The sequence below is a fragment of the Coloeus monedula genome, assembly GCF_965178545.1.
Source record: "Coloeus monedula genome assembly, chromosome: 21".
NCBI classification, from domain to species: Eukaryota; Metazoa; Chordata; class Aves; order Passeriformes; family Corvidae; genus Coloeus; species Coloeus monedula.
The window spans coordinates 3,511,552-3,782,325 of record NC_138801.1 but is presented as its reverse complement, the minus strand read 5'-3'; the positions used below and the strand labels follow the sequence as shown (position 1 = coordinate 3,782,325).

Sequence of the window (270,774 nt, the reverse complement as noted above, 5' to 3'; positions counted from 1 at the left end):
TAGCATCCCCCAAACTGCTGTGCACACCCCAAGTGCTGCTGCATCACTCCCTCAGCAGCAGGGAGCTCCTGAGAGCTTTGCAAACACCACCCCAAGTTTGCAGATGCAGGGACAAAAAAAACCCCAAAACCTCAAAACCCATGTCAAAGTAGTTTATTTCTTTTTTTCTTTCTTTTTTTTTTTTTTTTTGACTTTTCCCTCCCCCATCTGAGATTCCCAAAGTCCTGTACAACAGATCACCAGGTGAGGGTTAGTGAAAGCTGAGTTTCCAAGCAACAAGGGAAAGAAACAAGGGAAAAACGGAGGAAGGGAAGGCTGGTGGGAAAAATCACGAAAAACGGGGAGAGAAGGGCTCAAGGCATGGGAACAAACCCCAGTGAGGACTGTACATGGGAGCATGGTCTGCGTGGCTGCACCCCTCTGGAGCAGAGGGACTGTGCTCCCGGGGTGCAGCATCACAGGGACCGAGCCCGGAATATTAAACACGTAAGAAACCAACCCCAGCCCTCCCCACCCCAAAGAGAACCCCCCCAGAAAGCCGAAGATACTCATTTGCAAAGACTGATTTGTACTTCAAAAGGTTTCCTGTGGAATTAAAAGCCCTCGTGGTTCGAAGTAAAATACCCAGCCGGGCTGCAAACACTGTCCAAACAGCCCCGGGGGCTGGAGCCACGGCTGCTTCTTCCCAGAACATCTTTAAAAAGGAAAATCGCCCTGGAGCACAGCGCTGAGGGCAGCAGAGTCTCTGTGCAGCCAGTCCATCCTCACCAGCCATCCCCAGGTGATGATTTAACCTGAATAATGCCCAATCCAGGAGAAACAGGGTGTTCTGTCACTTGGAGAGTGGTGAGGTCGGAGGGGAGGAATGGAGACAGCCAGGAGAAACCCGAGCAGGAGTTCCCTCATGGCTGAAATTGCTCTCCTAAACCTCTGAGTTCCCCCAAGGGCTCCTTTGCAGCACGTCTGGTGCAGAGGGACACGCTCAGGGACCAGCTCTGTCCCTGCTGCTCTGCCAGGGCTGTCCCTGCAGAATCCAGCGTGGGACAGAGCCGGTGCCACAGCCAGGCTGCCCGGCCATGGGAAATGGCTCAGTGGAAAATGCAAATCGGAGGTTTTGCCTAAATTTAGAAGTGTTTTGACACTTTCCTGGATGGGAAAAAAGTGTCTTTTAACTTTTATTTTCCTTAAAAAACCCCTCTCAAACAAATAAATGCGTGTAAGAATGTGCATGCAAAGGGTGGGCACACACACGGTGACCCCTGTGCCACGGAGCCCTCAGTCAGACGTTGTGTATGGCATTACTTGGAGCAGGGATGCTGATTATCCCGAGGGATATTCCTCCATCCCAAAGTGTGCTGTGTGTCATTTCCATAGCTGGGTAATGCAGGGGTTTTGCACCCCCAGCCCAGCTCCTTCCGAGGGCTCACGAGGCCACTCCGGGGGCTCCAGGGACAGGCCGTGTGCCCAGCCACCATCCTAACCCTGAGGGGATTGTGCCTGGCACCCGGGAATTAACGCCTGCCTTGAGGAGTGCCATGGGCTGGGAATAGTGCAGGGCTGTGCTCACGCACACCCACACCCACAGACACCCCCACGGCTGCAGCAGGGAGCAGCGAAGGACAGGGTGGCAGAAAGGTGGGCAGTGACAGCCCTGCTTTTCTAGAGGACATTTGGGGTCTGTCTGTGCACCTGAGTGCATCCTAGGCCCCCCAGGTCATGCCTGACCTGCGGCATGAGCCATTTCCAGCCACCCACGAGCCCCATCGTTCACTCATCATCCCCGGGCCAAATGGTGAGGAGGGGCAACTCCTCCGTACAAAAGGATGCTCACTATCAAAATCCTCTTTATAAAAGAAAAGAGCAAACAGCGCAGCGCTGGAAAACCTCCCGTTCCAGCTGCACCCCCGCTCTCCCCACCTGGGCTTGCTCTGCTCCCCCTTTACATCACCAGCCCGCAGAAATACATTCACTTCATTTTTCCCCTCCCCCCACTTTTCAAAACTCCTCCAGGAATTCCAACCAGCTCTTCCCGCTGTCCAAAGCCCCGCAGAGATGCGAGGGGACGCTCGGGGCCGGGCGGGCAGGCGGCACCTCACACATCGGTGCTGATGCTGCGGCTGCGGGAGAACGCTTCCCGCATGGCCGAGAGCCGGTTGGGATTGAGCGCCTGCAGGTTGGACACGGGCAGAGCCAGATCCTCCTGGCTCACCGTCTTGTAGCTCACCCTGTCGCCTCCGTTGTGCAGCTCCTCGGGAGGCTCCTGCAGGAAGAAGGTGGGGGGCTCCTGCAGGAAGGAGGTGGGGGGCTCCTGGAGGAAGGAGGTGGGAGGCTCCTGGAGGAAGGAGGTGGGGGTCTCCTGGAGGAAGGAGGTGGGGGTCTCCTGGAGGAAGGAGGTGGGGGGCTCGTAGGGAGCGCAGCTGGGGCAGCTGGGCCGGCTCTGGGCTGGTTTCTTGGCGAAGGGGGATGAGGAATAGAGGGAGGGCCCGTTGGTCAGCACTACGTTGCGGTTGCAGTGGAGCGGAGGGATGTGGGAGTGCACGGCGAAGTCGGGCTCCTCCTCGTCCTCCTCGGATTCATCCTTCTTGCAGCAGTAGTACTGAAACGGGAGGGGCTCAGCTGGCACCCCAAAGCTCCCACCCCATCAGCCCTCCCCACTGCAGCATCCCCTGGCCTTACCTGGAGCCTACAGTAGCAGAGGACGGCGATGATACAAAGTAAAATGACAGTCGCTAATATTCCACCTGTGATGACCACGGTCCCGGCTGTCATCCGCCCTCTTCTCCATTAACAGCCTGCAAAGTTGAGTGCAGCGGGTGAGGGGGTGCAGTGAGGGGCTGGGCTGCAGAGCCCCAAACCCTCTGCTCACCCCCCTTTGAAGCGGGCTAGAAACCAGGAGGGCTCTGTAGGGCAGAATCAGGCCAGATTCCTGCACTGGACACATGTGGAAAGTCATCAGGGAGTCCCTCTTTCCCCTTAAATCTCACCTTGCAGCTGCAAGGGTTAAAAAAACTTCAGGCAGTGGGTGAGAGATTGAGTGAGAAGCAGCTCTGGGGTCACATCTGGCTGGTTTGCCCTCAGGAGAGGGAGCCAAGGGAAATAAAACCAGGCACCAAGGGCACCCTCCTGGCTCCTGCCAGGTGGCAGAGAGCTTCAGGGATGGGAGAAGGAGCCTTGAAATACGGATTTCTGAGCTGTGCTCATTTTTCTCTGAGCCTATAATCCATTTTCCCCAGGAAAACAACGTGGTTTTTTAATTTGGAATAACCGGAGCTGCTAAGTGAGCCTTTAACAACTGCAGGGAGCGGGGTGCTGCCCTCCCTGAGAGCGGGATGTATCCGAGGCACCAGGATCCTGCACATCACCACGGCCAAGCCACAGCGCTGGGGGGCTGTGGGGGCACCCCAGGATGATGCTTGACAGTCCCAGGTGAGCTGTGGCTGGCACAGAGGGCACTGGACATCACAGAGATGCTGTGGCTCAGCTTGGCCGCTGTGCTCACATTTTGGGGTACCACCAGCACCCTTCTCCTCCTGGAGTGCCCCTTGGGAGCTGCCACAGCACTGGGAGCAGCGGAAGGTCCCTCTCCCTGTCCCTGCTGGGCTCACTCAGAGGGCAGATGTTGTGTATCACGCACAGCACACGAGCCCTACAACACCACCACGGGTCTTGCTCTCAGCATCCCTCCCTTGAACGCTCACGGGAGGCCTGGAATTCCTCTCCATGCCGGGATGAGGCACAGCATTTTGCCACAGGAAGGATGCTGGGGGGAAAAGATGTGCGCTGCCTGCTCACACCCGCCAGCAGCTACGAGACAGGCGCACTAAAACTGGCACAAATAAAGCTCCAGCAACCTTTTAGTTCGGGCTGGGAACAGGAGAAGCGACATAAATTAAGAGAGAAATCGTACCCTGACCACCTACTCCACAAGTGCTTTAACAAAGCTGGCTCCCAGCTCGTGCTATCAGGTTAAACCAAAACCCAGCCACCCCAGCCCCAAATTACTTCAGCACCCGAGGAAAGGCAACTGTATCTGTCAGGGATTTAACCGGCTCCCAAAGAAAACAAACCCGTGCCATATTTTCAGGCACTTAATGTCCTGCTAAAGTTGGGTGAGTGCTGAATGGATAAAGCAGCGTCACGTTTTGTGTTGCTGCTGAGCAGCTCGGGAGGAGGGAAGGGAATTTATCCCGGCGGCTCCACGGCTTCTCCCACCGCGCGGCCACGGGGCAAGAGCTGGGCCAAATCCTGCCCTCGTTCCTCGGGGAAAACGCTCTGAGGAAGCTCAGGGGGAGCAACACAACCATAGGAAAGGTTTGCCAACGATGCATTAGTGATTTAGAAACTCTGGCTGCTGTTTAAAGAGGGATGGAGGTGCCTGGCTGGACCAGGTGCCAGCTGGAAATGCCCATCCCTGGCTCCTTTGCTGCTCCCCTTTGCGATCCCCACGCTGTCCCGGAGCCAAGGGTGCAGGGCTGGGGCAGGAGCCTGGCTCTGGGGTGGCCACACTCAGCCCTGCAGGCTCTCGGCGATGGGCACTGCACCTCTGTGATCCCACAGGGATCAGCATCTCCCTGCCGCCCCAAGGTGGGAGATGGCAGGCAGAGCTCTGCCAAGGAGGGCTCTCCGGCTTTTCCACCCATTAATTAAGCCCCGGGGCACCAGCCAGGGTTGCACTGAGCCAATTTCCACGGCTCCTGTCCAGCCGCGCCCAGCCAGACGTGGCATCGTAGCCACTGCTCCCTCCTGAGCGGGACCATTTGCATTTCTCCCTTTTCCCCTCCCCAAACATGCTTCTCTGATTAAAGCCGCATACCTGGAAGCACTAAACCCTCCAGCGTGCACAGGGGAAGGAGAGCAGAGCATGTGGAGGCCCATAAGCCGAACAATTCCTGTCTAGACCTCCTTTTTTACATTTGTTCCTAATTTCACGCTCCACAGGCTCCCAGATTCATATATTTAGCAATAAATATCCTGCTAAAAGGAAGTGCTTTGCAGCTCCGCTGTGGTCTTGGAGAAGGTATGCGGGAGGGAGCCCCGGTCTGAGGAACGCAGGCACGGGAGACTCAGTCCTGGGATACCTCAGCTCCTTCCTCCAATGTTAGGAGCCCTCCAGCTACTAAGGATGGCTGAACCCATCCAAATCCAGCCCCCAGCACATCCTCTGTCCCTGCCAGCCAGCAGCAAGGGGCTGCAGGGAGCTGTAACCCCACACAGGCTCTTTGCCCCCAGCCCAGCAGCCCTTTGCTGTAGGAATGTGGTCCCCAGTGCCACGGGGTGACAGGGGATGGTGGCCCTGGGGTTACTGGGAGCACGCAGGGATCGATGCAAGATTTCTCCTTTCTCAGAGTGCAAAGGACGGGTTGTGCTGCCACAAACCAAAACCACTTCACAATTCCCACATGCCGCTCCTGCAGGAGCTGCTTGGTTTAAACACAACCCTGTGTTGCCTGCCTGCTTCTGCCTGTCCCTGCCATGGCTGAGGATGTGGATTTGGAGGCTGGATTGTTCTCTAAGGGCCGGCTCTGCCTCAGCCTCTGCTCCTGCCTTCCCTTGGGCACTGCCACGAGGAGCTGACCGACCTTCCCAGCCCAACCCAGGCGTTGGGGGAAGCTTCTCATGAGCAACGGAGAAGGGGTGGGATGAGAAATCATCCTATTTCACCCCCCCCCCCCCCAGCACCTTGAACACGGCCCCTGGACCACCGCGGGTGCCCAGTGTGGGGAGAGGCTGCTCACAGCTGCCCTGGCTCCTGCACAGGGCTCCTGCAGCCGCTGCCTCTCGGGAGAGCTGCGTGGGAGGAAGGTTCCGAGCAGCTGGGGGGGCTGAGCTCAGCCCAGCCCAAGGCTCCAGCGAATACCCGGCTCTGAAAGGCTGAGCTCCAGGTCCAGGGGCTGGAGGGCTTTTGTGGACTGGCCTAACCCTGCCTGCTGGAGCTGGGGGAGACCTAGGGATGGAAAAGGAGACGGCTCTAAGGTTTCTCTTAGCAGCCAGTTAAGGCAGCTTTCAGGACTCAGAGGTATGAAGAATAATCTTGAGGACAGTTAAATAAATGCAGCTTTCAGCTATCCCATCCCACCCCAGCTCCCATCTGCAGGGCAGCAAAGTCACTCCGAAGAGTTTTTGCACCAGCTGGAAGTGCTGCCGTGGCAAGTGGTTAAAAACCAGGGAATGCTGGTCCCGCTGAGGCTGTGCCTGCACAAGGAGATCGTGTCTCACATGCAAAGAGCTGTATCTCACACTTGTCCCACTGCACTGCTCCTGCATCCCCCAGCAGCCCTGGGACCTGCTTCCTCTGCAGCCAGAGGCAGCCCAGCCCTCTGTTCAACATGGAATGTGGGAATTGCCCTTATCCACCTGTCTCCAGGAGCTGGAGACTCAAACAAAACAGCCAGGCTGGGTACAAAGTGACAGCTGGCAGCACAGACAGCAGTGCTGGCAGGATTGATCCCGCCCGGTGCCCAGCACTGGAGCAGGCAGGAGCTGAGACCGCACCCTAATGAGCACCCAGGGATAAACACAGGCAGGAACAGCCCCTGCTCGAGGGGCACAGCTCAAGCCTCAGCATGAGACCCTGCCCCTCGTCCTCACCGCTCAGTTTGTGCAGGGGAGACGGGGCTCAGCTCTGCCCTGCGCTTCCAAACAGCCGCGATGGAGAAAGGAAAGGAGAAAAAAAGCAGAAACACCCATCCCACCCTTCGCAGGGAGCAGGGGAGGCCAGCGCCGTGTCCTGAAGTAACACCACCCTGCCTGACTTGGCTCTGCTCCGCACCAGCACATCCCTGCCTCCGCTCTGTGCTTGGACAAGTTGTTTCTGCACCGAGTGCTGCCGTGCGTGGGTGTCCTCTGGCACCCGGGAAGGGCCTCTGAGGGGGGACTGACCCTGGCACAGCCCCCAGGCTGACCCTCATCCGGGCTGCTGGGGGGGGGACCAGCTCGTTGGGTCACTCCGGGGCAAAGACCCAAGGGAGAGACCTCAATGAGGTTGGGAAGATTTAAGTTCTGTGTGGAAAGTGGGAGCTGAGCAGGGGCAGGACGAGTCTGAGCCTCTGTGGTGGGGGGAGAGGAGCCCTGCAGGTCTTGCCCTGGGTGGGCAGTGCAGCCACTCCCCAGCTCACCCATGTGCCTTGAACCCTGATGCTGACACTGCTGGTCAGGCCCTGCCTCAGAAGGAAGAAAAAGATCTCAGCACGATGCCAGGGAAACAGGAGAGCACATGAGTGATGCTGGCTGGCCAAGATGCCACTACCCCGAGCCACTGGGTCTTGCTGCAGGCAGCATTCAGGACCTTAAATCAGAATAACAAGAAATCCCTCTGTAATTGACTGTCCAGGGCAGAGCAGACTGGATCCAAGCCCTTGATGCTGTAAAGTTCAGGATAAGCCTGACTTACACTCCTCTGATGCCACACTGGACCCCTATAAGTGCCACAGCTCTGCCCAGAGGTAAACACCAGAGAGCATCGGTGTGACAGAAAGCCACTACCACCAGCCTGGGAAGTGGGAAAGCAGCAAATAAACCAGAAGCCAACACCAGTTTGGTGGCAAATCCAGCCTTCCTGGTGCATTTCCCCCAGTTCCTGTAATCCTACCCAGTCAATGAATAAGAGCCAGGCTCTGGGAATGGCCGGGCAAGGTGCCAGCAGAAGACTGCACGGCTGGAGCCAGTGGGCAGGGCAGCTGCCAGAAACACAGGCAGGAACGGGGCTTTCCAGATGAAAAACTCTTCAAGCAGAGGGCCTGCATCACTCCCGTGTGCTCCCTGTCCCCTCCTGAGGGCAGCATTCCTGGCCGGGGGACAGCATTCCTGGCCAGGGGACATCCAGGCTGGGCTGCGGGTGGGCTGGGGCTGGGTCACTGCAGACCCCTGGCTTTGACAAGACCACCTGGGTGCTCCTCAGCACAAGGGGACACATCTCATCATCCCGTGCTTCCCATCCCAGCACCAGTGCTGGCCCCATGGGAGCCCCCATCTCCAGGCACTCGGTGCTCCAAGGGTTTTTGAATGTTTTATGAGCAGAGGGCACTTGGCTCTCTGCTGTGCCCTGCTGGGAGAGAGCTACTCACAAATTGCCAGGCTCATCCCCAGCAGATGGGTCCTCCTGGGTGCTGGAGATGGCTCAGAGATCCCAGCAGCCCCATATTCCCCCCCTGCACCCTCCAGCACCGTGCTCATCCCATCTCTGCTCAGACACCGCCTTTGGCAGAGCAGCTCCTTGCACTCAGGAGGGGCTTCCCCTACCCTGAAAGGTGCCACTACTGATAATCCCTGGACTAAAAAGGAGTTTTGTGAGCCTGTGGCACCTCAGAGAGGGCTCCACCAGCTGGGAGATGCCTGTAACACTGGCATGGGCAAACACAACAGAGAACAAAAACATTCCACATCCACCTGACCCCTTCTGGTGGCCTTAGAGCCCTTACCTGGCTTAAAGCCAGCTACAGAGGTCACTGGCACTGGTACAGGGATAACCCACAGCTCAGACTCCTGTGACTGTCCCCCACCAACACCCCCAGCCCTCCTGTAGCTGGGAGAGCCCTCGATGCTTCAGCTCCCACTGATGTCCAGAGCAGAAACCACACATTGCGAAGGCAACTTACACCCAGAGCCTGATCAATGATTTATCAGCCAGGACCTTGCTGGAATAGTGCTCAGCTCTGCAGAACAGGATCCCAGCCACCCCCAGCCCTGGGCAGGGCTCAGGGGACACCCGGGAATGGCTGAGGGCAGGACAACACCATGGTCAGGAGGGGTTTTAGTGCCCTGGCAGTGAGAGCCAAGGCTGGAGGTACAGGTGAGCACTGGGCTGATTTAGGGATGTATCCCCCATGTCTGCATCAATCATAACCCGCAATAAACTCCTCCAGAGGGCTGGAGGGACCAGGGACTGCTCCTCTCCTTTCTGCCCATTCTCAGCTCAGCCCTTTGCAGCCAGAAAAGCTCCCCCAGTGCTGCCAGAGCAGTGCTGAGATGGGAAATGGGTCACAGTGAGCTGCTCCTTCTGTCTGCTGCTGTTATAATTCAATATAACCACACATTACAATGGTATTACAGATAATTAACCCCCGAATTTTACAATGAAAAGCATTCTGCTAAATCTCACGTGTCAGTCCAACAACTCCTTGTTGTATAAGCTTTTTCCAAGTACCAAGGACACGCTGTATACTCATCCCTTCAGGTGTTCCTGTCACAGAACCATATTTTGGGTCAAAAGGACCTTTAAAGGTCATCAGGTGTGACCCCCCTCAGCCTGCCAGAGCAGCCAGGCTGGATTCCTGTGTGACAGCAGCTCATTGACAGCAAAACCCAGCAGAGGAGGCTCAGCCTGTGTTGGAGATCCATCCTACAGCAACAGCCACTTCGAATCGTGGGGCTTCCTGGAGCTTAAAAAAGCAGAAGTTCATGGGAGAATCAGGGCATCCTCTCCCAGCAGTTTTTAAAGCAGAGATTAGCTCTCAGTCTGACTTTCCAGCGCATTTAAGCAGGTTTCCTCAGGTCCAGGGGGTGCCCGTCCCGGCAGCGTCCCGGCGGTGAGGGAATGCGTGCTCTGCAGTAATGAGGCGCTGATGGCATTTAGCACAACCAGATCACGCCTCACAGAAATAAATATTTGCACAGCTCATCACGGCGGCGTGAAGGCTTGCTCAGCACAGCGCCCGGCAGGAATTTCAGTGGCTGCAGATGCTCCGTGGAGAGAGGCCGTGCTGCTGGGGAGGGATGGGGGGAACCGCTGAATCACCTGGATGCTGCCCTTGGGAATGTCCCCTTCAGGGGCCATCCTGAAGGTGCTGCTGTCCTCATCCCAGAGTGACGGGGGAAGGTGGCTGGGGACACTTCAGCACAGATGAAGTGCTCACCCTGCTCTGTGGAAATGAACGGCCACATCCTGAAAGCATCCGCAGGGACGTTGGTGACAATGAGAGGAATGTTGGTGACATTGAGAGGAATGTTGGTGACATTGAGAGAGATGCTGGTGATGATGACAGGGATGCTGGAGACATCGACAGAGAGTTGTCCATCGCTGCACACCAACCCTACACTGACATCAGTCCAGGACAGGTAAATCCCAATAGCCAGGCCCAAGGAACTGGTGCAGAAGTGATGGACTCGCCCCCAGGTCTGCCCCTGCCCTGAGCTGCCACAGCCAGGCTCTGTCATGATTTCAGAACTGCTGTCAAACCACTCCAGAGGGCTTTACCCTCCCCAGTCCCACCTTTCACTGCCCAAACAGTCTGCTTAAGCACCAGGAATTATTCCCATCCATCAGCTGGGAAGCAGGCCATAATCCCAAACACTCATAAGCAGTCTAAACTCCATCCAAATAAAAAAAAAAAGAAAAAAGATAAAAGAAAGATGTGCTGTCTTTCCACCCTGATCATTTAATCACCTCTTGAGTTATGGCTTAGGCAGCTAGAGATATTAAACATTAGAGAGAGCAGGTTTGGGAATTAGCAGCTTGAGATAAGCTGCTGCAATCACTCTGAGTGGGGAAAAGGTCAGGGAGTGGGGAGCACCCACTGCCCAGCCCAGGACTGGAAACGTTCCTTGGCCAACCTGAAAAGCTTGGATTAGCTTGTTGAGAGCCAACTATAAACCTTACTCCTGATTAGGACTTTTTCCTGCAGCATTCACCGAGCAGGCAGTGCTCGTTCCACATCTCACATCAGCAGAGCTCGCTGCAGTCCCCCAGAAAGGCACAGCCACAGAGATCAAAACCCTTAATTGTCAGAAAACGCTGCTGAACCAATGCACTGAAGGTGGGAAAAAAAGGGATTTGTTCTTCTGAAAGAGCGAATCTTCCCAGAATTCACATGGATTTTGAAAGCTCCTCACGCCGAACACCAGAAGCTGCTGCTCCAAGAGCTCTGGGAGAGCTGGTGCCTGACACCAATAGCTCACACCAACATTCCCACTGTCCCATCTCCCAGGAAATGCCTGGAGAATGGGGTTTTGTGGCTCAGATGTGACTGCTGGGGCATAAGGATGGGAAAACACTCACACAGAGTCACCGGGGGAGCTCTCAGCTGACGACAGCCCTGGCTGGGAGCTGGAGCTGCCTCCTGCTCCCAGGGGCATTCAGCACCCCCTGGGAATGAGGATTTACAGGCCAGGGACCCTGCACAGAGGGACAGCAAGGCTCTGGTACCCTCTGATGGCCACGCAAAGGCAGCAGAAGTAGCAACTCTCCCTGTGACTCCTGCCGGTGGCTGCTTCAGCTCCCGGGATTTGCGGCTCTGGAGAATCACTGGAGAATCATCCTGATGGGAGGACATGGACTGAGTCACCTCTGCTGCCACCCAGCCCTGGGCTAACAGAAGCCCTGCATGCTCCAAAGCTTCTGTTTGCACCTTTTGGCTTCTGCTTCAGGCAGGCCCAAAGCCACACAGAGCCCTGCTGAGACACACTGAGCCACCAGCCTGCCCCAGCTGCGCCTTCAGCTGCCCTGCACAGCTGGGATACGTTCCTGGCTCATCCCAGGACCTCTGGCTCATCCCACTCTCTCATCCTGGCAGGAGAGTGCCCGAGAGGGAAAGTGTTGCTGTACCAGTACCCCTTCTTCACACAGGGAAGTTGGTCACGGCTCTGTTTTGAAGCCAGGTTGCCTGGAATCCATCAAATTCCAGCCCATTTCCAGACTAGGTGGCTTCCACTGGGTGAGCAGCGAGCTGGGAGCAGCTCCATGCTCCCACCACCCCCTACACCGGTGTTTGGGAAGGATGAGCCCCACGGCTGGCCCGGTGATCCCGCAGATGTCCCAGGAGGTGGAGGAGCCATCGATCAGGGCGGGAGGAAGGGCACGCTCGGTGCACATTGCTGGTAAGCAGTGAATCCAACAGCTCTGCATCTCCAAGGGCTGTGAACACGGCTCCGTGGGATGGGCAGATCCTCGGCAGATCAAAGCCTTTGCGAGCTGCACACCCTGCTTTGCTTTGCTTTGCTTTGCTTTGCTCAGGAGTCACAGATCCGGGCTGGGATCCAGGGAGCTCCTTTAAAATTGAATGCAGCCACCTGAGAGCTCCAGGGACACCCTCCACCCGGCCACCAATACATGGACCAGCGCCCCTCTGTCCCTGCCCACCCCTCCCAGCTGTGGGTGGGTGTCTGGCAATTGGTGACACTTCCAGCAGCATCACACTGTCCCCACCAGCGTCCCTGAGCTGTCCTGGCCTCTGGCTTTCCATGCAACCCGCTTATTCCTCCTCAGTCCCCCTCCTGTGCCCTGGGGACACAGACCTGGGTCTGTGCTTGCAGCTCCTGCTGCTGCTGTGGGACACCAGGGGACTCCCTGGGTGCTGCAGGCAGCCCTGTCTGGGATCTCCAAAGAGATATACGTTGCTGTTCTCAAAAAAAAAAAAAAAAAAATTTCAGGAAAAAGGGTTGGGAGTTTCCATAGCTACAGCTTTACATTGCTCTGGCGAAGGCTCCGGCTCAGGCCGTGCAGTGAGGCACAAGCAGAGTGTTTTTTCCCACTCCAGCCCTGCAAGGCAGCGTGGCGCATGAATAAAGAAGAGGAGAAGAGAGAGGGAGCTGGGGATTTTGGAAATAACGCATAAATGTTGAGGACTGGCTCAGGAGGTGGCCTCTGGCACAAGATGCCTGCCCTGCTGCTGGGGCAGGGTGTGAGCTGCCCTTGGGGTGCGAGGGAAGGAGCCCCTCATCACTCGGGGCGGGAGATGAACCTTCACGCTGCCTGACGTGGGCAGAAGCCAAAACCTGCTGCTTTTCAGTTCCTGCCTGCCTGGTGCTCGCAGGGCTGGACCTCAGGGACTCGGGGAGCTGCTGCAAGCAGGGAACGGGCAGAGGTTTGGGGCTCCGGGACAGGGGACTTGTCTGGCCGCCCATCCATGTCCTTTGTTCAGTGTAATGTCACCCCCTGAGGGCTGGTGTCAGCACTGTCACACGTGCATTTGCCAACTGATCACAGAATCACAGAATTCCAGACTGGTTCGGGTTGGAGGGACCTTAAAGTTCACCTCATTCCACCCCCTCCCCTGGGGGGAACACCTTTTTCTAGCCCAGGTTGCTCCAAGCCCCGTACAGCCTCACCTTGGACACTTCCAGGGATCATGAACAAGAGGCAGATGGGCTTCCTCATTGTTTGCACCCTGGAGTTTTTCTCCAGGCAGTAAAATCTCCTTATGTTATCCCCTTCAATAAGGATTTATCATTGCTGCATCAGGGAATTAATACTGACCGTCTGAGAGGGTAATTTTCAGATTCTCAGCAACTCACCATGAAGCAGTTCCAGTAAATTTTGCCTTTTTTTCCTCACCTTAATATTGTTACAGCTTTTCCTGGGAGATGAGAGAGGGAAAGATTCAACTCAGAGAAAAAAAAAAAAAACCAAAACAAAACAACAACCCCACAACAACCAAATCGTAAGAGAAAGAGCAGAAAAGATAAAGGAACTCACACAGCTCAGCTGAAAACCCTCATTAGGAGAATAAAGAACCAGAGAAAAACCTTCACACAAATTGCTCAGCTCAAGCCCACGTGGGGTGGGAACTGCTGGGATCAAATGTTTGAGGTATCGACCGTTCCCAGGGACAGCATCTTCCAAAAGCAGAACACGTGTGAGGGATCTTCTTGCTTCTCGTCAGCACCAGGACGACACCAGCCCTGCCTTTCAAATGACTCCTTGGTGCTGGGGAGGCCCGAGAGAGAGAGGCAGTGGCTCACGAGCCTCATCTGCCACCTCCTTGCTGTGCCCAGCAGCCAGAGAAACGCTGCCACAGGCACCAAAATGTGGGAAACTGAGGCAGGCGAGGTGAGAAGGGTGGATGTGATCAGAAGCTTCTGCTCAGTGCTGGCGCTTCCTGGGCAGGCTGCAGCTCCTCCCTTCCTTCCTTACACTGGCAGCACCTCAAAGCACCAGAAAATGCCAAGTGCCTTCTCTTGGAAAGCCAAGCCTCAGACCAGTGCTCTGAACCACCCCTGAGCTTTTCTGAGCTGCCCTGGGAGGGGTCAGGGCCCTGAACACCCAGGGATGATCCCACAGCAATGCCTCCATCCATCCTGGGAAGCAGGAGGAGGCTCACACAGCACCTCCCAATCCCAAGTGGATTTCAGCTTTGTTCCCTTGCACAGCAAGTTCACTTCACCTGAACACAGCTGCTGGAACTCCTTAGGAAGCAGGAATGTTCTGCTGGTAAATAACAGAGTTAATGTGCTGGACTGGGAGCCCAGAACCGAATTAGCAAAACTTTGCTGATTTTCTGGGCTGAACTGGGATGAACTGGGAGCCCAGAACCGAATTAGCAAAACCTTTACTGAACTGACGCTGATTTTCTGAGCTCTCCAGGCACCACTCCCTCCATGGAGGATTCATTGCCATCCTGCCTCAATGTAAACCGTACACAGAGCTGAAGTTTGAGTCTTACAAAACCCAGACCTGTAAAAATGTGAGCATCTTCCCTGCCCAGTGCCTGGGAGCATCCCTGGGCACAGAAGAGCCCCTCAAAATGTGCAATGGAGCTGTTCCCGCAGGAGATGCCCCTTCAGAATGTTCAACAGACCAGAAATCTCCTCTGGGAATCAGGAATACATTCACAGGTCTGGTTAAAAAACACCCTTCAACCTGGCTGCTACTGCTCTTGGGCTTGACATGGCAGAGAATGGAGCGTGTGGGAGCCCAGGAATTTCTGCTGGGAGCCCAGGATGCTTCAGTGCTGCTTCTGGCTGGTTTAGTTGGGATTACCATGGAATTGCTCAAGCCTGTGATATTCGAGGTGATGTTAACAGCCCAATCAAACAAAGCCCTTTTCATTTCAGGTCCTGGCAAACCTGTCTTAATATTTGGGAATCTTCTCTTTTCAAGCGAAACTCCAGCAGCAGAATGTGCCAGAGTTCGGCATCCCTGGAGCTGAGCAACTCTAATCCTCTGCAGGCAACAGTTCTGCCACAGCCCAGCAATCTTCACACTTTATATTTACTACCAATCAAGTCAGACAGTGTTTTAAAGACCAACCCTTTGCCTGCCAATTGGAACATTCAACAATATAGAGAATATTTATAAAGGTATCCAGAAAACAGGTTAAGATCAGTGTTGTTTTCTCAGAAACCGGTATCACTGTTCTGTGTTTTCTGTAACCTGTGTTGTTTTCTTTGAAAGTACAACATAAACAAAGATGTGATGCCAGAAACACAAGGGAAAAGAGGTGCAACTAAGAAAACTCCATTTTCTGTGGGCTGAATCTGCTCCCACGAGCTTCTGTGAGAATCAGGAATAACTCTTGAGAAAACAGCAAAGCTGAAGCGTTGCAAATCAGAAAAAAATCATCTGGAGCTGTCTAAGATTCATTGTGCTTGTCTTTATCTCAGGGGGCTGGGATGTCACATCCAGTGCTGGCCACAGGGGATCACAGAATCCCAGAATCCCAGACTGGTTTGAGTTGGAAAGGACCTTAAAGCCCATCTCAGTCCCACCCCCTGCTCTGAGCAGGGACACCTTCCACTATCCCAGGTTGCTCCAAGCCCTGTCCAACCTGGCCTTGGACACTGCCAGGGTTGGGGCAGCCACAGCTTCTCTGAGCAGCCTGGAGCCCACCAGGTCTCCCCTGCAAAGAGGAGACTCCTGAGAGCTCCTGCCCGAGCCCAGTGAGCTCAGTGATGCCAATGCTGCAGACCTGAGCTGCCCTTGGAATCACAGAAGGGTTTGGTGGGAAGGAACCTTTAAAGGTCACCAAGTCCAACGCCCCTCGAGGAGCACATTCCCTCCTCTGTGTGCACCTTAACTCTGTCACAGTCACTCAGAAAATGGCTTTGGTGACAGCTGGATGGGAGACATCACCTGGAGGGCTTTGAGAAACACCCTTCAAGCACTTCAATGCATTTGGATGTGGAAGGGGGCCTGGCTCTGCTCTCCTGGCAGTGGCAGCCACAGCTTCGTGCCCGTCACTGTTTGCACAAGGAAGAAGTCACACAGGAAGCCCAGGGGACAGCCTGAGTTCGAATTATTACCCCGGTTGCTCCTTTGTGTAACATAACAATAAACCCACTAATTTTTCCTAACAACAAACGCAAATCAGCGCTCGTTATCCGTCCCCTCCCAACTCCACTCCCACTCCCTCAGCAGAGCTATTTTTCCCCAGATCCCACTGCTAATCTTTCCAGAGCTTAGCTTCCCAGCAGGCAACACCAATCATACCGAGACACCTCCTTTCCCTTCCACAGGAGAGCCTGCATCCCTGCAAATCCCTGCTTGCACTTGCGGAGAAGATGGGGAGAGATCCCCAACAGCGAGGCCGTGCATCTCCTCAGCCACCCTCCTGCAGCTGGGACACCTCCACGCTGAGCCTCCTGGCTGTATTTCCTCCCCAGGAAACAGCTTGGATTGCCACAAAATGCCTCCTGTTTCCCCCTGTAACTCCGTTTTCCTCTCCTGTAACCCCTGTACGTTGTGTTAAGTAAAGAGTGGCATCGTGCACGCCGCTGTTCTGTGGATGCCAGGGTGGGAAAGCGGGAGGCAGGAGGAGCATCGCTGCCTGCAGGGATGATGCAGGAACTCAGAGAGCCTCCCTGCACACGCTGTCGCCTCGCTGAGAAGGCGGGCAGCAGGTAAAGGAGAGAGTTAATGGCTTGTCAAAGCTCAGGCAGGAAGATCCATGATGGATCTAAACCCAAATCCACACTGAGGGCGCAGGGAATGCAGATGCAAATGGCATGGCAAAGCCCGAGCAACACCCTCTGCCTAAATCGGGAAGCAGACGCGGGTTTCCAAAGAGGAGCTCTGTGTCGGGATTGCACTGTCCCTGCCGGGCAGCTCGGAAAATACCACAGCATTCCCAGGGAGAAAAACCCAAACACCCCAGAGGAGCGAAGGTGGAATATTTGGAAGAGAAATGAGCAAAGCTATCTCTAGGTAAGTTGTTTTTCTCGCAGGAAGCCGAGCCTGTGAGTGATGCTTTAGCAGAGCTGTGATTTTTGCAGCCGCTCCGGGGACTCGTCTGGCGCTTCCCTGTGAAATCCCCCTCGCTCCCGGCACGCTCCCGCAGCACCACAGCGAATTCCAGCCTCAATGGAGCCTCTGTATCATCTTTTACAACAAAGTCCGCGTCATCTCCCTGCTCTGATCGGTGACAGTCCGTGAATCTTTGAACCTCAAGGCATTTTGATCCCGTTCAGCTGAAGCGACCCGAGCCGGGGAGAGGCTGGGGAGACGAGGAATCCATCACAAGGCTGAGGTGATCCCCAGAAGGTTTCAAAGCAGCCACATCACCCAGCAATCTGGGGATTTCTCTCCCCCCGGCAGCCACTTTTCTGGCATTTATACTGAGGTATTTCCCCCTTTAATCCTAAACACTCCGTGAGCAAATAGAGGAGCTGGCTTTGCCTGGTGCCAGCTCTGTGGGGACAAGGCAGAGCTGCAAGAGGCCACTCGTGCCCATAGTGGTCCAGCCCTTTCTGGCAGCCCAGGAACAGGGGACAGCTCTGCACGTGAAAAAAATGAAACCACACAGAACTTTTCCTCCTGGTTTGCTAAGAGTCCCCTCCAGCAGAAGGGAAGGAAATCCCAGCTCTGTGGCCTCCTCACCACTCGCAACTCCCCCAGCGTAATGAGCTTATGAGCTTCTGCGGCTCAGAGCCTGTGATGAACTCGTACCTAGAGCAAAGCCACAGCTCAAAGCCAGACCTAAAGCTGGTGGGGCACAGGGCTCCATCCCCTGCTGAGCAAGATCATCTCCTTTATCCCCTCCCCAGGAGAGGCCAACCAGCTCAGCCTTGGAAGGACCTAAGCTGGACTTCAGTAGCAATTCAAAGGGAAAAGACGCTTTCTCACCAAAGCCTGTTTTTCAGGCAGTTTCCGATGGTTATCTCACCACCTGAGGATTTTGTGATTGAAGAGGACGGGGCTGTGGAGCAGGAGGGCAGGGCTGGAGCAGCAGTGGGTGAACAGAAGGGAAAAGGCAGGGATGGGCAGCAGGCTGGGTGTGTGGGGTCTGAGCAGCTCCAAAGGGCTCCCACCAGCTGTCCCCCAGCACTGAGGCCCTGCAGCACTGACACAGCCTCACAGCAGCACCTGATGGGCCAGAGGAGAGCTGGAGCCAGCGGGACAGGATGGTCCTGCTGCAGGCAGAGCCCTCTGGTTGACTCCAGGGTTCCACGGGCACCCCTGGAACTCACCCCCACTGCCCCTAGGAGCAAAACACTGGCGAAACAGGACGATGTGTGAACCCACGACATGACTTCCTCTCTGAGGGGCTGGAAATTATCAGTGAGCATTAATTCTGCCTGCCCTGGGGCCGAGGAGAGCAGCCAGCAGCGGCTCCTGCCAGGTGCAGATGTGTGAGCGACAGCAGAGCTGCAGCTCGCCCCTTCCTCCACATGAGCAGCATCCCTGGCACCGGGGCGAGGGCAGGGGAGGACGGCTGGCACTTGGCTCCTGCCAGGAATTCACCTGCCCTCCTTTTCCTTTTTTTTCTTAATAGAGGGGTTATTCACTGCTCTGGGACGTGCTGAATAGAGGCGTGGGCGCCGAGTGGCTCCTGCTGTGGCCTCGCTGAGCCCCGGAGCGTGGCAGCCCCCGCCAGCCCCCTCTCCCTGCAGAGCCGCCCACCCTCGGCTCAGGTGCTCAGAGGCGGCTGCTTTATCCATGCCTAATGACATTTCTTTTCCCCTCAGTGCCTCGGGGAGGGCTCTTTCTCTCGCCCTCCCTGCTGATGTGAATCCTGCTGCCCTATTATGCTGATCTGAGACCTTTCTTTCTTGTTGAACTGCTGGTGAGCTCCCCTGCATGCCCTGCCTGTGCCCCCCAGCCTGCTCTTCCTTCAGCCATTTCCCAGGTTTGATCCCACCGGCACTGAAGCAAAGAGCAAGCCCCTCATATTCTCAGGTTGGATCAGGTCCCTCACCTGGCTAGGACGGGCTGAGACTTGGTTTTTTGGTAACTTCCCTCTGAGACGTCCTTCAGAAAAGGTAATTACCAGAGAGCCATTAAAGCTTTCACCATCACACGGCCAGATAAGTCGCTGGGAGCCTTTTGAAATAACCTTTAAACAATAGATCCTGTCTTGTTTACTGAATGTTTCTGAACTCAACAATAATGCATCCAGATGTCACCCCTGCCTACCGTAGGCCTAACTATTTCTGGAAACACACCAAAGGCAAATTGCTTGGATAGTGTCAGATATTGTTGCAAAAAGAATATGACAAGTTTCCATCTCCTTGATAAAAGCTGTGGAGCACAGAGTTATTTCCCAGGGCAGCAGAGCTGCGTGTACCTTCGACTCAGCCCCGTGTAGGAGCTACACCCCTCCTTCCTTGTGGACAATGGCACGTGTTTTCCAGTTTCCAGCTCAGGAAAACATCAGTGTTGCTGTCCAGAGAAGCTCAGCACACTCCCTGCATCCACGCTGGGGGGGTCTGTGGCTGCAGGTGGCTTTTGTCCTGCAGAAGGGAGATGGCAGAGAAGCACTGGAGGTGGTGAGCAGGGGCTGAGCTGCCCTGGTGATGCCTCAGCTCGTCTTGTGGGAGTGGAGTGGAGTTGGGAGCAGAGTCAAACGTCAGCTCTGAGCCATCACAAGTGATTGTCCAACGAGCAGGAGAAAGCTCTGTCTGAGGTGGGAGGGTAACAACTCGCCAGCCCCTGGCTCATGTCCTGTCTCCACTGCTTGTCCTGCCAAGGGGAGCTCAAGCTGAGGGAGGTGCTGGACCCAACACTGTCCCTGCTGACCCTCAGCTCCAGAGAGAAATCTGTACTCTTGGACATGTAGGATGGGGTAAAATCATCATTGTTGTGATTCTGGCCTAAATCAAGTCCTGTCCTCCCTCAGTGCTGCCTCTGACCCCTCGAGAACCACATCTCCATGGAGCCTGGTCCTCCTGCTGCTGCCCTGAACTGCTGTTATGGGTCCCAGCTGTTATTAACCTTTCCAGGGACAAAGAGGTCCAGGGATATTTCAAAATGTTATTCTGACCTTTAATTTTGTTCCCCAACCTTTCCAGCTGCCCTCTGCCCAGGGCTGCTCTCGCAGGTTCCTGAGGTCCCAGTCCTGCCTGGGTTGGTCCTGGCTGTGAGCTGAATGTGGCTGAAAGGTCTGCAGAAGGTCAGAGTCCATCACCCAACCTGTCATCCCTCTGCCCATGTGCACTGCTGGGATAAAGGCTGTTTGCTCAGGCAAAGGGGGAACCGATCCCTCCATAAGAGATCACGAGGAGAAAAGGAGATAACGCACGATGACCTGGGAGAAAACGCAGATTAGACCGGGAATGAGCTGTAAGTTCAGCCCCACATCTCCAGCTCTGCTCCATCCCTTCCCTGCATCTCTTCAATGTCACAAGTTGCATCACCAGCCGTGCCTGCGGGAGCCCTGCCAGCATGCAGCACCTCTTCCCTGGCCATGTCCTTATCCATATCCATGACAACACGGCAGACAGGTACCAGAACAGGCCGAGTGAGAAGGGACCCAGCCATCCCTGTCTCTTACACCAGCACTGCGCAGCCCGAGGGAAAGAGCTGAGTCAGGCAAATCCCTTGGAGCTTGGCCAGCTGCAGAAGCCCTCCTTGCCCCACATGCTGGGCACTGAGAACACATCCTGACATCCCAAAGGTCAGTGCCATGGAGCCTTCAAGGCTGCGAGGATGCACGAAGCTCCCTGGGCTGCACATGAATGCCTGAGGGAATTGAGCACCTTTATCTCTTTGAATCTGGCACCCAGTAAAACTTCTAAAGATCCTAAAGGGGTGCTCAGAAATGGCTGGAGGGTCAGGGGTGTTCTTCAGCTTCTAGAAAGGTTTGGGTCAATAAACCACGGGCAGTGACTCTGTCCCTTACCCACTGCTGAACAGGTTTTCCTCAGAGAGCAAAGCCCCTGAGACCAAACCTTCAGGCCTGACTCTCATGTCACCTCCACGAGGGTTTAGGGACTGCCACAGATTCCATGGAGAAGGATCAGGAGATGTGACAGCCAGACCCACCCACCAGGCTCTGCTGGAAAACAGCGATGGCCACAGCCAGGACACAGCCAGGACACAGCCAGGTACCCCAGCACTGGTGATGTTCTGCCACTCGTGCCCAGGTAGGCACAGGTATTTCAGAGCTGCCTGTGTTTGTAATCTGTGCCCGCTGGCAACAAACCAGAGAGGAACAAATGCTCTTTCCTTCCTTCCTTCCCCTCAAATCCCCACATCCTTTCTGAACGAGAACCAATGTAGTGCAGTGATAAATCAACATCCGTGGCTTTGCAGGGGATTTTGTTGAAGTTCTTTATCTCTCCTGAGCACCAGCACCATTCCTTAAGAGGTCCTGTCATCGTTCTGCACAGAAATCCTGACACGCAGAGGAAGGAGGTTACACTTCTAATTACAGCTGCACAGTCTTTAAGGTGTTTAAAAATCTCTTTTCACCAACTGACAGCCCCTAATGCACCTTTCTGCTCGTTTCAGGCAAGAAGAAAATCAACCACAGAGACTGCAAACAACCTCCAGTTATTCACAAGCCATTGGCACGGGGCAGGAGCCTCGTTGAGTCTGCACGGGTGTGGGATAGTTCAGGCGCTCACTTCATGCACAATTCATGTCAACTACTTTCCCTCACAGCGCTATAATTTAGATGCTTCCTCAGCGAAGAGAAGATGTGATGACTAAAAAACCCATCCTACTGGGTACTTTTGCTCAAATGAAGTCACCCAGGAGCACCATCTGCACTCTGAAAATCGGGATACCCCGCCAGGTTCCCTAAAATGACAGCCATACATCATGACAGACCGAAGTGCAGAGTTTTCCCATCTAGGTTTTATGCTGATTTCGCTGCTCCTTTCAGGCTGGAAGACAATCTGTTGTACCTCAAAGTGCCGTCTTCTCTTACCTTTAATTTATTCTGCCAGAAAACTGTCTACCTTAATGAGTGTGAGCACACCCCCACTACCTCCCAAGTTTGGTGATGTGTTATGTCAAATATAAATAATCCTGTCTGAAAGCGGTCGATATGGGGAAATGAAAAGCCATCTTCCCTTGGGGGATTTCTCTCTTCCTCCCACAGCCGCCCCCCCCTCAAGCCCTCAGGCTACCTTTAATGTGCTGAACAACATCCGTGTGGCTCTGAGAGCACAGACCTTGATGGCTGCTGGATTCAGAGTGACAAAAACAACCCACAGGTGACTGTGCCATCACCTTCCTCGCGTTCCGCTCTGGATCCCTCTCCATCACCACTGCTTTGCTGAGCGTGAGCTAACGGGATGATGGTTTGCAGCCTAACCCAGCACTGGGGTGGCCCTACAAACTCACTGGGATGGAGAAGGGGATTCTGATGTCCTTTGGGGCCAGCACATGAGGTGGGAACAAACCCAGACACATGGCTCCAGGTGAGGTGTCCAGACAGTGAAGAGAGGCCAGTTCCAGTCCCACACTGAGTGTGCAGAGGTGTCCCTGGGGCAGAGAAGGACACGACCTGCACACCCAGGAAAGGCATGGGATGGGGGCAGCTTTCCCACTGCAACCCTGAGAGGTGCTTTCATGACATCCCTCATAGGCTTTGGAGCTGAAGGTGCTGTAGGATGAGGGAAAACCAAGCCCGGAGTACCCCAGTATTTCCCCTGCAGGTCTGAGGTGGCGGGACTTGCCCGGTCCCTCTGGGCAGGCTACGGGGGGAGCGGATGCCGTGCAGTTCTCCATGTCCCTATTCACGCTGTCTCCCCCTCCAAATCCCATCCCAGCCCCACTCCCGGCAGCCGGGGCTATCCTCTGCCTGCTGCCCTCCTTGCAGGCATCCCCCGGGGTGCGGGATTCGCTGCCGGTTCCCCCGGAGCAGCGATCCCAGGCAGTTTCGGATGCACCGGGAAGCGGGCGGCGGGGGCGGGAGCGAAGCAAACAGGGAAAAAACACCGCGAGAGACCCCAGCGCTGGGAAAGACGGGGAGAAGGGGCCCGGCAGAGCCGGGGGGGGGGGGGGGTCCCGCAGAGCCCCCCCGAGCCGGTGCCTCCTCCCGCTCCGCTTACCTTCAAACGGGGGAATGGGGCCGGCTCGCTCAGGTGAGGACCGCGTCTTCCGAAGTCTCCCGCTCGGAGAGCATCAATACCAAAATAAACGTGGTGGGTTTTTTTTGGTTTTTTTTTTTTTTTTAAAGAGAATTATTAAAAATAAAATAACGATCAAAAAATTAAAAATAAGCGGCAGGAACGAGGCTGAAGAGGCGGGCGGCAGCGGCGGGCGCGGAGCAGGCAGCCGGCAGCAGCCACCCCTGTCGGCACATGGCCGGGCCGGCGGCTCTGCGGGGGCCGCTCCCGCCTCCCCGCCCCGCTCCCAGCGCCGCCGGGGCCGCCAATGACGGGCCGGGAGCGGGGCCGAACCGAGCGGCGCCCCCCGGGCCCCGCACCGGCCCCGCACGGGCAGCGCCGCGCCCGCCGCCCCCCGCCCCGCACCCCGGGATGCGGCGCCACGGGAGGGATGCGGGTCTGGGCCCCCCCCTCCCGGCTCGGGATGCGGCCGCAGGGTCCCCGCCCCGGGATGCGGAGCTGCTCTGGGTATCCAGGAGGGGGAGAGCGGCGCTGGGAGATGGGTGACTCCGCACAGAGCTGGGTTATCCCCAAAGAGAGAGGGGTCATCCCGCTACGGAGCCGGATCACCGCCCTACAGAGCCGGGTCATCCCCTCTGTAGCACAACCATCTCCCTACAGAGCCGGGTCACCCCTTCTATAGCCCAACCATCTCCCTACAGAGCCGGGTCACCCCTTCTATAGCCCAACCATCTCCCTACAGAGCCGGGTCACCCCTTCTATAGCCCAACCACCGCCCTACAGAGCCAGGTCACCGCCTCTATACCCAGATCACCCCCCAACAGAGTAGGGTCACCTCTTCTATTGCCACATCACCCCCTTACAGAGCCGGGTCACCCACCACGGAGCCAGGGAATGCTGGTTTGGACAAGAGAGCTTCACCCCCAGTGCTGGTGCAGGAAGAGAACCCCCACCCCCAGTGCAGGGAGAAAGTCGAGGCAAACCCCACAGCACCCCCTGTTTGATCCCACACGGCCCCCAGGGCATTTTGCAGGTGCCATGAGTTTGTTCCCTGCTCTGTTTTTCAGGAGCTGTGCTGGGGCTTCAGCTGGCTGCGGTTTTACTAACAGAAGAGGGAATGCCTCTCCTCTTCCCAAATCCATTCCCGTTCCAGCACAACCTCAGCTCAGAGCCCTCGTGCACAGCTTTTCCCAGGTGGTGATTTTCACCTGCGCTGATTTACAAGATTTCCTTAAAGGTGGGGTAGTGGTGACCCCTCAGAGATGGAAAAAGCAAACTTTGGGACAAACCCTGAATCCTGGAGGAGCATTACCCCTCTGGCAGGTGGGCTACCTGCAGAAGCTCCACCACAGGACACGTGGAGGTTGTCCCCCAGCCCCAAACTGCTGTGACAGGGGAGCCCAGACTGCCCCAGCTCTCCCTGAGCTCTGCAGTCCCCGGGCTCCCTGCAGAGTTCCCCTGGGCACAGAGGATGCTCAGTGTGCCTCAGGAGGCTCTGCCAGCTCTGCCTCATCCCCTGCCACCATCCTTGGCTCTTGTCACCCAAGCTGTCAGACTCCTCGGGCAGCAGGGACTCTTCTGCAGGCCCCTGTCCATCTGGAAGTGTAACTTTGGTCCTGCAGCGTTCATTTCCCTGGCAGTGAAACTCATTCCCAAGAACTAACTTAATTTTTCTCATCAGCAGTTCCAGCCTACCGATACTTTCCTGTCCCTCTCAACTGATGAGAATAATCAGTGTTTTTATAGCACATCTGCTCTTTTTAAGATGGTATCGCTCGTAGCACTCCTTTAATCTATACAGAGGGAAACAGTTGCATTTAATTAATTGCTCCCCAAATAAACTGATCACCGCCAGCAATTCCAGCACACTTCACACGCAGTTCAAAAGCCTGTGCAGAGATCTGAAGGGAAAAGCACTCACTGTGATGACAAGAAATGAAGGTGAGAGGGAAAAACCATAGTTTATCTTTAGAGAGTCTACTTAAGACTATTATTATTTAATTATTATATCAAATGACTTAATAGGGAGCTGTCTGTGTTGTGGTTGCTGTTGAGTTTTTCTTCAAGGTTGCCTGAACCATGTGCAGAAGATATTGAAGGGCTTTGCTTTAAAAAATCCCAACCAATTTTAGCTTTTTATTGCTTGTCCAGGTCAAACGTCATCGTCTGGCAATTTGTCACCGTATCCTTGCTCAGAAATATGAACGATGGAGGTTCTCTGCTTGGCCCATTCATTTTGGTTTCAATGCCTGGCCTCTGGTACTGCAACAAACATCCTCCTTGCTGCCCAGGGAGATGTCAAAGCAATTCTCATGGAGCCGAGCCCAGGATAAGATGCAAGGAAAAACAATGTTATAACAAGGACTTAGCAAAGCTTGGGCTGCCTTGTGCGGGTGCAGAGCTTGTTTTTTGGACTTCAACATGAGGTTTGCTTACTCTAAGAGCAATTCTGGGAAGATCAGGATTCTGTGAAGGAGAAAAACGCTTTTATGATGTATTTCTGTATTGCAGTGGTGTGCAAGACCTCTGTGGTGAAAGCGGTCTGGCTGTGCCGGGGGCTGTACCAACACAGATTCCCCAGACTTTGCAACAGCAATTTTTACAGAAGGGAAGTGCTAATTAGCATCCACAGTTTGGGAGCTAGTTGATAGCCTCAAGACCTGGCAGCTGGCCAGCCACAACTTTCATCAACCCCAACATTTGGGAAGTGTCCTGTGCCTGCCAAGTCTGTGGGATAAACAGACCCAGCAGCAGCCAGGAGCCGGATCATCTGTAGGTTTTAAGTGCAGAGCTCAGGTTGTGCTCACCTGCTTCCCTCCTCCACCACCCCTGGGTTATTCCCAGTGTAAACCCTTCGGCGAGTTTGTGCACTCACAGTCTTGCAACCCCAAATTCCTGGTTTCATCCTTTCACTCAGAACTTGGGATCAAACTGCCCAGGAATATTCTATGACATTCCCACCACGCAGCATCCAGGGCCACTCTCTAGCGGGTTTTTTTGCCCCACCTTCAGCTTGTTCCATCCTCAAGGTTTCCCTTTGGTTTTCCTGATCCTGGAGGCGTCTTCCATGTGAGACTGATCCATGAGCACAACCCACAGCCAAACCTGGGCACTGCTGGGAGCAATGGGCTGCTGGAACACTGCCCAGCTCCCTGTGTGCATTCCCAGTGGAATACACTGGCCTGGGGGACACTGGTGATGTTTTCATCCTGAAAACTCCTCTGGCAGCTGCAGTTTGGTGAATGTGACACACAACAAGTGCGTGGCGCCCCCGGGATGCAATAAAATACACACCCACCTGGAATAGGGCAGCAAAAGGGCTCTTCTGTTGCTGAAGGATCCCACTGCAGGGCTTTGCTCCAAGAGGGAAACATGGAGTTAGGGCTCTCTAAACCAACTCCTGCACGTGGCAGACCCTGGGAGTGGGTTCAGTGACAACACAACCTTGGCATCGCCTGCCAAATACCCTCTTTTCCCATTCCTAAGGACAGAGCCTTTTCCTCTGCTTCTCTCTGGCATTTGTTTTTACCCTGAGCTCCCTGGCAGTGACAGGGCCCTGTGTGTGCAGCTTTGCTGGAGGGGGCTGCAGCAGGCTCAGCTCACAGTGCCAGCCACCCTCTGGTCCTGAAGGAAGGACCAGGTGCTTTTCTCTGCCTCTTCCCCATGATTATGGAGGTTCCTTCTCTTAGGTGGTCTCCAAGCTCACCCCAAATATTCTCTGCAGCAACCTGAAAAGTCTCCACTGCCTCGTCCTGTCTCTGCAGCACTTCAGTCACCTTCACTGGATTTAAATGCAGAATTTTATATTGCTGAGAACAGCAGCGATACCCAGACGAGCACAGAGGTTTGTGCTCATCCACAGCTGCCTTTCTCCACCTGCTTCAGCCACCCACGATGGCAGAACCACCTGGCTTTTAACACAGCCCCGACAACTGCCCCAAACTGGGACCCTGCTTGGTGTCCCCCTTGCAGCCACTGCCGTGGCTCTAGGCAGGAGCTGGAGTTGCCCTGGGGACACATCTGCCACTTGTTACTCTGAGAGGTTTCTGCCCTTGAACGTGACAACCTCAGGGTGCCAAAGGATGAGTCTGCTTAAGAGTTAACAAAGAAACAGCAAAGAGGAGCTGCTCCTTAAATCAGTGTTTTTAACCCAAACAGGTGAATTACGCAGTGCCCCACCCTGGCCCTGTTAAACATCCCCAGTCTGTGACCAGCTCCATATGCCAAGGCTCCTGGGGTGACATCAGCCTCAGAGCTGGGTCAGAGGTTTTCTGAGGGAACACATACTCCAGGCTGATCCACGGCAGGCCCTGCCTGGCACATCCCATCACATCTCCCCCATCAGCTCCTGCCTCTGCACTTGGCAGGACACACCAGACGTGCTGGAATGTCACCCTGTGCAGCCACTGCTCATGGAAGGGCTTGGTGAGGTTAAGGGTGCTCACCATGGATTCCCTCACATCCCTTTGAGCAGAGATGTGGATTTCGAGGGGCTGCTGGCACATAGGGGTGCAGGAGGTGCTGGGGGAATGAATAATCCTTCCATGAGTATCTGGGCGAGGTTGGGAAGAGGGCAGAGCCTTTTGTCACAGCCTTGGAAATTGGAAGGTCCCTGGAAACACCTTCCCCTTCAAGCTTCCTGAGCTTGTGAAGAGGTTTGTAGGGCAAACCCTCCCTGTGCAGAGGCCATGCTGAGTTTTCTGAAGGAAATCTCAGTTATCCACAATTTCTACTCTTAATTAGTCCTTCTCCCAAGCTGTCCATCACAAACCTCAAGCGGCAGGGCCTGCAGCCCCTGCCATCCAATGCTCCAGCCCTTTTGCTAAGGTGATGAAGCTGCATCCACAAACTCCTCAGGCTCTCTTGGCCCTGTGTCCTCTCCTGGATCTCCTCTCCACGCTGATCCAGCTTGCTATGGATTCCTCGGGAAGCAGCTCAGTGCCAGCAAGCGAGGGTTAGAGGAAGAGCAAGAAGAAAGGCTGGCACCACAGAACAGAGCCCCACACAGGAGGGCTCACCACCAACCCACCCCCCTGGAAATTCACATGCCAGGCAGCCCTGGAGCGATTCCACAGCAGGTTCCAGCTCTTTTTGCTGTTACTTCCAACCAAAGAATTCTCCCCTGCCATTCCAGAGGTGGGAGAGATTGCTTCAGGAAAATTAAGATGGGTCCTGAGAAATCAGGGATGGCAGGTAATGCAGGAAGGCAGTGCAGGGTGTCTGGTATCTGAAGAGGGAAGAACTGGATTTGGTGTGTTTCTAAGTGATAAAACAGATCTTTCCTTGTGGAATTTGGGATTCTCCATCACATGTCAGGTGATGAAGCATGGAAAGGTTTCAGCTTGGATTCTCAGGGAGATAGAGGGGACAGAAAATAAGTGGAGGGTTGGATGGATGGAGGGACGAAGGGATGGATGGAGGGATGGATGGATGGATGGATGGATGGATGGGTGGATGGATGGATGGATGGGTGGATGGATGGATGGATGGGTGGATGGAGGGATGGATGGATGGATGGATGGATGGATGGATGGATGGATGGATGGATGGGTGGATGGGTGGATGGATGGGTGGATGGATGGATGGATGGATGGGTGGATGGATGGATGGATGGGTGGATGGGTGGATGGATGGATGGATGGATGGATGGATGGATGGATGGATGGATGGATGGGTGGATGGGTGGATGGATGGGTGGGTGGATGGGTGGATGGATGGATGGGTGGATGGATGGATGGATGGATGGGTGGATGGGTGGATGGGTGGATGGGTGGATGGATGGATGGATGGATGGATGGATGGATGGATGGATGGATGGATGCTCATCCCATGGTGGAAGGCATTGGGAAGGCCAGGAGTGAGCTGAAACAGCCATGGGCTTGGAATGTCACCCACAGGCGAGCACGGAGGGTGGGAAAAGGAAGGCGCTGGTGGATACTGGGAGCTTGGGGCTGCACCTGCTGGGCGAAGAGTCATCTTCATGGGAGGACTGGAGCAAGCTCCCCATGCATCTCCTGCAGAGCAAGGCTGGAGCAGAGTTGATCCTGCCTGGAGCATCTTTTGCGGGGACACGTGAATCTGTGTTCCAAAGCGTGGAGATGGTTATTGCAAAGCCACTTTATTTCTGGTGTTGTTATTGGCAGGGGAGTGGGAGTGCAATACAATTTTAGCCACCCTGATGTCTCTGTGTCCCTTACATCCCACCTCCATTCCAGAGCAGCTTTTTCCTCACATTACATGATTCCTCTGACTGTACAAAAGGGACATTTTGCACCTGAAATGGCACAAAATGAGCTGGTCCTGAAGAGCAGGGTCAGGTGTGGGCAGTCCTGGCAGAGCTGATGGCTGTGTGTCCCCACCACCATCACCAGCCCTGGTCCCCACCAGCTGCAGGAAAAAGGATTTCCTTGCATATGGCAGGAGCAGGGGAGGACCAAGCTCTGTGTGAGGCTCAGCCAGGATGAACTTGCACATGGAGAAGGATGCCTGTCACAGCAGGAGCTGCAGGAGCAGGGCAGGAGCTGCCCAGCCAGCAGCACCTTTTTTGTTTAAAAACATTTAAAAACATCCCGCAGAAGATCAGGGCGAATCTCCAGAGCTCCTGAGTCAGAGACCACCCCTCGGATAAACTCTGCTTCCCAAAGCTCACACAAACCTCTCCCACCTCCCACTGGCACCATCCCCTGGATCGCACAACGCTCTATAAACACACCCAGAGAACGCTTTTGTGTCTTCCTGTCCTTTTCAGATATTTTGGGTATTTGTGGCAATCTCTCCTGTTTATATAACAAAGCCACAGCCCAGTGTTTGTGACACCATATCCATGGAAACCCTAATATAGCATGCACAGGCGAGGAGATCTCATTAGGTGGCTCAGCTGCGGCAGCACTGGGGAGGGAATTTCTCTGGGATGCTCTGCTGGGAAGGGGCCTGGCTGCCCACCCAGCCTGGAGCACCTGGCGGGGCAGTGCCACCTCCCAAAGAGCAAACAGTGCTTTCCTTTGGCTAATTTTGGCCTTTCTCCCGCAGTCCCATCACCGTGGCACAGCCCAGCCACCCACCTTTGGCTGTGGAGGAGATCTGGAGGTGCATGGCTGGAGCAGGAGGAGAGGCAGAAGAGCTGGAGCTTCTCAGTCAGGGCAGCCCAGTCCTCACCTTCAGTGCCAGAGCAGGAGCAGTGAGACTGTGCTGTAAAGAGCAGCTCAGGTCCAGTTCTGTCCCAGATTTGGCTCAGTGGGGAGGTCTGACTGCCCAGCTGCGGCTGGTTCCCCTTTGGATGTGATCCTCGTGGGGAATGAGGCAAAAGTTCTCTTCCACGGTGTAAGATAAAGAAAATCTGGTCCTGAGGAAGGGAAAACAGTTTGGGAGAAAGCAAGAAACTGGAACAAGCAGAGACTTGGCTTGGGGGATGTTACAGCATTCGGGCTGTAAGGCACAAACACAGCGCAAGGAGGAAGGAACGGCTCTTCCCACCCACCTCTGCTGGATCACAAGTCACCTCCAAGTGTCCTGTCCTGGCTGGCACGTGGCACATCTGTGAGTTAAAACAGCCCAGGCTGCTGTCACACGAGGAGGTTCCCAGCAAAACCACACAGCTCGCTGCGGCCCAGGGGACACAGGGATGCCAAAGCCACTTTAGAGAGGGCAGACACTCACCTGGGCCTCTGCTGGGCAATTGAAACTCAGCCTGGCAGCCCCAGTGCCCTCCCGGTGCACAGCAGAACCAGCGAGCAGCCTGCAGATCCCTTCTGATCTGTTATGGGGACAGGAGTGGGCAAAGCGATCCTTTGGGAAGGATGATGAACAATCCTTCCCGCCCTGGGGTGCAGCAGAACAGCTCCTGGGGGTCATGGGGCTGCTCCACGGCTCTGATTTGTAGGGTTAGGGGTGGATCTGGCCGGAGAAATCGCACACATTGATCAGGGCAGGGGTCACCCATCCGTGTGCGCGTCCCCCCTGTGTGCCAGCCCCCCTTTCCCCCTTCTCACACCCTGCCGGCTCCAGCCTGAGTCAGCCACTGCCAAACCTCATCAGCACCGAGGCAAATTCGATCCTGGGGCTGGATAGGGCTGTGGATAGCAGAGCCCCCGGGGCATGGAGAGCTGCACCGGCCGCGGCAGCAGACAGAAAGCTTCCCTCCCTTCCCTTCCCTTCCCCTCCCCTCCCCTCGCTGCCCTTGCCCAAATTGAATTTCCATTTCTGTTAGCGAGGCAATGGATTATCGCTCGGAGGGGTGCTGCCTGCTTCAGCCCCTAATTTGGCGCATCAATTGTGTTTAAACTGCTTACCTGTAAGTCAGCTTTTGTTCCAGGCGGGCAGCCCTCGCTCCCGCCGACGGAGGCGGCTGCTCCCCGCTCCCTGCCACCCATGTCAGGCACTGCTGCTGCGGGGGCTCTGGAAGCCACCGCTTATCCCCAGCTTTGCATCCAGGGTCACGAGTGGCAGCGAAAGGGGAGTCGCCGGGAGGGTTTGGATGTGCGGCTCTGCAGAGATGGGGTCAGCAGCACCCGCTGGGGGATGAACGCTGCTGCCGGGGCCCAGCCAGCCCAAGCCAGCCCTGCCCTGGGGCTCACAGCCCGCTCCAGGTATTCCAGGGGCATCTTTTCTGCTGGGGGAGAGGGACATGGGGTGTGCGGGAGCACCCGAGTCCCATCTCCAGCACGGGCTGCTCCGTGTTGGCACCAGCCGGCGTTCCCTTCCCCAGGAGCTCCCACACGGGCACAAAGTGGCTGCTCTGCCTTCGAGGAAAGGGGCAGGACCCACGGCTCCCGCCCCACTGCTGCTACCGAATGGTCCGAGTTTCCGAGTCAGGAAACTCTGGCGTTTCTGCATCTCCTTGAAGTCTTAAAATAAACACCCCGAGCACTGAGTGGAAAGCTGGATCCTCGCTCCTTGCCTGGATTTATGAGCCACGACTCGGGAGAAACTGAAGGGGGGGGGGTGGCGAGAGATGTACATAATTTTTTTCCTCTCTTCAAATAAATTCTCACCGCTTATCTGCAAAGTTCAGCTGTTTTCAAGCTGACCTGCCAGTGTTCTGCTGTTCCACTGCAAATTCCTCCTGTGCAGGAGAGCTCAGGAGCTGCACTTGCACACGCCAGCAACCTGGGGTTTCATCTCTGATAGAGGGAGACAGAACTCGTTAGCTGAGGACCCCCTCCTGCCCCCGGTGAGGATCACTTTGCCTTCCTGCCGTGCTTGGCAGCTCAGCTTCTTCTCTTTACAACGAGGAAACGAAGCCAAGAGAGGAGGACAAGTGGGTGAATCTGCTTGGAGGAGATCAGGGATGGGGAAGGACAAAAATCTGTTCTATGGGGCTTTTGTAAGGCAGCCAGGCTTCTGTAACGCTTGAGCACCAGGGCTGGGGGATGAGGGACATCCATCTGATGCCTTCAGTGCTTCCAGGAACGAGCCCAGGAGCCTCAGGAAAAGGGGAAAATGCTGCATCCTCCTTCAGGAAGGTGAACAGAGGCGTGGATGGGGTGAGGTGCAGGTCCAGCTCCTCGGGCAGAGCCCAGGAACAGCTCCAGTGAACACAACCCCAAAGATGCCATGGTGGCAGCATTCCCAGGCAGCTCCAGTGACCTCCTGCCATCCATCCAGTGCTTTTAAGGCTTTTAAGGCTGACACCAGCAGCAGTGGCAGGGCTGGTGTGGGACCGGGCTGTGCACTGGAGTCACTGGGGGCAGGGATGGGGCTGAGGGATGCTCATCTGGGAGAGCTCAGCTCTCCATCCCTCCCTCTGCCTTGGCCTTTTGTCTGGCGGAGCTGAATGAGAGACCTGCGAGCAGCAGGTCACCCGACAAGGAGAGACGGCCGGGATCAATTGACGCATTCCTGAGTGATGGTTGTGTCTTAGGACAGTAAAACCTCCTCGGGTTTAACGTCGAGATGCACACATTGATGATTCATTAGAACGCCGAGCTGAATCCGTTTCCTCTCATTACACAGGGCTGGGAAAGGCGGATCTGCCCCTGTGACATTGCTGCAAGGACCAGGAGTGAAACCCAAGCCCCGGAGGGGACCGGAGGGGACCCCGCACGGGGAGGGATCCGAGAGCACGGCCCGGCACGTGAGGTGGCATTAATAAAACAACGCCACCGACTCGGAGACCAAAGCCAGGCGGTGTGTGTGTGCATCAAAGAGCCCCAGGCAGTTCGTTGTAATTCCAATTAACGTGGGAGAGTTAATAACCGAAAGAGAATCCATCAGACTTTAAACAAACGGGAAGGGGGAGGGACAGGGACTAAAGGTGTCTTTAAACCGGAGCCAAAGTCTCTGCTGCTACAAGAGCAAAGAAATAACAAATATTGAACACATCCAGAGGTCTGGGCAGGTGGGAGCTTCAGTGGATGTAAAGTGGTGTGGGAGAGGAGCTGGGCTTTGCTGGGTTTGAAAGCACCAGAATTAAATCCCACAAAGGCCAGAAAGGAGAGGAGAGAGGAGAGGAGACATCTCTTCTCTTGCTGTTTGGGGGAAATCAGCATTTCCTCTGGCACTGAGCTTTGCAGGGAAAATATTTCAAACCCCATCAATGTTATTGAATGCCTGGGAGCTCAGACAAGGCTCGGGGTCCTTTGGTCTCGCTGTCTGGCCACCTTTGGGGTGATCCCAGGCTGGGTTATAGGGACAGCCAGGCCAAAGGCACCACGAGCAGAGCATGTCCACGAGGGCTCAGCCAGAGCAGCCTGTGAGCAAACAGCCCTTCCCAGCCACTAAGGAAGATTTAAGAGCGAATCACATCAGCCCAGTCAAATCCAATTGCTATTGATAATGTCCATGTGCAATTAGAGCCAATTAAGGGGAGACAGCAAATGACAAGTGTTTGGCCAGGAGCTGACGGGGGTCAATACACCAGCCCAATTTCCCAACAACTAAATGCAATTAAAGAGTATCACTCACCCGGCTTGCCCAGAAGGGCCAGCACATAAATGGGCACGGCCAGGCGCCGGGTGCTGTCCTGGCAGGATGCAGAGCTCCAGGAGCAAGTCCTGCTCCTGCCCCAGCCTCAAGCTGCGGGAGGTGGCATCCATGTACTTCACCATGGTGGCGGCGTTCCTGGTCATCCTGGTGGTGGCTCTGCAGGGCTCGGCGCCCCGCGAGAGTGATTTCCCCTACAAGGTGCCTCTGGATCCCCAGGGGCTGCTGGAGCTCTCTTGGAATGTCAGCTATCCCGAGCAAGCCGTGCATTTCCAGCTCCTCATCAGGGAGCTGCAGTTCGGGATCCTCTTCGGGATGTCGGACAGGGGCGAGTTTGAGAACGCCGACCTGGCTGTGCTCTGGAGCGATGGGCACAACTCCTACTTTGGGGTGAGTCACTTGTGTGCTTGCATGGAGGCTTTTGGGGTTCCCCCCCTGCGGGTGAACCTGGCTCGTGGTTTGGTAGAGTGGGGTACAGGGCATGGCACACGCTGGACCAGCCCCACTGCTCTGGGTCCAGCAGGTCTTGGGAGTTTCTACCCCAGAGGAACCCACAGATGAGGTGGTTTGACACAGGGATTAACCCAAAAGAGAAAAGAATGAACACAGCAGCACATCAGCAAGGCTGAGGGACCCCAGAGCTGGATGTGTCTGCTGTGTTTAGCTGCAAAGACACACACAGAGGGTGCATCAACACCCTGCTTCACTCAGCCACATTAAAAATTAACCACAGCTCCCATTAATGGCTCCGAGACAGGGCAAAAGTCACCAGGCAGAGAGGCTGCTCCTGCCAGTAGGAAGCACCCGGCTGAGTTGCATCCACAGGGATCAGTGGGATAACAGGGCAGCCTGGGATGCTGTCAGAAAGTAAAGGTGCAAATGTATTTGGGTGAGATGTAAATGGGAGTGGGGGGAAAACTCATTTCCAGTTGTGTTGCTTGCTATTGCTGCTGCTGCAAACTCCATCCTTCCTGCCACTGGCTGGCTGTTGGGTTCCTCTTTGGGTTGTTTTCCCACCCCTGGGCTCTCCAGCCCTATCCCCAGCCCACCACGTTGGCCTGATTGTGCCTGTGCCTGGCTGAAGAAAGCAATTCCCATTTTTCCCCGTGTGAGGCTTTCCAGTAAGTTAAATTTTACCTCTCTGCTTACTTCAAATTAGCCATAAAACACATTCCTTTGCAATCAGCCGCAATGTGATCCGCAGTGTAACGAAAGCATGAAAAGAGGGGTTTATTATCTGCGCTGTTTTCCTGCTAATTACCAGCCTTTCAGGGTCCGTGGTGGCCCGAATACTCCAGGATTTCACAGCACCCTGTTAAGAAAACATAAAGGATCATTTCTAATCTGCCTTCGTGTGCTCGCCCAAAGACAAACAGCCCTGAATGAAACACCCGGCAGCGCTCGGGTTTTCTCTTTCACTGAACAGCATCCTGCAAGGAGATCTCAATAAATCTTTCCAGCCCTGGTTTTCTCCCTCCCAGCAGCTTTTCTTCTGGATAAGCGTGTCAGCTGTTAAAAAGATCCAAATTCGCTCAGCCCCCCCATGTACTACGAGATTAACTTGCGCTCCATATTCCTACGAAAACAAATGTCATGCGAGCTCCACGGAGCTGATTTCCCTCTCCCCCTCTAAGGACAATATGTTCTGGAAATATGACTCTATAGTTCTGGCTGAAATGATGCCAAGTTGCTTTATCCTCTATCTTCTGGCTTTTCCTCTCAAGATAAGAGAACCAGTGCCACTTGTGTACGTACAGCCAGCTACTTCCTGGGTACCTTTTCTGAGTAAACAAGAGAGACCCACAGGAGAAACAAAAGATCAAAGAAACAACCCTGTTCAAATCCAAATTATCACAGGATTTTATGCTCCAAACCTTCAAATCCTGAGGCAGAGGAATAACCTACTGCTTTGCTTCTTGGGGTGGCTTTGTCACCATCCTCTACAATGAGTGGTGCTGGGCTGCCAGAACAATCTGCCCACAAAAAATTAAGGATTTTGCAGAGGGGCTGCAATTTCTAGGGCTGACATTACATCCCAGCAAGGGTCTGATCTTAAATTGTGGGAGGCTGGTTTATGCCAAGGGTTTTGGAGAGCCCATCACCCCCGTCCACAGGGTCCCCCCGAGACAAACACACCCAAAATGCAGCACAGACTGATGCAACACCTTCATGTGTCCTGGGGGGCTTTCCTCCCTCCCTTCCCGACCTTTCCCCCCTCACATCACACCTTGTAAAGGTCTTTCTGCAGACCCTGACTGCTGGGTCAGGTATTTCACAGGTCTGCCTGAGCACCAGGGATCCTGTGGCAGAGGCCATTCCAGCATGGATCTGCCCAGGGAATGCATGGAGCAACCAAAGCACAGGCTTCCTCCAGCTCTGGGATGCTGAGGGTGGACAGGAGGAGAACCTGTGGTACCTCTGGAGGTACCTCCTGGCTGAGCAGGCTGCTCTTTTCTCTCACAGGATGCCTGGAGCGATGCCAAGGGGCAGCTCCACATGGATTCCCAGCAGGACTACCAGCTCCTCGGGGCTCGCAGGGCTCCTGAGGGGCTCTACCTCCTCTTCAGAAGAGCCTTCAGCACCTGTGACCCCAAGGACTACCTGATAGAGGTATGGCATTGCCCTCACCCCGCCATGGCACCTCCCAGCCCCATCCCAGCCCTGGGGCACGGCTCCAAACCCATCCCGCAGGGTTGTGCCTGGCTGTGGGCACAGCATCAGGTGTTGGTGCTGTGTGAGGCAGAGAGGAAGTGAGCTGCAGATGTCAGCCCTGGGCCATGAGTAATGTTTGGCACCATCTATTCACAACCCGTCCGAAAGCTCTCTGAAGTGTAGCTTTTAGCTCGTTTGCATCACTGAACATGCGTTGGGTCTATATAAATCCCTCCTGCATCACTCTGCTCAGCAGTCTGGAGCCAGCTGTTGGGAGTGTTACGAAGAGGGGTTGATGTATCAACAGGAGGCAGAGAGGAGGGTTGTGACAGGAGCTGGGACAAAGGGACAGCAAACAGAGGTGCTGCTCCCTGCTCCTGCGTGGCTCAGTGACATCACCCTGGCTCTGCATCCACCTCTCCCCTGCAAGCTGGGATTTGGGGGAAACTTTCCCAGTGGGGGATGTCAAACAGCTCAGGGTCTCAGCCACAGGCCCTGGCTGCAGGCAGGAATCTGTGCGAGGCTCATCTCACATGAAAGCCTTTGTGGGCAGGATATTTTAGAGCCAATGTGGGCACAGAGTGTCCTCGAGTTTTTGCTGCTGGTGTTCAAAAGCTTGTCTTGTGGTGAGAAGTGTCTGCTGTCTGCCAAAACACTGAGAGCCCTGGAGGGAAAAATCTCTGTGTGCGAACCAGGAAAACACTCGCTGGTCTTTATTCTCTGATCCTTTAGGAAGAGATTATTCTCTTTTTCCTTTCTCTCTTATCTCCTGTCCAGAGCTCTCTGCGTTCTTGTTGGCAGTAGACATTTTCAGCAGAGCTTCTTGTGGAACTTTTCCCCTGAAAAGAACCTGGGAGAAAAGGGAGGATTTTCAGGGAGAAGTTTTGTTTCTGCCGTGGCTCCCCAGGCCATTGCTGGGCTGCAGGGTGGGATGAGCTGATGGGTTTGTCCCAGCCTGGAGCTCCTGAGGGGCTCTGAAGGAGCAGAGAGGATGTGTTACCCTTATGGGATTGATACTACCTGGGGAAAACTTTTCACACTTTCCCACCTGGTAGGGAACCCTCAGTGACCACATCAGCAGGAGAAATACCCTGGAATCCCCAGTTTTCCTGAGACAGCACAGCAAAGTGAGCTTCTGGGGCAGTCAGGGTGGGGACACAACACCCATTTCTGGGTTCATGTCCCCAGTGGTCCATGCAGCTCCTGAAAACCACCTGACATATTCTGCTCTCACTTCAGGATGGCACCGTGCACCTGATCTACGGGATCCTGGAGGAGCCAGTGCACTCCCTGCAAGCCATCAACATCTCTGCCCTCCACGGGGGGCTGCAGAGGGTGCAGCTGCTCAAGCCCAACGTCAGCATCCCTGAGCTGCCCAGCGACATGAAGACCATGGAGATAACGGCCCCAAATGTCGTCATTCCCAGCCAGGAGACGACCTACTGGTGTTACATGGCAGAGCTCCCAGCAGGCTTCCCCAAACACCACATTATCATGGTAAGAGGAGAAGGGGGCAGGGCAGTAATTGTGCTCACATCCTGCAAATGCCATGTCACGGGGAGGCTTTCAGACCCAGACAACTTTCCAAACAACATCTTCCAGGCCCACCCTAGCAGTCAGTAGCATCCTCATGTCTCCCAGAGTGTCTCAGCAGGAGTGGCCAGGAGGTCTCTTCCCAGCTGGCACATCCAGCAGGTTCCAGGGCAGGCTCAGAGCTGACTCCCTGCGGAAGGGACGGACCCACAGCAGGATTTTGGCACACAGAGAGCCATGAGGAGCATACAAACATGTGAAACAAAGGAGCAGGGCTGGTGAGAGCAGGGCAGAGTGAGCCAGGATGGGAACTGGCTCCTAAAAGATGAGGCAATGACTGAAAAAAAGAGAGTTACAGACATAAATGCAACTTGTGGGCATTACCCAGACGTGTTGCTTGGGCCACCTCCTGAAAGCAGAGGCAGAAACCTGCTGGTAACCCCGAGGAAAGGAGGAGCTGCTGGGAGAGCACCCAGCAGGTGTGGGGGTGGCTCAGGAGGTGACCTGGCACATCCAGAGTCAAACCCACGCCGCGGGGAGAAGGAAAACCTCCAGACACTGGAGCTGCAGCGAGCGCTCAGTGGTTTCGAGGGGAGAGACGGCGCTGCAAAGGAAGGCTCAGAAGGAGGATTTTCTCTCTAACAGATGGTGTGAAGTGAATCATCTGTGTGTGAGCACAAAGTGTGTAACTCCTGATACCTTCCTGCTGCTGCAGATCACTTCTACAGCTGGCACTTTTAGCCAGAGCTGTTCCTCAGGCTTGAGTCACTCTCTCTACCCCAAATTCCCCTCCCCGTGCCCCAAGGAGCTGTTGGATAGAAACAAAACCCCAAGAGCTGCAGGCAGAGCTACAACAACAACACTGTCAGGACTCTCTTAGGGAAAAGCAACATCCCCAGGGCCACCTCAGCCCTTCAAAACTGGTAAAGGACTCAATCATCACGAAACAGACCAAGATCTTCTGCTGATCCCCATCTGTTGCTGGGGAAAGGATGAGCTGGTTCTCTGTGGGTTCTGGTGGGCTCTGGGTTGGTCCCTAAGCCAGCCAAGAAACTAAATGTTTCCACAACTGACCTAATGCTCCTTGGGCACTAATAACATGTGGGTTCCCCTTTGGAGCACCCAGATGCCTAACTCTGGCACAACCTCTTCTTGGGAGCCAAAATATGAGCTGAAAGCTCTTGGCCCTTGGTGCCTCACGCCCAGAGCAACCTTCGCTCCCCATCCTGCGGCAGAAGCCGGTGCCAGGTCACAGACATTCCTGCCCTGGCTCTTCGCGGAGCCTGCAGGCCCCAGGGATGGGCTCTCAGAGTGTCCTCTCCTTCTGGGACCTGCTTTGCAGTACGAGCCAGTGGTCACGGCGGGCAACGAGGCTCTTGTCCACCACATGGAGGTTTTCCAGTGTGCGGCCGAGTTCGACAGCTTCCCCCACTACAACGGGCCCTGCGATTCCAAGATGAAGCCAGACCGGCTCAACTACTGCAGGCACGTGCTGGCAGCCTGGGCCATGGGGGCACAGGTGGGTGTGACAAGGGACACGTCCCCCTGGGTAACAACTGCCCTTCCCAATCCCATTGCCCTGCAGGGGCTGCCCTCACCCTGTTCTCTGCTGGGGTTTGGCTTCAGCCCCGTCTGACCTTCCCAGCCCCGTCTGACCTTCCCAGCCCCTCCCAGGTGTCTCTGATTTCCCAGCTCACCCCAGCCCTCCTCCTCATTGGTGCCATAAATCAGTGGGGTGGGACACTGGAACAGCTGCCCAGGGAATGGGCATGGCCCCAAGCCTGAGAGAGCTCAAGGAAGCTTTGGAAAATGCTCTCAGGCACTTGTGGGATTCCTGGGGCTGTCCTGTGCAGCCAGGAGTTGGACTTCAAGGATCCTTGTGGGTCCCTCGTAACTCAGGGTATTCTGTGCTTCTGTGACGGTACTCAGCTGTTGTGCCACTGCCTCTGGAACGAGAGGAGCTTTTGGAAGCAAGAGCAGCTCTCCAAGCACAACCAAGGGCCCAAGTCATGTCCCTCAGCCCATGGTGTGGGGCAGGATTATCCCCACACATTCCCTTGGGCTTTTCGGCCTTGTTCCCAGGAAACCACCCTGCTGCTTCCCTAACACCCTCCCTTCTGCTTCCAGGCTTTCTACTACCCTGAAGAAGCAGGTCTTGCCTTTGGTGGCCCAGGCTCCTCCAGATATTTACGCCTGGAGATCCATTACCACAATCCCCTGGTGTTCAAAGGTGAGGGGCTGGGTGGTGCTGCCCACTGCCTTCCCTGTTAGACCATGGCAGGAGAGCTGGGAGAATTACAGGGAAGGACTGACGCCTTCTGAGGAGCCCTCTGGCCTAAATCGTGGCCCTGTCTTCAACTTTGTGGAGAGCTGACGGTCCAGATCTGTCCCTGCAGGAAGAATACATTGAATTGCCACCTTTTCTGGTCTCAGCAAAGTCATCCTCACTGAAGGCTGACAAGTGCGTGCCCAGAGGTGGGGAAGGATGCTTGGGAAAGGAGCCTGCAGGCAGAAAACTGCCCCTGCAGAGTTCCTGCAGGGATGTGATCCAGGGTAACACCAGCATTGAGCTGGGCTGTCTCAGGGGTCCCCCCAGGTTCCACACAAGGTGGTGGGGCTGGCTCTGAGCTCAGAGCAAGAGTGACAGCGGTGCCAAGGCACCAGAGAGACCAGGCTGGCTGAGGAGGGGGGGATGTGGATGTTGTTTTCCTGTTCTCCCGCTTCGATAACATTGTCAGGAGACACATTGGAAAAAAAAGAAGGATTCCAAACAACCCAGTTTCTTCATTACCATAAAAACAAGCAGCTTCTTGACTACCCAAGTATATTTTTAGGAGGCCAGAGCATATGTACTGTGGATCAGTCATAGCATATTCGGCAACTCGAGAAGAAACACGGCTATAAATACGGAGTTCACGTCTTCCATCATTTAGCTGCTTTTTTCTGTTAACCAATAGTGTCTCCCCCGTTATTCTTATCCCTGGGTGGGCTCCAGCCTGGAGACAGGGAGTCCAGAGCTGGCCTGAACCCCTCCTGATCTACTGACCCTGCTCTTTCCCTTTGCCTGCATGGCCTTTTGGGATTTTGGGATGTGCCTGTTAAAGAAGCTGCAATGAGTCTCATCCCTGAGGGAGTTCTCCAAAGCACCCCATGCTCTGTCCTGCTGCTTTGGCCTCCCCAAAGGCACCCCTTACCTCACTCTCTTGGGACGATTCAGCCTCAGGTCAGTGCCCTCGCCAGGGAACCATCTGGGGCCACTCATGAAGACTCGCACGAAAATCTGTAGGATTTAAAACAATTTCAAGCAGATGAAGGACGCTGTGAGCGAGAGGCTCCCCACAGCAGCACAGCATTGTTTTTCACCTGTCTGTGTTTTTCACCTTTCACCTTGTCCCTGCAGTGACCTGTCCTTGTCCTCTGGTCCCCCAGGTCGCCGTGACTCCTCGGGGATCCGGCTGTACTACACGGCCACCCTGCGTCCCTACGACGCCGGAATCATGGAGCTGGGCTTGGTGTACACGCCAGTGATGGCCATTCCCCCTGGAGAGGATAACTTCATCCTCACAGGGTACTGCACTGATAAATGCACCCAGCTGGTGAGTGCCATCCCCTCCAACCCAGCTGCACCTCAGAGCAGAAAGGTTGCCCATGGTTTTTCCCAAGTCCCAGGCAGCACTAATCTCCGGGCTCCCAATTCCAAGTTTTAAACTCACCGTGAGGTAGTGCTGAAAAGAAAAATCTGCTGTGTACAATAAACACAGAGCAGCTGGTTGGGATGCGCTGAATCCCCCTGGAAGCAGCTCTCCTGGGGAGCCATCTGCTCCAGCTCCCTGGGGTACCATTCCCATAAAACTCACTGCTGAGCTGGCCGTGTCCCAGTGGTGCTTTCCCTCCCAGGGATGGCAAAATTGGCTCCTGCTTCCAGGGAGCTTGCCAAGGACTCTCTTGAAGATGGTTCCAAAGGGCCCACCTTGCTCTCTCAGGGAAGTTTTGGTGTGTGTTTTTGTAGGGCCTACCCACAAGGAATCATTTGTGCCACCACTAACGAGGGCAGGGAAGGAATCAGGATCTGGCTCAGCTGCTCCTGCTGCCCTGGAGCATTGGTTTGGCAGCAATGAGGGTCTGTCCCATGGCAAGGAGCTCACTGAGATGCTTTTCCAGGGGTACAGTGATCCCCTAAACCCCGTGTGAGAGCCAGAACAGGGACAGCGAGTTCCCAGCACACAGCAAGGGGATGTGAGGGAGGGGAGAAGGACAGGGCTGGGCACGGGGGCTTGAGCTGTCCTTCCTTCCCCCAGGCTCTGCCCGCTGCTGGCATCCGCATCTTCGCCTCCCAGCTCCACACGCACCTGGCAGGGAGGAAAGTGGTGACGGTGCTGTCCCGGAACGGGAGGGAGCGGCAGGTTGTGAACGCTGACAGGCACTACAGCCCTCACTTCCAGGTACAGGGGGCTGCAGGGGAACTGGGGGCCTGGCTGGATGCCACAGCATTGCTCTGATGTGTCCCCGTCCCTCCCCTCCCAGGAGATCCGCATGCTGAAGGAGGTGGTCGCAGTTTTCCCGGTGAGTTGCTCCAAAAACCGTTCTCAAACAGCACATCCTGATCCCATGGCCCTGAGTCCCCTGCCTCCTTCCATCACCCTATCCCATCTGGGGACTCCCAGGAGGGCTGCAGGAGTGAGGGTCCCTGGGTCATATCTGCCATCTCCACGCAGATTCTTTGGGGACACCGGGCCCCCTCTCATATGGCACAGAATTGCTGTGTGGGCAGCCAGGACCTAAATTAAGCTCCTAATTCAGCTGGGCTTCGTCTGGCAGAGGGAGGCTCCTCAGGGGGTGAGGCTGAACCATGGTGGTGCCCCTTCTCCTTGCTTGATGGAAGGAGAGGAAGAGATTCAGCATCAGAGTGGGAGTGGGTGGGAAAACAGGGATGGTGCCCCAGGGCTCTTCAGATGGGGAAGGACCTGGCTGCAAAGCTGAAGGCACCTCCTGGAGCTGCCGTGCCCCACGAGGCTGCTCAAAACACTCAGCACCCACTGGAACCATGCCCAGGGCTGTGCCCTGGGGTGTCCCCGTGGTCCCCAGCAGCGACTGTGGCAGGGAGGCTGTTGTGCCATCAAGTCAGCTCCAGATCTGGCACTTCAAACTGTTGCTAAGTGCAATTTTTAAGGTGTTTCCAACCCTGCAGAAATTCTTAAAAAGCGAGGAAAGCAGGAAACACCATCCCTGGGATGCAGCCCTGGGGAATCTCCACACGGGATACAGGTTTACCAAGGGCTCCTGTGGGGCTGCAGGCAGTGCTGGTGGGCAAACAGGCTCCTGATATAGGGAGCAGAGATTTCTATGTGGCACACTCCCCAGTCCCTAAATTTTCCTGTGTTTGAACCCCCCAGGGCGACGAACTCATCACCACGTGCACGTACAACACCGAGGACCGGAGCAGAGCCACCGTGGTGAGTGCAGAGGCAGCTCCCCTGCCTTTGTGGGGCACCCCAGGGTGGGCACCTGCATGAAGCCAGGCTGAAACACAGCCAGAAGCAAAGGGAGGGTGGGAAGAAGGGAACTCACAAGGCTCTGCTGCCTGCAGCGGGGATGTGAAGGTGCTAATTGTGAAGTAGCACGTGTCACTCTAATTCCCATCACAAACTGTTCCACCAGGGATTAATTGTAATTAAAGAGAAGTGGCATTTTTTGACAGTGCATGTTATTTCCTTACATAGGCAGTGAAAAAAAAAAAATAAAAGAGCCTGTCAGAGGTACCATCAACAGGGACAAGGCTAAATATAGCAGAGGGATTATAGGAAATCTGCATTTTAATGTAAACCACACGGTCTAGCCTGGAAGTCTGTCCTTGCACAGAGGGCAGACAAGCAGAGAGCTGCCCGTGCCATGCACCTGAAGGGGTCTCTATCTCTATCATCTCTATCTCTCTAGATATCCAGATACCAAGATATAGATAACAGATAGAGATTGTAGATGTAGATCCGTGTGAGTGTGCACACAGGGGTGTGAGCTCTGTGCCCTGCTGCCCTCCCTGCCCCTGTGCAACCCCAGCCAGAGCCCACTTCCATCACCTTCCTGCCTGTGCCACAGGGAGGGTTTGGCATCCTGGAAGAGATGTGTGTGAACTACGTGCACTACTACCCCCAGACCCAGCTGGAGCTGTGCAAAAGCGCCGTGGATCCGGGCTACCTGCACCGATACTTCAACCTTGTGAACAGGTAAAGAGCCCCTGCAGAGTGGGGCTGGGGGGACAGGGAGCACTGGTAAAAAAGCCAAACCCAGGGTTTTGAGGATGTCTGTGTAGTGAGAGCCACCAGGAAGGGAGAGCAATCCCGGGGAGGGGCTTCTCAGCAAGAGTCAGTGTGTGACCAAGTGCGTAAATGCAAAATATTCCTTATAACCCAAGGCAGACACCAAGGATCCACGCCACAGGAGGAGGCTGCAGCCCATCCACCCATGAGGAGAGGGGAGATGCTGACCTTGCACAGAGTGTCCTACCCATGGGCTGGTCCCAAATCCTGCCCTGCAGGTGCTGGCTGCTCCAGGCTCTCCCTGTGCCCAGCGCCGACCTCAGAGCCATTCCAGGTCACTGCTCAGGCAGGGAGGAATTAGTCACATCCAGCGCTGCAAGGGGACAGCACTGCTGGGTTTCAGCGTGGCCTTTCTCCCGCCCAGGTTTAACGATGAGGAGATCTGCATGTGCCCACAGGTCTCTGTCCCACAGCAGTTTTACTCCATCCCCTGGAACACGTTCAACAGGGATGTGCTGAAATCCCTCTACGGCTTTGCTCCCATCTCCATGCACTGCAACAAATCCTCCGCCGTCCGGTTCCCGGTAGGTACAGCCTGACTCCCAAAGCTTCCCGACAAAATTCCCAGGTGTAGGGTCAGGTCTGCGGTGCTCAGGACACATCCAAAGCCAGCAGGCTCAGGGCAGGGGGCTGGAGCTGCCAGGAAATTGCTGGCATCAGCAGGACACGGAGCCCAGCCCAGCCCTGTGCTCAGACAATATATCTGGAGCCCACCGTGGATGCTTCCAGCCAGATCCAATTAGGAGATGCATTTGCATAAAGTGATTTGGAGGCTGCTTTTGCTGAGTGTTAAAGTAGGGCCAGATCCAAGGAGAAACGTGAGGTGGTTTTTAGGATTTTGGCAAATCACCCCAGGTCCCAGTAGAGCGAGCTCGTTATGCACAGCATCTGTGCGGCCTCTGAACGTGGTGATCCAGCAAAAGGGGAAGGATAAAGGATGGAGAGGTCTTTAAAATAAAACCAGGCCCAGTGACAAGGGCATGATGATGATGGTGAGGAAGATTTAAAACCACTGCTGGCATCAGCTTCCAATGCCATTTATCAGTGTAATAAATTTGGATGATACCTTGTTCCTGGATCCAGTGCTGTCCACTGCAGCACAGGAGGATGCTGAGCTGGATTGAAGGGATGACCATCAGCTTTCTGCCACAGTAAATTCCCTTTAGCAAAGTTTCACTCTGGAGTGGGCAGAAACCTTTCCAGTTTTCTGGAACTGGAGATCTGGCATCTCTCAGCCATGCAGAGCTTTGCTGCAGGGACAGAAGCGGTGCAGAAGTTTTGTGCAGCAGCAGAATTATGAGTCAAACCTCTTAATTTATGACCCAGACAACTCCCTTGATTTTAGAGAGGTCTGGGGAGCTGTCAGGAAGGGACTCGAGCAGAGCAGAGCTGATGCTGGCACAAAGTGGGTCACGAGCATCGCAGCGAGGGTGAAGAAGCCTCCGCTCCGCTGGTGTTTCAGAGCGAGCCCAACTTGGAGACATCTCATTTATTCCATACTGTTTCTGCCAAGAGAAAAGCACCAGCTTCTAATTAAGCTCAGGTTTTTGCAGTTCAGTGATCCCAAATCTGATGATTTCTGGAAGGAACTGAGTGCTGTTAATTATCGAGCCAAATCTCAAGGTAACACTTGTGAGCGGCAGCGGGGACGGTGCCGTCCCCAAGTCCCCAGCAGCCGCAAGGGCTCGCAGTAAACTCTCTCTGTTCAGATTTCCACTCGAAAGCACCGAAAACAACAACTATCAAGACACTCCACATGTCTTTGATCTCTCCAAAAAGCAGGCTCTGGGTTCGGGATGTATCAGCAGGGCAGACGCCGCAGCAGATGGGCTCGGGGCTGGAGCCGAGCCCTGGAGCAGGAGCACCCTAAAGATGCTTAACTGCTCCCCTAAGCCATAAGGGCACAGGAAAGGAGTTGTTTCTCCAGCTGGTGCTCCCCTGCAATGCTGTCCCCTCGCTGGTCACTCCCCATGAGCTTTGGAAAGGTCCCTCCATCCCACTCCATCTTTCCCCAGGGTTTTCCCGCTGCTGGTGCAGGCTCTGGCCCGTTTCGCTTGACATACCAGGAGAAATTTCAGCTGAAAACATAAATTCCACTTTCATCTCGCTGATGACTCACGGCTCTACCTCTCCTCTCCAGACCTCCCTCCTCCTGCTCACGCTGCGCCTCAGCCTCTCGCTGACATTTCCGCATGAACACGCAGCTGGCAGCCGAACCGGAGCATCACCGCCCCGCAGCTGAGCCCCCCGTGCCCTCCCAGCTCCTGCCCACGTCTCCACCGGCCACCAGGCCAGGCCAACATCACATCCGAGTTAGATCCTGCTCAGCAGGCTCAGCCCTGGGCACTGCCTGCACCTGGCAGGTTGCTCTTTGCAGGGAGCATCCCCAAAGACAAGGTGCCTCCACGGATGCACAGAGCTGGGGGGATTTGTCCTGGCTGTGGCCACCACGAGCCCTGATGGCTGTGACAGCCCTTCCCCAGCTCTGCTCCATGGCTCCTCAGCCAGGCTGCTGCATCATTCCTGCTCCACGGGCATATCCATGCTGGAAATTCCAGCCAATATCTGGTAGGAAGCATTTTCCAGAGCATGGTGGGCCTGTGGGACTCCCTGGTTTGAGCTGTCTCCACCTGATTTGGCAGGTAACAATTTTTGGGGTGGAAACACCCCAGCTGGAATGGGTTTGTGGAACGTGGAGCACCTCAGACGTCTGCGCCGCTAAGGGGGTGTGTAGGTGCTTCTGCACTAGGAATAATTAGTGATGCCTCTTGAGAAAACACCCAGATTTGGGCTAAAACCACCTCAAACATTAAAGCTCACGTCATTTCTCCGAGCAGGCAGAAACACCGAGCCTCCAAGCACCTGCAGGCCCGCCGTGGTCTCACAGCGCTGCTCTCTCTTGCAGGGCGAGTGGGAGAAGCAGCCGCTCCCCAGCATCACCGAGCGGCTGCCGGAGCCCGTCCCTCACTGCCCGCCCGCCCCGGGGCCTCAGCCTGCTGCCCCCGTGCCCCTGAAGCTGGGCCAGCTCCGGAGGGTCTGACACAGTGCTGCCAGCAGGACGGGAAGCGCCTCCAGGCAGGAGCATCCATGGGGAACATCCCGTTGAGCTGCCCACGCCGCGATGCCAGCCGGTGTCCTGGCCCTGCCTCCGGAGGGGGCTGGGGCTCATGAGCCGGGGTTCAGAAAGTCCTCCGGGGATGGGGAGAGCTATATTTAGTGCGTTATTAGCAATCCTGGCTCTGAGTAATGCTGCTTCCCACCCCCGGAATAATAACAGCAAGGTTTGCTATTGTGCCGAGCCCGGAGCGGGGGAAAGGAGCTTGTTTTCCCGCAGGGAAACTGAGGCACGGAGCAAAGGAATGCGTGGGAGCAGCATAAAAGCCTTGCCAGTGTCCCACGGTCCCGTCTAGCTCAGGATGGCTCCACAGGTGCTCCCCCACGCTGGCAGCTGTGGCAGGGATGGATGGAGGGATGGATGGAGGGATGGATGGATGGAGGGGTGCCACAACACCCACCCAGCACTCTCCTCCCTCCCACAGGGACTGCAGCTCCCCACCACACTCCCTCCCCCACTCCTCCATGCTCGGGATTATTTTCTTCTGATGCCACCAGATGCCAGTGGCTGGGACCAAACGATGCCTCTAGGATAGGGTTTAGGAAAGGGGAGGGGGGGAGGGGGAATGACAAATCTTTTGTCAGGAAAAATTGCTCCATTAAATAACTAAATGTAAAATAAATTGCTTTTTGCTGTTGAGGTCCAAAGGGAGAACACTCAGGAGGAGCAGAGGAGAGGCTGGAGGTGCTGCAGGAGAGCCCGTGTCCATCCCAGCTTGGTGCCTGTCCTTGCTGCCCTGGGACAGGTGGGATCAAGGCCAGGTGGCCCCCAAAATCGCCTTCCCAGCCACAGGTGTAAGGGAAATCTCAAGTCAGAGCACTGCACATCAGGAAGGATTTTTGAAAGCAAAACTTGATGTTCCAGGCACAGAGTGGATGCCTGGCTTGGCAGGGAGGCAGAATGCTCCTTCCCTCAGAACAGGGCCACAGCCACCCCTCCCCTGCCCTCTGCCTGCCAGAGGGAGGGCAGTCACCTCCTATTCAAGAGAAATTCATCTCAATCTTGTTTTTTAATGTTTTCAGTGAAACCAAAGCATTTCAGAGTTCACGCTCTTGCCCGTGGCACGAGGGTAAGGAATTGAAATCAGCTCTGAAGCGGGTATGACCCAAGCAAACCTAGTCAAGGGAAATAAAGGGAAGAGCAGGGAGTGAGATTATTTCTTCAGGCGGGTGAAAGCTTCGGCAGAGAGCCCAGAGAGGGGACCAGAGCAAGGGATGGTGATGGGCACGGGCTGGGAGTTGCTGATCGTTCCCTTCAGTCCAGGCCGTGTGCATGAGAGGCCAAACCTCCCCTGCTGCCCCCAAGGCTGGCTCTGAGCTGCCAGAGGCTGCAGGGGTTTGAGCTCAGGGCTCAGCCCCTGCCAGCATCCCCCTCTCCGTCAGGAATTAAAGGAGCCACCTCCAAGGTGACCTTCGGGAAGGTGCCATAAGGGACCAGGGAGCTGCCAGTGGATGGGGCCAAGGGCAGCTGTGGGGTCAGTGCCCCCGTTGGCCACCTTACACCATAGCCTGTGCCAGGAGCAGCCCAGAAAAATTGTGGCTGCCCCTGGCAGTATCCAAGGCCAGGTTGGACAGGGCTTGGAGCAACCTGGGATAGCGGAAGGTGTCCCTGCCCGTGGAACCCATGGAATGAGATGAGCTTTAAGGTCCCTTCCAACCCAAACAATTCCATGATTCCATGGTTTTATGACGCACAAACAGCACTGGCAGAGCAGAACCCACATCGTGAGCCTGGACAATGACCCTGTGCTCCTGCCCCTTCCCTCCACGGCCCCCACCCCAGCACGGAGCCCCAGAGCACAGCCAGGATGAGGTGATACCCATGGGAGTGGGGACGGACGCAGCAAGGGAGCAGAGGGACGGCAGGTTTGGAGGCTCCAGCTGTAATAACAGCAGAGTTAGTTTAAAAAAAAATTCATTTCCAGGCAGCCTGAAACTACATTTTGCAGGGGGGGGGGAAAGAGTTTCCAGCAAAGTCAAAAATTGAAACCACTTCATGTGCAGTGAGACCAAACGCTGTTTGCAGGCCAATTAACCCGGGGAAAACAATTATTGCTGCAGTGGCAGCGCTTCGCTTGGAGAACAGAGCATCAGAGCCTTTGGACTTTTTGGAATCTTCCTCCTCTCCCCTCTAACCGGACCCAAATTTACTTGGTGAGTTCCAGGCGGGTGCCCGGCCCTTGCAGCCGACCCCGGAGCCAGCTGGGGCACACGGGGCCGGGAGTTCAGCCGGCAGCTCCTCTTCCCTCTCGGCACCCGCAGCAGCCTCAGTAAAAGCCCTTCACGCGTTTGTTGTCGGGGTCGAACGGGGACTTGGTGTGAGCTTGGGCTGGGAAGGTCACTCCCATCCGCTCCAGCTCGTAGCTGCCACTCTTCACAAAATCCAGGGAAACCTGCGAGGCAGAGCCATGGAAAAACAAACCCCTGTAGGGTGCCAGCATCCCATCTCCATCCCTGGGCAAGCTCCCACCCACCCCACAGATCTGCTCCCTGCACAAAACCCAGCTCTACCATCCCAAGGGGATGTGCAGAAAGGAGGAAAAGAGCTGTTAAAAGCACTCTGTTTTTAAAAAAAACCAAACAGTATTTGAAATTTTTTAGGTTTCTTTTTTTTTCCCCTGTGGAGGTACACGATGGAAAGGAAAAAGGGGAAAGGAAAGGGGAAAAGGGAAAAAGGAGATGAAAAGGGAGAGGGAGAGGAGGAACATTCATCACTGGGAGAAAAGGGGGTTCCCAGGGGCAACCGGCCCACAAACCCACTTGCCTTGGGGCTCTTGCAGGGATGCAGGATGAAAAGTCAAGGCAAGCAGGAGCAGGAATCACAGCACATACACAGCTCTTGGTTGGCACAGAGACAGACCCTGAAGATGCCACCCCGACCTCTGCCCACAGCACACCGCTTAATGAGGGCACCTAACTGATTACCCAGGAGCCTCCCAGGGTTAATTAAGAGCCTGCCCTGCTCCTATTGCCCACTGCTCCCTACAACGTGAGTTAATCCACTACTGCAATTAAATATTCGGTCGCAATTAACACCCGAGGCAGCACTTGAGCCGTGCTGGGACCTCACACAGAGACAGTGGGTGACACCAGCTTTGCCAGCGAGCCGTGACACCCCTCACCCTGCAGCCGGCACGGGGGAAGCAGGAGGGAGCTGCTGGCCCGCATCCCCCCGCAGGTGAGAGCAGCGGGTCCGCGCCGCTGCAGGGAGCGGGGCTCGGCCATCCCGGGGCTCCGCACTCACCGGGCCGCCCGCGGGGTCACGGATGTAGCCGTAGGCGATGGTTTTGTCGATGGCAAATCCAAAATCTGCCCGCCGGATGTGGCCGACCACCTTCCCGTTCCTCCAGACCGCCTCCAGGCCGAACATGGGCACCTTCCTGCAAGGCACGGGCAGAGCTGCCACAGCGCAGCCCCACCACGGGGCGGAGGGGTTTGGGGGGACCCTGGCTCTGCCCCAGGCTAGCCCAAGTGCCAGGGCTCCCGCTGCCCACGGGCTCATTCACCTCTCCCTGCTGAACCCAAAGTCCCTCCAGCCCGATCTGCAAAGCCTCCCGCTGCTCGGGGCGAAACAAGATCAACCCTGTCAGACTGCTCACAGCTCCCATTAAACATCCACCAGGGGATTTGCGGTGGGATTTAAATTAGAGATGGAATTAGAGCACGGAAAACAGCTGAGCTGGCTCGAAGCTGAGCCCCACGTGCGCCCAGGTGTGGCACCTGTGTGTGTGTGTGTGCACACGGGGCTGGGTGGGCTCGGTGCTGCTCCAGGGCTGCTCCTGGGCTGGGAGCAGACCCAGCAGGGTACTCACTCCTCCGTGGTGAAGCAGACGAGGCGGCGGAAGATGCCCTTGGCTTTCTGAGCCTCCACAGCCTCCCGGCCCAGGAAGGGGATGCTGGACTTGAGCTTGCAGGTGAAGGCCAAGCCTGCTTCTAGCGGGGTGTCATCGGGGCGCAGGTCTGCGTGCCAGTGCCTGTACCCTGCAGGGAGCAAGTAGGGTCACCCACTGATCTCTGTCACAGCACCAGGACACCGAGAAATCAGCCCTGCCCCCTGGACACGTGCTGCCCTTCATTCACTTGGCCCTGGATGAAACACCCTCGAGAGGAGCCCACACTGGGCATGTGTCACCGTTCTGAGGCTCTGCCGCACCTCCAGCCACACTGACCCACCCTGAAGCTGGGAAAAGCTCCTTGCCCTGGTTCCCCTGCTGGAGGGAAAGCAGAGAGTGCTGCTGGAAGGAGGAAAGGACCTTTCTCGATGCTGAGGCTGTCGATGGCTCTGTAGCCGGCGTTGGCGATGCCGTGCCGGGCTCCCGCCTCCATCACTGCCCGGTAAACCTTCACACAGTCAGCCCTGGGCACGTGCAGCTCCCAGCCCATCTCGCCCACGAACGACAGCCTCATGGCACGGACCTGCAAAGGCAAGAGGTCAAACATCCCTGCAGTGGAGCTGGGCTGGGCAGGGTGGCAGAGGCCACATGCTCCCATATCAGGGGAAAAGCCAGCTTTGCCTGGGAACCTTGTGGGAACCTTGTGGTGGAAGGCAGCTCTGTGCTCTCCCTCATGCACAAAGTCAGGGTCAGACTGAAGTTCTCATCTCTGCACAACCTATGCCTGGCACCTCAAACCCAGCTCCCGTCAGTGCCAGTGGGCAGAGGTGGCTGCTGGCAGCATCCTCTGGCTATGGAATCCAGGGCTGGGGTTAGATGTGATGCTCCAGCTCCAGCCGGGCTTTTGTCTCCCTCTGCTGATCCATTGAGACAGGGAAGCTGGTCCCCAGCAGGACTGTCCTACTTTTGGGGCACTTCATGACTGCCGTCCCTCCTCCAGGGGTGTTCCCTTCTTGGACAGTGCTCCCACAGCAGAGGCACCCAAAGACTCCTGGGCAGGGGCTGAGCCCAGTGTCCTGACCCACATCCCATTCCCACCAGGAATGCTCAGCTTTCCCCACGGAGGTCGTGTCCCAAAGCTGTGCTGCCAGATTGGCTCCTCACCAAATCCATGAAGCCCCAAGGAGGAATGAGCAGATCGGCACGAGGGACTCAGTGCTTCTCCAGGGAAGCCTCGTTCCCGGGGACGGAGCCTGCCTGCAATCCCAGGGAACAGACCATGCTGGCACTGCAGGCCCGTGTTCCCCCAGCTTCTCACCCAGGCAGCCCTGCCTGCACCCTCCTGCTGTCCCTATGAAACCATCTCCATTCCCAAAGCTTTCCAGGCCAGCTGGGACCACCCCAACGCAGGCACCTTCCCTGGAGACAGCCCCTGAGCCTGAGCTGCCTTTCCCTCTGATTCATCCCATCATATTTCTCCTCTTCCTCCCCCACAAACCCCCTCTGGTTCATCCCTTCAGATACACATCCCCTTCAAAGGCAGAGCTGGCTTTGGGAGAGAGATTAACTCCAGAGTTTTGCTCTGGATTGTGACCTGGCCTTTTAACAAAGCAGTTTTCAGCTCAGAACACACTTCCAGGCTGGTCCTGGTGGCCTTGGGGCTGGCTTGGCCATGGCTGGGGCAGAAGCTGCATTTTGCCATTTGCTGAGCTCTGGTGCCAGCTGTGCTCTGTAATCCCAGGGACAAATGCAAACAGACACCAGCAGCTGCTGCCCAGAGCAGGCAGAAGTGCCCAAGGGCTGCCTGGGTTCTGTGCTGCCAGCATGGCCAGGGGGCACGGCTGGGAACCCAAATCCGTTCCTGCTTCCCCAAGCACAAAAATCAGGTCCTCAAGCAGAATTTAAGGCAGCTTGTAAGAAGCTTTAACCTCTGCAGTAGGAGTGGAGAGGAGGAGGGAACACACAGGATGGGGAATTTATTTTGAGGAGCCATGCCAGGAGCCCCTTCCTGCCCTGGTCCTGGCACAGCCCCACAGCCAGGCACAAAGGCTGGCAATCCCTTCCCCAGGGGCACAGGCACAGGGGGCTCAGAGGAGGCTTTTCCTCTACACAAAGGTGTCATCTAATTAGGGAACAGCCAGGGATGAGGCTGCTGCAAGCCACCTTCTGTCTTCATTGCAGCAGGAGATGCTCCAGGGATTGACAGGCAACTTCCTGGCTCATTAACCCTGTCTGTGACTGCAGCTAAAGTGCTCTTTACAACCAAGAGCAAGTTACTCCTGGGAGAAACTTCCTCTCAAACCACTGCTGCTCGGTAAGGATGAGCATCCCAGCAAGAGCAGTGCCCCACAGAAAAGAGGTATCCTTGGAAAACTGGGGTGCCAGTGATCAGCTCGGCACAGGGAGGGATTGGGGTTGCCCCCTCGTGTGGGTACCCCAGGCAGGATTCACATCCCACCACAGAGGGGAATGCCAAGGGCTGGACTCAGCAGTTCTGCTGGATTCCCATAGGAACAGGTCTTTCAGCTGGAGCTGTGAAATAGAATCAGTTCCTGGGTTTTTGTGCAGCGATTCAAAAGCATTCTAAGTATTGTAGAATAGGAAAACCTGAACTTTCCCCTGTCTCCAGCAGTGAGATTCAAAGGGGGACCTTTCTCTGCTGTTCCATACAATGAGAGACTCTATATATAAACTCACAAACCAATCCATAATTTCCAGAGTCATTAACGCTGCTGGAACTCTCCTTTGACTCCAGCTGATTCTGTTCAACTACGAGTTAATGCAGGGAAATCTCAGTGATAACTTTTTTAAGATGCTGGGTTCAGTTTAATCCCCCTGGAAGGTGATAATATCAGCAAGGGCTTCAGCCTGCTGCCCTGAGAAATCCTCCCACTCTGAATCCAGCGTGGGATGGAGTCCCTGGTGTTCATTGTCCAGTGGGACAAAGGAGACCTCCTGAAGGGTGGCCCTGGCAGCAGGCAGGGAGTCCCCTCCCAGCCCACACCCCTCAGGCAGGAAAGCTTTTCTCTGTCCATCAGGGAGTTTACACTCCAAAGAACCCACAAAACTTCTGCCAGCTCTGTCTCCCTCGAGGGACCAGATTATTTTTTACAAACTTGAGGTGAAATGCAAATAAACTCATCACACCCGTGGAGACTGGAGCATTTCTGCACCTTTCCTGGGGGATAAGCAGATTATTACAAGATGATATCAGCCTGCTACAGGCTGACTAGGGAGGGTGTGGGGAGGATTAATGGAGACTAAAATCCAGCAGTTTGGACAACCTGCACCAGTGGATTGGCTTTGAAGTCCCCCAGGCCATGGTTCCCCTCCAAGGGACCCTGGACTTGCTGTGGGTTGAGCTGTTGGGGACCCAAAGCCCAGGGTGCACTCATGGAGATGGTCTGGAGATTAATCTGACTTGGGCAAAGTCTGTGCCTTAGTTAAACCACCTTAAGGCCTGGCCAGGCTCTTGCTCATAAATCAAGACACCCTAATTTGATTTAGCAGCAATCCCTTCAGCAGGCAGCTGCAGTCGAATTAAAGCCATTTTAATTCTGAATGAAAAGTGGCCGCACGTGGCTTAACCCAATTTCCTTAACATCCAGCCTGCTGCAGCTCCCAGCTCTCCTGCTGCCTTTTATGAGATTTACTGCTTCACCTTCACCGCCTTCATCCCCCACCAGGCACCAGCCCGAGAGCCAGAGCGAGTCCTGGGCACCGTCCCTCCTCCCAGCTGGCTCATCCAGCAGGAGAAGGATGCCCTGGGATCAAGGCCTGCCCAGATTTCCCATGGGAAGGATGGGGAACAAACTCCACCCTCTCTTCCAAAGTGTTTTTGCAGCCATAGGAATATTTCATGTGGGATAAAGGTCACTGAGAAAGCAAGGCAGAGTTTCTGGGGGAAACCTTGCAAAAGCTTTTACCCGATACCCAAACTTGCCAGGTGCACGTTTTCCCAGGACGTTTCTCCTTTGAGAAAATAACACTTCATGGTCACCGACACTTCTATTTAGGGTGTTTCAAGCAGGCTCAATCAGCAGCTTCAGGGCCTATGTGAGCCCTGGAGCCCGAGCAGAAGCAGGATGATCTGTGCCTGTACAGGAAGCTTAGGGCTGTCAGGCTTCTCCTGTGATCAAACACAGCAGCTGCCAGGCTGCCCAGTCCCTACTGCCAGTACCTGACAAGATTTACATTAAGTTGTCCCCATTTTTTTTATGAGGAGCGGGAAATGGAAAGTGTCTGGAGTGTCAGGTAGATCTCATCAGCACTGCTCACCCTAATCCATGGAGATGTTCCTCTGGCATCACTGCAAAGCCATGAGTCAACCCTGTCCCTTCCCCAAGCTCAGCCCAGGCTGTGGCACCACTGGGAGGGCTGGGAGAGTGGGATGGCAGCTGGCAGGCAGTCAGGGAGGGAAACACCCCGTTCCCACTCTGGGTTTTGACCTTTTCCAACAAAAACCACAACAAAACCTCTGCAATAATGAGGGGACACATTCCTAACAGAGGGAGATGGCACAGGGTGCCCAGAGAAGCTGTGGCTGCCCCATCCCTGGCAGTGTCCAAGGCCAGGTTGGATGGGGCTTGGAGCACCCTGGGACAGTGGAAGGTGTCCCTGCCATGGCAGGGGTGGAATGAGATGGGCTTTCAGGTCCCTTCCAACCCAAACCAGTCTGGGATTCTACTCTTGGCTGTGCAGGCTGGTGGGTTCTCAGAGCCCAGAGCTCCTGGAGAGCTCGAGGAATGGCCCCTTCCTACCTCACATCCTGCAGCCGTGGTGATTCTGTGTGTGGAGAAGGGGAAGGCCTCGTTGCTGAGGTCGGTGTCAAGCACTTCTTGGAGGACAACACGGCTGTGGGGAAACAGCAAAGTGGGTGCAGTGAAGGGACTCAGTTCCCAGCCTGCCCTGAGGGTTATCCCTAAAACTTTCTCCCTCATCTTTCTGGCAAGACAGACTTCTCACTCCAAAGAGGAGCTGAGGTAGCTGATGTGCAGTGCTGTGGGAGCCTCAAAAGAAATTTCAGTCCCATGGAAAATGGAGTGTTACCCTAGCTGGATCAGCACTCGTTGTCATGGGGCTCACACCTACCCCTGCCCAACGTGGGGACCTGCACCTGAGGCAAACCCCCCTCCATCCCTGAATCCCTCCCTCCATCCCTCCATCCCTCCCTGTATCCCTGTACCCCTCCCTGCATCCCTCCCTCCACTCCTGCATCCCTCCCTGCATCCCTGGATCCCTCCCTCCACCCCTGCATCCCTCCCTGCATCCCTCCCTCCACCTCCCCACGGTGAGGTTGCAGGGAGGGGGCCACACCGCTCACCTCAGGGGGCCCTGGATGCTCATCATGCCCAGCTCCTCCGAGCAGTCGAGGAGTTTGCACTGGAATTTCATGTCCTGCAACACGGTGGTGATGTGGGACCAGTTGTGCTGGGCCACAGCCCCGCCGATAGCCAGGTAGTAGCCGTCCCCTGGAAAACAGCCCCGGGCAGCCTTTCAGGGCTGAGTGCTGGGCTGGGTGGGTTCTGCTCTGCAGAGCCTGAAGTGCAGCCCTGAGTCTCTCCAGCTTGCACAGCCCCGAGTGGGGACTGCCAAAAAAAGCGGGGGTTAAAGAGTAGTGGGATTAGGGAAGGCTTTGGGGCTCTGCTAACTGCTTTTTGTGGGGCTCAGCACAGTGAAAACCGGTAAAAGTGAGAGTTTGTGTGAGCATCACAGGAAAAAACTGTGAGACCAACAGCACTTTTGTCCCAGTACAGAACAGAGCCTCAAGTGGGGGGGGAGCTGTGAGCTACAGGTGGGAGCAGGGAATGCTGCTGAGGCCTTAAGAGGCCTCCTAGAAACAGAGACAAGACAGGAGTAAGGGAATAAAGGCAGGTATTTATTTGAAAGGCCTTCAAAGGTACCCCTGGGGAGCCTGAGGCTGTTCTCAAAATGGACCCCGAGATGGACGGCAGGGCACGAGTTCTTTACACTTTTATAGGTTTGGTTCATTTGCATAGCAGGGTTCATTCTCCAATTAAAGCTTCAGTTAATGAGGTAATTTTCCCTCCGCTTGCCCTCCCTTTAGAAGCTTTTGGTTTATAGTTTTAGGGCCTAGGACAGTCTGGGTGTCCTTGGAGAGCAGGCCTGGAGAGGCTTTGTTACGTCTGCCTGGGACGAGAGAGCAGAAATGAACAGGCTGCAAGAAACTTCAGAGTTACACATCAGGCAGTGCAGGATTTGAAAAATAGAAGAGTTAAAACCTAAGGCATCACTGCAGTGACCAGCCCATAACCAGTGTGGGGATTGTACTGTACACAAGGAAGAATTTCATCTCCTCGGTAATCCTGGGTGGAAAAATCCCGAGAGATGGTGTTTGAGAGCTGATTAATATGTAATCATTCTTCCCGCTGTCTTTCCTGCCACTATGAAATTGCTCTGTGGTATTCTGTCATAATGGTAATAAGTGCAGCCACCTACTGTAACTGGATAAATAGACTTTGCTGTGATTAAACTCCTCCAGCGCCCGACAGAACCTGCAGCTCCGCCAGCCACTTCCCACCCTGCTTCCTGTGCCAGGGTCCCCAGACAGGGGGGAAGAAGGATTCTCCCACAAGGAACCCCACGCTGCTGGGACAAGCAGGGTGAGATTGCCCCAGAGCACTGAAGGTGACACAGCGTGGGGACAGGACTCTGTGGCACTGGCCACCCAAGTGCACACCCTGTGCTTGGCCACAGGCGAGCTCAGCATCCTCCTCCGCAGCTGCCTAGTGCCATTTCTGCCCCCAGGGCCGCTCTGCTGCCTTTCAATCCCCCTTAATTGCAGCTGATAAGGACTTGGACAGAGGTCAGAGCCGCCAGCCGGGGCTGGACAAACCCAATAACAGCGATGAGCAGTGCAGGGCCCCGGGGACAGGGGCTGTAATCGGGTTACGGGGACCGGAGGATAGAGGTGGAAAAAGCCAGGTGGCTGCCATTAGGAAAATGCAATCACCCCCGTGCCTGCAGCCCCTCCAGCTTGGCAGGGATGGAGGAGGTGCTGGAACGAACCTGCCCCGGACTGGAAAGGGTACGTTGTGACTTGCACAACGTGGCTCCCTCTCAGAGGGAGAAAAACACCAAAATTCCCTTTCCTGAGGCAGCAGAGCTGAGAGGAGGCAGCTGCACACAGCATGAGTTACCTTCACCTGTTAGAAACCCCAACATTTCTATTGTAGCTAAGGAGTTAAACCCAAAATTTGTGTGCATTGACACAGCTGAAAAGGCAGCGGGAAAGGCTGGGAACTGAACGCAGCCAGCGCCCGCAGGAACGCTCCCTCCTGCAGCATCCTCGGGCTCGGGGCTTTTACCTTCAAAAGCTGGGGCCAGGGGGGACCCCGGCGCCCCGGGGCTGATCCTGCTGACGGTCAGGTCGCTCTCCACGCCGCCCTGCCGGTTCAGCATGCAGGTGTACACGGTGGAGCCTGCGGAGGGCACACGGGCACCGCTGCCCATCAGCCAGCCCCGGCACGGAGCCGTGGGGCAGAGGGAGGTGGGCAGCAGCAGCAAGATGCGTCCCCATCGTTAAATGGCTTTGCCCTGACCCACCCTGGGTGTGCCAGCAGCAGGAACGGGAAAGGAACGAGGCTTTTTCCCCCTTCCTGTGTGAGGAGCTGAACTTGCATCCTTGGAAAGGCTGCTTCGGAAAAGGGAACAACGAACCACAGCTGGCGGGGGCTGTGCTCGATTTACTCCAGCACCCATCGCAGCTCCAGATGTGAGCCACAGCTGGAGCCAGAGGGCCAGAACCCCCTCCCTCATCCCCGAGGGAGCATCTCCGAGCACTGAGCCCCTGTACAAACGAGGCAGGACCCAGACTCTGGTGAGAACAGGGAGAGCAGCCTCTCCCACACCCTTCCCATACCCTCTGCAAAGGCAGCATTTACAGGAAAAGCCAGTCTGGGTTCCCCTGGGTTGTTCTGGGGTGTGATTTCCCCAACAAAACGAGGAGCTGAGCCTGTACCTGGAGCTTTGCTCACATCAGCACTGAACAGCCAGTCGGCTGCTTTCATAGCTTCAGGCCCAACCAGGTAGAATTTCCCAAAATAAGACATGTCGAAGAGAGCCAGGGCATTCCTGCACGTTAAACATTCATTCTTGATCTGCAATTAAAGCAAACACGGCGCTGAGGCTGAGCCATGCTCTGAGCCCACAAAGGGAAGCACAAATCAAACCATTTACATAACGGGAAATGATACCAGGACACTCGCCCGGTGCCTTTAAAGGCTGCACAGCTTCAAAACGCTCCTGAAAGAATCAGGTATTCACTGGAGTGAGCCTGACAGGCCATCCTGAGTGCCTGATCCCATTCCTTACCTCACTAACTCAGTGACAGTTATCATTAATAACACCTGAATTTCATCAAATTGAGGTTTTTTTCCCCAAGCTGGTCTCAACACTTTAGGAGAGCAGCAGCATAATTCCCATGGCTTCTCCCCCGAGGTTTCTGAGCACGGGCCACACATTTCATATTTTTGGAACATTTTTCCCAGTTTGGGAGCTTCCCCTCCCTCTGCGCATCACCAAATCCACCCAAAGCAGCCCTGGCAGGGCAGGAGGGGCTGCCAGCCCCACTCACGATGTCGTGGTGAGGGGGGAAGTCGAAGGTGTACTCGTCCCCCAGCAGGCGGTTGTAGGCGTAGTCCCTGTGGCGCTCCCGGCCGTAGGCACCGTAGTAGTCGTAGTCCAGGACCTGGGGGAGCAGTGGGAGCACGGGGATGGGGAGGAAGAGGATGTGAGGCCGAAGCCAAAGGGCTCCGTGCCATATTCACCCCACTCCAGGAGAGCTGGCTGTGGTGGTGGGTCCCCATCCTGGCAGTGATGGGCATCCCTGCCCATGGAGATGGATCCTCACCCCAACATCCCTGCCCTCAGTGGTTGATCCTCACTCCAACATCCCTGCCCATGGAGATGGATCCCCATCCCAACATCCCTGCCCTCAGTGGTTGATCCCCATCCCAACATCCCTGCCCTCAGTGATGGATCCTCACCCCAGCATCCCTGCCCATGGAGATGGATCCCCCTCCCAACATCCCCGCCCTCAGTGATGGATCCTCACCCCAACATCCCCGCCCTCAGAGATGGATCCTCACTCCAACATCCCTGCCCATGGAGATGGATCCTCACTCCAACATCCCTGTCCATGGTCATGAGTCCTACCAGAGCATCCCTGCCCTCAGAGATGGATCCCCACTACAGTTGGTCCCTCCAGGCTGAACACCCCCCCCAGCCTGTGCTGTCCTTACCGGAGCTGCTCCCCCAGGGCTGAACCAGCCGGGTCTCTCCCAGCCGTGCCTCTCCTGGAAAACACAGCCCTGTCGCAGCAGCTCCTACACAAAAAAAAAAAAAAAAAAAACAACCAACAAAAACGGGAGCAAAAAGGTTTTTTAAAAAGCTTTTTCACTGCTTTTTGAGCAGCACCCAGGCTGCCCTCCTTGGGTGCAAATGTGGGCTCAAGACCAGACTTGTGACCCCTTGGCTTTGGCTATCAACAGCCAAAATCAGCCCTGCAGGTTGTCTTTTAGAACAGTGTCAAACCTAAGAATTGCCTGATTTTTGTCCCCCTCAGGAAGGATATTTTCCTCAAGGCTGGTCAAGGGGCAAAGATTCACAGCCCAGCTGTGCACCCCACCAAAACCTGCACTAGGGTGCCCAAATTAGTGACCAGGAGATGCTACATGCAGACAGCAGGATTCCCCACCATGTTTACAGAATAATTATACAACGTCTAATGTTTACGGCAACCTTCTCATTCCTCCTCTGTGCTCTCAGGAAAATCTCCCTGCACGCAATTAATTAGGGATCCATTAAGGCATTTCTGTTTGGAGCCTCAGCTCGGAAAAGAATGGATTTTGTTGAACATCTCAGAAATCATTCAGTGCCTATTTATAAAACACAGCACATGTTCTGGAGCTGCACGGATAAATGCCAGGCTGTCAGTCAAGTGGGCATCGCTTATTAGACGTGCTATTAAAAAACAAATTGCATCCTCAGTGACAGAAAACAACTGAGCTGTCAACCAAACACTGGGGGCTGGAGGGCAGGGGTGTCTGTTTTACTGCTTGAGCCTCTGCCCTCCAGTTGGAAGAGGAACGGTGTGATGGCAAACAGAAGCAGGAATGGGCTTGGGAAAGGTGGCTTTGCCAGGGCTGGGATGAGGCTCTGGAGCTGAGTCACCCTGAGCACCTTGAGGGATTTGGGGGGCTCTGAGCTGCTGGTGCAGCAAAATCCTGGGAATTAGATTTTTCTCTCGCCTGCTGCATCTTGAGAGCGTCCAGCTATGGAGATATGTGTGAGGAAGCAGCTGGGAAAGGCAGGAGAAGGAGGAAGCCCTGGGAGCAAAACCACTCAGGGGGTGCTGGCAAAACCATCTCCAGAGGCACATCCCTCTTCCCACATCCCTCCTTGTGTCCCAGCCTCATCCACACTGAGAGACGCTGTTCTGGGGAGAAGCTGCTGCTGAACCGTGAGCAGGACACGGAGAGCAGGCGCAGGAGATTCCTGTGAGCATTCAGCACCCTCTCAGCTGCCCCTGGCACCCACTCAGCCTCGGAGCCCTCCTCTCCCCTCTTCCCTTGCCTCGATCCATACCTGCTGAGTTCAGTATCATGGGAATGCTCAGCATCTCTACCATTAAACTGCCCATGGCCCCAGAACCTTCACAGTGAGCTTTGGGATCCAGCAGGGATCTCCCCGGGATGGATGGATGGATGGATGGATGGATGGATGGATGGATGGATGGATGGGAGCACAGCAGTTTGGGGGAACGACACAGCTGCAGCCACTCCTTGTGAGCTCCTTTTTGCTGCTGTGAGGGCCAGCCCAGGTCATGCCCTCACCTCGTGCAGGGGGTCCTTCCTCACGTTGCGTCCTGCCAGTGGCTCGTCGTGGGGGAAGACGACGGAATAGTTCTTGGCGTAGGACTCGTGGCTGCGCTCCCGGATCCAGCGGTTGTTGTCGGTCAGGGAGTGGTGAAACCTCCTGGAAGGCGGCAACATCTGGATGAGCCCCCCAGGTCATGGCCCTTTTGACCAGACCCAGATGTGGGTGCAGCTGCTGGTGTAAAATTGCTCTTCCTGCTCCAGTTTCGTGGGGAGAGCAAAAGAGCCAAGCAGGGCTCGGTGCTGGCCGTGCCATGGTGCTGACCATTGGAGCTGCAGCCCCCACCGAGCTCCCAGACCCACCCCAGAGCAACTGCGAGCAGAAGACAGCCCTGCAGAGCAGTGGGAAGAGAAAAAAAATGAGCCTTGAGGCTAATTCTGCCCCACTTCAACATGGGAATGGCCTCAGAGCACACGCCGGCTTTAAACACAGCCCTGATGAGGGAATGAGCCCTGGACATTCCTTACATTTTTCACCCAATTCTCCCCAGGCTGAAATATAAATACACCCCAAATCATTTTCAATTCATCTGATGTATTTTCATCTTTCAAACAGAAAAGCTCCTTGAAGGAATGTGCCAGCTCAGCCCATGGCCAGGTTGTTATTCCCAGAGACCTGTAACTCAGGGAGAGCAGCCCTGGGCACAGGTGGCACCTTTCCCAGGGCTGGAGAAAGGGAGCCAGGCAGGGCTTGAAAGACAAGATGTCATTTCTAGGCACTTCTAAAATGATACTTTCAGCTTCCCTCTTTGCTGCCTGGGTGGAGAAAACAGGCAGGGCAGTGGGGCTGAGCCCTGCAAGGGATACAAGGGATGCTCCCCAAGAGTTTTGAGAGTAGCTGCCTCTTCTGCTGGCAGAAGGTGACACATGGCATGTCACCAGCAACCCCTGGTTGCCCCATCAGCCTCAGCCCCTTCACCAACGAGCTGAATTCTTGACAGCAGCAAGCGGGCAACAGCTGCCAGATGAAATATTTACAAGCAAATGTTCTGAGAGGATAAATATTGAAATGTGAGGAACAGGGAGTTATTTAAAGAGGAGCTTGGTAATTGTCACCAAAAGGAAGGAATGGGACTGACAGCTTGATGACACAGGGGACAGGGGACATGGGAGATGTTTGGGTAATGCAGATGCAAGGGCTGGGAAGCTCCTGGCTGCTCTGAGCAGGGCTGGGGTCCCTCGGTGCAGGTCAGGGGGGCTGTGCTGGTCTGGGATTTCTCGATCTCTCCATCCCCATCCCGAGCCCAGCTGGTGGAAGGGGGCAGCTGGAGGCATCTCCCCCCGATCTCTGCAGGCCCCTCAGTCCCCCAGCCCAAGCCAATGTGGCCTTTCCCAGCTTGGCCACTAAAGCAACGAGAGATTTTCAAAGCTTTGTCCCCAACAAGGTGGCTGCTGTCACTGCAGCCCTGTAAGGAAGCCCAAACCCAATCAAAGGTAATCAAGCAAGCCAAAAGCAATTACTGAGCCAACATCTGCACAGTCACAACCCCCGGCCCGGGTGGTGCTGCAGAGGGGGGGCCAAGCTGATCGTTGTGCTGCTGAAATCATCCCCCCGATTATTAACGTAGAGGATTAGGCACGGCACTAACTGAACAACAAAACCCGAAGGTAATCACCCCGTCCTGCCCCATCAGCGCCATCTCCTCGCGCCTGCTGGAAGTTGTTTGTGTGGGAGCGGAGTGAGGCACACGGGATAAACCCCACGTGGGCACTCGGGACACAGACACTGCCTGGGCACCCATTCCCGATCCAGCATCCAGCCCTGCCTGGAAAGCGTCCCCGAGGAGCACCAGGGATGAGGAGGGAGCTGGGGCAGTGCGGGTGACTTGCCTGATGTCGTAGCCGTACATGTCCTTCTCCGGGCGGCCGTGGATGATCCAGTGAGCCAGTTCCCTGCCGCAGCCGCCTCCCAGCATCATCCCTGGGGGAGAGGGGGGGATGCAGGTGATGCCAGGAGGCCAAGCACGGCTGTGGAATGCCAGGATCCGCCTGGGATTCGATGCCAGCAGGTGGTGATCCCCTCAGGTCTCTCTTACCGGCGCTGTTGAAGCCACAGCCGAGGAAGAACCCTCGGACCTCCGGAGCTTCTCCCATGAGGGGTTTGTGGTCAGCTGTGAACGACTCTGAAAAACAGAGAGGGGCTGTGCCAGCGAGGCCAGGACAGGGGGCATCACACACCTTGGGGATGTGTCACACGCTTTACAAACAGCTTTCCTGCAGCTTCCCGTGCTGACCCCGTCCTGCTCCCAGAGAGGTCAGTGGGGCCAGAACTGGACCAACACTGAGCACTTCCCAGCACAGGTTTTGGGAGTTAGACTGAAAATTCGGGAAGCAAAATGAATTCCCCTGCATGCAGGAGAAGGTGCACGAGGCACTGTGAGGGCTCTTTTTTCCTTCCCAATCCCCCAGTCAAGGGTGCTACACTGATCTGTTTGTTGCTGTTTCAACCTCTGAGCCCTATTTCCTGGTGGTGACTGTATTCCACCTTCATCAGTTCCTGCTGGGAGATTTCACGACTTTGGTTCAGCTGAGGGGCTGCTGGGGATGTCTCTCCTGTGCTCATAATGTCTCCTGCTGCCAGTGCTTTTCCACAGGGCCATCAGCCCTGGAAATCCCTCTGCAAATCCTCAGCAGGGAGGACAGCAAAGCCCCTGACAGAGGTGTGCTATCCTCCTCCCTGTTTGATGATGGTCCATCCATCCATCCATCCATCCATGTGGAAGGAGAGAGGGAAGACTGAGTTCAATGTGGTCTTTCCCCACTCAGCAATGCCCAGTCTGTGTCCCCTGGTCCCACTGCTCCAGAGAAGGCAGGAGCAGAGCCAGAATACTTCCACTGTCACCAGAGCAGCTCCTCACGTGCCAGCACCCCTGCACACACATTCCAGGCTACAAACTCAGGGAGTTAATGGAGCAACAGCCAGAGCACCTCCCCTGCCAGCACGGCTGACTTTGCCCTGGGATGGGTGGTGAGGGCTCCAGGCACCTTGGCACAGTGACCACAGCAGAGGGGACAAAGCCTTGGCCATTTGCTTCAGCCCAGCGTGACTCAGCTGCCACAGGCTGCTGGTTTCAATCAAGAAGGAGAAGAGGAGGAGAGCTGAACCTTGGGAAATGACAATTATGGCACCACAAAGAGGAGACATTCATCTACCAGCAGCCAGTTCTGCTCTGCTCACACCACAGTGTAATCAAACCACTGGACCCAGGGCCAAGGTCTCCACCTTGTACCAGTCATGTTTGATCTGCTGCAGGGCCGGAGATGTGCCACACTTTCCCCTCATACAACCCAAAGAGCTTCCCTTTAAGTGCCTTAGCAAAAAGGGCTTTTATTACAGTTGATTTTTTTTAGTGTACAGTGGATTTTAAGGCTGAACCAAGCGTGCAGGGCTCGGGCTCGATGTCTGGCACTGCAAGGATGGCTTTAACTCCACACCAGACTGCCTGGGATGTAAATCTGGGTAAATCTCATGTCACTGGACCAGGAGCAAGTAGTAAAAATAATTAGAGAAGATAACACTTGGTAAAATAACAGCCACTGCTTAAAAACATCTGCCCCTTAATTTTCCAGTCCAGCAGCCACAACATCAGCTGGAAATCCATTCACTCCCAGACTGGAACAAGGCAATCAGCTCCCCAGGGAAATGGTTTTAAACTGAAAGAGGGTCAGTTGAGATGATAAGAAATCTATAAGGTCATAGGAAATGATAAGATAGAAGTTATTTCCAACAAGGGTGGGGACGCCCTGGCACAGGGTGCCCAGGAAGCTGTGGCTGCCCCTGGATCCCTGAAAGTGTCCAAGGCCAGGTTGGACAGGGCTTGGAGGAGCCTGGGACAGTGGAAGGTGTCCCTGCCCACGGCAGGGGGTTGGAATTCCATAACCTTTGGAGATCCCTTCCAAGCCAAAGCATTCTGTGAGTCTCTGGATGTGTGACTCTATTCCTCCACCCAGGCTGGGCCTGGAATGCCACCCCTTGGAAGATGCCACCATTGCAGCCGGACCAGCAGCACTTCCTCTGTGTTCAGGGAGTTCTTCTTCTCCCCAGGTTATAAAGTTGCCCTTTGCCTCCAGCAAGATCCTTGGAGAAACCCAGCCACCATGGTGTCACCACAGTGCCACCACAGCCACGTTACCTGGCCCACAGACAGTGGATTTAATTCCTGTTTTCTCCAGAACTGGCACTCTGTTGACAGCACCTTCAATGTGTTGCATGAAAACATCCCAATCCAGGTCAAAGAGGCCAAAAGCAAATTTTTCAGATACCTAAAGTTGAGAAACACGAATCAAGACACAGAATAGATGGTGTGAGACCTTCTCATGTCTGGCAGCCTCGGAGAAGATAAGTCGAGGCTGCATTGAATCTCTGCGGTTTTTGGGTTTTCATGAACAATCCAGACAAACCAGAAGTCTGAATTAAGGATAGAGGGATGGGCACAGGGGTTTCTGGCTCTCCTGCACTGCATATCTGTGCCACAGACAGCCCCAAAGGGAAGATGCTCCCCCCCGGTTTCCCCACCAGCCACCGGAGGTTGGTACCCGCAGAATGCGGGGGCTGAGCGCTCACGCCTGCGCCCACTCCTCCGAGGTGGCTTCCCTGGAAACCTGCCTCGTTCCCCCAGAAAACCTCCCGGCTCCACTCACCTCCTCCCAGAAGATGGGGTTTGACTCATATCCACCCACGGAAAGGGCATCGCCTTGGAGACGGAGATAGACCGAGGCGTCGTGATCACGAACGTTTGGCATGTTCTGAAAAATGGGGAAGGGGGAGTGCAGGGGTCAGAGGAGACCAAGAGCTGTGGGGACACCCCTGCAGCACCCAGCGAGGTCCAGGGCACAGGGTGGGCAGCTGCAGCAGTGACCTGCCGAGGATGGCACAAGCAGTGGCTCTGGGTGTTCCCTCAGCACCGAAATTTGGGCACCTGCTTTGCCCCGAGAGGAAAGCACCCAGCTCAGCTCCAGCAAACCTGGCCAAACCATGCGCAGAGCAGCTTCCACAGACACCTGAGCAGCACCCAGGGGTGCCCTGGGGACGGCAAGCAGCCCCTGTGGTTGATCCTAGCTCAGGAATCATCACTCCTCTGCCACCCGCCTCTGCAGGAGGATGCGGCAGCTCCACGCGCAGGCAGCGGTGCACGAAGAATGAGGGATTTGTTCTCGTGAATAATGGATGGGGAAACATTTAGATAACACTGAAGAATCGGTGTAGGGCCTGCTGCAAGCCGTGTTGACAAGTGGAATTAAGTGGATTGAACGGGAGGCACCGAGGTCTGCGAGCTGCAGCCTCTCCTCTGAAGTCTTCCTGGCTGCGTAGGGCACCGTGGAGTTACTGGGACAGAAATGTAACCGTGGACCACGGCATTTTTACAGCGAGGCACCTCGTGCTGAAAGGTCAGACACAGACCGTGTCAGCAGGATGGAAAGCAATTAATGCGTCACCCTCAGAGTGCTGGGGCCTGAGAGAATGAAGCCTCCTTCAACTCCCGAGCAATTCTCCACAGCCAGATGGCAGGAACAGATTAATAGGGATGGTTTAGGAATGCTTGGAGAGCTACACCTCTGCCTGCCGGGCCTGGGGCTTGCTCAGAAAGGGTCTGGGATCTTTATGAGGGCTGTTTTCAGACACCAAACACAGAGATCCTGAGGAAAAAAAAATTATCCTGCCAGTTGTACCCTCGTTAAATATTAAATCTGACTCTGTTCAGGGTGGTCTGCCAGCCCTGCTGAGGGTGTGCACTCTCCCAAGAGCAGAGCCTGGCCTGGCAGGAGGGGGGGGTCCCACAGGTCTGGGGGTTCCTGAAAGGGTCAGGGGTCTTTCTGCCTCTCCAGCCCTGTCCCCCAGGGCAGAGGGGCCGAGCTGCAGCTCGTGCAGGACTGACCTGGATGCCCTCGATGCGCTCGGTCACCACGTAGGCGTGGTGCATCCCCACCAGCGGCACGTGCACGCCCGCCAGCCGGCCCAGGGCCCGTGCCCACACTCCTGGAGAGACAACAACAACCCCGAGCTGAGCCCCTCTCCATCCCCCACACCCCCAGACAGCTGCAGGTGACAGCCACACCGGGGACAAGGACTGGCACAGAGTTTCTGCCTCACGGGAGCAAAGCCACCTGTGAGCTGTGGCCGCTGCCCCTGTCCCACATCTTCCCCCGTGCCCTGCCCCCTGTACCTGCACAGTTCACCACGCAGGGAGTCTGGATGGTCCCGTGGGCTGTCTCCACTGCATGCACCCTCTTCACCCCAAAATCATCAGTTCTCACCTGGATACCCGTGACCGGGCAGTTCTCGATGATCTGGTGGCAGAGGAAAGGTGGAAGAGTCACAGCAGGGTCACAAGGGCGGGGGGACAACCCACCTCACCTGACATGCAGCCCCCAAATCGGGGAAAAGTGAACCTAAGCAGCCTTCTGAGCACCTTGCCTTGCTCCTAAAAGTCTTTTTTCCACCCTCTCTTTCCCCTAGATCTCACGGCTCCTGCCAGCTTCGTCACTGTGACCCAACCAAGAAGGACAACACCCTTCTTGGGGAAGACCCAAATCTGCAGGAGCAGCTCTGCCCCGGTGGGAAAGGACGAGATGGGGAAGGCAGAGGATGAAACCAACGGGCATTAATGAGTAATTACTAATTAAGAGCTACCGTAGCGCCTCTGGCAGTCGCTGCTCTGGCAAGAGTTGAGCAGGTGCCAGCGGGATCCATGGTGCCATCCTTGGGGACGTACAGGGTGCCATACAGGTCATCGATGTTCATCAGAGGGTACAGGTCCTTGGTCTGTGACGGGGTCAGGACGTGGGACTCCACACCATACACCTTCCCCAGCTGCCAAGGGACAGGAAATCCAGGAGCTCAGGTAAGGAACATTTGCTCATCACTTGCTGCTGAAGGAGGAGGAGGAGAATCCCAGGACAGGTTTATCTCCCATGTGAGGCAAACCCTAAATCCAGCATGGGGTGATGCTCAGATTTCAGGGAATATGGCCCCAGATTTGCATTCGAGCTGCCTGTGCAGCTGGAAAAATGATGCTGCACGATGGGGAAAATGATGCTACCATTGTTTGAACTGTCAAAAATCCATGGCTGGATTTAATTTTGCCGACTTTGGAGCAGTTTGACGGATTTTTGCTGCCTTATGAATCAGGAGGCTGCCCTGGAAGGGCCACTTGCTGCTTTTCAGTGGGAAGCCAATGAGGGATGGGACATTCAGAGACCTGGGGGCTCCACAGCCCTGGGATCTCCAGCCCTGCTCCCAAAACCCACCCCCCTCCTGCAGCCCACCCTGCCGGGGACACCCCGGGGCTCCTCCCTACCGACATGAGCCTTTTGTACTCATCCAGGCGCTGCTTGTTGGAGGCGATGAAGAGCCCCCCGTTCTCCACCCAGCCCGTGTGCAGCCCCGTCTCGGCCGGCAGATCCCGGCTGACCACATCCCGCGTGTGCGCCAGCAGCTCCACTTCCACATCGCTGGGACGCAGCTGCCACAGGAGACCTGCGGGGGACACGGCCAGGGTGGCACGGACGCTGTGTCACCTCTCCATCACCCCGAGCGGGGTGCAGAGGGGGTCCCCATGTCCTGCGCGTGTCCTGTGTCACCCTGCGGGGCTCGTGCTCCATCTCGTGGATACGCGGCAAAGCTACAAAGCATCGGTTTCTGTCCTCCTCGGGCGATAAATGAATGGGGGAAAGGGGTTTATGGAGGGGATGGACCCCAAAAGTGACCCCAAGAAAGAGCTTGTATAGCTCTCCCTCTCTGCCAAGGAAAAGTGGCTGAAAGAAGGAGGGGAAAATTGTGGAAATAAAGTGTTTCCTTTTCCTGCAGCCGCTTAAATCCCGGGGGGGAAAAAAAGGAAATTTGGGGGGAGGGAACAAGTTTAAAAAAAGGTTATGGCAGAAAGAAAACCAGAAATTCTCAACACTTAAAGCCCAAACTCTCTAGCCCATCCAGATGCAGCCTGTGCAATGGATCCACCCCAGGGACAGCGGCTCATCCCAAACCCTGAGCATCCCCGTGCGCAGCTCGGGGAGCGCCCGAACCGCGCCCCGCGCCTCACCCGCCGTGTGCCAGGTGGTGCCCGAGGTCAGGCGGTCTCTCTCCAGCAGCACCACGCCGCTGACCCCCATCTTGGCCAGGTGATAGGTGGTCTGGCAGCCCAGGCTGCCCCCGCCGACCACCACCACCTGTGCCGAGGCGGGCGGGGGCCGGCTGGGCTCGCCGCTCCCGGGGCCCTCCTCCTGCAGCGTCTTCTGGTACGGGACGCTCTTCTTGGCCGTGGGGCCCGAGGCGCTGCTGAAGGGCCGGGGGCTTCTCCAGGGGGCTGGCAGGCGGCGGGGGGCGGCTGCCCGCCAGGCACGGCTCATGTAGGACATCTCCACCTGCAAATCCCAAAATCACCTCAGGGGATCCCTGGGCAGCCCCGCTGCTCACCTCACCACCCATCTCTGGATGCTGAGCCCTGGGGACACGTCCCTGAGTGGGCTGCTGGGATCCCTTTCCAGTGTGCAGCTCCCAAACACCCTCCAGAGGGGCCCCCTTAAAGAAGGGGCTTGGGAATTCCCAGGCCACGGCCACCCCGTGCTCGCTCACGCCTCCAGAAACCGCTTTTATTTTCCCCCCCTGGAGCTCAGGAGCTGTTTGGGTGCATCGAAGGTGCCAGGTTTGCTCCCTGTCAGAGGGAGGTGCAATGGCTGCTGGGGACAAACGGGGACAGATCCAGCCTGCGGACACCATAACCCCTGCGCGGCTCCTGGCCGAGGGCACGGTTCGGGATTTGCTCCCGGCACAGGATGTTGGGTGCCCGTGAGGGGTGCACTGGGGCCAGCACAGAGCCCCTCCCACACCAGCCACAGGCCATGACCAGAGTCTGCCCTGGGGGTCACCCCACTGAGACCCCCCTCTTGCTGCCACGCGGCCACCAGAGCACCCGCTGTCCCCACGGTGTCCCCACGGTGTCCCCACAGTGTCACCCCAAGCTTCAAACTCCCACTTGGAAATCCTGACACCGCAGGAGTTCCCTGGACAGCTCACGGCACATTCCCACCAGGCTCCACTCACCAGCGAGGCTCGCTCCGGGCTGGCTTTCCCTGCCGGGATGTCGTGGGGCCCTTGCCTTCCTCCGATGCTCTCCTCCTCCTCCTTCTCCTCCTCCTCTTCCGTCACCTTGGCCCCTGCTGCAAAAAAATATTAACCAGCACTCGGAGGCGAGCGGAGCCAGCCTGAGCAGACAGAAAAGAGGGACTTACCTCCCTTGTCCCCCTTCTCGTGGCTCTGCTGCTTCCCAAGCGAGACAAAAAGTCCGGCAGAGCAGAGAAATTCAAAACAGGGAGGAAAATGCTGCTTTTCTCCCCGGCTCGGTGCCCAGCAGAGAACAAACAGCCCAGCTGGGGCCAGGGGGACTCGCAGCCTCCCGGGCTGGCTCGGCGCTGGCTGGAGTTGTCAGCTGGATGCCAGAGAGCAAACACGGCGAGGACAGGCACCATCTGACCCTCCTGCCACAGTTCCCAGTGGCTGCAGTTGAAGAGCAGAGTTAAAATTGATTTACACCTCTCCTAGGCCAGACCCGAGAGCTCAAAGGGAAAGTGGCAACACCAAAAAAAAAAAAAAATTAATTTGGAGCTGGGTAGAAAAAGCAGGGTTTGATTTCGGTCTGTAAACCTGAAGGTTCGTTGTTCCTTCTGCTCAGGGCTCACCCCTGGAACTTGGGCCTGTCTGGGCAGGATGCACAGGCTCTGCTGAAGGGCCTCATGCCGGTATCTCAGAGAAGCAGACATCGGGGTGGAGTCAGGGTTTGGCTGGTGGTTGGGAGGGATTGGGGTGCCAGCAGCATTATGATCCCCCAGGCAGCATCACCCACCCCTGCAGAGCTCTGAGCAGCACAGGGATGGATTTTTGGGGGGCTTTAAGCATCCGGCATTGACCCTGGAAGTGCCTCCTTGCTGCTCCTCAGTCCCCCTGCTCTTGCCCACTGGACACCCTGTGGTACCCAGTGTGCATCCAGGCTCGCCCAGTTTGGGAAGGGTTTGAACAGGACCCGTGGGGTTCACTTTTTCCAGCTTTAGCCCCCGTCTCCAGCAGCATTTCCCCTCCTTCTCCCAAAGACAAAACCGGTTTCTCAGTTTTACAGAGAGCCCCAATTCCCGCAGGCTTCTCCATGGACTGAATTGCTCAGAATAACCACAGAGCTGCAAACAAGTCTAAACTCCTGTTTGCAGTGGGGGGTTTCTGTTTGACAGGCCAGAACCATTTCATCAGCCTGTCCTAATTATAAATATGACCTTTGGGTTAGACCAGACCTAGAACAATACAAGCCCAAGTCCAGTTCAGCAGCCTGAGCCCTTCACCAAGCTCAGGACGGACAGTGGGGGAAAGTGGCAGCTCCTACAGCTCCTCGGAGCGCTGATGTGACCCCCAGAGCAGGAATGAGGAGGGTTATTTGTTGGGATGATCAGCCCAGTGTAGAGGGAGCCCACACAATTCAATCTGCCCCTATAATTTTTAGGTTCATTCTAAAATAAAGCAGCGCAGTGATTCTTGCGCCAGCTGGAGTTTTCTAGGTCACAGAAAACGTGGTTAATGCAGGGATGAGCCAGCCAGGCGTGCTGCAGACTGTCAGCATTGTCTCTGCCACCCCAATCCTCATCCTCATCAGAGCAGTGGGCTCAGCTCTGCCCCACGACCTGAATTTGGGCTTGGGAAACAGCACCAGCACATGACCCCGAACCCAAAGCAGCCGGATCCCACAGAGTCCTGCTGAGCAGAGCTTTTCGGAGCTCTCCTCTTGGCCACCCCCTGCCTCAGTTTCCCCACCCTGATGGCACAGCAGTTCGGACCCTGGTTTTGGGATGCACTGGGCAGCACGTGAGCTGACCCCCAGCGTGGCAGAGGGAGGTGGCCACGCACTGGCCGGTGGCCACAGGGCTCGAGGGGCAACCCCAGGGCCAGGGCAGGTGGCTGTCACACTGTGACAGGAGCAGGAACTGCTGTTGGCAGAGGGCAGCCAGCAAACACAGCCACCCCCACTCCGTGTTTGCTCAGAGCTCAGAGCCCGGCTCATGAGGGGCATTTTGGCAGCAGCTGCTCTTGCTGGGGGAAAAAACCAGAATAATAAATAAAGCCCCGTGCCTGGTGTGTGCCCCCCCCCCGCTCCTGGGACGGGCCAGGGGCTGCGCAGGGCTGGAGCCAGCTGTGCTGGCCGTGGCTGGAGAGTTATTCTCCTGTTAATGCCCCTGGAATGCTGCTCCTGGTGTGGTTACTGCACCTGGCCGTGGCTGGGCACGGTGGAACAATGCCCCATTTATTCCCGAGCTGTCAGACCCTGCACTGGAGGAAACCCCAGGGGAAGATTTTGGCACAAAGCCGAGCAAAGCCACGGTGGAGGCACCCAGCTGCCAGCTCCAGCCACTCCCCAAGGGCTCAGTGTCCCCAGCCCCAGGGCTGGCAGGGGTGTCCCCAGAGGCAGGACAGAACGGGAGCAGGGTTTTGCAAAGCCCAGCTCTTGGTTCCAGGCTCCAGTGCTGCGTTTGGCAGCCCAGCTGTGCCACGGCCATTCCACCCACCCAGGGCCAGGCTGAGGCTCATCACCAGCAGGGGAGGGCCCAGGCACCAAACCCTGGTATTTCGCACGTGGTGAATGCTGGAGAGACCCCCTGAGACCAAACAGCCACAAGGAAAGTTTATCCCAGGCAGGATCAGCACCTGGACCAAGCCTAAACACCCGGCTGGGCAGCACCTTCCCGAACCAGCATCCAGAATTTAGGGCCCAGCTCACATCCCGATTCTCCCAGTAAAACCCCTCTGCTCACAGCTACAGCCCCTTCCAGCTGACCCTGGGAAAAGTGAAGCACTGAGGACTCCAAGGGCAGGAAAAAATTAATGTTCTTAATTAAATGACACGGCAGCTCACGGGGACATCACAGCCCTGCTCGGGGTGAAGCCTCAGGTTTTTTATAGGCAACTGTGCAACTTTATTTATTTATTTTATTTATTGCTCTGGAATCTGCTGCTGCCTGCAGGGCCACATGGGATTCTGGACTGTGGCATTCAGGAGTGATTAAAAGCCATGGAAAACCAGCCTGTCTCGCCCATCCCTGAGCAGGGGTTCAGCTCAGAAAAGGAGTCGCAGGAAAACTCCTGGATGGGACAACTGGAGTGGCAGCTGCTCCAGGAATGAGAAGGAACCTGACAGGCACCACAGGAGGGATTTACTCCGAATTTTGGAGGGGTACAAACACTGTTCATGCCAGGAATGGGGAAGGATCCATCCCTGTGAGCACCCATCTCCCAAGCCACCCCTGAGCCCCAGTGCAGCCAAGGGGGTTTTAGTGACAAGGACCCTGACACTGTGCCCTCTGGCACAGTAAAAACCATGGCTGGGAAAAAATAAAAAACCTATCAGCAAAATTACACTTTATTTCATTTTTTTTCCATTGGGGAATTTACTTTGATGAATTGTAACTTAAAAAGGCCTGGAAAAACCACATGCAAAAGGGTTTCTAAGTAGCAGCTAAAGTTTCTATTCCAGCATTACAAGCTATTCCAAATGATTTTCCAAATTCCCAGCTATGAACTATTCCATAAACAAACAGTTTCATCTTTAAACCCCCTCCACCCTACCCCAGTTAGTGCAGTGCAAAGGAGAAACCCAAGGAATTTACATATTATTTTCCAACGTATCCCATTGCAATTCCGAGTGACCTGCGGTGAACGAAAATAATATATACAATTTTCTCACCATCATCATAAAAAAAACATTTCCCTTTCTTATTCACAGATATATTTGTGGCAAATGGCTGAATAATTACTTAAAACCAGAACAATCTCTCTTTAACAAGTTTCTTACACCAGTAAACACAAGAGGGAGAGCTCTCTCTGGGGGGAGGGGGCTTGGCAGGGCAGGCAGAGGGTGGGGGTCCTTTTGGGGTGGAAGGGACAGAGGGGCCCTGGTCCCTGTGACAGGGCTGTGCTCTCCCAAGGGGTGCCCTTGCCACCTTACAAAATTGGCCACGTTAAACAGGAGGGGCTGTAAGGCTTTAGGATCTGAGGCATCACATGAGCCATCAGGAGTTTGTGTGTCCCATCCACCCAAACACCCCCTCAGCTCCAGCCCAGCCTCTGGAATGGGAATGGGACCCTCTGCTCTGCAAAGGAGCAGGGAATTGCCAGCTCCCTGCTGGCTGCTCCCCTCAAACTGAGCATGGAGGGGCTGGCTGGGAGGGGTTAGCACCAAACAGTATCTTGGGAAAGCCCTGAGTCCCCCTGTGTCCCTGTCACCTCCCACCTGCCCCAGCCAGACCCACCCCACACCCCCCATGAGCGGGGACACTCCCAGAGCTCCGGGAGGAACAGGGAGCAAGCAGGGCGACTGTGGGCTTGCCACTGAGCAGCAGTGTGGAATTCCCAAGTTCGCATCATTCCCTTGTCCTTGAGAGAACCAAACTCTTCCATTTCTTATCCAGAGCATGGCTCTGCTGCTCCGCTGGCAGCAAGGGTGCAGCCAGGGACTGAGGGCAGCAGCACCGCTCACCAGCCCAACGCTGGCATCTCCCAGACTTGCACCAGGATCCCACACCAGGAACACGATGCTGCACAGCAGGACCACCACAAATCCCAAGGGAACGACATCAGGGCATGGAAGCACCAGCTCAAAATGCCACGTGTTCAGAGAGGCAGCTCCTGGGGGCTCAGATACAGGGAAGTTGTTCCCTGTCACGCTCCCAAAGGTGGATTTTGTTCGGATTTGCACTTTGGAAGGGAATTCTGGAGCTGGAGAGCGAAGCCAGTACCCAGCAAATGATGGGTGGGACTCCCTTCCACTTTGGGAAGGGCAGACTCGGACAGACGGCGCTCAGGACACAGTGGGAATGTCACAACAGACGGACCTTTACTTGACAGCAGCAGCAGGAACAGCCTGTGGGAGGAAGAGAGGGAGGCAACGCTCCCAGCCCCCAAAAGTGCACACAGCTGGGAAGAAGAGGTGCTTTCACAGCTCAGGGACAGCAGTCAGGAGTTGACACCGTAGCCCTTACTCAGGTGGGTTCGCCCTGAGCTCATGAGGTGGGATTTGTCACGGCTGCAAGAAAAATCAGCCTGGCTTGGGGGAATCCTGCTGGGAGCGAGGGGAGAACAGACCCAGGGACACATCCTCTGCATGTGCCTGGTGCCTTGGTGGCCTTGGAAAACCTTGTGTGGCAAAGCACATCTCCAGTCCTGCAATGCACTGAGACCTCCTGCTCACCAGTGGGAGCAGCCTGCTCCCTGGGCACCTCCCCTGCCCGCAGCAAGGCTGGTGGGACTGAGGTGGCTGTAAAGAAAATGGGCTTGGGGGTGCCAAAGCAGCTCTTTCCCCTCGTGTTTTACCCAAAGGTCCACTTCCAGCCTGCACCTGAGGGTCAAAATGGTCACAGCCTTCTCCTCCTCCGGGGCCAGGTGTCCCCACCCTGCCCCTCGCCCTGGCCACAGCACGGTGCTGCCCATGGTTGCCAGGGCCACAGCCAAAATCCTGACCTGGGGAACCACCCGAGTGGTGTGGCAGGGGGTCTGCGTTAACCTCCTTGGGGCTCCCCGCTCTGGAAACCCCCAAATTCTCACCCAGGCACAACCCTTCAGCCTCACCCTCCCACCACCATCCTGGGGTGGCTTTTAAAACACCTTGACAAAGGCGGGTGCAGCGCCCATCCCCGGTGGGCCCCCCAGAGTCTCTCAGCTCTGTCCATGCAGGGGAGCGCGCGGCTCTCCCGGGGCTCTCCCAACGCCATCCCACAGCCCAGCAATCTTCTGTACACAGAACAGGGGCGAGGCCGGGCGGCCCCGAGGCTCGGCTGTACACAGGGGGGTGGTGAGGGGCTGCGGGAGCAGTCCTGGGAGGTGTCCGGCACGGGGACAGCGTGTCACGGTGTGCTCGGGCTGCAGCTGCTGCCTCTGGGTGCTCGACGACTTCCACCGGCCCTGGCCGCAGTCACTGCACCCCCTCCTCCTCCACGTACGTCGAGGGAAACCAGCCCACCTGTGGGGGGACAGGAGAGGTGAGCTGGGGGCTGGGAAGCTCAAGGGACACAGCACAAAATCTGCTGGAGTTCAAGGATTTGGACAACCCAAGCACAGGGTGGGATTGTTGGAGTGTCCTGTGCAGGAGTTGGACTCCATGATCGTTGTGGGGCCCTTTGAGCTCTGTGGTTCTGTAAGGGAGCTCCTGTCCTGTCACTGGGGTTATTCCCCTGCCATCATGTGCTGTTCCCAGTGCTGGATGTGCCACATCCCGATGGTGTCAGCCATCACCCTCACTCGGGATGAGCCAACTCCCCCGCATCCCCTTGGACACACTGCCTGCAATAGAGAAGGGATCAGGGCACGAGGAATCTGTCCCCAGTGCCACACACCCCGTGGGCCACCAGGCCATGCCACCAGCCCGCTGGTTTTCCCAGGATGCTGAGCCTTCCCCCTGCACAGCCTGCATACATCCCCCACGGGCAGCTTTAGGGAAGATCAGGCCCTCCCACCACAGGCTCCCATCCACCTGTGTGCCCTGGACATCGCTGTCAATGTCACAAAACACCAAATGGCCACACAGGGGTGGCTCTCATGAGGTGACAGCCCACCCAGAACCCAGGAAAGAGCGAGAGGGAGCGGGACACACCCCCTGCCCTTTGCTGTCCTGACAGCAGGGAGGATTTGGCACTGCATGAACGGGACAGGAATGTCTCTGGACACACTCACCCTTCCATTGGTCTCCCCCTTCCACCATCCCTGGTCCCCTCCAATCCTGCTGTAGATCTTCACCACGTCCCCCTCCCGCAGCGACAGCTCCCGCATGTCCCGCGCCGCAAAGTTGTACCGAGCCACCGCCGTGCCTATGACCCGGGGGGTGAACACTGCCAGGGGACAAAGCACCGCGTGTTGGGAGCAGCTCCACACTGGCTGAAGCCTGGGGAAAGCTTGGCGAGGTTCAACCTGGGTTTTCCAGCATGGTACCAAGAGCTGGAGCCGCTGGGATGGAGGGGTGGCATCGCCTGAGCTGCTCGGCTTCGCAAGGGTGGAATGGTCGGGGTTAAACTGGATTCCTGCTGGGCTTTGAAGGGCTCTGTGGGTTTGGGAAGCCCCTCTCTGCTGGTCAGGGGCTTGGTGGGGATCACTGGGCTGAAGGGTACTTTTGTGAGGTGGTAAAAGAAAGGATTTTATAGGAATATACAGTCTTCAACAATGAAATCATGGAAAAATCCTGTTCAGCTCTCAATCTCAGGTCTGGGAGATTGCCTTGTGGAGCTGCCACCCAGCTCCCAGCACCTGATGGAGCCACCTGGTCAAAAGGCTTTGTAAATCAACTTGGATGCAAGGTACCTCAAAAATGGAGTTATTGGGAATGGATTCTCCCAGAGGTGTTGAGCAAATCCCATGTGCTTTGCCATGAGGTGCAACAAGCTCCTAACCTGGAACCTCCCTGCTCCTGTCCCTTCCTGTCTTGGGAACTTCATCCCATTACTGACCACATGGTGCCAAACCCTACCACTGACCAGCACCTTGTGATGAGGAGATGACCCCAGGAACCATCCTGGGAGCCGACCTCTGCCAGCACCGGCACAGCCCCACAGATCTCCATCACTTCAGGCAGGGGATGCTCAGGAGAGGCACAAGGAGGGAGGGAAGGCAGGGGCAGCACTCAGCATTCCTGCCCCAAGGTCTGGGCAGAGGGAAAAAGGCTGGAGAGCAACAGTGGGAGGATGGGATGAGCAGAGGAGCAGAAAAATGCACTTTCTCTGCAGTTTGCAAAAAAAGAAATAAACACCCTGAGGGGATGCTGTGCTTCACTCCCCTCTTTGCCCCAGGATTTCCAAGGGTTAATTTCAACTCTAAAAGTGTGCAAACCAAGGTTGAACGAAGTTTGAGGGAAAGCTTTGCCCAGGTTTTCAGCTCTCAGGGTGGGAGGAGATGAGGATGGCGATGGAGGCGGTTTGGACACACAATGTGCAATCACTGGAGGGTTCATCCGGCCTGGCCAGGCAGCCAAGCTGGAGAACAGACAAAAATCACGGCAGCTTTGAGCTCTGTCATCAGGAGCTTGCTCAGAGCCCCTTGCTACACAGATCACTTCCTGCAGTACTTTCTATGCAGTTAGAGAATCCCAAATTCCCAGATTTATGCTTGAAAAGTCAAGTGTTCTTCCCAAACACAGCACCAAGGAAGGCACACGTGGCTTTGCTGCTGATTTTCTCTGTCCAGCCTAAAGGAGAGACTGTAAGATAAAAACTAAAACAGGAACTAAAACTGGCAGGATTTTGCTCTGATCCCATCAGTGGGGAGGATGACACCAGCCTGGAAGACATTAAATCAATGGGGTCCAAAGGCTGGGGCACCACTGCACTCTCTGCAGGGAGACCGAGCCCCAGAACACAGCTGACAGCACAGATGTGTCCCTGTCCCCTCAGCAAGGGGCTCCTGAGCAGCCTCAGATACCAGAGCTCAAAACCTGCAGGACACTGGGATGTTCTCCTGGAGGACAAGGAGGATCAGACTGGGAGAGGGTGCGATGCTGATGCTCGTTGGGTGAGACACACGGGGTAACCAGGTGGAGCTTGAAGTACATCATGAGATCCCAAAGTGCTACATCCACTTTTTTTGTTAATTTTAGCCCCTTTTCTCAAACAGCAGTAAGTCCATCTCCTCCCTGCCTTGATTTTGGGGAGGGGGGGAAGAGCATTTTGCTGCCAGCCAAGCCATGGTTAATTCACTGAATTATTTCAGGGGGGACCCCGCAGGTCCCACTGGTGATGGTTTTCAAGCTGGGGATGGTGGCAGGTCTCTCCAGCAGGGAGAGGCACTGGTACCTGACCAGAAGGGACTGGAGGAGCTCTGAGAAGAAAAGTTGAGGCCCTGAGGACTGAGAAAAGAAAAGTTGTAGGAAGCGCAGGAGGCTGCAAAGAGGTTAGAGAGAAACAGAAAGAGGCAGAACACGCATTAAAAAGGAAATGAAAATAAAATATTATAAGGCACAATGCTTTAAAAGCCGATGGAGGAATACAGGGCAAAGCATGCAGAGGGTCTTGTGCAGGGGCTCGGAGCTGGGACAGCTGACAGAAGGTCTGGCCACAGCCCCACAGCCACTGTGGGGGCTCAAAATTCATCCTAGGCTTGTATTTAATGCAAAAAGATATTTAATCAACTTTTAAACCCTATCTTCCTTTGGTATTCTTTTTTAAATATACCACAGAGGAAAATTTTTAACATGTGTTTTTCCCCACAAAGCAGTTAATTCTGCACTCAGGCTTTTGGACAAAACATCATCTTCCATTACTGCACATTTTGCTTTCCATTTGTTTTGATTTTTTTCCTTCCTTTTTCTTTACAGACTTACCCTTTCACCCATCACCTCCATTAAAGGAGTCCCACTAGGATTCAAACCACAAGTCACACTGGAACTGGATCCATTAAAACACAAAAACCTCACGTGGGTGAGAAAGACTGGATAAATCCCACGAAGTGAGCATCACATCCCTGCTCCCAGCCAGAGTGTGGGCAAACCTCAGGGTGCAAAACCACTGGAGGGGAACCAGCCCATCCCAGCAAAAACTGTCCCTTCAGAGAGCAGTGCCAGAGAGCCCCAGCTCGGCCAGACCCCCCTGATCCCACCAAGATCCATCCTGAAAACGCCACCAGCCCAGCAGAACTTAGCTGCAAACTGAGGAACTCAAGCCCTACAGCAAAGCTGTAAATTCCTTCATCCACTGCTCCTACAGCTGCCTGGAAGGGGCAGGTTTTCCATGACACCCAAGCTGGGCTTTACCTGGGGAGCGGGTGAAGGTCCTGGAGGTAGAGCGCTCCCGGGATTTGTAGGGATATTTCAGCGTTGTGTCCAGCTGCTTGAAGCTCTCCTTCAGCGAGTGGCTCTGGTAGTACTCCACCAGCTCCTGGCAAGGAGGGAGAGGCATCTGGCTGTCTCTGCCATCTCCTGCATGACTTTCAGGGACAGGGCATGTGCTACGAGGGGGAACCAAAACCCACCAGCAAGCTTTCGAACTTCTTGGCTTCCGTGATGTGAATCCAGTTGTCCTTCTCCACCACCTTGATGTGCTTCACCTCCTCATTGAACCTGCCAATGACAGCAAAGGCACTCAAGAAAACACAGCCACGTGGTCCAGCCCTGGCTTCTCCTCTGCCAGTGAGAAATATTAAATTATTAAATTCCTAAATGAGGAATCACTCACTTAATACTGATGGCAAAGCGCTCGGCCTCAGCCGGCCGCTCCCGGATCAGGTAGGTGCCGCTGACGTGAGACTTGAGCAGGTTGTCCGTCTGCTGCCTCTCCATGTTCCCTGCAAACCTGAGCCCAGAGGTCAATTAGTTCAATTAATTCATTAAACCAAACTTGTATCCTTAAACAGGCATGTTTTGGATAAAAAGATACTTCTTTCTTAAAGGCATGAAGGTTGGAAGGCAGAGAGAGAAATGTCCCGAATATCCCGAGCAGGAAGGAAAGTGCCCTGGGGTACACAAGAAGCTGCTGAGCCACTGAACCACACAGAGAGCAGCCTCTTCCCTTTGAGGTACCTGACACCTGGAAAATCCCACTAATTGGGAATCAGTCCCCGGGTTAATGAGGCCTCAGCAAGAGCTGGAGAGCAGGGATAATTTATATCCATGAATTCATAAACCTGGCTGGAGCTGGAGAGAACGAGCAGCAGGCAAGCCAAGCACAGCCTCTCGTGCCAAGGCAGGAGTTGCCTCCTTCCTCCCATAATCATTTTCTGGGCACAGAAAATGGGAAGAGAAACCAGCATCTCTCTTTTTGCCTCTGACCCTCTCCATCAGTGAAGAAATCCCCACAGCTGCTGCCAGGGCTTTCAACACCCCAACGCCACCGTGGCAGCTGCTCCACAGCCACAGGCGAGGCAAGATGCAGAGCACTGCTGGTCTGTATTTGGAATTCCTTGCTGGAGTGGATTCCTGAGGAGGTAACCACTGAAAGGCAAGGCTGCTTTGTCTTCCTGCCCACTCACCACGGGTACGCCGTGTAGTCGATCTCCCGCGAGGGCGGTCGGCTGTTGGGGGGCTGCAAATTGAGAATGGCTCGTTAGTGATGAACCAGCAGCTCCTCGGGCTGTGGATCATGTGTGGGATGCTCCTCTCCACGGGAGGCTTCCCTCTGCCAAGCTGTTCCTGGATTCTGGGCTTGGGCGGCGGAGGGCAGTGTTGTAGCTGAGCATTCGCCTCCCAGCTCCCAGCTGGGATGAGCAGGCTGTGTTTGTTCATTTACCTGAGTGGTTTTTAATTGGGAAGCAGCTGACAACATTACAGCAAGCAGCTAAAAGCAATTAAAATAAACCAAATGCAGTTTTCCTGCACTGGGCCTGATCTCAAGCACTCTGACCCGAGTCAGCCCTGCGGAGAAGGAACAGAGTCTGGACGTGATCACACCAACCCCAGCCTTGGGAACAGGGCTGGGACCCCCTGACCTGACCCCTGCACCCATGGGATGAGGGATCCACCTCCCCTATGAGGCAGAGGCCTCACTGAAGGTCCAGGGAAGGACTGAGGTCTCGAGGAGAAGGCTGAGGAGAGTGACAGGGACAACCCCAGCACCTGCACCCCCCTGGCACTCCCAGCTCCATCTCCTCTCTGGCACTTACCCTGGCATCCACGGGGCAGGGTTTCACTGAGGAGCTGGGGAAATAACCCGACTTCTTCGTCTGCAGCAGCCTCCCCTGCAAAGCCAAGCTGGGCATCAGCCTGGGGCGGGCACTGGGAGCACTGGTGTCACTGTGCAGGGGTGGGGACAGGCCCCAACCTGCCTCCCAACCCCCAGCACACCCCTGCACCAGGAAAACCCACAAATAAAAGGGATAATGCAGAAGTCACTGGTTTAAAACTTTCCAGGAGTTTCCCAAGGGGAATTGCTCTCACCTCCCACCACGGTGAGTCGGGGTCCCCCCTCAGCAGCTCGATCACATCCCCAATTTGAAAGGTCAGCACTGGCTTCCCAGGAGGGGCTGGGTTACCATGGTAATTCTGAACCGCCACCATTTTAGGACCTGGCAGAGAAGCAGAACAGTTTCACAACCTCGTCCCTGCTGAAAAAAAACCCAAACAAAACCACCCCTCCTGAAGCCTGTAACTCCTTATCCTGTGATAAGGCAGGATTTGGGGGCAGGAAACATGAAAGCAGGGAGGAATGGTGTCCACAGTGAATGTTCTTGGCTCCTGCAGTTCCATGGATGATTGAGTTCCCTGAGCAAAAATAAACCCAGGCAGGACTGAGCTGAGCTGAAGCTCCAGCTCCCAGCCCTGCACCTGGATCTGAGCCCCACTGAGGCAGAGGAGCTCTTGCCAGGCAATGCCTGACCAGCACCAAGCCCTGCCAGGCTCAGCAGTGACACCACGATTGCAAAAGGGACCAGGGAACACTCAGCTACCACTGAGTGTCAGCTGGACCTGGGACTCAAACGCCCCTGAAGCTCCCAGTCAAAGTCCACTTGTCTTGCCAACAACTGCACATTAAATAAACTTCCCCCACTGCACCAAACCCACAGTGTTTATCCTCAAAATGCCTCCCCACCTCTGCCTCTCCCCGCCCAGCAAGAGCACTCTGTGCTTGTTTTGTTGGGGTTTTTTTTTTAACCACAAAATTGATTCAGGTTTCTTTTTGCCAGGCTTGGCTTTCCTTCCATCAGAAACAGCACAAAAACAAACTGTTCTTGTCCTCTGAGCCAGAGCAGGGGCAGGGCAGGCCCAGAGCTCAGTCCAGGCAAGCTTTAAACACAGGAAGGTCAAAAATTATTGCAGTAACCTCTGTGATTGATGGCCCATCAGAGGCCCTGAGCACACTGGACATGCCAGCAGGAAGATGCTCCCCATCAGCAACAAATCTCCCTGCCAGGACATGCCAGGCCTGCTTTGAAGGTTGATTTGGCACAAGGATGTTGTGCCAGGCTCTCCTTGGTCACTGGTGTGGTGGGCAGAAGCTTTACTGGCCCAGCAGGGCTGGCCAGGGGCACGAGGGCACCCAAAGAAATGATGTGGCAGCAGGGACAGGAGAGCCCCCAGCGCCCCATCGCTGGCCATGAGGGTGCACAGGACCCTTCTGCAGGTCCTAAAGCTCTTTCCTGGTTTGGGAAGAAGCCTCCCCCTCCCACACACTCGGTGTTGGGGATTCCTGCAGCCACAACCTCTCCCTGCCCTCCTGTCACACAGCAATGCCCTTACCGGGTCCTGCACCCAGTGAATCCTGCAAGGAAAGAGGAAAAAAGTCTCAGTGAGGACACATTAGTCTCAGTTCTCTCTACAAGCACCCACCTGATGCCACTGGGATGAGAAAACCTCTCCCCAGACCCCCCTGGTACCCCCCAGCCCTTGGTGCTCACCCCAGCTGGGTGCTGGCACCTCCTGAGGGCTCTGGTGCTGCTCAAACTGGGCCAGTTTTAGGCTGGAGAAGAGGCCACTGGTCCCCAGTCCTGTCCCACAGTTTGCTGGGACCCCTCTGAGGCCAGTGCTGGCTCTTCTCATGAGCTGCCCACACCCAGAGTGGACAAAGACACGGGGGGTGAGGAGAAGGGCCAAACCACGTACCTGGTCTGCTGAAGAACCTGCAAGAGAAATGGTGGGATAAGGGGTTAATTTAACAGGCAACAAACCCCATTTTCTACTCCTCTTGATGCTCTGAGTATCAACAGACTGGCATCAGGGTGTGAACTCGATGGAGGAAGCCCAAAGCAGAGCTGGGGTCACCTGAGTCATTTCTCTGCTCCTGGGGAGTGACTGCACCCAGACAGGGGCATTTCCTCACTGCCACAAAGTTCTGCAGTTTTGTTTCTTCCTCCCTCCACTCCCCACCCAAAACCTCTCCAAAGCCACCCTGTGACACCCCCTGGACTGAGCATCACCAGGGTTCTGCCAAGAGTGAGCACAGGTGAGTCACAGCTTCACCCAGTTTAGACCAAGGACACAAATTTTGGCCATATTTTGGGACATCTGGGGTCAAGAGACGAGCTCTCTCCTCATCAGAAATGTCCTCCCTGCTGTAGACCATCCTGCTTTCACTGTTAAATGATGAAGAATTGATCATGTCTCTTAAATACCCATCCCCAAGAGCTGGAGCATCCCACCCACTGCACAGCGGTGCCGTGATCCTCTGCCACCCATGGCATGCAGCTCTGCATTTTGGAGGATTTCAGCTGCTTTGTCTGTTTTTTACACCCCCAGCCAACATGAATTCCAGCCCTGGGAGGTGGGTGGGAGCACACTTGTATTGTTTTATGCATTAACAAACATCAGTGCTTTGTAGAGTGAATCTCTCAGATCGTTCACGTGCAGCAACGAGCTGCTCAGAAAATGAAATAACTCACCCATCTTGCAGGGAGGAATGATCTCCAAGCACTCCTTGTGAGCACCTGCTCCACATTTGGGGCAAAGATAGCCCTGGTAGAAGGTTCCTCTGCACCAAAAAACAACAACAAAAAAGTCGGAAAATCCTAATTCAGCCTCAGCTTTGTGATTTTTCTCTCTATGTTTTACTGCAGAACAGCAGGAAGGTTGTTGCTCACCTCAGGAACATCCTGCAGGCTTTGCAGTTGGTTGTCTTTTCAAATGTGTACATCTGGAAGTTGTGGTGATTTGCATTGGCTTTCTCTGGCTTTATGTTGGACCTGAGGGAAAGGACCTGGGGGTTATCAGCCTGTCCCCACGGGGCTGCTGGCATTTCAGTCCGAGCTTGGACACCACACGGACAGATACGAAATCCAATGTGAAAGGAGATCAGGGCTGGGTTGTGGAGAGAGGATTTTGTCCATCAACCTTCCCCTGGGACAACAGTCACAGATTTGGCCCTTGCCTGAGTCAATCATCAGCCCAGAGCTGTGGCACGGGGCTAAGCCCTGCTCTGCTCAGGACCAGGGCCTGCAGCACCTGCTCCCTCTTCACCCTCCTCCAGCCCCAGCCTGCTGCTTCCCCATGGCCCAGCACCACGGTGAGGTTTCCTTTCAAGAATCTCAGAAAGGTCTGGGTTGGAAGGGACTTTTAAATTCATCCTATTCCACCCCTGCCAGGGGCAGGGACACCTTCCACTATCCCACGTTGTTCCAAGCCCTGTCCAACCTGGCCTTGGGCACTGCCAGGGATGAGGCATCCACAGCTTCTCTGCACCAGGGCCTCCCCACCCTCACAGGGAAGAATTCCTTCCAAATATCTCATCTCAGTGTCACAGATAAAATCCAGTTTCAGAGCTGCTTTGGTGGGGATGCTCAGAGAATGGTTCCAAGCTCCCTCTGCACAGGAACCCATCCAGCAAGCCCACATGAGCTCCCTCATCACAGGTTTTGCTAGCAGAGCTGCTCTGCAGTGACCTGATGGCCCAAGACACTTTTCCCCCACGCCTGGGAACTGCACCCAGGGCTAGAGCAGCCACTCATGCTCACATGGCCATTTCAAACTGCTCCATCCACTTCCTCTTCATCTCCTCTGTCTTGCAGAAGAACTGGAAGCCCTGTTTGCCCTGGAGGTGGATTAGGTAGAAGCCGTACGACCACTGCAAGAGAAAAGAGAGAGCTGGTCTCAGAGCAGAACACACCACACTTCCATCCACACACCTCAGCCACTGCTCTGAGGGCCTGCCCCTGCCCTTGCTGCTGAACTGTGGCCAGGGACCAGCAGGGGAGGAGGAAGGAGAGCTCCCTGTTTCTCTAGCACATCGCAGTTAGTGATGCCTGAACCGCCCCGGCGCTGTGCACTTGGCCCAAACAGGATTTCATGGTGGCAGACAAGAGAACCCAGATTCTTCTGCTCCACTGGATCCTGCCCAGCCATTCTGTCTGTGGCTGACAGCAAGTGACAGCCCAGGAGGAACATCTGACCTGCCCACTGCACATATGCTCGGCCTGTCTGATCAGCACACTGCACACAAACACACGACAGCGAGGGGGGTGCTCCGCTTACCATTTTTCCGTGAGACTAGAAAGCATAGGAGAGCAAAGTGGAAACAGATTTCATTAAAACACAAAGCCAGCAGCATTCCCTCAGCAGCCAAGTGGCAAAACTGGCTGTTGTCACCCCAGTGGCCCTTATCCCATCTGCACCATAGCTCTTCCCATGGCATGGAAGTGGATTAAGCTAACGGGGCTCTGCTAAAGCAAGAGCTGGGAGGTTTTTCCTCCACAGCTGCAGAGTGAGCATCAAACCACAGGAAAATGATGTTCCCTCAGTGCTTCGAGTGCCAGTTTTGGTGTGCAAAACCTTTCCAGGCTCCTCCACCCCGCAGCTTGTGGGAGCAAGAACATCCTGGACTTTCCCTCCCTCCCTGCCCTCCTCTCCTGCCCATCTGATGTTTGCTCCCTGACATTGGGCCAGAAAGCAGGGAGCAGCTTCCTCCCTCCTAACTCCAACCATCCCAGCCTCCTCAGGGCTGTTCTGCCAGGACAGAGGTCAAGGATCCAGCCCAGCCCCACGTTAATAAACAGTTCCCAATGCTCTTTAAGGCTGCCCTGAAAGTTGAGCGTTTATTTTCCAGCTTTTTGCGAGCCCTGTTTCTATTTTAAAAGGCTAATGGGAACATACTACCCTGAAACAGCTCCAGAATGTTCTCCAGAGCTAATCCCTGGTTCACCTACCTTCTTAATGTCCTTGTTATTCATGGGGTCATCAGTCATCTTGTGGAAGAGCAGCTCAATAATTTCCTTCAGCTCATAATTGTATCCTTTCCTCTTGCAGACGATCACCACTTTATCAAATAAAAATAAATACCTGCCCAAAGCAAGCACATAAACAAGCAACCCAGTCAAACACCTCATTAAAAAATCCAAGGGGAAGGATTTGGAAAGCTCTGCAGAGCTCCCCAGCCAGCGCTGTTCAGTGCCCGGCTCCTGCTGTGATTTCACAGCGATGCTGGGCTATGTCAGTGAAATTCCAGGCAGTAATTAAATAAATGAGCTCAAGGAGAATTGCTAAATGAGGGCACATTTAGTGTGGGGACATTCTGCTGCCACTCACCTGTCCTGCTTGGTGTGGTTGACTATGGAGCGCACCTTCAGCTCCCCATCGATCTTCGGCCTCCCAAACTCCTCCAGCTTCACTTGCTGCAGGAAGCAAAGCAGCGCTCAGACCCACAGCCAGGCCTGGAACGATGCTTTTGGGAAACCCAAAGCTGCCTTCATCCAACCCCCTAGCCCTGCATCAGACTGCCAAAGCTCCTGGCAGCGGCATCACCCTCAGCGAGGGGAGGGAGGATGCTCCAAGGGGAGCCTGGGCATGAACACAGGTACAGGACCCCAGGAAATCCCTGGAGCTCCAGCACTGGTGCCCCAGGGCAAGGCTCAGCAGTCCAAGCACGTTTGCAATCCCCTCCCACCTCCAATAAGCTATTTTTCAGAGGTTTCCACAATAATTAAGGATTTTGTCCCTGTTAAATAACCATCAATTAAAAGCTCATCGTTACCAAATGAAGTCAAGGCTTAAAGTCCCCAAACCCAGCGCCCCTCCAGGTCTGCTGATGCACAGCAATGGGGCTGAGTGTTTGACACCTCTGGAGTTTGGAGGATGAGTTCTCCTTAAAATTCCTGGTTGGGATTTTCGGGGATTAGGTGCCCTTTTACATGAGACCTTCTCCTCCACTTTCAGTTTACCTCTGTCCTCTTAACAGCAAAAGAAACCCTCTTTTCAAACAGAAGCCAGATAGCCAGCTTGGGGAATTTTTGAGTCCTCCCTACACCAATAACATGAAAAGTTGGAGAAACATTTTTAGTGTAACACCAACAAGAGAAGTCACCCTCCACCACAGCCAAAGCAGCTTTGTGATGGAGCATCCACCTCTGAACCATCAGCAAAACATGAGAGTCGTGTCTGAACACATGGGGATCTTTCAGCACATCAGAATAAGTAGTAATTGCCCAAAAAAGCAAATATGTTAATAACAGTCAGACTAAATTTGGTTCAATATTTTCCAGCTTACCAGGTTTTCTATAGAGCTCTGAAATTCACTTATTTTCTTCAAAGTCTCTTTGTCCCTCTTGACTTCATTGATGTACATGGCCAAGTCCTTAAAAAAAAGGGTGAATATTGATTTTTACTTTACCAGTACCTTACCCAGGAGCACAAACACGAGCCTGGCTCCCTGAATCCCTCAGGAACCTGAGCAGGACTCCAGGGCAGCCTGGGGCAGGTGAGGCTGTTGGTGCTCCCAGCGCTGAGCCAGGCAGGTGCTGCAATGTTTTCCATTTCCCAGAAGATGGCAATGCATGAATCCATGGCAATGCGTGAATCCAGTGCAGCACAGCCATCCCAAACGCCAAATTTGTATCCATCAAAGAGAAAGAACCATCCCTTCCACTGGAACAACTTCTTGTACCTTTCAGAGTGGATTTGCTGTGCCTGTTTGCTTCTTATCTGCTCCCTCCTTGACCTCAACAACGGCTCTTGTCAACTTGGATTAAATCTGAGCAGAGGATTCTTTAAGACATCCCCCCCGGGTCAGACCTTGCTCAGCTCCCCAACACAAGAGGGGTTAATCACAGCCCATAATCGCAGATCTACGTGACAATACTTGTAACATCACTGAGACAGGGACGGCAGGGGTGCTGATGAGGAATGACACAACCAAAAGCCTTCTGAAGCAGGGAAACACAATCCCAGGGAAACACAATCCCAGGATCAACCACGACTTCAGACGACAATGTGCAAATGTTGGCTCTGGAATTTCACTGGGAGCTTGGTACTGCATTCTCAGGCAGAGGGTTGGTACCTGCACCAAAAAAACCCCACCACAAACGATTGTTTTGGTGCAAATCCTGCCCTTACCTTGCAAAATCAACTATTCAAGCAAAATAAAAGGGAGCTGAATCCCTTTGGGAATGTCACTCCATCCACCCCCCTACACAGCTCTCGCCCAGACAGCAGCAATGTCTGCTGCGTGCCAGCACAGCAGACAGAAAGGCTGGACTTGTGATGAAAGACATCACTTGCAAGTTAAGCCTTGGTTTACAGATCAATTAAAACCAAACTGAATGGCTCCCAAAGCCCCCTGAGCCCAGCAGGGTTGGAACTGCTCCCACACTCTCCTGGTGATGGGGAGGAGAAGAGAGAAACCTCCCTGATGGTTATCAGTGTCTTCCTGCAAAAAATGCTGAGTCTGCAGCAGAGCCAGAGCAAATACACATTTCTTTTTCAGCAGTGGTGCTGGGTGATGAGGCCACGAGCGGGGTTTAGCTGCTGTCACCAGGTCCAGCGTTCATCTGAGGCCACAGCAGCAGGCTGGGAATGCAACATCCTTCAAACAACCTCAACTCTACAGCGAGCCACACAGCAGCTCTGGATCCGTGGGCTGGCAGGGGTAATGGCTGGAAAGGTCACCCAACTTATGTAAGTGCCAGGAAATGCAGCGCCGAGGTGGAAAACAAAGTGACTGTGAGCACAGGGATGAATCCCGAGGTGCTCTCCAGTAGAAAAACCTGGAGTTAATGAGCATCCCCCATCCAGTCAGGTTCTGCTGACATGGGATGTGGTGTGAATGTGTGTGTGGGGAGACACATCTGAGATTTGGATGACTCTATGATCCTATGATTTTATTTCTTGCTCTCCTGAGATTTTGGGGGCTTCAGCTAAAAGTTGAAAACAAAACTTTAAACAAAGGAAACTGTTGATGCCAAAAGAAATCAACTGTTGAAAAAACATCTTCGTTTTGATAAAAAAAAAAAAAAAAGGTGGATTAAAGGATTCCCACCCAGCACCTGGCTAACAGCACACAGGGAACGCTCCACACATGCAGGCTCTCATTGCTGCCATGCTCCCTGACTTGCTGATACCTTCTGGAGCTCCTCCAAATCCCTCCCAGTGAGAAGAAGAGCCGGATCTGACACAGCCTCCGTGCACACAACAGCAATCAGGGAGAAGTCATAACTTGTCAACAAACCCCAGCTCCCCCAGCTGCCGGGGGAGGGGGACAGCGGTGACAACGGATCTGTTGTGAGGCTGTAGCATCACAGGGCAATCAATACACACAGGTGTGGCCAAAAGGAGGAGACCTTGCCTTGCCTCGAGCTGTTCCTGGCTGGTTTTTCCATCCAAGTGTTTGTTTCACATAGCAGAGGGATCCTGAGCTCTGCTGCACCCCAAACCCAGCACAGCCCCCTCGCCACTCTCACCCTCCTGTACCTGCATTGCCTCCAGAGCCTCCTTCAGCTGCTGCTTCTCTGGCCGGTCTGAGGAATGGCTGAGCAGCTCCTGAAAAAGTATAAATGAATGAAAATGAAGAGTTTGGATGTGCTAGGAAAGATGCCCAGACCCTGCTTGCACCGGGCAGGGTCTGCCTGAGTGTTGGCAGGATGGTGACAGGGGCATCAGAGTGGTTGCAGGTATTCCAAGAGTGACTGGAAGGATGCCAGGGAGGTGGCAGGGATGCCTGGGTGACAGCAGGGATACCAGGGAGGTGGCAGGGATGCAGGGATGCCCGGGCAGGCAGCTGTGGCCAGAGGACAGGGAAAACACCAAGGGCTGCTGCTTGAGAGATCTGTTACATGGAGTTGACGGGAGGAATTTCACACATAATCAGATTATATGCAAGCTTATTTTATATTCATTAAGTGCCTCTCATGGATAACAAGTGCAGAATTATCCTGGGTCACCGTACTTTAGGAGACAGCACAAATATTATGTCGTGTTAAGTGGCTCTAGTAATTATTTTATTTGAAGGGGAATATAAACCCCAACCCTTGCTCGGCATTTGGCAAAGATTCACCCTTCACTGACAGAGGTGAAAGATGCTACAGCAGAGAGAGAAGTGCCAGTGCTGAAAACCTTACTTTTAACAGGAGATGATACTTCAAAACTCTTTGCATTGGAACCACCAGCAGATCTTGCAATTTGAATTTCCCATCCTGGACCTTTAGCGTGCATTCCTAGGACAGAGATCAATAAATCAGCAGTGAGAAAGCAACAGCTTCCCACCCAAAAAAAGTCTCTAAAGTCTTGAGAATGTTTGTTTGGTTTCTGTAAACTCAGTTCTGATGCCCATGGGTTTGTGGTTCTTGCAGCCACCCAGCCAGGGCTGGGGCTCTCACCATGGAGGTTATCAAGGAATTAATCCCAGGGGCTGGACCCTAAATTACAGCCACTGCTGCCATAAAAGTGAGCTACTCCAGCCTAACAAGATGCTGCTCATCAGGGCAGTGCAGGAATGCCCTCAGACCTGGGGAAATGTCAAACGAAACACATTTGCCTCAGCCACCTCCTGGCTGGGCCAAACTAAAAGCACCTGATTTGTGAGGGGCTGGCACTGAGCAGGCAGCCTGTGGCTCTGACGAGCATTAAGTCACTAAGATGAGCTAATTGTGGTCGCAGGAAGTGTTGCCACCACTACCTTTGCCCAGACCCATTTCAGTGACGTGACTCTGCTGGCTGAGCCCTGCTGTGTGACCTGCCAGAGCTGCCACGAGGGAGGGACAGACAGGAAAAGCACTGGATGCTCCAGCCTTGATGTGAGACCCAGAGAACACATTTTAAACAATTCCTAAGCGCAGTTTTATCCCTGAATTGGGTTTACACGGGGAATCAAAGCGCATTTGCGGAAGGCGAGGTAACGCGGACAGACAGCCTGGCAAATTCCGATTAGCATCAAGAGCAAAGCAGGAATTAGAGCTGGGTAAAAACAGCAGCTCGAACAATGCATCCCTTCTGGGGCTCCTTTGATTCCCTTAATACCTGGATCAGCCCCTATTCACACTGAGGAGGCCAGGGCAGGAGTTCCAGAGTTTGCCTGGGGACTTGGGTTCGCCTCTGAGGGTCCCCGATGCTGCCGGTGGCTTTGGGAAACCACGTGGCTCCTGGCTTGGGGATGCTCAGGGCCTGCACGACTCAAAGAACTTGTCCCAGCCAGTCCCACTCAAATAAAGTCACTGGCTTGTTTTAACTCGGAGAAACTTGGGGAGGAAGGACAGAGCATGGGTCTGGTGAGGAGATGAGGGAAAAACGAGGGGGTCGGGACAGGATAACCCCCAGCTTTGCTCTCTCTGTGCTCACACTCACAGCCCTCTCCTCTTCTGCTAAATCAAACATTCCCCAGACACCATTCTCAGCTCCAGAAAGTCCTTCCAAAACCCCTGATAAGGGGTGGGGGGCAGCACTCAGTCCCCCCGCCCGCTCACCTCCACCTTCTGCCGGACGTCCTCCCGGTTGGCAAGGAGGTGGTTCAGGGTGTTCTGGGCATATTCCATGTGGCTGCAGTACTTGCCATAAATCAGCAGCCTGGAGAGGGGGAAATCACAGATTTAACTGGAAATGCTGGCAGTTATAGCCTGTTATAAAAGATATATAAATGTGTGTACAGCGAGAGGACCAGGCAAACAGCTCTTCCCCCATTTAACTGCTTAGCAAAGTATAAACACTCTTTTATTGTGTGGCTTTTTGACATTTAGATTTTCAGCACTTGAACATTTGGAAGTTTCCAGAACCTGTGGAGGTGATTCAGCTCATGATGAGCAGAAAGCCCAGGTGGCCAGAGCAGAGGAGCCTGTTTTTGGAGGGTTAGATGAGATAGTGGGATGAAATTCCTCCTTGTGAGCGTGGTGAGGAACCGTCAAATGTTGCCCAGAGAATTTGTGGCTAACCCTGGAAGTGTCCAAGGCCAGGTTGGACGGGGCTCAGAGCAACCCGGGACAGTGGAAGGTGTCCCTGCCCATGGCAGGGGGTGGGATGGGATGAGTTTTAAGGTCCCTTCCAACCCAAACCATTCTATGATGATTCTCTCACACATTTTAGAAACATTCCTTCTTGAAAGAGCCACAGAGACCTAGAGGTCAAGAGCCTGGGTAATTGGGAAAAGAAGGTTGTCACAGCCTTTGGAAACACAGTGAAGCTCTGCATGGACACCCTGGGCTATAAATTTAAACACCTGACAAAAGAGAGCAGTTTTGTGGTGGATTCCCCCTTTTCCCTCACTTCTCTCATTAATCCTGCCTGACGGGTTTGGGTTTTCTCCCCCTTCCTGGCCGTTAACTGCTCTGCTGCTGCTAAGACACATCTTCCATCACACACTGCAACTCATCCATTATTTGGGGGCCTTGTCTCTCCATGGAGATGATCTGGGAGCCACTGACCCAGCGTTGCTCCATAAACATGGGACATTCACACCCCACAGCAAAGCGAATGAAGAGATTTATGGAGCCACAGCCACGGCAGAGCCACGGCCAGTACAGATTATTCTTCCACCTTTTCCCCCTGACAACTTCTGCACAGGCACAATAATATCCACCTTGTCAGCATGGGGAGAGCTTCAAAGAGGCTTCAGGAGCATAAATTCAAACCTCTGGCTTCCAGAGAAAGAGATTTACAAACTATTTCCTTTAAAAAGCCCCTGCAAAGCCCAGGAGCAATGCATCATTTTGCCAGAATGTCTCCAAGGATGTGGAGGGAAGCAGGAGCTGTTTGTCATGGATAGATTTGATGGAGGAAGGTCTCATATTCAGGGACCAAATGGGGACTCTGGAGGTCCATGTTCCTTCCCTGGTGGGGCAACACAGAAAGCTCACTTTCTCCTCCTCCTCGATTTCCTTGCTGTAAAATGTGGTATTCCTGACTTTCCTGATGTGACTATTTACATCAGCTTGCTCCAAACTCTTCATCCTCAAGAATCCGGCTTTGGGGACTTCTCCACAGCAAAATCCCCCTCTAGCAGCAGTTTCCCACAGCACTGAGGGCCCCAAAATCCCCATGGACTCAACAGAGCTTCAGACCCACCATCACCACCTCACAGCTGCTGTGGCTCCTTCACTCACATCTTTCCAAGGCTTTCAGATGCTTCAGGAAGTTGTCTGCAAGCTCCCTTAGGAAGTGGGTCAGTTTGTTCACCCACCTGCATGGAACATTGATTTAAAAGCTCAAAACCAAGCCTCATGCTCCTGCACAGCCATGGGATCTCCCTGGGCAGCAATGGCACCTCCACAACTCCTCCTGTGTCCCTTCCCTGCTCCCTGTGTCCACAGCTCGGCCCCAGGGATGGCACTGGCATGCATGGAGCTGAGCCAGGAATTAGGAGATCAAAATCACCTGAGTTTTATGAGTATTTTTAAAATTATTTGCATTCTTCTTTGGATTTTTTTTTTTAATTTAATCCAGAAAAAAATGTCCTTTGTAACAAGAGGCCCCAGGGATGATGGAATATGTGACCTCACGGCGTGTTATTAATGCAGATGGTATTTCTGGAGTTATTGACTTCTGAATGGCATTTCTGTGTCTAGACACTGGTTTAATCACAGTGAAATAACAGCCTGGCACCACTCCACAATGAATCACCCTTTGATTAGTATTAAGGATATTAAAGGCTTTTATCAACCTTATCTCCGTGTGCTGTGGTGCTCCTGCTTGCAGCTGCCAGAACTCGGGACCAATTCTGTTGGTGAAAGCAACTTTTACATTTATTCATCGTGCAAAAAGTGCAGGATGAGCTCTGTGCCAAATATGAGATTCTTTAAGAGTGAGGAATCGCTTTGATCTCAGCAGGGCTGAGTCTCCCCTGCCCAGGAGTCACCCCACCACATCACAGCCCTCTGCTGCTTGCAGGAGACCACAAGAAACCCTTGAAGGCCAGTGAGGTTTTGCTCCATTCCAGCTCACCACAATCAAATCCCATCTTCATCCCCTCGGATGTGTCCCCACAAACACATTGGATATTCAGTCTCCTATGGGATGCTGAGCTCAAGAAAAATCCAGGTGCAGCCAGGGGCTTGCAGGAACAAGGATCCACGGGAGCCACACGGCTGAGCCTGGTTGGTCACAGGGGAGATGTCCCAGCCTCTGCTCTGGGTGACCTGACACAGTTGTGGATGGATTTGGCTGCTTAATGTCAGCACTGAGGGATGTTTCAGATGCCTGAGAGCATTTTGCTGTGGAGGATGCAAACCTGGGCTGCTGTGAAAGGCATTTCTGGAATCATAGAATTATTAAGGTGGAAAAAGACCTCTAAGACCACTGAGTCCAACCACTGCCAAGCACTGCCACATGTCCCTAAGCACCACAGGTACACATTTTTTGGACACTTCCAGGGCTGGTGACCCCCCCACTTCCCTGGGCAGCCTGTTCAAGTGCTTGACAACCCTTCCAGTGAAAGAATTTTCACTAATATCCAATCTAAACCTCCCCTGGTGGAACTTGAGGCCATTTCCTCTTGTCCTGTTGTTGTTACTTGGGAGAAAAGATAGATTCCCACCTGGCTCCAACCTTCTTTCAGGCAGTAGGAGAGAGTGAGAAGGCAGAGAGTAACAAGAGGTCTGTTTCAATCTCTGAAAACATTAACCCAAATCTGTTAAAACTGGAGCAGCCTGAAGCCAGGAATTCCTTTACCTCTCTTTGAATTCCAGGAACACTTTTGCCAGGCTGCTTCCTCCAGACATCATTGAGACATCGATGGCTCTCAGGAAACTGAAGTGCACTTTAATTAGGTCCTAAAACCAAGCAACAGTCAATACTTTAAACAAATTCAAAGCAAGTGGGCAAACAGAGCCTAAAGAAATGCACATCTACTCCTTCATCAGGCAGAGTTTTTCCCTCTTTCAGGTGTTTTTAAAGGAAGTTATTCTAGTGGGATGCAGCCCTGACTGGCCTGGAGGACAGGGGTGTAATTCTTCTGAGGTTACACAGTGAGAAACGCCCTACCATGGGGAGGGAGGAGTGGAGGAAGCGCCAGGTTTTGACCCAGACCCTGTGCAAACCAGAGTAGAAACAAATCCCTTCATCACCCTGTGCCCAAACCAGCTAAACCAGCTAAAACCCACAGCCCCAGCCCTGGAACATCCACTGGACAGAATTTTTTCCTTACCTAGACTTCATATATTCCCCACCTCTAAAACTGAGTGCTAAAGAATATCTCCTGAACCAGTTTAAGCTCCACAGCACATGAAAAGCTGAAGCTCTCCAGGTGAATGCACAAATCTAACAGGAAATCAGAAAACCTCCTCCTAAGCAGGGAGAGGGCTGAGCTGCTGTGAAAAGAACAAAGATTTAAGGCACAATGCCCACGATGTTACCTCCAAATTGATAAAAATAGCTTCCATGTCTTGGGGAGTCAGTACCAGCCTCAGGGGGTTCATATAGTTCTGCAAGAGGGAAATGGAAAAAGGGATTGAGGTACTGGAGAGGAGGCGACAAGGAGGGGGGTTTGGACAAGGGATTTGTATTTTCTGCTTCACCAGTTGAGTTTACCTGGGCAGGTTTTAATGAGTTTAAGCACTTGCAAAAGCAGAAGACGACCAGAGAGAGAAGTGAGAGGCAGGAATTGCCGTGAGTGCATCATCCCCAAGCTCCCCTTGGCTCCCACGGCACTTCCAGGGGTGGGAAGGTGCAAGACTCTGCTGTGGGTGCCCACAGCCCCCTCCCCTGCTAAACCTGCAACAGGGGGGTGAAATGCACTCAGCTTGCTGCAGTCCTTGGCTGCACTGAAGCATCTTCCCAGCTCTTTATCTGCCTGGAATTTTGCCCTTGAGAAGGCACCGATGATGTGATTACACGGGCAATGCCTTTCTGAACAAATCCATATTAATAGGAACATCTACGTGACTTGGGACTGCAAAAAAACCCCAAATACAGCACACCCAAGATGGGAATTTCCACCCATAACACCACCAGGACCTGCAAAGCCTTTGCAAGCTTTAATTGATACGAAAGCAATAATTTAACTCTTCCTTTCTACTGAGCCAGAGGGCTGTGGCTGTTTCCAAGGAACAAGGGCTCCTTGCAGACATAAATGACACATTTATTGGGACATTTTCCTGGAAAATGGGAACTGTTATTCCATTTTCCCAGTTTTGCTCACAGCTTTTCGGGGGAACTTCCAGCAGACGGAGGGAAAGAATGGCAAAAGGGGAGGAAACAAAAGCATCAGGGTGATTAGAAATGGCAGCTTGATTTTCATTATTGTTCTTCCTTCCTTTCCTCGGAGCAGGAGCCACCTCCAGGCTCCATCCACGACTCCGCCGCCGCCTCGCTGAGCTGTTCGCTTTTATTTGTTTTTAAAAGAAAGGCACCACAATAATTCATCAAAACCAATTAAAACCCCGCAAATTTAGGCAGCAGAATGTTACTTTTAATCCAATTAGCTTCAACGGCAAGTCAGCACAGCTTCAGCACTTTCGAAAAGCACGCGGAATAAAGGAATTATTCTGTGGCAATCAGAGTGATAAGAGATATCTGCAAACACAGCTCTTATCAGCAACCCCGGCCTGGCTGAGTGAGGAGTGGGAGAGTCTCACCCCAGGGTAGGGGGGACACAGCAGGAGGGTTTTAGGCCTGGTTCTAACCTGCAGCAGTCAGAAAAAAGGAGGCTGGGTTTGGCTCCTACAGGCTGCACATTTGTGCTTGTCAGCCTGGGTGTTGTGGATCCCCCTCCTCTCCCGGTTTCCATGTGGATGCCTCGATCCTGCCTCCTCATATCTGCCAGCTCCGGGAGCAAGGACAAACCTGGCACAGTTAATGTGGGATCCAGGGCTGGTGGGGAAGGGGAGGCTGTGGAAAAGATGGCTCAGTTCTTACCTTTTCTATGTCTTCAAGTGTTTTGTAGTATTTGGCCTCAGTTTCTTGGATTTCCAGCAAACAGCAATTCCTTTTGTCATCTTCTGTCATTCCCATTTTCTAGGGAAAGGAAAAGTAAGACATGGTCAGATACACCTAAGGGTGGTCCAGAAACCTGGTGGGGCTCCACTTCAGCCTCCAGCAACCAAGTTTGGAAAGTCAGGAGAGAACCACTACTGGTTTGTGTTAAAGGGAACTATTTTTACCCAAAAAATGTAAGGAGGAATCCTGGCTGTGTTATTAAATACATTTCAACATGGAAAACTGCGTTTTTTGCTTTTAGTACAGCCACACCACCGAAGACTATCAGCTAAAGAAGAAGAATAAGAGATAAAGGTTGGTTTTTCCCTTTTTTATGTATTTTTTTTGTTGTTGCTTAAGATGAAGCTCATAACAGATACTAAGTGGGTCATAAATAATACGTTAGACATATACAAATCCCTGGCCAGGGTTGCCAATTCTCACGATTTTAGGTCAAATCTGATAAAATGTGCTTTTCCCATAGCTCCAGCTCCTGGAGTCACTTCTGCTCTGTAAAGCTGGGAACACGTGCTGGGAGCTGCTGCAGAATCTGAATTTGGGAGGGGGTGCAGTGATGGGGTTTTCTGGATCATGCACAGGAACAGAGACCCTCTGTCCACCCCCTCAGAACTCACGGCTGGGACCTATCAGCTGGATGAAACCCCAGATTTGAATCGATTCATCTTACCTGCATGTATCTAATCTGAAGCATGCAGAAATACAAGAAGCCATTAGCATCACACACTTGCTGTTGCAACAAATCCTACCCCAAAAATTCAATGTTTTGGCAGATATATCAAAAATAGACCCTTCTGCTCAGGGAAGGGGAGGGAAAGGGAGTTACAGCTCTCAACTCCAACACTGCTCAGAAGAAAACATAAAACATTGCGGAGAGACAGTGAAAAACTGCCAATTCCACTGACCTTAATCCTATCCCTACCTGGCTGCTGGAGCTTTCCCCCCTTTTTTGCCATTTATACAAGAAATTCCTCCCAAAACTTTCCCGAGGGGCAGCTCTTGGGCCAAGTGCCTTTTGCAACTGGTGGCAAAAAGCACTGGTGGCCAACGAGCCGTGCTGACTTCAGATCCAAGCACTTTGGCGGGATCACTGGGAATTTTTTGGCCCCATCTCCTTGATCCAGAGGGAGTTTTGGTGTGCAGGGAGCTCCTCCAGCTGCAGACAAGGTGTGAAGGGATGGAATTAGGGTTTCATTGTCTTTGTCCCACACCCAGCCAAGCTGGGAGAGGGAAGGAATCAGAGCACAGGCATCCATGGATGCAGCCCTGCATTCCCAGGCTCCAGCCCCTCATGTCTGGCTCAGTCATGTCCTGCTCCAGGGATTTAATTGATCAGTGAACTTGTCCATTGATCCTGCTTTGTTCCAGGGAGGTGTGTACTATGTGAACGTGGGGAGAGTAATTAGAGTCTGAACAAAGCCTGAGGGTGGCAGATATTGGATGGGGGAGAAAATTTGGAAGGTCACACTCTGGAGAAGGTCCCTTCCAGCCCTGCAGCAGCGCTGGGGACACAGGTAGGGGGGGGGCTGTGGGCACCTTTGGGGAGGTGCAAAGGCCACCAACACCTCCCTGGCTCGTCCATGAGTGTGACATTTGCTCCAAAGCTCTTGGAGATAATCCAAGTCCCTCCATGATGCTGTCCATGCCTCACACTCTGGCTTCCCCATCAGCAAAAGCTTTTTAGAGGTGACAAACAGGGATGGCTGCTTGTCCCTAATGCCACACAGGTCCCTGCTGCCCCAGAAAGCTCCCTGTAAACATCTCCCTGCTCTGAGCCACCCAGGTAGGAAGGAGCAGCAGGCACAGACAGCTGCTGGATCCCTCACACACAGATCTGTCAGAGCTCGCCCCGATCTAAAAATACCAGCGGCACCTCTGCCTGACAGAGCAGGCGGAGCCTCCCTGGAAAGGCTGGAGTGACACAGGCTCAGCACAAAGTCCTATTTTTAGCTTATCTTTTAGGGCTTATTAGGTCTCCCTTTCCCTTCCTGCTCCCCAGACTCCTTCAGATGACAGGCTGGGCTGGGAAACTCCTTGGAGAACCCCTCTGGGCCGGTGCCATCCCAGCTGCGCTTGTTCTTAGCGCTCGGTTTTAGCGATTCCCTTCCCTGCAGCATCACCTGCCAGTGGCACAGAGTTAATTTCCTTCATGGAATCCCCTCCCTCCCCTCCCCTCCCCTCCCACCGAGGTGCAGCTGTAAAAACGCAGCTGAGTTGTTACCATGGGCTGCTGAACTTCCACTCTGATGATATCCTCGTAGATATCATCGCCCTCATCTTCGCAGGGGACGCAGTCGTAGATGTCCTCCCCCAGATCGTGCTCACTGCAACGAGAAGGAGAAGGAGTCAGGGATAATAACGAGGGGATGTTCACTGTCACCTCAGCAGGCACCGAGGAGGGAGGAGAACCACAATAAGAAAATCCTGTGAAAATTCATGTGCTCAGCCCATGCTCTCTGTTTTTCCCGGATCAGTGCCTGCTGCACATTTCTTTCCGCTCGCTGGAGGCTGGAAAAGGCGGAATGCTGCTTGACACGAGCGGGGATCACAGCCAAGAATTGCTCCATGCCCTGTGCCAGGCGTGCCCACGATGCCCACACCACCATAGGCTGCCAGCTCTGCCCCTGCAGGGCTTTTACTCGGCACTAATGGGCCCAGCTGAGATGGATCCGCCAGCCAAGAGTCCAGCGGGACCATCTGAGCCACCAGAGCCACCAGCTCCAGCTCCACCTGCTCCAAAGATGCCCACAATCCCCTCTTCAGCTCCTCTTCAGGACCAGGAGCAGCTCTTGCACCAGTGACTTTATAGCACACTCAGAGAATTCACTTCAAGGGTTGGATTTTGGTCTGCTTAAGGCACTGTGTTTGCTCTTGATCTAATTTTGCTTTTCCTCGCTGAGAGGTTTCCTTTGTGCCAAAAAATCATCTTCTTCCCCCAGTCAGAGCTCCAAACTGCTGTAGAAGCCCAGATCCACTCAAAACAGGAGCAGATATTAAACATCATCCAACGTCTCTGAGCAGTAGGAGAAGCATCCCAGCCCTGATGGACCAACACTCCCTGGGCTGTGCAGGACCCACAGCAAAGCCTGGACCAGGCAGCTGTCCCAGCCCTGGGCATCCCATCCAGGTTTAAAAGCTCTGCATCTGGTTTCTATGAGTGATGCACCAACTCCCACAAAGCCCAATCCCTGCCCTGATGGGCAACTGGGTGAGTTTTAATCCAGCATTTCCCAGAGGAACAGGAGGCTCTCCTGACCACCATAAGGCAGTCTCATCAGACAGCTCAGTGAGCAGAGGCCAATAACAACATTTACATCAGAGAGAAATTAAGCAGCAAAACATCTCATTTTGAGGACCAGCCCCATCACTTTGGAGCTGCCCCTGCATTCCCAGGCTTCAAAGGCATCCCAGAGATGAGGTGCCCAGCTTGTGCTAAAGGTGACGGTGTTCAGTAATTAATTATCATCTGAGCCTTCACACCCCTCCCAGGGGCTCCTCAGCCTTGGAATACTTTTGAAAATTCAGCCCATATTAAATACCAATTAACAATAATAATTCCAGTGCTTAGATCTACAGGTGCTGGCTGCTGACGGCTCCCACTGAAGTCAATCCCACAGGATCAGGACAGCGTGAAACGCTGGAATATCAAAGAGTGTTCGCATATTTTACAAGCTGTGTCTTTCAACAGGGGCACTAATTACACACAAATAAATTTAGGTGTAAAGCTGTGCTCCAAGTGGGACACTCAACATCTCTCCATTATATATCAGGGAGCAGCAGACCACATCTGCCTGCAGAACCGGGCTTTATTTCTCTGCTTAAACACAGCCCATTCTATTTTTACAAACAGATTTATTTAATAAAAGTTCGGGGATTTTAAATAAATACACTGACGTGATGTATCCATCCCATTCTTCCCGGGTGATGCATTGCAGCTGCTGCAATAATGCCCACTAATAGCTGGTGATCCATCTTCCCTCTCCCAGGCATCGCCGTCACCGTTATTATCTGCACCAATATTTATATTCTCGGCTCCGCTCCTCATCCAGAGCCAGTCACTCCCAGTTCCTGATGGATCTCCCTGCCCATACCTCTCGGATTGCTGGCTGTCTCTCCATACATCATTTCCCTGGCTGGAGGGTTGTTGGGAACGTGTGGTTGGGTTTATGTCACAGCAGGAGCCCAGCTGGGTGTGGGATGATCAGGACAGGGCTGGGGTGGTGCTGCTGCTGGAGCAGAGCCTGCTTGGAGTGAGGGATGAACATCCCCATCCCTGGGAGAACTTGGAAACTGCTTTGGGATGGGTGCAGAGGAGAAGATGGCATCCTGAGGTGTCCCTGAGCATCACCTGGAACTCCTCTCCCACACAAGCAGGTGCCACATCCAAGCCTCAGAGGCACTGCCCGTCCCCAGCCTGGTGCTGCTGTTTCCAGCCCAGACAAACTCTCCTTTTCTCCCTCTCCAAGAAGCCACGAGCTCTGGATCGTGGTGGGCACGCACTGGGAGAAACCCAGGTGGCAGCATGTGACGCTGAAAGGGCTTTCACAGAATCAACAGGGTTGGGAGAGACCTTCAAGATCATCTGGCTCCACCTGAACCCAGCACCACCACAATCACCCCTAAGCCATGTCCCCAGGTGCCACATGGGTTTTGCTCAATCATGGGCTGAGATTGGAGAGGGATGCATGTCCCACTTGGATCACCAGGAAAGAAATGCCTCCCAAGGGACATCCCAGAGATTTGTCCACAGAACAGCCCTTGGACACAACCACTGCACCCACCATGTGGGGCCACATCCTGACAGCACCTCACCACTTCCCTTCCTCTAGTGAAGGGGCTGAGCCTCGCTGCTCCACTCCTTCCTGCTCCTCAACACCAGAACAAGCCCTTCCCATCCCTGATTTCTGGCTTTGGGAAAAAAATAGGAACAACTCCTGCATCCTGGGGACACCGAGAAAGACACCTCTCCCCTCCAGAGCTTTGGGGAGATGCACTAGAGATGCTCAAACCTGACAGCTGTGGCAGTATTACAACATTGCCATCGTCCAGCAGCCTGTTATTTATTAAAACACATTCTCAGTGCATCTCTGAGAAACACCAGAAGCTGCCAGTTTTTATGGAGAGCAGTAAACCATGAGGATCAGCCTCTCCTGGAGCAGCCCAGGAGCAGCCAAGCTCCTGCGGTGCCGTATGGATGTTGACATCTCTGCTTTGCATATATCGATCCTCACCTGTCCCCACACTGGTGAAAACACGCACCCTCCCTGTCCTTAAAACAGGGAGCAGGGATTGGGATGATTTTAGCCAGTAGCAAGCTCAGGACACACCGAATTCAGGCAATAAATTCAGCATTCCAAGCGTGTCACGGGCAGACGGAACAACTTGAGCAAGGAAAGCCAGATCACCTCGTTCCTCACAAAGAAAAGCAATTTACTCCTTCAATAAAAGCAGCAGAGTCTGCGAGTCACCCGTGGGTATCAGAGCCTGTGATCTGCTGCCTGGATTAGGAGATTCATTGACAGCTCTGGGGTTAAGAAAGGGATTTTAGCCACCCTTCAGAGTGAACGCCAGCATTTGCAATTCCTGTTATTAGGATGGATGTAACCAGCTTTGGGCTGGCAGCATCTTGCCGAGCCAGAAAAGCTGATAATGAATAAAGCTTTTCATAGCTAAGGCAATTTCAGGCAAAAACAATGCTTTTGGCTGAGCTCTGCCTTGCTGGCAATGCCTGCCCTGCACTAACACCCACCCAGGCAGGCAGCAGCCATGCCAAGGAGCAGCTCCCAGAACAGAGGGACTGGTGCCAGGATGCTGCCTCAGAGTGAGGGAAAGGGAAGGAGCAAGTTCATGGAATCACAGAATGGTTGGGGTTGGAAGGGACCTTAAAGACCATGGGCACAGACAGTCCCTGATGCCCCGGTAAATGACACACAGCAGGTCCACCACGCTAAAGGAACCCTGCACATCATCTTTGCACTGACACTGCGGGTAAGCAGGGAAGCTCTGATGGATTTCAGGGCCACTGAAGAGCCTCTCCACCCATAAAAACTGCTGTGGGAAGTTGATGAGTATGTACCAGCCTCAGAAATTCAAGGACAAAGCCACCACACCAAAATTCCATCCAAAACACACTGAGGAAAGAGCCAGAACCACCAACAATAGCAAAAGGAAGAGGAGGACAGGACAGAAGGAGCCAAAATAAGACAACCAAGAGACAACCCCAAATTTCCAGTCCTGTGACCAAGGTTAAGAGCCAAAAGATCTCAGAGCCACCACAGGCCCAGGCTGGGAGTTCATTTGCAGGGTCTCTGAGGCAGCTGCCCAGCAGCCGGGAAGCTCCAGTCTGTCCCAGTAACCTCCCACTTTCTCACTGTCACTGTGCACTCACAGCTATAAATACACCAGCCAAACCCCTCATTCAGGGGCTCTGTCAGAGAGGACAAGCAGAGCCCTAAATTTGCAGCACATCTGGCAGGCTTGGGTTTCAGGGTGAGGGAGTGCAAGATGGGCAGCTGCTGGACTCGAGATCTTGCAGGGTTTTAATTACCCAGATTGTAGTTGGATGGAGACACTCATCTGGAAATAGAAGGAGAAGCCTTTTCCCACCTATTTTGCTTGGGTCTTACACTCCCCATTCCAAGTGGAACATTCTGATCCCTTGAAAGAGCCTCACACAGTTACAGCAACCAATCTGATCCCAGAAGTGGCACAAGCAGGATGTAAAAATCAATACAAGTGACAAAAGAAGGACAGACACGTTTACAAGTGCTCTGGCTCAAGTGCCCTGCACCACCGAGCCATTTATTTCAGGGGCTGTTGTGCCTGGTTTGTCCAACACAGCAAAAATAATGAGAAAAGTGGCAGCCAACTTATCATCTCACCTTGGCTCCTGTGCTCGTTACTTTTTTTAATGCATTTGAGAAATTCTGCTGATCACAGCAGTATTTTGGAAGATGTGAGGGGGGCAACGCTGGTGACAGTAGTGGGAGAAGCAGGAGAAACTTCAGCAAGAAGCTCTGCCCAGAAGATGCAGCCCTTGAGAAACTGAGGCTGGGAAGATTTTCTTTCCCCCTTGTCTAGGATGAAAAGTTAGGGAATGCACAGTTATCTCAATATTTTTGTTAGGGATAAATTCCCAGTGAGCTGCAGCTCAAAACAAGAGCAGGGGACAGTGGCACTGACCTGTGTGACAAAGCTCTCCAGGGATAGGGTTTGTGAGGACCTGCTTTGCCTAAAACACTTATTTGGTCCTTTATGCAACCCTATAACTCCTCTCCTCAAAACAAATTATCTTCAGACAAGAAAAGAAAGGTAAAAGTTATGCAAATTAAATGTTTCATGTCAAACCACTCACAGAACTTCTGCCTGACCCTGAATTCTTCAAACAGCCAACAAATAACCCAAAATCTGCCCTGTGTATCTACCTGATTGTGCCACTGCAGAGGGACAGTGCCAAGAAGTGGAGAAGGTTCATCATAAAGAAGGCTCTGGGGCTGTAAAGAGGGACAGGATTAATGGCTCTCATAAATTTAATGAGACAAAATAACTCGGGAGAGTTCAAGTGGCAGCGGAGGAAATTCAGGTGAAATGTTAAGTATAACTCTGAGGTACCAGGATGGCTTGGAGCAGCTGAAAGAGCCATAAAGGGGGATGGAAAAGCAGTTGGCAGGGAGGATGCTCAGCAGTAAGGAGGACAATTGCCTCCTGACATCAGTTCCCAGCAGCCACAGCCATGTGGGAAGCAGCAGCTCCCATCCATATGGATCTGCAGGAGCTTCCTCAGGACTGTGATATCCCTGACATGGGGGCACAGGCTCCAGAGGATGAACCCACACGTTGCTGCTGCAAAGCCAGCTCATTTCACAGACAAACTGCCCCCAAACCGGCTGCTGCTGCAGGGTCTGGCATCGGGGTGGGCTGGAATAAATCAGGCAGCAGAGGACAATGTCCCTTTACTGCTCCTCACAGCATCGATCAGGCACCACTTGCAATGCGAGCGGCCCTCGCCATCTGCCCTGGCTGGCTGCAAGCTGCCATCTGGCCCAGGGCACAGCAAACCGAGGGGCCAGAGGGCTGAAAACAGGGAATTTGAGAAGTTCCCAGCTCCCCTGATAGCCTTTTAGCTTCCCTTCCCCTTTCCATCATCAATTGTTCTTTTTTTTTTTTTAAACTAAATAGCTGTTTCCAGGCAATTATGTGCCTTGATCTGCTGGCTGGGGATCTGTCTGGAGCTGGGATTAATCCCTTCAACACCCCAAAGGTGAAAGCACAATGGGGTCATCAAGGCTTAAACACCCTTTAAACACACCAGTACCCCGTGGCTGCTCCATGATGGCACACACAGCTTGTTCCTGCAGCCCCATGGTCCAGCCCTGGCACTGGCTTTTGTCCCACAGCTCCTCCGTGCTGGGAGAATCCTCAGGATAAAGGTCCTCACTCTTTAGAGCATCATGGGGACAAGAGGGGCAAAGCCTGGTTCCTTCTGCTCCCCAAATCAGCACCTCCATCACAAATATTTTTGCATTTTAAATGCTTTGCAGCACAGGAATTCAAAAATCCTGGGGACACCAAACCACTCCACTTAAATACTTACAGTCGAAACGAAGCATTTGGACATTCTCCATAAAACCTCATTTTACCAGCCCCCAAAATGTCTTGTTAGAACCAACCCAATGTTTATCCTGAGCTTTTTCTCCCAGCAGCACAACACCCAAAGACAGCTCCCTTTGGGAGATTCCTCTCTCCTAGGGTTGTCCCTCCTCACCCACCCCCATCCCTCTGAGGCCTGTGGGGACAGCAGAGTGGCACTGTGAGGTGACACATCCCTGCTGGTTTTACAGGCAGGGCTGGAGCAGCTCCTTCCACACATTGGGTCATTTCCCTGCCTGCTGTGGAAATCGCTTCCTCGCCTCCAAAGAAAGCATTCTGGCTGCAGTCAGATCTTCCCAAGGCTGCTGGATCATCAGCAATGTTAAAGGCAGAGATGCTGGATGGACTGAATCATCCCCAGCAGTGAATGCTGCCCTTGTTGAGCTGTTTGGAGAAGGCAGGAGCTAAGAAAGAGCTTTCTCATCGGTGCCACGGGCTGCCAGCGCCCAGCAGCGGGGCCCAGGGCACACCACTGACACTGGCACATTCCCAGTCAGAGTTTCTTTGTCCAAGGCAGAAAGGGCACTGTCGCTGCTGGGCTGCAGGCAGCAGGAGCAGCAGCACTCGTGCTGAGGGGTTCTCCAGGGCGTTTCTGGGGTTTTTACAGCTACGGGTGAATTCCGACACCGTTTCGTAGGCCGTGGTTCTGTGCACTGGGAGGGCAGGCCTGGATGAGGGAATTTGTGCAATCCCTGCTGATTTCAACATGCCTTTCCCCCACTAGTCCTAAATAGGATGTAAAAAAGAGGATTTTGCAGAGAATGGGAAAACAGGGGAAGTTAAAAGTTGGAGATCTGGGACAGAACAGGGCAACCACTTGAAATAAACCTCCAAGTTATGTGATGGGCATCACAGCCCCTCTCACCAAGGGACAAGGAACAGTTTGGGAAGCTTCCACCTGGACACCTTGTCCCCAGCAGAGTTAAAGCCAGGAACCCACATCCAGCACCAAAGAACCAAGTGCAGCATCCCAAACCCACCCTTTCAAGGCCAGCACTGCCATCGCCACCAGCACTCGTGTTTGAGTCCCCACACAAGCCTCTCCCCAGATAAAAGAACATCTGTGTGTGAGAAACAGGAATTTTAAACCCCAAAATTAAAGGGATTTTGAGAACTTTTGGAGAGGGGGCACAAAAAATGCTCTTCCTGAAGGGATCCCTTTCCAAGTTAAAATTTTATTAAACTGCAGCTGCTGGGAGCCAACAGCAAGCAGGGAATTCCAGGGTACTCCATTCCCTCCACTGGTAATTTATGATTTACTTCTGTAATAACTGAAGCCATAAGGAACTCATTGGATTAAGGAGTCTTATTATTTATGTTGTGGAACAATAATATTTAACTGCATAAAGCCACATATCCACCCACCCAGTCCATCCCTCCAGATGAAGCAGACTGCACTTCATAAGCAAAACCCTGGCTTGATGGGAATGCTGCCATTGAATTCCAATAGTGCCTGCACTTCACCGTGTGTGTTGTAGTTCAAGGTTGATTTTAAAAGCCTGTTACATCATCAGCACAGGCAGAAAAACCAGATAAACACAGACAGAGACAGCAGCAGCATCACCCACAACCCACCAAGGACAGGCAGGATGAGGGGCCTGTGGCTGCCACATCCATGGAAGTGTTCAAGGACAGCTTGGATGGGGCTTGGAGCATCGTGGGATAGTGAAAAGTGTCCCTACCCATTGCAAAGGGGTGGAATGAAATGGTGTTTAAGGTCCTTTTCAACCCAAACTATTCTCTGATTGCCCTGGGGCCAGCTGCTGTGGTCCAAAATCACACATGGGAGAGGCAGATCCATGTGCCAGCACCCAAAAAATGCCATGGAGGAACCAGCACTGTCAGCAATGGGTACCCCACTCCCAGGGCTGGCTTTGGTCACCTCAGAGGATGAATTATGTCCCAGGGCTTTGGGATTTAGGAGGAGGAGGGGATCCCCTGGGCTTGGCCCCTTTCACCCCCCACCAAGCCACTCATCAACTGAACCTGATTAAAAGTGACATCTCCCAGGGCTTTACATGAGAAAAAGATGGACTTTTGTCAGAGCACAAAAATCTGCTGGCAAAAGGATCAAAGCAGCCGTTCTGGCTCTCCCAGCCCTGCTGTCAAACTTTATCTGCCTTTGCTGGAAGCTCACGGCAACTTTTCCCGGTGTCCCCTCCCAGCAGAAGGTGAGGCCACTCACTCCGCCAGCTCCTCCAAGCTCCGGTACACATCATCGTCATTTTCCGTGGTCTCCTCCGAAGGGAAGGGCCTGGGAAGGAAAGGAATGACAGGGTTATATTGGTGCCTCACCCCTCACAGCAGAGCCCCTGAACTCAGCCCAGCCCTGAGCATCCTGCTGAGCAGAGGCTGTTTTGGAACAAAATATTCACTGCAAATCCATTTTTGTCCCAGAATGACACCACCTCTGCTGCTTCCCGAGGGCAGAGCTGGCAGGGCAGGGCAAGAATCCAGGTGGGGAGGTTGGCTGAGCACACAGGGCAGCACCTGGGTGCCAGAATGAGGAGCTGCATGGTCTGACAGCACCTCAGAGTCCCCGTGGCTGAGCTCTTCCTGCTGAGCTGGTGCTGCACAAAACTCAGGAATCTTAATTCCAGCCTGCTGTTGGATTTTTTGGGATGGAGAAACACCTTCTCCTCCAGTGATGGAGCGTTTCTACCTGTGAGCTCCTTCCCACTGGCACCTCCCAGCAATCCCACTGGAATGGATGAGTCCTTAGGAACCCCAGGCTTCCTCATCTTAACAACTTTGTGACAGCTGAAAAAAGTTAAACCCTCGGAGATGAGGGAAAGGACACCAAAAGGGCAAAACTGAAGGAGGGGAGGAAGCAGATTAAAAGAGCGAGGGAGGGAGTGGGGGGAAACAAGAATTCCTTGGCTTGTTCTGAAGCAATAACCAAATAATGCATGAAGGAGATGAAAAATACTGTTTTAATTAAACCCCACGTGTTATTGCTGGCACAGGGCCAGGGTGGGCTGTGGCTCTGTTGAAGCTGGATGCACCTTTATGGCTAGGGCTGTGCCGGGCTGGGTGTCCCCACGGGCACAGCCAGCCTTGCTCCAGCCCCAGCACAGGGACAGGGACAGGAGGCAGCAGGGCAGCTCTGCCCATCCCTCCTGGGCATCCTGGAGAAGGCGGGGGGGGTCCCCAGGCTGTGAACCACAGTGATGGGACATTGATGCTGTGAAGGAGCAAAGCTGGATACACGTGAACTTCTAACTGCCCTCAAGAGCAATTTCCTCCTCTTCCCTCCCACCCTCCCTGTCCATGATAGATTACTTCTCCTGAAAGATTTAATACATGGCCTGGTTAGCCCCTGAATTTGCTATTTTTGGATCCTTTCGCTGGCATTAATTTGCTTTCTCTCCCCTGCTACACCTCACCCTTCCTTTGGCAAGCAGCTCCAGACCGAGCGTTTTGAAAAAGTGCTGAGACCTGCAGCGAGTTCAATTAAAACCCCGACCAGGTGGTGAGTCCAGGGGGGAAAACAGCTGTGGTGATCCCAGCCATGGAGCAGGACAATTCCATGCTCCACCAGCTATCACAGCTGCCCTGCCTCTGCAACAAGGAGCACCCAAGGTGTGTCCAACCATGTCCAACCATGTCCTTCCTCCCAACAGGAGAGAGGAAGGCAAAGGATGCAAAGCTCTGGCAGGAAAGCAGAACTCAGAGGTGACCTCTGTTTAAACACCACTTGTTACAACAACAATAAAAAGAAATCCACCACAAGGCATGACCTCCTTTTATTTGCATCTTCTGCTCTTAATCCCTGACTATTTCCTTCCCCAGCACTCACCACGCCAGAGAGAAAGGAGTAAAAGAGCCATAAAGAATATTAAAATCACATGGACACATCTCCAGCCGTAAATCTGGGCTTGAGGTGTAATTTGATACAACCCCCCATGTAAGACAAGGAGGCAGCAAAGGCAGAAAAATAGCTTCTAACGAGAGTTTCATGGGGATGCAGCTCTGCTGGCCCTCCCAGCTTCACCTTGACCGCTGGTGAAGGCCCGCAGTGAAAGTCAGGGCAGGGGAGGAATTAATAACCTGTGTCCCTGCAGAGGCAGCTAATGGCTAAATAAGGACTCACAGAATGCAATTAGAGGGAGAAATCACACCAGGGTGAGGATTACTAAATGGACCATCCAAAATCTGGAGCTGAAGGGCGGCTTTTTGGACAAAGCCTTGGGTTTTTCCTTTGTTCATCCCTTGCTCTTCCCCAAGAGTTCCAAGTGCAACAACACACTTTAATTAATTTAATTTAGCTCTACCAACAGCCACTATTTAGAATATCTCCCTACTTTTGACTCAAGGTCCCTTATACATCCATTTAGCTTGTGTTTTTGTCACTGAACACACCTGAGCTGGCTGCAGGAAAGGATTTGATGCAGTGGGGACAGACTGGGGGAGGAGAGTTCTGCTCTCAGTCCCACCCCACCAGATCCCCATCAAGGCAACACAAAGAAAAGCCAGTTGGGTGATCTTTTAAGCCAGTATTTCTCACAAGCACAGGGGTTTCACTGAGAACCTTCCCACAGATCATCCCCTTGGCCCCAGCCATGCAGGGAGCAGCATCTCCATGCAGGTGGGTGAAGTTGCTGCACTTTCCCCAGCCATGAGCTCCCCAACAGCAAACACCTGGTTTGGGACCAATCTCTGTGCCTTTTTTTTTTTTTGGTAAAATGAGTAAAAATGTTGTGAGTGAAAAGGTCTAAAAGCTCCTGATTCCCTGGGAAATTCTAACAGACCTCCAGGCATGTTGCAATTTCTTATGTAGAAGCACAGTACAGCTGGGAATGCCCAAAAGTAACGAGTATTTTGACTCCACTGAAACCCAACAGGTCTGCAGAGACCCCAGTTTATTAAAATTCATTTGAAAATTAAGATACTTCATATCTTTAGCTAAGCACCAGCTTTTTTTACTCCACCACTGTGCAAAACCACCTGCTGAGCCATTCATCCTCCCAGCCCGTGCCTGGGCTGCTGCGAGCCCCATCCTGCTCAGATGAAAAGCAAAAGCTGCCAGTGCCATCAAACAGAGCTGGAACAGGCTCTTAGAGATAATAAAGCTCCCAAAGTCGACTCCTTCACAGACAAACCCCACAGCACTCAACAGCACCTCTTCCAGAGATCAAAGGAGGGAAGGGAAGTGGGATCGATCCGATGTGTTTGTTTTAGAGCCGAAAAGGGGAGAGAAGACCAAGCAATTTGTTGTGGAGTTTAGAGTGAGCTGCTCTTTTGGAGGGCAGGACTTACAGCAGGTGATGGTTCTTGACATGTGATGCAAAGCACCCCCTTGATCTTACAAAACATTTTGGCCACTTTCTGGATCTCACTGCAAATGGAACACAGGCAGAGCCAGCCAGAGCCACACCACATCACCCACGGGGACAATCAATTAATATTTCACGAGGCACCTCATGCAAAAAAACCCCTCCCTTGCTCTCAGGTCGCCCCATGATCCCTCCCACGCCGCATCCTCACCGTCCACCCCCGCGCAGGGAATCTCTCAGCACTGCCTGGCTGCTCTCTCTGAATTATTTAACGGGAAGAGCCAGGTAGGCTGCAATTCTAACAGCAATAAACAGGGAGGTTTATTTATTTATGAGCATATTTCAGCATCTGGGGTGCCTTGTCCTAGCAACTGAAGGCAGCTCTTCACCTCTGCAGAGAGCTGAGGGTCAGGGATGGGGCAGCTTCAGTCTGGTCATTTTGTACAGCAGCACCTTGGCCTCAAATCCATGGGGGCAGAGCAAGGAGGACCTGCCATGGTTCATTTACCATTTTTCCAGTCTCCATTCCAATTTCTCAGCCATTTCCAAACACCAGCCCTGGGAAGCAGAGAGGGTGGAAACGTCCCACTCAGGGCTCTCCATCCCAAGGAGCTGTTCCCACCTGAGGCTGCTCTCGGTGGAGATCGTTTGGCAGGCAGATCTGCAAGGAAGTTTTCCTGACCTGTACAAACACCCTTAGGAGTCTAAAGGAGGTGATTTATCCCTTTCTGGAGGGGGATTCCAGCCTCCCAGCACCAGCAGGATAATCTCCCCGTTTTTAAGTCCAGGGATAACACTTGAGTGTTTTAAAAAGCAGGTGGAGTGTGTGACACCCGGGAAACCTGAGCTGCTCCCATCTGCTGTCCCTTCTGCAAGGGATTTCTTCCGGAATGGGAAGGACCAGAGAGCCCCAAGCTGGTGCAAAGAAGCTTCTGCAGCTCTGCTGGGATGGACGCAGCTGTGCTGAATCCTCCTGGACCAGAATGTGGCAGAAAAACATATCCATGGGGTGGAATCTACAGCCTGGAATTACACCCTGCAGGACTCCCAGCTCCCCAGGCTGGGTGTACAGGCCCTCCCCACAACCCTGTTTTGAAGGGGCCATCGTGGCAATGCACAGAAAACCCCCAGGACACTGATTTCACCAACATTTTGGGCTTCAGGCTGCGCTTTCCATGCAAGTCTGGGTGTGGGGTTCACAGCCCTACAGCTCCCATGCTTCCAGAAGAGTCCTGCTGAGTTCAATGTTGCTTCAATCCCAAAATTTCAGACTTTGGCTGTTCCCAGCACAGCATTTTGATAGCTCCAACCTTCCCCTTTTCTTTTTACCTCCTCTTTTTCTCCAGGAGGAAAAGTCACTCTGTGAGCATGGGATCACCCCATCCCTGTGACTGTGTCCCCTGTCAGCAATCAGTTCTGGAACCCCGGGCCCATCATCTTGAGCACTCCTGGAGCTGCCCAAAGATAACCAGGTGTTTTTCCAAGATTTTGGCACACCGCTGAAATCGGCTTCATGGAATTAGGCAGATTAAAGCAGCAATAATTTACCAAGAGGTGGCTGTGAGCTGACCAGGGACCAGCAAAGAGGTGACCTGCAGCTGCTTCTCCAGCCCTGCCCTCAACCCAGGCAGCACCTCCAAGATCTGGTTCCCATCTGTGACACAGGAGCAGCGTCAGGGAATGGTTTTGGTCCAATGCTGCGACATAAAACCACACTATTAATGCCCCAAAATCCATTTATATAAAACAGAATAGAATCAATTCTCCCCGTGCAGAACGAGACACATCAGAGCATACCAAAAGCTGCTGAATTTAATTAAAATCACACTATTGTGTTACATTACTCATCTCTGGAAAGAAGCACCTCACGCGGCGCCAAATTTTAGACACGTCCTCTGAAAAATTACGGTTTGCTTTTATTTGTGGTCTGGAGCTGGCAGAAATTCTCACAAGATTAATTCTGATGGCAATCCAGTGGGGAAAGAGCGAGTTACATCACCAGATAACGCAAAGATGATGATGATGATGCTGATGATTTTGCAGGAGAGCACTCGGCGCAGTGTCAGCGCCCAAGGGTGAGCTGCAGGCCCTGCTTTATCCTCAGCTCAAATCTGAACCGAGCATTTCTGGAGATGAGAAGACAAGAAAATAACAGCTCGTATAATTTTATGTTTCAACACATTATCGCATTTTTAAAAAGCCCTCGTGTACCAATGCCTTGCTTAAGCAAAAGGGATGATTTTTCTCCTCACTTCAGCTCCACATTGATGAGAACAGATGGATAAAATCAAAAGGGGAATCCAGAAATGTCTTTCTTGAAGAGAAAGGAAAAAAAAAGAACCTAAACCCTGTGGGGTAACAGCACAACCAACCACTAGGGAATGACTGCTGCAGTAAAGACCTGGGATACATCCCACAGCATCCAACAACATCAACAGCCTCACTTTGGAAAACACCTGGTGAAAACACAAATCCTGAAATCCCCATTTTTAATTCGCAGCAGAGCAGCACAAGGTGACTTTTCAGCACTCTTGAGTTTTTCTGCTCTACCTGAGCAGCTGCCATCCTATGAAACATGTGCCAAGAAAAATAAATAATTAACCTAAATGGGTCTTTCTGCCTGATTCCAGGCCAGCCCCAGCACTGCTGTCTGCAGGGAAGCACCACCAGCACATCCCAGCCAAGAGGGGCCCCACTGTGCAGCATAAACCAGCTCCAAACAGTCCATTCCAAGGGCCAGCAGGAATCCCTTCCCCAGGGAGGTGCAGAGCTGTCCCAGAGCATCCAAGTGTCCCTCTCCAGGCACAGCCCATGGCTCCCAGCACTGGGAGCCTCCCAAGTCCCCTATTTTGGACCAGCTGAGCCTGGAGCCCTTCTCCATCCTTGGAGCATCCTTGGGGCAAAGACTGCATTTTGGAGAGACAATCAGAGGTACTGGAAAGGTCTCCCAGGGCAGGCAGTGGCACAGGAGGAGCTCTGAGGGAAGCACAATGTGGACAAAGCTGATGAACAGTGACCAAGCAGGTGACCCCAAAGCCCAGCAAGCCCCACCTGATCCCACCCAGCAGAGCTGAGCTCATCAGAGCTGCATCTTCATTAGCAAAGCTGCTGGTGGGGAGGGGGACAGAAGCTGCCTTTGCTTTGTGAGCAGCTGCTCACGGCGTGACCTCAGCATCCCCCAGCCTGCAAAGCAGCCGCGCAGGAAAACATGTCAGGGAGATTTTTCAGGCTCTCTGTGAGGATACAAACTTGCCAAAAGAAATGTGTTAAGAACGTTTTTTAGTGGGAAAGGAGCTGCTTTTCAGCCAAGGATTCTGCTTATCAACAAATGGAGGCGCTTTATGGTGACTCCTAAAGGTTTGTTGGTGTCACAAGAAACAACCTCCACCTGGCCGCCTGCTGGTGAGGCTTGTGCTGAGCCTCTCTGGGTTTGTGCTGGTGACCAGTTCCAGGACTGGTCCCACTTCCAGGAGAGCTCTGCACAGCAACTGTATCTATTTCCAGACACGGATCCTCCCCCAGCCTCCTCCATCTCCATTTTATAGCAACACTTAAAGTGTGTACAAGGAAAACACAACGGCAGTAAAACAATAATGGGCAGAGTGCAACTCCTGGCGGGGAATAAAACAGTCCTTGTAAAACCAGCCTTCAGGAGAAGAGGTTCCCTAACAACCTCCTCACCAAAAGACACTTGAGAACTTAATTGGCGCCTTTAATTGCCTGCCATTTTCACACCCAGCTGAATCTGCCTCCCATCCCCAGGGGCAGGGGGAGCGGAGACCAAATCTGACCTGCAGGAAGCCTCCAGCCTGCTGGAGAATCCTTGCAAACCCCATAAAAGATTTCCCCCTTCTCCCTTCCCTCCTTCAGGACAGCAAGGGGAACATCCCGATCAGCTCCAGCTTGTGCCACCACATCTTCTGCAAGAAGTGGGGCTTGCTGGTGGGATCACAAAGCTCTCTTTGCAGGGTCACCCCCACACCACAGTGGGGCTCAGTCAGATGGGGAAGTGGATTAAAGCATGAAGCCTGGACAAAACTCCAGGTTTAATTCCGAACTGGTGGCTGAATCGCTGAGGAATTTCCTGATCACCCAGTGACACACACTGAGATCACAGACACACAAATTTTGCAGGTCCAGCTCCCTGTGCCCCCCGCTCCTCCCCTGAATGCAGCATCCTGGGCACCTCCTGCCAGGAATGCTGCTCTGCCTCTCCCTTCCCATCCCTCCTCTCCCATCCCTCCTCCCCCTTCCCCCCCCCCCCCCCCATCCTGATATTATTGGCAGCTGTTAAGTACCGAAACTCCACGGCTGACAATGCTGCACTCCTCATTTCGAGCCCTTTCGATGCTTCACCTGGGCAAAGGGGAGCAGTGATGAGCCCTGGCAGCAGGCAGGGGCTGCAGAGAGTCTCTGCATCAATCCTCACTGGTGGCAGGATGCTGGTACTCATTTGGCTGCCCCGAACGTGCCTGGAGGTGGCTCTGACCTGGGCTAATCCCAGTGTTGAGTTAATCTCCTCTCCTCTCCTCTCTCCTCTCCTCTCTCCTCTCTCCTCTCTCCTCTCTCCTCTCTCCTCTCTCCTCTCCGTCTGCACTGTGGAGATGGGAAAAATCCCAGAATCCTGGAATGGTTCGGAAGGGACCACAAGGATCATCTCGTTCCAATCTCCCTAACCCAACTTCCACTAAACCAGGCTGCTCAGAGCCCCATCCAGCCTGGCCTGGAACACTTCCAGGGATGGAGCATCCACAGCTTCTCTGTTCCAAAAAAATGGAGACAGGGTGCCCTGACACCCACTCCCACTGGATCTGGACTGGTCAGTTATTCTTCCAACTGACCCAAAGGTCCTGCCTTGGCCCCAAGATGGGGAAAACTCATCCTTGTGTCCTTCCCTCCACCACCCAGCCAAAGCATCACCACTGCTCCTGTGAGAGAAAACCTCCTCTGACAACCAGGATTCACCCTCCTGCCCATCTGCAAATGTTTTTAACTCTCATTTATGGACTGTGGTGCCTTCTGAGGAGAGTCACCGAGAGGTTCAGTTCATACAGAAAGGATTTGCTCGGATTTAGGGCCTCCATAAAGGCCTCTGAACATGGAAACCCCTTCCTGTTCTCAGCTGGGCTTCTCTGTGCACACATTAGAAATGCATGCAGGCAGCACAAGCCAATATTCCTTAACCTCCTGCTTTGCTTGCAGAACTCTGCTTCCAGGAAAAACATAGATCTCAGGGAGATGAATAAACACATGCCCCCTCCTCTGCTCAGAGCTCACTTTCAGCCCTCAGAGCACGAGGTGGATGATGGAGCCCAGAGGACGCCAGGATGTGCCACAGGCAGCAGGGAGCACTCGTGGCTGTGGCAGGAAAGCCTTAAGGGAAACAAACAAAAAAAAAGACTTTAAGAAAAAAATTCTAATCCTGGTTTATTGGGACCTGCAACAAGAAGTCTTGCTGTCCTCTAGAGAGCTGAGTTTGCTCAAGAAAACTTGGAATGAAAAGTCAGAAAGGGGATGAAAACTCTTGCTCCAAAGCACAGGAGAAGCTTTGCACGACATCCCTGTGCAAAGACCACACTGCTGCAGGATCCTCCAGGCTGGCTGGGAAGTGCCAGGCAGAGTGGGAATGGGGTAATGGAATTAACGGGCGCGGGTCGGGGCTGCAGTGGAAAATCCTGGCTGGATAATAAAGGCTCCTTGTTCAGGGACAGCCAGGGATGGAGCACTTCTCCCTGGAAGTGCTGACAGTCCTCCAAAAAGATGGGGGGAAGGATGAGAACCAATAACAAGCAAATGAATCTCCTCTCCTGGGCAATGCTGCACATGAGGATCTGCTCTTTGTCCCTAGGTACAACCCTTTGGGACAACAGAGGGATGAAAAACCCAGCAAAAAGCTCCCATCTCATCAGCACAGAGCCTGTTTCCTGCAGGATTTGTGGAAGCAGCCCTGGGATGGGGATGAGGCAGGCAGAGGATGGTCACAGCAGGGCTGTAGCTACAGCTGCTGCACATTAAGTGCGTTGCAAATAAAACACTGCATTCAGGATCGAGTTTTAGCCCTGTTTTTGCTGCTTGTTTCTTGGAAGAAACACTCTGTCATCTCCACAGAGCTATCCTGATAGCTATCTGGAGTACTCTGGGAAACAGGGCTCCTCTGCCAAGGTTCCTGTAGCCAGAAATTATTAAGACAGAAAGACTGATTTTTTTTTCACTGAACAGCACACAAGATTGATTTTTATTTTTCTACACGCCATGAAACTTATTTAAGGACAAGTAATAGGCTTTGGGATTTATTTCACTCTTCATTTCCGTGATCCTGATTCTCAGACCCTAAAATAGGGATTGGAGCAGAGCCACATTCGTGCTGTGGGGCTGAAGACCATACAATCCACATAGCATCTGAATTTCACTGTCTTTACCACGGTTTTAAGCACTGTGCCTAAGCCAACAAGGTATTTCCCACTTCCAATGGAAGCATCTTCACTGGGAGAGGGAAGAGGATGGACCCCAATGAGCTGAGGGGCAGTGGTAGCTGATGTGAGCAGTCCCTTCAGGGAGCCAGAGCTGCTGCTGGTTCCCACAGGATTAGATTAATTCAGATTAATTCATCTGAGATTAGTTTCTGTCATTGAGGGGTTTGTGATGGTGCAGCAAGAAATTACCTAATTTAAAGAAAAAAAGATGCAGCAATGGACAAAGTCAGGGCTCTGTGGCTGCAGGGGACAGCGAGGTGGGAGGGGACACTCCCAGGAGGGTATTTTCCTGGAATTTCAGAATTCATTTCTAGTCTAGTCTGTTCTATTTTCCAGCTACAGGAGTGACAGCATTTTCTGTTCCTGCAGAGCTGGAGGAGAAACAGGGTTAATACACAGGAAAACAGAGTTAGAAGCAAAGGCTCGCTGAGCTCTGTGCTATTCTTGTGTAATTATGGTGCCAAAGGCTTCCAAGATAAAGGATTTTAGTGGGAACACCAGTTGTAAAATGAATGAGAAAAAGCCACATAGCCACGAGAATAGCAAAGCCTCCCTTGTCCCTGGATCCCAGCTATGCCCAGCCCTCAACACAATCAACAGGGGCTCAGCCAAAGCCTTCCCAGGAGGGGATGGCAGCTCCCTCATCCTCTGAGCTGGATCCAGACCTCCCTCCCTGCCTTGGGAAGGGCTTGGCCAGGGATGACACCCTGGAACCCCTCCCAGTGATGCCCCAAGACTCAAACCCAGCCCTTGCCAAGGCACTGCAGTTTGTGTGGTGAATCCCCCACTGCTCCCGGCCTCCAAACCCCTTGGATGTTCTTTTCCCTTAAAATAAAAACCACTGCAGGCTCCTCCAGGACTCAGGGCTATCATCATAACAAACAGTCCTTAACTTATAGCACATCTTTATTCCTCAAACCCTCGCCCCCTGCGTCTCCCCCCAGCCCTGCTGGGATCTGTCGGCTCCGTGTTTAACAGATGGGAAGGCTCTGAGCTGGTTTTACACGTGAAAAGCTGTTCCCCTCCAGCAATCTCAGTGCAGACAAGGCAGGGAAAATATGTTCCAACACTGGGAATCGTGGCAGGGGGTGCTGGGGATGGGTGGAAGGGCTGGGAGTGGGGCAGGGACCCCATCCAGCCTGAATCCCTTCCTCCTGGCTGTGCTTGGCTTGGGATGCAGCACAGATCCCCACCCAGAACAGCAGCAGGACACATGCTGTGGAGAAAATCAAATGTGTTCTATAGTTGGGGGGTGAAAGCACACACACTCTCCCCCCAAAACCATGGAAAGGTAATTTAGACTGCAAACTCATCCCTGTTATAGCTGTGGTCCTAATGAGATGTTCCCAGATTAATAATACAAATGCACACTAACAAGGAAAGCAATTGGAAAGCAATTTTGCAGGGAGCTGAACAAAGAGCAGGATAACAGCTCTGCCTAACAGGGGCTGTCTGCTGGTTTTAATTCCTTCTCCACTGCTCCCTCAGTGAGCAGCGGAGGAGCAGCCAGCACACCCTGGGTGCCAGGCACTCCTACCCCTCTCACCAAGGATTTGCCTTTGACAAAGCCAGGGGGACATTTCCCAGTTGTTTAGGCCAGAAAGGTCCCTGGGCTCTCCTGCACAGGGGCAGGGAACAGTGGGGACAGTGGGGTGATGCCACAGCTCCTGGGCACTGCTGGCTTTCCTGGGATTCCTCATGAACCTGAGCAAAACCTCCAGCAAGAGACACCAAAACTCACCCTGCTGCCCTCCCCAGCAGGGCCAGTGCACACAGTTCATCGTATTTTCACTTATTTCATCTGAAACTATTCCAAAGCAGTCTGGAAGGTGCTTTTACAATGATCCTACCTATATCCCAAAGGCACCCTTGGTGTCTGTTTAACCCCATTATGTGCAGCTTCTGAAGAGTCTGATGTGATTAAACACGAGGAATATGGACACAGAGAGAGAGAGAGAGAGAGAGATGTCATTTTAAAGCATCATATTGAAGGGATCTTACCTAATTCCTTTGGTTTGAGCAATACTGTGGAAGGAGAGCCTGGATACTGCAGAGATCACCTGGAAATGAGAGAAAAAGATGCTGCTGTGCTTACTGAGGACACAGGAAGGTTTGGTGGGAGCCCAAGGACCCGCAGCCTGGTGCTTGGACCTGAACCCCCACTAGAATGAAAGTGCTCCAGTCCCCCCCTCAGTGTCACAGTGTCACCACCAGGGCTGGGAGGACACTGCCAGTGCAAACCCTGCACCACTGAGCACAAAAGACATTTAACCCTCAGCTATAAAGGTATTATTGAACAGCTTCATCCAAGGAAACTCCATCCCCACACTCATTTAATGAGCCCAGACCTGCCCTGACAGGTTTTATGCAGCACTAAGAAGCATTGAGAAAACCCTCTTACTTTGTATGTTATTACAAAAGGATTACAACTCCTTTTGTGTCTCTCCTCATGCAAAATGATCTTATTGAGGCAAACTTGCCAAGACCAAACAGCTCTGACTTCTTGCAATTCAATGAAGATGCATCATCAGTTTGTCAGAGGTGAGGGCAGACCATCGCCCTTTTCTAGCAGAAAACAGCCAGGAGTGATTCAACACAAAAATATTCTCATCAGCATTTGCAATCAGAAGCAATAAAACCACCAGGTTTTTCAGCAAAACTCCCATTTTTGATGGAAGTTTTAATTGCTATGGGGAATTTTCAATGAAGAGGAACAAGAAAATGGGTTTGAGTCCCTTGTAGATTTAAACCGTGGTTTTCTCTTGTTCACATTCACCATTTCAAAGCTGGACTGGTAAAAACAAACCTGTTATTTTTGGAGTGGTTCCCAATCCACTGGATGGGACATGGACAAAGGGCTTCTCGAGTGGTTCTTGCTCAAGGAGCCCCAGCTCGAGGTGTACAAACCCAGCCCCGTGGGGGCTGCTGCTGCCTGGAGCTGCCCTGCACCCAACCCAGCCACGAGGGACCCCTCTGGTCCCTTTATTTGGGATTTTACTTTGGGATGCTCCCCTGGTTTGCTGAGCCACCTCCACACCACCCACCCAGGGACCATGTGCCTGGATTTTCTCCTGGGATGTGCTCAGAACCTCTCTCCCTCACACATTTTTATCCCAGGACATCAATGAGAGCCTCATCTCAGACCCTCCTCTTCCTCCACACTTTTGCAACCTTCATCCCTCCCATTTTTCATTTGCCATGAAATCCAGTCTGGCTGTTGGCTGCTGGTGCCCCACATATGGACTCAAAGCCAGGGCAGCAACCAAAAAACTGCCACACTTTGGTGCTTAGTGGGTGATTTCCACATAAAAAACAGGGAACAGAACACCCCTGAAAGGCTCCAGGGCTCATCACGGCACAAAACATCACGAGTGGTGCCTGAAACACCGAGCCCAGACAGGGCACAGAGACTCCACTGGCACCCCCAGCCCTGCTCCACGGGGCTTAAAATAGTCCCAGGGAAGTCCTAGACTGACTGACTGAGTCTCTTCCATGCTCTGTTTTTAGCCTTCCGAAGTAAAAATCCAGTTTATGAATCAGACAGTTCCACCGCAGGGTTTGACTTCCAGGAAAATTGAAGAGATGAGCTCAATGTTCTCCTCACCAACAAGTTTCCCTTTGTTCTTTGCTGAACAGCCCCAAGCTCTGCACATCCTGGCACATCAAAGCCTGGGCCCTGGTTCCAGTGAGGATCCCAAATCCATGCTCAGGTGACGAAGCAAAGTGACCCAAGGTGAGGGATCAGGCACAAGAAACCTCCTTGAAGCATCTCCAGAAGGCTGAACAGCAACTGTCCTAATATCAGGGAACATTATTTCCATCACCAACTCCTACTAAGAGCACAACAAGCCAAGTGCGAGGTCTGCTCCTCACAGATCCCAGCCCCTCACAGATCCCATCCCCTCACAGATCCCAGCCCCTCACAGACCCCATCCCCTCACAGATCCCAGCCCCTCACAGACCCCATCCCTTCACAGATCCCAGCCCCTCACAGACCCCATCCCTTCACAGATCCCATCCCCTCACAGATCCCAGCTCCTCACAGATCCCATCCCCTCACAGATCCCATCCCCTCACAGATCCCAGCCCCTCAGAAACCCCATCCCCTCACAGATCCCATCCCCTCACAGATCCCAGCTCCTCAGGGATCCCATCCCCTCACAGATCCCAGCTCCTCAGGGATCCCATCCCCTCACAGATCCCAGCTCCTCACAGATCCCATCCCCTCACAGATCCCATCCCCTCACAGATCCCATCCCCTCACAGATCCCAGCTCCTCACAGATCCCATCCCCTCACAGATCCCATCCCCTCACAGATCCCATCCCCTCAGAGACCCCATCCCCTCACAGATCCCAGCTCCTCACAGATCCCATCCCCTCACAGATCCCAGCCCCTCACAGATCCCAGCCCCCAGCCAGGAAAGTGCTTAAGCACGCGTTTAACGATAAGTAATCCTCTCAATTTCAACAGGTTTAAACAACATTCTTAAAGTAAGTCAGCCCTTAAATGTTTGCTAAACTCTGTCTCATTTTCCCCTGTAAAACAGCTTTGTATTTGCAGGCAAACCCAGGCCTAACTTCTGGCTCTCGTGTTCGGTCAGGCCAGGCAGGATCTTCCACACACCCACACGGCAGCACGAGGGTCCCTGATCTCAGCTGAGGCTCTTCCCTGCTTCTGGAATACCAGGACATACCTAAAACAGATATTCCAACCTGGCCTTGGACATTTCCAGGGATCCAGGGGCAGCCACAGCTTCTCTGGGCACCCTGTGCCGGGCCTGCCCACCCTCACAGGGAAGAATTTCTTCCCAATACCCCATTGAACCCTGCCCTCTGGCAGTTTAAAGCCATTTCACCCTGTCCTGTCACTCCATGCCCTTGTCCAAAATCCCTCTCCAAGTCATTTGAAGTTGTTGTTTGGAGAACTATTCTCTTATCTGTGCATTTTTCTTCCAGGAGATGTAGGGCTGTGGGCTTTAACAACAGGGTTTTATGCAGATTATTGCTATTACTATTACTTCTTCACCCATTTCTCAATGCAATTTCCTCCCTGGAAACTGCATTCAGCAGACAAAATTACCATAAAAGCTATATATAACATCCCTCTGACAATAAAATGGCAGGAATATAAATAGGAATAGAAAGGTACAAAATGCAGGTGATGCACCGACACTTTTATCTACCAGCAAAGGGTTAGTGGGAAATTTCTGGTGGTTTTGCCATGACAAGTGAGGGATGCCCTTCACATTCCTGAAATTCCAGTGTGCCTTGCATTTATGGGCATGAGTTAAATCCAGCCACCCGGCTGATCATTTACTGACCAGAGAGATCATTGCTGCACAACAAGAGCACCACAAAGTGAGGCACGAGGGCCCTGCATGTGATTTCAGGTTTAAAAAGGCCCCAAGTTCTGCACTTCATGGGAAAAAGCAAGCAAATAAATTTTTTTTAAAAAATTTTAAAATAATAATAATAAATAAAATAAAATAAAATAAAATAAAATAAAATATTCAAGACTCAAAGTGGGTTCCTCACACTCCCTGGTCACTTTGAAAAAAAAAAAAATGGATGAGAAAAGAAGTGGGATTTTTTGAAAAGAATAAAAAAACCCCACAACGGTCACACCACTGGAGTAAGACATTCACCACTTTTCTTTCTCACTACCAACACTTTCTCTTAGGAATTACGGATTTGAAAATAAACCAAAGCCAAACAGAAAATAAATTATTATGTTCACTGCTCTTCTACTTCCTCCGCCGTTGTTTATGGCTGATGGTATCTCTGAGCATCTAGAAAACTCTAAAATAAACTTTTTTGTATTTGAAAAAACAAACTGACCCAGCTGGGCTGGAGAACACTTTGCATAGGAGGAACTTCCCAGTTCTGGGCACTCCAGGAGTGACCCTGAGAGCGAGAATGAGCTGAGGGCTCACAGCCAGCACTGAGCATTCCCAGAACAAACAGAGATTTGCTTCTAAGCAAATCAGGAGCTCTGCCCAACACTGATAACTCTGGGCAGAGACCTCTCTGTGCCACCTCTGCACATCCCCTGCCAGGGGAAGAAGGTTTCACAGCCTGGAATTCCATGGAATCATTTTCTGCTTTGCCCCTAAACTCATAAAGGGCAAAACAAAGCCTCAGGCCAAACACCCCCAGCCTCAGGCAGAAAGCTGAGCCCAAAATCAGAGACAAACTGGTGGTATCTCTGAGCAACCAGAAAAACTCTCAAATCGACTCTCTCAGGTTTGAAAAAACAAACGGAGCCTGCTGGACTAGAGAACACTTGGCATGGGAGGAACCCAGAGATACCATTTCCGAGCTGGATAATGGCATCCCACAATAAAAACACTGACAGGAACAGTCCCAGGGACAGGAATGCTCAAAGGAAAGCAGTCCTGAGAGCAAGGAGGATTTGATCCAGCTGCCTCCAGCCTGAGGTGCTGGAGAACTCTGTATTTTCTCCCACTGGTGCACGTGGCTGGTCAGCTCCTGTTTGCTCTTTTCCCTGGACACCTGGGCACTTCCCAGCACCTCCCAGCCACCTGCACACCCCCCTGGGCTGGGCACAACCTGGGACTGGCAAACCAAAGTCTCACCAGCAGCTTCCAGCCTCCCATCTCCTCTGTTTGCAAATCCCTGTCCCGTGGTTTGCACCTTGGCTGGACCAGCCCTGGAAAACCAGAACAGCCCAGAGTGTGAGGGGAACACAAACCACAACCTGCTCACTCTGGATCAGTTCTTTGTGCTCTTGCCTGGGGCACAAACCTGCAAGACCCTAAGCAGCAAACACTAAACCAGCCCTTTTCCCTGGACACAGCAGCCAGGCCTGCATCCTGGGAATTAATGGGGAATTCCTTAAATCAACACCTCCTGATACAACCTGGTACCTGAGAAGAGCATCAGCCCTGGCTGGGCAGGAGGAAATCAGACATGGTGTGATGTTTTCCTGGGATCCCAAGGGTGGGCACAGCCCCACAAAGGGATCAAATCAGATGGATTTTCCTACACTCATCCTTTCACCTGGACCACATCCACCCAGCTGCCTGCTGAGGATGAGGCTATTCCATAATAACTGGTTTGGACAACTGGTTTGAGCCTTTCCAGTGCCTACCTGGATGATTTCCCCTGTGGCTCCACTTTGCCGGCCCGGGGATGCCACGGCTTCTCCTCCCATTCCCACTCATGCCAGGTGTGGTGTTTGCTGGCATCCAGCTTCTGGAGAGGTGCCAGCTGAGCAGATTTGGGCTGATACATATTTGATAAGGATTTCAGATCAAAGCCAGGGAAGTTTTGCTGTGATGGCGTGTCCGGGCTTCTGTCCCTGTATTTCGCCACAAGGACCATGCAACAGATGGGGCAGTCTGGGCATGGTAAAGCCTCTTTCCTCCTCTAACAAATACCAGGGATCCTTGACTGCCACTTCCATTTGGTCCCAGAGCCCTGGCAGCTCCTCCTCTTCCCCAGCCCCACAGGGTGGTGAAGCCCATGAGCTGTAAAGTGCTGCTTTAAGCTACAGCATGTGTTTGAATGGGCTTTTAAAAGCAACGTTATTAAACCGTCACTGTTTTGCATTAAACCCATGGTATGGGTTACACGTTACATGTTAGGGATGCAAATATTAAATCACTGGGCAAAGCCACTGCTGATTTCCAGTGGGAACAGGCCTTGTGTAGGATTTTAACAGATTTATTTGGGGCTCTTTGGGGCTGGCATCATGTCTGAAATCACAAAGCCTTTCAAGAGTGAGCAGTCACTGCGAGACCAGCACTGTTCCCTTACAAGGAGGAGAGAAGAACGATTCAGGTGGATTTATGGCTACTGCTAGAAAATCTCTGCACTCTGTCACACCACCGTAAGTTACCCAGATGGACACACCCCATCTCCTGTATTTAAGACACCGATTTGTCTTTTCCCATCATAGAACAGCTGAGGAATAAAGGGAACACTGTCCTGAGGAATAAAGGGAGCACTGTCACATGTCTTTAGGGTCCCTAAACCCCGATGTCTGTGCACCCAGACGTGTGTGTGCACCCAGAGGTGTCTGTGCTCCTCTGTCCCCACCCCACAGCAAACACCCCTGGCCAGGGGCAGGGCAGGGCAGGTCCCTCACTTTCCCAGGACGCAGAGAAGATCCAAAGGCAAGAAAAGCAGAGGCAAAGTAGCCTAACACGGAGAAGCACCGAAAGCCACAAACCAGCCGGGCCACAGCCACGCTTCCTGTGCCTCCCGCAGCTCCCAAACGCAGGAATTAATGCCCTGAAACTCCAGTGCCTGCTTTATGCTGCCGAGTTCCTCTAATACAACAGCAATAAAGAGTTATTCTGCTCCTTAATGGGCTCTCTCCTCTGCCACGGCTGCTGAGCCGCTGCCTCATTCGGGTTCTTTTATTATCTCGATGTGATAGCAGCGACTGGAGCGAGGAGCTGGCTTTGATGGGACTTTAAAAGCCTCAGGGGGGGAAACCCAGCGGTTTCTCAAGTGAGCCAACACCAAAGCCAAGAGAGATGAGCTGGGAAAGAGCCTCCAGCTGAACATGGTGCAGAGATTCATTTGATGGCCCTGGAATAGTCGGAGCAGTGAGCTCAGCCCTTGGGGAGAGTTCAGCCCTTGGGGAGGGCTCAGCAGCACCCACGGGTGCTGGGAGTGTTCAGGGCACTGGGTGAGAGGATTGTGAGGGCCACACTCAGCAAAGCCATGGGTTTGGGGCAAGCTCAGCAAGCTGGCACAGATACCCTGGGCTCAGGGGATGTACAGACAAAGCCAAGGCAAGGGCATGGCCTGGAAAAGACTCTGGGAGAGAAGAAACAACTGTTTTCCTGTAAATAAAGGGGATTCACAGGGCACAATGGACTGGGCCTGATGCGAGCCCAACCCAGCTGCTTGGGAGCCCCCACGTGCTCCCCTCCTGCCAGGGGACAGACAACCCCTGCTCTGGGGCAAGGACAAGCCCACCCCACATGAGGTTTTGGAGAGATGCTGCCTCTGCAAACATCTCTGACAGAGAGGAGAATTCAACAGGAGAGATGGGGAAATGGCATTTTTAGGCACCCAGCATGGGACTGAGCAGGAGACCTGGTGCTGTGGCAAAGCTGCTGGGTAAGAATGGGTGGCACGATGAGGAGGTGACAAGAAGGTCCCCAGGATCTGCTCCTGAACAGGAAAAAAACCCCAAGTACTCAGCTAGAGGTGCAGGGGTCAGTGGCCATGTCCTCCTCCTCCTCCTTCCTTCCCACACCTCCACTTCCCCTGGCTCAGCTTGGCCCTGTCAATATGCCCAGAACTTGCCAATGCCAGAAAATAAAGCGACTGTTCAGCACTCACACAAGAAAGGAAGGCAAAGCAAAAGCCTTGATATCCAAAAACCATTTCTGGGACAAGTTTGGCAGCACCTCTGAAGGCTGATTTGGAAATGAGTCACCAGGCTGTGCCACCACGCTGGGGTTCAAGGTGACCCCAGCCCACCTCCCATTTCTGTATGACACAAACCAGCATTAATTAAATATTAAGCGAAACTATTCCAGCAGCAACACGTGGAACTGAAACCAGGGATCAGAGGGGTGTGGGATTGAACCTCCGTGCACTCCATAAAAGAAAGGAGAAAGCACCTTGGTCTTGTCAGAGATCCCTATGGGACAGAGCCCAGGAGATCCAGCCCAGACTGATTTTAACAGAAGAATTCCTGGACAGAACCCCAGGTTTCTGAAGGTGCTGGGAAGGATGCAATCTTTTGCACATGTTAATCTTGAGGTTTTACATTTTACCCACATGTTCCCACCCCTGTGAGTCCCAAGGCCTTCTGGAGAGTTGCCCTTGTGTTTCATTTCTCTCCCTCTGCAAATACTTCCCTATTTCTTTTCAGGGCTCTGAGGTGCCACCACTGCCCGAGGGTGCTGTGTCACCTCCCCCAGCTTTGCCCAGCACACTGATCCCTCATTTTTCACACAATCCCAGTGCACCCCAGCACAGGCTGGGAATTGCTGACCTGTGAAGCACAAGTCAGACAAATTTTGCCTTTGCTCAGAGCAATAATGGAATATATTCGGGCAGAGGGAGCCAGCAGGGAGAAGAAACTAGTAAGAGCTTCACTTTTATTGCAGCTGGGATTTCAGCATCGTCCCAGTGGATTCCCAGAGACAAGGAGGATTCCCAGAAACGCCTGAGCACTGGAAGTCTGAGCTGAGGGCTGGCTGCTTCCCTCTAGACTCGAGATATTACAAAATTGCCTCTTAAGAAAAAATCCAGTGTGTAACTGGAGAGGGCTCGTTTGCATGGCTTTGTGATGGTTACAAAAGTAGTGTGTCCTTCAGGAAAGGAGGGTACCAAGGCCAGGGAACTGTGCTTTTCCCTACAAATTAGAGTGGGGAAAACCACAAACAAACTGGCTCCAGCAGGAGCTTGGCTCAGGTGCCTGGAGCAGATGCTCAGGTGAGCACAGCCCGGGTGGCTGCGGCAGCTCCATCAGGCTGGAGCTCCTCGCTCCACACCCCAACACAGCCCCTCTGCTCTGTCCAGCTCCTTCCCTCTGCCCCTAATTAGCCGTTCCCTAATGAACCTGGAAGGATGCCGAGCTCTGAGCAGCAGAGGAGGGAGCTGGAGCGTGGGAAGGTGTGAAACACGTGGGAGGACGTGGGCGCTGACAGCTCCGACCTTGCAGGAGCTGGTGAAGCCCCTGCTGAAAGCCACCAAGCTGTGCTGGGCACTTGGCCCGGAAAGAGGGGCAGGAAGGGAGGAAAAAGGCAAAAAAATCCCTAAAACCACTAATTAACTTCAAATGCTGCTAAATAGGTTTACACAGGTGGTCTGCAAAGCCTTGAGCATGGGACTGAGCTGCCACAAAGTCACCTTGTGCCAAGGTGTGTGGGAAGGAAGCACCAGCAAGATCATTCCCATGGGATGGCAGCCACTCAGAGCAGAATTCACTGTGCCTCTGTGTTTCCAGGCGGTCCAAACCCTGGCCATGATGCTCTGGATGGATCTCTGCAGGCTTTGAAGAGCCTAGAAAAGGCTCAGAGCTCACCCCATGCTAAGCAGGGGGATTATGATCACTGTATTTGTGATTTTCACGGATATAATGACCAGGAATTTGCAGGGGAAAGGGTCCTGCCGACAACTCCTGACCCCACAGCACTGATGCAAAAGGACAGGATGGCCACACCACCCGAAAACCAGCTCCAGTATTTGTCTTACACCACAAGGAACAGCAGGACAGGCTAAACTTTGTCCAGAAATCAGCTGCTCCTGCTAAACATGTGAATTCAGTCAGATTTAATTAAGTTTCCTCCCCAAATTATGGGTCACCTGCTCCACAACCTCATCCCCCTCCTCCTGCTAAAGGGCTCCAGGTCCTTCTCTGACCCCAGCCCATAACTCAGGGTGCTTAAAAATGAGCAAACCCCCCCATCTTGTGACTCAAGAAGAGCCACCCAAACTTTTCCAGGGAAAAGCCCCTGTCAGAGGCAGCAGCTCCTTGGGGATTATTTGCACACTTAATAAAGAACCGCTCAGCACAGGCAGAGCACGGAAAAGGAGCAGCTCACATTCATTCCTGGTGGGAGAAGATGAGACAGGAGCATGGCTCTGCTCACAGCTGTCACCTGGGCTGTCCCCACACCTGAGACTCTGCACTGCACTGGCACAGGTCACCCAGAACAGCCGTGCCTGCCCCATCCCTGGAATTGCTGAAGGAAGCTTGGAGCAACCTGGGATAGTGGAAGGTGTCCCATGGCAGGGAGTGGGACAAGATGAGCTTTAATGTCCCTTCCAAACCATTGTGTGATTTTATCACTCCATGACCAGGCTCCAAATTAAAAAGCTGCCACCTCAGCCAGCACACCCCATCCCAGCCCTTCCATCAGCTCTACCTTGAGGAATTCCAAGTGAATTCCAGCCAAGGGGACTGCCAAGGGCTCCTTGCATGCTGCAAGGAGAGGCTCTCCTGCAAAAACATCCCCCCACCCTCCCCCAGTATTGATTGGATTTGTCGAAACAGATGGAAAAAACAGCTAGTCAGATGCAAAACACGGATATCCAAACCTGCTTCCAAGAAACTGGCTTTAATCTGTATTAAGTTTAATCCCTTTCGATCAAGGCCTGGGATGTAAGCAAAAAAAATTACAGATTTTCACATACCTTTGGGTTCCCATTTCCTCTTGGCTCTGAAAGGGAGTTGGGAGCTCAGAGCAAAACATATGGAGCACCAAAACAAAAGAGGTTTAGGAATATTTTGCATGTGCAGGAGAAATTGAAAGCATCCATATGAAACCAATCCACTTGCACAAAGGGTAATTTACCTAGTGGAGAGAGAGGCCTTAAAATTCTCCTTGCCTGATTTCCCTTCATCATTATCTCAGGTGCTAAAGGAAAAAATCCAGCCGTGTATAAAAACAACGTGAAGGAAAATGTTTAAAAGCCATTTTTTTCTGCATTTTGCGGAGTCCCCAACTTCTGGCAGGGCCACAACCTCCAGCACAGGTTCCTCCAGTGAAGCTTAAATCCCTTCCAGTCCCAGGCCAGGAGCAGTTCCAGAGCCCATCTGCAGATGGACAGAGCAAGGACAGGTTTGTCCCTCCCTGCCACATCCAGGGGTTTGGTTTTGGAGCGTCACCATCCCACTGAATGAAAATATCCCACTTCAAGGGAGGCACCTGCAGCTTAACACTTCAGAGACCTCCCTGCTCCCAGCCCTGAAGGCAGACGAAGCTCTTCCATTGATTCCTCAGGCTTTGAACCCTGGATGTATCCTGCAGCTCAACTTAATTCTCCCCATCCTACCTGCAAAGCATCACCTCTGCTCTAGGGAGCCTCATGGAAGCAAAGTCTCTCCTAAAGGCCTCCTGCAGCAGCAGCTTAACCATCACGAGCCGTTTGAGACCAGCTGCGTTTTACAAATCAGGAGAAAAACTCCTTTAAGCTCAAAGAAATTCCTGTAATTCCAAGGTACACAAAAGAAGCAGGAAGCAAACAGGAGTTCTTGAAGTGCTCTGTAAAAGGCAGCTTTTAGAATTTGCCTGGGATTTGCTGCTTTGATTTGTTCAAACCCTAGAACTGCTGTGTCTGCAGGGATGGGAGACCTTTCCCACTGAAGTTTCTCTCCCTGCAGCTACACGGAGTCGGGGCTTGTAGCAGGAATCCCACTTGGCTCCACAGATAGAAGGGCTGCTCCAAGCTTCCTGCACAAGCACAGATCCACCTGGATGAAACATCTTCACCTCCACAGCTTTAAGTTTAAAACGAGGGGAAAAAAGCCCAGAAGAGAAGGAAGGTGCAAAAGAACATGATGTGCTGAGAATTACAGCCCAGGAGCTCTGGGAACACACAACCAGGAGAGGGCTGGGGCTCTCCACTGCCTGCACCCCCCCCTTCCCAAGCACCTCAAAACACAGAGTGACACTGAGCAGAAACATTCAGGAAGAAGAAAAGCAGGAAGAGAAGCACAGGAAAGCAGGATGAAGTTCATTTCCTTAGCCCTAATCCTCTTCCAGACCCCGGGGAGGAGAAGCACCTTGTAAACTTGTGGGGTTTATTATCATTACAAGCAAAATTCCCCCAAAGCCACCCAGGTCTGAGCTGCCTCCTTGCCCCAGATCAGCACTAACATTTAACTCATATTTAACTCAGCCTGTTAAATACCCATTTTCCAGGCACTGGGAACACTTGAACACACGACCAAAGCCCATCACATCACCAGGGGCTGCTCCAGGACCCTCAAAACTGCTCTTCAAACTGAGACATCTCTTGGTGCTGCTGAGCTCCAGCTTCATCCTGGATCATTTGCAAGTACAAGCTCCTGGTTTCATAAGTAACTAAAAACCCTTGATAAGATCACCTCGAGCAATCCTACAACAGTTCAGGTGTGGGGCACAAGGCAGCAAACTTCTCCTGTCTAAACCCAGGAAACTTGGGTTCAGATTATGACTTAAACTCCCACCCCTTCCTCCCAAGCTGGAAGAGGCTCCCAAGTCCCACAAAGCCACGTTCAGACACGTAATCAATCAGGGAATCATTTACCCATTTCCTGCACCACTCTGTGAATGTCTGCAAGCGTCCAGCAAGTCTGGAAAATAACTGACATGAACTTCAGCCCTCCAACATTGCCAATTTAGCTGCTGTTATTGCCCCTTCCAAAGTTTCTCTAAGGAAAGGAAGGAGTGATGCAGGCTGCCACTCATGGAGGCAGGCAGGAGAATATTCCCACTGCTCCCTCCTCCTGTCCAGAGGATATGGAAGATTTCACATCAGAAACAAATGTCTAATTTATCCAGGTTCTTGAGAGCCACGCAAAGCTATCACAGGAATTCACTGCTCTTGAAATAATTAAAATAAAAAAACATCCAAAGCTGAAAAATGCTCTGGTTGAACATCTAGCTGCTCCACACCTGATGACAAGGAGAAATTCCTCATGCATTTTCACCAGACTGTTTCTATCCACTAATTTCCCCTGTCTTGCACACCTAAACCAGAGGGATGTGCCAAGATTCTGCTGCTGGCCCGACCCTTCCATCAGCGTTACCCAGTTGGACACCTCAGTCACTTCTTGTCAGTCTCAAAAGTGTCACCTCTGGGTTTCCTGGAAAACAACCATATTAAATTCCAAATTCCTAGAAAAACAGGCAGCCAGCAGGAACTAAACCAGGATGTTCAGACCTCTGAGGGCAGGAAGGAGCAGTTCAGAGCAGAGAGGAGAAATTCCCAGCTCCTGAGGCAAGGTCAGCTCACCCTTTTCTGGGAGTTTGCATCGTTTTGGGAAGGCAAAAAAACCTACAAATGTTTAAATTCTTATTAGAAGAGCTACAATCAGGGGCCAGTGCTGAGCATCAGAGCTCCTGAGTTGGGTGTTTTATTCTTCCTCAATGCACAATTCCTGCCCGATTTTCCAAGAACTGTTTCAAAAGGAAGAGAACCTGGGAAAGGATGGCTCTGCCAGGCAAACAAACACTACCAAGAGCTTTTCTCTTTGCAATTATTCCATGTTTGACACAAATGAAGCCTCTCAAGGCTGTGCAGTGCAGCAGCAGAGCCAAGACATGCGTGTGCAGTGAGGGTGCTGCTCCTCCTCTTTCCTGCCCTCCCTGAATGAGATAAAAGGATTGGGTTTTATTTTATTATAGATTCTGCTTCGCTGGTGAAATACCTTCCAGAAATAAATGTTATTTCAGAAATAAAAAAAGGGGTTTTCCATCAATCATATCTCGAGCATAGAAACAACCCTCGTTTCCTCTCTGATTCAGTTCTCAAAATAGCAAGCCCTGAATTTCCCAAATCCATGATTAACTGGAAGCATCAAGAGACTTCCAGACACAACTCACGATCTGGAGCACTCTCCTACCCCTGGGGCAGGCAAATTCCTCGTCTGGGCTTTCCAAGGAGGATGGCACCTCAGACAGAGACCTCTGACACAGCCACGTTTTTTCTGTTTATTAATCCTATGATATCAATTAATGCATTTCCACCTGCAGGAAGGCAGGAGACTGGGGCAGAGGGAGCAGCAACCCACAAGGCATTTTCCAGAGACGCTCAGAAACCACCTCCCTTCCTCTCATCCTGTAACAGGGGATAAATATACCCACAAAGTGCTTTGATTTGACTGAGGATGTTAAATTTAGTCGCTGTTCTGCCTCTGCAGACAGCACATTTACTGCTCCGGGGGTGACTGAAACGTGCAGCACTCCCAGCACACTGCAAGGGGGGCTAGAAAAGCACTGAAAAGACATCCAAAATATTGGCTGCCCTGACAGGGTGTACACAGGCACAGCTCACAAATGACAGGGTGGAAAGGGAAGCTGGATGGATTTCCACGGTCACTACTGAACAGAGGGTGAGACAAGATGATCTAAGGGTCCCTTCAGGCTTAACAAATCCATACAGTTGTAAAAAAAAAAAGGGAAAAAAATATCATAGATTAGATCTTGGCTGTCTCCAAGAAGAAAAAAAAAAAAAAGGAGTCAGGCATGATGTTTTCAGTCAGTGATTTAAGGAATGTAAATAGCTTTGTCAAGGATGCTCAGGCAGATTCCCCGGCTGGATCCTCCAGTGTGAGCTCAGCTCTGCTCAGGACCTGCAGCGAGCCGGGATGGTTTAAAACAGCAGGGAAAGCAAAGAGGCAGCTGGAGAGCTCCATCCTCACTGGGGAGGGGAGGGAAGCAGCACACAGAGGGTGTTTGCATCCCAAGGGAACACGATCGCGATGCCCCCGGCGCTGTGCCCGCATCCCCCAGCTCGGCGTGCAGCACTGGGAGCATCACAGCAGCTCCTCAGCAGCTCCAAAAGTGTCACCAGCTGTTTATCTGCCGCTAAAAACGCGTTTAAAAATTAATAGGAACAGATTGAGCAAGTGTGGAACACACAGCGAGCAGGAGCTTTGAGGAATTTCAACACAAGCCGCTCAAATGGGGTGGGCTGGGAAGAGCCAGCCTTGGTACAGGAGAGAAAATGCCCAAAATACACTCACACATCATCACAGGGAGAAAGGGAAACGTGGCTTGAACCACGACGTGCTCCTTCTCCCAAGCCTTTAATCAGACTTTAGAGTCAAAGAGCAGCTGGGCTGTGCACTGTGGTCAGCCTGGGGTTGCAGGGGGAGGGGAAAAAAAGGGATTTATCCATGTGTTAATGCAGGCTCCCATCACCACGGCCCCCTGATGGCTTTAAGGGCTCAGGTTTGAACACAGAATGTTGATAAAGGTCATCAAGATGGATGAGAGTCCTTGGCAACGCCCTGTGCAGGAGGGAATGAGGGTCCCGGCAGGGAAAACAGTAAAAAAAGAACAGGAATTACTGGTGCCAGCAGGGCAGAGCTCTGGGCAGCGTTATCAATAAATGTCAACAGCCAAAACTGCATCCCAAAGGCCACCGATGCAAATCTGAGCACGAGATCAGAGAAATAACTGCTGTCACCTCAGCTATGAGCAGGTCAGGGAAAACTCCTCCCTGGAGCTCTTGTCCAGAACAAAGAGATTTTGTAGTAAAACAGGTAAAACTGGTTTCTGTCCGATGGAACTCCTGGAAGTACCTGACAAGTATTTACTTGTGGGAAGAGAACAGGAAACTGGGATTTGTTCTGAGCTGGCTCTCTTGGCATTTTCTGACTGCCAGTAGGAGCACATTAAAGTCTTACTGACTTTGATGCCTTAAGAGGCCTCTTAGAAACAGAGACGAGACAGGAATAAGGGAATAAAGGCAGGTGTTTATTTGAAAGGCCTTCAAAGGTACCCCTGGGGAGCCTGAGGCTGTTCTCAAAATGGACCCCGAGATGGACGGCAGGGCACGAGTTCTTTACACTTTTATAGGTTTGGTTCATTTGCATAGCAGGGTTCATTCTCCAATTAAAGCTTCAGTTAATGAGGTAATTTTCCCTCAGCTTCCACCCCTTAGAGGCTTTTGGTTTATAGATTTAGGGCCTAGGACAGTCTGGGTGTCCTTGGAGAGCAGGCCTGGAGAGGCTTTGTTACATCTGCCTGGGACGAGAGAGCAGAAATGAACAGGCTGCAAGAAACTTCAGAGTTACACATCAGGCAGTGCAGGATTTGAAAAATAGAAGAGTTAAAACCTAAGGCATCAACTTCACAACCAGCACCACTGAGTTACCACTGAACAGAGCATTTTATACAGCACAGAATCCCCAGAAATCAGGGTGAGCCTCTGCTCAGGTGCCTCATGTGGGGCATGAAAATCCACCCTGCAAATAACCACATGAGCTTGATGGCAGCAATGTCTGGAATGAGGAAAAGCTCAGCCTGGTGTAAAACTCAAAATTGAGGAGTGGGACAGAAAAAGGAGAAAGGGCTTTCTGCTCTGATCAATACTGAGGAGCATTTTAGCTTTGTCCAATGAAAAAAGGCAATGTTTCCTTTATATCCACAAACAAACAAAATATTTTCCAATTCTGGACTTAAAAAAAGCCAAAAAAAGTCCCTGAAAATTGAGTTTTAATGACTTTTTTCTCCATCTGCTATTAAGGCCGCTTTTTGTACAAAACATCTTTCTTTCATGCCATATTTTGGCCAGATGTAGACGATGTGCTTGGACTGCAGAAAAGAGCGTTTGATAGCATTACCAAGAGATAACCAGGCTCAGACCAAGCCTTGCAAAAGAAAAACCTTTTATTTCACATCAGGCCCTCAGCCCCGAGCTCCTCACCAGTATCATCTCATCAGCCCGCGGAGCAAACCAGTCCGCAGGGACGGATCTGAAAGGTTTGAATAATTCCCCATCAAAATCAACCCTACTCGGATGAGACTTCCACCAAAGCATCAAGACAGTACGAGACAGGCTGTGAAAAGAGGGAAAATATATTCTTGTCAAAATGACATCCCCCTCAGGAGTACAATCCCCACAAAAGCGTTTGCCCGCGCGCATCGTGTCGGATTTCGGATCCTGCGCTCCTGAAACGCATTATGCCGGGTACTTGAATAATTATGTTTGACTTATTTAACAATTTAACATTCACACGCTTGGCTTTACAGCTGGAGAAATAAAAATCACATGTTTGAGGGGCTAAAAGGGAAAAAAAAATAATAAATGATGGTTTGACGATGTATGGATATTTATGCGGAAATTACGTCTGCAAAGAGAATGTTCAGCTGAGCAAACTCCCTCCCTCTCGCTGGCTGGGAATGGGATTTGGGGTGGTGGGACTGGTCAGTGAGGAGCTACAGTTGTGGATTTGGGGAATTGGGTGCAAACAGGAGGAGCAGCTGCCTGTCCTTGAGCTGCTCCAGCTCGGAATTCCATGTTCCTACTACTCATCCACCCCCACTTCCAGCCCCACCTCGAAGGAAAAAAGCATCCCAGGGGTGATGTGTGCTGACCTGTGAAGTGAACAGGGATCTGGGCTCTCCTTAGAGCGTTCACTGGCACCCTGAAAGTCACACAAAAGCCAAGTTTCCTCTTGCTGCAGCAGCGTCCTGGTGGTGCCTCTGGACAGGGAACAAATGGGCTCCAATGGGAATAAAAAGACCCTCCCAAATGTCCGATCAGCACCCAGCAGGGAATTTGCCACCCCAGAACTTCCTGGGACCCCGTCCTTTGTTTTGCTCCTTTCCCACTGTATGCCCAGGGCATGGAGCCTTTTCCTGACCACACTGCCCAGTCCTGTGTCCCCAGATCCCACTGGGATCCAGCAGCAGCTCAGGGAGCCCAGGATACGAGAGGAGGGAGCTGATGGGTCAAGAGAGAGAGAGAGAAAGACAGAACTGTCATCACTGCAGCATCCATGCAGGGAAAACCCAGGGGAATGTCCCTGCTGGTTATCACAGCAGGAATACCGAGGCAGCCCTCTGCTAACAGAGGTCCCACTGATGCACTTTTCACCAAGTGCTTTATTCTGCTGCAGGCGTGGAGTACGATCAGCAATAAATGTTTGCAGGGTAGGAGGTGGTGGCTCTGGTATCTGTAAGGCTCTGGGTAAGAGCTGACGAGCCCTGTACCAAAATAATTCAGTGTTTATTAAGACCTCCATTAATCCAAGCTATTTATGTTGCAATGCCTCCATTAAAAAGCACGATCCCAGCTTGCTGCCTCTCACCCTCGTTCCTCACACCTAAACACCAGTGGGAGTGGGTCTGAGCCAGGGTTATCCCAGTTTGCCCCCAGTATGGGCAGTTTCTCATCCAGCCCTGGCATCAGCACGTGCTGTGCATTGCGTTCTGCTCCTACAAAATATGGGATCTCTTCATCTGCTCATCCCAACCCTAGTCAGGGGTCACAGCTCCACCAGAAAATGCTTCCATGGTGGATGAGCCAAGGATGGAACACGTCTAAAGCAGTGAGACACACACAGAGCTGGAGATGTTTCCCTGGATCTGCCGAGTGCACTCGGTGATGTCTTCACTCCCTGCAGCTGCTTCCCCACAGATCCCCTGGGATGTTCTGATGGGAATTTCTCCCAGGGGCTGTGTACTGCCTGCTGGGGGTGAGGGCACTGTCACCTCCCCTCCAGTGACTCCAGCAGAGATACTGAGACCAACCTCCCTGCCCCTATGTCAAACCAATCACTTCATGATATAAATTATCTAAATTAATTAAACATCCACACCCTCTCTTGCTCCTGACAGCATTCCCAGCAGCTTTTGCACTGCCGAAGGTTCCCAGGGGATGGGCAGGTCCCAGCTCTCCTCCAGCCCCTTGTGAGAAGGGCTCTCAAGTGCCCTTGGCCCCTTCCCTGCCTTTTTTTGCTCCATTCCACACAAGAGCCTTTCCCTGCCCATCCTAAGAAACCACAGCACCTTTTGTGTGGGAGAAATGAAGGTGCCAAAACACAAACGCAGGGGCTGTCACATCACCCCACACCCTGGCAAAGGGTCCCAGCTGCTGTCACCCAGAGCAGCACAGGCTCTGCTGTGTTTCATCTCAACCAAATGCACATCCCACAGCTTGGGAGAGGATTTAAAATGAAATATTAGAAGAGGAAGCCCGGCCAGGCCCATCCATGGATCCCACAAAGCAACCTGGCATCCAATGGTGTCTTTCCAACAGCATCTCCCGAATGATCCTGAAGAGCCCAGTGCTGTTCACCAGCTCCGAGGCAGGATTCAGACCTGTGGAAATCCCCACCTCTCCTCTCTGGCTGCTGGCCCTACAGCACATCTGTGTTCCTGCCTTTGTTTGCCCGGGGCCACATCTGTCCCCGGAGCTGCTCCTGCGCTGCGCGGTGCCATCGGGCTGTAACTGATGCCTCACTGCAGGAAAAACTGCAAACAAATACAATTACAAATAAATAAATAAGCCAGTGCAACCTGTTAAGCCAACAGCTTGGGTGCTCCACGCCTGCTGTCACCGGGATTTTAATTTCAGAGTGTTTCCCCACCCGGACATGGGGGGGGGGGGGGGACGAGTCACCGGTGAATTTGCATTTGGGATGTAAATACGGAGCTCTCCACTGCTCCATGTGCCATTCCCCTTCCCAAACCCCCTCTAAAGCTGCGTGACAGTCAGACAACAGAGTGGAAACGATAAGCTTTGATGGGGAAAAACTATGCAGAAAAAGGGCCAGAACTGTATTAAACTATATTAAAAAGCCAGCACGGAAAGCAGTTCAAACAGCTCCCTGTAAAGCAGCTCAGCTCTCTGGGGCTCTGTTTAACAGACATCCTTTTATTAGAAAAAGTCGCTGAAGATGGCTGTTTAGCACTTCCAATAAAGGATAGGTGGATGGGGAGGGAGGGGGTTTTTTTCCATTAAGATTACAGAAGGGCCTGAGGCAGAAAGAAAGGGAAAACCTCCAGATGCAGGATTTTGTTTCTGCCCCGTTCATTAAGGCACCCAGCGAGCACCAGGATCTGAACTGGTCACAGGCTGAGGTGGTTCTCTGACTTGGAGGGTCCACCAGTCATCCAGGGGGCTTAGCTGAGACAAGGAATAGGCACTTGGATGATGGAAATGAAGAAGGAAATGCCAAAAAAATAAAGGGCGATGAAAAGAGAGGCTCTGCAACCAGCCCAGCATCTCCCCTGCTCCACACACCCCTCTGACACAGCTGGACACAGCTGGCTGTGAAGAACGTGACATCTTTTATCCCCAAAACCCCCAAACTGGAATGCAAGAGCCTGGCAGAAGCCTCCAGCTAGACCATTTTGTAGAAAAATCACTTTTATAAGCTCCACAGCCAGTCGAGGGCAGGAATTGCAGCAAGCAAGGAGGGAACATCTTCCCTGGGAGAGCCAGGCAGAGCAGGAGGGTTCCTGTGCTGGCAGCAAGCGCTGGCTGATGCTCCTCATCACCCAAGAGCTGCCAGTAAAAATCCTTCCCTGGTCCTTCCTGCTAAACCTTGGGTCTGCTCCAATTTTCTCACCGTGGCATGTTATTAATGCTCATTATCATCAAGATCTCAGTGTGCAAGCGAGACTGGGTTTGTTTTCCACCCAGGCACGGCCCCTTCCCACATCTCAAATCCCAGCACAGTAAAAGAGAGGGGACAAATGCCTGGAAAGCAGTGAGAAAAATATCTAAAGGATTACAGAAATAATCTCGGAAAGGCCATGGGATATCCAGGCCCTGAGTAAGGCAACACCAACCTCCACCCCAGTTTTTCATTAGAAGATAAAAAAATGATGCTAAATTGCCTTTGATACCAGAGGAGGATGACCAGAGAGGCCATCTGGTTTTAGCCAGCTGATGTTTTCTCCACACAGCCCTCATCTCCAGGGCAGGCCTCAGATTTGTTGCATCTCAAACATGGCAAAAAGAGGCTGAGATTTTAATACCAATCCCACTTTTTTAAATACCAATCCCACTGCCCAGCTTTTCCCACTTTGAGCATGAAGAGAACGGGAGTCGAGACATGTGAAAAACAGCACTGTGAAAAATAACATTAAAAATGCTCCTATTTGGGCCCTCAGGCCTGCAGAGAAAGATGTTTCATTATCCAAGTCTAAGAAATTAATTATGCTTTAATCATTTTTCCACTACAAAAGGCAAGTCTTCTTGGCTTGCTCTGCTCTTGAAGGGAAACCCTGATGCAAGCTCCACTCCCCCTTGTTCATCTCATCCAGGATCCAGCCCAGGGCTCATTGGAGCATCAGGGATCATGCCCTGGACCAGCCTGCCCAGCTCTGCACCCCTCCATGTCCCACACACATTTATAAACAGAGCATCAGGATTCCCTGTGCACAGATACAGCCCAAAGCATCTCCTCTCCCCCTCCAAAACAGGCGAGATCCTCGTTTCAGCCAAAAAAATCAACTTATCATCAGTTATAAGGGGATCAGACAAGTTTGGCATCACATGAGCAAGTTCAGCATCACATCAACAAGCTGCACCCCCTTCCTTTGGCATCTCCAGGCACCAGTGGGAGCCCACCCAGGCCTTGGGGTGGGTTTCAGAGCCGCCCTCGCTCCGGCCGGTGCCGAATCCGCTCGCTTGGCACTCCAGTCTGGTTTCCATAGAAACAGGTGGATAGCACACAGGAGCTAAATCTTATTTACTGAGTTAAAGAAAAGGGCTGCACAAGCTGTAATTTAGTCCTAGGGGTAAATACGACATTATGAGAAATACAAAGATTTCACCATGGCAAAGAAGGTGGCTTTTCACTGCTGGTTTTTGCTTTAACATCAATTATTATTGTAAGATTAAGATAAATCAATGCACGCCCCCTTTAAAAAGTTCCACTGCCCTAATTTCCTAATAGATATTTACACATAATTTTTAAATTAAATACTAGGGGGTTTGGGAAGATTATTTCCTCTTCCCCAATCAGAAATAACCCCACTAACAAATGAGGAAATCCACACTTAGTAACAGGTTCTACCTTGGCCATAACCATCATTTAAAGCAAGTATCATGACCTGAAGTCCAACAAGATGCTCTCAAACTGCAAGCTCTCACTTTTTTTCTGACAGATATATTTAGACCAGACCAGAATTGATGTAACAAACCACTTATGAACACCTGAGGGAAACACTGTTTGTAAAACATTCAACTTTGGGTGCATCCCTTCCTCTCTGATAAGAGGAATGGTTCCTTGTGTGCCCCTCAAAAACACACACATGAAATCTGTCAGTGCTTTGAATATTAAGATTTATAGGTTGGAGATATCCCTCAAATCACTCTGCCTTGCCCTGTACAATGGCAGGGTTGGAATATGTATTATTTGGGATGAATAATACATGATGGTACCGTAAATCCAGTCCCAGCTGAGCACGTGCTCTCCAGCAAGGAGCCAGGAAGGTTTCTGGGACCACACCGAGCTGGCTGCAGGGAGCGTTTATCTCTTTGCTAATGAAGGGAGTTGCTGCTCCAGCCTGGAAAAGGGACTGGAAAATCCTAATTAATGAATGGTATTCAAACCCCACGCACGTCACTCTCTGTGACAGCTCCAGCCTCTTCCCACCAGAGACCCTGGGGCTCACTCCAGCCCTGGCTGCTGGGAACCAAGGTCAGTTTAAAATAAATGAAGCACTGGCAAACATTTCCTTACTGGGGGGGACAGGAGGGTGAAGGAGAGGTCATTGAATAAAGGCGACCTGCAAAATTTGGGCAAGGATGGTGTTTAATCCCCTTTAACTGGGCTCAGCCCTCCTGCAAAAGGCACTGGTTTTGGAGGACAGTGGAGGTTGCCCCCAGTGCAGCCCCATCCCCAGGAGGTGCCACTTTCTGTGTCACACCATCCATCTCATCACCACCAGGCCAGGAATCAGAGCAGCCCCTTCTCAGCCCAGCATTTCCCTGTGCTGGATGTTCCAAGCAGTTCTTTTTGAAATGACCATGGAAGTGGCTTTTCCAGGCAGCCTGACAGCAGCAGCTGATGTTTTCTCATTAGCTGAGCTGGGATGACATTGCTCATGGCTCTGCCAGGGTAATAAAGGAGCCAGCCAGCAAACAAAGCAAAAATCAATATGGATGAGTGTAATATTTTTCATAATGTCTTTATTGTGCACAGCCTTCCTCGTGCAGCTATCCACAGCCACACTTTCTCCTCTTTTTTCCCAGGGAATGAAGTGATGGGAAATGTTCTTATTCCACACCAGAAAATCCAACCCTAATTTCATCACCCCTTAAGAGTTTATAAATTAAACCCAAACATGAGCAGACTGAACCAAATACCCATCCTCACTGGTGGAGCTGATTTTTCAGACACATCCTGAAGCCCCAGGTCCTGCTGGTGACACTGGGGACATCCCGGGCTGGGAGCAGGAAACGGGCTGAGCCCCTGGATGCTCGTGGAATGAGCAGAGGAAGAGAAACCACACTCAAACAGGAAACTTTGCAAGCAAACACAGCAGAACCACATCCTTTCCAAAGGCATCCTCTCCACGGCAGCCGTGACCCCAAACGACCGGTGCTGAAGGGAGGGGGGGAATTGGGAGCTCTGGCTGTGAAGGCTCCAGGCTGGGAGCACAAGGGAATCTCACCATAAACAGGGGCCTCCAACAAGGATCATCCTGCCCCAGAAGAGCTGCCACGCAGGGAGGAGCAGGGAAAAACTTCCAGGCTTCCAACTCCCACCAGAGGCTCTGATGCATCAGCCAGCACCTCCCTGCAGCCTGGCTTTGCTGCCACACAGGGGGCTGGAGCCCTGGATTTGGGGGCTGTGCACCTTCCCTGCAGCTCTGCCCTGCCCTGGTTGGCACCAGCAGTGGGGCCACTCCAGTTTTCATTTGCAGGTGCTGCAGGATAAGCATGGAAACACCACAATTCCCACAAAAAATGCACTGGGCAGTGAAGCCACGGCCACAGCAGACATGTCCCCATCCCTGCCAGGGACTGCCACCATGCCAAGAAGGATCAAAGTCTTGTGGTATCAATTAGGTACAGCAAAAATGACCTTAATTACCCACACTGAGCAAACACCTTGCCAAGTCTGGAGCCAGCTGTGCTTCCAGGCTTGGTGTGTGGAAAACCTCTTGGACCCAAAGGTGAAGCCACTGGCAGAGAGCAAAAGCTTTGATGCAAAAGTTTTTTTCTGATGCCAAGTTACCTGCCAGGCTCGAAAAGTCACTGCCACCCTCTCCTGTCCCCTGTGTCACCTCCTGACAGCCCCACTCCAACTGCTTGGACTGTTCATAAGAGCAAAGCTTTCGCAGAGTCCTTCAATCCACGAGCTAATCCCACCATCAAAAGGCACCTGGACACTTCTGAGCACCTGGCTGGATGCAGAAAGGGCCCTTCATGTTTTAAAATATCCAGTTCTGCTGCTGCAAGGCTGAGCTCACCTGCAAAGCACCCCAGAGGCTGCAACCCCCAGCCCTGCTCACAGCCAGCACCAGGAACCAGACACACACTTTGCTGCTGCCATTTGATTTTAATTGGTCCCAATAATGGCACAGCTGATTGTCTCCAAAGCATCCATGCAGGAAAATCAGGGCTTTTTTTCCAAGCAGCTGGTTGGTTTTGGTACCTGCAACAAAGTTTCTGAGTTAATAAAGGAGAAAAGGAAAAGAAATGATCCCTCTGTGGCTTTGCTGTTGGTGAGTAAGCAAAAACCATTGATTAAAAATGAGCAATGAGAAGAGGAAGCGCCTCTGTGCTCCATAAACAGCTCGGGACACAATGGTTTATACTGGACATAAATCTAACACAGGGAAAGAAATAACCTCTCCCTAGACACTGGCCTAAGCCAAAGGATGGCAGGATGGAGGCAGCACTGCAGGAAGGGACCCTCTGAACTAAACATCGATAAGGTATCAATGAGAAGGAGGGAAAAGAAGATTTTACCTGGCTCAGAAGGAGTCAGGCTCCACTGGAGATTCCCAGCCTGGCTCCAGCTGGGACAGCCCCAGCCAGGCAGCCTGGCACCAGTGAGACACTGGCAGCTCTGAGAAATTCCTCCCTGTGAGGGAGGCAAGGCCCTGGCACAGGCTGCTCAGAGCAGCCCCATCCCAGGGAGTGTCCAAGGCCAGGATGGATGGGGCTTGGAGCACCCTGGGATAGTGGCAGGTGTGCAGGAGGGGTTGGAACTGGATGAGCTTTAAGATGCCCTCCAACCCAAACTATTCTGTGACCCTGTGCAACAAGGGGTCCCACATGGACCCTGCTCAGCCCTGCACACCTTTAGCACTGATATTCCCACCAATCCTTACAGCCATTAACAAATGCCCAGGAAACCCCTGCAAACAGTGCCATTTTCCAAAAGGAAAACCCAAGATCCAAAGACACCTGAGCAATGGGACCAAGAGAAAAAGCAGCAGGATGATGCCTGGGCTGTGCTCTGCACGTGTCATGCTGCAAGGCCCGGAGCAGGGAGGAAGCCAAGCCAAGAAAAACTGAGCTGTATTTATATCCAAAGCATTGAACAGCAGGTATAAAAGCAGAGATCCAGTCGAGCTCTGCTCAAAGGGGAAATGGGGCTTATCCACAGCCATACTTTTACAGAATATTTGGTATATTCCGTGCTGTGGGCTTTGCAGTGAGTGGTCCACGGCTTCAGAACGGGCAGCTCTGTGCACCCATGCCAGGCAAAAAGGGAAACAAAGTTGAAGATGACACACAGACTGTTAAAGATATTTTCTCCTGCGCCCTCATCCAGATTCCCACTGGGAAAACACGAGTGTGTTCATTTATTGCATCATCAGGTCCGTGGGGGAAGCGAGTCACAGAGGTCGGGGAGTGTTTGCTTTTGGCAATTGAACCTTCACCATCACCCCAACCCCCAGAGCCCAGCAGCAGGGCCAGGATCCCAGGGGTGTTATTGCTGGAGAAGGCAGGATAAATCTCCAAGGGCATTGCTGGGGAAAGAGGGTGGGGAGATGAAAAGAGTTTTAACTCCTTGGAGGGGGAACAAGAAATGCAGAAAAAAACCAGAGTTGAGGATACAGAGCACAGCTCAGCTCCCTCCCCTCGTCTTCCCCAGCAGAATGTGCACAAACACATCCTGTGGCCGGGGCTTTTCATCGGCTGCCAGGGAGATAAAGGGAATTCCTGCCGGCTGGGGAGGGAGCAGCGCCTGGTGCGAGGCAATGCCAGCACCAGGACAGCAGGAAAAGAGCCACAGGAGCCCCTCCACACAACCAGGGCTGCTGCCACCAGCCCTGGGGGACACAGGTTTGGGGACAACCTCAAACCAGCGCTCCTTTAGATGGGCCATGGGAAAAAGCCATGGAGATCTGAGCCCTGCCTGGAATTCCTGTGCAAATGATGGAAGGAAAATACAGAGACAAGTCAGGGCTGAAGGCAGGGGATCCATCCAAGGGCCACAGCAGTGACAGACAAGGACAGCACGAGCTGGAGCTGTTGGCTCCTTGGTGTGGATACTCCAACTTTTGGAATGGATCCACGAGCAAGTCCCCATGCAAGAATCAGAAATCACATCCTCCACATCGAGGATGGGGTAGGTTTGGGAAGGCTCTGGTCCTGCACCAGCACCAACACCTGAGAGCTCACACCAAGGGAACCACCACCCCACAGAGCTCCCTGCATGGCCTGGCTGCTCATCTCCAGCACAAGGAACAGCTGGAAGCTCATGGGATTTTTGTCTGGAAACAGCATCTGATGGAAGCAGGCCTGGGGGGAGCGAAGGGGGCACAAGGGGAGGACAAAGCAGACGGACAGCGGGGACAGAAGGGATGGGAAAAGGCTGGAAACTGGGGGTGTTTAAGCATGGAAAGGTTCTCTCCAGGATTTACCCCAAAGTAGCTAATCTGCACTAACAGGAGTAAAACAAAGAGTTATGTCACCAGCTCCATCTGCTTCAAATTTGCTCTAAGCTTTAAATCTCCCTAATTAAAATTAAAAAAAGAAGAGAGCTAAAAAAACCCACCAACACTTGCTAGATGAACCCAAAGTGAAGCAAACATCCCCCCACACACACAAAATGCCTTTCTTTCCAACCAGCTCAAAATATTGGCACTGGGAAGCTCAGAGAAGTCCTGGAGGTTACAAGAAAGCCAGCGGGGTGGGATGGCACAGGAAGGGGCACGGTGACAACCTGCTGGGCTGGGAGGTGACCGCCCAGCCCTGGGTGCCACAGCAGAGATCAGACACAGCACAGCCCCAGCTGCTCTGGGGGCTGATGCTCTCTGCTGCTGTGGCCTTTTAATGGCTGTGCAAATGGAAAAACCAATGAGGGTGACATCACACCACGCTGTCACCTCCTGTGAGGGTTGGTGTCGGGTCAGAAGGATTTTTTCCAGTGAGCTCTTGAGCAGAAACGAGACTCGCTCGCAGTCAGGTCGTTATCTGTCACAGCACTGCAGCCAGGGCTCTCAGCTCGTCCAGGAAAAGCTTTGGGGGTCATGGGATTCCCCCAGGAGCACCCATGGAAGGAGAATCAGCCCTGCAGGACCTGGCAGAGCACCGGGTGAGGAGCCACCATGGTGTTTGACCACAGAGTTTTCTCCAGTTTCACAGCAGGTCAAACCAATCCTGGGAAACACCAGTGAAAAAGTGGATTTCCTCCCTTCCAAGCCTCCCTCCAGCCCTCCTGCCCATCAGCTGCACCCCGAGAGTGCTGCCCTGAATTAGCTGCTCACACACTGTGAACTCTCCCAGTGCTGAGACTTCAAATCCAAACAACCCTAAATTTTCCAAGCCATCAGTGGTTCCACAGCCTGAGGCAAAGCCTCGTAGAGTTCTGCTAGCTCAGAACTGCCGAGGCATCAATATTCTCCAAAAAACTCAAGTGTGGGGCTTGTTTCCTTAAATCACAAGCAATTCCAGGCCCTTATCTTCTTAAAAACTTAGACCTATACCATTTTTAAATTGATTTATTACGGATCCACCTGTATTTCAGCAGCTGGTTCTTCTCCCCAGACATAAGCCCCTTTCCCAAGTTTATCCCACACAAACCTCTGGGCATCAGCAATATTGGGATACAGGGGCTGCTGCTTGGCTGCTTTAGTATCCCAACTCACACAGCTCCTTGGGATCTGATTTATAACTATAGCAGAAAACCTTATTGGAATCAAAACTAATTTATAGACTCAGGAGGGGAAAAAAAATTGACGTTTTCTAGATCACACACCGTCGCTGTAAATCAATTTCCATTCTGTGCCCCTGGTGCAAGCTGCTTCCAGCCTGGGTGAATAAATGCCAGGAGTAATGAGTTTGGAAACAACCAGTAACAAAGAAATGACAGTCACTGAAAAATCCTTCTCCTGCCAGGAAACCCCAAGTGCGGATTAAAGCAATTACCAGAACCCAAGTGACGAGGCAAAGGAGAGCAGGAGTTTGAACAAGGAGCTGATTTTCTGTCTTTTTTTGTTTATTTTATCTTCCTCCTCCAAACAAAGCCACGGAAGATGCTCAGTCCTCCCCTCAGCAACTGCTCCACGGGAGCTCATCGGTGTTGGAGGGGGATGAGCTGAGCAGCAATTTCGGATGTGGGTAATGAGTGTCCGAGTGATTTCAGGCAGGGAAGGCTCTTGGAAAGCAGGAGGAGAGCAGGAGAGGGTTGAGCAGGGAAGGGTTGGACATGGACAGGAAGAGCAGCTGCAAAGAGCCACCCCTAACGCAGCCATCGCTCCCAAACACGTCCTGGGGTCAATCAGCAAACTGCAATTTCCTGCGGGATAACTCTTCCCTCTGCTTGTTTCTGCCCTGTATTGCTGTGGTTTGAGGATTCCCCTTATCAGGGGCACCTCATTTCCCTCAAGGTTTGGGCTGTGCAGGTGGCAAATGCCATTTCACAGCCAAATCCAGCCAGAGAAACAGCACTGTGGGACACTAAATGCACCACACCCCCCTCCTCACACACAGCCCTGGAAATGTCACAAAGAATCTCTTTTTTCGACACATTAGGCCCAAAAGCGGTGGGCGAATGGTGGATAAGGAGTTTTGCAGTGCTCTGTATCAACAGGAGCACAGCCAGCTGAGAAATACAACTTGCAAACCTTGCCCAAAAACCTGAAAATCATCCACGTGTGACCTCCTGTGTGCGACCCTGCAGAAGGCCCGGCTGTCAGCAAGAAGATGCTTTCAATGCCATCTGCTCTTCTTTGGAAGCCTCAGCTCCATGGGCAGAGACAGAACTCTTTGTTTATCAAACCTGAGGGAGTTCATGGGTTCCTCAAGGATTCTCCTGGTGCTTGGGTCGCTCTTGCTCCTGGTTGTGCCAAGCAGGAGCATCCCCAGCCTCTCCAATCCCTGGCACTGCCTCCTTCAGAGAGATTTCCACTCACGCAAAGCTTTGGGATACTTGAGGAGGAAAAGTGAGGGATGTAAAATCATCCACTTTTACTATTGCCAAAGATTAAAAGCCAAACACAAAGTCTGGCAATCAGCTCAGGAACCACCAGACATTGTTTCATTCCAAGCAAACACTGAGATAATAATTGAATAAACTCACAAGAAGGTGAAATTACTGATTAAAGCAGAGCCCAGGTGAGACCTCACACACGTCCCCTCAGCCCACAGCTTCAGAGACACACGTGGGGATCAAACACCTCCTCCTCTTCCCTGCAGAGCAGGACACAGCCACTTCCAGAGGCACACATCCCATGTGGCATTTGGGGTTATTTCTGTCAGGTTTGCGAAGGAGTTGGCAGCTGCTGAGGCTCAGCAGCCAAGGATCCCAACAGGCCCTGATAAGGAATGATGCTCTGACCACTGGAATCGCTTGATGTATGGCACTAATTTGAATTTCTGTATCAGAAATGCAAATTCAGCCCCGGGGCCATTCTCCTGGATGTGGCTCCCGGCACACACGTGCTCCAGAGGTGACTTCTTTGGAAAATAAGAGCGAAACTAATTACTGGTCCCAGTGCACTGAAGCTTTTGTTACAGTTCAGAAGGAAAAGGAACAAAAGACTGGTATGAAAAACCACCAGGGTGACTCCAATTTGTCTTCCATTAAGAGGAGCCTGGCTAAGACAGATCTCCTGCATTCAGGGGAGTGAAAGGCAGTGCCAGGTCCCATCTGTCCTTGTCTGGCACGGACACACTGTGTCCATGGAGGGGGGGATGCTGGGTGGGAGGAGGTGGGTGCCAGGGCAGGACTCTCCAAACCACCCAGTGATTCCTCACACCACAGCTCTCTCCAGGAGTGGGTGTCCTGGGGTTTATAAAATACTGATGTGTAAAGAATGAGGAGAATTTCTGGGCATGAGCCAGATTTTCTAAAAGAAGGTGGTGAGTTATCACCAGCACTGGTCCCTGCTCTCTGCTCCAGCACACCCAGCAGCCAGCCCTGATGACTCCATGCTCTGAAAATCAACTTTTTTTTAGCAACAGAGCAAGGGTAAAACACCTGGAGCTGATGTAAAACCCTGGAGAGCCTCCCAGCAGAGAAAGCCAACGGAGCAGAGCGTGAGCATCACCTCAGGATGCAGAGCAACACCAGCATGCTGTGTTTTCCCAGAGGATCACAGAATCACAGAATCACCAGGTTGGAAGAGACCTTCAAGATCACCGAGTCCAACCCATGCCCCAACACCATCTCAACGAAACCATGGCACTGAGTGCCACATCCAATCTTCTTTTAAACACATCCAGGGATGGTGACTCCACCACCTCCCCAGGCAGACGACTGCAGAACTTCAGGATGAACTGCATCCCTGGCTCTGGACCCACCATCTCCATCATCTCCCCCTGTAGGGATGGGGGAGCACCCTGGGCTCTTCCTCTGAGAAAAGCACTGACAGCAGCTGCAGCATCCAAAATCGGAGCTGTGGAAACAAAGTTGAGTGCAAGAAGAATAAAATTTGCAAGTAAACACTCAACAGGGGTGATTCAGCTCCCCTGCTACAGAGAGAGATGTCCCTATTTGCCATGAATCTCACCCTGGCTTCAAAAGGACCATCAGCCAAAGGCACCACAGTCACATAACGTCCCCATCACAGCCCTGGCACGGAGTGGCAGCAATATTCAGGTGTCCTGCTCACAGAGGGGCCGAGAGAATGGAAACTCCATATGGCCGCTTTACAAATGCAGCAGCTTTATACCTTCAGCTGGCTGCAAGGGGAAACAGGAGAACAATGATACCAGTTCCTGACACCGTTTTCTGTGCAGGAAAAAGCCTTTGCCAGCCCAGGAGGAAGGGAGCAGATGGCCCCGAGCCCAGGGCAGGCACCCACACACCCCCGGCCACGCGGCCGCTGCACAACAACAGCCCCGGCTTTGGCACAGCCCACTCAGCACAGGTTTAAAGCTCTTGAAATCCTGCTCCTGGCATGAGTGGGGAGACCTCTGCTGCAGCCCCAGGGCCAGGCAGCAATCAGGGATCCTGCACTGCTCCAGAGCTTCTCCATCCTGGTTGATTCTGTGATTCTGTGAGTGGCAGCGAGGGGTTGGGAGCTCCAGAAGCGCTGTCAGCACGATGTGACCTCAACTCCTGAGTTTAACTGGGTCCCCAGCTTGAGCAGGAACATTCCTGTGGCAGAAGGAAGGCAGCAGCACAGCAGCATGTCTACAAACCCCAAACACAGGGATGAGAGGTGTTTGGTACACAGCTCCCATCGCCCGGGCTGTGCACTGACGGATGGATGGGCTCCTGGAAGTGGATGTATTCCCAGAAAAAACCCAGTCAGAGCCCATCTGCGGAGCAGCACAGGGAAAAAAACCACTGTGCAAAAGGGAAAGGAAGTGGAAAGGGAAAGGAAAACGTCTTTCACTCTTGTGAACAAAACAAAAGCCACAAATGATTCAAAACAAGCCACAGAGTTCAGTCTGTGAGCAGAGCCAGGGCGAGTCTTGCTCAAGTGACAGAAGCAGCTTGAGCTGGGCTCTGCAAACACCCTGGAGTGTTACTGGGATCAAACTGCAGCCTCTTCCCTCCTGCCTGAGCCCCCAGGAGTGGAGAAGCAGAGATCTGCCCTCGGACTTGCATTAGCACCTTCTCTCAAGTCTAAATACTGGTAAAACATTCATATTTATTTTTAATGTAATTTTTATCTATTTTTTTCATTAAAAGCCACTGTACCCAACAGTTGCTTGTTCGACTGAAGGAGAAATCCACTCTGTGCAAAGCCTGGCAGAAGTGCAAGGGAAGCATTTTCCAGTGATTGACAAGATAAAGCTTCCCCGTGATTGACAGGACAAAAGACTTTTGTTTTCAGTTGATAGGCAATGCAGTAATTTTCTTTAAACATCATCTTTTCTCCCCAGGTCCTTCTGGAAAAAGCACAAACCACAGGCTGAACCCCATATCGAGCTGTATTGATCCCCTGCCCTGGGGAGGAGGCTGAAAGCCAACGACCACTGCGTTTTCCATGGTCCAGAGCCTGAAGAACACAAGAAAATCAAATATTTGAGAGCCAGCGCTGCTCCTGTAACAGACACAATCCCTGTGCAAACAGAGACGTCTCACCCCATCACCCTCTGGGTGAGGGGAGCCTTCCCTGAAAGCAAATCCCATCCATCCCTGCCTGTTTTCCTCTTCTTCCTGCCCTCACCAGCTTCCTTTCCCCAGCAGAAATAAAAATCAATTCACACCCTGTGTGTTATGGTGACAAATTCATGTTGGTACATGTGCAGCACACCCCAAACTCCAGAAACTCCAGAAGCCCTAATCCTGCAAACACTTGCATGGAGAAGTCCTGTGGGGCAAGAAACTCATCCCAAGGCTTAACTGTTCCCCTCAGGAATAACCTTTACAGCTGTGAGGTCAAAGGGCTGGTAAAAAGTAGGTGTCACCTCATTTATGTGACCTTCTCAGATATCCCTGCTGGCTGAATTATTCATTTTGGGGGGATGCTATGGCAGCACAGGGGGAAGGAAGGAGAGAGGGACACGAGCAAGGGTTGCTCCTGCTGTATCTCTGTACAGCTCCCAGCTCACAGAATAAAAAACTCACCAGATTAAATAGAATTTTGGTTTTAAATGAAGACAAAACACACTGTGTGAGAACAGAAAAATATTAATCTCAAATAATTTGCTTTTTAAACAAAACTATCAGCTGCATTTCAGCCAAAATTAGGAGTATTTTTAGTCAAGAGTTTGTCTGGAGAATTAAGTAAGATGAGAAAAGCCCTTGCCCTGCTGTAACCCACTGCTATGACAGTAAGGAAGAAGCTTTGCTGTGTTGTGAGAGCGTGAGGAACAGATCCTGGCACAGGTGATCCACACATCCATGGGTTACAGCAGTATTTAGGAATAACACACACAAAGCCTGCACCCAGAGAAATCCCACCACGTTCACCTGGAGGGACAAAGCCGAGTGACAACATGGGACAAACCCATCCAACTCTCAGAAACCAAACCTGACCAGCACAACAAATAAATTTGTCAGGTTTATCACCAAAATCCCAGGATTAAAGCTCATTTTCCTGAGTCACCACCCAGCCTGACCCCACCAAGCAGCAGAAAAAAGCTTTGCTTGCCAGCAGCAAAAACCCCGGCGAGCTGGAGGTAGGAACTGCACCATCAGCTCCCTGTGATCCGTGGCCCAGATCCTGAGAAATAATAATAATAATCCATAACCAAAGGAACAGAAACATTCTGCTTTGCCTGTGAATAATGACTTGGGACAGGGGGAAAAGAGACACCCACGCCTGGTTAATGACATGGCTGCGAGAGCAGCTCGCATCTGTGATCTGTCTGCGCCGCTCCTCATCTCCCCGAGAAGTTCATACATATTTAAAAAGGCCAAGAGCTCCATTACTCCTCGCTTCTTATAATATCAGAAGATTAGAGTCCATCAGGGAGAGAAAGGGAAAGAAAGCATCACGAGGGAAACGTGGCTCGGTGATTTAAAGGAGTTTATTTTTTAGGCCAGGTGGGATGGGACGTCCGGCTTGGGGTGCGTGAGGAAAAGGGATTCGGAGCAGGCACGGGGCTCAGGCTCTCTCTGTGAGGCCAGCAGGGATCTGCTCTCAATGTCCTCATTGTTCTCCCTGCAGAATCAGCCTGGAAAACTATTAATTATGAACCAGAGCTCCCTCCAACAGGGAGGAAAAGTTCTGCTGGTTTGGGTCTGCCCCAGTAGTGGAGATGGTGGGTGGCACTTTGGGGGTTTTCTGGGGGGTTCTTCCTTTTTGCTTTTGCTGACAACCACATTTTTGGGGCAGTTTTGCCTTTTTTTTTTCCTCTTAAGAGCAAAGCAGGGGGGGGAATTGAATTTTCAGTTAATTTGTGACTCAGAAGGGCAGGCACTGAGTTTCGGTAAGTTCCCCTGTGAGGGCAGAGCTGTAATGGCTTTGTGCTCATAGTTACCCTCCAGGAGGGCTGCACTTCCCTCTCTAACCCTGAACCCAGAGCCAGCACAAATCCCACACTCAGACTTTGATCCCACCAGGAGCATTTTATCACCGTCCCAAAGTCCGCTCAAGCACCCCAAGTCAGCTCCCGGGGGATGGAGCAGCCTCCTGGTGATGTCACAGAGCAGGATGGGCCTCAAGGATCCCTCTGGAATGGAGTCCAGTCCTTGGAAGTGGCTGTGGGGCAGGAGAGACCCACTGGGAATGCAAAACCAGCAGTGCCAAAAATCCTTCCTGAGCAGCAGCAGCAGCAGCAGCACCACGGATTCATGGGGGTTGGGGAAATGAAATTACTGAAACACCCCATAGGTTACCAACCCTGCCAAGGTGAGCATCATTTCTGTGGAGCACAGAACCTCCAAAACCTCATGATTTGCATCTAAATTTGTGAAGGAAAAGCTCTGATCCTGCTGCCCTGGCTCCATCCTCCCCACTGCAAACCACCAGCTCTTTCCCAAGATTTCACCCCTCATCTCCCCCCAGCCCTCAGCTCCATATCCTTAATTACCAACTCGTTTGCCTCCTATTTATGCAGGAAGCAAAAAGAAACTTCACAGCACAGAGACTAAAACATGAAAGCAATAAATATCTGGCTGTTTATATAAATCATCACATAAATATCTTGGCCGCAAATTGAATTGATTTTTTCCCCCTGCTTTGTGCCTCACTGAGGCAATATTGATGGGGTGATGGCTTTGTGCATTACAGGAGTGTTTTTTCCCTCTCACAAGGAAATGGATGAAGAAAGTCAGCCCCAGCCACACCATGAATACAGAGCTCATCCAAAGGCTGAAAAATCATGGAATGTTTGGGTTGGAAGGGATCTTAACGATCATCTCATTCCAATTCCCTGGGCAGGGATGGTTTCCACTATTCCAGGTTGCTCCAAGGCCACTTGTCCATGCTCAGGTGATGCAAAGGACTCCCACATGACCGGTACCAAAGCCATCAACCCCAGTTCGTGCTGGAAATCTCGCGTATAAACCTTGGTTTTGGGATTTCTGCTAGATGGGTGGATGAAAGGACAAGGTTTGAGGGTAGTTTGAGGCTCGTGATGCCGAAAACCAGGAAAATTAATGGCACTGTCCTGCAGGTTGGGGAGATCCTTTGTGGAGCTTCATCCTTCCAGGTGGGCACGAGGTAACAAAGGCAGCACTGCCAAAGAGCTCATCATATCCAACTTCCGAGCAAAAAGCAGGAATTAAGGCAAAGCACAACCACGGCTCCAGAGGGGCAAGCCCAGCCCCAGTGTTTCCACCCCACAGGGGGGCCTGGACATTGAATTTCTCTGTGTCAGCTCTTTTTTTAACCAGGAAAAAGCCAGCTGGAGCAGGAAGGGACAAAACCACCGAGTCTCTGTTCATTTCAAAGCTGTTCAAAAACTTATTGCTCCACACTTGTGCATCCACACGCAGCATGTGCAGCTCTTTTCTCTCTGCCACGCTCCAGCAGCTCCTGTCTCTTTAGGGGCCGGGGTCCCACCACTGCTAACAGGGATTTAATTCGCTCTTGCTAATATTTTATCCGTGGTATTAGGTCATGTTTCCCTTTCCACTTGAAAGGCATCTCCAGCTTATTGGCAGCAGTGAAATTAATAGAGAAATCATTAGAAAGCATAAGGCTGAGGCCGTGCAAATCGCACGCCGCACGAGATTATTTCCAAACAATAAAATTAATTGGTGTCATCAGCCGCGAGCGGCAACGCCGGGAGAGCTCGCATTAAAAAACATGGAAGATTATTGACAGTCCCGTGCCTCCTCATACATAAAACATTTGATGGCATCATTTTATTTGATTATTTCCTATGCATGAAGGCTCTCCCCTGCACGGGGGATCGGAGCAGACAGGGAGGCGCATCTGGGACGGCGATGCCGCACCCAGGAATCGTCTGGAAGCCGGGGTGTTCGGTCCTGAGGCTCGAGGCAGAATTAACCAGGCTGGTTTTCAGGGAAAGTGGCTTCTTTTGGACACCTGGGCCACAGGGACTTGCCTGTTGCAGGCACTTCCAGGGAGGAAATCCCGCAGCGAACTACCCAGTACTGGCACAACTCATGTTCAGCTGAACCCTGAACCAAATATCCCCCCAATTCTCCAAATTTCAGGTTTCCATCTCCCTGGGCTCTCCCATCCCACCCTGGAAACCAGACAACCAAGAGCAGAGGATTTGGAGCCTGAAAGTGGAGGATTTTGGCCCTGGCTACACTATTTCTCCCTCAATATTCAAAAATTGCTGAAATTTTTGTAAACCCCACCCACCTGAGAGAGGCAGATGAGGTGTGATCATCCGAGCAAAGCAGAGTGAATATATAGTGGTCCAAAAAATTAAAACAATTAATTCCAAGTCTTGAGAAGGCATGTGTGAATGTGTTTTGTTTGGGAAGAAAAAGAATAAATAGTTGCCTCAAGTCAGGATAATATTTATCCACACACTTCACTTTGAAGTTGAGCCCTTGCTGACTTCACGTGGCACGTGCACACACTAAGTCTCCTCGAGAAGAGGCTTTTCCAAAAGCCCAGCCTTGAGCAAGGAGAAGAAAGGAAACTGTTCAAAACCAGGTACTAATGGAGAAAAATAAACCTCATCACCAGGGGAATTACCACTGGCCCTCCAAAATCCTGAAGGGGATTTAAACAGTTTTATCACAGCACCTTCTGCAGATCCTTGGAGCAACCTCTGAGCTCACAGGACTGAATTTCGTGGCAGGAAAAGCAAACTGACAAGAGCAGCACAGTTAATCTCCAAGATAAATCCCCATTCTCTTGGTTGCTGCCATAAAGAGGAATTTCTCTGCCCTGCCTTTTCTTCCTGACATCACTTGGATGCATTTCCACACTTGGCAGGAGTACCTGGGGAGCTCTGGGCAGGGAAACGGGCAGGAGCAGGGACACTGACAGGCAGCAACGTGCTGGGGCTGGTGGCAGCAGAGCCCTGGGAAACACCTCCACATCCAACAGCCCTGCAGGAAACTCCTTCCCAGTCCCACGGAGCAGGGAGTTCGTCTCCTGTCTCCAACTTATTTCTGTTTTCTAAAGCAACTCCGTGTATTTCCCTTCATTATTCCTCCAGCAGAAACCACCAGTGATGGGTGGCAGTTTCTGCCCCAGCCTGGGCACCCCAAATCCAAATTTCAGCATCCAAACTACACCTTTTTGCAGTTCTCACAGGTTTCAGCCCAGCTTTGCTCAGCACATACCCAGGGGCAGGAAATCCAACAGCCCTACTCTCCCCCAGACAGGAGCACCACGAGGGCCATGCTGCCATCGCTCAGCTCCTTCCTTTCCCCCCTCAGATGTTTTTCTTCCCCCAAAATTCCAAGATAATCACGCACCACAGATAATCATCGGTATCAAAACCCCTCTTTCACTTCACCCTCTGCAAACAACAGGAAGGAAAAAAGTTTCCCTCTCCATATCTTGCATCTCTTATCTTTCTCTCCATGGGTCCTCCAGCAGGTTCCCCACTCCTAAAGCAGGATTCTGAATTACAGCCTGGCACCCTTAATGAACACAACTGGGTAATGTCTCTTATCTGACCTTCCTTCCAGCTGGGTCACTCGTATTTATGGTCATGCTTCATTTTTCCTTAAGTGTGCCCTTGTTACCTCATTTACTCATTTATGTTTCAGAGGAGAACAGGGTAAAATATGGATTTAATGGACCTAGAAATAGAATGGAGGAAAACCACAAGAATCTAAAGATCTGCTTGTTCTCCAGACAGCTCCCACCACCAGGAACTTGCTGTCATTCGTTTTCATCGATTCTTCCCTCTTTACAAGCCTTTCTGCGGCAAGGCAGAGCTGGAAAAGCATCTGGGAGGAGCCAAATGCCTGGAGCCAAACGGGTTTTGGGCCATTTTACACCCTTTTAGACCAGGCTGCAAACAGAAGTGTCTGCTGCAGCTCCTGCTGAGCCTTCACACAACCCCACAGCTCCCAGCACAGAGCTCTGCTTCCAAAAACCTTTCTCCAGCATCACCTGCCAGCCCAAGGGGCTTCATCCCATTTCAGCTGCTTCCAGGTTTTCCAGCACTGCCCTTTCCCTGCATTTTGAAGGTCCCTGGCAGTGTGGAAACACAAATCCCAAAGATGAGCATCCCTGGCCCATCCCTCCCCTGGTCACTCTCTCCTTCCCTCCATCCAACCTTCCCTTGCTTTTTCAGCTCTCCCCCTTACCAAGGTGAAAACTGATGAGCTGCCAGGGCAGGGGGATGAGGTGGTGCAGGTTCAGGCTCTGTTGCTCCTCTGAAGGATAACTGCTCTTCTGTGAGCCATCGAGTGAGGAGAGGCACATTAAAATCACCGACCTGTGGAATCATTTAGCTTGGAAAAGACCTCCAGGATCAACCAGCCCAACCATTAACCCAGTGCTGCCAAGCCCACCACTAAAAGAATAAGGCAGGGGATGTGCCCAGAGCTCCTGCAAGGGACAGTGAAACCCCTTTATGTCCCCAAAGCAGCTGTGGAGGTGGGAGAGGTGCCCCCAGCACATTCCCAGTGGGAGACTGAGGCTGGGGCACCCCTCTGCCAGGTCCCACAGTGGGTATGGCTGTCACCACACCACGACTGTCCCCTCCCCTGGCCACCAGTCCTTGTCCCACACAGGGCAGAGTCATGGGGATGAATTTTGACTCCCTCTCAGAGACACTGATCCAGCAAAATCAACTAGGATCCAGCCAAATGCCTCTGTAGTCCATAATCCACCCTTCAAGGAGGGTTCCTGGGGGCTTTTATCCTAAAGGAGGAGACTTCACCATAGCCAAAGCCACTGTGCTTCAGGCCAGCCCAGTCCTTTGTGCATCCCAAGGGAAAACCACCTCTCCATCCCATCCCTGCTCCCCTGTCCAGCTCCCAGGCTGCAAACTGAGGGGTGAGGGAAACCCAGACAGGAGCAATCTGTAATTTTCCTGCACAAGTCTGCTTAGTGGATCCACCACAAGGGCTCTGGAATCAGGACCTGGTCCAAAACTGCCCAGTCTCCACCATTATGAATAAAACCTCATTTCTGGCATTTTAATCCAAGCCTCAGTCCCGCAAACTTTGTAATTCCTCACTGACTGAGTTTTCAGCGTCATTTTTCAAGTTTTTATGCCCTTGGAAATGCAGAAAAAAGCCTGAAGCATTGCACAAGTTACTTGTGCTCCTTACTCACTTGAAAAAAAAAAAAAACAAACCAACCCTCCAGAAACAGCCCTACAGTAGTGCTGGTTTTAAAATATCTCACTTTGAAAGCACCTAAACCACAGCCCCTGAATCCTCTGCAAGCCCGTGCCCCAGCCAGGCAGCAGAAGGTCCAGAAGAGCCAGGAACTCCCTTCCTTAAGGGACAACCATCGTGAGAAGGCAAAGGATGTGACCCCAAAGAACCACCACAAAAATCCCTTTTCCCTGCAGGGTTCAGGGCTGGACATCCCCAAAACCCCCAGCCCCACAACTTTCCTGCAAACCTCTTTCCTGAGCTACCACCTGAGCTTCTTCTCAGAGCTTTGCACCCACAGCTGTCCCAGCCTGTCCCAGTTTACCCCCAAAAAAACCACATCTGGCAGCTCCCCAGGAGAAACAGCCCTGTGAAAACACAGCCCAGCAGGACGCCAGCAAACAAGTGTTAACCCTTTTCCCTCCCCCAGATCCCTCCTTTTCTTCTCCCTTTTCCATCTCCCGTTGGCATTTAGGATCCCCAGCCAATGGAACAACCACCGTGTCCCAGTCTGGCCGGGACGGACGGGGAAGTTGCGATCCCAGGACGGGCTGGACATTTCATCAATGCACAACTGGAATTTGCCAAGAGGCGTTTTAAGAGTCAATTCTTCACACTCCAGTAATTAGAACAATATTATGAAAGAAAAGGGCGGAGGGGGAGGGCAGGCAGCAGGGCTCTCACAGGGACTTGGCTGGAAGAGGAATGGGGCTGAGCAAACACCCAAAGTCAAGTGAGGCCCCAAGGCAAGAGTCCTTCACAGGATCCCTGCAGGTTGGACTTCAACCAAAAGCTTCTCCACTTCCCAGTTCTCCATTTTTCTATGCAGGCGTGGTTTTAAATGAAATTTCTTATTTCAAGATCAAATATGGGGCTGATGAGCCAGACCCAGCTGCCTTCTGTACCTCAAACACACCATCAAGGTCAATGGGGCTTTTCTGCTTGCAGGCCAACACATTCAAGATCCTGCTACAGACTCTCCTAGTGAGTAATAAATCTCTGAGACATCATTAAAGTCTAATCTCATTGAGCACTTAGTCCCAAAAAATCAGGTTCTCACAGAAGAGCTGTCACCCAGGTCTACAAAAATCAGAACCCCCTCCCCCAAATTGTTACATCATCTGAATATGCTTAAAATTATCTCTGTTGAAACAGGATGGAACATCCCAGCTGAAAAAGGAAACAAAACCAGACAAACCCACATGCTAGTGGATCCCTCTCTAACACCTCCCTGGCCACTGGAGCATCCTCTCCAGGGAACTAGAGGGCTCTGGTTGCCCTCCAGCATCCCACACTGGAGTGCCCAGTGCAGAGCCCGCACAGCCAGCTTCACTGGGGCATTTCCAGGGGCCAGAAAACTCAGTTTTGAAGAAAAACTCACTTGCTGTGCCAGTCTGGCCTGTGTGAGGACAGCCTGGGAGCAGGGCTGGTGTGTGGGGTTCAGGACACTGCACAATGGTTACTCAGAGCTGCTGAAAGTGGGACTCAGTCAGTTCAACTCACATCTGCGGCGAGCTGTGATCTCAGCCCTGCTGCTGGAGCACAGAGATCCCTTTGATAAATCTCTCTGAACAGGGACTGCAGCACCATTTCCGCATGAAAGAAATATATTCAATTTTTTTCAATAATCTTTGCAGTCCACTGGCTCGGAAGAGCGAGTTTCTCTCTCCTGCCGGAGAGCTGCTGCACTCCATCAGGCTCAGGTACGGGCAGGGGAGCTGCTGTCTCACACCCTGGCTCTCCAAGCGCTCATTTCAATCATTCCCTCAGCACCATCTCCAGTTGTTTTGTCTCTGCTGCGTGCCCTGAGCCGTTTGTCACACGGACACCCCTGAGATCACACTGCGCTCCAAATCCTCCCACTTTAATTCTCCGTGCACTCTGAAAGGTCTGTGTAAAGCCTGTGTAAGGGGAAGAAAATATCCTTTTTTTTTTTTTTTCCCTTGAGAAAACTCCACAAAGCTCCACTTTTGCATCCCTTCTCTGCAGAGATGTGCATGTTTTCAATCACATGCACGAAATCCAGAGTGTTCACCTGCATGGGAACCCCTGCCCCGTGTGGGGGTGACATCCACCCCACCTCCAAGGAATGCACAACACCAGCAGCTCTGGAGCTGTCTCCCTGCTCCCACGAGGTGTGGGATAGCAGCAGCTCTGCCACTGCTTCTCACCACTGGCTGGCATCAAAATTATGCCCAAAAAATGAAGCCTTGCCCCAGGATTAGGAAGGGAAACTCCACGAGGACGTGCACGCTGCTGGCTCCACCTTCCAGCCCGTTTGCACATCGCTCCTTCCCGAGGTACTGAACCCCTTTTTAACCAAAAACTTCAGTCCCAGGCTGTGAAATCCCCACCACAGCTTCCTCAGCCTCTCCCACACAAGCCTCACTCATTACAAGGAACGACTGCAAACATCACTCAAGTCCATGCTGGCTCAGGAATTCCTAAAATTACAAACAAGAGAGGCCTGGAAGGAGAAATAAGAATCCCTGACAAAGGCCACAAAGTGCAATGCCACATCATTAGCTTCACGCAGGCTGCGTGGTGGCTGCTGTCCTGCTACCATGATTATGCTCTAATCCCTAATTAGCAGGAAGAAAACGATGTGGAAGAGGGGAACTCTTGCTTCCACACCATTAACACTCGGTGTAAATGAACTTTCTGCAACAGCACCATCTGAGCCTCATTAAGTGGAGCAGCCAAGCACTGAGGGTGAGTCAGGGATGTTGTCCTGCTCCAGATGGGAATGGATGTCCAACCATCACCTCCCTGGTTTGGAACCAGGCAAGGAAAAGCTGGAAAACAAGGGGAGATTGATTTTTAAGATGTTCTTGCAGGTGTCTTGCTCATTCCAGCCTCCCCTGGGATGTTTAGAGAGAAGCTTTTCACATCAAATTGCTCCTGACCAGCCCTGGGATCCTGTGCTATCACCTGGCACCTTGCGTGCTGCACCCAGCACAGAAAGAGCATCCCAATACCCTGCAGCTCCAGGATATTCCTGGAATTTTCCACCCTTTTTACCCTCACCATCCTCTCCGCCCCTCCTGTGAGTGCACCTCAATGTGCACACCCATCCTGCAGCGGGCAGGTGGGAGGAATCACAAAACCTACAGGGAGTTCTTGAAGAAATATTTTAATTTCTGAAGGAAAAAGAGGGAGAAAAAAAAAAAATCCCCTATCTGGAAACCCTCCAAGAACAAACAGGCAGCCCATTCTGACAGCCAGTGGAACAAAACAGTCCAAGATGGTTTTTTGTTTCCCCTTCAGCTTTCTCCCATGAGGAAGCGTGGGAGGGAGATGAGGAGCCTCCCCACCATCCCTGGTTTCTAAAGCTGTCCCTGCCTGGCACAGTCCCCACACCCTGAAGTCTCTCCAAATACAGGAGAATCAGAGGAGAATTCAGTGAGAAGTCAGGGTGCAAACAGCAAACCTCACCAAGCCCACACTCTGCTGACACAGGTTTCAACACATTTGTGTCTGCACTGCTTACTTACTGTGAACCAAGAACACCTCCCTTCCAGTGAGGGACTTTCCAAGGTAAAACATGGATCTGGCAGGAGCATGGCAGGGCCCAGCCTCACCAGCCACAGCCCATCTCCATCTCCCTCAGAGCACCCGGTCCTGGGATATCCTGGGGATGGGACACGGGACACCCAGGCTCCTCCTGGCATCAGGATGTTCGTGTTCAGGTGTGATATTTCACTGTACTACCTTGCACCAACTCATCTCCGCCCCAAGAAAAATCACCATTTCCTACAGAAGCTTTTCCCCCCTCGTTTTTCTTTGCCCCATTTCACAGGGTGATGCTGTGCTCTGAGCACTGGGGATTGTGGGGTTCAGCCACTCCAGAACTTTCAGCCTGATGGTTTCACTTTTTACTAAACTGCATTTACACCCACGTGTTAATCTGTTTCAAGAAATGATTATTATTATTTGCAAATAATAATTATAATTATTTTAAAACAATTATATAAAAATACATTAGATATAATAATTACATAAAAGAAATAATTATTTTGTTTACAAAAACCAAAGCGTTTGGTATTTGTAACCTTGGGACAGTCTCATCATCGCTGCTGCAAGAGGCTGAAGGTTTTAATGAAGAAACAGAAGAGCTCATTACAGAATAAAAAATTCCTTTTATTCCAAGAGTCCCTGAAGTGATATTAGCTGGGATGTATTTCCTTCCTCTCCCAGAGCACATGATGCTGAACAGTTCAGCTCAAGTGATGAGAGATGCACTCACAGCACCAAGGCACACAAAGCCTGGCTTTGCCTGTTGGCATCTTGCACCCACAATGATGTTCACTGTATCATTAAGCCTCAAATACCCCATGACATAATCAAGGAGGTTCAAACAAAACCAGACAATAGCCAGAAATTGTTGGATCACCCAAAAAAAAAACCTGACATCTCCCCTCCCCACTTTTTGGAGACACACTTGTAGCTGTTTTAACACTCAGTTTTTTCCAAAGTTAAAAAAAAAAGTCCTTCTCTCCCTGATATTGTCTAAAAGGAGAACTCAAGACAAATCATGAAGGTACAAGAAAATCAATTTCATACACATTAAGGATATGCATTTATCCATGTCCTGATCAATACTTCGGATTCCTCGCACGTTAAAGCGCTTCCATCACTGCTCGAGGCCCAACAGCAGAATTCTCCCATCAAGGCTGTGAGAGTTACAGAAGATCCTGCCCACACTTGTTTGATCTGAAACATAACACCCCTTAGTGTGACCCCTTGGAAAAATACTGGGGAAAGCAGCCAAGAAGTGGGGGGGGAAAGGCAAAACTTCCCAGAATGAACATTTTGAACATTTCTGGCTTTTTCAGTTGCGCTGAGAAGCTGCACATATATAAACAATCTGGAGTTTCAAGTAGGGGAGAAAGGGAGGGGGAAAAGCAGAGAATTTGCCACAACTAAAAGCTGCTCCTGCAGGGAATCCCAGAGGGCCACCAGCTGCTGGGATGTGGCATTTCCATCTGCTCCAGCGTGACCACCAGGAGGTGACACCAGGGCCACAGGTTGGTGGCTCAGCTCCCAGCTGCCCCCCTGGGCACAGCCCAGGAGTGTCACAGAGGTTCTGGCCTCAGGGTGCAGTGAAAGATTAACTGGCTTTTATCAGCAGTTTGTTGCCTAAACAAGGCTTGAGGCTGTGGTGCTGTTTCTGAAGCCCTGAACAGCCCCAAACACACCAGACCCAGCCCTTACAACACCAACTGCCCCAAGCAACTGGGAAGATCCAGTCCCTACCACGGCAATGCTCAGAGCAGGGAGAAATTACCAGGATTTGGAGCCTAAAAATGTCCATTACTGGAGGAATGGCTGCACCACCACATCCCTCATGGCAAACATCACCCTGGGAATGGCCTTGGCACAGCACAGCCAAAGGCACTGTCTGGTTCGGGCTTGACTGGCCCAAGAAATCTGCAATCCTGTTCAGCATCGGGATTTCCTGCACACATTTGTGGTGTTCCATCTGGGAACACCTGCTGGACACACTGCACCTGCCAGCACAGCCCCACCAATGTCCTCAGGGTGACCAGGAGCAGGAGGGTCCCTGCAGCACCCCGATTCCAAACCATGACCTCCCAAGCCCAAATGAACCCTCAAACTGGAAAAAAGAGGGAAGAATAAACCCAACCCGTGCTGCACTCATCCCAATGTCCAAATCTCCAGAACAACTCCAGCAAGGTCATCAAAACACAGGTGGCCAAACACCTGATGACGAAACATCACCCACAGCTCCTGCAATGGGGGGTTAATTATCAACCCTGCACAGTCACAGCCCTGCACAGGCACCCAGGGCTGCCTTCCCCCCCCCCAGAGCTGAGCATTCTCCCTCAGCCAAGAACTGCAACCCCAAAGGCTCTGGGAAAAACCCTGGCGTGGGCACAGAATGCACCCGTGGCTCCTTCTTCAGTGGGGACAAAGTGACAGCAAGCACTGGGCAGGCAAGGGGTTAAAGTGGGTTTCTTCCAGGCAATGACACACACAAAAATCTCTCTGCAAGTCAGTGACTCTACTGCTCCCTCGGGAATTTGAAAAAAAAATACATCGAATATACACGCCCTTCTTTTGGAGAATTCTCCTCACTTCCCTCCCCACCCGCCGCAGTGACACAGCTATCCGAGATGTTCCCAGCTGCCACAGGATCCCCCTGGGCACACAGCCAATGCCACAGAGCCATCTGAGGAGCTGGCACAGCGGGCCACAACACGGGAAGCCCCGTCCGGCTGCCTGGGCCTCCAGGGATTTGTCAAAATAAGGGACAGGGCTGGGATGGGATGTCCAGCGTGGCTGCCAAGCGCTGCTCGCCGCTCCCAGACACTATAGCTTCATGCACTCTGTGGTTCTTGGCTCCAGGAGGTCAGAAAAAAACCCTAAAAGTCAAAATGGGAGAAGAGGAGCTGCTGCCACCACCAGCAGGTCCTGGGTTTGCTGCATTACAGCAGCTGTTCATCCGAAAGCTCTGCAGTTTTCACCTACCTATATTAATTCATATAAATCTCCCCCTTCTCTCTGCCCAAACTGTGTTAAAAAGGCACCCTTAAAAATACTGCTGCAGGGCTAGTGGTTCGTATGTGACATTAGAGATGCTGGAGGGAGGGGAATTCTCAGCAGAAAAAGAGAAACGCCAGCCACCAACTCTCAGTTATGAATCCCCTAAATAATTCTGACAGTGCTCCCCACCCTCCTGACTGAAACCGAGCAGAAAACGGAGTTTTCTGTCTCTCTGGCAGCAGGGTGGGGTGTGACACAAAGGGATGGGGGGGACTGTGGCAGCTGAGCCCCTCCAGAGCTGTCCCGACCCACCCAAATGGATGGCAAGGTGGGATCCCTCACTTGGAAAATTCTCCAGCCCCGGTGCTGGGGATGGAACTGGGGACCAACAAAGCATCCGGTGAGGACAGGCTGGATCCCTCCAGAGCTCTCCAAGAGGGATCCACACCAGCCCATCAGCAGGAGGAAGGGGACACCCTTACACTAAAAAACACCCTGAATACAATTTCTTTGAATTTAGAAAGGGCACCCATCACTTCAACTCTGATTTCACTCCCACCTCCAAGGCAGCTCTTGGCACAGCCACCGGAGCGTGCCAGGCTCGCAGCCACCTCCCCACCACCCACATCCCCTCCCTGGCACTTCAGACACACGAGATCAGCCATGCCAAGCCCTGCCCCAGCCACGCACCAGCAAAATCTTGGTGGGTTTAGCTAAGAGGGAGGATTGATCCAGACCCTGCTCCAGCTGTGAGGTGGGTGCAACACTCTCTCCCCAACCTCTGGACCAGAACCAGAGTGGAAAACACAACTTTAATCTCAGTATCAGCATCTCCTCCTCTTTCAGCTGACCTGTGAATCGCTTCCCTTTTTCATTTTTAGAACAGCATCGTTTCATATCCGCGGGGCAGGGGAGGGAAGACCCTCTTCTTGCAAAAAAAAAAAGCCTTTTTCAAGCAGAGCAAGAACTTCAAAAGGAATTCGGGACGATTAAATTCACATCAGGAGGGCAGAGAGGAGCGGGAGGCCAATAAATGGCACGCTCCACAGGTTTATGAATATTTGAACTATATTTCTTTAAAAAAAATAGTACATTACTGCAAGTTATTTAAAATGAGTAACTCCTTTTAATGAACCTGGCTACCATCACGCTGACTAATAGAGTAATAAAGAGTTTAATCCATATTTATGTACATTTTATGTCATTACAGTTGGTGCCAATAAATTAGCAAGTCCAATAAGAGTTTGATTTTATACCATCACTGCTACTAAATGTGTAACAACACACTGTACACGAGCATCAGCTTTTTATTTCATTTCTTTTTTTAAGAGCCAGGCTGTACTAACAGAGACTGGGCACAGCAACCCTGCAGAATCAGACCCTAATTAGGGATGAGGAAATATGAACTGGGGTTTTACTCCTGCATCCTGCAGCCACGGAGAAAACACTTCTGCAGATGCCACTGGTGACTTATGGAGAGCTCTGAGCCACTTTAAAGGGATCAAATTTTCAAAAATATTTAAGAGCCAATTGGTAGAAAGCAATACAACCACATTTTTTTAAAGGGGCATGGGTAGATATACAGGCACCAGCATCTGGGATCACTTCTGGAAACCTCTGTCATGAAACACAGCATGGCCCCCACCACAACAGGATTGCTTAATAACTGGACATGGGGAAAAAGAGCTGGCTGTGAGCAATTTCAACTGGCCATGAGCAACTGGAATTGGCCTTTGGGCTCCCCTGGGGAGCTGGGAGACACTGCAGACTGCAGGGAAGGTGACGCATGCATTTGGCAGGAGCCCATTCCCAGTGTCCCACGGAGCCAGAGACGGAGCTTTCACGCTCCAGTGGGATTTGGGCTGGAGAAGCCCACATGGTTCACGATCCCATTTCACCAGCTGTTACCCTGCTGACAGCAAAAAGTAGCTTCCCAAGCTTAAAACTCAAGGAAGAAGCAAACCCCACGCGTTCCTGGACTCCAGGAGCCCCCAGGCACAGTCGCTCCAGTGGGAGGGGCTCCATCAATCCCACGGCAGCTCCTCCTTGCAGAAGCCCTGGCTCAGGAGCCAAAAGGAGTGATGGAAACATGGAAACCTCTCTCAGAATAACAGCTGGGCAAGGCAAGACTGAGGCATCTGATTTTTCATCCTTTTTTAAAGCACCAGTGGTTTTCTAACACTAAAAAAACCCCGAAGATCCAAGGCCCTTTACGCAGAGGTTGGCACCACAAAAACGCCAGTCCCCGCCTTTCTCCTCGGTAATTACCCTCCAGCCATCCCAAAAGCTGCTGGTAATTGCTGTCCCAGTGGCCTTTTGGTTTGGAGGAGAGGAATAATTATCCCAGTGGCATCCAGAGGGGAAACACCCAACACCACTCCACCAAAGCCTCCCTGCAATTAATCGCTCGGCTGTTACTGTGCTCTGTCAGAAACTCCTTCTACATGGTCTAAGTGTCTTGTACCCAAAAAAATACTATTGATCTGAGGAGTGAATAGCTCCTGGAAGAATTTTTTTGTGTGTGAAGTCTGTGTTTGGCCAGTGGGGACGTGGATTTGAGACTCCTTTTGCTCTCGCCGTGACTCAAAACGGAAAAGGAGCTCTGGTCAACAGCAGATTTTTCCCTGTTTATTTGCTTTGCCACTGCTGAACACAGATCTGAGGATAATGTGGGAATGAAAGGTGGTGAAGACAATGGGATTGTTTTGACAGGCTTCCAGAGGGATTTAGGGTGGTGCAGAGCTGGACAGCTGATACCTTCACCAAGCTGATAAAAAAAAAAAGAGCTTTTTGTATAGACAGTCTGCTTCCCACATTTTCTGTGGTTGGTTGAGGATGACGACAACATTGAAACAAGCACGATGCAGGCAATAAAGCACATTTGGGTCTCTTGGAAGTTTATGACACATTTCTTTCCCAAGTCTCCAAAAAAAACCAGATTGCCATGAGGAAAGAGGGAGTGGCCAATCACCTCCCCAGGTCACAAAGCTGAATGCACCCCCAAAAAGTGAACAGGGGGAGGGAAGAGCTGTTCCCTAAGCAGACCAGAAAGGAAATCAAACTCTGCTCGTCAGCTGATGTGCTCCAGCAGTGTTTAACACCAGGCCCTATTAACAGGCATCAGAGGCAATCTGAAACTGCACAAAGCAAGAGACAATGTGACGAGAAAGCAGCATTTTAATTAGCAGCAGTTCCTTCCCCAGCCCAAAAGGTTCCTTCTGTGCATTCATATTCCCAGAACAACAACTGCCTCCTTGTATTCCATAAATCAAAAAAAACCTCATAAAACAAGGCACTGCAATTGCACATTCCACATAATGGTCCAGAAATAAATTAGGCAATAAATATCAAATAATATATCCCCATCAGCAGTGAAAATCTACTCCTTGGATAATCAGAAGGGAAGATGCCTTCCAGCAGCTTATGTCTGGCAGCTCGAAACACGTAAAACAATACAGAACTTTAATAAATCTTTTATCACCTTTTCTGCTGAAGAACATAGCAATTGTCCTGGGTAATGGCTTCCCTGAGCCCTTTATCCATCAGCCCTGATGCAGCTGGTGTCAAAGTCAGGGGATCAGAACAAGAGCCACTTGTCAAAACCAGAGTTATCCTTGTTCAGTGTTTGGTGCCAACTATCACCTACAGCAACACGTTTTTGGGAAGCTCAGGGCACTCATTTCACCCTGCCCTGAAACTCCCTGACCCCACAGACACTCAATGGCCACGTGACGAAAATCAGAGGCGATTTCAGCAAAGTTATTTTGCTCTGCAGAGGTGGCAGCGGATGGGGAAGGACTGTGCGAGGTGTGGACCCTGTGCAAGGTTTGATTCCAATCAGAAACACATTGGACACGTCCTTTAGAGACTGATCCCGGAGACTTCTCAATCTAAAGCAGAAAGCCTGAAGGCTTGGTCTCCCTCCCTTGAGGACACAGCAGAACCAACCCCCAAATATACCAAATCAACCCCTAAATACACTGAGGACACAGCAGAATCCTAAACACACCACGAGCATAGGGGAACAGGATCCAGGTTAAGGATGCAGAAGCTGCTCAGAAAACCACAAAACCTTTGTATTTTCACCCAAAACCTAGAGCACAAGCCCAGGGAACAGCCCCGGTGCCAGACTCATCCCTTCCCAGGAGCTCCAGAGTTAAGCCTTACCTTTCCGAAATCCCGCACATCGAAGAGGTCGAAGGGATCAAAGAGGTCGCTGTTCCTTAACCCAAACTTGTCGTGACACACTTTTAGGAAGGTTCGGATGTTCTTCAAGCAGAGAAACTAAGGGAGAATAAAAAAGAGAAAAGGAGGGGAAAAGTGAGCGAGACAGGCACAAATTGTAACTGAGATTTACCCAGTTCGATGCAAGACAAGTTAGCAGGGACTGAGAAACTCGCACTGCAAAGCCAGGCAGGAGTTTATTTGTTGTTTCTGAGGATGTCAGGCTCTGGCTGCCCTGCGAGGGCTCCTGTGTTCTCAGCTGCACACCAGGAACACAACGCCCCTTTGACAAACAAGTTTCTCCCAAGGTAACGCTGCAGAAGGGCTGCAAAACTCAAGCCAGGACGTTTCCCTTTCAAGGTCGAAGGCAAAGATAAATTACAGCTGATGTTCCACAGAAGCCCAGTGTGGAACGTTTTACCATTTCCAGCATGATCCCATTTGGTTCCCTACAGAAGGGGCACGTGTTACAGCAACAGGACAAGGGGGGATGGCTTCAAACTGCCAGAGGGCAGGGTTCGATGGGATGTTGGGAAGGAATTCCTGGCTGTGAGGGTGGGCAGGCCCTGGCACAGGGTGCCCAGAGAAGCTGTGGCTGCCCCAGGATCCCTGGAATTGTCCAAGGCCAGGCTGGATGGGGCTTGGAGCAACCTGGGACAGTGGAAGGTGTCCCTGCCCAGGGGTCAAACTGGATGATCTGCAATATCCCTTCCAACCCAAACCCTTGGTTATCCAGCATGGTCGACTGGCAGAGCAACATTAAGTTTCTCTTTTTAAAAATCCTGTCTTTGGCTATAGCAATAGAAGGTTGTTTATCCACAATCATCAGGGATTCTGAAGCCTGAGGATTCCAGAGGGTCTCACTCCAACGGTGCTGCCTGGCAGCACAGGGGCTAAAGAAGAGAGAAATAAAAATCTGCTTCTTTTTTGCAGCTGCGTCACCTACACCCCTCATCTGCTGAGCCGGCCAATGAACTTCCCTTCCTTCTGCCTCCTCACTGCAAAATCCCTTCAATTTATCACTGTATCTTTAGGCAACTCTTCACTTTTTCAGCAAATTCCTTACAAATACCTAACAAACATGTTAGAATCCTAAGGAAATCAATCCATTAAAGGGGTGGATCACCCCCATGGGATCAACAGGCAGAGGAGCCAAGCTGCCTTTGGGTGGATTCCCTTGGCCTGGTTTTGTCACATGGCACAAAATCTCGGTTCCCCGAGCTGTCATCAAACACACCCCATGTAAAGACACCACTTGCAAACTTCACCTAGGGTTCAAAGCAAAAGAAAATAGCTTAATTTTCTCTTAATTAAAAGCATCAAAGCAGAGTCTTTGGGGCTGTGGTATCTCCGGAGCCGTGGCCCAGGCGCAGCTCGTTATCGCTGCTTTGGGGATTAGGCACGAGGTTTCCAGCCATGGATTAGCAAAACCACCTCATTAACAACTGGCTGCTTCACCTACACAAAGCAAGAAATAACCTTTTACCCTTCTCCCCCACGCCACGGGGCCAGCGAGTGACAGCAGAGCTTCCCCAGCATGGGAGGGTGGCACAGGACAGTCCCATCTCATCAGAGCCTTCTCATGGGACAAGCACGTGCCAGAGGCAGGAATTGCAAACAAATCTGGTCTTCTAGGGCATTCCTCTATCTCACATAAACACTGCAGTAAATGTAAGTGTCTAGGCTGTGAGGTTTTGTTGGTTTTTTTTTTTTTTTTTGGAATTGCTTTACAACCTCTCTTGCTGACACAGGTTATTTCATAACTTTATCTCCTGGGTCTCTCCAAGAATTTACACCCCGGGCTGTGTGTGTGCTGCTTCACTGCAGTCCTGCTGATCCCAAAGTTCCAGCATGTGCTTATTTTAAATCCTTTTTAAGCCTCCAATTTTGAAAGTTAACAGCACAGGGTGCAGCCACAATTACACACAGCAGGATGCAAACTCCCTCTGCAGAACCGCCCTGCACGTCTGCAGCATTCCCTCCCCAGCTCCCGCTCATCCCAGCACCGAATCACACACTCAGAATCACAGAATGCTTTGGGCTGGAAGGGACATGCAGGATTATCCAGTCCCACTACTCCAGGCTGCTCCAAGCTGGCCCTGGACACTTCCAAGGATGAGGCAGCCACAGCTTCTCTGGGCACCCTGGGCCAGTGAAGGAGCCAAAGCTGATTTTGCTCATCCAATTCAGATGTGGAAACCACCTCGCCACAGCTGGTAAATGAGTAGGAGGCCCCTGCCACAGCGGCAGTGTCCTCCTGCAGCCCCAGGTGACATCAGCAAGGAGCCACCACACCGCCAGCCAGGCCCTGAGCGCCAGCAGGTGACAAACACCGAGGAAAAAGCCATATTCTGTTTAAAGAGCTGCTGAAAAAGGCCTGATGGAAAACACAACAAACACAACTAACCAGAGCCCTCCTCCACCAGCGAGGAGCTGGCAGCAGAGCAAGGCCACCACGCTGCCCACAAGAAATGCCACCACTCAGGATGACAACTGCAGGGGGGTTTCACCCTCTTCGAGCACCAAAAGTCCACGTGGGGACACCCAGTGTGGGTGTTGGTGGCACAATTCACCCCTGGCACTATTTCTGTGGCAAAGTGTCATCTTGTGCTTTTGATTTTTTCTGGCATTTCAGGGTCGCTGCTGATGGGAGGCGATGAATTCTTGGCTCAAGACTGTTACTCAATGGCCACACGTTAATATTAGCTCCAATTTAATATGGGCTGTGCCGAGGCCACTTTACTCACCAGTCAATCACACCTTTGGACAAGCAAATGTTTCGCAGGAGAAAAAAAGAGAGAGAAATCGATGTTCTCCATGGGGCTCATTCAGCACCTGTCAGGCCCAAAATCAATGGTGTCATTTATCTGCTTGGAGCCTGGCTGGCGCTGAGCAGGGCCCTGAGATCTCCCCTGGTGCAACACCAATTCCAAGTCGTGCCACCACCCAACAACCTTGGGAGCCACCAGCCGTCGCTTTTGGGCACAGACACCATGCTCAGCTCTGGAAATAGACCTGAGAGCCCAGCAAATTCCATGGATGCCAACATTTCCAGGCTCCAGAACAGCCACGGCATGAGTCCTTGGGTGGGGAGAACATCCTGGGCACTGCAAAGCTCATCAGAGAGGGAAGAGGCGATTGGAACAGGGATGGGATTGTGCCAAATGGAGCGAGAAACTCATCCGGTAAAACCAAACGCCTTGAAGCCTGATAATAGATGAGAAAAGCGTGGTCAGCTCTGCCCCAGCCCTTGGAAGGTTGTGAAGAACCAGCACTAGAGAGAGGCAGCAGAAGGGCCCCATCACCTGCGCTCAGCCAGTTTCACAAGAGCTCCATTTATTTTTAACCACTCTGCAAAGTCATACAGTGAATAAACTGCTCTTAACTTCCACTGGGAGCCCTCGGCCACCCTGCTGGCTGCACAGGGGGTGGCAACAGCCCCAAAGCCTGGGACGCACTGGGACCTCCTCAGCAGCTTCTGGGATGCTGCTTTTTAAAGAAAGGTTTCACGATTTTGTCTCTTTTACTGGATTCAGTGAGTTTAGAGACTCCTCAGACGATCACGGCGCATCCGAAGGGTTGTGCCGCTGAGTTTTTGTGCCACTCAAACTCAGAAATGCACTGGAGATGCCTTCAGGCGAAGTCAAAAAAGGGATGATTTGGCACTTGGGATAACTCCACGTTGCACAGGGACACTGGGATCCCAGCAGGGCCATGCCCAGCCACCCCACAGCAGGAAGGGCAGGTCAGATGTTTCTGCAAGTGGAAACTCCAGCTCCGAGGGTGGGAGAGGAGCCTGTGGGAAGGTGTGGGTGACTCAGCCCCTCACCCCTCCTCACACCCCGACTTCAGGCCCCTCCCTGCAGTCCCCGAATGACTGGGCACCCGTGGCACCTGCGCTGCTGAGACAGGAGCCATTTCCAATGCAAATTCATCAGAAAAGAGCCAACTACTCGAGCTCCTCGTGGTGGGTTGGAAACACTCCCCAGCCCCACAGGCTTGAAGGCCACACATGCTCCTGACACCCACCAAAACTGCTTTGTTAAAGGAAAAAACGCAACCATTTTGGTTGGAAAAGGCCTCTAAGATCGAGTCCAGCACTGCCAAGCCCTTCACTAAGCCACGTCCCCAAATGCCACATCCACACCCCACTAAATCCCACCAGGGGTGGGGACTCCCATCACTTTCACTGACAAAAAGCTGGAGAATGCAGCAGCAGTTGCTCAACAACCAAACTGGGATCCCCGGCGGGGTCTGAAGGAGCATCAAAGCAGCCTCTGCTCCTTACACTTGGGATGGCAAAAGGGAAGGACGTGCAAGGCTTGGGAATCTCCAGGAGACTTTTTAAAAAATGCCATAAAGCACAAGAAAAGGAAAGAAATGAGGAGGATGATTTTGCCTGGAAGGGCAGGAACATCCAGCAGCTCACAGCGTTTTGGAAAGGTCCTTTTGGAGAGGGGCTGGGGCTGTGGGGGGAGCACACAGTGGCACACAGGGTGGCCGGGCACGCGGCCGTGGGCTTGGAATGTGTCCTGCAGCGTGCAAGGAATGCTGCAGCTCTGCTGGGGGAGATAACCCCACTGATGAATGACGAAAAGGACTTTCTTTAGCACTTCCTGGCTGTGATGTCAGATTTCCTCTTATCTCACTGCCGGCACCGCTCGAAAGCACCGGGCGAGAAGTGAGTCCTCAACGGGGAGCTGGGAGCAGCTGCTGATCACAGGCTCTGCAAACGGGCAAGGGAGGCTCTCTCCTTGGGAAAACACATCGTTTACAGCGGGAAAACAGGTGCCCCATGGCACAAACCTCTGCAGAAAGCCAAAGGATGCATCTCTGAGCCACGGCGGCGAGTCCCCCTGTGCTACTCTGACATTGCAAAGGGGCATCGAAACTCCCTTGGCTTCCTCCAACATCAGGAGTGGGGAGAAAGTCCAAGAGCATCCAGTGGGAGCTGCAGGGCTGCAGCAGCATATGGCAGGGGTTGGGATGAGGTGGTCTTTAAAGTCCCTTCAAACCCAAACCATTCTCTGATCTACAACTGAAAATCACGACCTGTATCTGATCTCTCCAAATGACTCTGCCTCATCCAGCTCCCCTCCACATCAAGGGCTCACCAGGACAGTTTTGGGACCAGCAATGAGTCAAAAGCACCAGTGGAGCTCGTATTACCGCCCCCAGCAGCACCAAATCTCCTGTGGCTTTGTTCCTCCCGGCTTTGTTCCTCCCCAGCTTCGCCCCATTGTCTCTGGTGCAGAGACAGCACAAAACCTCTCTGCAGAGAATTCCCCTCCACATTTGGATTCAAGTCGCAGCTCATCAATTACTTCAGATGGACAGATTAAATTTCAGGTTGTTGGACAGCAGATTTATCTATTGAGAAGTGAAGAATGAAATTATTTCTCAAACAGTTTAGCACTATTATTCCCACCCCCCCCTCTTTCCAAAGCCATTCTAATCGCTGAGCACTCCAGGGCTGGGCAAATTCCACTTAGGAAGGCTGATTAATGAGCCTGAAACACTGATGAGGGCTGACCTCTCCACAGCTTCTCCCTCTCACATCCATTCACAAGCACGATTTATCCCTAGGAAAGCACCTCAGGGAAAGCAACCGTGTATTTTAGCAAACACCCACAGCTGGGCACTGGGAAGACTGGGGAAAACAAAACCTACAGCAAGCAAAGGTCCTTCCCAGGGAGGAGAATCAGCCAGAGCTCCGGGGGGATGCAAAACGCCTGCACAAGCTCACCAGGAGCTTCCACCTTGCTCAAGAGAAACACACAGGCATCCAGCAGCAGACCAGGACAGGCTGCCAAGCCCTGCTCTGGTCCTCACACCTTCGCTCATCATCGCCCTGGCACGGCTCAAAGGGACAAAGATCCCCCAGTTACCCCATAGGAACTTCCCATCACGGCCTGTGGGCTCTCAAAGGGAGGAGGTCTCTCAGTAAACAGTATTAAACTCATCAACTGGAAACCAGAATGTACAAAGAATTGTGAAAATAATTTAAAACTACAAAATAAAATTAAGAAAAACAACAAAGAGAGGCTCTGGAGTAACCTGTTAAATACTCAGAGGTCCCAAACCTCAGCCCCAGAGGCAGAGGACATTCTGAGTGGGCTACTGTCACCCTGCCAAGCCCAGTGCTCCAGGAGCTCATCCTATTTTATCCAAGGGAGGTTTTCCTGACTCCTGAACTCCTCCTGAGGACTGCCAGGTTCGTTTCCTCCATGAAATATGGAAAAAAAATGGAAAAAAAAGGGCTGTGTGGCTAAACCCCCATCAGGCAGCTGACAAGTCCAAGATAACTCAGGGCTGGAGGAGGGGTCAAGGATCCGGTGACATCCGTGAGCCTGGAGGAGGGAAAAGACGTCACAGGCAAGCCCAGATGTTTGTGTGCTGTGAGGAGAACTTCCACCAGCAGTGATGACCTCCCCAAAGCCCAAAACCACTCCCTGGTGGCAGGAGAGGCTCTGAGAGCCCGTGCCAGGAGCCAGCAGATCCCACATTCCCGGGGGAGCGCTGGGCTCCGTCCGTCTGTCCATCCAGGGGTCACCCCATGGCACGCGGGGGCTCTAAATGAGAGGAAGGAAGCTGCAACTTCCCGAAGAAAACGCTGGACCTGCTGCTGCTGACAGTACTTCCCTCCTTTGTGGAGCCCTCCCTGGCCTGCAAACGCTGGGAAAGCCGGAATTGTTGAGGTCTTAAGGCTTTAACTGCAATGCCTGGGAGGGTTTCACCCATGGCGCTTCCAAGGGCTGAAATTCCCCCAACCACCCCAAATCCGGTGGGTCCAACAGGTTGAGCACTGCTGCAACCCTCAGCCACAGGTCTGAGGTGTGTGGAACCCAAACCCTTCCCACTGAGGTTTTAGAAAACCCCGGTCAAAGCCCTGCGTTGCTGATCGTACACAGAGGTCGATTTTTTAGGGTGTCCCTGAGAGATCTGCAGAGCCAATCCTGGGAAGAGCAAGAGCTTCTGGCAAAATCAGGTGGGCACAAGCCCTCTCTGACAGCCCTGGTCTGGCAGCAGCTCCTGGGGGATAGATGGCAAGGCAGGGAGCAGAGGTTTTGCATCCCTGAGCGTGGGAGAAGCACCAAGGGTCACCAGCCTGCTCCAGAGGAGAGACCCAGAAACTTCCAAGGTTCATCAGTACCACAGCAAATCCATCCAAGGTGGTTCTTTTGGGCTTTCTCACAGAATCCAGGAATCTCAGACTCCTGCATCCCAGATCTGGGTGTCTCCACAGCACACTGACAAATCCAGGCTGGGCTTTCCTGAGCAATTGGATCCGAGGCTGCAGAAAGCCTGGGAGCAGGAGAGCTTGGAGGCATTGCTCAATCTGCCCACATGTGGCACCCTGAATGGAGATTTCCCTTCCACACTCCTCAAACCCAGCCTTTCTCTCTTCTTGCTGGAAGAAATGCAGCTCCCTCAGGGGAGCTCAGTTAAAATAGGAGGGGGAAAAAGAAAAAAATGAAAAAAAGAGATGTCGTAGCTCATACTGTTGTTGTGAAGTCCTAACTGAGGATCACACTTCACTCTGAAAACACGACCACAGATAAGAGATGGGATATGTGAAAAATAAATCCTGATGAGAGGATTTTATTCTCAATCAAGAAATGAGATAACTCCGTGCGTGGGAAGGCTCCTGCAAAGAAAACTCAAAACATTTTGGCCAAGCCAAAGCTTTGAGACAGGACTTGACCTGAACCATGACAATCAAATTATAACAGACCACTCAGCTGCTCTTGAGGAAAAGGAGGAATTGTGTAAGCCCAGATAGAGTTACACTGCAGTGCTGCGCTTCCAGGGAACTTTCCAGGCAGGCATTGTCCTCCTGCTCCTCAGGCTGGCGCAGGGAATGGAACCGTGATGAACTTCTGACAGGGCAGCGATGAGAAAAGCTCTGGTGCAGCTCTGAGATGAGTCAATAGCAGCCAAGTCAGCAAATCGAGCCCTGTCACGTCAGGCATTCAGGGCAGGCAGCAGCCTGCAAGCCTGGGCTCATTCGAGACATTCACACAACTCATTTTTGTCTCCTGAAAACCAAGCTGCCCCGTGAAAGTGCTGAAGAGCCAAGCTCTGAAATGTCTGTGAACCACAGAGTGGGACTGGAGGGTGCCTGCAACAGGAGACCCCATTGTCATTCATGCAAAATTGTCAAAACAGACAGTTAAATAATAACCAAAAGTGTAAGGTGAATTAAAAACCTTTGCATCAGTTATAGAGGAGCCCCGTCTGAGCAGATTTTAAGTACTGGATGTGTTCAAGGCCAGGCTGGATGGGGCTTGGAGCAACCTGGTCTAGAGGAAGGCGTCCCTGCCCATGGCAGGGGCTGGAATCTGATGAGCTTTAAGATCCCTTCCATAAAATCTGTGATTTTATGATCCCCAAACACCCCTGAGCTGGCATTAGACAGAGGCACATCCTCACTGCAGGGCACACTGCAGCCCCACTGCAGACTCTGCTTTCTTAAAACATCCCCAAAACCTGATTTTAGAAATTCTGCCACCAGACCAACAGCGTGGAATCTTCCAGCCTCCCAAAGGCTTTTCTGGGAAGAGCTTGTATGGCTGCCATGGCATTATTCATCCGTTGTGGGGAAATGCAATTTTTCTGCACACAGTCACGCTGAGGGGTGACTCCCTTCCAATTAGCCTCGCTTCACTTTCACAAAGCCTCCACAACTACAAATAGTGTGTTGTTTCCCTCAGTGCAAGCAGTGCCAGGGTACCTGCCAGGAGGCAGAACAAACAAACTCCTGCCACATCCATCCCACAGAGCACAAGCAGGGCATCGCCCACAGGGAAATCACCACTGCAGAGCAAACACTCAGCCAGGAAAAACATTTGTAATGCCAAGTTTTTACCTTTTAAATGGGTGGTGGAGGAAATAAAAGCCTGGAAAAACCTGCAGATGTCTGTTGTGGTGAGATTTGCAGGGCCTTGTCCCACCACACAAGACGTGGAGGGAACAGTTCAGCTCCCAGATCACCGGAGCAGCCAAAGCTGGAGCTGGCAGAGGAGTTCTGCAGCCCAGGAGATGGAAACAACCCGCTCCCAGTGACAGGCACTGGGCTGTGTGACACCTCCTGGACTGCTGCCCAGGCTGCCAGCCACCCCCAGAGCCCTGCTGAAAACCAGGCCAGTGGGGTTGGAGAGAAACAGCCCCGAAATGTCACCCCAGGGGCCAGGATGGCGTTTCTAGAAGCAGACAACAAACATTCTCTTAATGGCACCAGGTAATGATGCTGAAAGACACCCCCCAGCTCCTGCCTAGAGAAGGAATTAAAACCACAACACTTCTCACATGCTGGAGAACTGCTGCAGACCTGCACACAAAATCAAGCTGCATTTTCATGAGATTGAGCCCAAAATGTGCTTTTTAACAGGTCCCTGGATGCTCGTGGCTCCACACCAGGGCTCTGCGCTGCCATCAGCTCCTCAGGGCAGAGATGGGGCTGGCTCGAACAGCTCAGCACCTTCTTCACCCCAAAAAGCAGCAGAAATGGGGTCGTGGGGTGCCCCTGGGCCAACCAAGCTGTGCACTGCTCCCCCAGAATGAAAAACTCTCCCGTATCCCAGCACCCACGAGCCAGACCTCGCTTGGGGAGGGAGCAACCACTGCCCAGCAGCTCCTCTGAGCCTCCTGCGTGATGGGCAAGAGTTGAGCACCAATCTCCAGCTCTGGGCAGTAGCAGGAGCTGAAGCAGAGGCTGGCAGAGCTGGGGAAAGCAGGCGGGGGAGCCTGGGGACTGAGGGTGGACAGGCAGCCCCGGGGTCACTCAGGGCTTCTTCCTCTCCTCAGCTTTAAATAATGAATGTTTTTGTTGTATTTCAGTCTTGGGAAGAACCAGTGCTGGGAACAGACAGTGGGAGCTGGGGAACAGGAAGGGTTTTTGGGAATGCCCACAGTTTAACTGAGGCGGGGATGAACCCCCTGCATGGCACCTTCCTGCCAGGAACAGGAAAATGTCAGAGTTGCACATGATAAACCCACAACTGGGTGCTCAGAACTCCCCTGGCACCAGGAGAAGCCTCCCATGAGTCTCCAGCAGACTCCAGAACGCTTCAGACCATGTCCCAAAATCCCACTTGTCCAAATACATCAACCCCAAATCCATTCCTGTGCACCAGGAAAGGAAAACCCACCCACAAACCCAGACACGAACACCCATTTTTCTTCCTCCCTAAAGCACTTGTGCTGCCCTGGGCAATTTGCATTCAGGGTATCAGTTCCTCTCCCTTTCAGCACTGCAAGGAAATTAATTAACTGAAGAGTAACTGTAAGTATCACAAAGCTTGGGAGGCCAAGACAGGAAATCTGAAGGTTAACCATCACATTTAATGTAGGCACGAGATAAAAATCAGACTGAACTTTGATCAGAGGTTGCTTGGTTGGGGTTTTTTTTTGAAGATTAGAGGCTGTTATTTCATCAGTAAGATTTCAATTAAACATTTTCAGCCCTCGTGGAGGAAAGAGAGAGGTTTAATTCCTTACTAGAGAGTATCAAGCATCATTGCAATCACTCTGCCACTTCGGTGAAAGCCAGGTGAAAAGCACAAGAGCCATCACTCCTCGATCCTGGCACGGTATTTTAAAGGAAACCCTAATTCTGGCAAGGATGCTGTGAGCCCCAGCAGGGACAGGGCTGTCCCAACCTGCTCCACGAGTGGTTCTGCCCACGGAGCCTCCCCCTGCACGTGCCCAGCACAGCTCAATTATCCCAATTCACACCACAGGAAGAAAACAGGCAGCAAAAAGGAAATCACTTCCCATTTCGAGTTATTTTTGCAAGGCGGAATTTAACGAGAGACTCCGGCCAGAATTGAGTCTGGTTCTGTGAAGTTTCCTGAAGCATCGAGAGATTTGTTATCACGATGAATTAAAGATCTTTCTGCAGTGGGCAGTGCTTCAGTTTTGGCCACAGACTCCAAGCCTGCCTGGATTTGGGCACAACCCCATCCCTGACCTCCCCTGAATTAAACCAAGGGGAGCTCCATTTCTGACCCAATTTATTTCAATCTCTCCTTGAGGATGTAACTATTTTACCTTACCTGGAAGATTTTTCCCTCCCTTCCCAAGCTCCAAAAGTAGAATTTATTGCCACAGCAATGCAGAACAGTTCCTGCTCTGCGTGATGAAAACAGGCTACAGAAAATTAATCTACTGGCTACTTAATTTGTAAAGCTGCTTAAAAAGGTCAGGTCCCCAGCTCATAAAAACCACCACTGAGAACAGATCCCAGCGATTACAGGAAACAAGGCTCTGGATATTTCTATAAATTAATACTTGGGAAGGATAACAAGATAACAGGACCCTCTAATTTAACACCCACATCCCATTCCTGGCAGCTCCTAGCACTCATTTATTACAGCAACGCATCAGGGGTGCACCCAAAGCTGGCACCTGGGGCTAGAGGGGGTTAGAAATCCTCCCAAAATCTCCTGGATGCTTTGACTGAACCGTTTCCAGATCTGGTTTCAGATTTCTATAAGGCAAGTCTTCCTTTCTGAGCCAGTCTAACAGGGGCTAAACACACACAAGCAGTGAAATATTTTTTGTATTTTTTTATCCTTTTTTTTTTTTTTACCTCTACTAAAAATACGGAAGAGCATTGTTTTGTATTTTGTGAGGGGGTTCTATATTTTTTCAAACAAAAAGAAATTATTAAATTATTTAATGGGAAGTAAATTGTTTAATGGGAAGTTTGGTGTGGGGATTAATCACAAGCATCAACACCCCTGTGGTTCTGCACTGATTTACACTCACCTAAGCAGGAAAACTCCACTGGAAAGTCTCCCTGAGAGACAATGGGAAGATCCAGGTGTCTCTGGGAGCCAACTCTGCCTCCCTCCATCCCCTGCATCGATTTGGGTCCTGTCAAACACAGCTATTTCCCCAGGACATCATTTCCTCTGGAACAACCTGCTCCGGTGCAAGGTGTCCCTGCCCAGGGCAGGAGGATGGAACTGGAGGAGCTTTCAGGTCCCTTCCAACCCAACCCAGCCTGGGATCCCATGGAACAGGATTTAATGAGGTATTCACCAGCCAGACAGGAGCAGCTCCACCAGACAGTGCACAAGCAAAGCTGACTGTTAATTGGAATATCTCAAATAAACTCTGGTACCAGGGTAATTGCATTTGCAGAGCGTTAGGGAAGGTTGGGTTGCTTTTGCTGTGCCGGGCTAATTAATTTGGTACAATTTGAGGATGCAGATAAGGCCCCAGGGACATGTTGGGCTGGACCATTAATGCTGTATTTCAGCCAGAGGGGTGAAGAGGGGAACTGGCAGCAGCATCTGATTCCTTCTCGGCTGCTCCACTCCATCTCCTTCCAAAGCCACCCACTCTGCTGGAGTGGGCTGAGAACTGTCTGGACAGGAAAGGACAATATTTGGAGCTTAATGGGAGAGGATCAATAAGTCTAAACAGGCAGCAGCCCTAAAGGAGCTCACTGACCCACGAATTAAAGTGACTTTATTGACACAGTTAAGACCGAATCAACACGCAGTCAAACGCAGACTCTTCATTTCCCCTTTTTCTCTGGCAGCATCCCTGCTCTAATTTCCCAAGTACCACCCAACTGAAGTTAATTTTTAGTACAGCTGCATGTATGACTTCCTCCTGCTTTAAATTATCCCTTCTCTTAGCAACTGCCTCCACCAACACATACACAGTGCAGAACTCGGGCAGGGATTTTTTGAGCACAGAATTAAGGTGCGAGAACAAGCACGGAGGTTTTTGTCAGACTTTTGTACACTCAGCCCCAAGCAGGAGTTATTAAAAACTCTGCCTTAGGAGCCAGCACGATGCATTCAAAAAGCCATACAGCAAGCATTAAGGCAGGTCTGGCTCCTGTGGAAATGGCTGTGGCACGCATTAGGCTGAGCTGTTAGGAAGAAATTGCTCCTCTGCATAATGCAAGGGAGACCACGCAAAGAGGGAGAATGAAGCCTCCACAGTCTTTTACAGGGCTATAAACAGCCAGGGAAATAAAACATCTCTCCTAAGGTGTAGTTTCCAATGCAGAAAGCTCTTATTCAAAGCGGTGCTGCCTGCAGCTCCGTGGGGGAAAGGCTTTCCAGCTGCTGAGTGCCTCGGGGAGGGGAGCAGAAATAACATGTCATGTAAAGTCATCGTGAGCCGTCGCTTCTGCTTACGCTCACCGAGCAGACGGAGGCTTCTCCTGGAGCACACTCCACCAGGAACAGCATTCCCTGGCCAGGGCTCCAGCAGTGACCAACATCTGTCTGATGGACCTCTGGCAAAGGGCTCCCATCCCGGGAGAGGGCGAGGGAGCCAAGGCACTGCACAGCCTCTGCTGCTGGGATGGATAATGGAGCCTTCCAGGGAACAGAGCCTTTCCACCTCTGGGTTTGGGACCTGAAGGCACAGGTAGAGCACCTCAGGGCAGCCCGTGGGGGCTCTTCCCAGATCCCACATCACTGGGTGTGTGCTAAGGGGCACAGACAGGCCCCAGGGACAGCTGACCCTGCAGTGAGCCTGGCCCTGCACACCCCAGGAGGTGCTCACGCTTCTGATCTGTCATTCCCCAGCTTGGCAGAAGGGACCAAAGGGGTTTCATTGAGGTTTTGATCCTCCTTCACTCCCAAATACCTCCTTCAACCCCAGGAAGCTTTCTTCACATTGCACTGAATAATCCAGGGAACATCCAGTAAAAGTGATGCAACGATCTGCAAAGCAACTGCGGCTCCAGTTTTGGTTTCCAGCCGTGTCAGCTCTTCCCTGGTATCGAGGGAAGATACTCAGACACTCAACTTTTGAACTTTTGTCCCTCCTCCAGCACATGGAATGAGCTCCCAGCTGCTCCGTGCCCAGCCAGAGTCTGGTCAACCACAGATCTGAATCCTCAGGGAAGGACTCCACGGTTACACAATCACCAGGATGGAATCCTCCTTCCCCACCTCCCCAGCCCACGTCAGGCAGATCCCACAACCTGAGAGCAGCACCGCTCCCATATAGCCCCAGCTCCCAGGAAAGCAGCAGAGGTCCCTCTGGTCAGCATCCAGGCAGGAGGGACAGTCACAGCACCTGCAAATTGCTGGGGTTACCTTGGACCACTTCATTCCTTACCCAGCCCATTTCTTCGACAAGAAGCTCCAAGGTCTCACACCAAACCAGCCCCAAATCTGCTCCCAAACCCTTTGGAGGGTTTGGAAATCCAGCTCATCTCCCTTCCAGCAGCCACAACCTCCTCCCCAGCTGCCAGCTCTCTTCAGGCTGGGCTTTGGGAGCGCCCACTGGGAAGCGTGGAGAAGGGACAGCATCCATGAAATGGTGTGGAGCAACAGTGGGACTGTCCCACAGCTCTCCCCAAGCTTCCTGGAGCTGGAAGAGGATCCTTAGCAGCACCCAGGCCTAGCCCAGGAGGAGGAAGAGGAGGAGAGGAGGAACACACACTTCTGTCCCCTTCCCTTCACGCAGCCACACACAAACTGCACAGCTATAACCCAGCAATAACCCAGCAATTGAGTCCTTTCTGACAAAAACAAATACTTGATTACAAAATCCAGCCCAGCTGCCTCTCCCCTCAGGCCCCAGGAAGGCAGAGGGACAACAAATCACTCTGCCCAGTGGTTCTGCTGAGGCAGAATGAGATCTCGGTGCTCTGCATTCCCAGATTATCTGGATAACCTTTGCCCAGGATCAGGGCCTCTGTTTGCAAAGGGCCTGGTACCAAGTGGAGCTTGGACCTGGGAATCTACGAGTAATGCAAAAAGAATCCAAAAAGCAGTGCAAATAACCCAAAGCAGTGCAAACAGCAACATCTAAGGGGCTTGAGTATTCACATCCACTGCTAAAGGAGATTCCTAAAGAACCAGAGTGTGGAAGCAGCCCACAGCACCCTCCCCACAGCTGGCTTCTTACAGTTGCCTTAAACCCATCTAACTGTAAAAATCCAGCACTTGTTGGGGTTTTTTTCCCAGAGAAGTTCTGCAGACGTTTTTCCCAGAGACAGCAGGAATAACGATGCCAAAACACCCAGGGACAGCGTGTGGAGCCCCAGGCTGGGCACCAGCTCCATCAGCCCCGTTATCCTGGGGTCCCAGGGAGCAAAACATGAGCATGTCAGAGCTGAGGAGAGCAGGGAGTGGGAGGCTGAAGATCCATTTCAGTTGAAATGTCAAACCCCAAAGACCTGAGCCAGCTCCGGGCGGGATGATCAGCCAGTGCCAAGAGGATTTTTGTCCAATTTTTGAACAAAACCCTCAGTGGGTGGAGGAAGGAGAAGCTCCACGTTGATTCTTCAGCTCTCAAAGCCTGGCTGCTGACGTGCCAAAGACAAACCCAAGCAGTTATTAAGGCACCTTGAGCACAGACAGGTTCAACATCTCTTTTTGTGTGCGGGTTCCTGCCGTGCTCGGTGGGAGCAGCTCCTCCTGCCTCAGCAGCACCAGCACCAGGTAATGACAGCCCTGCTCGGCCGAATTAACGGGTCTGTAGGGAGCCAGGTGCCTCATCTGTGCCACACAGGATCCTCACACCATAACACTGCTGTTAGAAGAGCTGTCTCTCAAAAAAAAACCCCAAATCAGAGCAGAAAAAAACCTGGTTGCTTTTTTTTTCAGATTTTCCTGTGAAGAAACCCTGCAAAACCTGGTGGCTACAGGGGGTTATTGCTTCCCTCCCCCCTGGCTCAGGGGGTTGAAAATCCATGCACACACAGAGCCCCATCTTTGGCAGGTTCCTCTCTGCCCCTCTAGATTTATGAGGCTGCTTTCCACCTCTTGAAGTTTTACTCTCACTCCTTTCATTCCCATCCAGTTAAATCAGGTGTTTAAGATCATTCTTCTCCCCACATAAACCAGGTAATTCGGTTCACTCAGTTCTTTCTGGTGGAGCCCAAAGCTCAACGTGGGTTGGTTTCAGTTTAATTTTTTTTTATCATTTTACAAGGAGGGGAATTCAGGATATCACCAGTCATCATTCTGGGTTTATAAATTTTAAAACCTGGGCATTTTAAATTCGCTTTCAAGTCTGCGAGGCTTCAGAGAATGTTTCAATCACGTTCTTCTGCGTCTCCCCAAAGCAATGAAAGCAGCGCCTGTTTGTCTGCCTCCCCTCAAGGAAAAATGAAACTGCCTCGTCACAGGACCCCAGGAAAAACACCAGGGGAGGAAGAGTCACAGAAATATTTAACCTCAGTGCTGGTGGTGCAGAGCTGTGGGTCAGACACGTGGCCAGGGCGAGCAGCATCCTGATCCCTGAGGGTGATGAGGGATGGAGAGGGACCAGAGCCCAGGGAACACATCCTGGAAGTGCCAACACAAACCAGCAGCTCCTGGTGACCACAGCAAGAGCCAAAGGGCAAGAAAAAGAGACTTTTATGAGCACAATGTGCAGGGATGCCACCCACGGGATCAGGTCGCCGGGCAAACAGAGTTATTTCAGGAATATTAAATATTCCCCCACACACAGCCAGCCCAGCCCCACGCAGGCAGGAGGACTCATTGGGCAGATTGAACCTTCAAAAAGAGCCTAAAGCCAGCAAAAAGTGATCTTGGCTGTGGGTGAAATGACGAAACAAAGGACACTCAAACACACATCAGCGTCCCACATGCCAGCCCCGTCCTTTCCCACTGCAAAGGAACAGATTTTGCCCACGGTGCCAAAATTACCAGGAACTATGAAAACGCAGTGAGGCTTCATCTTCCATCAATAAATTCATTTATTTTTCTATAGAGGCTCTCCCCCACCCTGGCAGCTGTATGCTAATTCCCCCTCAGCACTGCTTTATTATCACTTGGAACAGATGTTGCAGCCACTCCAAAATCTGGAGGTTACAAAAACTATTAACCTAAGCTGGGCGCTCGGCTGAGCCTGGGAGGGGGTGAGGAGGAGGGAACAGCTCAGCCCTGTCCTTCTGCCACTGGTTCCAGCCAGGCTTTGCTCTCCCTGCTCCAGCTCAGCATCCACAGCAACGATGGGATCCAAAACTAATTGACAAAAACACCCCCAAATCTCGTAAAACAAATACGGAGAGATCAAGGGAGATGCTGTGATTTGCAGACTTGCTCCAAAGTCCTGGGGAAATTAGCTACAAGATCCCCGTGGGTTCTCAGCTGGGCACAAACGTGGATGCAATCAGCTATTTGGGGGTTTTTTTGGAGGTGTCTCTGTTGGGGGGGGGGGGGGTGTGTGCAAACAAAGTCATTCCAACCACAGATAAATCCAACTGCGAAAGGTTTAGCATTCCCCATGGAGTTGCTTTCTCCAGAGCAGCCCAGTGTGACTCCTGGAGTAATTAATGCCAGAATCTATTTATGACCTTTGAATAAATTGTTCTTTTCTGAAGGGAAAGCTGTTAAACACGTTAGCAAATATAATTAAGCGGGAAGGGGGGGGGGGGTGATGACAAAAATCTGGAATTAAATCTCTCCTAATTAGAAATGCTTCTTGCAACAACCTGGCTGAAACCCCACTCCCAGGCAGATACTGGAGCTTCATTAAAGCCTCCTCATTACCCTTCCCGAGATAACCAAGCTATCAATACGAGGAAAATTCACTTCTAACCTTTGTCACCTCTAAGAAAAAAATATTTAGGTGTTCTCCATGTGGGGACGTGCAGCTGAGCACGCCGAGGGTGGAAAACGCAGCGAGGGAGAAGCAAAAGGTTTGTCTGACCTCTCACCCTCTCACCAGAGGAACAGGTTTGGCGGCTCAGGATATCTGGCCACATTTTCTGCATCTCAGGTGAAGTTCTCACCAGGGAGACACTGATTGCATCATGCTCGAAGTGGCCAAAGCTGCGAGGAGTGGCAGCAATTAAAGCTGGGAAATCCTTTGGAAGTGTCCTCACTCCGTCAGTGTGAGCATCCCTGTCCCTGGAGAACCCAAAATCGATGAATGAGGAAGGGTTAAAGCGAGGTAACAAATCTGTGATGCCACCCAGGAGCTTGCCCTCAGCACTGTGACCTGGAAACCCACTCAGGGATGATTCACATCTGGCAGGATTCTAGATTGAACTTGAAATGATTTCAGAAAACCCTTCAGCCATGGGGAGGGATGGGCAGGGATACCTGCCTGGGAATGTCTACTCCCAGCACAGACCAGTGTGGACAGGTCAGCAAACCTCACATTTCATGTCCTGCAACTTCACCCTGAAAAATCCACCTTTTTAGAGGAGCCCCACACTCCCAGCCTTCCTCCTGGGATGGTTCCTGCTGGGCTGGCTCCACGCTCCCAATCCCTTGGCAATCCTTAGGCCTATTTTGCACCTTGAAAACTTAAAATTTTGCACCAGGAGCAGCCACCCCACTGGTCCTGCAGGCATCACCCCAGAGCTGGAAGCTGCCTCAGCACCACAATAATGTCCTGTCCCCAAAATACAGAGCTCTGCCATCACCTGGGCTCTGCCCAGCACCAGCTCATCTGGTGCTAGGCACCAGAATAAAGCCATTTACACCCTGCAGATGCAGCATCTGCTGCCAGAGGGGCACTGAAGGGAGCCCCAGTTCAGCCACCCAGGGCCACGCTGTGCTGAACAGCTGCTGCTCCAGCAGCAATTCCCAGAAAACAGCCCCAAACCCTTCAGCAGCAGCAGGAAAATAAAGATCTAGAAGCTGGTCTATAAAGGGGAAAAAAAAATCATAAACTCTTCTGCTGGGTTTGCTAGGAAAATTCTGGTTTATTTTCTGTTTAAAGCCTCAATTCTCCCACAGCTATGGGAGGAAAAGCCTTGTCTCCTTCTTTTTTTGTCTCCTCCCCTCTCCAAGACTCACCAGTGATTTTCTTGGAAGATCACTCACATGAGAAAGTGCTTCCCATAAACACAAAGGCTCTCCATGTGCACACAAGCCTGTCCCAATGCTGTGCACATTTCCTGTCCTGGGGCCATGCCACTCAGCCTGGGATTTCCAGGGCTTAACACACTCCAGCTCTTAAAGAAATACAATTTTATTTATATATAAATATATTCCTCTCTTTCACACACCTACCTCTATCCCATATTTTATATATAAAACATATTTACACCATCACAGATCCATCTCCCATTCTCGCTGCTTCTACCACAAAGCCCAACCTCTCAGGAGCACGGCTCTGCTTTAGGAAAATCCTGCATCCCCCCATGAACCTGAGAGCTCCAGGAGCATTCCAAGCACCTGACAGACCCAGAGGAGCCAAACAACTCATCCTGGAGAGCAGAACCAGCGGGTGCAGCACATCCCCCTGCGGGGCAGGTGCTCGGCGAGGACCCGGTGACAGATCCTGCCATGGGGTTTTCCCACAGGGATGGAGGAGCACATCCCTGCTGCCACAGCTTTGCCACGGAGCACAGGGAGTTCCCAGCCTGCCTGGACATTTGTTTTCCAGGCGCTGAGTGCCCCCGAGTTGCGCGGATTTCACAGCTAATTCTGTGTTCACGGCGCTGAACACAAATCACTCCTCCCCTTCGCCGGCCACAAACCTCCTCTGTTCCCTCCTCGGCCCCCTTCAAATACCAGATGTTCCATTTAGCTGTAAACCACTATAAAGCACAACAAAAGATATGAATGCTGTAAAAGGGCCAATTTACTCCCCCCTCTCCATCAGCATTAAGGCACTGAATGCTGGGAGAGAAAGAGTAAATTTCCTCTATGGGAACCTTTTAACCTTCCCCATCTCCTCATTTACTAAATCCTGGTGGTTTGGGGGCCAAAGCAAGGCCTCAGTGAGGGCAGGCACAGGGAGCTGCTCATGGAGCACCAAGGGACACCCCAGAGAGGCACAAACCCCTCCCAACCTCCCCACTCCCATCACATCCAAAGGGAGCTGGCAGCATCTCCCTGTGCCAAACCACCTTCATCACCTGGAGCACGGTCTGGGAGAGGGCACTGCACAAGATGGGAGATGTTTCCCAGGTCCAGCAAGCCTGGAAAATCCAATCCTGAGAAGCCAAGAGGGCAACAGAGTGAATAAAATCTGATTTACTGGTGGGTCTGTACCACGGGCAACGCCACGGAGTCCATTGACTGCAGAGTTCACCAGACCCACGAGGAGCAAGTCAGGATGTGAGTCAGGCTGGTGGCTTTCCAAGGAGGCAAAGGAGGATCTTCCAGCTGAATCCTGGCTGTCCAGACAGGGCAGGCCCACGGGTTACAAAACAGGAATAGATTCCACATCACCTCCTCCAAGCAACGGGTGTTGGGCAGAAGAGGGATGAGGGGCAGGCACATCCTTTGTCCTGTGACAGGAGGGGCTGGCATCAGGGTGTAACAACTGCTTGGGGAACTTCAGAAAAGGGATCCAAAAACTGTCCAAGAAAGAACCAAAGAGGTGTCCAAAAACTTGTTCTGCAGGACTTGTGAGACAAGGCTGGGAAATCTGATTGCTCTGCAGTGACCTCCCTGAGGATAACTGATTTTTGTTCAGTCTCCACAGACCAGTAAATTGATCCATCAACACCTGAATTTTTACAATTCCTTCTACTTTTGGCAGAGCACAAACACCCTCTGACACAGGAGGAGGGGACTCAGTCCAAACACCCATCACAGATGCAAACCCTAAAAAACCCCTTCAGGTTAGGGCATCTTGGCTAAACCTTACTGTTAACATAGACTGGACTCCAGGGCTGGGCTAGGCCAGAATGGGATCGCAGTCAAACACTCCCAGAAGCACAAAATCCCCATGTATTTGGAATTAGCAACTCATAGCCACAGGGCTCAGCAGCTGCAAAGTCACAAACCCCAGGTCTGAGACACCTGGAGAGCAGCAGGGATTTGTTCTGTACAAAGTTCTGTACCCTGTTTGCAGCCTCCACCTGCCCCAAACAGAGCCCAGCCCTGCCTGACCATCCCCCAGACACCTGGGAGGCTCCAGAGGGTGGAGGGCAGGGAATGCTTGACCAGAGTTGTATCATGGGGTGAAGCACAGCCCTGAGCTGCAACCAAGGAAAACACAAAGCAGGGAGGAAAAGTCGCTTTCATTAGGAACAGACCTTTCTCCAGAGGAGATACAAAAGTAATTTCATCAACGCCGAGTCTGAAGTTGTCAAAGGCAGACTTGGATGAAGTTACCCTGAGGAGGAAGGTCCTTCCCCTCCTGTAAAAGGAGCATCGAGGTTCAGAATCAGCAGGACACATGGCAGGGCTGGCAGGTGAACCTGGGGGGCCGCTCTTGGGTAACACAGGAGTCACCCTGTGCCCAAATTCCAGCCCTGGAGCTCATCCTGACAGGAGAGCTGGGGGTGACACTGCAGGCTGGCAGCAGGGACAGCGCCTGGGGCCAGCACTCACCAAGGAGCCCCAGGGGTGTCAGGATGCTGCAGGGACAGCTGGGCAGACAGATGGACTCAGCATTAACAGGACAGGGTCACCCTGATGGGCACTGAGCAAGCCTTGGGGTGGGAGCAGAGCTCTGGGAAGCTGGAGGAGCAGACACAAGATCGTTTTAGGATCACTGGATGTCCAAAGGAAAAAACTGATGTTGAGAGTGGTGTGAGGAAATAAATTTTTTTTTTTTTAGAAAGCTGCTGCACAGCTCAAAGAAGGTGGATCCATGCTTTAAAAATCAAGGAGAATCTTCAGCTCCCAGAGGCGTGGCCAAGCTCACTGCATTTGCCAAGCTCCACCATCCCTCCATCACCCCAACACAGACACCTCATAGCCCTGCACCCAACTCATTCACACTGCACCCTAAATCAGTGGCATCCTGATCTCCCAGCCCAGCTCTGCCCCAAAAAGGCCCGGTCCAGGCTGCTGGGATTTTTGGGATGAGCACATTTGATCCGTTTCTCAATACAGCTTGAGGGGAGTCAAATGGAGAAGGGAAACAGCTCAAACACTGGGAAAAGGCTTTGTCTCTTTAAGAAACGACAAAGAAACGGATCAAAAATTTGCCCTCGGGTCAGTCTGAAGCAACATTTCTGTCCCTGCCAAAAATCAGGTCCCTTCTGGGTCCAGAGGAGCTGAAGAAAAAGAGTCTGGGGCTCCCACACCCACAAGTGGGGGGTGGTGGTGGTGGGTCCTATCCCACCAGGCTGAGGTGGGGATGCTCAGCCCTCCCTCACAACCCACCCCACATTCCCTAATTCCCTGATTCCTCACCCAACCGTGCCCTCAGACCCAGCCACAGCAGCTGGGCATCGCCAGGGCCACTGCCACAAATCCTCCTGTTCCTGCCTGGAGGGACCCAGCACCGAGGGACCCCCTGCTCCTGGCGGGGCACCCGGATCACCACCGAGCAGCAAGGACCAGCCAAGCATTTTTTACAGCTCATCAACAGGCTGCTGGGACAGGAGGCAGCTTCCAAGCCTGGTCCCAGCTTGAAAACCCACCAAATCGCCTTTTTTTTGTTTGTTTGCTTTGGCCTTGTGCTTTTAAAGGCATCTTTTCATTCAAGAGCCCAGTTGCTGGTAGGTGTTTAATGCAGGTATTTAACTCTCATCAATCATTCAAGGGGTGAGGGGGGGAAAAAAAAAAACCCCAACGTTTTCACTGCTTTTCATGCTGCTTGGCACAGCCCACAGCATCCATCCAACACTTTCCACCTTCTCCTGCCCCACCAGAATACTTATGAGCCTTCAGCTGCACGTTCAGTTGGATCCTGCACCCTCAGACAGCCACAAAAAGGGTCCAACCTCTGGCTAACACAAGGTTTTAGGGTTCTACTTGACATGCAGGAGGCACCCAGTGGGGCTGGGCAGGAAGAGTGGGAGCAGCTCCTGTTTTGCAAGGAGCTCCCGAGCCTGGCTGAGCACACAGAGCACCTTTTTTCCCTTTGTGAGGCTCAGCACATCCAAACGGGAAGTCAGTGAGACACAGTAAACAGGGATATGTAATGAGGCCATTTTTTTACAGCCCTTTTTTTTGGAACAGAACTCAGTTTCAAGAAGCAGAGAGTAAATAAAAAGCTGGAGGACCTGAGCAGGGTAAATCAGAGTGGCTACACAGACCTTGCTCAAAGAACCCAGGCAGCTCCGATGACACTGAATTAAATTTAACTACTGTCGTGACACGTGGAAGCAATTACAAGCATTGGAGCTATAAAGCCTTCAAGTGGCACATTAAAAACCCCAAAGCCTTGTGAATAATTACCTGCACCAAATACTCCAGCGTGCCCTCATCTCCCCCACACCTGGGGGAGGCCCCAAACCACCTGCTCCCAGCTGTCACAGCACCTACATCACCAATAAACAGGGTTTTGATAGCAAATGAGTGCCACCTTCGAGGAAAAACAACAGGCACGGAGCCACCTGACAGCTCAGCCAGGCGTGGGGCGGTGCAGCCATCAATCCTGGCAGTCACTTGTCTGCGTGGCTCCTTGGTAAGAGCAAAGCAGAGCAGTGGGCAGCCCAGCCATCGCTCCAGTGACATTTGCTGCATCTCATCAGCCTCCAGAGCCCCAGCCGAACCTCCAGGCACCGCAGAGCAGGGTGGATTCCCTCTGGAAAGATGTGGAGATGCTTCAAAATGAGAATCCTTAACGAGCTGCCCATTGCTGCTGACTCGGAGTCTGTGCACACGCAGACACTTTAAAGCTGTGGCTGCTTCACTTCCAGAATCCAGCGGGTTCTGGAGCAGGGAAAATATAAAGATGTTTAGCAGTGTCCAGATCAGCCTTAGAGGAGGGCTGGAAACAATGTGGTATCCATGGGAGTCTTGATGTTGAATCACATCTCAACAGCTTTGTGTAGGCACCAATTTCCACCTCTCTTAATACACCGAGGAACATTGAGATTGCAGCAGGTGCCAGACAGCCAGGACACGGCAACGGGGCAGGATTTGGAGGGTTATTGCTTCTTTCTCCCCTTGAATTAACCCATTTTCCTTCAGCTGCAGAGATTGGGAGCAGAAATGCCCTTCACAACATCCCCACGAGGCTGAGCTCAGACACCAGGGGACTGAACCACCAGAGGAAGGACAGGGGCCTGGAACTCTGCAAGGAGCTCCCAGATCCTCCAGTTTTCCTGGATAATTCCTGATCAACCCCACCCACTTGCAAAGGTGTCTGGAAGGATTAATTTTATCTAAGACAAACACCAAAAAAAAAAAAGAAAGGAAAAGGAAAACCTCACAATCAACCTCACCCAAACATGCAGGTGTTTTGTTGCACGTATTTTTTATGCTGAAACACATGTGGAGAGTCATTTAATTTGTATTTGACCAGAGACTTAACAAAATTAAGATTCAAACCTAATTACTGATGAAAATGCAAAGCTCAAAGATCTCCATCTCCCTCACCAGAGCAGCTGTACCACAAAATGACAGAGGACTGGAATTAGGAAGGGGAATGGGGAGAGGAGTGAGGTTCTGGGGCGGGGGGGGGGACAGGGAATGCAAACCAGAGGGCTCCTACCTCTGTTCCCACGTGCAAATTCAAAAGTCCTTTGCATCACAGTCTCCCAGCTGGCTGGACACCCCCAAAAATCCAACCACAATAACACAATAATGATCAATAGCCACTGAGGGCAATCGCCTTCATGCCACTTCCCAACGCTCCAGAAACAGCCCCAACAGCAAAAGCAACGAGCAGAACTGAAGTTTTACTCCAGGCTCATTGAAACTGGCCTCACATCCACGCACTCTCAGAAGAGAGCTGGGGTTCAAGATTGTTTTTCCTGTTTATTTTGTTGGCCACTCTGGAAGTTCAGTAGCTTTGGGTCATCCCATCCTCCCAGGCACCACCAAACACCAGATTTGGGTCCCTGGAACTGAACATGAAAACGAAGCAAACGTCAGACTGCAACCTAACGGGGTGATTTGCCTCGTTTATTTAATTAAGCATCACGTATTAAACTACTGCTGTGTGGCCAGTCTGGCCTCTCTACTGAACAAGCACAGAGAGGTTTTATGAGGCTGGGGAAGCTTTTAGGAGGACAGGGACACCAGTTCATCTCTCCACAGCAGGAGCACCAGTTCCTGCAGCCTCCCTGTGCTGCCAGCGCTCCCACCTCGCCTCGCAGCACACCTCCAACAGCTGCAAGGAAGAACAAATCAGCATGGAAAGGGATTCAAAAAATAACACACCAGTGTCTGGGTCTTAAAGCTCTTCTCTGCAGAGATGTGATTTCACCTCTGGCCTTTGAAACGCTGCTCACCTTGGGCAAAAATGTGTTTATTAAAATTACACACCTGCACAGCCCCACTTAATTCGGCAGGAAAGGTGGATGACAGAGTGTTACTGGGTGTTTCAAGTCTAGCACAAGTGTCTTGTCCCCTGGCACTTCACCTGATTAATAACAAAATAAGCTCTGCAGTGAGGCAGACAGCTGGTTAGCCAGTCCAGCCAGCCAGGCAAAATGTGCATTTATCATCAAAAACAACCTCTGAAGTTCCTCGGCGTGCTCTGTCTCACACATCCCTACCCCGTGTCTGAGCACATCACAGCTGGGTGACAGAGATGGATTCCTGCATTATCCCTCTGAAATCCGGCCCGGAGATGCAGACCTGCTCACCCAGAGCCACAGCAGGGCTGGGGCATCCCAGGGGTGTTTGTCCCCTCTGTGGCTGGGCTCAGCCCCTTCCTCCCCTCTCACCTCACCTGGCTGCCAGTGCAGCAGAAGGTGCCTTTAACCACCATGGGAAGAAGCCAGATTCCCAAATCTAGGAATTGCCAGAGAAGCACCAAACACATCACGTATAAAGGCTCACTCCAGAGTGGTCTGGGTCCCATCCTGGCTGAGGACAAGCATCAGCTGAGCCTCGTCAGAGCATCCACTCCCACACCAGGTGATGCTCTGCACGTCCTTCAGGCTCAGCCTTGTGCTGGTCCCCTCTAATGACCTGGTTTTCAGACAGAGAGCCACCAAACCCATCCCAATCAGTCCCCTCACACACCTCCTAAAGCTGTGAAAGCAGCCGGGTGGTGAAAGCAGAAAGCAGTTTTATTAAAGACAGCAGGGCTGTAAACTCTCCCCTCCAACCAGCAACACCTGCCTCGGCAAGGGCAAGAGCCTCAGCCTCCTCTCCAAAACACCCCTGGGACCCTCCCTGATCACAGGTGCCACAGAACCAGAGCTGAGGTTGGAAAAGCCCTCTAAGATCGAGTCCAACTGATAACCCAGCACTGCCAAATCTGCCTCTAAACCACGTCCCCAAGTGCCACATCTTTAAACCCATTCTCAACTCCCCACAGGGCAAACACCCCACCAAAATTAGCTTGGTAGGATTGCAGTATTTCCTTAAAAAAAACAACAACAAAAAAAATCAAACAACCCCAAAACACAGTGTGCCATTCTCAGCACGTTCTAGGAAAGCTCCAGCCCTCCCCGTGCACAGCTCCTGCACGGCAGTTTATATTTGGAAACATCAGCGGAAAACAGTTTGATCAGTTCATAGCCTGGAAAGCCAAGAGGAAATCTCGCAGCATTGTTCCACCCTGGGCAGAGGCATCAGGACGTGTTGTTATTTACTCTGGGCCAGCACTCGGCCTGGTTTCACCACGGGGCTGGGGATTCCCATTCCGGTGTTTTGTAGGGTCAAGGACATCCTCACAGCAAAGCGCCCTTTGCTTCCCAAAGAGGGGCTCCACGTTTGGGAGCTCCTGGCTGTCCTCAACCACAGCAGCCACCCCAGCACACCTGGTTGTGCCTCGCTGGGTGACAAACAGCTCGAAAAAGCCATTGTCCTGGAACGAAACTTCGGTGGAAAAAGGGAAAGGGACTTGCTGGATGAGCAGCGTGCTCGCACAGCACAGGAACAGAGCTCATGTGGGCACTGGAGCTTATTTATCTCTGAAGGCTTCAGCGAAGTTAAACAGAGAAAAGTTTCCCTTCAGTTCCACCACTAGAACCTGTTGTTGTTCAAAAATAAAAGCCCACACTCTAAAGCGAGCTTGTCAACACAGGGGCTGCCGGCGGGCAGGGCACAAACCCCATTTAGCTTGTTTCTAATCGATTTCACTTCCCGATTCCCATGCAAATACCTGCAGCTCAGCTTGCAAAAACATCAGCAGCGCATTTAGACCCAAAACAACCTGAGCTGATTTTACTTCTTTTTTTTTTTTTTTTTTCCGTTTGTCTAAGCCTCCTTCCACCAAACCAACCAGAAACTGGAAACACTTCCAAGGATGGAGTCCTTTTAAAGTACCCAAAGGGGAGAGCCACGATGAGAGCAGGGCACAGGACAGGGCAGGGCGGCCGGGGTGCAATTGGGGTCCCTGAGCCGAGCCCCCCATCACCCCCCGCCCCAGAGCAGCTGCGGGGATGCAGCACCAGGGCTCGGGCATGGCCTCGCTCCCTGCCCAGCCGGGCTTGGGGCAGGCTCGCAGAGCATCAGAGTTGGGGTGTTTTCATAAATTTATTCATTTATTTTGCTTTGAGTCTTCCCAGCCAAAGTTTTGTCCCGGCGACCGCTCCTCCCGCACATCTCAGACGAACCAGCGCCTCCATAAAACCCCCGAACAATCCCATCTCCTGCTCTCAGCCCTGTTATTTGCTTTTGTTTCGCCATGACTGTAAACACAAGGGGGATGTTTCCCTCCTTCCTGGGGTGTTCTCTCCCCGCCCCGGAGTTTTTCCCGTGCGGCCGCGGCTCCCCCGGCGCTGGACCGGCGAGAAACCGGGGGATCAAGCCTGGGAGGGGCTGCCGGGCATCCGGGGGGGCTGAAACAGAGGGTCTCCCACTCATCCCATCCCCTCATCCCACCAAGTTTTGCGAGAGCAACAGCCGAATCCAGGCACGGGCGTGCTCCTGGGGGTTCCCCACGCAGCCACCCCTCCATCCATCGCTGCCCTCCTACCTGGGACATCTGCGGCCTGAAGTTGATGTCCTTGAGGTCGATGGAGCCGGGGGAGAGGTTGTGGAGCAGCTGGCACAGCAGCACCCCGTCCCGCAGCGCCTGCGCCAGGTCGAAGACCACCGCCGATGGCCAGACCACCCGGTGGTTCGGGGGCAAAACTTTGCAGTCGATGAGCCAGCGGCCGCACTGCCGCCACTCCTCCATGGCCGCGCTCTGCTCGCTCGCCCGGCCTTCCTCTTCCTCCTCCTCCTCCTCCCGCCGGCGCTCAGGGGCCGCGGGCAGCTGCCCGAGGGGCCGCTCTGCTCGGCGGCTCCGCGCTACCGCCCCGCTCCATCGCCGCCCGCCGCCCCCGAGAGCATCGCTCCGCGCCGGGGCTCCGAGCAGGAGGAGGAAGAGGAGGAGGAGGAGGAGGAGGAGGAAGGAGGGCGGCGCGGAGTTTTCCGGCGGAGGGCTGCCCCTGCCCCCGCTGCGGCCCCACCGCCTCGGCCGGGGTTAGGCGCGCCGCATCCTCCGGGAACAAAGCGGCGGACGGACAGACAGACAGACAGACAGGCGGACACCGGGTACGGCGGGGCCACCCCCACGCAACTCCGTCGCCCTACCCCGCGGGAACGTGTGCCGCCGAGGGACCCCACCTGCGCGGCCGAGCCGGGGAGCCGCCGTGGGTGCGAGTTTTCTCCCCGCCCCGGGCAGCGGGAGCAGCCCCCGGCCCGCCCCCGGTCCGCCCCGCCGCCCCTTTGTCTGCGGGAGCCCGGGCTGCGAAGGGGGGTGGGGGGCGCTTCGTGACGCCTTGGCTCGGAGCCCGCTTTCCCCCCCCTTTATATTTTTCCTTTCCCCCTCCCCATTTTTATTTTTCCTCCTTTTTTTTTTTTTTTCTTTTCTTCCTTTTCCCCCCCTCCCTTGTCGTATCCCTCCCTCCCGCCGCTGCCGCTCCTCTCCCTATTCCGGTAAAGCCGTCCGGAGCCCCGGTGCTGCTTCGCTGTCCCCGCTGGCAGAGCTTCCCCCGCACTTTGTGGGGTCCCCCCGCCCCAGGGCTCCCCCTGGCCCCGCTGCCCCCGGCCCCAGCCCTGCGGGCAGCGCAGGAGCGGTGCCGGGGCTCCTCCGCCTCCCCCCACACACACAGACCCCGCTTTGTCTGACCGCTCGCTGCCACTCATCATCCCGTGTTTGGGTTGCAAATACTGCAGGGGAGATGTTTAACCCAAACAAGCGATCGCGTTCCTTGACTTTCAAACGGGAGGACAACTCCTATAATTAATTACCAGTGTATTTATTAAAAACCTCAACTCTCACGCATTAACTCCTTGGCAGCAAACTCTTGAAAAATCTCTAATTTTCACCGGTGGCTTCCATCCAAATCAGCGCGGCTTAGAACAGCCTCTTTTCAAATCTGTTCTGAGTTTTCTTCCGAGATCCTCTCCCCAGAGTTTGCCGATTAATTTCCAGCCCGCCTTTCCAGATAGCCAAAACCGGAAGCCGGGACTGGGACGAAGGGAAGCTATTAACCTGGATGTCAAACAAATGCAACACTAATCTCTTCCAAATGGAGCCGAGCGGAGATAAAGGAGAAGGAGCAACTCTACAGCCATGAGCCTTCATTTTCAATCTAGGAAGGAGGATCTCTCCGAAGAACAGAGAATAATTGTTTAATACTCCAAGGAAGTTTGGGGTTTTTTTTTTTAAAGAAAAAAATGCTTTCATGCCGAGGTGCTGGCTGTCCACAGCTCAGCCCGGCTGTGCCCCTGGGCCAGGGCAGGGTACGAACAGTGCGATCCAAGAGGGAGCAGCATCCACACGCTCCTGTCTCACCATCAAGAGCTACGCCCTGCCCCGGGTGAATCCAGATCTCAGCCCACACTCCCCATACCCCGAGGAGGTGCTTTCTCAGAGTGATTTTCTCGATCTTTTAGTTCTTCACGAAGCCTTTCTGCCCTCCAACAGCACCCATAGGCAGGAATCACGAGGCTACTGAAGGTGGTGGAGTCATGCCAGGGATAATTTTGGTTGACTCAGTACCAGCCTGCCATGTGAGGTCAGGTCTGTAGGTAGACGACAACAGAGGAGTTTATTATATGTGCATAATTAAAGCTGCGAGCCACAGCCTGGCTTTTTTACTGAGTAATAAAAAGCGTTCTTGGCCCCTGGACACTTGGGAACAATCCCTGCAGCTGCAGAGCCAGGCTCTGCGTGGGAGGTGTTGGAGCAAGTACGCTCCTCGCCTACCTCTGCAGCAACCCAAAGGGCTGATGGCAGAGGTATTTCTGAGAGCAGGAAAAATCAAAACAACCAAAACCTGTGCAGCCAGGCTCGGGAAGAGCTTGACTCCAGCACACGCTGGTGAGCTGTGAGCTCCAGATTGTACAAACTGTCCTGCAAGAGGATGGAGGGGTGTGGAGAGGACCGAGATGCTGTTTTCAGGACGGACCTAAAGCTAAAAGGGACCTTGAATACATTAAAGAGGTTGGATTTTGTGCTGGAGCTGGTGCTCCCCTCTCCTGCCTCTTGGCACTGCTGGGAATGGCACCCAGGGAATGACGGGCAGCCAGGGAATGACGGGCAGCCAGGGAATGACGGGCAGCCAGGGAATGACAGGGAATGACAGCCGGGCAGGGCAGAGGCTGACACCACCCTCTGCTGGGGACCCAGCGTGGAGCTTCTCTCCGCTCGCAGACTTTGCTCCGTGTGCTTTTGTTTTGAGTTCCTTGCAGGAGAGAAGCCCGAGAGGTGGCTGGATGCACCGAGAAGATGCTGCCAGAGGGAACATTGTGCTTTTTCAGCCCCAAATGTCTCAGGGTGTACAGACGAGGAGCCTGGCAGGCAGCGGGTCCCAGTGCAGAGGGGGTGTGAGGGGGACCGGGCTGGTGAAGTGGTGGCAGTTTGGGAACGTAACAGAGCAGGCTGGGGACATCCCAGTCCAGCGTGGAATAGGGAAAACTAGTGGAAGGAGGGGAGGAGGGAAAGAGAGAATGAAGGAAGGTGAGAAGGAAGAAAATGAAATGCACTAACGTGTGAGGACACCATACCTTACCCATCAACCCAAACATACCTGGGATGTGGCCACGTTTCCCAGTAATGTGCATTTTCTGCAATGCTTGGTGTCACTCCTGGGAGAAGAGCTGACTCCCCGCGTGCACAGAAGCAGCCACGGTGCAGCCCCTCTGAAAATATCCCTTAAACAGCAGAGCCACACCGCCAGGAAATCCTCTTTTTCCCAGCCAGCCAGTGTCTGTGGATTGCCATTGCCACCTTCTGGATTAGTCCAAGCGTGCACCAGCCTGTCCCGGAGCCGTGCTGGCTGCCAGGGGACACAGACGTGTCTGCAGCCGGAGCCAGGGTCCCCAGAGCAGGAGCCAGCCCGGCTGCTGGCACGGCAGCTGTCACACAGCTTACGTGCCATTTGCAACACACCCTTAGATTTTGTGATCTCCTTTCACCAACTATTTTAGGAAAGCTGTGCGAGCCCCAGCTCGGCAAACCCGCTGCTCGATTATCAGCGAGGGGGAAATCACAGGGCCACCAAAGTGTTCAGCTACAGGGTACAGACAAGAATCCTCTGTCTGGCTCATCACACACCTGCTCCACCTGCCCCCTGCCACGCTCCCTGCAATTATCCTCCTGCTAAGGGCCTGCAGTGCTGCCAGCACAGCTTGTGTCCCTGCCCTTCCTGCAGGAGCTGCCCACGGAGGTGACTGCCTGTCACCATGGGAAGGAGCAGGAAAATTAACCTGGCACAGCTCAGTGCAAGGCAGAAGGGATGAACTGGATTCTCCTCTTGTGCTGGAGCAACGGGAGTGTTCAGCCACGGGTGCTCTTTGTTTAGCCTGAGAGTACAACTCCACTGGAAAAGGACTCTGACTCCAGGCACTTCCCTGGGCGTTCCTCTGTGGAACAGCCTCATTTTGGGATGCCCCAGCTGTGCTGAATACCAGCAACCACCAGTTAACAGCTCCCAACGCCATCACTGCGCTGCTGGGACACCCTCACTAATTAAGGATCCTCCACCGGGCTCCATCCCAACCGGTTTCCCATCAAAATCAGACAGACACAGCGTTCACAGCCCCAGGAACCGGGCAAGGGGAAAAGCGCCCAGCCCCTCACTGCAGCCATGGCACAGCAGAGGAACGGCCTGAGGCAGCTCAGGGACAGCAAAGCAGAGATTTCCTCGGAGGAAGGAGGAGAGGAACAAACCATTGACTGAGTAGCACCTGGATTTCACCTGATCCATTCCACTGCTGCTGCCTCCATGGTTTATTTGGGAAGGGTCCTGTTGGCAGGTAACTCAGGGACTCACAGCAAAGGGTCGAGTGGAGGGCTCAGAGCAGTTGGAGCTCGGCAGGTTCCAACCCTTCTCCTTGCCTCACCTCGGCAGTGCACCCACCCCCTTCCCAACTTCTGTTACTTTGGTGATAACAGAGCCAGTAATTTTACAGAGAATACCAAGACAACCTTAAAAACCCCCTAAATCTTGTCCATTGAAGGATTTTGCACTTTGTTCCATGACTGGGTCAGGGCTGGCTTCTCTGCACTAGCAGGAAGCAGATTAAGCAGCAGTCAGGATATTTCTGACAATAAACAGTTTAATAGTGTGGTCATTCCTCTTTTTTTCTTTTTTTGCTTCCCTCTTCTTTGCGTTTGGCCTAAATCTCCTGGGAACAGGGAATTGCAGCATGCCTTCCCTCTGACGAAGTAAACCACAGCCTCCTGTTTGTGTCCGTGAGGGCCGAGCGGAACAACGGGAGCAGCGCCTGGGGCAGCTCGGCTCGGATAAGTGCATCGGGTCCTTCGCGGGAGATTAGATGGCGCTGCCTTCACAGGAGATAAGAAGATTGAGAGCTTAAATTTAGCATCAGCAGGAAAAGAATAAGCCCTGCAGCTCTCTTCAAAACATATTTCGTAGTGTTCTGGCCGGAGGACAGGCGGGATAAGGAGAGGCGCCGGGGTAGAGAGAGATGGCGAGCGGAGGTCAAGGAGGGGCTGCTCGGTCACGCTCCTGTCCCACGCAGAGCACGGTGACGGTGGCATGAGGCTGGCAGCACACAGGGGTGTCCCCTGCCTGTCCTCACCCCATGGATGGGAGGTCACTGGGGAGCCCAAAGGGGCACAAAGGGTCCCTGCACCCCCCCATCACACACGGCTGCCCCCCAGTCACCCACCAAAAAGGAGAGTGGGCTGTAAATCCCAGGGCTGGGACCCCCCAGCACCTCTGACAGCCAGGACAGCCCCTCTCCCAAGGACAGCACTTGGGGGCACTCCCCCAGTTCAGCGCCAGTGCTCCCAGTATGGGCTCCCAGTATGGGCTCCCAGTATGGGCTCCTTTAAAACACTCCGCACATCCAGTGCTGGGGGACACCCCTGGGACCCTCGTACCCACTGGGGGGGCTTCACTGCCATAGTCCGGACCCATAAATCCACCTTGGGGAGCCCCACTGCCATGCCCGGACCCACTCACCCCACTCGGGGTGACCCCACTGCCGTAGTCCAGACCTGCGCATCCGAAGTGGGGAGCCCCGTATCGTGCCCCATATCCACGCACCCACTCGGGGAGCCCCACTGCTCCCACATACCCGGACCCACGCACCCACTCGAGGCTCCCCCCCACCGTGTCCCATCCCCTCGGCCCCGCCGCTGCCGCCCTCCCCCGGTGCCCCCGCCCCGGCTGTGGCTCCTCCCGAGCGCATCACGGCGGGCGGAGCCTCCGCGGCCGCTCCGCCGAGCCCAGCGGCACCGGGGCCGGGCCGGGCAGCGCAGCACGGTGGGGCCTGGGCAGCGGGCGGGGGGCGCGGGGGACCCTCGGGGGGCGGCGTGGGGAGGGCGGTGTGGGACCCCCGCGCGGGGCGCGCAGGGCCGGGGGGTGCGGGGTGGCCGCGGACGGGGAGCGGTGCCGCTGGAAGGGCTCTGGGGGCGGGCGGGAGGGGAGGCACGGAAAGGGAGGCTGGCAGGGCGGGGATCCCCGCTGCCAGCCCGTGGGGTGACCCCGCTGTGTCCCGCAGGTGCCGTCGGGAGGTGCCGGGGGCCCCCCAGCTCGGGTACCACAGCAGGGCCGAGCAGCATCTTCTCCTGCATCCCTGAGCACGTGACGTGCCGGGCTCCCGGCCGTCAGCGGGGGAGAGGCCATGCACGGGCCTGGGCACCGCTGACCTCCGAGCTTTGACCTCCCCACGGCTTCGGGATCCGTTCTGCAGGGAATAGAGCTCATCCCGACCCGCTCAGCCTGTCCTGCCTGACTGCAGAGCCGCCGCCGCTCGCACCTCTGGAGATGCTTCATGGACTGTCAACAAACAGCACGTGTGGGCCCTTCGCAGCATGAAACACGCAGCGGTGTCACCACTGGATAAGCTCTCAGAAATCCTGGCGTGGTTTTTAAGCAAGGCCAGGCTGCCTGCTGTGATTTTGGGGCCTTGCTCCCTCTCCTGAGCGGTGCCAGCAGCTCGTGGATCCCAAGAGCCGTCCCCTGGGATGTTCTGCCTTGAGCTCCAAGCAGCAGCCATCGACCTGGACCCAGCCAGCGGGGTTCATTTCGGAGCTGTTGGGAAGGAGCTCCTGTTTGTGGAGCTCTCCTCGGGCAGATGAGTGACACGGTGATGAACGGGAGGGTGCCCCTGCCCGAGAAAGCCTTGTCCGAGGGCTATGCCCGGCTGAGGTACAGGGACACCTCCCTGCTCATCTGGCAGCAGCAGCAGCAGAAACTGGAGTCAGCTCCCCCCAACACCTACCTGAGCCGCAGCAGGAGCATGTGGTACTCGCAGTACGGCAATGAAGCCATCCTGGTGCGGGACAAAAACAAGCTGGATGTCTCCAGGGACACGGGGCAGTCCAAGTTTTGTGCTATTATGTAATTTCCCATAGGAACCCACACGTGGAGAGGAAGCATCGAGCTGGGGGAGGTGGGTGTGCACCATCCTCTCACAGCCCTGCGGAGGAAGCAGCGTTTCCAGGAGAGGCCGGGAAGGCTGAAGTTTGATTGTTTCTGTTTGAGTTTGCTGTTTATAGACTCACATTCTGCATGTCACTGAGTGTGTACAACAACCCCAGTCTCGCTGGGGAGCTCCCAAGCCTGTTGCTGCCTGGCATCTTGGCAGGGGCCGTGCTGGGCCATGTGTTGCTTGTAAGTGGCTCGTGTGCCCTGAGAAACACCTGCTGGCACTTGGGCACTATCCCCAGCCACCCTTACTGGCCAGTTCTGGTGCTTTTCCAGAGCTCTGGGAATGCTGGTGAGACAGAGGTGAGCACAGATCCGTTCCCATCGAGGCTGTGGTCTTAGGAAGTTCATCTCTAAACCCACCTGGCCATTACTTGTTCTGTTTGCTCTGTCTCCCTTTGGTCTCTACCAGCCCGGGAATGGAGTGGTTTATTGTGGGAATAGGGAGAGAATGTGTTCAGGATTTAATCAGAGCCTTCCAAACACCTGGTAGGAAGGTGTGCTGGAGTTTCATGCAAAGCAAAGGGCCCTCTCTGATCCCACAGTGTGGGATCGTGGAAATAACAGGAGTTCTGGAGTCAGGGGAGCTGACTCCTTTCATGCAGATCCCTGGCCCAGCTTCAGGAACAGATCCCCCAGGGAACAACCAGAAAGGGAGGGACAGGTGCAGGAAAGCAAGGAAGAAACTCCTGTAAATACTCACGATGTCCTAAGGGACATGAGGAAACTCCTACGCAGCACAGACCCACTCCAGAGGTGGGTTACAGAAGGAGAGAGGCCACTGGAGTTTGCTTTGCACTCAAGTTTTAATGCATGCAGTAGCTTGGAGGGGTTTAACTTCTAGTTCAGGTTGGATTGTAGGTTTGGTGCATGTATTTTAAAAGTTGTGTCTGGGATTGTTTCGATGAACTGAAGGGTTTTAGGAGGGAGAAGCATGGCCCTGCTTGGGCACAGAGGCTGCTGCTTTCAGGTTTAAGTTTCTGCTGAATCCTGACTTGCTCAAGGCAAGATCACACTGAGAAACTCAGCCCAGCAAGCACCTGAATTTTGTTAAAAACAAAATTGCCACTTCCAGGGGTGTGAATTACATGCCCAGGGTTCGGCATGAAAGTTCTTTGTCAGGGTTCTGCCCTTTCTGTCCTGCCTAGAACATGTGTCCAACCCAGCAGTGCCTGGGCACAGCTTAACTCCAGGCAAATCAGTATTTGATGTCAGCTTCAGGATGGATTATTTACCTGCCTATTATCAGGCACAGTCATTACTTCTATTTATCTAAAACCTCCTTTGCATTTTTCAAGCACTTTATTTATTTTTTTTTTGTTTTGTTTTTAAATACAGTGAAGAATCTCTTCCACCTCTCCCGTGCGGGTGAAACACTACAACAAACACACAGACACTCAACCTTGCTGAATCCATGCACTGAGCAGAACACACCTGTTCTAGAGTGAAATCGTAGAGGTTTGGTGTACTCAGCCCTGCTCTGTAGCCCTGCAAACAGTAGGCAGCTCCTTGTTTTTTAAAAGCACTATTTCTGCATGTGTTGGTGTTTGATACCTTGTGTGTGTGCCCATAGATTTAAACCTACTGCTGGACCTCGCTGCTTTGCAGACCCGTGCATTGCTCTGCACACAAATAACCCTCTTGGTTTTGTCAGGAGTAGCTCTGGAAGAGAAATATTCCAGTGAATAAATGTTTTTCAACCGGGTGCAAGCGTTCAATGAGATTCACAAACCCAGCGAGGCTCGGCGAGGTGCCGGGGGAGCAGTGCCAGGGATGTGTGACCCACCTGGGCCTCCAGTTCTTGGCTGAGTGAACAGGAGATTATTTGCTCAAACAGGCAGGAGGCTGGGCCCAGAGCTCCCCTGGGAACTGCAGGTGGAGTCACCTGGAGAAGCAGGAGAGGTGGGTTCCAGGCCAGCCCTGGGGAGCGTGTGAACTCTGGGAGTTTAAGGAACAGCACATCCCCCAAACCAGCTGTTCATTTTCTTTTCTTATAGAAAAAGAAATGCAACACTTACTTTCTTTTTCATTTCAGTGAGGAAGATGCTTATTTTGGGTATAATCAGTCTCTTTTTGTTAATGTGGCTGGTAAACCAAAATCGAGTTATTTTGCAGAGTGTTAATTGGACTATACAAGACTAAACCCGTAAGAATGTGCATAAATTCTTCCAGGATGGAGGCTGGATGTGACAGTACAGGAAGAAGAGGATGAGTTGTCCTTCCATCTCCGTGAATGTGACTGTAGTTTTCCATTTCTGTGTGCCACTGGTCACAGCAGGGTTGGGGTGTGGCTGCTGTGGCCGTTTCTGTGAGCCAGTTGTGTGGTGGTGATGCACTTGTTTCAAACACTGTTGTAGCCTCTTTGATAAAGTGCATTAAAATGATTTGAATGCAGCTTTGTGAGCGGCTGGTTTTCCCCTGCATGCCCACGGCTCTAGCACAGGTGACAGCTTTTGGCATTCCCCACCTGCAAGGGAGGAATTCCCTCAGTTACTGGTGGGGCTCCCAAGCCACACCACTGGACCAGGAGCTGCAGGGGAGGCTCCTCCAGCTCCCCAAGGCCAGCAGCTCTGAAGTCTCAGCAGTGCATTCAGGATGAGGAAAGCCTCTGGATGTCACACTGAATCAGGGAATCAAGGCTGGAAAAGACCTTGGAGATTGTCACATCCAGCCTGTGACCAATCCTCCCACCTTGTCACCAGCCCAGAGCTCTGAGTGCCACCTCCAGGGATGGGGACTCCAAACCTCCCTGGGCCACCCCTGCCAAGGCCTGACAACCCTTTCCTTGAAGGAATTTCTCCTGATGTCCAACCTGAACCTCACCTGGTGCAGCTTGAGGCTGTTCCCTCTTGTCCTGTCACTGGTTGCCCGGGAGAGGCCAAACCCCACCTCACATCCTTGTTTTAGGCAGCTGTAGAGAGCAAGGTCTTCCCTGAGCCTACTTTTCCTCCAGGCTGAGTCCCCTCAGCTGCTCCTCATAAAACAGGCTCTCCAGACCCTTTTCTTCCCTTCTCTGGACTCATTCCAGCCCCTCACTGTCCATCTTGCAGTGAGGGGCCCAGACCTGGCCCCAGGATTCAAGGCATGACCAGTGAGAGCTGAACCTCAATCATGTCCTGCCTGTCCTCAACCCCTTCCCAGCCTGCAAGGAACAGCTCTGCTTGCCACCCCTAGAAATAACTCACCTGTAAATGCTACAGAAACATCCACAGCTGCCTCACAGGAGGTTGTTCAGAGGACAGGTTGAACAAACAGCCCCTGTGGGAGTGTCCCTGATACAAGAGCAGAGTGAAACAGGTTTGCTGAAACCTTGGAGATGCTGGCTTGGAAAGGCAGTGAGCAGGAACAGGGTTAGAGAAAGATTAACCACCCTGGGGCAGCCTGGCTGTGGTAACCCCACCTTGCACACAAACCAAACAGCAAAACCAACCCCAAGCCTCTCCAGTGACCAAAATAGATCCTGGCCCCACACAGCAATGCTGGGACTCTGCTGGGACTGGGAGCAGCTGCTCCAGCCCCCCCTTTTCAAGCTGTGCCTTCCAGGTCACCCTGAGCTCCCAGAGCCAGCCCTGGCTGCTGCAGCAGGTGACAAAGTCCCTCTGCTTCCTGCAGGTCCTGGTGGCTTCAGAGAAGCCAGTGGCAAACCTGGGGGAAATTTGATCTCCTTTCAGCCCAACTTACCTCAGTCAGGAGCAATTCTCACAGAATTTCAGACCCTGCAGACTGTAGGATCCTGGGAGGAGTCCAAGCGCTTGCTTGGCTGCCCTGGGGTACGGGAGCAGCTGAATTCCCCTCACCAAAAAAAGGGGGATTTAAAGTAAAGCAGTTTTATGCCAGGTACTCAGCTGTGATTCAGACACCCCAGCGCTGCCCCCACTCTGAGGGCAGTGAGCCCCTGAGTGTGGCACTCCCCAAAACTTACAAAATGACCTCAAAATTATCCCACAGGACTCATGGCACCAGGACTCAACAGATTTTTGTTTGGCTCCTGGCACTGCTCAGTGCAGGTTTGGACTGGGACGAGTGCCACACCTGGAAAAGATGCGGAGAGGGGAAAATACGGGATCAAACTGCACACACAAAACAATTTTTCTTTTTATTATGAAAACAAAACGAATGCCCCAGGACCAGGGTCCGTGATTACCAGTAACATCAAAGATTACTTTCTAACTCTTTTTTTTTTTTTTTTTTTTAAGTCTGTTTTGTTTGAGGCCAGCAATTTGCAATAAACAAGCTAAACTACTTACATTGACTCTTTTGAATAACTGACATTTACAGGAATATACTAGAAATGGCACTAAAAAGTTTTAAGAAAAAGAGTTACGGTAAATTTGCATGCACATCATACAGAAAAGTAACAATTTCTTTTTTTTTCTTTAAATATTAAAAAAACCCCCCAAAATAACAAAACAAAAATAAAACAACAAATCTTTCTGGATTGGTTATGCCAGTAACAGGGCTGTGTTCTAAGTGGCCTGTGTCAAATCCTAGCTGGTGGTTTAATTTATTTTTTAAAAATGACATTTTAAAAAGATATGTAAATACCATTTTCTTTACAAAATGCAGCTCGAGCAAGATAATGCTGCTGTGTAAGGAATCCTAAATTTCTCTTTAATGATGCAGAGCCTGCCCACAGTTAGCCCTAGTGGTAACTGCTCAGGGTTGAGAAGAGACTGAGAATGTAAAATTCAGTACTAAAAAGGTTGTGGTTTGTCTTTGTCATGCCCCGATCCCTGCCCCTCAGCTTCAACCCCAGCTTTAAAAGAAAAACATCATTCCTTTCAAAACAAGGAAAAAAAAATTAAAAACTGGTCTAAAAGTCCCCAAAGCAGAGAAAGAACTAGATCAGGTAACTGCAGTCTGCTTCTACCACATGGAGAACAGGGAAGAGACCTCAGGGGGAACTCGGCTGTGCATTTCCACACACACAGTGCAGGGTGTGTTTGGGGGATCACCACCCTCCCAGCAGTGTCACAGTCCTGAAACATCACTCCTACAGTTACAAACCCTGGGGGTAGGCAAGGTTCAAACCACATCAGTACAAAAATTGCAGTGATTTTTGTGTGTAGACGACACATTTGGTGTGCAGAGAGCTGTTGGAGCCGAGAGATTCCTTCGGTCGATGGGTCAGGGCCTGAGCCCCCAGGATGGGGATCTCCCTCTGGTCCCACTGAGCCACGAGACAGGCTGAGTTTACAATCAGAGAAAAGGTTCACAAAGTTTTTAAAAGGTGCAGTAATGCTGGTTGATTGAGAAAGGTCTGGTCAGATATTTTGTTAAAACAGGAATTCGTCCGAAAAAGCAGTTTCAATAAAACTCTGTGTGTGTGCATACATATGAAATCATACTGATTTCAGTGAAGTTTCCCCTGGAAAACAAAGTTAAACTTTGTTCATTCAAGAAAAATTCTACCATAAAAATTTTTTTTCCTTTTTTTTTTTTTTTTAATTCTTAAGTTTAAAAATGTTCTTTCAAATGTTGTGTGTTTGATCGTTTCAAAGTTATTTCGTGACATCTGGACTGACACGTCATGCAATAAAACCCAGTTAAATAAATGCTCTGTTGGTCCAGTTCCCAACTCATTTAGGGCTGCTGCTACTTACTCTGGACTGGAAACATCTCTCCTGGAGAAACCTGGGTTGTACAAGAGGCACCCCATGGACATGGTGGGGATAAGGAGCACTACGAACGATCTGAGAATGGAAAAGTGTAAGGACAACGTTTGGAAGTGAAGAGTCATCAATGGATTCCCTGGGTCGTGCCAAAATGGATTTCTCCTTGCTCCATTTTGTTGGGAACACCTCACTTCCCATGAAAAGTTTCCCAATAAGTGGAAGCCCAAGTTGCAGCTGGTGGATCAAAGCTGTGCAGGTGGTTCTTCCCATTCCGTGGTGGCCCTGGCAGGTTGTTTTCCTTGAAAATCGCCAGGCTGGGATGGTTTTCCAGCTCAAACAGGGATCCTCCTCCAGCGCTGAGCCAGTGTCAGGCCGGGCCTTTTCCCATCACTTCACACGTGGTTCTCAACCCTCTGGCTCCAACTGATTTTGGTGGGACAGCCCCGTGGCTCCTTGAGGGATGTCTGTGTGTTCCAGGGGTTGTTCCTGACATCAGAGGACGGTGACAGAGCCGCATTCCCAGTTTTTTTGTGGCAGTGATGCTGTTGCCTCCGACGCCAGCTCCGGTTTGTCCCCGCCATGGAAGCCACCACCACAGCTCAGGGTCAAGCACGCAGGAAAAGGTCCCAGGAAGGGAAAACTGGGAGTTTGTTTATCCAAATGCCGTGGCAGTGAATTGGTTGCAATTATTCATTAAAATATTCCTTGGTTTTGATCATTTGAGTCGCAGGCAACAGGAGAAACACAGGTGAAACCCAACCCCGTTAAAAAGAAACCCAAGCTCTTAATTAGGTGAATATTACATTTCCTCAAAGTAAATTCTGAAAATATATTACCAGGGATCTGTCTGGGGGAAGGATTTATAAGGGCAGAACTTTAAAAAAATTTCAGAAGTGAACTCCATTGTTAATGGGAAAGAAAAATCATGAATTTCAGTAAAAACCAGAACATTTTTCTTTCAAATGCTCTGGGAAACAATCTCTGGTCACCAGCAGATTTTGAGAGGCAGATGCCCAAGTATCCAGCAAATCACCCTTGGCTGCTGGCCAGTGGGTGACTGGCACTGAGCATGCATGCAGCTGGAAGTGCAAACCTTGGAATGCTAAAACAGGCAGTGATTCCCAGATTCCCAGCACATGGACATCCACCAGAGCCCACAGCCCAGCCCAGCATCTCCTGTCCCAGCTCCTGGAGGCTGAGTGTGCAAAGGAAATCTTGTGCTGGCCTTGAGGGTGCTCCAGGGCCACTCACCTGTGGGGAAAATAAAATCTGGAGCAATTTGCACCGCTGGGAGAGCACAGGAAGGTGAATTTTAGGGCTACCCCACAGGAGAGAGGCAGCCTTAGGGGCTGGTGCTGGAGAAGGAAAGGCAGAATTTTCTGTCAAACTCTCTATATTTTTTTTCTTTACAATAAAAAGAATTTACAATAAAACTTCTGCCCCTCTGATTACAAATTTTCTATCTTTATAGAACTGGTGTTTTCCTAAAATTGGATTAGAAAAGGATAAAACCCCCATTGTTCCACCAAAAAAAAAAAGGGGGGGAGGGGGGGAGGAAGACCACCGAGAAAATAAAATTGTATCAAAATTGTATGTCTCCAAAATCTGTACAAAATGGGGAAAAAAGGGGACTGGGGTGAAAAGAAGAAGGAAAAAGTATCTAAAAATGAACAGACCAAACATGTCAGAGCACCAGACACACAAGAGACTGGACTGTAGCACCTGTAGGTATAAAGTCCAAGGTATATAAATAAATTCATGGATTTTTATTTGCTTTGTTGTTGTTTGCTTGTTTGTTTTAAATCTGGTTCAAACCTCATTAAAAGTCTGCCTGTCTGCTGGCCTGCAGAACCCCAGCTTGGCTTTTGTTAGGTTTTATTACCTTTTAAATGACTGATGGTGTTTAATAAATAAAGTCATGGTATATACATGAAATTAGGGACACTGAAACCAGGGTGTATTGCAGCAGTGCAGGTCAAAAAAATAGCAAGCTTTAAAAAAATTAGCTTTTTTTTTTTTTTTTCTTCTCCCTCCCCTCTTTTTCCTTTTCATTGAGGTAAAACATTTCAGTGCCTGGAACCTGCACCCTTGCCTGACACAGGAGGAGCATCCCCTGTCGAGGAGCTCACTACCAGAACGATGAGGAGAAGGGAGAAAAACAAAGCCAACTCAAAAGCAAGAAGCCCAAACGCACACAAAATCCCTCTCTCCACTTCCCCTGCCAGCTCAGCCTCAGCTGGAGCTCAAGTGCTGCTTTATTTTAAGCCCAGACTGAGGTGTTTGTCATGAAGAAAATCCCGAAGATGTGCCCAGTAATGGGCACATGACTTGTCCTGGTCACTGCAGGGATCACTCCAGGCTCCAGCTGACAACTTCCAGCCAAAAAACTCCTTTCAATTCCATGAAAACTTTCATAGAGAGCGTCCATTTCCTGGAAATTATCTATTTAATGTTAAAAATACCATTCCCAAGAAACTTGAGTGTGTCCCTTGCTCCCTTCTTCCCAATGAATCCCCAGGAAAAGTGAAGCTTTTGAGTGGAAAACCAAGAAATGCAACCACTTCTATTGCTCATGTGCTTAAAAGTTAAATTCATGCTTCAAGACCTTCCTGAACAGGTGCCTATGCTTCTACCAAGATTTAAAAAAAAAGCATGTTAGCAATCCACAGTACATGAGAATTTTTTTGGATTTTTTTGTTGTTGTTTTTATGTAAAAAGATGATAGCATCTGACATTTTCATCACACTGTAGACTTGAAGATTAAGAATACTAGTGCTAATAACAAATACACCAACTAGTTCAAAAGCTAACATCTTTCAGATACAGTACCATTTTACAGAGATTTCTTTAAAAAAAGATGGTTTTTACCTTGTGTGAGCCAGGCAGGCTTATTAAAAGAGAATATTCTGGGGAGAGGGAAAGGGCTGGGAGGGAAATGTACTACAAACCTTGCAGAATTTTCTATTTATCTCCTGCTAAGAGCTCAAAGTTCTTCCATTTTCGACCAATTTTCTCCAGATACAATGTAAATTTTAGAGACTTTATGCAAAGGGAACTATTTGTCATAAAGTCTAGTCACACACACACACTCAAAGATCTTTGACCTATTAAAAGAGAGCCCCCTCCCCCCCCACCAAAAAAAAAAAAATGGAAGAGACCTTTTGTAACACTGAGTTAAAAAATAAAATAAAAAACAAGTCAGAGAAAGAGAGAGGGGATAAAACCTGACCACCGTGGCCCGAGAGCAGGGGTTTAAGGAGGGGAAGGGACACTGCAGAGCATGGGGAGGGAGGGGGTGTCCCTTGGGGGTTTGTGTCCGAGTGTCCCCAGCTCATTCCGAGTCGCTGCTGTCCGAGCTGGAGCCGCTGGAGCTGCTGCTCCCGGACTCGGAGGAGCTGCTGCTGCTGAGCCGGGAAGGGCCTCCAGAGGGAGTGGAGCCGGATTTCTCTGCAGGGGAACAAAGCAGGGATGTGGTTACTTGCAAGGAACTGAAACATGGAAGGGTTGCCCACAGCCTTCGTTTCCAATTTGACCCGCAGGGTGACAGGGCTCCTTCGACTGCCAGTGACCATGGAAGTGTGGGATCCACACAGGAGCTCTGCTGTGGGGCAGTGTCCATCTCTGAGCACAGCAAAACCCCCTTGGGAAAGCTGGCAGCAGCTTTGTTTGCTCTGGGGGAACCTTCTGGAGCATCTTGAGCTACGTCGGGGTTTGGGATTTTTGTGACCCCACGTGTGTTAGATGCTCTGTGGTGTGGGCTGCACACCAGGCTAACACAGGGAAGATCCTCCTCCCTCTGAAGGAGCAATTGCCTCCAAGACAGCTCCCATTTGCCACCCAGCAGTTTCCACCTGGACATGGACCAAAGCAGTCCCACACAGTAGCTCAGTGCCCAGCAGGAACTCTCTGAGGGTTCCTGTCACAGAACCAAACCCAAGGCAGAGGTTTTGACCCTATGACAAAGTCTGCCCACTTTTGGATGCTGTTTTCACATAAAACCAAAGCCATTACCTTTCTTTGCAGGCTTCTTGTTGTTGTTTAGCTGCCCACTGACATCCTGTAACCGTTTTTCTAGTTCTTTCTTCTTTTCCTGAGCTAACTCTTCTTTTGACTTTGCTGCTTGCTTTTTGCCACTGGCAGCTGTGGAGGAGGAAGGCAGAGTTTCTGAAAGTGCAGGGATGCTGGGGAAAAGAGTGGACATCACTATTTTACAGGGCATGTACATCTGTGTGCACACTCTGCAGCGACACTGCCAAGATCCAGTGCTCACACAGCAACTACACATCCCAGAAAGAAGGCAACACCTGAAGTTGCCTTGCTCATCAAATCACCACCATCCTGTAACATGCAATTTTTTTTAAGAGAGATCTTCTGGAAAGTATTTTAGAAGATAGAAATATCCATGTAATAACCTTGTCATTACAGGTTACTTACCGGCCAGTTATATGGTCAATAATTACAGATTTGCAATTACAGAATTGTTACATGGGTTTTCTGCCCTGTAAAATAAAGTGTCCCATTAAAGGTTGTCAGGAGTAAAGCATCTGCCATTAAAACTTCTGATCCCCTCACACAAGAGTCTACTGTGGTTTATGTTGCTCTAAACAGAAAACAAAACAGAGGCAAATTAAAACCCAACTGAAGCAAAGGCTGGCAGACAACAGGAATGTAACTGCACCAGGATGGAAAGGGTGAGAAGTACCAGCAACACTCCTACTGCCAAGGAAAGGAAACATTCCTCCAAAGGAGGAGTAATTGAACACAGGTGTTGGCCAGGATTGGAAGCACAAAACAGGAGCCAGATATTTTGCCTGATCCAGCAAGGAAATACCTACATTTCTGTGAGCTGTTTTAAAGCAATGATTTAAAAAAAAAAAAAAAAAACAAAAAAAGAAAAGTGAAGTGCAGTCCTAAGAGGGAACACCCAGCACAAGAGCCCAGCCTGGCTCAGGCATGCCAGGCTCACAGGGTGGATATCTGAGGTTATCTGTGTTACTCTACACTTTGGTTCCAAAATTAAAGGATGCTTTCTGTTCCTAAGCACTCTGGAAAGTCCTTTCCTGAGATATTCCAACAGTGAAGGATTCAGGGAGGGAAAAAAAAATAAATCAAAGCAAAAAGAAGGGTGAAAGTCTGTGTTTTGCTTAGGCCTTCCTGAAAATCCTGTGGGGAAGGAACGGAGGTGGTGTACAAAAGCAGGGAGTAGCTTTCGTGTCAATCTTAAAAGCAAAACTCCCTTAACACCAAGAGAGCCAGGAGCATTTCAGGTAGGTGATCCTCTTGCTGTCCAGATGGAGCTAAACTCCCAAGGAGCTGCAAGAATTTGCTTTGTGGACAAGGCACAAAGTGTGTCCCACACCGAACCACACACTCAGCAGCAGACTGACATTCATCCTCTGATCTGATAGAGGGTGAGGGCAATGTGGTGATCAGGCCATGCAGGATGAACAGTTTTGGGGTGAATAAACAGCTCAGACACACCCAGAATCCACAGGTAACCTTGTGCAAATCATTTATTGCCTTGGTGGTTTGGATCCCAACCACGTTTTTTTGTTTCCTTCCTAATTAGATGCTAAACTATTCAGGATAAGAAACTGATCCTTCCAGATGTGGGCACATAACACCTGACACAATGAGACTGAAACCTTTACAGGGCCTTCCAGAGCCTGGGTAAGTAACAAAGGCATCCCACAGGTCTTGCAGAGGAGCACATTGACTCTCCAGGTCTCTGCAGCAGGACACCATGGGAAGAAAGAACAGAGAAAAAATAGAAAGTTTCTGTACATTTCCTTGGGAGAAAAGAATCTCTAAAAATTCCTGTCATCACATAGCCAACAGGTGGGTAAGAGAACCTCAATACGCATGCCCTGACTCCACAGCTGAGCCCCAGAGCTGCTGGGGGGAACACGTGCCCCGGGAGGGTAACTTACAAAATGGTTTCCTTTGTTTTTTCTGTAAACAAGATTTCACGTATCTCTCCAGTTCTCGTAACGTTGTGGGCTTCAAGGTTTCAAAATCTATTTCAATCTCGTCGGGATTGGAGTCTCTGAGGGAAGGTTCCCGGGACTGGATGATGTGAACCACCCTGCCCAGCTTCTCCCCGGGCAGGCGGTTGATGTCCAGGCTGAGCTGTCGTTTCTCATCATAAGTCATGGGCAGCCCTTCCTCCTCCTCATCCGAGTCGTAGGTTGCAGATGCCTGCTTGCCTCCTTTCTTGGGCTGCCTGGGGAGGTTGTCAAGCATGAAAACATTCATGGGGACACAGCAATGAATTCTTTTTTTTCCCCCCAACTCCCTTGTAACAAACATCCCCATGCTCTTGGCTTTGAAGCTCTCGTCAGATGGCTGGAACAGCACCGCAAATGCTGAAAAAGTTCAGCAGCCTGAGATCAGCTGTTGTGTTCCTGTTATATTTTAGCCCTGTGAAGTGTGACAACAAACCCAAGAAGCAGCAGGGGGCAGCTATGAAATGGCACATTCTTGGTGGCTGCACAAAAGGCAGCCCCCAAAACCTTATCTGAGAGCAATCAGGCAGGGGATTCAAAGAGCTGGACACTGAAAACATGATGGCTGCACTGCCAGCTCCAAGTTGAAGACTCCCTGGAGCTGTCTGGGAATGGGAACAGTATTCAGCAGCAAATTAACTACTACTGAGCTTCCCCAGGAATTAAGGACAAGGCTGGAAGCTCCTGGCTGTCCCCTCAAGGCACCTTGTGGAAGGCTGGCTCTCACCTGTTAGCTGTGGTTGTGCTGTTTGCTTTCTTAGCTGGGGCTTTCTTCTGTTGGGTTTGTTTTGGTGGTTGAGCCACCTTGGGTTTCTTCTCCTCCTCGGCTTTTACTTTGTGCTTTTCCTTTTCCTTCTCTTTATCTTTCTTTTTCTTCTCTTTCTCCTTCTTCTCTTTTTTTTTCTTTGGTTTGTTCACTGGCGCTTGGGACAGTGCAGCCAGCTGCTCGTGGACGGCTTTCAGCTGGGGGGAAACGGGGGAAAATCCATCAAGGCAAGGTAACTGATGCCTCCACAAATCCTTCCCTCTACATCTCAAGGTGTAAGTATATCCTAAAGTCAAAAATCAATTATATTTTGGGATCCCAGAAGGAAGTAGAAAGCATCAGCACTGAGAAAAACAATCGAGGGAAATTACCATTAGATTAAACACACACTGATGGCACAGCTGAATGCTTTTCCCCATTAGCAGGGAGTGTTTCCCTGCATCCCAGCCTAGGTGGGATTTTTCAGGACACAGTTCCTGCTGCTGTGCTCTGTCTAATGCACGGGGACACAGCTGGGCTGGGGCAGTACCTGCTCCTGGAGCTCGGCCAGCCGAGTCGCCCGCTCCTCCTCGGAGTCGGAGCTGTCGGAGTCGGAGGAGCTCTCCTCGCTGCTGTGGCTGCTCTCTGTGCTTTTGCTCACCACTGGGGCTGTTGGGGGAGGTGGAGGGGGGGCCTCTGCAGGCTCATCGGGCATTTTTGCAAACCTCATCTCAAAGACATCCTGCAAAAAAGGAGGAAAATGGGTGACCAAAGGAGCCTCGGCCGCAAACAGCTCATTCTGGTCTCTTAAATACATCAGGGGCAGGGTCTTTGTGCACTACAAGTAAATAATAATATACAGAATATCTGGAAAGCCCGAGAAAATTCTCCCTTGACTTTAACAGCAAGGATTATAGTATTTTAGGAGCTGAACATGGCATTGGGCCCATGCCATGTGAAGAGCACAACAGTCCTGCAGAGAGCACGAGGCTCCTGCCAAGGGCTGAAGGAGTCTCCCTTGTTGGTGCCAAGAGCAGATCCACACCCGGATCTCACCTTGTACCTGAACTAAACACACTCTGGAAGATGCATTTGCCAACACCTTTACCTGGAGCTTCCTGGCCATGGCCACCACCTCGTGGTCTGGAGGATTGTACTTGTAACAATTAGAGAACATTAACCGAATATCTGCTGCAAAACCTTGTGCATCCTGGTATTCCCGACTGTCCATTTTTTTCTGCAAACAAACAAGCCAAAGGGAAAGGGGAAAAAAAAAAAAAAAAGCCATAAGCAAAAGGCATTTGTAGCAACTGCATGGAGGACATGTGAACCTCAGAGACAGGACAGACTCAAAAATCCCATCTAGGAGAATGGAAGTTTGATTTGGGTTATTGGTTCCTAAATAACATTCAGAGTTCCTACTTTGTAAAACAGGCAAATAAACACCAGGCAACCAAAGAAGTTGATATTTCATAGCAGTTTAAACACTAAGATTCTAAATTGAACTTGTTTTCTAAGTAGTAAAATATAAATCTGTCAGGGTCCACATTCTACCAGAAAACGTTTAAAAATCATTAGAAAAATCATTTAGAAAAATGGATCAGGAGCTAATAGAAACAAGGGTCATGGTTTGAAAGGGCAAGACTCAACAAGCCAGTTACAATTGCAGCAGTACCTTAAGTGTGTATTTCTACAAATGCTTGGATATATTTGCCTTGTAAATCTGAAAGGGCAGAAAAGATCATGAAAATCTGACTTGCTGCTAACAGGGGGCAGGAGGTTTGCTCAGCAATTCCTACAGCAAAATAGGCATTTACAGTTAAGCTACAACTCCCACTCTCAATTTAGAAGTCCAACTGATAGAAATGGATACAGAATTCACCCTTTATGAACCTACTCATAATGTTATTTCCTAGAGTAGTGAGAATAAGTATCAAATATTTGTACCTTGCTCCTTTCTCTTATTTTTCAGCTCTCACTTCCATCCATTTCTTTTGCTGTTTGGGACTGAATGATTTGGGTTTAGAGAGCAGTTTATAGCATTCCCAGCACTTAATTGATTTTATGCATATATTACTACTATGTATAAAACCTTAGCTCCAATTACTCCTGCTGAAAGGAAAGAGAAGCTAACACTACATTTCATTTGCATTTAAAAGACCTGGGTTTAAAGAAATTCTCTATTTGCCAAGTGCTTACAGGCCTCCCTTTTGTGTGTCTTGGGCACCTGTATCCCCAGAGAAGGGAAGGGTTGACTGGCAGACAGGCAGGGGACATGATGGGGACAGACACCCCCCATCCCAGCAGCAGTCAGGGATGCTCAGGGTCTGTCACCCACCCCTAACACCAGCAAAATTCCCATTTGTTCATGGAACTACAGAAATCTCACAGCTGTGACAGACCTTGGAACTGTCCTGAAACACTGCAATGACTCCTGGAGCTGTTTTTGTTGTGGAAAGGGCAGAATTTCACCTCCAGGGACACAGCTTCTGAGGGACCTGATGCAGGGTGGTGATGTCCCTGCAGCCTTGCTCCCTGCTGTGCTGCAGACAGACATCTGTCAAACTTTTTGTCAGGAGACCTCATTTTCCTGGTGAATAAACCAGGAGACAGTCTGGGAGCCACAGCACAAAGGCAGAAAGGGAAATAGGTTTTGGTGCTCCTGTCTGAAAAGCCTCTCAGGCCAATGCCAAAGCAAAACATATGTTGAAACCAAAGGGCCCGTTTATTTTAAAATACATCTTACTGCATGAAAGGCCTTTTTATATTTGTTTGGCATACTCAGGGCCTGATTACTGCCTATGAAATACATTCCAATGTCTGAGGCTTTGCTTTTCATCCAAACTCAACAGTTTTCTAGCCCAACAGTTTTAATCCGTGGATTTTTGTTTTGTTTTCTTATAAAGAATAATTAGCTTAACAAAAGAAAGAAAAGCACTTTAAATCGGTGGGCTGGAATATCTTTGGTTACAAATACACTTAGACATATCCAGCTGCTTTAAAAAAAAAAAAGTGATTACATTTACAACTGCAAATCAGGAGTCAGACAGGCGGGGCTGGCAGAGGTGCAGGCAGGCCAGCTCGCCCATCCTCTGTCCCACACACAGCATTTACCCACAGCAATCTCATTTTCCCCCTCAATCCATTGTTTAATCATCTTTAATGTTCAGAAATTTGTTTCCTCATGTTTAACGTGCCTCCAGCTCTAAGGTGAGTCTTTTCTTTGCCTCCTCTCTGGGCAGGACACAAAGAATGTTCCTCACTTTTAAGACCCTGGACTCAGCTGCTCTGAAACAACAGCAGTTCACTGCAGGAAAATTAAGGGGTGAGCACAGTTACATCCCTGGAGGAAGTGCTTTATTCCAAAAGCAACCACCTCGTGGAAATCCTTTTGTACAGCAAGGCCTGTTGCTTGTTCACCACAGAGTAAAACAAAGGCAGAGACACCCATGTCACTGCTGGGACCTGGCAGCCAGAGGATGGAGCAGGAGAAGAGGTGCTCCAGGTTCCCCCAAGTCCTGCCTCCCCAGCACCACAGAGTGGGACAGGGATGTTCTGCACGTGGTCCCTGCCTGCCTGGGGACAGGGCAGCAGCAGCTCAGCCTCAGTGCATCCCACTCCTCACAGGGAATTAGAGCTGCTGCCTCCCTCTCTCCTCACACTTCCATCCTTTCCCACTCCAAGCAGTTCTGCTTTTTCCCTCTCTGTGATAAAGAGAATTGAGGTGGAGATGAACTCACAGATCCTGTCCCTTCAGCTGTTCCCACTCTCAGTCCTAGCTCCAGCACAAAATTCCAGCACATCCCTTTGCTCCTGGCTGCAACAAGCTCAGTTACAGCCCCTCCATCTCACCTGCCCCAGGCACAGTCACAACAGCCAACCTGCCTCCTCCACCACACACAGAGAAAACAACCTCCAAATCCTCCTGGAGACACCTCTGCCAGGGAGAAAATGCTCCTGGATGTGAAGTATATTCTCAGAGGAAAATAAAACCTAACATAGCAACAGAAGCAAAGAGACAGGATGTGTTATAGCTGCAGCAATGCCTGTGTTTTACTTTCTCACATAATCCCTCCCCGGTTAGTTTGGAGGCCATTAGTTGTGCTGCTTTATCACAGCCATTGTCACTTGGGCAGAATTAAATCTAAAAACCTTTCAGAGCCACAGAGGAAGTCCCTGACACTGGAAAATGACACTGCCTGCAAATGGCAGGTTTCTGTTCCATGCAGTGAACGTATTATGGGCTGCATCTCTGAGAAGTCACACTATGATCTACAGGCCAAGAGCAATGACAATAAAACACTCCATAAAAAACCAATACCAGACAGCACTTCAAACAACTTTATTAAGAAAAATACTACCATGTGGAATGAGAAACCCAGAGTCTTTAGGTGTAAGAGACTCCACTGGGTTTGCCATCAACCTGTCTCCAATTTTCTGCCCTACACTAGCCAGGTGAAGAGGGAGGGTATCACCTGCACTTGCCTGAAAAGGGCAGAGGTGTACAATTTTAAAAGAATGAAGTGAGGACTATAAAGAGATTTAAGTATGAAGGAGTCACCAACCTAAGAAATCACAGCTTTGCACTTAGATTTTTCAGAACACAGCACAAGGATCTCTTGCAATAAGAAATCACCTAAGCACAGATGGAAATACAGCCTTGAGAGGGACAGGATTTCACTCTCTCCATCTCTAATCTTCCTGCAGTCACCTGGGACTTCATCTAGCAGGCTGCAGATATCTCTGGAGACCCACAACATCCCTGGGATGGATGGCACATCAGAGTGCAACATGCTACTCCCAGGTACCACATAGGATCTGCCAAGGAATATGACAGGAATCACAACCACAGCTGCCCTTTTGTCACCTGGGCATTCAGACAACCCCAGGCACTGGCTCAGCTGGCAGTAAAACCCTTCTGGAAATGCCAGTGAAAGCCAGCAACATCTTCACCTCCTGCACATCACGTCTCCCCTCCACCAACACAGATTCGAGTGCCTGGTTCACAAGCAGAAGATGGGAACTACAAAGACATGGCTTTGCTTCACAGAGGGATTCAGCAAACCTCCAAACCAACTGGGAAAAACAAGAATACTGGACCATACAAAGCTAAACTCTTGAGAAGCCAAGCATGAACCACAAAACCATCATACATCTCCCTGAGTACCATCACATTCCAGCTGGAATTGCTCAGTGTAAGCCTATCTGCCACCGCCACCAAGTAGGTAGGCAGCAGCTTCTGGAAATGGGATATTATCAACTGAATCCTGTGAAATAAAGCACCTCTTCAGAATGCAACAGAGTGCCAAGAACACCAGTTAAAGAGCTGGACTACCCACAGAGAGGAGAGGATGCCATTGTACATCTGCTTTGCAGGGCAGAAAAAAAAAGCTGCCCCAGGTTATGGCAAAAAAAGGAAGAGGGGACGGAAACAAAACATAAAAATATCCACTTGATATCCAAAAAGGTTCAGTTTCCACCCTTGCCCCTTCCCCCTCCCCCAGAAGGAGCCAGTCCTCTGCAACCAGAGGGACCCCCAGCAAAAAGAGGTGGTAAATGAGGACGTACTTTCACAGTACTGAGATCCATGGGGTGCTTGATAATATCATGATAGTCATGTAATTCCAAGGCCTCAGCATCCACGGGCTTGTAAAAGGGCCATGCATAGGCTGCGTGCTTCTTGGAGAGCATCTCCTTGAGGATGCTGTCACAGTACTTGAGGTGCTCAGAGAGTTTGCCCTTCTTCCCTGCGTGCTGTGGGACCTCTCCATCTTCCAGGTCTTTCTTTGGTGGTTTGATGGGGCGGCCGCCGCTCTCCCTGCGCGCGATGATTTTGGCCTGTTTGGGGTCCGAGAGGGGCGTGGGGGACTCGCTCCTGCTGGCAGTGATGGCAGAGGTGGTGGGGGTGGTGGTGTCTGCTTTCCGCTTCACTCCCTTTTTCTGAAACAGCAGAGGGACAGGCTCTGTGAGTGCATGCCCAGTTCTCAGCCAGCAGAAACTCTAGCACAGCTCATCCTTAGTTTTGCCTGACCTCTGACAGAAAAAAACCCCACTTATTTCACTGGGATAAATGGGATTTGTGACTAGAGGCTCCAACACACAATGGCTATAACACTGCACGTCACCTGAGCCACAGTAAGCAACCATTTGCACGTCTCCAACCCATGCCCAACCATGCTGCAAAATGTGTTATTTCCCTGAGAGGGAAGCCAGGACTCTTACCTCGTGTTTGCCAAGGGAAAGGAGGGCGCCCAGTCGATTACTGCAGCTCAGCTGATGCATTGGGACTGAGCAAGTGTCAGTAACTTAACCACATGGCTGAGTCCCCAGTGGCAGGATCAGGCTATAAGTTCTGAACCAAAGCATATTAATCACCAAAGACCCATGAGCCCTCACTCCCCTGTATTTAGTGGGTGTGCAAAGGTAGATTTTGCCTTAAGCAAACAAACCCTCTCACATAAATTCAAGCTGTGACTGTCCAGTCAGCTCTCTAGTGCTCCTTATTTCTCTGGAGAGGGAGATAGGGGGAAAAAGTTCCTTAGAGAAATCTAAGGGAAATCTTAAGTAAATGCCAAGCAGAATTAATTTTGCACTGTGTATTTGGCAAACTCACTTCTGGGTTCATCCTTGAGTTTTAAAATGAAATTGATTCTCGGAAGCAAGTTATTTGGACAGAAACTGAAACATGAGACAGGTTTCTGAGCCTCAAGGACAGCTTAGCTGCAAGATCTGACTCACGATTTCTCTAGCAATTCTCAAACAATTGGGTTAAAAGGCAAAACAATTCTGTGCCTCTGCTGGTCCAAGCAAACTCACAACCAATACTGTTGTAGTTAACTCCACAGTTTAGATTTTAAAAAAAAAAACAACCCAGCTTTCTCTGAGCTTTGCTTTCATCATTTTTAAAGCAATACACAGCTTGCTAAGAAAACTTCAATTATTTGGGTAACATTTCCATTTACCCATAAACTAACATAATAAACAGCAAAACACCAGTGACAACTCCCAAAAGATTACTCAGTAAGGAAGACAGAACTAATGCACCCAAAACCTGCAGGCAACATCAGTCTCCTCCAACTGGAGTGACAGGCTTGTCTTGAACTGGTTTAAAGCAGAGAGGAACATTCCTAATGCTGGAGCCTCAAAACCTTAAAGGAACAGCCCCAGTAAAATCAGCTGTCAGAGAGGGAAGAGATGCTTTGAGCTATTTGGTGTAAAATGGGGGGAATTCCAACAGCCCCAGAGTAGCAGCACAGGGGAACGCTACAAAAAGAGAGGTTGGAACTGAGCTGAAGCAAACACAGGTGACATCACCTCATCTGGAGTGTGTGAAAACCGGCAAAATTGCTCTCAACCCTCTCCAACTCCACAGCCAACGACGAAAGCAGGAACGCGCGGAGCCAGCAGTGAGGGCTGGCAGCCCAGCCCCGCTCAGCAGAGGAAGGGGCTGCCCGGATTTACCTTGACGACCGGGGGCGTGGGAGGCACCACGGGCATGATCGGAGCGGCGGGCGGGGGCGGGGCGGCGGCGGCAGGGGCGGCGACGGGCGGGACGGTCGCGGTGATGGTTGGCACGGGGGTGGCAGCGATGACGGGCGTCTGAGACACGGCTGGAGGGACGTTCTGGAACGGGGCCGGCGGGGACACGGAAGACACGGCCACGGCTTGCTGCGCTCCTTTCAAACGAGAGGGGAAAGGCGCTGGTGGTTAGAGCTGGGAGCGAGCTGGGAGCAAACTGATGCTGAAGGGCTCCCAGGCCAGGGCCACGGGGAGAGCACAAAGGACACGGTGTGATTTGCTCCGTGCTGTTACCCAGGGTGCAACAAAAATGAGGAATCTCTGATCTAAGTCCTTGCACCACGAGTTTAGGTCAGCCACATGCAAAATAATTCCAGCTTTTCACGTGGAGTGTGTGTTGCTCTGGGACAGTCTTCACCTCTCTGATGCTCCCAGAGCTGCACTGAGCTCAGCAAAAGAGCAGGAGCTCAAGGAGATGGGACAGTGGAAGGTGTTCATACCATGCAAATGGCAACAACCACTGCCCTAAGGCACCTGAACACCCAGGAGCCCAAAGCACTCCAGATTTGCCACAAGTGCAAAGGGGGGATTCTCGGGGTTGTCCTGTTCAGGGACAGGAGTTGTGCTCAATGATTCCTGTGGGTCCTTTCCAACTCCATATTTTATGATTCTGTGACTCTCAGTAGAGCTTAAGTCTCCTGATGGCCTCAATGTCTGTGATGCTACACCTGCACTGCTAGAAACCTGCCTACTGGTGTAACATTAAAGGGAGACAAACCTACTACCCAATAACCAGAGCAGCAGTCCTTTTTCTATGTTTTATCAAAGGATGTTGAAAAGATACATCATTATTAATTTCTCTGAGCTTGGATAGAGTTATAGCCCCATTTAGCACCTGAAATATGGGAAAACAGAGGAACAATTGACTTTCCCAGAGCAACAATCAGACCTTGTTTAGAGAAAAAAAACCAACCCTGCAATCATTTAACTCAACCCACACAAGCTCCTTTATGAACTGTTTTAGCATGCTTGGACATTTTAGTCCTAAATCCATTTACAATCAGTTCTAGGTAAGCTGAACTAAACTTAGTTTCCACTGATATGCAATGGTCTACATAGCCCTTTGCAATGCCTTAATAAATCCTTTAATTCTATGATGTTGTAACCATGCGTGCAAAAGAAAAGTATACAGGGTTTAGGGGATTAGCAAAATTTGAGTCCAAGTCTCTGCTGTGTCAGATTTCTGCCAGGACCCAGGGTGAGCTGTATAAACCCGAATCTGTAAAGACTTTCCATGCCATGGTCTGGCACTGGCAGCAAACTGGCATTTCTGACTACCTTGTCTTTTCTTGCCTTGGTTTCTTCTTTGCATAGAGAAGCAACAGCACTGCCCTCCCTCACTGAAGTGCTGCATGGATGGGCAAGGCACAGACGGGAAGATCTGTGTGGCAAATGCAGAGTGGCCTTGAGCCAGACGAGCCCTGAAACCCTGAGTGAACATCACCCAGGCATCTCACACCTTCCTCCTCACGGCTTTAACTGTGAGACCACGCTCTCCCTTCCTAGCCTCTTCACCATGTGAAAAGTCCAGCAGCTTGGAAGGTGGGTCAGGCCTCGGGAACAGCTCCCAACATTCCCTGTCCCTGGATGGGGTCCGTACCTGCGCTCTGTGTGCCCGCTGAGGGTTTGCGACCTTTGCCTTTAGGAACTGGGGGTAGCAATTCCACCTCCTCCTGAGGCATCTGGGCAACCTTCTGCAGAAATATCTTCTCCAGGGCTTGGGCCATGAGAACAATGTCATCTGTGGGCTGCACAAAGAAGAATATGAGCCTTTGTTGTATCACTCATGTATCTGAAGCAGCGAGGTTGAAGATCAGGCTTAGAAAACACTGATGCCCTTCAAATAAATTATGATATTCAAACTCTGACAATAAACAGATTAGCTCTTCTCCCTCCCTGCTTGCCACTCTCCTGCTCTAGCATGCAATTATTACAGCTCCTAAGTGTGCTGCATCCAGAGAATTATCAGGACTTCGGTAGGAGCCTGATAAACCAGCATCCTGTGCAGCAGTGTGGAAGCAGCAAACTGGAACGGATGAGCTGTCCTTCCCTGCTTGCCAGCAGGTCTAAGGGAAGAGTCTAAACACACATTCTGTGGCTCAAAGTAATTAATTAGTTTATTTCAGCTGTTCTCCAGTCAGGGTCAGTGATGACAAACAACCTAACAAAACAGCAAACAAGCCAAACCCAAAATACTAATAGTAGTAATAATAATAATAATAAGCAATCTAAATGTGTGTAAGTATGAACATATTTATGGACACAGAGTCAAAGAACAGAGTTATGATTCCTGAACTCCTTTCTGCTGCTAACAGATACTATTTAGTGCCAGACAGTAACACACAGCACCAAAGCACCTCCAAACACCTGCAGAGCGCCGCATAAAGTACAGCTCATCCCAGAGAACTCCTAACTGAAAATAAAAGGAGTAAAAACTTGCTGCATAACCTCAGAACAGAAATCTACCTATAATTAAAAGGCATATTTGCCATTTTAACTAGTCTGGGGGAAGAAAGAGGCAGCACAAAGACAGCTTTGTGCATTTCAAGTAACATGGCTGCAATTAGTGGCATTTCAAATCCTTGCAAGGAGGGCCCGGAGCCGACCCTGTTCAAAACCTGCACAGTAACAGGGGTAGGTGGGTCTTTTCTAAAGCCTTTTCTGGTCTTTTTTACCTTGTTATAAATGTAACAGTTTGTAAACATGGTGTTGAAATCCTGCATACATTCACTGGCACTCCAGTAATAGTTGTGTTCCAGGCGCTTCTTGATCGTCCCCATGTCCATGGGGTTTTTTATTATTTTGTGATAATCCTGTTGGAAAAAAGGAAAGATGTTACATCTCCTGAGTCACATCTCCCTCTAATCCCTGCTTTCTCCTCATCCCCCCTCCTAAAAACACCACCAAAATTTTGTGGCAATTGTAAATGTAAAAATATATATTAATTTGTTTTCTAATTTGTATCTTTTTAGTCTTACCATTATTATGAACCTGACTCCAAAGCACACAACCTTCATGCTGGGAATCAGCATTTCTGCCTCCCTTTTTAAAAAGCTGCCTCTGGCACTTACAGAAGTTTACCAGAGCTGGCTAAAACTGTGCTCAAAGTTTCAGTCTCTTATTTTAAGAGCATTTAGGCCTTTAAAAGGTTTCCACCTGTTAACCCAGTTTCTCCCTGGGCTGGTCTGGAGCACCTGCAGAGGCTGTGATTAGTCTGGGGATGCTGCAGGGCTGTGCAGTGTCATTTTCTTGTTCTGGATTAGAGAACTAAAGCTTCTCTTACTGCACATGAAGCCACTGCCTGAGCCCCACACCATCCCAGGCACCGATATTTCCACTCTAAGCAATCCCAAAAACTGATCCCAAAACCACAAAGCTTCCTAGGAAGGCACCACTGAGAAGGTGACAGGTACGTACCGGCAAATTCAGTTTAATTGCATCAACAGGCTGGTAGAAAGGCCAAGCAAACTGATGCTTCCACAAGGTCTTCACCACAACATTTTGCATATATTGCAGTTGGTTGGTCTTCCGGCCAGGTTTATTGGGATTAGTCACCTCCGGAGGCGGCGGATTCACAGGGCCCTGAGGAGCCTGGATCGCTGACGTGACCGTCGACATCTTCCTGCTCGGGCTCTCACTCGCTGTCACTGCAGCAGCAACGGGGAGGTGTTCTCTCTTCCTTTATGCTCCCTGAATGGGACTGACATCCCATTTCCAGGGTGCAACCATACAACCTAGAGCAAACTGGAGAGAGAGAGAGAGGGAGAGAGAGAGAGAGAGAGAGAGAATAGGGTGTAAATATGGATTTTTGAAGCAGGCAGATTGAGACACTTCTTCTGTGGACAGTACTTAAACTCAGGCTCTTTACCCCATGGGCTGCATGCCTGTAACACAGTTTATCTTGATGGGCACAGTTCAAGACCTGAGAGACAGTGGAACAGCAATTCCCAAATTCAAAGCCTGCAGAGAGACGGCAAACTTCATGGGACTAGTTCTTGCCTTAGCTGGCTCAGACAGCATCTTCATGTCAAGAAAACACTCAGGGCAACCTAAGAATATGGTCAGGGAATACAGTTAAGATGTAATGCAGACTTCCATGAATGCACTGATGCAAGCTGCTAAATCCATAGCTTCCAGCTCCGTGTAAACTGAACTGCATTGTCTCGAGACCCATGCTGCCTGGCACTGAGTCAGCTCACAAGGCTCTGCTCTGGTGCAATGGGTAGTCTGAAATCCCATAACGAAGAGCAGACGACAGCTGCCAGAGGATCTCGATCCAGGGAAATGCAAGAAGGGGCAGAGGAAGATGCTGTGAACTGCTGTGAGTGAAAGGTGTCACCACAAACAGCCTAACTTGAAGTGATCTGCGCTTTGAATCTCATAAATGTCTTATTCTGCCTCTTACTGCATGCACCTGAGTGGTTTTGAGCCCAGTTTTGTACCACAGTTTTGAGATCCAGGCTCAAATAATAACTGGTGTTATACCCATGACCTGGTTCAGAGAGTGCTGTCATGTTCTCTTTCAAAGGCACATTTGAAACAGAGGAGAATACATAAATTGCATTATTGTATTCTGGTTTTCCCCTGCAAACTGCAGAGGTAAAAATAGCCCAGTATCACTGTGCCTTGTGTAGCATATGGTAAACAGCTTTGCTATGTCATCTTCCATAAACATTGGATATTTCAACTCACATCAGGACTGCAGCTACTCTTCTCACGGCAAACAGACCACAATCACTTTCTAGAGGCAAATTATTTCAAATACGTTTAGAAAGCCATACAAATACTCTGACATATGCTTCTTGGTTGAACAGAGAAACACGAGCAAGGACAGAAGCTGCAGCAACACAGGAAGGAAAAAGCAGGGAGACATCCTAGGAAAAACTCAAAAACCTCTGCTTTGATACAGCCCTAATCATCTCTACTGAATATCTGGACTAAATATAGAACATCAACTTACCCTGTGAGCTGCTGATTAGATGAAGGCAAAAAGTAAACACATACCTAACTTGGGGAAATTTTACCAAAATAGCTATGCACAAACAAACAGATCTGCAGCGGAGAGGGAGGGAACTGTAAAAAACCTAACCCAGACCCCTGTGTGAATACCTGTGATTATTTGTGCAAGTCCAGTTATGATGGTGCCACCATTTGTTCACAACACCCACTATACTCCAAGGATGTAGAAAAATGACTGCAGGACTCTCTTGTGCCACGGATTTAAGTATAGATCCAGAACCAGGCTTCTGGTCCCTGTTCTTTGATAACTCAGGAGCCCAGCTTAGTTCAAAAAGGATGGTCTCTCATCTGATCATGCTGCTGGTGACAGGCAGGGTGATCACCAAGCAGACAAAAGAGCCGCTGGCATCCTCTGGACAAGGGATTTTGAAACTAGAATGTTACTTGGGATTTCAGATTTGGAAGACACTGGGGAAGCATTTTCTCCTGGTGTTCCATCAAGTCAAAGCAGCAGCAGAAATATTGCAAAATTCAATCTTCAGATCAAGGGGGATAAATAGACAAAGAATTAAAAACAACAACAAAAAGATAATTAGGAAGTTTCACTCAGTCTCCTTCTGGGGAGCTCCCTGCATGGATTCAGGTTTCTGAGCAACATCCATCATCCCAGAGTATGCAATGCTGGCTGCAGGCCCCCGGTGACCACCACTGAAGCATTTTGTTCGTTGTCTTCTTGATTAACAAACTGAATCCAGTGCAAGGATTGAGGGGAAATAAAACACCCACAGAGAACAATTCCTACTGCTAGTGAGCATTTGGGTCACAAGTTTGAAACTATGCAGTATAACTTAAGTCTTCCCTTTAAATAACCTGAGGCTAAATATGATTCTCTTTTCATTTGAATTTTCTGATGTCTTACCTCTCAAACTCCAATTTGATAAGGATTTTTAATTAATTTGTATTAAATCCCAGAACTGTAATTCAACAAACCACAGATCCATAGCTCCTACCTCTCTCAGACTTTCTCCCTGACCTTAGCCAAGGCTTTCAGAATCTTCACCCCACAGCTCCTCATCTGTGCCATGGAGATAGTGGGAGCTCTTTTCTGTCCACACCCAGCAGAGAAAACTCTCTGGGACAGGCACTGCCTCTCCACAAGGCCATTCTGATCCTTGAGCTTAAACAAGGCTTGTACAGTCTACATAAATGATGGAACAGTCATCAGTGACACAACTCAGAAAGGATTTTAATTAAGAACATTACCAAAAGAAGGAGGGCAGAACCATGACAGCCAACTTGGTCAGTTCCTTGCTCCTCTTTAATTTCCATGCTCCACCTCACTGGTTTTTACACCCAAAAGTGGCTACAAACCTCCCAGCAGCACTGGCCTTGAACTGCTGGATCCTGCAGAAGACAGAAATAGCTACCTGGACTGTCTGGCAGCACTGGAAGTACTGTCCTGCCATAAATAAAGCTTTCATGTGCCTGTGCCTCACTGCACCTTTAACCCTTGGTCCAGCAGCTTCCTCACCCTTTGCTGGGGAAGCTGCTTTGATACTGGATCACTTTGTAATCTTTACAACTAAAAATTTGTTTCTACAGCCATTCCTTTACCTTTAAAGATTCAAAATGGTATCATTTTTAAGAATGTAAAAAGCAGGATTATGAGGAATCTGGAAGATGAGGGTGAAAATGCTTTGAAAATGTCCAAAAGGCAATGACTTTGAATCAAAGATAAATTAATGCCTGAGAAATCTATTCCATGTGAGACATCATTTATTGAGGCAAGTGAGGGCCCTGACCATCTGACATCCCAAATTGCCAGACAAATCATCCAAGAGGACACTTAGTAGATCCACAGACAAAAAACAAGCAAGCTTCTACAAATTGTCCCATAACTACAGGCAGAACTGAACTACACAGCTCTTGTCTAAGCTCTCCAGCACCTACCAAAACTGCACTGGTATCAATAAATATTTCAACTATTAGGGACAGTGACCCAGGACATCACTGTTCAAGGTACTGTACTAGCCTGAAGCAAAGACTACCAAAACCAGACATCATGTGCACCTTCCAGTGAGGGGCTAAGGTGAGACTTAGCCCTGCAGTAGTAACTTCTTAAATTTTAATTTTTAAATCACCACTTATCCTGTTCCTCAGGCCTGTAATGTTCAAGTAGCAGGAGCTGTTCTTGATTTCTCTGTCTGCACAAGTAGTTTTGATATTGCAAATTTAAAATACACCCTTAAGTGCTGTTATACATGAAGAGCGAACACTTCTCGTTCTTATTTAGTCTGAGATAGTAATTAAAAGCAAAACCCAAAACCTCAAAGAAACCTTGCTTCTCTGGAGTTTAAGCCCTTTTGTGCTAAGTTGCATCCTCAGTGTGGCAAACCAGGCATCGAAAAATCCAGCTAGATTGGATGAATTCTTTTTTTAAAAACTTTTCTTCCATTGAGTCTCTCGCATGGGGTCAGTCAGTGGAGAGACAGTTGGCACGGAGAAAACATGTAAATAATTCCCTGCACTAGCAGGATAACATTTTACTGTCTGCAGTGGTGGGGACTATTTTAAAAGCAGCTCTGAAGCCCCATGAAGCGTGCAAGGTGCCAGCACTCCTGCTGCTCCAGCCAACGGCTCTGCCACTTCCTTTGGCAGTGCCCAGCATTTAACGGATGCTTTGCTCCCGTGCAGGACCCGATGGTGTTTGTTTTGATTGCAAAGTTACAGCAAGCTTTATGTCAGCCTGGCAGTCCAACAACTCCTTGGTTCCCCTCCCCCCCCCCCCCCCCCCCCCCCGTAGAGTATTTCTGCGTGGTTACTTGGACACTGATCAAAATCTGGCACAATTCCAGCCCAGCCAGAAACAGCCACATAAATCTTCCCATCAGGGAAAATTATCATGTCTGAGAGATGTTCCTTGACCTCGTTGTTATCTGCATGTTATTATTTACATTACAGTAGCACACAGAAGCTGGGCACAGACCAAGGTCCCTTGGTACTTCACCCTCTGCACACACAAAGTCCTGTTCCTTCCTCCAAGGGCTGCTGCTCTCAACTCACACTTTACACCACGGTGAGGTGACTTGCCCGGAGCCACCCAGTCAGCAGCTGGACCCAAAATTTGACAGCTGGGCAGTCAGAGCAGTGTCCTCCAAGCTGCTGCTCCAAGCATTGCTTCCCCACATCGGCTCCTTGCAGCCTCCAAAGCAGATTCTGAGTCTGTTTTTTCCCAACAGTTGGAATTTTGGTCAGAGGAGCAGCCCAACCTTGGTTGTCTTGCTCAGACTCTCTCTGCAGGAGAGGTTTAGCACTACTAAACCTCCATACAACCTCCAAGTCAGATAAGGTTATTAATGAGAGTTGTACCCATTTCATTCTATGGCTGTGGAAAGTAAGGGCTACACCAGCACTCCTCTAGTCTCCTCAGAAGGAAATAAACCTGGTGGATGCCTCCTTTTCCTCCCTTTCCCTTCCCAGCCCCACACAGAAACAACTTCAGGCAGCTCTCAGTACCTACTAACATGTCAGCAGGGATGCTGTCTTTAAACTCAAGGGATGTGCAATTTGAGAGCAAGACTTGAGGCAGACGAGTTGCTTTATCAGCCAGCCCTGGCCTGACAGACAGACACACTACACACAATCTGCCACCCCCTCAAGACACCAGGATGAGGCATTTACACTTGGCTTCACTGCAGGAGCTGGGAATTTGGCTTGTGGTGCCCCTATGGCACACTGCAGCACTCTGAAAGTCCATTCAGCCATCCTTGCTGTCTCCCAAATCATTAATTCCACACATCAGAGATTTGCTTTTCATGCATATTATTTTGAGCACCGCCCTAATAACATCCTGAGACTGGGAGATGCAACTGTGTCCTGAGCTCACCTCTGCATGAGGGAGGGGAAAAGATCACAGCAGATTAAGTCAGTTCCTTGGCTTTTGACTTGGTTGGTTTAATGCTCATCAGATTATGCAGATGACTTTCCCACCCTTGGTCTCTCCTTGGCTATTATAAGAGCAGGTGTTTCCTTAGTAAGGAGCCTGTGGGTTCCTAACCAGTAGGTAGGAATCAGCCAGGAGTAACTGGTAATTTCAAGGGTCTCCAGTTTTGATGCCTACTCAGTGCTCCCTGCAAATCACGCTGCTGTATGATCTCTGACAAGCTGACTTCAAACCCAGAAGTACCCGAAAGTCACTTTAATAAAAGCACTGGAGACTTATGAACACTTAGGCACCTCAAATAAAGTGATGGACTTTCTGATAATCAGAAGCCAGAGTATTTCTCTCCTCCAAGTCACCAATGCCACAGGAAGCACCTTCTGATCAAGTCTGAGCAGGAATTTAGCTGCATGTCACACAGAAATCAAATGGGGCTTGACTGCTTTCTAAAGGCTGCAGTTTCAAGTGCAGGGAGTGATGTTTCTCACTAAACCAAGTTCATTTTCATAGCTTTGAATTTGGTTTTAAAAACAGTTTTAAGAATCTCAGTAATGAATTAGGCACGGTTGACCTTTCTTTGCATTGGGGAGGACAGAATGACCTCTGGACATCTCTTCCAGGCCTGCTTTTCGTGGTCCCCTGGAAACATGGAGGCAGCAAATTTCAACTCAGACTACATTGGTTTTGTACAAGCTCCTGAGTTACAGAGTTTTGTTAAAAAGGCTACAGGAGGAAGGAGAAGTGAGTGGGTACAGAGCTTGCTCTGTGTTGGATTCCTGACTGAAGGAATTTATCCAGCTTTGAGACCTGACTCCGCAGTAAGGTCTGGACTGAGATAAGCTGAACTGCACTTGCAAAAAATCAGCCAGGAGGTACTTCAGCAAATTAACTGGGTGGCCTATCATGAAAAAGTTAACAAATGCTTAGCTGTAATAAATAAGATCTATGAACAGGTTCCAGAGTACTTGGAGCAGCTGGTGGCTTGCACATCCAAATCAACAGGATGGGAATGAGTAGGTGCTTTACAGGAAAACGCTCGTGGTTGTGCCTCTCACAAGATACACAAATTACACCTTTATGGCAATAGAAAAAAAATTGTTGGGCTTTTACATAAGAAAGATTTGGCATAGCAAGTGAAGTGTTTGGGATAACCACATGTCTGGGCAGACTCTGCTCATGCCATTTTTCCCCAGAGGGGCAAGGTGGAGATGCAATGGAATTACCTTGTGTGACCCACAGGGCTGAACCCACAACACCTAATGGGGGGCAGAGCCAGGGAGAAACCAGACACCCAAAAGTTACACGGAAAAGATCCTGCTTCAGAGCAGATTTCCTCTCTTATCCAGTGCCCTGCAGACTTATTTGGCAACTTCTACCATTTGTAGGGGTGGCTGCAGTCCCCCAAAAGCCCACGTGCAGCAGCAGCCCTGCAGCCTGGGACATCAGGCAAAAAGGAAGTGCTGGGAAGGTGCTGGCACATGGCCACATACCATCCACACTCTCAACATGTCAGGAGCAGGATGGGGGGGCAGGAGAGCTCGGGGAGGCAGGAACTTGGCTGAGGGCACTCTGGAAGTACAGAACAAACCACAACACAGCCAGCAGCCCAGTCCTCTGGGATTGAGGAACCACTTCAAGCCTGATCCTGCAAAGTGCTCAGCAACTTTCCCCTCTCAGTAAGCTGCAAGGTCTCTGTGGCTCAGCACCTCACCACAGAGGGTTTTGCAGACTTATCACCTGCAAGGTACAACTAATTGGTCAATCAAGATAAACCTCTTTCTAAGGAAGATTTAAGCACAGAGAGGAACAAACTCAAGCTCGCCACACTTTGTGGTTTCTCTGAGTCAATTCCTTTTCCAGCTGCCTGTTATAGAGAGGTAAAATGACAATGGAGGTTCAGTGCTGCATATCTGGGGCTGGAGATTCTTGTCAGACTGATCAGACATGTGGGTGCTGACACTGTCTCAGTTGCAACAGCTGTGAGAGCTGGGGGAGGTCAGTGCCACCCAGCCCTGGAGAAGCATCCCCTCCCTGCAGCAATGCTGCAGAATGGCATCCTAGCCAGAGAAATCCCACTGCACAAGGGCAAGGGGTGCAGGAGCATGGAGATCCTGTTCTCTTCCATCACGTGTCCTAAAACGGCACAAAAAGAAATCGCAACCTAATCAAGAAGAGGAATCTCCATGTTTACATGAAAGTTGGCCAAGGAGGGGAAAAAAAGTTTGGTGATCCCAAATTCAAGCCTTGCTGATGGACATGGCAAAAGACTCCACAGACTCAGTCACAACTTCTGTAGGCTGGGCAATTCTGCAAATTCAGAACTGGCACAAATGCTGTCTGCTGGATGCCTTCTTTGTTATTCCACCTCTCTGTGTTTCTGGAATTACTACTGCTTTAAGCTTCACAGAAGGACAAAATCTACTGCTCCACCTCTACTCACCCCTGTTTTTGCATTCAAATCCATACTCCAAGAACAACCAGAACTACAAATCCATTTCTTTGCTTTGGTTTGAACCACTGTCACCCTTTCTAAGCATCCTTCATGTCAGCATCACCAACTGCTCTGAAAGTGGGAGACAAACTGTGTGACAAGCTGATGTTCCTTCAGCCTGAACTTGCTTGTAACAGATCTCAGGGGCAGGGAATCTCTGAATTCCTGCTTGCCCAGCCATCACACAATGGAGCTGCCACAGCACATGGAGCAAAAGCAGAAAATCTCACTTGCTGAGAGCTGTTGAGAAGAAACCACCCAGCTAAAAGTGCAGGAGCAACAGGTCCATCCCGGACACTCCACCCCAGTGACAAGCAGCAGGCTGAGGCTGTTAATCATTTTAGTACTGGATGATAATGCTGAATAGTCTTAACCTGATACCCAGTGGCTTCAGCAGAAGTCAGCCTGGGGCTGGTTCTGCTTGTATTCCTTCAGGAAACAAAATTGGTGGATAGAAACAGATATAAACACTACTGAGCAGATAAACTGCAAGAGGAAACAGGCTGCTAACCGACACCCTCTGGGAGAAAGCAAAACAGAAACAAAGTCAGGAAAAGAAAGGAGGGATGAAGAGAATGAGCTCCCTATTTTGTGCAGTTTGAAAATGTGATTACCACAGGCTGCTGTTAAATGCTGGATCACACCCAGTCTGCTTTTCTGAACTACAGCCTAAAGCACCATAACCCATCTCCTTTGAGGCTCTGTCTCCCGATTTCCCATGTTTCTCCTATTCCTTCTCCAAAGCATGATTTGTCCAACAAGTGACACTCCTGACAATTCATCCTGTGACTCCAGCAAACACTTTTGCCAATTTCAGGTCAACACACTGTATTTCAGTTAAATTATTAAAAAACAACCAAGCTAACTGAAATAAGAACAAAAACCCCCCCACACTCTGGCCCTGACCCAAGTTTCAGCCAATACGTGCACAGCAACAGCATTTAGGTACACCCAGTAATGCAGAACGTGGCAACACCCACACAGGGTCCAGAACTCCTAATGGGATTATTGTACATCTACACCCTCGTTTTCTGCTTTTTAAAGGATGTGATCTGCACAGTTAAACATTTGTGTCCTGAAAAAGTCAGCCCTTCCCCTTTTTAATCAGCATACAGTGCTCTGTGTACTTTTACAGCATAAGAAAAACCCTCAAACTCGCTCTGTTTGATTCAGCATACAGTGAATAAATGGCACAGAGCCTTTCCACAACAGGTTTTGTCACGATTGTTTCTTTCTCTGCACTTTGATTTCCAAAAAGAGAGATTATTGGACACAAAGCTTTTTGAAGAAAAGGCTAAAAAAAGGAAAGAAAAAACCACAAGAGCTCAAACTACTTCCCTGCTGGGCAGAGCATCTCCGAGTGTCTGCTGTACCTGCACAGAATTACAAAAACCCCCACTACAAACCAGCCTGCTGACAGTTCTCACACCCCAGGCTGCAGGCTTGTTATGCCCCACTTGGAAAATGGGGATATCGGTATTTCCACTGCCATCTGCAATGGAAGTCATTAGCCTTTTCCCACACATTTATAGACTAACTCCTTCTCAGTATTACAGGGGCCCCAAATTTTAAAAAAAGAAAAAAAAAAAAGAAGCAAGAGCACAAAGGAACCTGTATTTACAGGACGTTCAAATACCAACACCAGGGTTTCTGGAAACAACTTCTTTACTAAGCACAACACTCCTTGTCATTGGAAGAAAGTGCAAAGCTAAAACTGCCATCTGCTTTATCCCTCTGCCCACACTGCAGCGCTCTTTAAACATATTTCTAAAAGATAAACCACAACACCCAAAAAGTCCTAACACCTGTTAGGGAGGGGGGTTTAGATACAGTCAAATTCCACTTCCAGCTGAGTTTAAGAGGCTACATGAACAGGAAGATTACCTCCTCTTAATGAAACTAAGTACAGAAAGTACTCTGAGCAAAGTATAAAATACAGAGCCCTTGCAAATAGCACTTAATTCCTCTGTATTCCCTATTTAAAGGGTTGATTCCTGCTCTGTGTAGCTAATAACCTACACTGCAATTCTCCCTTACACCACCAGTTCTGCAAGGCCATATATCAGCATTATTAATATGATTTACAAGTGCTACAGATGTTCTCCTTAGGGGCAGCTCCATGCAAACATTGACAGACTTCTAATAAACAGACCCAGATCCGTCTGTTAACTTGTTTGAAGCATTTCACTGTACAGAGCAGAACCAAAGTGATTCATTAGAGAAAATATCTTCATCAGCAACCTACCTTGGCACAGTTCTTGTGCTCCAACGCTTTCTCCTACTTAACTTTTAGATTTGTTTTTATGTATTTAAATTACTAAAGTTACTATTTTGAAAACTGATTAATTTCAGGACAAAAAGCATTACAAGGGTAGTAAAAATGGATGAGCTGCCACTGGTTTAAATCATGCTCTGGGTTTACAAATTCAGCACTGCACCTTTCCCATGCAAAGTCCACCCAAAATCGATACATGACAATCAAGTCAGTTTAAGGGGCTGAAGGATGAAATGAAAGGGATTGAATTACCATGACATAAATATACTGCTTGTTAGCTGAGCCACAGTAACATTAGACCTGCTAATGGGGCAGAGTAAGAGCCCCCACGCACCACGGGAATTATTGCAGCTTTGCAGGCAGAGCAGTCACTTGTAACACCAGTCACCCTCCCATTTAAGACCACCACTCATCCCCTGTGCATGCTCCCAGCAGCTCGGCTTTATCTGTTTCCAAACCAATTGAAGTGCCCTGTGTTTGAACAAGCACATTGTCCCAGAACAACTCCGTGTGTTAACTGAAAGCATACACAGCCACACAAGTACAAAAGGCTCTATGGGGTCTACTACTTCCGATGAAAAGTGATTTTGCTAAGGTTGGGTAGATCCATAAACTTGCTCAGCTTTGCAAGGAAGTTCCAGGTCAGCTGAGGTGTGAACAAACTGTGATAGTTAAGCTGCTGTTGCTCTCTCAGACAGCATCAAAGCAGTTTCCACTCTCCAAGTTTGTGCGTTTGAATTAAATCCCCGAATTAAGTCTTCGAGAAAGGGGAAAAATTTGGATCTTAAAATCTATCAGCCCTCCCTATGCAGGGAAGGGAGGCTGCTGATTCAGGAGAAGGGGGGAAGGTGCTCCCTACTGCCTCAGACACCCAGGGAGCAGTGCTGAGGGCAGATGGACAGGCTCCTGACAGGAGGAGCTCAGCCTCCCCAGCACAGCTCCTGCTGAGAGCACCCACGGCTTAGAGCACACAAGCCCTAAGCTGCTCAGAGCTCCTGCATATGGATGAAGTTCAAGTCAAAGGAAATATGACCACGACAGGGTGGACACAAGTATCCCAACTGATTCCCATGTGGCTTGTTCCAGCCCAGGAAAGGAACACACTTTCAGCACACTGGCTGATCCATAACACTCCCACTCAGGCAAGCGCTTGCTCCAGGGAAAAGTGGGAGGAAAATTCCCTTTTTCTTCACTGAAGAGCTGCACTTCAACATTATGTCACAGACCCTGAAGAGAACTGTAGCAGCAACAGAAAAGCTGCAAAAAGCAATGCTCTCCAGGAAGGAACAGCAAAAAGCAATGCTTTCCAGGAAGGAACAGCAAAAAGCAATGCTCTCCAGGAAGGAACAGCATTCTCCACTAAATGCAGACAATTCTTACACACACACGTGCTCAGATTATCACTTTCCCCCACAGCTCACAGCACAACGCGGTTCCTAAACCAGCCTTGGTAAGCAAAAAGGCAGCTACATCCTACAGCCCCTCCCAGCAAAAAGCTCTGGACTGCAAACTATGCACTTGCTTATAGCCAAACCAATGGACCAGGAGAGTTTTAGAAAACAGATTTATCTCAGCATGGCCATATCGATGGGTTCTGAGAAAGGGAGATCTCCAAAGAGGCACCCTCTGTGATGTTACACAAGGATAAGCTGAGCAGTTGAAAAGACAAAATACCAGAAGGAAAAATGTACATTTTCTTCAATACAAGTAGGGTTTGGTTATAACAGGAGAGTCAGCCACAATAAAGAACATCTCTGCCTGTACATCTGTGTCAGTGCATGCTCTGCATGGATGGCAGTGCAGCTGTGTCAGGAAAGTTCTCAAAGTGTAAACTTCTAGAGTGGAGCAGCAATCCTTTCCTGTCCCTGCCTCTCTCTCTTTAAAGGAAAGACAGGAGCAAACAGGATCATTCCCAAAGCAGACCGGTGTCAAACACACCTGAGTCTAAATCTCAGAGTCTGACAGTAAATGGGATCAGCGCAGACTGGGAAATTTGTTCCAGATTGGTCCCTCAAGCACAGAAATTTCACCTCAGATTGTCTTTGGTGGTAGAGAGGAGAGAGCCCTGCTCCCAGGAAAGAAGAAAAAAGACCTCCTCTGACCAGGTTATCCATGCTGCTGAACTACTTCCAAATATGACAACTTCTGCTGAAAAGAGACCAAGGCCTGAAAAGGTACATAAGGAATCCAAAACAGAGGTGAGTAGTTTCTTCAGTCAGTATCTTATCAAGAATGGGAAAAGGACTACTAGCAAACACAGCACATTACAGAGAATTTCTGCACTGCTCTCCAGAAGAATTTACACCCTTCCAACACTGGCTTTAGCAACAAGTGGGTTAAGGAGTTAGGCTGCCCCACACAAAGTTGTTCACCTCCAACAAGCACTAACGACTGATAAAATAACCCCGATGTCACAGTAAGATTGCATGGAATAGAAAAGCTCGAGATGCACAGATCCTTCCAAAATGTCCTGACAGCTCACTGAGTAGCACAGCATACAATGCCTCCCTCCCAGCTCCCAGAACTCTGCTGCTCACAACGGTGTTCTGGGCTATTACGGAAGAATAATGTAGCAAATTGAAATGAAACAAAACAAACCCAAAAAAAACCAACACCACATCCAACAAAACAAAACATATGGCTCATGGTGATGATTGGGAAACCCACTGTGGATTAATGAATTTTGCAAATTAGCAAAGAAGGAGCAACCAGGATTAAAGAGAAACAATCAACAACGCTGAGATGCAAAACACTCTTTGTTCATTTATTTAGCAAAGTGTAGTTCTGCCTGTGCTGAAAGCACCTGATAGCTTACCAAAGGAGACACAGTAATATATTTTGTAAAAGTAATTAAGCCTTTGAAATATGAGACCTCAGTACATCACTCAGCTGCTGCCGAGGAGAGGGATTTGACTCCCGAGTTGTTTGTGCTGTCAACAAGAGCGATCAGGCTCCCAGATTACTCCCGGGAGGAGGAGTGAGATTCTAGGAGTGCAGCAGGGCTTGGATGGAAACCCACACCCCACTGCACAAGTGCCTCCCCTCGAAGGAAAAGGTAAACATTAAACAGCATCGTTCAGAACTTGCACCAAGTAAAAGACATTCCTGGGAAAACTCTGGGAAGCCCCAGCCTTCCCCAGGGGAAACTGCTCTGTATGTGTGCACTGCCTTCAGCCTCACAGGGAGAGACCCTCAGGTCAGGCAGGCTGGACCCCTGGCCTGCAAGTGAGGTTTGAGGATACCAAAACCCCCATTAGACTCACTCCGTTTTAAGAGATGAGTTTTAAACACACAGTACTTAACTTGGCGAAGAGGCCTTTTGCAAGGTTATTAAGAACTGTGATTTAAATCATTGAACCCAGCAGAGCAAAGAAACAACCAGCTACCAAGCCCACAGAAACACTTGCATTTGCAGACACTGACTAATAACAAAATCAGCCTTCTTTAAAGACAGATAGTGCAAGGACAAGGCTGCCCAGCACGCTTGCTGAGCCGGAACATCAGACTTCAACATGCTTTTCCTCTAAATAATTTTTAAACGACAAGAACTAAAGTTTTTGTAAGCACTTTGGTGTTTAAATGACACCAGTTTTATTTCCAGAAGCTTAGCTTTTATTTGAAGATAACAGACCTAACACTCCAGAGACAGTTTTGAAAACAACCCTCAGACACTTCGCATTGCACGTGCATTCTTTCTCAATTTAAACTCTGCATGCACAGGTCACTACAACTGAAAAGTCTTTCACTGGAATAGCTACTGTCCCAGCACTGAAGAGACAATATTGCAATCAAGCTTACACGGAACACTGTATAAGACTGTTACCCCTTGCCCAAATCCTTTATTAAACATTGTCTCAAAACACTAAATAAGCATGAGTGAGTATTTTTATCCAGTGCAGACTAAAGAGAAAGAAATACACAAACTTAGCATTTATTCTTTCCAAAAAGGAAGGCTTTGAGGTCTGGAGTTACTCTGTTTCAGCAGGAGCCTCCCAGGGTATTATTAAAAAAGTCCCCAAACTTCAGTCCCAAAAAAGTGAGCCAGCCAGCAGTCTGCCAGTGCTGTGATCTGCAGATCAGGAGGCAGGACCTGCATTCACAGAACATTCAAGCAGTTGGGGAATTGTAAGCAATACAGATCATGGCTTTTTTTACTTGTAAAGCAACCAAACTGCTTTGGGGACTTCTTGTTTGTTTTGATCGATGCATATTTATTCTGCACTTGTCACCCAGATCCTGCAGCACATATGGTAGTCACCAAGTCCCCTCTAATACCTTGGCTTAGCACTGTGTGAACTAAAGACATCAGTTTCAGCTTTAAAACTAAACTTCCAGTTTTATTTGACTCCCCCCAGCACACTCACATACACTGTACACGTTAAAAATATTAACAAGCATATTAAAAACATGCTTCTCTATTCCCAGCAAGGACCAGCAGGTGTGCTTTGCTAATTATGCCAACTCCTAACCTGCTATTATTTGCCAGTGTCAGGGAACTTAAAATGTAAAAAAAACCAAAACAAAACAGAAAGCCCAAAACTTACATGTAAAAGCTTGAAATATTAGTGAAGCCATCATATTTGCTCATCCAAACAAGTTTATTTTAGTAACTTTGTACTCCTGACGAAATCAACAGAAAGGAACATCCATGCTCTGGGACTGTCACAGAATATTTATCCCGAACCTTACAGAATGCATTCTCCACGTTGTCAAAAGTCAATTCCGGAGGAAAACACGCTCTGAATTAACACCCTGCAAGACCCAACCATGTAAAGACGCACACAGACCCGCGACCCGAACACTACAGCTTTGTTTGAAAGTGAAACCAAGCAGGCTACAAATAATGCTCTATCCCCAGCGCCCAGGGAGGTGCCAAACCCAAACAAGAAGTATAAACGGAGGAGAAGGACGGCTGAGTTTTGAAGTTTTACTTTTATTATCGGTAGCATTATTTATAGCGTGACACTTCTACATATATATCTGCGGATCTGCGTTTCTTTTTACACCTAGAAAGCATATCAAGTTTAGGCAGCGAACCCTTGGGTTTCCATTTATTTGCAAAAGTTTGGTAAACACCGGATATTTACACGAGCGGAGCAGCTGGATACACACACACATACACAAATAAATGCATGCGGACACGGACAACACGCGAAACGCGCACTTTCCAGCCCATCATCCGCTGCCTGCTCAGACCTTTTTCCAGCTCCCAAGCCAGCGGCGGGGCCGGGGAAATGGCCGGAGCAGGCGGGCGCTGGCCCAGGGCTGGGGCCGCCGCCGGGCTCCGCTCCGCGCCCCGCACCCGAGCGCGGCCGCGACAAACGCGGAGCCGGGGACCCGCGCACCGCCGGCACCGGGGGCTGGAGGCTGCCTAGTCCCCCCGCTTCCTCCGCGCTATTTTTTTAAATTTTTTTTTTTTTTCCCTCTTGCCTCCCTCTTTTTTTCTTTCTTTTTTCCTTGTTTTCAAGAGCGCCTGCAGCCCTCCTTTTCCTCGCCCCTAATTTTCCCCTTCAAAAGATGGCGGGCAGAGAGAGCGAGGGAAAGCGAGCGAGAGAGGGGGAAGCAGAAGAAAAACAAAAAAAAAAAAAAAAAAAAAAAAAAAAAAAAGAAGAGAAAGAAAGCAAGCCCGTCCTGCGTTGGGGCGCGGGGCTCGGCGGGGCCGCGGCTGCGCCCGGCCGGGGCGTCTTCGGGCGCTCGGCGAGAAGGGGAGGGGGGAGCAGAAGATGGAGAAGAAGCGGCAGAAGAAGAAGAAGAAGAAAAGGGTGGGCAGGAGCGGCGGGGCCGGGAGGAAATCAATGGCCAGGCTGCAGCCAGCCCCGCCGCGCTTTGTTACAATTGTGGCGGCGCACAAAGGCTGCGGGGCCGCGGGGAGCGACGCGGGGCTCTCGCAACAAGAAGGAGCAGAAGAAGAGAGGAGGGGAAAAAAAAATAAAAAAAATCAGCATTGGCCTTTCCCAAGTGGGTTTTGCTTTCCTCCCCCTTCTTCCCCGGCCCCCCTCCCTCCAGAAACCATGGCCCAGTGCTAGCAATGCACGCCCAAGCATCTAACAAATAAAGGGAAAGATTAAATAGATTACTTTGCCCCGGCAGCTCCAGCAACGTTTGCCTTATAGTCCCTCCAGTTGCTCTTCTTTTTATCCTCGGCAAGGCAGTATAATAGATGCGCTACAGCGCCCGAGCGCTCATGCGCCGGGGCGCAAGGCCATGTGGGCAGCGTAGTCCCGGGCCGAGCCGGGGGAGAAGCGGCGGCCGCAGCCCGCACTACAAGTCCCAGAAGCCGGCGGGTCCCCCCCGGTCCCCCGCGCCCTCCCCGGAGCGGCGGGCAGGGGACGGGAACGGCAGGGGTGATGCCCCGGTCAGCGGGCGGCGGGGCCGCCCAACGCGGTGTCCCCGGCGGGGGAAACGCCTGGCGGGGCTCGGGGCGGGGGAGCAGCTGCAAGGAGCCGCGCGGAGGTGGCGGCTGGCGGGTGTCCCCCGGGCAGACATGGCCGGGGAAAATCCCGGCTTCCCCCTTCCGTCCGCGTCGCGCCTCCGCGGCTCCCAAGGTACGACCAGAGCCTGAAAAGTGCGGCTGGAAACGCGCGTGGGAGCCACGCGGGGACACGCGTGCTGCGGGAGGCCGAGCTGGAAATCACAACTGCTCTCGCCCCCTTTTTTTGTGTGTGTGTGTTTTTTTTAAATCGCGGTTTGCATTGGGTAATGCGCTCTCGCATTTATTACGCAACAACTAATACGAGCTGCAATAAAAATAGCCCGCCGCCGATGCACGCTGGAGTAGTGAGCAGCCAAAAAAAGTCCATCAAGAAAACCCACAGCCCGATGTAGTTTGCACTGGTTGGTGCATTTCATAACATTGTCAACTGCTGAAAACAACAGAAATTAATCTAATGTACACAATAGAAACAATGTGAATTTTACCAGCACACCACCATAAAAGCATCAACAAACATCAGCACTGTTACAAACACTTCCAAGTAACAGACCCACACAGCCCTGATTTGCCCTGAAGCAAATCCACAGCTGCAAACAGAAGTTAAAAGAAAAAATTGTTATAAGCCAAAGAATGATTGAATTGCTGCAGGAAAAAAAAAATAGAACTATTGGAAAATAAATGAGGGGAACATTTGAGTGCCAATGTGGAATAAAGCAGAATGAGGGGATTTCTCTGTGGACATGTGTGCCAGCAGAGGCTGCCACGCTGCTGGTTCAGACAGCCACATGCTGATGCCAATTAATAAGTCAGTTTATTATAACCATAAGGTGAAAGCAATTTTACTAAAAGACCTTATTTCCAGAAGATTAGCTTCAGAAAAACACGACCAATGGGACTGAAATTTCTCCAGAGGTATGATATAATCAGAGAGGTTATACAGGCTTGAAAGAATTCCACTTATCCATGCTTGCAGCTGCCTCAGGATGGAACCAAAGTTGTGCACGTGCCTCAACCAAACCCTCCCAAAAAATTGCTTTTTGGCACTCAACTTCAAGGCTTGTTGCAAATTCAGGAACCAGAAACTCGCTCACAACCACTCTTGGATACGTTTGCTAAGGCAGCATTTGATGTATCTGCATCAACACCCAAATCCCACTCTAGGTCACAGTGTACGAGACTTGGGCTTCCCTCCTGCAAGCTGACCCTTTTGACTTGACCATCAGGTAGCCCAAAGTCACCTCCCCACCCTCCACACGGTCTCTGCAGGAGCACAAAACAGGTAAGCAGTAAGAAAAAAGTAAATTCTAGGAATTCTTGAGAACCACCACATTTCATAAGCTGGTGCTCACCAATCTGATTGCCACACAGAGAGGAAATCCTTTTGAAACACCACCTGAACTCTGCCCTGCCCACAAGCGGCCTGCACACCAGATACCAGGGAGTAGGGGGAAAGGACTGGATTTTGAGCACTTTTTACCATTGTTCTACTCTAAGCCCATTTTCAAGGGCAATCTACAAGACCACACGTGTATCAAAGCATTCAAGAGCTGAAGAGAACCAGGGCAGTTCTTCTGACTGAACTGTTCTGCTCCAGGATGTGCCTGATCCACATGGATAACCAGAGTAGGAATTCCTAAATGCCATAACATACACAGACACCAAATCATGAGCATGACCAAAGAGCCCCTAAATGAAAACTGCTACAGCTCTAGGCATGGGGGCTGGGAAAAGTTGGCAGCTGAAGCTTTCCAAGGGAGGGGGCAGGGAGAAATGGGCTGAGTATTCATTGTGAGTACTTGGAAAAATGGACTCCATGCACTCTAAAGACTCCTTTTCAGCTAAATCATAATCTGAAGGCTCAGGTTTTAAAAGCATTTATATTTTAGTTTAAGACAAACTCCTGCAACAATAACAACAAAATGTTGGCTGCAATGTGAGACTTGGCAGAGCCACAAGGAACTGAACAGGGGTCTCCTAATGCAAAGTGTTCAGCAACCCCAGCAACCGGCACAGAGCACAACAGCAGAGCAGAGAGAAATTAGGGAGTGCCGGCAAAAAGGCAGAGACAAGAGAAGCCAGAGAGCAGAAACTCTGTGAGAGCAAAAAAACTCTCCAAGCTAGCAGGGCACTCACCTCACAGTGAACGTGCAACAGTTCAATATTGGAGCTTGAGCCTCACTGCAAATCCACTTTCAGGAGCACCACGATGAAGGGTGCATCAAAACTGCAACCCAAAAGCCGTCTCCAATTACACCTTACCCTGCCGTATCTCACCCAGGGTGGGTGTAAGAGAGTTTCATCCCAAATTGTCACATTCATTATGCAGCAGGCTGAGCAGGCATAACAATTCACATGGGAAACTGTCCCCAGAGATTTCACCACTATCAGCTTTTAACCTGGAATGCACCAGTCGCTCACACACCTACCTGTAGGTCTGCAGATTACGCTTGAAGAACCCCACTGCATCCTTCAAGGGATTAAGAAAGAAAACATATTTTGGGATCCCTAAAGCCTTCTTTATGCAAGGCAGTGAGTTTAGATAATGGTTTAGCCAAACAGGCAGAGGCTGACTCAGTTTGAATAAGCCCCTTAGGAGGTACAGTGAAATCAAATCAGAACAATTTAAGCTCAAGTTACCAAAGCCAAAGTAAAAGCACTTCAACCGAGGAAAAGAGAGTCATAATCTTTAAATTAAATTCTGAACTGATTTTGTCACACGGTTTCATACACAAGATGTAACAAGCTGCCTCTTCTGAGACACCTTAACACCAGCTTTTCCATAAAATGCAAAACTACAGCAGTAGCTCTTTACTTCCTCCTGCTCCCCAAGCTCAGAGGAGCATTTGAGATTCACCCAAAGCTTCTCAATTGGCCTCTGTGGTCTTTTATGCTGCACCTCCAGTTACCCAATTAGTGCCTTGTTAACGAACACCTGCCATGTATTTATTCCTGGCTGTTGCAGTACTTTTAACCTGTAATGCCCAGTGGTACTTACAACCTTCTCGGAAGCTTTGTGCCCAGGCTTCAACAAGAAAAATGTTATTTATGCAAAACCAGAGTGGTTTTCAGGGCTGTTAAACACTGGCACTTTTTGCCTCTCTGCTCTTGGAGTGTTGATTGTTTTGAAACAAGAGGGGATGGAAGCACAAAAGGAGATACTTGTCTGTGTGGGACAGATGAGTTTTGGGAGGGTGGGCCACACTCAGTGCCTTGTGTGACTGCACCCAGCAGTATTTGGCAGGAATCAGGGACTGCTGGGAGCACCAATTTTTCTGATCTTTGCAATAGGTTCTTCCTGCAAGCTTCTGATTTTCACCTGTGCCTGTTCCACCATCAAAACCACAGTTCCCCACTGCAAGGGGAGATTATATGACTCGGATCACTTCAGTGTCAGGCAGAAGGGTGTTGAACAAAAGGGGATAAATGCTCTTATTACAACAGAGAGTCATCTTTTCCAATGATCTTCTTCAGTGTAGTGGCAGGATTTCCTCGACTGAGTAAGTGTTATTCAGTAAGTTAAGGATGACAGGATTAGGGCAGAGGTTTGAAACAATAATTGCAGTTTGTTTTTCTGTAGTACCTTTCATCTGTGGAATTCACAACAATTCAATAATCCTCCTAACAGCTTTTGTAGGTAAGGAAATATTATGACTCCTGTTTTTCAGCTGAGGAAGCTGAGAGGGAATATGATGATGCAGAGAATCGTGGGCAGAGGGAGAATTGGGACTCAGCTCTTCTGACTCATTCTTTGTAGTTCTGAGAGCCTGGACACACCAGTTGGTGAGGCCACCCTGGCTCCATGCTCCCGGGAATCTGTCAGTGGCTGCAGGGCTTTTGGATCTTCAGTGTTCGCTCTTCATCTGGAAAAGGGTGAGCAGAGCCCCCAGACTGGGAAGCCAGGGGCCAAGATGTCTACAAGTCCCAAAAGGCACAGCACTGTGCTGTTTGAAGGGAAGACAGGAAAGAACTGAGCAACCCAAGACCTAAAGGATCTTGTAAGTGTTCATCTGCAAAGAGGAGTTTTCATTATGATCTGAATGGTGGTCTGGAGACAGCCAACATCCAGTGGAGGGTCCAGGGTGGATTTAAATAAAGTTCTTCCAGACTGGAAGTTCTCCAACCAGGGAAGCAGAGATGAAGGACTTCTACTGCAATGGACAGGAAGGGCATGAAGAGCCCACAAAATATTCTGTCTGACCATGATGTGTCTTACTAGGAGGGAGCAAGAAGCTTTACTTGGAGGAGCTGGAGACTGGGATACAGTGGGCTAAGGTTTATATGTATGGAAAGAGGCAGAGCAAAGGCCTAAACTGTTGTGAGAGAGAAGAAAAGGGCATGACCACAGATTTGAGAATCAAAAAGAAACTGCCCAGCCAACATAGCTACGTTGGCCATAGTTAAAAATGTTCCTTTGGAAATTACCTCTGTGTGAATGGTTTTGTTGGACATTCAGTTATTGTGGAGACCCAGCACCTGCTGGGAACACAGTGGTTTGCACAGGTAAGCAAGGCAGTGAATAGTGTGTGCTACTGAGCTGGCAGTTTAAACCAACAGACACTGGAACATGCCAGACCTCAGCTGGCCAAGGGCCGAAAGGATTCCTCTGTGTTTCCTTACTTTTCCTCCTGCCCCCTCACAAAGACTGCAGAGAATGGCATAGAGATCCCCTAACCAAATAGTAACACTTTCAAACATCTTGATCTGTAAATGACAATGAGTAATAAATAGATTTCCCTAAAACTATTTCAGGGGTGTGAGTGAATTGTATTAAATTGTCCATTCACTGTGGTTGCAGCCAAAGAACAAAGCTCCTGATTCACAGAAGTGCTGAGAACCTGCTGCTCCAGTTGAAGTGGCTGGGAGAGGCAGGCTGTCATCACGTCTGGCAGTCAGAGCATGTGTGACTCAGGCTGGGGCTCTCAAATCAGCAGCCTCTACGCATTAACTTGGCTGGGACTGGCATTGGGGGGGAATTTGTGCTGAATGATGCCTTATAGCACACTGCAGGACTCCAGCCCTGTGAGAAGTCTGACCTGCTCTTCAAAATCATGTTTCTTAACAGATCTTTACTAAAAGGGGTTTGATACATACAGTGTTCAATGATCTTACATTGAAATGAGTTCTTCAACTTCCATAGGCTCCTCTTGCCTACACTAAGTGTTTGTACAGATCCCTCCCAGGGCAGGATGATTCCAATCCTACCTGCTCTCCACTGGGCTAAGATTTCCTAGCTTTAAATGAACAAATGCTGGCAATGATGCAAGCAAGGCTCAGAGTGTAGTGGGGGAGGTAGAAATATCATCCTGGAAAAGGTTCAGTGTTTGTTTTTAAATCCCAGAAGAAACATATGAATGTGATGTATCTGGGATTTAGAGAAAAAAACCCACAACAGCATGTTAGGAACCACCCAGAAACAGCTCTGTGTCAGGGATCAGCTGCTCTTTAGAAGCCTAAAAGATGCAGCAGGTCTCTCCTGAGTCCTTCCTCCCTGTCTCTGGAGCAGAGTGTAACACATAGCAAGTCTATTCTGCACTTCCTCTGTCTGCTGAGGGGCCCAAGCAAATAAAAATGCGAGCTGAGATTGCAAATTGTGCCAAAATATAAACATGGGCTCACACAGCTTGTAAGCTCCGTGTCTGATTACTCACCACTACAAGCTGGTTTGCAGCAGGCAGGTCTAAAGAGCAGGTCCAGTGTGTAGTGAAGTTCCTGGGAGCTTTTCCACAAACAATAATGTCCTTTGGATCAGCTCTGCAGCACTGGGTTAGCTCTGGCCTCGGTGCAACCTGTGACAAAATCACACATGGTGGTCACAGCAGGAGCCACGGCCTCAGCTCCTGACACCCTGAAAGCCACCCAAAGGGACCCCAGTAGCACTGAGAGCAGCCACTTCCTTCCAATCTGAGCCACACAGGGGCTTCCCTTTCCCTTTCATCATCATGGGAAGCTGCTCTCCCACAAACACCTCAGACAGGTGTCTTTTCCAGTGCACTTGGCACGTCCCCAAGTTCAGACTGTTTGGAACCAAAGGGAATGAAAGATTCTGTGAGGGAGAAGTCTGCCAAGCCCCACGATTTTCCAGAGAGGCAGTTTGGACAGATGTCACATCCTGCTGATCCCAGCTGTGGAAGCCTGGCCGGGGGAGCAAGAAAGACCCTCACAGATGATTCGTAACCATCAAGTGAAATTTTATGCAAATTTTTCTCTGGGGATGTTCTGCAGTCCCAAAGAAATGTCCCTGCTTGTGCTGTCTCTGAAAGCTCCATGCTGTCAAAAACCCAGCCTGGCACGGAATCAGGTACTTGGCCAAAAGGAGTTTATCATACTTTAAACTAGTTTAAAAAAAATCCAGGACATTTAGAAGCTAAGCGGCTGTTTAGGATTACACTTAATTTGTAGTCAAGGCTACATTTTTCAGGTTCCAGGATTCAGATTAGATAAGCATTTTCATACATGCACATATATGTATTTTCTACATAGATAAATAAATGTATATGTATTTTCTACATATATAGAAAAATATTGGGCAAAAATTCCCAAAGCAGACACTGAGAGGCAAAATATGAACTTCTCTCCGTCATGAAAGAAACAAAAACACCCCGCCACGAGAAAGTTCTATAAATAGCATTAAACTGCTGATTTGTGTTCTCCCATTTTATTTCATATTCATTTTTTAAAAGACTGAAAACTTTCACCCAAAACCGTTTGCAAGAATCAGCACCAGAGACTTGACTGGATTTGTTTCCTAATATTGCTCTGGTGACTGTGCAGCTCTTCTAACTGTGTTTTACCTCTCGTAGTTTAGAAGGCAGGGCTAATTCTCCAGATTTCTGCTGCAGGATTCCAGGCTGGAGGAGAAGGGCCTTGGCTTTACTATACCACAGGTTTTTTTCATCTTTTCCTTTCTCAACTGCCACTAGAATTTTTGGAAGTGAAACATCTTCCTGTGTTAAAGGGCCAGTAAATGACACACGTCTCCTTTTCTTCCCTCTTAACTGAAAGCAGACTGCAACGTGTGGGTTCAGAAATAACCCGCTGCTCTCCAGAAAAGTGCTTAAACACATGTTTAACTGTAACCGGGCTGTTTGGCCTTAATGAATTAAACACTTTCCTGAGTCAGGGCTTTTTGCGTGACCATACACTGAGAAATCCACCTCGCCTCAGATACCCTCTCACCCAGGCGAGGATTACGGTGTTAAATGGCCCAAACAAAAGCATTCGAGAGTCACAGAATCACTTAAGTTGGAAAAGACCTCCAGGATCATCGAGTCCAACCTTTGATAGATCATCACTTTGTCAATTAAACCATGGCACTGAGTGAGTGCCACATGCAGTCGCTCCTTGAACACCCCCAGGGATGGGGACTCCGCCACCTCCCTGGACAGCTCCAATGTTTAGCGTTTCCTCCTGTTGTAAAGTTTACCACCACTTTCCATGAAGAAACTCCCCCTAATGTCCAGCCTGAACCTCCCCTGGAGCAGCTTGAGGACGACTCCTCACGCCCTGTCACTACCTGCCTGGGAGAAGAGCCTGACCCCCCACCTTACCGGCATTAATATGGATATTACAGACATTGCACAGACATTATTATAGACATTATTATAGCTATTACTGCCTTGTGAATTGGCCTGCTCTCCTCACAGCCGCTTTTATCGGTGTGCATCCAAGGGGGTCAGTTGCAGACGCACCCCAACGACACCTAACCCCCTCCAGCCGGGCTCAACGGCCCCCGAACGGCGGGAGCAGCGCCGTGGCCACCCGATCCCGGTCCGTATGTGCCCGCTTCCCACACGGGAATGTCACACCGGCACGGGCAGGGCGCTCCCCGCAGCGAGCGGGGAACAGCAGCGGGCGCTGGGGGGGAAGCACAGAAAGCACAGGAAGGAGGGAAAAGAGAGAAGAAAACGAAGAGAAGGAAGGGAGGGAAAAGAGGGAGGGGAGGGAAGGGGCGGGCACGACGCCACGGGGCCGGGCTCCGCCCGTGCGCGCATTCGCGCCGCTCTTTTGGCTCTCGGGCCGCGCCGTAGCGCTCCCGGGAGAGAGCGGCATTGTGCGGCCTCCGGCCCGCTCCGCGCAGGCGCCGTCCCGCATTCCCCGCCTGGCGGACCCGGACCCGCCGCCGCCGCCGCCGCGTCCCCCCCCTCCCCTCCCGCGGCCGCGCTCCTCCCTCGCCGCGGAGGAGGTGGCGGCCGCCCCCCTTCCCCATCCCCGTCCCCCGGTAAGTCACCGAGAGCGAGGCGGCGGCTCCTCTTCCGTCTCCTCCTGGTCTCCCGCACCGCCCGGGGCTCTCCCGCAGCGCCGTTGCCCGCGCGCGGCGCCGCCGCCTCCCCTCAGGCAGCGCGCGCGGAGCCCGCCCGCTCCCCCTCAGCCCCCGGCCCCTCTGCGCGCGCCCAGCGCGGCCCCCGCCCTCCCCCCCAAGCCCCCCCAACCGCGTGGGGACCCCTCACTTCACACCCCCCACTCCCCAAATTCGGGGTTCGCACGGGGAGCTCCCCCCCCCCAGCCCCACCCCCACATTCCAGGGCGAGGGGAGGGCCGGGGGGCTGTTATCGGTACCGCGTGCGCGCAGGCGGGGGATGCGCTGGGAGCCCCCCGGGCATGGAGCCCCCCTCCCCCCCCGGCCCCGGGACCGATGCTGCGAGGTTTGGCAGCGCGCTGCGTGCTCGCCCGAGTTCCCAGACGAGTTCCAGATGAAAAGGAGCAGGATCGGCGTTAGGAAAGTTTATTTTCTTGTGGTGGCCCCCAGGTTGCCCGGGGAGGGCGTGGAGATGGTCAGGAACAGTCTGGATGCAATCCTGTGCCATGTGCTCTGGGATGAGCCTGCTGGAGCAGATGAGCCGCTGTGCTCCCTTCCAGCCTGGCCCATTCTGGGATCTCCCCACACCGAGTACAGCCGGCAGGCAACTGGTAGCGCCCTGCTCTGCACCCTCTCGGAAGGAGATGCTTGGAATGCCAGTGGATCCTGAGAGCGATCGCTCTCGTTCCCGAATGTGCTGCCACCAGCAAAAGGAGCTGCGATGTGGCAAACGCACTTAGAAGGCAAATCCTGACATTGTGAGCTGGGGGTGATTCTGTTCCTGAGCTGAAGTGTGGCTGAGCTGCAGTGGAGATTTGTTCCCTCTGCAGCATCAGCCCCGATTACAGAATCCTGGCACTGCACTCCATCAGGTCTTGTTACGGAAAGCGAGTCTGATCCAAGAGAGAGGCTGATCCAAGGCTGCTGCCAGTCAGGGGGAAGTCTCGGGTGGAGTAGGGTATGGTTTGATGCTCAGACCTTTCAGCAGGGAAATATGACACCAAAATATTTGCATTCTGAGGTGAAAGGAATCTAGTCAGGTCTTAAGCTTTGCAAATGCCGGTTATTTTTTGCATTCTTTATGATATTGTATTCTCTACCTTAGTAAATTAAAATAGAAAGGCCTTGGACTGTTCCTTCCGTCTTCCATACAAACTGCTGCATTTACCCTGTACTAAGTACTTGTTAGAAGTGTTTTGGGGTCTGTGATATGAAAACCCTGCCACACCTCAAAGCTATTGTGCTGTATTTCTGTTTGGAAAAAGCTTTCCAAGAAGTGATCAAAGGCCATGGCTTGAGTTCTTGGTCTCGTACATAAGTAGGTCTGAAGGCCTAAAATACTGCTGTGTTGCTCAACAGATAATAAATAGGGGTTTTCATACTGGTTTCTGGCAACCTGCACTTCGACCAATCTCACTTTTGTGCACGCTGAGAATCTTTTTGACAGCTAATGAGAATATTTTGTTTTTCTTCCAGGTTTTCCTTTCAGCGCGGTTCTCCTCTCGGTGGCAAGAGCTGCCTTTTGAAGCAGCACATTCATTCTCTCCTTCAAGCACCCATAAGTCTCATTTGCCAGCTCCAGAACCATGGCAACAGAAGAAAAGAAGCCAGATGCAGAATCCACCAAAACACAATCTACTCCTTCCTCCTCGACCAATCAGAGCAAGGTGTGTGTGGGGCTCCAAAAAATATCCCTGTAAAAACACCTGGAACTACCTCAACACTCAGCAGCCAGGCCAGAATCAGGGATTTGGATTCTCCTGCATATTAAGATCTTTTCCATGTGTCTGCTTCTGCTGGTGTCTTATGCTGAGGGTTTTATGGGAAAAGTGGATGGAGTGCATGCTCTGCTGTAGTGCTAAGGGTTCTTTTTTGGTTTTGGGGAAGTTCTCACTAGTGAAATACTTCTTGTCATTTTGAGCATGACAAAGGCTGGCTGTTTGTATCCTTGGAATGCCTGGAGGTGGCTGGAGATTTGCTGAATCTGTAGTTGTGGAGTGGGGAAACAATTATTCAGGTTCTTTAAAGCCTGAAGATGTTCAAAGGAGGTATTATTGTCTAACCATGAAGCTTTTTCAAAGAGTGGAAAAGGGCAGAAGTGGGATTTTAGGGGCATGGAGGAATTGGCCTGTGGTTTAATTCATGATCAGGGTGAAAATGCAAACACTTAAAAGCACTGCACTGATCAATATCGAGAGTGTTACTTGGAAGTGCCAGGCACTTTGTGGCTGGGCTGTTGGATTATTCTCACCTGTTTGTTACTGCCTTGGATGAAATTCATCTCAAGGGTGACTTGGTGTTGTGCTTGAAACAGTCAGGCCCTAGACTGAAAGGTTGTTTGGTTGGTTTGGGTGTTTTTTGGAGGGGAATGGGAATGTGAACGCTGGAATCTTCGTTAGGGTGAACACCCATGTGGTCCATTCCTCTGTACTGATCAGAGCTGGCCACTGAGGTACTAAATTTGGAATTTAACTCATTTATACGTGTTTTTTTCTTACAGCCTGCCCCAGTAAAGCCAAACTATGCTCTCAAGTTCACGTTAGCAGGGCACACAAAGGCAGTGTCATCAGTCAAGTTTAGTCCTAACGGAGAGTGGCTTGCCAGCTCCTGTAAGTATTGCTTGCTTTTATCTCATTTCAAACACAAATGTGGGCCTTGCAGAAGGGCCTGTCTGCAGTGCTACCTCCATCAGGGACAGGAGGGGTGTCACGTCACAGTTTTTCTTAAAAGAGTGATACCAAAGCTGTCACTGTTTGAGATAATTTAATTTCTGTTACTTTGAGTACTGGGTCTTTGCATTGCCGGGAGAACCCTCACCTGTTCAGCTTTCTTTACTGAGCAAATGGGCAAAAACCAATGCAGGGTTCTTTCCTTGTGCTTTTCTGTATCACTAACAGCTTAAGCTTGTAAATTAAACTTTGTGTACAGTATCTGCAGGCCAAACTTTCCTCTGGGAAATGCAGAAAGTGCTCTTGGGCTGCAGAGTTGGACACACAGGGCTGGCCAGTGCTCTGTGCTGTGTGCCTGTGGTGGTTGGCAGTCAGAGGCTTTGATTACTCCAGTGAAGTGCAGAAGGTTGTTATAGATAATGTTTCACTTCTTGCTCTCTTAAGTGATAGAACAAGCCCCTTTCTTGCCAGCTTTGGTATTTCATAAGAGTTTTTTTGGTCTTCAGCACTTCCTGACAGCTTTGCCTTGAAAATGTGTTTCTGTGACTGTCAGTGATCCAGGGAGGATCCACGTGTAAGGAAAGGGCAGTTGGAAATTGTTGAATGTGATGGTGATGGCCACTGGAACATCTTCCAGACGTGGGAATTAACTTGGGGCTTAACTGCAACAGCCTCAATAGGATCAGTGTGCTGTGCCATATAAATGGTTACAGTGTCCCCATCAGAGTCCCCCTCCCCTCTCCCTTGAACATGTTTTCCAAACTCTATATCTGGCAAACGCCAGCTTTTTTCTCTGGCTTGTTTTGCAAGTTACCATGGATAATATGTTTGGGTTTCTGCAGGCATTCATTCAGTCCAGCTTGTGGTGTAATTATTGTTCTTTTTGGGGCAAAAGCCTTTCAAGCATTCCCGTGGACCAGCACTACTTTTACAACTAGCAATCTAAAACAAAAGTAGAAACCCAAGTTGTCATGAGAGAAACTAAAGCTGCTGGAGTCTCTCTGCATTCCAGGCAGCTTATGTAACCTCAGCTGCTGCAGAGTGCTGTGTAGGAAGCTGTTCTTCACCAGTTCCATATCACCTTCTTCCCTGAGGTCTGCCTGGGGAGGGAGAACTGCCCAGGGTCTGCAGAGACACAGTGAACTTATTTCCTTCCACCTGGAAGGGACAGCTCTGCTAGTGCTGTTAATTAATCTCTGAACTGGCACATTCTTTTCCAGCTGCTGACAAACTCATTAAAATTTGGGGAGCGTATGATGGCAAGTTTGAGAAAACAATATCTGGTCATAAGCTGGTAAGTACGAGGTGATTACTGTGGGAATTTACCTGGGAAGAATTTTGCTTTCTTTTCCTAATTCAGAAATTTCCATTCTTTGTTAGTTTTACTTGTGCAGAAGGTTTGTTCTTCAGTCTTACTTTGTAGTTTTTTGTTTATACAGCCCAGTGCAACAGCCTGGAATTGCTGGAGTAATATTGGGGCAGGCTGGGAATATGGGTGGAGTGCAAGCTGATGATGGAACACCTGCATTCCCACTGCCCAGCCAGCTTGCTGTGTCCCTGCATTTCAGGAGAACCCACCTCAGACACAGGGCAGAACATTCTTGGGTGAAAATCCCTGTGAATTCTGACACTGTATCCTGTTCCATCTTTCCTTTGTATAAGGAACGAAACACTTGCCTTTTAAGGAAATTAAATTTTTCTTGTGGGTTTGCCTACATAAACACAACACTTACTCATTCTGCAAAGTTCTAAAGAAAACACAAGACTCCCAAGCCCTTTGGTTTTCTTTTTTTTTAAAGTTTCTTCCATGCTGAAGTTTCATGAGCAAAAATGAAGATTTATCAAAAGAAAAGCCACTGGAATATTCTCCAGCCTCTGGGGACTTGGATTGTAAAGAGCAGCCATTTGTCATGAAGAAAAGCCACTTACTCAGATTAATTTATTAACATTCTATTTAGGAATTCTAACAGAGGGGTTTGGTGGCCACAGTAAGAACTGTGTGAACAAGCTGCTGATGTTCTCAGAGTCTGTGGCTCAGCTTAAAATGAACACGTGCCAGATGAGCTCTTAGCCCAGCGAAATCATTGAATTCCTGACTCTCAGTGCTGAATTTTCATTCAAGCTTCAGCTGGGAATGTAATCTGCAGTCTGGGTTTTCCACTTTTCTGTGTGGCTGAACAAACAGAGCTGAGAAGAGAATTGTTTTCCTTTTGTTTTAGGGGATCTCTGATGTTGCTTGGTCATCAGATTCCAACCTCCTTGTCTCTGCCTCCGATGATAAAACTCTCAAAATATGGGATGTAAGCTCGGTAAGGGCAGGAATTATTATTTGTTTACCTTCATTTTCTCCTATATTGGCTTCTTGTTCCTGCTTCCTGTTCCTGCTTATAACAAGCTGGTGAATGGGCTGTGAGGATGAATGAATTGTGCTGTCTGCTCTTGGAAAGAGTGGAATGCGTGTGGGTACCACGAGGAGCCTGTTTAGTGCTCTGAGAGAGCACTAAAGCCTGATGATGGAGATAGAACCACAGCAAAAAGCCTCTCACATGAAACCTTTTTGTACCATAGCCACACTTATTTCTGCTTTTTCCCCCTTTCTCTGATGACAGAGAGGACTGGATAATTTTGGTTGAGTTTTGATTAGGGGTATTAAATTGTTTGGGTCCTCCTGAGCTGCCCAAACAGTTTGCACCTTGTCTGCAATCATTAAAAATGTTTCTTTCTTTCCTGTTTTGTTGCAGCTGGCCCTCTGCCCATCTAAATCTGGGCTTAGAGATGGTTTCTTTCTGTGCTGCACAGTGATTAACCTTAATGTGGTCTCTCTGGATGCTTTTATGGTGCTGGGTGATGCTGTGTATTTAACTCTGCTGAATTTTATTTCAGGGTAAGTGCTTAAAGACATTGAAAGGGCACAGTAACTACGTTTTCTGCTGCAATTTCAACCCTCAGTCAAACCTCATCGTTTCTGGCTCAGTGAGTGATTTTATGTTTTTTTTTCCTTTGTGGGAAGCAAGCACTGCACACTCTGTCACTCGTCACTAAAGGGACAGACAGGTTCTTTAGGGATCCTTGGCAGAATGATGATGGCATTAAATCATGGTTACAATTACAGCTTTATTTTCTTAACAGATTATTATGATTAGTGTAGCATGCTAATTTATGATTAGAGTGACACAGAATTTGTGCAAGCAGGATTGATGTAGTACAATTTATAAGTAGTGAATACAGAATTCATAATACAACTTATGGTTTCTAATCACCTGGATTCTGACTTATCTAAAGGATGACTTCTAATCACCTCTCCCTCTGCAGATTGGGTCAGATCATGGTTTGAAAACAGTGTTAAATGAAAGAATATGAATCACACAGTCTGTTTCAATTGTGTTTTCCCTCACAAACACAGCTTGTAGTCAGGTGAGCTGTGCATCACCCCTGCTGTGTTTGCTTGGGGAAAAGCCCTTAATCCATCCTTAGCGTGCAGGTGTCCTACACGGAGACAAGGAATTCAGGGAGATGTTCCCAGACTGCTGGTTGTGTCCTGGGCTTTCTGACCCAGCTGGGACAAGGCTCACGCTGTAGCCAAGCTATACCACCCTGAATGCCTCAAACAGGTGCTTCACCAAACCCCCTTGTGCCTCTTTTGCCTCTGCAGTTTGACGAAAGCGTGAGGATATGGGATGTGAAAACAGGGAAGTGCCTCAAGACGTTGCCTGCTCACTCTGACCCAGTTTCAGCTGTAAGTCCCTCCTGATCAGTGAACACTAAAAGGCTTGTTTTGTTTAGCAGAGCTCCTCTCCTGTCCCTGTTGAGGAGAGGGTTTGTGCTCTGTTACCAAACCAGCCTTACACAGCGTCCAGGCTGCACTGTGGTTGTGGCTGGTTTGCTCAGTGGGAATGAAATGAGTGGTGCTTTCTCTAAGATCAGTGTGGGTTTTGGTCCTGGGTGTAGATGTGAATAGAGCAGAGGTGTGCCAGTCATGCCTGAGTGTCATTCTGGGACAGAGATTTGTGGCACTTGATGCTCAGAGAGCAATCAGTGTTTCCCCTTGTTTTAAATCTCATTTAATAGGAGAAACGAGCTTGGAATACAGCAATATCCATTGGGATTAAGGAAAACCAGAAGGTGTTTAACTCTTAATGTCTTTAAAATGAAGAACACTGAGAAAAATCTGAGCCTCATGAGCTGTGGCTGTTCTAACATGGTTGTTCTGCCATGTGTAATAGATATTTCACACTTAATGTCTCTTAATAGTAATAATTCTTTAAAATAGCAGAAAAATGACCTTAAAACATATAAGGGGCTATATGAGAGGTTCTATTCCATGCCCTTACAATAATAAGGTTCTGTCCCAGGTTTGATACTGCTAATGCTGTCTGAACAGTGTCTGTGTGGAGATGTGTCCTTGGCTTCTGAAGAAACTTGTATTCCACATCAGAAGTGAAAATAAGGACTTTCAGTGGAGCTTAAACATTTGAACTTTATGAGCATCCATAAAGTTATTAGTTTTGATAATTAATATCAATATTATTGCAGGTGCATTTTAATCGTGATGGATCCCTGATAGTGTCAAGTAGCTATGATGGACTCTGGTAAGTGGTTATTTCTTGTCTGCATCACTCTTCACACCTTTTGCATTCTGAAAATACTTTATTTTTTTTAAAAAAAACCCCCTTGTATTTGTAATGTTAAAATGGTAACAAACACTTCAAACCAAATAATAATGATTTTTGTCTGCTTTTAACAGTCGAATCTGGGATACAGCATCAGGGCAGTGCTTGAAAACACTGATTGGTAAGCAGAAACATTTCTTGTCTGGGCTCTATTTTTCAAACAGATACTTTGTGTTTCAGTGAAACTGTTAAAAACGAATGTGAAAAGAAATGCTGTCAGTGAGGCAACAGAGCTGTGCACTTTGTAACACTGCTTTTAATTTTGCTGTAGATGATGATAACCCTCCTGTGTCTTTTGTGAAGTTCTCACCAAATGGCAAATACATATTAGCTGCAACTTTGGACAAGTAAGTATTAAAAAAAAGGAGATAGCCACACAGAATTTAAATTTGGAGTATCAGATAATGCTTTATTTTGCTCTTTGGCTGCCATAGTAATGATAATACATGACTTCATATATAGTGTATTTTACGGAGGAGAATATGAATGGCATGGCAGTAAAATTGATACTTTGGGGTTAACTAACCCTGCATTCCAAAGCCAGGCTAAAATGATCCATGTAGATTTTTGGAACTCTGGTGTGGAGAAACTTTTTTTCTGCTGCTAGGAACTTTTCAGATGGAAAAAAAAAAAAAAACCAAAACCAAAGCACCCACCCAAGAACTAAAATCTTTGTTTTTCTTTTGTTTTCCAGCACTCTTAAACTTTGGGACTACAGCAAAGGAAAAGTAATTAATTCTCTCTCTCTCTCTATGTAGACTTAACTAAGCTTTAAGAAAACTTGGATTTTACATGTAATTTTTAAACTTAACATATGAGTACTACAGAAAAAAAAAAAGTGTTAATAGCCCTTTAGTGGAGAGGACAAACTTTTAGCAGGGCCTGTTGAAACAGGACAAGGGGTAATGGTTTTAAAATAAAAGAGGGTGGATTCAGATTAGAAAGTTTCCTGTGAGGGTGGGGAGGCCCTGGCACAGGGTGCCCAGAGAAGCTGTGGCTGTTCCTGGGTCCCTGGCAGTGCCCAAGGCCAGGTTGGACGGGGCTTGGAGCAGCCTGGGACAGTGGGAGGTGTCCCTGCCCATGGCAGACCTTTAAAGGTTCCTTCAAACTGAAACCATTCTGTGATTCTCTGACTAAAAATCTCTTTGAAAAGAAAAAAAAAGAGAATACTTGCCTTCTGCATAGCCCTGAGACATCAAGTACAGCAATATTTCTGCATTTTTCTCTTCATGAGCAATAAATTGCCTTTGATCTCTTTCACTGTTGTAATGGGACAAATGCAGGGCTTTGTTTTGTGTTCTAGGGCAGAGCTGCCCTCTGCATGCTCCAGATCAGTTGGCAGGGTGGGAAACACAGGCAGATATGTTTAGTCTTTTCTTCCCAGAGAGTTTGTCCTTGACTGAGGAAACTCCCTCCCAGCTGCATTCATGTGGCTCTTCCCTTGCAGTGCCTGAAGACGTACACAGGACACAAAAATGAGAAGTACTGCATATTTGCCAATTTCTCTGTCACTGGTGGAAAGGTTGGTGTTGATTTGATTATTTCTTTTTACTAATGTGCAGTTTTTACTGCTTCTCTGTGTAGATAAAAAGAAGATTTTGGGGCTGGAAACGTCCTTTGGTGGGTGCTGGTTCACAGGTTTCTCTGTCTCTAGGTGGGCCCACTGTCCCATTGCAGATTTCCTGACTTTTCCTCCTCCCTCCTTTCCCATGATAACAATGAAATGTTTGTTGAGAAATAGCACTTGGATATGGCTCAGAAAGATTCAGATAATTGTGTTTTCTCTCTGCCCCTCCAGTGGATCGTGTCTGGTTCAGAAGACAACCTGGTTTATATTTGGAACCTTCAGACAAAAGAGATTGTACAGAAACTACAAGGACACACAGGTGAGGGAAGGATCTTGTTTTTATTGAAGTAATATCCCTCATATCAGGCTGAGTGAGGGCTTAGCCTGAGTATATTCTCTCTGATACTCAGTTTTGACTGTCAGACCCATAAAGCCTTGACTGGCTGAAGCTTAATTGAACCCTGGGAGTTTGCCCCTTTTCATGAAGGGTGTTTATGGGCACTGAAAATGTTTTATTCTCCAGCAGTGAGAACTTTGACATCAGCTTACAAAGGAGATTTGCTTGAGCACAGAACTGGTCAAGATATTTAAGTGTCTCATAACATCAGTGACTTTGAATGGTCTGTTAACACCTTCCAGAGCTCAGCTCCAAAGGATAAGCATTGATGTGGGCTGGAAACGTCTGTACATGTGCCTGGCCTTGAGCCATGAGCTGTCACCTGATGGGTACTTCAGTCTGAGTCCTGTAAAAGAGCAGAGTTTTAGCTGAAATCTCGGCGTGCTCAGTCCTTTGCATTGGGCTGCATCCAGTGATTTGGGCTGGATTCCAGTGATTTGGAGTGTAAGGAGGGCAGTGGCAGCAGGGTTTCATTTTCAAGCTCTGAAGATGAAATGTTACCTAAGAATTGTTGGAAGCATGACAAAAAAACTAACCTGGGTTTTGATTCAGCCATGTCTGACATGATCTGATAAAATCTAGAGAATTCCCACTTTTTGGAACTTGTCAAGCACTTTCCTCCTACCCTCAATTCTTTCCTGCTTGTATTTCCTCTCACAGAGGAGCAACAGTTGTAAGATATTTACAAATAACACGTTTAATTCTGCTGCAGGGAAATAATAACTTGGCTTTGCTGTTTTAAAACACAGTTGCTAATTTTCAGGCGTGCCTGCTATGAACCAGATTTAAATAATTCTATTTTTCTATCCTTTCTTTTTGCTCAGATGTTGTCATCTCCACAGCCTGTCACCCAACAGAAAACATCATCGCGTCAGCGGCACTAGAAAACGACAAAACAATTAAACTGTGGAAGAGTGACTGTTAAACGTTCAAGGATTGCTTTAGAGACTGTCAGGAAAAACAAAATAAAATGTTTTTAAAAAAATTATTAAAAAAAAAAAACACCCATAAATCCAGTTTGGCAGGAAACCTGAAGAATATTTGATGAAGTGGTTTCTGTTAGTCGTGGCCCAAAGAAAACGTCTTAGCTCTGCTAGAGCTGGGCAACGTGGTGGAAAAAAAAAAAAGATGCAGTGTCTCCTTTTCTTGCCTAATGTTTTGGCAGACAAATGGATGATTCTGACGTCGGGTCAGAAGTCTTGGACACCTCAAAGATACTGTATTTTCTGATGGCATTGCTTCTGGGCACTGTTGCTGCTTAAGGAAGAGCTGCCAGGCTACTTTGTACCAGTAAGTTAAGTCACAAGCCTAGAGATGTGTGGAATTTTTTTAAATATGTCTAATTTTTTTTTTTTTAAATTTTTAATTTTTTTTTTTCCAGAATGTAGGTTCTAGTCTCTTGGGAAGTTTCTGTATTGTTTTAAATAGGAGTACTGCATCTTTAAGGGTGCTTCATTTTAAACACTCAGCTCAAACTTTGTGACCAAATAAAAACCATGCAGTTCCAGATTTCCCTCTTCCTGCCCCTGACTTGACTCCTGTGGTGGAATCTCTTTACCTTCTGTATAGTTGCTTACCTCTTGTTACGTGTGTTTAATAGATGCTGTTCTAGAGCAAAGTTACAGTTCTTCTGTTAACCATTAAAATGAATCCTGCTTGTAGTTGTTCTCAGCATATTTTAATTTTTTTTTTTTTGCCTCTTCTGGTTCTAAAGCCAACTCACAGAACACTGTAAAGTTATTTCAATGTAAAAAGAAACAAACCCAGACTTTTTGTATCTTGGCAATCCATGGTATGAAGCTGTATTGCAAATGGCATGACTCTGTATCTATCTCAGCATTGGTATTTCTTTCCCTTTTTGTCATATCCATGTGGTATTTACACATCCAGAAAAAATACCATGTGCCATAATAAAAAGGTGGGATTTTATGTGTATGTTTGTGGTTACGAGTGTGCTCATGTGAAGTGTCCGTGTCCGTGGAAGCTTCCCTTAAAAATATTTTTAGGGGAAAATGTTTTCTGTAGCAGCTCCATCCAGTGAGGGAGGATGAGGAGCAGCAGTGTGGAGAAAAAGAGGAACACGAGTCCACATTTATTTCATGAAGGTAAAAGGATCAAGCTGAAGGTGTCCTCAGCAGAGACAACATTGCTACACCCCCTCCCAGAGAGCTTTAGCCTTGCAGGATGGGCAGGGGTCCAGGATTTACCTTGTGCCAGTTAAGAAATGCAGGGAGGCACAAGTTTTATTGCACCCACAGGGTTCTGCTGCAAGGGGATGTTTTGCTCCTGGTGAAGCAAACCCCATTTTTTTGATACTGACCTCGTGTGCTTGGTAATAACAGAAAATCAATTACAGTCCAGACCTCTGGAGTGCTGCTCTGAGGCTGCCTTGCTTTGAAACCCTTGGAGAAAATGAGCTGCAAGATACAAGGCATAGGTTTTCTTTTTAAAATATAAAAATAGAGTTCATGTTGAGCTGCTGAAATGGCTATTAGTAATATCACTGCCTTTGGAGGTTTTTCATTACCCCCAGGAAGGGACACTGCGTCTAGACTTGGTGTCACTGCTAAAATGATCAACTCATGATTTTTTTCAGTCTTGAAGGCCAGTGAAACTCTTCAATGCAAGATGGGGCTGTGCTGCTTTACAGCATGGAGAAGCTGGAATTTTATTCCAGCAAAGCATTTTAATGTTGATTCAGAAATATTTCCTGGCATAGTGCTTCTCATGTCCCTGCATGTGAGTGGCTTTGCTTGCCCAGCTGTGCTGTCTCTCCCTGCCCTCTGAGCCACAGAGCTGTGGAGAAGAGAGATCAATTTTCTGCTATCACGAAATCTCTTGAACGCAGATAGAAAACCCCTAATGTAAAGGATCTGCTGTAAAGCTGCTCTTCATAAAGGTTGTGTTTAAATCCTTAATATCCCACCTGGGATTAATACTGCGGCCTATTGGCATGAGCTCTACTTAGCTCTAATTCTGTGCAGCCTGGCATGGCTGTGGTGGTTTCAGGGCCAGGATTAACTCAAGCACAGGTCTGAAAACGAGGATTGTGCACTGGCTGGATGGGCTGGAGTAGGGGAGGTGTAACTTTATGTTAGGTGCGGGCTGAGAGGGGCTGGGGTGCGTTATAGCATTCTGAGGAATGCCGAGTTATTGCTCTGGGGCTCTGGTGCACCACCAACTTTTCGGCTGAGGCAAAAGGCGAGCTGGGTGACTAAAAGAGAGGGTGCTGCTTTGTTTTTTAGGGGTCTTCCCCAAAGAAAACTAGAGGGGAATAAAGGAAAAAACATGGTTAGATGCCACGAAGTAGGTGGCAGTGCCTTAACCGTATGTGTGTTGTATAGGCCACTAGGGCCTCTTCCATCCTTATCAAGGGGAGTGCTAACCTTCTCTCCTTTCATACAACACAAGTTCTCTACAGCGGTCGAGGCTATTTAAACTCCCACTAACCTACATCTTTCCGAATAGCGTGAGGCAACTTTTCGTCCCATTTTTCTCCTTAATTTGACATCCCTTCCTAATCCCCATAAAATAACTTTTACTTTAAGTCTAGATTCCCCTAGAACTCCTAAAAATCTCGATAAAATAGCATAAACGCGCGTTTTCCGCTACCCTTTTAATGTATTCATCACTCTCAGCCAATCAGCGCTCAGAAGGCGGAGCTTCTTCCCCTGTCCCATGACGAGCGGGGTACGGTTTACTTTGGCCTCGCTGATGGCGGCGGGCGCGCCGGGGTTCGCCAGTTCGAGTCCCGCTCCCGGCGGGGCGGTGCCGCTGGGATGAGCTCACCGCGATGCGCGGCGGACCCGCGGGACGTGCGCAGGGGATTGAGGAGTCCCGCCGGTATCCCGCGGGATTGAGGAGTCCTGCCGGTATCCCGCAGGATTGAGCCGTCCCGCCGGGTATCCCGCGGGATTGAGGAGTCCTGCCGGTATCCCGCGGGATTGAGGAGTCCTGCCGGGTATCCCGCGGGATTGAGGAGTCCTGCCGGTATCCCGCAGGATTGAGGAGTCCTGCCGGGTATCCCGCGGGATTGAGGAGTCCTGCCGGGTATCCCGCAGGATTGAGCCGTCCCGCCGGGTATCCCGCGGGATTGAGGAGTCCTGCCGGTATCCCGCGGGACTGAGGAGTCCCACCGGCTGTCCCGCGGGGATTGAGCCGTCCCGCCGGTATCCCGCGGGGTTTGAGGAGTCCCGCCGGGTATCCCGCAGGATTTGAGGAGTCCCGCCGGTATCCCGCGGGTTTCAGCGGGAGCAGGAGTGCACCGCGGGATGTGCTGGTGGAATCTCCCGCAGGCGGAGCAGCAGGGGAGGAGGGAGCCCATTCCCGACGCGTTCCTGCTACCCCGGAGCTCGCAAATCGCTCCGAGTTCCATCAGAGCTAATGACGAGTTACAAGATGTGGGAACAGTGGAAGAGGTTGGCTGGGTTTTTTTCCCTTTTCTTAAAGCCTTTCTCTTCGGCATCCCAAGGGGGTAAACCCAAACATCTCGCTAAATCAGCACTGCAACGCCTCAAACCTGCCGGGGGAGCTGATGTTCCCACCGGGATTACCCTCCCAGCATCCCGCCGCAGGTCCCACCGATGCCACCACAAGGCATCGCTCCATCCCTCGACCCCTGCGACTCTCCCAGACCTTCCCGCTGGATTCCCGGCGGGAAGGACCAGGCGGTGCCGCGTGTGGCTGGCGGAGGAGCAGCTTTTCCGGATGAGGCTGCGGATCCAGGTGCAGCGCCCAGGGGTTTGTGTGGCCCCGGCCCCGCCAGATGTGCACATCTGCTTCATCACAGACTCACAGAACAGCTTGGGGTGGAAGGGACCTTACAGCTCATCCCATTCCAACCCCCTGCCATGGGCAGGGACGCCTTCCACGATCCCAGGTTGCTCCAAGCCCTGTCCAACCTGGCCTTGGACACTTCCAGGGATGCTGCATCACTGCCACAGAGCCCAGGCTGCTCCTGGATGCCCCTTCCAGATAACTGATGAGTTTATTAAGGGATTAAAAGTTAGTTTCCCCTCCTTATTGAATGCTCTGATTTATGCATGCGTTTAAATCAATCCCATTTCCTGCCTTTTATCCCTTCTCCCCCAGGCTTTCAGGCTTTACTGTGTCAGACGTTTGTTACAATCACATTGTTTCGAGGCAAGCGAGACGCCATGGGTGGTTTAAGGGATTTGAATCCTTGAGCTGCATTACTTGGGCACTTCTCCCAGGTGCCAACTGCCCCTCCTGAGCTGTAGCTGCCCCTCCTTCCAGCAGCTAGTGCTGCCTCCCGGTGAAATATGAACCAGCATCCCTGCTAATGAAGGTGCTGTTGGAAATCAGGTCCAAACGTGCCTGGCTGGGAGCTCTGTCTGACACAGGAGGTGCCTGGTGGGCTGGGGTGCCCAGGGTGGAGGATTTCAGGTGCTGCTAGCAGGCAGTTGCTGGATGAGCCACATAAGCAGCTTATTTTGTCATTTTAATTTTTTAATCCTGTGCATTCGGTTGCGCTCTCTTATTAGTAAGCATTAGCTCTCCGAGTCCCATTAGCTGCACTGAGAGCTGGGGCTTTGCTTGTGGGGACAGCGCTGGAGGAGCCAACAGGGGGTGGGGAGGCCTCATCCTGCAGCTGGTGACATCTGTGGTGTCCCATGTGGCTGTGGGTCTGACCCTGGCCCTGTAGAGCCATCACTGCTCAGTCCTTTCCTCTGCTGTCCCCCTGTCCCCTTCCCAACCTCTTGGCAGCCCCAGCTCCCTCCAGAGCTGATCCAAGCCCGGGGCTGGCTCTGTTTGGTCTCTCCCTGCTTTATTAAGGCAACTATTTTCTCGTGTGTAAATACACAGATTACATTCAAACCCTCTTCCCTCTCCTTCAGGTTTTCCTCTTAACCCCAGGGCCATCCCCAGAGCTGTACTTTGTTAGAGGATCTCAAGTCTCAGATTTAAAATTAGTTGACTGCTTCTCTTTAATAAAATTATTCCTGCCCTCTTTAAATAGCACAATATGTCACAGAAAGCCGGTGGGTCCGTTCATGAAGATGAGGCAGCTCAGAGAGGAAAAAGAGACGGGGGGGAAAAAAAAAGTAAAACCATACATCTCCCCAAACCCCTTCTGCCTAATCCAACTGAATTAGAGGATTTCGAAGTGGATTTAAAACTAAATCTTGATTAGGGAGAATTTCTCTCCAAGAGCTGCTGCACGGTGGTATTAATGGGAAGTGATCGTGGACAGAGGAAATAGGACAGAAATAACTGAGGGTAGCACATACGCACTCAGGTCTGTGCATGAACTGAAAGAGTCGGGGAATTTCTCCAGAGGAAAAGGGAGAAATTAAGCATTGACATAAGGAGCCTGGGTGCCAGGGGCTGGCTGGGCAAGCGGGGAGCAGCCAGATCCCTGCTGCACCGACGGCACCTCCCTGAATCTCGCTGGAAGGGCTTCCAGGTGAGAAGGACGCGCCGAGGACAAGGACGGCCGGGGTGAAGAGCCGGGAGGAGAGGAGGTCCCAGCCCGCTCCCCCAGAGCCCCGTGTCCATCCTGTGAGCTCTGGGTGACCCCAGGAGCTGCTCCCCATGCTCTGCGGACACATGCCCGGAGGTGCCCATGGGATCCTGTCTCTGCTGACCGTGGTGTTTGTCCTGCCAGAGGGTAAGTGCTGCTCTCCCCGGGGTGCGGGTGTGCCTTGGAGTCGCAGTTTGCATCCTCCCTAAACCCGGGTTGCTCAGGTGTGGTTTAGCCTCGGGATGAATTTGGGGGCTCTCCCGCCCCAAGCCGTGCAGCTGTGTGCTGGTGGTTTTAGGATGGAGGTAATGTCACCGTGTTTTGTACAAAAGGGCGGTGCGCCAGGATTTGGAATCCCCTGGGCTCCTCTTCCCTGATTTGGCCGGGGCAGGGACTCCCATCGCTGTGCCTGGCTGTGTGGGGGTGCTCTTCGCCCCCAAAACCCCCATGAGAGCACAGGAGGGCTCGGGAAGGGCTCTGGGTCGGTGTTCAGATGCGAGGAAAGGTAATGGCAGCAACCTGGTTAATCAACAGAGGTTGCCTTAACCTCCACAACAGAGGTGGATGCTGTAAATTAATATCCTTTGAAGGCTTTTTTTAGGTTTTTTAAGAAACCTGAGAAATGGCTTAATTCCCATTGTGGCAATTTTCAGACACAATCGCTGACCCCGCAGGGAGAGGCTGAGCTGCCGCCAGTGCAAAGCCCTGGGGACACACTGGGGCCACCGGCCCGCGGTCACAGGCACGGTGGCTCTCGGTGCTCTGAAGGAGGATTTCCCTTCTGTTTCTGTGCTGCTTTGCCTTCCTGATAGACCCTGTGATAACATCAGGACTGCGTCCAGGGGAGAAAACCAAACCACGCTGATAAACCCATCCCTCAGGAGCAAATACAGACACAGCTAAACTGGAGAAATTTGGTGAAAAAAGGAAAAGCTGTTGCTGAGCGCTACTGAGAGCCCTGACTCGGTGGTGTCTGTGGTTGTGAGGTTTCACCTACTCTTTACACCCCCTGTTTCAAAGCTCCCTTGTTCCCACAGTTTGATCCCAGCTCAAATCTCCGGCTAATCTCTGATTTCGCACTGACCTCTAGCGGGAGATGAGTCTGTATTTTTGGGCCCACTGGGTAAACAAGTGACGGGCAGCTCCGGGCTCTGGCTTAATGCGTCTTGGCAAGGCAGGGAGCGCTGCGAAGCCGTCGGTAGAGAGTAGCTCGGAACGAGTTGAAGTCTTTTCCCCCCTGGAAAAATCCAGCCGTGTTTCTCCTCGTTCTTGTTTAGTGTCTGGACTCCAGTGCTATGGCTGCAACATCGTGGTTGGCACCAAAAACGTGGACATGGGGTGCTCCAACCCCGAGGTGATCACCTGCTCCCAGTCCCACCAGGGCTTCAAGCACCGGTTCTGCATT

General features: G+C 51.3%; 7 protein-coding genes across 9 annotated transcripts; 3 read left to right on the top strand and 4 right to left on the bottom strand.

Annotated features, from left to right (window-relative positions):
• Nucleotides 1–2,092: 2,092 nt before the first annotated feature.
• Nucleotides 2,093–2,769, bottom strand: FAM163B (family with sequence similarity 163 member B; the record flags this gene model as incomplete). The annotated part of the gene is made up of 2 exons (XM_082295139.1): nt 2,093–2,596; nt 2,677–2,769. The coding sequence occupies 2 exons, from the start codon at nt 2,767–2,769 to the stop codon at nt 2,093–2,095; spliced, it is 597 nt and encodes a 198-aa protein (XP_082151265.1).
• Nucleotides 2,770–33,825: 31,056 nt separating this feature from the next.
• On the top strand, nt 33,826–46,236 carry DBH (dopamine beta-hydroxylase; the record flags this gene model as incomplete). Its single annotated transcript, XM_082295415.1, is given in 13 exon segments — nt 33,826–34,257; nt 36,331–36,477; nt 37,759–38,016; nt 39,395–39,571; nt 40,180–40,282; nt 41,482–41,648; nt 42,351–42,494; nt 42,577–42,615; nt 43,446–43,505; nt 44,146–44,273; nt 44,731–44,890; nt 45,920–46,034; nt 46,037–46,236. Coding segments are annotated over 13 exon segments (2,130 nt in total).
• Nucleotides 46,237–49,747: 3,511 nt separating this feature from the next.
• On the bottom strand, nt 49,748–70,566 carry SARDH (sarcosine dehydrogenase; the record flags this gene model as incomplete). The annotated part of the gene is made up of 20 exons (XM_082295410.1): nt 49,748–49,873; nt 50,725–50,860; nt 51,293–51,461; nt 51,734–51,896; nt 56,074–56,167; nt 56,637–56,784; nt 58,642–58,755; nt 59,295–59,433; nt 59,910–60,023; nt 60,577–60,660; nt 62,170–62,311; nt 64,042–64,132; nt 64,248–64,334; nt 66,345–66,474; nt 66,853–66,957; nt 68,088–68,188; nt 68,376–68,499; nt 68,843–69,022; nt 69,510–69,688; nt 70,251–70,566. 20 exons carry the CDS (start codon nt 70,564–70,566, stop codon nt 49,748–49,750), a joined length of 2,742 nt encoding a protein of 913 aa, XP_082151536.1.
• Nucleotides 70,567–76,054: 5,488 nt separating this feature from the next.
• VAV2 (vav guanine nucleotide exchange factor 2) lies at nt 76,055–198,653 on the bottom strand. 2 transcript variants are annotated; one of them, XM_082295297.1, is made up of 28 exons: nt 198,327–198,653; nt 170,586–170,702; nt 121,159–121,217; nt 109,594–109,662; nt 100,981–101,083; nt 98,682–98,780; nt 97,181–97,249; nt 96,498–96,598; nt 93,305–93,404; nt 91,964–92,059; nt 91,317–91,385; nt 89,119–89,205; nt 88,161–88,246; nt 87,782–87,914; nt 87,111–87,125; nt 86,594–86,703; nt 85,724–85,825; nt 85,526–85,614; nt 84,750–84,766; nt 84,387–84,408; nt 83,088–83,215; nt 82,814–82,888; nt 82,184–82,236; nt 81,391–81,507; nt 81,188–81,275; nt 80,970–81,093; nt 77,909–78,063; nt 76,055–77,198 (listed from the first exon to the last, which is right to left on the bottom strand). In XM_082295297.1, exons 1-28 carry the CDS (start codon nt 198,528–198,530, stop codon nt 77,151–77,153), a joined length of 2,535 nt encoding a protein of 844 aa, XP_082151423.1. In that variant the 5' UTR covers nt 198,531–198,653; the 3' UTR covers nt 76,055–77,150. The 2 variants fall into 2 exon arrangements, with proteins under 2 accessions (XP_082151423.1, XP_082151424.1); XM_082295298.1 differs by lacking the exon at nt 87,111–87,125.
• Nucleotides 198,654–204,014: 5,361 nt separating this feature from the next.
• BRD3OS (BRD3 opposite strand) lies at nt 204,015–207,613 on the top strand. 2 transcript variants are annotated; one of them, XR_014227004.1, is made up of 3 exons: nt 204,015–204,078; nt 204,317–205,548; nt 206,584–207,613. XR_014227004.1 is itself a non-coding variant. In XM_082294974.1 (2 exons), exon 2 carries the CDS (start codon nt 204,893–204,895, stop codon nt 205,160–205,162), a length of 270 nt encoding a protein of 89 aa, XP_082151100.1. In that variant the 5' UTR covers nt 204,015–204,078; nt 204,317–204,892; the 3' UTR covers nt 205,163–207,613. The 2 variants fall into 2 exon arrangements, 1 of the variants encoding a protein (XP_082151100.1); XM_082294974.1 differs by having other exon boundaries at nt 204,317–207,613.
• Nucleotides 207,614–209,416: 1,803 nt separating this feature from the next.
• BRD3 (bromodomain containing 3) lies at nt 209,417–244,990 on the bottom strand. The gene is made up of 12 exons (XM_082295244.1): nt 244,931–244,990; nt 228,606–228,932; nt 227,864–228,001; nt 226,789–226,936; nt 225,072–225,286; nt 223,179–223,550; nt 218,719–218,847; nt 218,161–218,352; nt 217,593–217,828; nt 216,791–217,083; nt 214,872–215,000; nt 209,417–214,307 (listed from the first exon to the last, which is right to left on the bottom strand). Exons 2-12 carry the CDS (start codon nt 228,804–228,806, stop codon nt 214,192–214,194), a joined length of 2,169 nt encoding a protein of 722 aa, XP_082151370.1. The 5' UTR covers nt 228,807–228,932; nt 244,931–244,990; the 3' UTR covers nt 209,417–214,191.
• An 8,380-nt stretch (nt 244,991–253,370) lies between these two features.
• WDR5 (WD repeat domain 5) lies at nt 253,371–264,747 on the top strand. Its single transcript, XM_082295406.1, has 14 exons — nt 253,371–253,504; nt 255,059–255,249; nt 256,083–256,191; nt 257,472–257,545; nt 258,471–258,560; nt 259,135–259,224; nt 259,904–259,987; nt 260,785–260,840; nt 260,996–261,042; nt 261,193–261,268; nt 261,616–261,649; nt 262,369–262,443; nt 262,720–262,807; nt 263,710–264,747. Exons 2-14 carry the CDS (start codon nt 255,169–255,171, stop codon nt 263,808–263,810), a joined length of 1,005 nt encoding a protein of 334 aa, XP_082151532.1. The 5' UTR covers nt 253,371–253,504; nt 255,059–255,168; the 3' UTR covers nt 263,811–264,747.
• The last annotated feature ends 6,027 nt before the right edge of the window (nt 264,748–270,774 follow it).

Excerpts from the sequence above, each read along its gene's own strand:
- BRD3 (XM_082295244.1), bottom strand. The coding sequence starts at position 228,806 with ATGTCGACGGTCACGTCAGCGATCCAGGCTCCTCAGGGCCCTGTGAAT. Across the intron at positions 225,287-226,788 it reads AGCGGGCACACAGAGCGCAG|GAGCGCAGCAAGCCGTGGCC; the intron begins GTACGGACCCCA and ends CTCGTTTGAAAG. Across the intron at positions 214,308-214,871 it reads CAAGAAGCCTGCAAAGAAAG|AGAAATCCGGCTCCACTCCC; the intron begins GTAATGGCTTTG and ends GTTCCCCTGCAG.
- WDR5 (XM_082295406.1), top strand. The coding sequence starts at position 255,169 with ATGGCAACAGAAGAAAAGAAGCCAGATGCAGAATCCACCAAAACACAA. Across the intron at positions 260,841-260,995 it reads AGTAGCTATGATGGACTCTG|TCGAATCTGGGATACAGCAT; the intron begins GTAAGTGGTTAT and ends TGCTTTTAACAG. Across the intron at positions 261,650-262,368 it reads GGGACTACAGCAAAGGAAAA|TGCCTGAAGACGTACACAGG; the intron begins GTAATTAATTCT and ends CTTCCCTTGCAG.
- VAV2 (XM_082295297.1), bottom strand. The coding sequence starts at position 198,530 with ATGGAGGAGTGGCGGCAGTGCGGCCGCTGGCTCATCGACTGCAAAGTT. Across the intron at positions 98,781-100,980 it reads TGGAAGTTCAGCAGCCCATG|AAAATGGGAATGACAGAAGA; the intron begins GTAACAACTCAG and ends TCCTTTCCCTAG. Across the intron at positions 97,250-98,681 it reads CACTTGAAGACATAGAAAAG|AACTATATGAACCCCCTGAG; the intron begins GTAAGAACTGAG and ends TCCCTCTTGCAG.
- BRD3OS (XM_082294974.1), top strand. The coding sequence starts at position 204,893 with ATGAGTGACACGGTGATGAACGGGAGGGTGCCCCTGCCCGAGAAAGCC.